This window comes from Aulonocara stuartgranti (genome assembly GCF_965226115.1).
Source record: "Aulonocara stuartgranti genome assembly, chromosome: 6".
Taxonomy (NCBI): Eukaryota; Metazoa; Chordata; class Actinopteri; order Cichliformes; family Cichlidae; genus Aulonocara; species Aulonocara stuartgranti.
The window spans coordinates 40,717,841-41,006,198 of record NC_138944.1 but is presented as its reverse complement, the minus strand read 5'-3'; the positions used below and the strand labels follow the sequence as shown (position 1 = coordinate 41,006,198).

The 288,358-nt window shown below is 41.8% G+C and overlaps 2 protein-coding genes and 1 long non-coding RNA gene across 3 annotated transcripts; all 3 read right to left on the bottom strand.

Moving 5' to 3' along the window:
* Positions 1–56,765: 56,765 nt before the first annotated feature.
* On the bottom strand, positions 56,766–265,660 carry LOC309708773 (uncharacterized protein; the record flags this gene model as incomplete). Its single annotated transcript, XM_082537062.1, has 2 exons — positions 265,290–265,660; positions 56,766–58,152 (listed from the first exon to the last, which is right to left on the bottom strand). Exon 2 carries the CDS (start codon positions 57,990–57,992, stop codon positions 56,766–56,768), a length of 1,227 nt encoding a protein of 408 aa, XP_082393188.1. The 5' UTR covers positions 57,993–58,152; positions 265,290–265,660.
* On the bottom strand, positions 231,186–234,521 carry LOC309707701. Its single transcript, XR_014277052.1, has 3 exons — positions 234,165–234,521; positions 232,599–232,653; positions 231,186–231,876 (listed from the first exon to the last, which is right to left on the bottom strand). It is a non-coding gene; the product is annotated as an uncharacterized lncRNA (long non-coding RNA).
* Positions 265,661–282,165: 16,505 nt separating the features above from the next.
* Positions 282,166–284,639, bottom strand: LOC309707819 (uncharacterized protein). The gene is made up of 4 exons (XM_082535367.1): positions 283,927–284,639; positions 283,448–283,615; positions 283,030–283,125; positions 282,166–282,547 (listed from the first exon to the last, which is right to left on the bottom strand). The coding sequence occupies exons 1-4, from the start codon at positions 284,485–284,487 to the stop codon at positions 282,215–282,217; spliced, it is 1,158 nt and encodes a 385-aa protein (XP_082391493.1). The 5' UTR covers positions 284,488–284,639; the 3' UTR covers positions 282,166–282,214.
* Positions 284,640–288,358: the final 3,719 nt, after the last annotated feature.

Sequence of the window (288,358 nt, the reverse complement as noted above, 5' to 3'; positions counted from 1 at the left end):
AACTATTTTCGGTTGCAGATGATAAAGGATTCAGAAAGTTTATTCATGCAGGTCCATATGACAGAGAATGTGCATCTTCTGTTTGTTTTCATATTATAATTTATATTTAATTGTGTTGTGGTTTGCAGTGTTTTGTGTTCTTTTCACTTTAAATTTGTAAAAGGAAAAAGCTGAAAATTTAAATAGTTAAAACTTGAAATGTGAATAGTTGATTTTTGTATTATATGATTTATTTATTACATTTTATGTGGAGTGAATAAATAAAAGTATATTTACGGTGGCCCCTAGAGACAAAGCACATACAAACTTCAAATCACGTACGAACTCTGAAGCACGTACAAACTCCAAAACACGTAAAAACACGTACAAACTCCAAAACACGTACAAACTCCGAAGCACGTAAAAACTCAGAAGCATATAAAAACTCAAAACACGTACAAAAGGGGGCGATCGTGGCTCAAGAGTTAGGAGTTCGCCTTGTAATCGGAAGGTTGCCGGTTCGAGCCCCGGCTCGGACAGTCTCGGTCGTTGTGTCCTTGGGCAAGACACTTCACCTGTTGCCTACTGGTGGTGGTCAGAGGGCCCGGTGGCGCCAGTGTCCGGCAGCCTCGCCTCTGTCAGTGCGCCCCAGGGTGGCTGTGGTTACAATGTAGCTTGCCATCACCAGTGTGCGAATGTGTGTGTGAATGGGTGGATGACTGGATATGTAAAGCGCTTTGGGGTCCTTAGGGACTAGTAAAGCGCTATATAAATACAGGCCATTTACCATTTACCATAAAAGACAACAGAAGTGCTCCAGGATGCTGGGCACAGTGTTGAGCCTTTGTTATCTTGTGGCTACACAAGCCAGCAAGTACCAACGACCGGATTTGGTGTGTGGTAATAACAGGTAAATGAACTTTTTTTTAAGTTATTTGAATATATATGAGTGCCTGTGTATAAATACACAAACAATACACACATGCTTTCAATTGTGTAATTTAAGTGATCTAGTAGCTCTGCTTTGGAAGTTCAGTTCATGCTAGAAATGTGTTTTGGAGTTTGTACGTGTTTTGTCTCTAGGGGCCACCGCATATATTTATATATAAACATATATAAATAAAACCACTTTTTTTTACATTAGTAATTCCTTTTGTGCATAATTTTATATTATTGTTAATAATAAATTAATTAAAGCAACAAAACAACCTGAAGAGCCGGTTCGGAGCCGAAAGAGCCGGCTCTTTCTAGTGAGCCGAACCGAAAGAGCCGGATCTCTAAAAAGAGCCGGAAATCCCATCACTATTTTCCAAACGCCTTCGTGCGCTTATCCCCAAGGCCGAGGTCAGATGGTGGGTCTGGCCCAGCGCTGGATAGCGGCAGGGCAGGATGGCTATGTCTACATTGGCTTACTTCTCACCCCTTACCCACCCCTGTTGCTTGTTATGTGTTTATGGTGTTGTGATGTGGATATTTATGTGCTCTCTATGCAGAGGAGTTATTTTTTTGTTTTCTGTTCTCATGCTGTCCTCCCACAGGAGCCCAGCATGAGTAGAGGTCTCTTTTTCCCCCTCCTCCATGCACTTGCCCATTGTATTGTACATTTCAGTGTGTTTTCCATACTACTACCGGTCTCTGACCTTGTCTTCCCATGTGTTGTCTGTGCTGTGTATGTACGGTTGACACCTAGACCAATCCAGAAAACACCCACCACCACAAGCACTCTAGCCCCCACATCCTGCGTCTGCAAGGCAGTACCAACCCCAGCCCCCACTACCACCAACTTAGGCAGAGAGACACCATAAAAGCAGCTGCAGCTCTCCAGTCTGCAGGAAGTCACCAGATGCCCATAGTCCTAGAAACCTCCTTCAGCCACCTCCAAGGCTGAGAGAGAGACAAGACTACAGCCGACCACCCCAACAAAGTAATGGAACTGATCAGTGGGGATCAGAGCTCTCTGTGCAGTAGGTGCATGTGTTTGAGTCTGTAAGACCCATTCGGAGTTCCCTTCATCCTGTATAGTGTTCTCTCTATAATTTGTTTCATATAAGTTGTATTTTGTGCATTTTAGTCATTTTGAAGGTGTTTTATCATATTTGTGGCTAGAAGCTTTGATCTGGATTGATGGACAGATCTCAGTCGCACTTTGTAGTTAGGAGCAGAGATGGGCGCGTTACTGTAATCCGATTACTTTTTTCAAGTAACGAGTAAAGTAAGGGATTACTATTGCAAAAACGGTAATTAGATTACCGTTACTTTCCCATAGGAACGCTTCGTTACTAAAACCGTGATTTTTTTTTGCGAGAATGTCTCATGACAGTAACGTAAGCGGGTGCGACGTTCGTGACAACAGCTGTGTGCAGATCAACAATAGATAATATATCGAGTGTGGGAGAGAGTATGAGCATGCAGCATTTAAAGCGTGGAAGTACTGACCTTACTTTAAGTTTGATTCCATAAAAAGTGACAAAAACATTAGTGTCCGTTGTGCGTGGGAAGAAAACTTCTTTTTACAGCAAAAAAACCCCTAAACTTTCGAGCAAGCACCGAGTAGCTACGACGTAATGGGAAACTCACAGAGAAACTCCCGGATTCTTCCACTGACCGCGGCACACCTGCACCAGGGTAAACCTCCGCCTACCCTGCTCCTGCTTTACAGGTGAAAATAGAGCAACAGGACCGCTAGTCTTTGACTTAATTTATTTTCTGCTGTGTTTTACTTGCATCTATTTGAAAGACTGAGTGTAAACACCAAAAATATTTTATTTTATGTGCTGGAATGTGCAGAAAATAGGTTTAAATGTTAAACTAATTTCTTCCAGTCAGAGAATGTTGCATATAATTAAATTTTTGCTTGATTCATAAAGTTAAAAGATTAAAACTAACAAAACAAGTTTTAAAAAGAGACTTTTCCATTTGATTACATTTTGTATGATGGATTATGCAGAAAAAGTAGAATTGGGCTGAAAGATCTATCGCTTTATCACCTATTCAGATTGTAAATCGTGTTTTTAAAAAGTAACTAAGTAACGATGTAATTAATTACTTTTGAAAATAAGTAATCAGTAAAGTAATTAGTTACTGATTACTTTTTTCAAGTAACTTGACCAACACTGGTTAGGAGCAAAACTGATTCATCCAATTTTAGCAATATCTTATATATTTTAATAAAAATTTGGGGGATGGAAATTTAAAATTACCCCCATAGGTATTTTTAGGTCCAGTTGGCTGGGATTAAAACTGTCCTGTATAATGGATTTTAATTGCAGATATTCAAGAAATGTAGTCCTGCTGATTCCATATTGTGATAAAAGTTATATATAAGTATAAGCTTGGTTTAATCCATTACAAAACATATAGAAAGGATATATGGATAAGACGTGGTGATAGATATTTTGTAGTTGTAGATCACCATTGTGTTTTTAGGCCTATTTGTGATATTTTTCCCACACAAATTTTGAAGCGTTTTAATTTTAATGATGGCAGCTCTTCTCATGAGTGATTTGGATAATATTTTCTAACATGTGAGATTATCTTCTACTGTTTTTAGTAGAGGAATATGAATTAACCATATAATAGGATCCTAGGGATAGGATGAACCCATGAAGGGAGCAACCTAATGATTAGGAAGATATTTACTGCTGTTTGTGTTCAGAAAAAAAAGTTATACAAACTTGCAAATTGTACGCTTTGGCAATAGGTTTTAACATGTTTGTGAAATCATTCTGCAGCTGGCTGCTGTTCAGGACACATTCCAGTTGAAACTCTTAAAACACCAAGATGAAACAATAGGCCTCACTTCACTGTAGGTATATACAAAGACACACAGTGCCCCCCCAAAAGTAAAGGCCACTAAGTAGTCCTGCTGTGTGTGTGTGTGTGCAGATGGCACTTTTATGACAAGTCATAAAACAAAGACATCAGCCAGTGCCCCAGGAGAGGTCATTTGGCTGGACATGGCAACCAGTCACACACACTCACAAACACACACAGCAGGAATCAACCCTTAGCTGTGGCCTTTAGATCAAATACACATTCAAAAGACACAGGAAGAAAAAGAGGAAAAGAAAAACAAAGAAAATTGTCCCCAATTTCTTTCCCTTTTTCAACTTTTTTTTTTCCATTTTTTTTCTCACAGTATAAATCATGGGCTGCTTCCAGTAACTATGACTATTCTTAATAAATGACAAATACAACAGACTTGAACCTTATACAATTCTATAAGTATTTTCTTTAGACATTTGCAACATTTTCATTCATTTTTCAACAGTCCTTGTACTTGACAATTTTTAGAGTTATATGTTTATTTGCTTCTGTTTTGTTTATTTGTTTGATCATGCAAGCATTAAAAGGGAATTAAACAGACAAATTATATCATTAGACACTAGACACTTTGTGTGTGTATATATATATGTATATATATATATATATATATATATATATATATATATATATGCAAAGTGTCTACATTTATATATATATATAACACCCAGCACGCCCCTGCGGGCGGTTTATCCTTCAAGCTCAGGTCCTCTACCAGAGGCCTGGGAGCTTGAGGGTCCTGCGCAGTATCTTAGCTGTTCCCAGGACTGCGCTCTTCTGGACAGAGATCTCCGATGTTATTCCCGGGATCTGCTGGAGCCACTCGCCTAGCTTGGGAGTCACCGCACCTAGTGCTCCGATTACCACGGGGACCACCGTTACCTTCACCCTCCACATCCTCTCGAGCTCTTCTCTGAGCCCTTGGTATTTTTCCAGCTTCTCGTGTTCCTTCTTTCTGATGTTGCTGTCATTCGGCATTGCTATCACTATTCCAACTACAAACCTCCATTGCAACTATTCTTTTCACAACCTTCACTATTGCAAAGAAGGTCATCCTCCTAAAGTGGAAATACAAAAAAAACTTAAAGCTCTTACAGTGGAAGAGCCTTCTATTAGATCACATATCCTTAGAAACAATGCCAGCTCAGGTCAATAAAAACTGGTCAACTGATCAATCTTGCGTTATTGGTGATGATGGTGATGGTACTGAGATGATGTTGCTTTGCTGTTGTTGTCATTATAGGTATAGTTCTCTCATGGATTGCATTGATCCTGGAATGAATGGAAACTAACACCCTCACACTCACTACACACACTTGTACACATTTCTTACCAACTCTGTCTTGTCTGTAAGCTTCCCAATAAATAAACAATTAAAGGAATGTAAAAAACAACAACAACAAAAAAAACATCAAAGACTCTCAAGAGATATTTCTGAAAGGAAGATGTTTTGTAGTGGGATTTGAATATTGTTGGTGATGATTCTGATTAATGTTAAATTAAAGTCTTCAGGATTTTTCTTGCTTTTGTCTTGGTTTTTTGTTTGTTTGTTTGTTTGTTTGTTTTTTTGGGGTGTGTACAAGCTGTCATTTGAATTCTGGCGTAAATGGTACTTACTTAAAGAGTGCTATGGGAATGTAATCTATGCTGAAATTATCAGGCCTAATGAGTTTGCATTATGAGTACAGAACATTAACAACATCATAACCATTAAAATTACATTCTGAAGATTTATATAAAATATCACTCAAATTAAGAACAATGTAAATACACTGACCTTGGTATAATATATTCTGTAAGAAACTGAAGTAAATGAATTGTTATATGCAGAGGTGTTGTGCTGTTTGGCTCAGTAACAGAGCACACTGGTTAGGTGCATATTCACATTCATGTGCACATTTATGGTGTTTGTTTCTAAGGCACAGTGCAATTTCAATACAGTGGAAAGTTAACGTTGTTTAGCTATAAGTGAGTAAGCGATCAAATGTCAAACTGAATAAGAACATAAAGTCATCAGTCTGACCATCTTCATCAGTTTTTACCCCTTAGCTCTAAAGGGCTGATAGGGTATTATCATCACCCCACCTAGATGGACAGCATGGACCCCCAAGTTTATGAATACTGTACAATAACTGGAGAGTGATGCAACATAGGATTTTCAGGTAGATACCATAGATGTTGCTACAGTACTAAAAATCTCTGTGTTCAAATCTCTGTGGTCTTGAAGGTCAAGATCAGAGGTAAAGTATTCTGAAAACATTATAAATGTGATTACTCAAGAGCAAGGTGATTTTCAAATTCACACCATAGGTCCATGAACTAGGAGGTTGAGGGATAGAACTGGTGCCCATCGGGTTTAGTAAGGTAAGTTTAACACTTAAAAAAGCACGTGCTGTTTTAGTGTTAGGATTTTCAATATATCCGTGGGCAGCACGGTGGCACGGTGGTTAGCACTGTTGCCGCACAGCAAGAAGGTCCTGAGTTCAATTCCACCATCAGGCCGGGGTCTTTCTGTGTGGAGTTTGCATGTTCTCCCCGTGTTTGCGTGGGTTCTCTCCGGGTACTCCGGCTTCCTCCCACCGTCCAAAGACATGCAGCTTGTGGGTATAGGTTAATTGATTAATCCAAATTGTCACTAGGTGTGAATGTGCGAGTGAATGTGAGTATGAATGGTTGTCTGTCCCTGTGTGTTGGCCCTGCGACAGACTGGCGACCTGTCCAGGGTGTACCCCGCCTTTCGCCCTATGACAGCTGGGATAGGCTCCAGCGCCCCCCGCGACCCTGAAAAGGATAAGCGGAAGCGGATGGATGGATGGATGGATGGATTTTCAATATAGTCTCAATGACCCTATTTATCTTTTATGTATCATTTTTGATTTTTTGACTAAAATTTTGTCTCTCTCTATTGAATGAAACTACTATAAATATTAGAGACTGTTAATTTCTTTGTAAGTGAGCAAACGTACCTGTCTCTTGCCTGCTCCACCTTATTTTTAGTCTTTAGACAGTCCAACAGACCAACCCAGCATCACGGCAAAGTGTGTAATAGTCACGCTGGTTCACCGTGTCCATTTCACACTTTGCCTCTCAAAAGGCAAAGTGTGCAAGTCTAAGCAAAGGATTTGCACCAATTTCAGAGAGAAATTGGTGCAAATCCTTTGCTTAGACCGTTTTACTTTTGTTAAGACATCATGTGTGCTCCTTTCTGAGCCATTAATTTGTGCTGCTGGTGGCAGGTAATTACTCAAATAAACTGACTGTGTCTTTGTATATTAATTAGAATACTGTTAGTAGATTACATTCAAAACTTGACACTCCATTGAATTTTGCAAATCGCCATGTTATTACTCTGTGGCTTTTACTTACAAAACTGACACTGTACTTCATTGATAAAGCTCAACAGTAGCTTTTCGATGGCAAATGAGGCTTTTGTGTTGGTGCAGACTGTACTACGTCTGCTCATAAATATCATAATGCTTTAACTCATTTTGTCTTTAATTTTCTTTCATGAAATACTCTTAAAGTTACAATTACATTTCAACCAATTAAACTAATGGTGAATATTTGATTTCCTCATTAGTGCTCTGCCAGCACTACACCTCTCGAATTTAGTGTGAATCTGGGTAGAGCATTGTTGCGACAGTGTACACCACTTGTATAGACTGGTTATTGACCTCCTATATATTTCTTCGATAAACAACCCACAGTCATTTTCTTTAAACATTAATTGCTGTGATATTGTTTACATTATATTTAATGAGCTTTCTGGTGCCCATGGTTGTTTCACAGCTTTAAGCCTACAAATAACGTATTTTCATTCAATACTTTCCTAATTACCAATAGCAATGTGTTGATTCATTTTCCCTTGAGAACTCCACTTGTGGCTTATTGCATGTGTGTGTATTTTGTAAGTATCCCACACATACAGAGAGCTCCCAGATAGAGGTAATGTGAAGTACTTCATTGCAGTGTAAAAGAGTCTCTGAGTCATTCTGGTGTTTGAAGAATGAAGAGAACTAGCTGAGAAAGTTAGTGCTGAGTGGTACTGATAGAACTATATAGTTGTGTAGGCCTATCTTAAAAGCCTTAGTTGTGAGCCCTATAATACGAACTTGTTCAATATACCCAGGCTACACTTACCCTAACACTGGTAAATAGGAAAAACTGCCACGTGAAGAAGGTTATCAGCTCACTAAGGGTTTCCCCTGTGCAGTCACACAAAAGGGGTATTACAGCATCACACCAATCTAAAAGGGGCGTGGTCCAGTTTATCATACACTGTAAAATCCAGAGTGTCAAATAAGCAGTGTCAGAATATGTGAACAATCAGAGTCAATTCATTTAGTCATTTAAAAAAAACCAATCCAGCAGGCAATGACACTGAACACAGCAATAGACTGGTGCGTAATAACCAAGCGAATAATGCAGAAAACAGATTTTTCATGGGAAACTGGTCTCTGAGTACAGAGAGAGCGAAATAGCTGGGTAGAAGTGTGATTTTATCATGGTGGGAGCAAAAAAGACAAAGTAAGAAAGAGCTAATGACAATGTTTATCAAAGATGAGGCTTTAATCTTTTTTGCCGCTGGTTCAGTGAATTTTGGTCGAGTGATGAAACCTGCAGCCTCAGAATCTGTGAGATGTCTGCGTTCAGCACCCGATAGCGTGTCCGTGCTGCCAGGTCACACTGTGTTTATGTCTTTCTGTGGAATCCATTTACCTGATTTTTAATCATTTGGTGTTTTAACTCTTTGGCGGTTGTTGAAATGTTTTTGTGAGCTTTCTGCTGAGATTCAACTGACTGTGAATAATTGATCTACTGTGCTGAAGGAGCGTCAACCCAAAGACAATGACGATGGAGCATGGAGAGAAGACTAGGACAGACTGGGCACGAAAGAGGAACTGACATAACAAAACAAGAAATCAAGAACTAGAAATAGAAACAATAAAAAGTCTGAGTCACTGGGTATTACTGAAGTCAAGGTTAACTAATACAAAACTAGAACAGGAAAATCTCCAAATTCCAAAAGACGGAATTGCATGTCCAAAGCCAAAATCAAAGTACTTGGTCAAAGACTCAAAACCTTGACACTCTCACACTCCAACTTGCTTAATTTAAAACCTCACTGCCTCCGAATTCTGTTTAGGTTGTGTGCAATGAGAAACACAGTTTGTAGTAAGACAGAATTTAAAATTGTATTTTGACAAGGATAATCATTTGATAATGGCTCAGTAATTCAAAATAATGAACATATTTGTAACTAATCAAACTGAAGAAGATCACAGTAGTGAGAAGAGACACCAGTGGAAATGCTGCCTAATGAGTCGAATGTAAACAGACGGTATCTTTTTTAAAAGTAAATAAATAAAAGCAAATATGACTATCTTCTCTTTTCTATGGTGATTATGGTGTTCCAGGCAAGACACATATGACTATGGATTTCCAAATGGATATCAAAAGTAACTGTAGCATTCCTCGGGATTTATTCGAATGAATATAAATTTGAAAGTAGTTTTTTGGATACTTTATTGCACTAAAAGTTACCTTGCCTCTAATGTGTGTGGGCTTTCTCAGGGCAGGGCAAGGCTAACAAGGTTTAGGGCTCTGGATCATTATGGATCATTTAGACATTCACCTTTGGTATTACACAGCTTGTGTGAATGTGTGCATTACCTCATACTGTCTGTGTAATGAAGGCTGGTAATGCTCTGTGTGTGTTTGTGTAATGATGTACAGCTGACAGTCTGAACAATAATAGAGATGGGCCACAATCATAAAGCTTTTACCAGCAAAGACAGAAAGCGAGACAGAGATAGAAGAAATTTTTTTTAAAAATAGGAAAAGACAGGGATGAAGAGCACTCAAAAAAAAGGGGGGGAAAGGGAAAAATGAAAACGTTGGAGCAGGCATGATAAGCCCGAAGTGAGTGGGTAAAAACATGTAAGGGGGAGCAAATAGATTAAGAGAAATAATTAAGAATAATGATGGAAAACAGTTAGAGAGGATGATGAAAAAGACAGAGGGAGCAACAGACAGACACAAAGAGACAGAAAGAGAGAGAGTGTCCTTAATGACCACTTTAGTAGTTTGGAGGCGGTAATTTACTTAGCCTCCGGGCTGCAGGTCATGTAACACTATCTGCGCCAAAGCAGATGACTCTGGGTTTATGTGCACGTGCACATTTGCATGAGTGTGTGCGAGAGTATGCGTGCATGCATGTGTGTTTGTAAGCCAATCCTGACATAGCCTGAATCTCTTCTCTGCAGGAGTCTTGTGGAAATTGCTAGCTAAATGAAATTATGTTGTAATTTAAAAACAATTTATCAAAGACAGTTTGGTGTCATTCCCATTGGAGCCATTAGGTCTTCTCACACTCCCAGAAGCCAGGAAGACTTCTAGCTCAGGGAGACAAACAGTAACATCAGTGAAGAGAGGTTGGGCAGAGCAAAATGAGAAAGAAAAGCTTAACTTCTATCATTAGAAACCTTGAGAAATCAGTGCAATTCAAGAGCAGCAGCACTGTACCTGTGGGAAAAGATTATTGGACATGATATTTGACGTTTAAAAAACTCTTACTGCACTTTTTCTTTTTTTTTTTTCAAATTCAGTCCCACAGCGTAATCTACCTGGAGAGAAATATCATGACAGAGATGTAACAGAAGAGCCAGACTAAAAATAATAATATTTAGTTTTCTTCTATGCTGGAAGAACATTAACCACTGGACGTATGGCATAAAAGGAGTCAGTATCAATAGGGAATAACCTTTATAAAATCCCTGATTCTGTAAACTTTGCTGTGGGTATAACAACACACAGATGGCTGATAAATGATAAGAAAAACCTGAAGAAAAACCTCACTATAGAGGCTTGTTTGGCCTCTACAGTGAGGGGATCAGGTGTGCCATTTTTCTGCCGTGGCTTTAGTGCACTTGTCCCCTAAGAGCACACAAAGGTAAAATATGGCCAAAGGGCAGCAACTGGTACACCCACAGTTTCATAAACACATTAGAAAATCATACCATACATACTTTGTGGAAATAAATAACAGAACAGCGCAAATTTTCATCTTGTCGATGTACTCGACTCCATTATCTTGCATTTTGGAGCAGCAGTCCTTGTTCTGCTCTACAATACTAGTGAGCTCAGCGTATCAACACATGAACTTAACCTGAAGTTAAAATCAGCACTGGCTCACACGTTTTCATAGCCAAAGAAGGACTGATGTCACTATCCACAGTCAGGAGACCATTACAACAGCATCCTTATCAGCCACAGAGTACCATAACATAAGATACATATAGTTAAGTTTATGGTAGGTTTAGTTAGAATAAAGGCAAAAATTACTTACTACTTTATCAGCACTTACTTAATAAATTACAGACATTTTGTAGATAGTCTCCAATTTTCTAAGTCAGAAAATTTGACAAAATTACCTAATTTTATAAATATTTTACAATAAAGTGATTGTTTGATATATTGAATTGAGTGGCATCACCAATTTCTTCCAGTAAGACGCTCTCCTAGGCTTTTACTGCCGCTACCTTCAGTTTCTGCATTCAGTTTTGCATTTATTAACTGAAAAGCATGTTTATTGTGGTATGTGGTACCATAGCCTCGTGAGCATCAGTTGAACAGTATTGTGCTCCAGAAAGTAGTGTGTATCTACAAAAATGGTGAGAAAAAGAAAATTAACAATGGAAGAGAGGCATACCATTACACCACTTAAAAATGTATGTCTTTCCTACATAGCAATTACAAACAAAGTCAAGGTGTCAGTGAGTACAGTTTCCTTCACCATCAAAAGGCACTCAGAAACAAACTCTGATTCAGTTGTGTCTTTGGGTCTACCAGACTTCTTCCTGTCAGAGGACAAGTTTCTGAGAGTTAACAGCTTGAGTGATAGTTAGCTCACAGGACAACAGCTTCAAGCACAGTTTAATAGTGGCTGCAGTAAGCAAGTCTCAGTTTCATTTGTGAAGAAAAGACTTCTGGCTGCAGTCTTGAAATTGCTAAGATGTCAGAATAAGACAAAGAGGCTTGCCTGGGCCATGAAACACCAGCACAGAACTACTGAAGGTTGAAAGAAGGTATTATGCAGGGAAAGGATGGTTCCACAGTGTGTGGCATCAACTGTCAAACACGAAGGAGGAAGTGTGATGGTCTGGGGCTGTTTTGCTGAATCCAGGTTCGGTGACTTGTACAGAATGAAGCACCCTGAACCAAAACAGCTACCACAGCATTCTGCAGCGCCATGCAATACCCTCTGGTATGCACCTAGTTGGTCAAGGGTTCATCCTACAGCAAGATAATCACCCAAAACATACGTCCAAGACTTACCGGAACTAAGTCAGGAAAAATTAACAAGATGGTAAGCTTGAAAACATGGAGTGTCCAGCACAGTCTCCAGACTTAAACCCCTAGTGCTCTGATTACCACTGGGACCATTGTTACCTTCACCCTCCACATCTTCTCAAGCTCTTCTCTGAGCCCTTGGTATTTCTCAAGCTTCTCGTGTTCCTTCTTCCTTATGTTGCTGTCATTCAGAACCACTACATCTATCACTATCCATCTTCTTCAGTTTCTCTACTACCACTATGCCCAGTTGGTTAGCCACCACCATTTTGTCCGTCTGCATCTGGAAGTCCCACAGGATCTTAGCTCGGTTATTCTTCACCACCCTATTGGGCATCTCCCATTTTGACCTCGAGGCTTCCAGGCCATATTGAGCACAGATGATTCTGTACACTATGCTGGCCACTTGGTTATGGCGTTCCATGTATGCCCTGCCTGCTAGCATCTTGCACCCTGCTGTTATGTGCTGGATTGTCTCAGGGGCATCTTTACACAGCCTGGACCTGGGGTCTTACCTTGTGTGATAGACCCCAGCCTCTATGGGTCTTTACTCAGAGGTTGTTCCTGTGCTGCCATGATAAGGGCGTCTTTGCTATCTTTCAGTCCAGTTTTGTCCAGCCATTAGTAGGATTTCTGGATGTCAATTCCTCTATCACGTTATGTACCACTGTACCACTGGTACATAACGTGCAGGGGCCTGTCCTTCCATGATGGTTCCTCGTCTTGCTCCTCTGTCTTGGGTTTGTGCTGCCTGAGGTAATTACTGAGCTCATGGTTGGTCGTTACTGTTAGGTTTTGTATTGTTGATTGTCATTTATGCTTAGGAATATTTAACCATATATGCTTAGAGGTGTATAATCGATTGTGTAGTGATAGGATGTGTCATCTTTAGCAGGCTGCAAAGGCTTGGTGTGTATTCCACACTGGAATGCACCCCATGCTCCTGGGAGCATGGAAGCGGTCGTACCTTCTCTCATTGTTTTATGGTAGGATAAACGTGGCTATATCTGTTTTAGGCTAAGTGCCTTTTGTTTAGATGAACTGTTGGACTTCCAGACCAGCAGGTTTAGGGAAGTTATTTATGGGGTCACACTCTGACCACACACACACACACACACACACACACACACAGGCAAGGTACTCTTTGTGTGTATGTAGACATCATATGTTAATGACCCTATGCATATTCATGTAACCACAATAAAAGGAGTGCTATGGGGAACCTGGCTGAGAGTCTGATGGAGGTCAAGTGGTGGAACGACACTTGGCTCCAGGCAGGTCTCCCTCATGCATGAGTAACATGAAGAACTCTGCCTACTTGGTGTTCAATGCTTTTGCTGTGTAATTATATTGTCTTCAATGTTCCAGCGAATAGGTTCAAGCTGCAAACCTATCAGTTAACATCATCCTGATGTACTCGTGGATGTTTGTTGTCTCATCCTGGACTGTGGTACTGACACTCACCAGTCCCCAGCCCCCTTCCTTCCACTTAGTGTACAATCTCAGGGTGCTGGACTTAGGGTGAAAACCTCCATGCATGGTCAGGAGCCTTCTTGTCTGGATGTCAGTGGCTTCTATCTCCTCCAGCTCCAGCTATCCAGCTTATTACCCCAGCAGGGTCCCCGATCACGGGCAGATTGCCCGGATCTTGTTCTTACCAACTCTGTCCAATTCTTTATACTGGAGCCCCATTCCTGGATGTCTGCCACTGTGCTGGTTACTGGTTCCTGTTCAGAGAGGTTGCTGTGGTCTGCTCTTAGATCCAGTAGCAATTGTGCATTGCCGTTATTAGTTGCATCCTTCTTCCATATACTCTTCCAGTATTGCTCCATATCCAGCCTTGGTGGTGCTGTTCTCACATTGTTTCCCTGCCACTATGAGTATACATTGGATGGTTCTGTGGAGAACAGCTGGTTTATTCTCCTGCCCTCTATTTCTCTGGTATACCTCTTCAAGTGGCTAGCCAAGGCTATGAGTCTTTGCTTAGCAATTTCCAGGGCCTCAGATATAGACAGCTTGGTGTATTTCTTAGGCTACCTTGATCTTGGTCTCTCGTCTTCTTCTTCATGGAGGTCTCATAGCACTTAACTATGGCGGCGCGCACAGACGCAGCGGCCCGGAGCTCCTACACTTTTGCACTTTTGGTGGTACTGGGTATTATTTCACACAGTTTGGGGTTACTTCAATACAACAGAGATGATCTACTACAACTAAGCCATGGAGATCTTCAACTAACATCCGAGTATCTCATCCCCCCGGAGATCGTTAAGCAACCCCCGGGGCTACCTGCAACAGCAAGCCGCAGGAGGAGACGTTGCGAGCGGAGGCAGAAGAGAGGCAGGTGGGGAGGCCTGTGGGCACGGCTAAAGACTAGTCCGTTTAAACCACCACTCCCGACCATATTCCTCTACAATGCCCATTCAATCCGTTACAAACTGGATGAAATACGACTGCAGATCGCCACTCGACGGACTTTTAATAACTGTTCGTGCATGATTTTCACTGAAACCTGGCTGGACAGCGCCATTCCCGATGCAGCTATTGATCTAGCAGGCCGCACCGCCTATCGAGCCGACAGGTCTGCGGACTCGGGTAAGAAGACCGGCGGGGGGCTGTGCATCTATATTAACAACTTTTGGTGCACGAACGTCACGGTAACGGAAAGACTGTGCAGTACAGAGGTAGAACTGTTGGTGTTAAAGTGCCGTCCATTCTATCTCCCTCGGGAATTTTCTGCCGTTTACATCTGCGCTGTTTACATTCCACTAGATGCTAATGCTAAGCTAGCGTTAGCACAATTGAGCAGCAGCATCAATAACAGCCTGGTAGCACACCCGGACAGTGTCTTTATTGCGGCTGGGGATTTTAACCACGCGGACCTGAAATCTGTACTTCACAATTTCCACCGAAATGTGAAGTGTGCTACCAGAGGAGATAGAACGTTGGACCAGGTGTACACCAACATGGCGAATGCATACAGAGCCCAGGCTTATCCCCACCTGGGTCTGTCAGACCATGTCTCCCTTCTGCTACACCCAATATACACACAAAAGATCAAGAGCACTGGGATTACAACCAAAACCGTGAGAACATGGCCGCAGGATGCTATTCCGATGCTTCAGGACTGTTTCCACTGCACAGACTGGGATGTATTCAAGGTGCAGGACACTGACAATCGTGTCGCATTGGACAGTTACACCTCCACTGTCTTGGACTACATCTGTTTCTGTGTGGACAATGTAACAACTTGGAAACGACTCCGTGTGTTCCCTAATAATCCACCCTGGATGACACACGGAGTTCAACAACTTATTCGAACGAGGAACAACGCTTTCAAATCCGGGGACCAGGAGGCATACAGTGCTGCCAGGGCCAACCTGAGAAGAGGCATCAAGACTGCCAAGCAGCAGTACAGGAGGCGTATCGAGGCCAGGTTTGAGAACAACACAAACCCAAGGCAGGTCTGGGAGGGCATCAGGGCTATCACGGACTACAAAAGGAGAACACCATCACCCTCAGCCGACAGTTCTACTCTGGCTGAGGATCTAAATCTCTTTTATGCCCGTTTTGATAGGGAGAACACCGACCCTGTCCTGTCCCCTCTCCCCTCATCCGACCCTGCTCCAGTCCTGAGCACTCATGAGCTGAGGCGTGTGTTCCGGAGCATTAACACCAGGAAGGCGGCCGGGCCAGATGGAGTGCTGGGCCAGGTGCTAAAAGACTGTGCTGCGGACCTGGCGGACGTCTTCACCTCTATATATAACACCTTGTTGTCCTGTTCACTGGTACCATCCTGTTTCAAAGCAGCAACCATCGTTCCCATCCCAAAACAGTCAAATGTCACATGTCTGAACGATTTCAGACCTGTGGCACTCACCCCCATTCCCGCCAAATGCCTGGAGAGACTGGTCATTAAACGCATCAGAGCTGCTTTTCCACCATCCCTGGACTCGCACCAGTTTGCATACAGGGAGAACCAGTCAACCGAGGATGCGATCGCCACAGTGCTGCACACATTACTGAAGCACTTGGAACACAGGAACACCTACGCATGGCTCCTCTTTGTAGACTACAGCTCGGCTTTTAATACCATCCGGCCATACAAACTCCGTCCCAAACTCCACCAACTGGGACTTAACTCCTCTCTGTGCAACTGGATTGTGGACTTCCTCACTAACCGTAGACAGAGTGTCAGAGTGGGTAAGAACACCTCTTCCACCCTTGTGGTCAACACCGGTGCCCCTCAGGGGTGTGTCCTGAGCCCTCTGCTATACACTCTCTTCACCCATGACTGTATTTCCTCCTGCGCGTCCAATCTCATTGTTAAGTTTGCCGATGACACTACAGTGCTCGGACTTATATCCAACAACGATGAGACAAACTACAGGACAGAGGTGCAACAACTAGAGTCATGGTGCCACGACAATAACTTGGTCTTAAACACCAAAAAGACCAAGGAGATAATAATAATAATAATAAACTTTATTTATAAAGCACACTTAAAAACCAAGGGTATGCCAAGGTGCTTAACAAGTAAAATAGAGTATAGGAGGAGGATAATAGAAATAGGACCAAAGCAAGTACTAAATATGCAAGCAGATAACTGTCACTAATACATAGGAAAGCAACAGGTACAGAGCAAACAAGAATTTAAATGAGCATAAAAGTGCATGATATAAAATCATAAAAGAAATATTAACTAGAGGGAAAGGCAAGATTGAATAAGTGGGTTTTTAATCGTGATTTGAACAGTGCAATGGAATCAGATGCGCGGAGGTCGAGAGGAAGGGTATTCCACAGTACCGGGGCAGCCAGAGCAAACGCACGGTCACCCCGGGACTTCAGTCGAGATCTGGGTTGGGTCAGAAGTAGTTGAGTGGCAGATCTGAGTGTTCTAGCAGGAGTATGTGGTTTGAGAAGTTCACTAAGATCATTGTAGATTTCCGGAGGAAGGGTCATAACAACCATCTGCCTCTCTTCATTGGCAGTGAGGCGGTGGAGAGGGTGAGCAGTTTTAAATTCTTGGGGGTAACTGTGACCGAGGACCTGTCCTGGGGCAACCATATCACCTCAGTTGCACGGAAGGCCCAACAGCGCCTCTACTACCTGAGGAGACTGCGGAGCGCACACATTCCCAGATCTCTGATGTTGAACTTCTACAACTGTGCCATCAGCAGCGTTCTGACGTATGGATTTCTAGTGTGGTTCCCCAGCTGCACCAAGGCCGATCAGCAAGCACTCCAGCGGGTGGTGAAAGAAGCTGGCAGAATTATTGGAACAAGTCTGCCAGAGATTAGTAATATCTTCCCCACTCGCTGTCTGAGGAGGGTGCACAGTATCCTGCGGGACCAACATCACCCTGCGCGCCACCTTTTCCACCTGCTGCCCTCAGGGAGAAGGTACAGGTCTATACAGGCCAGAACATCCAGACTGGCCAACAGCCTGTATCCACAGGCTGTGAGGCTCCTGAACTCTCTGCCCCCCTCTCACGGACAATAACCATATCCAACTTCTTAATGGCACTGAACTGGTCTGCATTGGTGCATCATATCTTTATTCTCTTTCCCCCTCCTGCCCCCCCCCCCTTTTTCTTAAATAGATAACTATCATATCTGACATCATATCTCACAGTACAATAATATTGAACGGGTTGCATTGTTGTACTTTGTCATGTTTCTCAGGTCTTTGTCTGAATTTCTTATGAACATTACTTGTCATGTTCTCATGTTGTTGCTAAGGATTGTCTTATTGCACTGGAGTCACACTGGGTTAAATATTTACACTTGGGTTTTAAGGGGTATTTATTATTTTCTTCATTATTTTATTTACGGGTTGTACGGAAGCCCCAAACGCAATTTCATTGTTCTCTGACAATGACAATAAATACATAAATTTGAATCTGAAATTTGATGGAGGATAATGCTTCTTGAGGCTCTTCATCTTGTAGCCAAGCATCTCACTGATCACTGCTGCTGTAGTGTAGATAATCCAGTACACCTTCAGAGGGTACTTCATGCAATCTTGGTAACCAGCTATGGGGGGTCCAGGTTTCAAGCTTCGCCATGATCCTATCTTTCAGGTTATTTCCTCTCGCACTCAAGAATCCTTCTTCTATTGCACTTGGGGCTTGGTACCCAAACTACAGTGGGGATGATGATATCTCCCGTGACCTATCCTCCTGGCTCCCCTTGGCTGCAGCATTTTTGTTGTACCTTGTGTTGACTTGGGAGCAGTTCCTTCTTCCGAATGTTGGAACACTGAACTACTAGTTGTTCTGCCGTCAATTTGGATGCCAGGTATCGAAGTATCCATAGGTCCCTCATCCTATTCATGTATGGCTTCAGTTTTCTGTCTCTTGCTCATATCCGAGGTAGGCTTGGTTAGCATGGGTGGTCTAGCCTAGGGACCCTTACTGGATACAGAGGCCCTGTTTGCAAGAGTAAACTTTTTTGTTTTAGATCAATAAATATTAACATATTTTTTGTATTTTTCAAATGTCAGAATAAAGAGAGAGAGAGAGAAAATTGTTATGTATTTTTTTATTACTTTCATCAAAGTCAGAAGTGTACACACACCAAGTTCATTGTGCCTTTAAACAAAAAGAAAACTCCAGATGATTCCATTCTGAGCTCGAGAAACTTCTGATAGGTTAACTGAGTCCATTTGAGTCAATTGGTGGAACACTTGTGAATACATATAAAGGCACAACCCAAGCACAGAGCCTGTTTCTTTGGCATCATTAGAATAATCAAGAGAAATCAACTAAAACATCAGGAAAATAATTGTGTGCCTCATCCTTCGGTGCAATTTCCTGTTGATTGAAGGCCCCATGTTCATCCGTTCAGACAATAATACGCAAGTTTAAAAATATGGGAATGTACAACCATCAAATTGCTTGAGAAGGAGGTGGATTCCCAGAGAGGAACATTTTTTGGTGTGAAATATGCAAATCAGCAGCACAACAGGAGAACAGGAAAAAATAAGACAACAAGACAGTGTTACTACCCACAGTAAAACAAGTCCTGTACCACCATGAGCTTAATCGTTACTCTGAGAGAAGAAAGCCATTATTTCAAAACCACCATAAAAAGCCAGACTACAGTTTGCAAATGCACATGGGAACCAAAGTCTTAATTTATGGAGGCATGTCCTATGGTCTGACAATACTAAAATTTAACTGTTTGGCCATAATAATAAACTGTATATATGAAGAAAAAAGGGGGACGTGTTGAAGCCTCAGAAAATTATGTTGACATATTGCAGAAACATCTGAGGACATCAGCCAGGAAGTTGAAGCTTGGGTGCAAATGGGTGTTCCAAATGGACAATGTAACTAATTTGGAGTTATGCTTGTGGTCAAAGTAGTTTAAAAATAACAAAGTCAAGGTATTGGAGTGGCCATCATGAAGCCCTAATCTAAATCCCATAGAAAATGTGTGGGTGGCACTGAAAAGGTGAGTGTGAGCAAGAAGGCCTACAACCTGACCCAGTTACACCATTTCTGTCAAGAGAAGTGGGCGAAAATTCCAGCAAACTATTGTAGAAAACTTGTGGAAGGATACCCCGAAACGTTTAGACAAGTGAAACAGTTATGGCTATTCTACCAAACACTAAGGAAGTGTATGCATACCTCTGACTTTGATTAAATTCTAAAAAAAAATGCTAATACTTCCATCCATCCATTCACTTCCGCTTATCCTTTTCAGGGTCGAGGGGGGGCGCTGGAGCCTATCCCAGCTGTCATAGGGCGAGAGGCGGGGTACACCCTGGACAGGTCGCCAGTCTGTCGCAGGGCCAACACACAGGGACAAACAACCATTCGCACTCATATTCATTCGCACATTCACACCTAGTGGCAATTTGGATTATCCAATTAACCTATCCCCACAAGCTGCATGTCTTTGGACGGTGGGAGGAAGCCGGAGTACCCAGAGTGAACCCACACAAACACGGGGAGAACATGCAAACTCCACACAGAAAGACCCCGGCCTGATGGTGGAATTGAACTCAGGACCTTCTTGCCGTGCGGCAACATTGCTAACCACCGTGCCACCGTGCTGCTAATACTTATTGATGTAAAACAAACAAATTTTACTCTGATTTGATGTTTGATGGTAAAGATTTTATTTTTCTGAAGTGTATGTAAATATCTGGTTTCAACTGTATATATAAGATGTGACAAATACAGATATCAGCAGGTGTTGCCTCACAGCATCTATAGATCTATAGCAGGCAGGAAGAAGCATGTGCTAAGTGCATATTTTATTTGAACACATATACCTAATACTAAGGGGATTGATTTTTAAGCATAATACATGAAATATTCAGAAGCATCTATGGACTATTCATCTATCACAAAAACAAGTCAGCATTTTCAATACTGCACAAAGAGAAGAGAGAGAGGGTTAGAACATGAGATGGAGAAAAAGGGACAAAAAGAGAAACAACCTGTGAGAAAAAATTCAAAAATGACCACAAAATCCACAATTAGATCAGACGGTGATCCCATTAGAGCTGAAGTTCTATAGCCATGAATATTTTTAGCCAAATGTGTCTGTATGTGTGTTCTTGTGTGAGATTGTGACATTGTTTATGTTTCCTCTCTTTAGCCTGCGTGTGTGTCTGGTGAATTTTTAGACCTGGTGTCTAGAACAAGAAAATGAGATTTAGAGCTCTGTTGCCAGCATCATCATACTGAGCAAAGGTGTTTGTGGGCATTCGTGTGCATGTGTCAAAGTATAGTAGTGCATTATTTTCTCTTATTTATTTCAGCAACAAAGAAGAAATTTCCATTTACATATATATATATATACCTGCTTACTAATGATTTTAGAGCAGGTTAATATTTTTTAAATAAAATAATAAACTACTATTTAGATTTTTACTAACCTAAATAGTTAAGTTCATATAGATTGTGTTTAACTATTAACTTGTCTTAAACTAAGCAAATGCACTATATTTACTTCTATATTTTCAATGTTAATATCTGCCTGACCATATCACAGTAGTACGTGTGGTTATGTAAATAGGCAACACTTCTGTGTATAATGTTTCTGTCACGGTCCTGGGTCTGCTGACCCAGCGTTTTTAGTTCTTTGTGATTATTGTAAATAGTAATATTATTTATTATAGTAATGTTATATCATTGTAAATAGGCAACACTTCTGTGTATAATGTTTCTTGGTGCAAAGTTGCAGAGGTCAGTTAAAATATATAACATAATGAAACAACATTAAACTAAAACAAACTAAATTAACTAAAGCTATTGTTCTTACTTGGCTTCTACCTCATGTTGGTCTGTGCATGAAAAAATAATGTGTATTTTATTATTATGTAGTATTTCTTAATTGTCTTTCTCATTGGCTTTTTATTGGGTTTGGTTTTTGATGTTGTTGTTGGTTTTTTGGGGGTTTTTTTTGCATCCATTGACTATTGACTATTAATCAGCCAATGTTTTGGTCAATAGTAAACTTACAAAGTGTGGGGGCTTAACATAGTTAACAGAGGGTTAACTATTTAACAGTGTCAGGGAATGACAGTGGTTAATAGTTTTTGTCAAATGTTAAAAGACTAACTATATAAATTTATCTGTAGACAGGTCTGACATTTAACCTAAGAACCACATTAATTTCTAAGGTCTTGTTTCATTTGTTCTGGGAGATGTCAGTTCTACATCCTGCACTAAAAAAATTAATTGGTGAGCACTATGTCGTGTTTTCTGCTCAGATTAGTTGCATGTCTATCTAGTTAAATCCAACTTAGACCAAGGTATTTGGTTAAAGAAAGAAATAGGAATGCAATGGCAGTAATGACCCCAAGGTACATACAGTATATACCAAAATATTCTAGAGTCAATGTGAAGCAATCTGTCTGACAGCTAAAGCTTGGGTGAAGTTGAATCATGCATCAGGACAATGACCCAAATATCCCAGCAAATTTATAATAGAATGGTTGAAAAAAAAAGGATTAAAGTCCAGACCTCAACCTTATACTCTGGCAGGACATTAACAAAACTAGAAAAGTGGTCCAAAACTACTCACAATGATGTGAGAGAATGTTAAAGTCATATAGAAAATAATTAGTAGATGTTATTGCAGCTAAAGTTGGTTCTATAAGCTCCTTAATCATGGAGTGTATGTAGTTGTTTAAAGGATTACACAGAGTCCTGTGAAAGCTTTATTTTTCACATACATTCTGAATTAAGATTCCAGAAACTCCAGAGGAGTCAGCTGATTGGGAAGAACAAGATCTAGGCAGTCAACACCTATGACCAGCTGGTTTTCAGACACCCTTCTTGGATAATAAGCTCACCAAAGGCCAGTGTTGGGAAGGTTACTTTTAAAATATATTCCACTACAGATTACAGATTACATGCCCCAAAATGTATTTTGTAACGTATTCCATTACATTACTCAATGAGAGTAAGATATTCTGAATACTTTGGATTCAGGGGCGATCGTGGCTCAAGAGTTGGGAGTTCGCCTTGTAATCGGAAGGTTGCCGGTTCGAGCCCCGGCTTGGACAGTCTCGGTTGTTGTGTTCTTGGGCAAGACACTTCACCCGTTGCCTACTGGTGGTGGTCAGAGGGCCCGGTGGCGCCAGTGTCCGGCAGCCTCGCCTCTGTCAGTGCGCCCCAGGGTGGCTGTGGCTACAATGTAGCTTGCCATCACCAGTGTGTGAATGTGTGCGTGAATGGGTGGATGACTGGATATGTAAAGCGCTTTGGGGTCCTTAGGGACTAGTAAAGCGCTATATAAATACAGGCCATTTACTTAATATATTACCATGCTTTTTTACAACTACATGAATGTACTATTGCTGCGTGATTTATTACTGAAGGTTACTCCCCATACCAATAGCAACTAGATTTTTAAATCATAATATAAAATCATAATATAAAATGAGTAACAGTAGCGTGGACATTAGGTAAGGCTGCACTTTTTGCAGCGATCTCGTAAAGGTCAGCCACTAATCAGAAGGTCGGTGGTTCGATCCCAGGCTGCATGCCAAATATCCTTGGGCAAGATACTAACCCCATGTTTGCCTACTGGTGGTGGTCAGAGGGCCCGGTGGCGCCGGTGTCCGGCAGCCTCGCCTCTGTCAGTCTGCCCCAGGGCAGCTGTGGCTACAATGTAGCTTCCCATCGCCAGTGTGTGTGAATGGGTGAATGACTGAATGTAGTGTAAAGTGCTTTGGGGTCCTTAGGGACTAGAAAAGCGCTATACAAATGCAGGCCATTTACCATTTCTACAGCCATTAACAAACACCAGAATAAACACCCCAAGGCTGCTTTTATTGTTGCTGGCGACTTCAACCACATCAACTTAAAGACAGTCCTCCCCAGATTCCACCAACATGTCTCCTGCCACACCAGAGGAGACAAGACTTTAGACCATGTTTATTCCAACTTCGCTGAACCAACTCCTCTCCCTCACATTGGACAATCGGACCATCTCTCCCTGTTCCTCACACCTAGGTATTCACCACTCATCCAACATGTAAAACCTGCTGTGAGGACAATTAAAGTGTGGCCAGAGGGGACAGACGCAGTGCTCCAGGACAGATTTAAAAACACAGACTGGAATACGTTCATCCACACAGACCTGGACCAGTATGCCTCATCTGTACTGGATTACATCTCCAAAACCACAGACAGTGTCACCACCCAGAAACGGATCACCATGTACCCCAACCAGAAGCCTTGGATGAACCGGGATGTTCGTCTCCTCCTGAAGGCCCGCAACACCGCCTTTAGGTCAGGAGATGCACACGCCTACAGTACAGCCAGGGCTAATCTAAAGAAGGGTATCAAAAAAGCCAAACACCATTACAAAAAGAAGGTAGAAGAACACTTCTCCAACTCCAACCCCCGACGCATGTGGCAAGGACTCCAGACCATTACAGACTACAGGACCACCAAACCCTCCCCCGCATCCTCTGATGTCTCCTTCCTCAACAAGCTCAACAACTTTTATGCTCGTTTTGAGCAAGGGAACCCCACAACCACAACCAAAGCAGACGTGACACCAGACCACCAACCTCTGACTCTCTCCCCCACCGATGTAGGAGCGGTGCTGAGCAGGATCAATGTCCACAAGGCTGCAGGCCCTGATGGCATCCCCGGGCGTGTTCTCAGAGCGTGTTCTGGGGAGCTTGCAGGAGTGCTTACATACATATTAAACCTGTCCTTGGCCCACGCTGTGGTACCAGTCTGCTTCAAATCCACCTCCATCGTCCCGATACCCCAAAAACTCCAACCCATCTAGCCTCAATGACTACCGCCCAGTAGCACTCACCCCCATCATCACTAAGTGCTTAGAGCAGCTGGTCCTAGCACACTTCAAATCCTGTCTCCCACCCTGGACCCCCACCAATTCGCATACCGCCAGAACAGGAGCACAGAGGATGCAGTCTCCATCGCACTGCACTCTGTCCTCTCACACCTGGACAACAACAACAACTTCAGTTCAGCATTCAATACAATCCACCCCTCACAACTCACCAGGACACTGACAGACCTGGGCATCAGTTCCCTCATCTGCAAATGGTTACTGGACTTCCTGACCAACCGCCCCCAACATGTCCGGCTGGATACCCACTGCTCATCTACAATCACAATGAACACCAGTGTACCGCAAGGCTGTGTGATGAGCCCTTTCCTCTACTCCCTCTTCACCCATGACTGCAGACCTGCTGATGGTTCCAACACCATCATTAGGTTTGCAGATGACACCACGGTGATTGGCCTCATCAGTGACAACAATGAGGCCGCCTACAGGGAGGAGGTGGATCGTCTGGCTGAGTGGTGTGACACAAACAACCTGCTGCTTAACACCGAGAAGACCAAGGAGCTCATCGTGGACTACAGGAGGAATGCTGACCCACATCCACCCATCTACATTAAGGGGACGGCTGTAGAGCGTGTGAGCAGCTTCAAGTTCCTGGGAGTCCACATCTCCAAGGATCTCACCTGGACGACCAACTGCTCCAAGCTGGTCAAGAAGGCTCACCAGCGCCTCTTCTTCTTGAGGACTCTGAGGAAGAACCACCTGTCCTAACCACTGCTCAGCTACAATCACAATGAACACCAGTGTACCACAAGGCATTGAGATGAGCCCTTTCCCCTACTCCCTCTTCACCCATGACTGCAGACCCACGACTGCAAGGATAAAGTGATAACAAGATAAGAAAGAAGGAACACAACCGTGAGGAATACCAAGGGCTGCGAGAGGAGCTGGAAGAAGATGTGGAAGGTGACGGTAACAGTTGTCCTTGTGGTTATCGGGGCACTTGGGGCAGTGACCCTCAAACTGGGTGAGTGGCTCCAGGAGATCTCAGGATCCCAGGAATGACTAGTTGTTCTTCTCTACTGTCTTTTCACTTGCTGTGCATTTAACTGCTGCATATCATTAACTCCCCTAATGGATGTTTGCATCTCGTCTCCTTGTGTTTTCCTTTTATTCTTTTCTCTTACCCCTCACCCCAAGCCTGTCAGAGGTTTGTTCCTTGTAAAAAATAGTTCTTCCTTCCCAATCCCTCCAAGTTCTTGGTCCTGTGTTGTGTGTTCCATTAAGCACTCTAGAGCTGGAGTGTAATGAAAGAGGTGAAAGAGGCGAAGCAGCGCTACGGGAGGAAACTAGAGTCACAACTCCAACAGAGTGACTCTAGGAGCCTGTGGCGGGGACTAAGGACAATAACGGACTATAAAGCACCAACAACCGGTATGACGAACGCGGCCGTGACTTTGGCAGACGAGCTGAACACTTTCTATGCTCGCTTCGAGGCTGCAGCTAAGGTCTCCAACAATGCTAGTGTTAGCGGCGCTAACGGCTGCAGACAGGAAGATACTGCCAGCACCGGAAACGTGCTCGTCATCTCCGAGCATGAAGTAAGGAGAGCCTTCAAAAGAGTGAACACCAGGAAAGCAGCAGGACCAGACGGCATCCCAGGTCGTATCCTAAGAGACTGCGCATACCAGCTAGCTCCTGTGTTCACTGAGATATTCAACATCTCTTTATCTCAGTCGGTGATCCCCACATGCTTCAAAGAGTCCATCATTGTTCCTGTCCCGAAGAAACCCCACCCTGCTTCTCTCAATGACTATCGCCCTGTAGCCCTCACCTCAGTAGTGATGAAGTGCTTTGAACGCCTGGTCAGAGACTTCATCATTTCTTCACTACCAGACACACTGGACCCACTACAGTTCGCTTACCGTCCAAATCGTTCCACAGACGATGCCATCTCTCATCTCCTCCACACATCACTCACTCACTTGGACACTAGAAGGGGGAATTATGTTAAAATGCTCTTCATAGACTACAGCTCTGCATTTAATACCATAATTCCCTCCACACTCACCACCAAGCTGGAGCATCTGGGACTCAGCTCATCTATGTGTCAGTGGATCTCCAACTTCCTAACTGGCAGACCACAGGCAGTAAGGATGGGCGGACATGTCTCAGCCTCCACCACTCTCAGCACTGGAGCCCCCCAGGGGTGTGTTCTGAGCCCCCTGCTGTACTCTTTGTACACATATGACTGTGTGGCCACTACCAGCTCCACCACCATCATCAAGTTTGCTGACGACACCGTCGTGGTGGGCCTGATCTCTGATAACAACGAGACGGCCTACGTGAAGGAGATTAGGAATCTGGAGAACTGGTGCCAGAGGAACAACCTCCTTCTAAACGTCAGTAAGACAAAGGAGCTGATAGTGGACTTCAGCACTAAGCAGGAGAGGAACTACCAGACCCCCGTCATCAACGAGTGCCCAGTAGAGAGAGTGGACAGCTTCAAATACCTCGGAGTTCACATCACGCAGGACCTGTCATGGTCCTGTCACATCAACACCGTGGTGAAAAAGGCCCGACAGCGTCTCTACCACCTCAGACGCTTGAGAGACTTCCAACTGCCCTCCAAGGTGCTCAGGAACTTTTACTCGTGCACCATAGAGAGCATCCTGGCGGGAAACATCTTAACCTGGTTCGGGAACAGCACCATGCAGGACAGACGAGCTCTACAGAGGGTTGTGCGGTCAGCTGAGCGCACCATCCGCTCCGAGCTCCCTGACCTGCACTCAATCTACAGCAGGCGGTGCTGGACCAAGGCCAGGAAGATCGTGAAGGACCTCAGCCATCCCAACAACAGACTGTTCTCTCTGTTGAGGTCAGGAAAGCGATTCCGCTCCCTGAAGACCAACACAGAGAGACTGAGGAGGAGCTTCTTCCCGCAGGCGATACGGTCTCTCAATCACACCACCACACAGTACTGACCCACACATATGGTTCTTACACACACACTGGACTTTCTGGACATTGTTTTTGCACAACACTGGTCACTATATTCTTCATTTCCAGTTAATACTTGTACAGCTGCTGTTATTGTGTATATATTTATTTATATTTAGATTTCTTCATACATTCTTATATAGTTCTATATTGTGTATTTTGTTGTACAGTTATTTTATTTTCAACTTTAATTTATATATTTTATCTTATTCTTCCCAGTTAAATTTACCCTTCATTCTAATTTGTGTTGTACAGTTATTTCATTTTTAACCTTAATTTATATTTTATTCCTTCCTAGTTAAATTTACCCTTTTTAATTTTTCATATTTATTTCCTATCTTATTCATAGCCTTTCCTTTTTTGTTTTCTTTAGGTCACGAGCAGTTGTCCAAGCATTTCACTACATATCGTACTGTGTATGACTGTGTACGTGACAAATAAAATTTGAATTTGAATTTGAATTTGAATTTTATTTCTACAGGAAAAGTATTTGTTAATGACCCTTTTGAAGTGCCTTCTTGTGTGCCATCCTGCAGTTTGGAAACCACATAGAGATGCAATATGTACAATATGTTCACGATGGACATCCTGATCCTCCTGAGGATCCTAAGACAGCAAAGATGCTGCTGGGTGTTAGGTCTGCATCCATTTGTACACTCAGGAACTTAAAGCTGGGCACTTCTGCACAAAGTTGATGCAGGCGGGCTGCAGGTCAGACTCCCTCTTCCTGAAGTCAGTGATCAGTTCTTTTATCTTAGAGGTGTTAAGGACCAAGCTGTTTTCCACACACCACTCCACTAGTCTACTAGTCTCTGGACCTCATACTGTCTCGTCCAGAGCTCAGAGTTGAGCCATACCATGGTGATGTCACCAACATAATTAAACAACATTGTTTGGGTGGGTACTGACAAAATCATATGTGTATAGACTTGGCATACAACCTTATGGAGAGCCTCTATTAAGGCTAAGGGCTGTGGAAAGATGACAGACAGCAAGTCTGTGATACAGCTGGAGTTGGTAATAAAAAGTTCAATATCCAGTAGTTTTACAGTCAGTCAGTTTAGTCAGTATTGTGTTAAAAGGAGAGCTAGTCAGTTGTCACAGATGTAGACTGCATAGCTCCCCTTGTCTGCTTTTACTGGAGCATTCCTGTCATGGTAGTGGGCTGTGCAGCCTACTAGCTCAATATCACAGTCCAGTCTGGATGGCAGTAGCTAAGTCTCTTTGATCAACACAATGCAGCAGTCATTGCCGTTGGCTCCAGTCCACTTTTGCCTCCTTTGTTTATAGTTCCTCTTCTTACGCTCACTTTTGGGCTTGCCCCTGGGGAGAATCATCCACGGAGAGCTTGGGTTCTCACCTATGTCCTCTGAAATGATGTGGCAGCAGATATAGCTGGCCATAACAGTCATTTCACACCGTAATCTTAAAATAATAGTCCAGTGTATTCCAGAAGATCCTGGTGACTGAACACAGACTCTTCCCAATATGGAGTATGTACAGTAAGCAAAGCACTGAAAATGAAGTGCAGAGAACTGCAGCAGCTAAGCACCATCTTGCCATTGCACACAAATTTGCACATTTGAAAAAACAGAAATGTCCTTTCTTTCATTTAGGTGCATTACTTTCATTCAGGCAGTTACACTTGTTGAAATAAACTGTTGCTGTTGTGAATTAACACTATTTAAATAAAGGTAAATTGAACTGAATTAAATTGATAGATTAAATGCAAGCTTGACTATGATTTTGATCTATTGATTTCAAAAATATGGCTAGTATGGACAATATAGCTAGTATCTAGGCTCTTTCATAACGTATTAAAGTTGTGAAATGCCACTTAAATCTGCAATTTACTGAACAATACTGCCACTGTCTGTCATAAAATTTTTCTGCAGCTCATGAAGTAGAAAATGCATTCTCACACCTGCACTAAATTCTTTCAAGGTTTACTGTGCTTGAAATCTAACACTAACATTTTAAAAGAACAAACCGTTTTTAGTGTCCAGACATGAACTGTCGCACAGGAAAAACACAGAAAGCAAGCAACATATTGGAGAGAACAGGCAAAATATTTGTCATAAAATAACAAAGACTGCCTTTTCTTAAAATTCACACATGCACACACAGACACACACGCACAGTCAACTAATGTGTGTGACCTATGGTGCTAGCTTACGGCAGTGGGAACATTAGTGGCTCAGATTGAAACAAATGAAGACAGGTCTTCACTTAGTCACAGTCAGATGGAGCCAGGCAATAATGATAGAAAGAGAGAGAAAAAGAGAGAAAGAGCGGGGGGGGGGGGGGGGGGGGGGTGTAACCCTGTCTGGATGTTTTGTATATGCAGGTATACACACAGACCCACACAGAAAACTTGTTTAACGTGTGCAGTTTTATATGTGCATTATTACTTAGTGTAACAGTTAATGTCCCTTTCTCGGTATGTGGTGCATGACTTAGTATGAGTACTGTGTGCATCAGTACAAAACTGTTTATTCATATGTAGCGTGCCTGTATGTGTTTTGTGATTGGAGCCAGTGAATAATATATTCTTGTGAAGATGATGATGAGAACCTTCAGGGCTTTTCTGATGAGAGCTATGTGAATTAAAAACTGACAATACAAGTCTTACCTAAGACAAATGCCTTCTCTGTGACACTCATTATCGTGTGGCTTGGTGACTCTGTGCGTGTCTGTGTGTGCGGCTGTGTATACTGCTAAAAGCTTTGCTGTTATTAAAATAACACAATTAGTTGTGATATATGATGTATCGGTGATTAAGTTTTACAGTGTTTCTCTAAACCATATTTCTGGTCATAAAGTAGATCCATTCAGAGCCTGAAATGCTTCTGTAGGACTATGCAGAAGGAGTCCTGTTGATGTCTTTATCCCTCCAGATTGTTCCAGCATCAGTGAGACAGGTTTGCTACTCTGAGCTTGTCATTTGTGATTGAGCATGGTTACTGCTGAGAAGGGACGTACTCTATGGCAGATGGCAATGTCTTCTTAAACTTAAGTATATATACACACAAACACACACACACACACACACACACACACAATATATATATATATATATATATATATATATATATATATATATATATATACATACATACAATGGGGCAAAAAAGTATTTAGTCAGCCACCGATTGTGCAAGTTCCCCCACCTAAAATGATGACAGAGGTCAGTAATTTGCACCAGAGGTACACTTCAACTGTGAGTGACAGAATGTGACAAAAAAATCCATGAATCCACATGGTAGGATTTGTAAAGAATTTATTCGTAAATCAGGGTGGAAAATAAGTATTTGGTCAATAACAAAAATACAACTCAATACTTTGTAACATAACCTTTGTTGGCAATAACAGAGGTCAAACGTTTACTATAGGTCTTTACCAGGTTTGCACACACAGTAGCTGGTATTTTGGCCCATTCCTCCATGCAGATCTTCTCGAGAGCAGTGATGTTCTGGGGCTGTCGCCGAGCAACACGGACTTTCAACTCCCGCCACAGATTTTCTATGGGGTTGAGGTCTGGAGACTGGCTAGGCCACTCCAGGACTTTCAAATGCTTCTTACGGAGCCACTCCTTTGTTGCCCGGGCGGTGTGTTTTGGATCATTGTCATGTTGGAAGACCCAGCCTCGTTTCATCTTCAAAGTTCTCACTGATGGAAGGAGGTTTTGGCTCAAAATCTCACGATACATGGCCCCATTCATTCTGTCCTTAACACGGATCAGTCGTCCTGTCCCCTTGGCAGAAAAACAGCCCCATAGCATGATGTTTCCACCCCCATGCTTCACAGTAGGTATGGTGTTCTTGGGATGCAACTCAGTATTCTTCTTCCTCCAAACACGACGAGTTGAGTTTATACCAAAAAGTTCTACTTTGGTTTCATCTGACCACATGACATTCTCCCAATCCTCTGCTGTATCATCCACGTGCTCTCTGGCAAACTTCAGACGGGCCTGGACATGCACTGGCTTCAGCAGCGGAACACGTCTGGCACTGCGGGATTTGATTCCCTGCCGTTGTAGTGTGTTACTGATGGTGACCTTTGTTACTTTGGTCCCAGCTCTCTGCAGGTCATTCACCAGGTCCCCCCGTGTGGTTCTGGGATCTTTGCTCACCGTTCTCATGATCATTTTGACCCCACGGGATGAGATCTTGCGTGGAGCCCCAGATCGAGGGAGATTATCAGTGGTCTTGTATGTCTTCCATTTTCTGATGATTGCTCCCACAGTTGATTTTTTCACACCAAGCTGCTTGCCTATTGTAGATTCACTCTTCCCAGTCTGGTGCAGGTCTACAATACTTTTCCTGGTGTCCTTCGAAAGCTCTTTGGTCTTGGCCATGGCGGAGTTTGGAGTCTGACTGTTTGGGGCTGTGGATAGGTGTCTTTTATACAGATGATGAGTTCAAACAGGTGCCATTCATACAGGTAACGAGTGGGGGACAGAAAAGCTTCTTACAGAAGACGTTACAGGTCTGTGAGAGCCAGAGATTTTCCTTGTTTGAGGTGACCAAATACTTATTTTCCACCCTGATTTACGAATAAATTCTTTACAAATCCTACCATGTGAATTCATGGATTTTTCACAGTTGAAGTGTACCTCTGGTGCAAATTACTGACCTCTGTCATCATTTTAAGTGGGGGAACTTGCACAATCGGTGGCTGACTAAATACTTTTTTGCACCACTGTATATATACACTGAACAAAAATATAAACGCAACATCTTTGTTACTGCTCCCATTCCCCATGGGATGGACGTAGAGACCTAAAATTCATTCCAGATACACAATATAACCATCCCTCCCAAACAGTGGTCACAAATCAGTCCAAATGTGTGGTAGTGGGCACATCTGCTATATTGAGATAATCCATCCCACCTCACAGGTGTGCCACATCAGGATGCTGATCTGACATCATGAGTAGTGCACAGGTGTACCTCAGACTGCCCACAACAAAAGGCCACCCTGGAATGTGCAGTTTTGTCTCACAGCAAAATGCCACAGATGCCACAAGCAATGAGGGAGCGTGCAATTGGCATGCTGACAGCAGGAATGTCAACCAGATCTGTCGCCCGTGCATTGAATGTTCATTTCTCAACCATAAGCCGTCTCCACAGGCGTTTCAGAGAATATGGCAGCACATCCAACCGGCCTCACAACCGCAGACCTCGTGTAACCACACCAGCCCAGGACCTCCACATCCAGCAGGTTCACCTCCAAGATCGTCTGAGACCAGCCACCCAGACAGCTGCTGGAACAATTGGTTTGCACAACCAAACAATTTCTGCACAAACTGTCAGAAACCGTCTCAGGGATGCTCAACTGCATGCCCGTCGTCCTCATCGGGGTCTTGACCTGACTCCAGCTCGTCGCCATAACAGACTTGTGTGGGCAAATGCTCACATTCGATGGCATCTGGCACGTTGGAGAGGTGTGCGCTTCACGGATGAATCATGGTTCACATTGTTCAGGGCAGATGGCAGCTGAGAATGTCCCAGTTCTTGCATGGCCAGCATACTCACCGGACATGTCACCCATTGAGCATGTTCGGGATGTGCTTGACCGGCGTATACGACAGCGTGTACCAGTTCCCACAAATATCCAACAACCTCGCACAGCCATTGAAGTGGAGTGGACCAACATTCCACAGGCCACAATTGACAATCTGATGGACTCCATGCGACGATGTGTTGCACTGCATGAGGCAAATGGTGGTCACACCAGATACTGACCGGTTCTGGGCAGCACTGATTGGTGAGTGATGATAATTTGCGCACCAATTCCTCTGACATCGTCTTATTAATCGTTAGCTTACTACACAAACATGACGAGTGAAATCTCCCGCAGCAAGCTTAAACATGTGAGAGTGAGAGAGAGAATCGCTGAGCTTATGCGAGTCCGTGTGTAAAAGCAGCAGGATATATATTTCAGTTCTGCTGAGCCAAATAAGACAGGTCAGGGTGAAGAAGTGACAGCCAAAGAAAAGCTTACCACAAAACGGAAAAGTTATGACAAATAAGACTATAAAGCAAAAAGAAAGTGCAGCTTTATGGTTTCATGGACAAAATAATTTCTGTGGCTGCGATATGATGAGCTAAATAACCAGCGCTGCACATAAGTGGTCCACAGGTGCGCATTCGCTGTCAAAATAAAAAAACCGAACCGAACCGTGAATTTAGTGTATCATTGCACCCCTAATATATATATATATATATATATATATATATATATATATATATATATATATGTTCAAACCTAACCAGCAAGAGATAATGAAAGATAAAAAGCAATGGAAAATTTATTAAATCAGACAAGAAGAAAACACTGGAAACATCATAGATTCAAGGACTACGGTGTAAACACAGTATAATAGCAATGGCACTACTTAATTAATGACTGCATCCAACTGCAGAGAAAAATCAAGTACAATATATTAATTGACAAAGTACAAGTCATGATGACAGAACAACATACAAACAATGCAGTAAACTTAAGAAAAAAATTCTGATTGAGGTTGTCATAATTCATGCATGAAAGGGTTAAATTATCTTAATTGAATTATTGTTTTGTTTTTTTTAAAGTATTTTTATTCATCTTAAAGCATGAAAAAAGATTTTTGAACTTTATTTTTTAAACATGTACTTTTGAAAGAGTTTTTTGCATGTCCGCTTAGGTGGACGACATCACCTTTGGAGTGGGTGGCAGGGTGTGGAGTGACACATAAGTGTCCAATGTAGTGGTTTATGTGCAAGTATACCATCAAAATTCATGATGAAGTTAATTTAATCAATCAACTCTTCAAAATTCAGTAGGTGGCAACGTGGCTTGGCCGGGCACAACTTGAAAAGGAAATGTGGCCACACTCCTGTCGCTCACCACCCACAGGAAGCACCATATAGAATGTCATCTTTCTAGTAGGGAAGGACCCTGAGCTAGCGTGTGAGGATGAGACTTACCGGCTACATATAGTCAGGTTCACCTCAACAAACCTGGAGTCACCTGGGGCTGTACTCTGTTCCAGTCTGGAGTTGCCCTCTGTGAGAGGAAGCATGTACTTTGGCCTTTTCCCAGTGGACGAGAGCGTTTGATCTTTGCACCTTCTGGTTGGGAAACAGGTCTGACAATTATATGATTGTCAAGTTTACATTATCCAGCCTCTTGGAGTTTTGGGGTCTAGTGCTGGAAACTTCCCCATGTGGCAACTGACAACAAGAGTCTGAGATCTCACTGTGGACAAAGTCACTGAAGGCCAGTTAAACAACTCCAAAGTGAATGAGATTTGCTCAAAATTCCTCAAGGCTCCAAATTCTTTAGGGCTTTTTTGGCATGCCTGTGCATGTGGAGATCTGGGGCAATGCCTCTGTACTGGCAGACTGGCGTGGTTGCTCCCATCAGTAAGATGGGGAATCAGAGGGGTCTTTTATATTCTCTAGGATATTTACATGAATATTTGCCCAACCAATCTATACAGTATATCTTTTCTGTTTTGGAGAAGCCATTTGACTACATCCCTTGGGTGAACTTGTGGGAGGTGCAGGAAGATGAACAGACAGATTGGGGGCTGCGTGCGCAGTGATGCAGGTGCTGTACGAGTTATGTCGCTACTCTCACCTATGGTAACAAGCTCTGGGTAGTGGTTTGCGGGGGAATCCTTGTAGAGCCACTAGTCTAGTGGGTGAGGATTTCCAGGTATATCCTATTGGGACAAACTGGAGAGATGAGCTGACGGAGCGTTAGCCCTCGTGAGCAACTTGAATGTTTTCCATCATAAAATAGTGCTTTAAAGTTTTCGTATAAAAATCGCCATGTCACAAAACAATGAAAATCCGCCAAGCATCCCCACCAAACAGGCGCGCTCATGTCTGACAAGCCTCCGCGACACCCCTTACGTGTATTTCATGAAGTGCAGGTTGTGGCCGCCATACCACTGAACGAAAAAAACCCGACAAAATAGGCTAGCTCGCTCATGGCTGACGACCAACGGCGGAAAACCCCCCGCCGCTTTAAAAAAAAAAAAAATTTTCAAATCATATTTAGCCAATAGAATATGTGGTTTAGTCTCTGTGTGAGCGGGGTGGTGGAGTCCTCACGGCCAGCGAGCTCCACCAAACACACAAACAGGAGGGAGAGGAAGATCAGAGAAGCAGCTACAGAGCACAAGCAGCAGAGCAGTAAATATGGGGGTATTTTAAATACGAAGGCAGACTGCAAGAGTCATATCAAACAGACTTTAACCCTCTGGGGTCGACGGACGCGCCGGCACGTCAAAATCACATGACCAATTTAAGACGATACAGCTACAAGATGCAGCGACTCAGTCTCTATTTCAACTTGGGTCGAACGTGCGGAATTCAAACTATACACCAGTTTTTGAATTGTGCCGATAGGCCACGTAAAACCAGAGTCATGATAAAAAAAATACACTTTTTTTTTTGAACAAAACAGTGGTGTTTACAGCAGGAAGAACGGGAAAGACGACGTTTTCTATGGACCACGCTAGCAAACACACTCCACTTGCGAGTAAAAAAAACAATTGGTGTTAGACTGTACCATGTCAGCCAATCAAAAAAAATCATATGGCAACATGTGGCACTTGGTTGTTTAGGGAGAGGGGGCAGTTTTAGGAGTGACACCCGCAACGGAAAGCGGGCGAGCAAAAGAAAGAGAGCGCGAGTTTTCATATGTGAGACATTAGTGACGTTTAGCGTGTTTGGAGGTTAGAGTTAGTGTGTAGTGTAGTTATTATTTTGTATTGTGTGTCAGTTATACTGCTGAATGTCACATTTGCTCCAAAAAAGCCATCAAAAGCAGATTCCAGTGTAAACGCTGTTCCCACATGGAAAACAGGACTGATACACCTCCTGTTGTCAGACCTGCAGGGTTTAGGCCTGTGCTGTTCTCTTCTGTCTTATACTGAACACAAACTATTTTCTTGGACTGGCACAAATAATTTGTGTGCCTTCTTATTTGATGCAGAACACCTGATTGTTCTGTAAATAGATTTAAATGGTTATATAAAAAACGCCTGAGGCCTTGGCTGCATGTTTAGGTAAATAGTACCATATAACTTTGTTTGCAAAACTTGTGCATGAACCTGAAGTTCCCAAATTGATATAAAAATTGTTAGTTTTCAAAAAGTGTGTCCTCCTGAATGGGATTATAAGCTAACAAGCAGCGCTGTGTGTTTGGCAGATGGCAGGTCATGACGGACAGTTCAACTCTCATCCCACTCATGCCACTTTTTGTTATAAATGTTGTCATAAGTGTGCTACATTGGTTTTGCATCAAAATTACTTTAAAGAAACTGACAAAACCATGAGCAATTATCTGGAATAACTAATTTTAACATCTTATTTCATAAGGCTATATTTTTAGCAACAACACTTAATGTGTTTTTTAAAACAAAATGGTAGGTTTATAAATGAGACTGAGTCTTATTTGATTTCCTTGTTTTAGGTCTCAAACATAGTCCAGCATTGATGAACCATCAGTTTGGAAGGGGTACTGATATTTGTTCACAACGACGAGACCAAACTCTTCTTAACATGTCTGGTGAGTATGCAAATCTACTCAATCTTCAGTTTTGGTTTTCAGAGACTTATATGTACTGTTGTTAATTTTTCATAGGACACAGATCCAGTTGAGAGGGCAACCCGAGGTGTTATGGTGGACTGTGTGGGACCCAACTCGCAGTCCACAGGGGTCAACACTGCCATTGTTTTGGAAGAGGACATTATTCTTGATGATCTGCCAGACCTTCCCGCTGCCTTTGCCTACCTGTTTGGCCTACTTTATGGGCTCAACATGGAGTTTCCCAAAGAACTCAAGTACACATTTGTTTGCTGTATGGAAACCAGATAGAAGAGTTCACATCCTGCCATCTGATGTTTTGATCTGTTTGTTAGTGACAATCAATCAAGATAGGTTTGATATTCTGACTGACAATACCACACCTTTAAAATTGGATGAGTAACATTTATTACAAAAATTTGATTTTTTTTGTTTTTGGAAAAGGACTTTATTTGTGACTGAATGTTGTCAGTATGTTAAAAATGGCTCATCTCAAAACATTGTCTGTGGTGCAGTTGTGTTTGAACACAATAAAGTAAATATATATATATATATATATATATATATATATATATATATATATATATATATATATATATATATATTACAATTACAATTTTTGCGTCATTTGTTCAGCTAGGTAATATATTGATTGCCTGATCTCTGCTTGATCCCTGCCTTTATGGGATGTAAATAAACCGAGTTAACATTTTTGTCATGGTCCTGGGTCTTACTGAGCCATTAGCTCAGTGTGTGGTTCAGTTACCTCCTTCACCCACTCTGTCTGTGCAAGGAGCTATACCTATACAAACCATGAACTCCTACTCTGTTGTCACTGCCTGGGCAGAGCCAATGTCCTACACTGGGGTTACTGTCAATATACTGTGTTTATTACTATGGTTATGATCTTATGTTCTAGTGTATTCTATCTATGTATTTGCGTTTAGAATTTTTAGTTCTTAGGGTTTTCGTTCTGTGTTTTCTGAAGGTCAGTCACTCCGGAAAATTGCTAATTCTTTGAATGCATCCCCAAGTGCAGTTGCAAAAACCATCAAACGCTACAATGAAACTGGCTCAGGAAAGGAAGACCAAGAGTCCCCTCTGCTGCTGAGGATAAATTCAACTGAGTCACCAGCCTCAGAAATCACAAGTTAACAGCAGCTCAGATTAGAGCCCAGATAGATGCCACACAGAAATCCAATAGCAGACACATCTGTGTGAATCAGGCCTTTATGGTCAAACAGCTGCTAAGACACCACGACTAAGGCAAAGCAATAAGCAGGACATGCTAACAACTGACCTTTTTCACCCAAAATGTTTGAGTGGGAATCTGTGCTTTGGTCTGATGAGTTTAAATTTGAGATCCTTGTTTCCACCCACCGTGTCTTTGTGTGACACATAAAAGGTGAACGGATGGTCTCTGTCAAGCACTGTCAAGCACAGAATCCTGCAGTGACATGCCATCCCATCCGGTTATACGGTTAGTTTGACCATCATTTATTTTTCAACAGGACAATGACTCCAAACACACCTTCAGGCTGTGTAAGGGCCATTTGACCAAGAAGGAGAGTGATGGAGTGCACCAGATGGCCTGGCCTCCACAGTCACCTGACCTAAACCCAGTGGAGATAGTTTGGGATGAAATGGAGCGCAGAGTGAAGGCAAAAGGGCCAACAACTCCTTCAAGACTGTTGGAAAAACCATTCCAGGTGACGACCTCATGAAGCTCATCGAGAGAATGCCAACAGTGAGCAAAGCAGTAATCAAAGCAAAGGATGGCTATTTTGAAGAATCTAAAATATAAAGAATGTTTTGAGTTATTTCACACTTTTTTTGTTTACTACATAATTCCATGTGTGTTCATTCATAGTTTTGATGCCTTCCATGAGAATCTATAATCAAAATGTAGTCATGAAAATAACCCTGAATAAAAGTAAACATTTGACTTAACAAAAAGCAATAAAATAAAATTTCTAATCTTCTAATTTCCTCTAATCTGATCTGTACTCTGAGTTTTACCATAAGTAGTCATTTCAACCATGTGCAGTGCTACAGTCTTCTCCAAGGCCATGTTGCTACATATAACAGACAATTCACACGGGACTACAAAAAGTTCAAGTGTGCAAAAAACCAAACAAAAAAACATCACCAGACAGAACAGAACGATACAGATTTTCTATTGCACTGTTGTGTCTGCACTAACTTGATGTATGAAGGTGCGTGTGTGTGTGTGTGTGTGTGTGTTTACTGAATAAAAGTAAACATTTGACTTAACAAAAAGCATGAAATGAAATAAGAGCATGTTAGTTGAATCTCTGGAGATCATCAAGTAGAAATGAGTGTCAGACACATTGTTGTCACCTCTTTTTATGGCATCACGCAGGGGACAACATAAGCATCTACATGTACTTATGTGTAGGTGTGAGTAGTCACACACAAAGCCACTCTTTATAGATCAATGTCAAATCATGTAGAAGGCTTTATATGTCAGGCAATTATCACATAAGTCGAACACCTGTGTAGACATATGTACAAGTGACTGCAAGTCAATTATCTCTGTCTGACCACTTAATTTTCACTCTTGGTCTGGTCTAGCACTTGACATTTCACAATGTAGGAAGAAATGAAAAAAAGGTACTCCAGAAATGAATGAAACATTGTGATTTTGTGATATTGAGTTTTGTATATTGCCCATTTAAATGTTTGGTTCAGAATATAAGATACAGACTGGAGTATTTGGACAGTTACGTATGCGTTGCTTCTTTTGTTTCAGCACATTTAATTCTGGATAACCTGGTCATAAAATTGTTAAATCAACATATATCAGCAAAATAAAGTCAAATGTTAATTTATTCACAACATTCATAATTATTGAATAACACATTGAATAACACATAATGAACACATAGTCATTAATTTACTATTTAGTATTTAAAAACCCTGAAAATGCAGGAATATAAGGAGCAATTTTCCGTACAACTTTTGTGGACAGCAAAGCAGTTTTCAAAAAATTTCCTACTTATGTCACCGCAATAGATTTTAAGTGCTCATGCAAACTCCCATTTTTATACACAGTGACACATTTCAAAGAACTGTAAAGCACTCTGTGAATGTATCATTAAATATGGTTTGTAGTCTAAGGTATACAGCAAAATGAGAAAAGCATATCAAGTCCATCCATCCATTCGCTTCCTCTTATCCTTTTCAGGGTCGCGGGGGGCGCTAGAGCCTATCCCCAGCTGTCATAGGGCGAGAGGCGGGGTACACCCTGGACAGGTCGCCAGTCTGTCGCAGGGCCAACACACAGGGACAGACAACCATTCGCACTCACATTCACTCGCACATTTACACCTAGTGGCAATTTGGTGGGAGGAAGCCGGAGTACCCGGAGGGAACCCACGCAAACACGGGGAGAACATGCAAACTCCACACAGAAAGACTCCGGCCTGATGGTGGAATTGAACTCAGGACATATCAAGTCCATTAACACCAATGACCTCAGCAACCAAACAGGCCTGAACACTTACAGGTGGTTGACCACAGGATGGAATAGGTCTAATTTCTGTTCAGACATTATGTCTGAAGTTAGTTTTCCTTTCTGCTGTGACTAACTTTTAAAAACAAACAAATTCACACACAGAAAAAAAGTTCCCAAATGAATGATGAAGAGGGTCAAAGACATATGGTTGGCCCAGTCATGATGATCAGGAATATGTGCCTCTTGCACAATGGTACTACTGTTCTTTTCATCTAAAATGGAGTTTAAAATCCTTCTCCAGATATAAAACACCATGAATGAGCAGGCCCATAGTTTATTAAAGACCATATATCTCAATGGAGCACTTCACTGTCAGAGTACAAGCCTACTGGACCAGCATGTTGTGAGTTTGTCCCAAATCAAACTTTACAGATTGTCATCTAATGTTTATGGTCTCCTGGGAGCAGTGTAAAAAATATGTTAAACAACTGGTCTATAAGTTATCCGTGTTTTTGTTGGTGTTGGTCCTTGAACTTACCTCCTGCTGCTGGCAGAAGTCAGAACTTCTATAAAGTGAAACTGAGTGTTAAAAAACAATAACAGCTGTCCACTGCTGCCACCTCAGTGCTTCCCATGTTTTTGTTTTTGTTAGGTTTTTTTTTGCTTCATTCTCCTTGTGTTAAACTCCCTATCCAGTGTTGTACAAAAATTGGAGATGCAACCATCTGTAAGACTAATGTACTGAAATCTTAGTTATATGAGCAGAGACGGTGGATGGGTTGTTGTCAAGCCAACACCCATCCATTTTCTTCCACTAATCCAATCATTTATCCATTTTAGAATGACCAATTTATCTAGCATGTGCATGTGGCACTGAAATATAACCTATATATATTTCAGTTACAACTATGTTTTGATTCTTCTTGCTTAGTTTTTCCAAAAATGTTTCCTCAAAAGTTTTTCCTAAACATAATATTTACTAAATGAAAGTATAAAGAATTTAAAAATGAAAATTAAAACATTTTGTCCTGTTTGGAATTTGAACTATGTTTTTAGGTGACTACCTTTTAAAACTTGAAACTTGAAAATGCTGATTGCTTTAATGCTGATGCTGATGATTTAATGTGTGTCCATTAATCTTTAGAATACGTTTGATGAATATTACACCAACTGACTCATGTAAACATTTCATAGCAAATATGGAACTCTAAGCTGAAGCAGGCGGCACAAAAAAATCCCCAGTGCAGCTTTATGGAATGCCTGAAAGGAATATCTAAAATGTGAAGTTTCTATGACAAATCATCTAGGTATGAGTACATGACAAAAAATCTGAATCCACTACAGTATCTACAGCTTCTGTGGTTAGACGACCATGAAAATATCAAAATGACTCCCTGAAGAATGAAAAAAAAATCTTTGGATCTTTTATAAATCCAGTTCTCAAAAGAATTCTATAGTAGGCTTCATATAAATCTACCAAGGGCAAAGGGGGAGAGAAAGGAATAGTGTTCAAATAGCAACACAATAAGGTCTGTGTGTGTGTGTGGGGGGTGATTTGTTTTACATCGGCACGCGCACACACCTACACACACACACACACACAGCTGGCAGGTCAGCAGTGGGATTGAGCAGGGCAACTGGGTTATTGATTTCTCCTTGTTGTTGTTTGGAAGGCTAGCTTGTCATAGTGGCTTTCCATATGCTGCCCAGATAGTCTGCAGACACGGCAAGACTCATTTAATCTGGAAGAAAGAGGGGCAGATTTAGAGAAAACACTTCCTACAGCTGGCCCCAAGCAATCAACTTAGAGTGGAGCTTGTATTGGAATTTGATGAAACATCAGGAGAATGCACCCCATTAATGTAATGGTCAATGTATTTTCCCCTTGTGCTTTCAGTAATCATATTGTTTCATCAATACGCTATAGTATCAGTAGTAAGAACTGCTGACAGCTGAATAGCATCATTTTAGTGTGGCAAATTGTATATTTCACCACTTCAGTGCCTACACATCATTTCACCACAAAGCTTAGTACAGCATCCGCATCACTGCTAGCCACAGCACCAATCCATCTGTCGATCTCCCGCTCCCTTCTCCCTTCACTCGTAAACAAGACCCCAAGGTTAAATCCTCCACTTGTGTCAGGAACTCATCCCTGACCCAGAGTGGGCGCTCCATCCTTTGCTGGCTGAGAACCATGGCCTCAGATTTGGAGGTGCTGATTCTCAATCCCACTGCTTCACACTCGGCTGCAAACCATCCCAGTGCGAGCTAGAGGCTGTCACCCAGAGGCTGTCACCCAGTGAAGCCAACAGAACCACATCATCTGCAAAAAGTAGAGATGAGATTCTGAGACCACCAAAGTGAAAGCCTTCTACTACTTGGCTATGCCTAGAAATTCTTTCCAAAAAAATTATGTACAGAATCGGTGACAAAGGGTGGAGTCCATCACCCACCAGAATGAGTCCGATTTATTTCCGGCTATGCAGACCACGCTCTTGCAATGGTTATATAAGGATCGAATGGCCTGTAGCAATGGGCCAGACACCCAATACTCCCGAAGCACCTCCCAGAGGACACTCCGAGGGACACGGTTGAATGCCTTCTCCAAATCCGCAAAACATGTGTAGACTGGTTGGGCAAACTCCCATGCGCCTTCAAGTATCCTGGAGAGAATAAAGAGCTGGTCCAATGTTCCACAACCAGGACAAATGATGGGACTGATGGGAATCACCACCCCGGTCTGCCAATCCAGAGGTACTGTACCTGATCTCCACGCAGCATTGTAGAGTTGTGTCAACGGAGACAGACCTACAACATGCAGAGCCTTCAGGAACTCAGGGCGAAACCTCGTCCACCCCAGAGGCTCTGTCACAGAGGAGATGTTTAACTGTCTCAGTGACCTCACCTCTTAGATGGGTGAGTCGTCACACTCGTCCCCAGACTCTGCTTCCTCTATGGAAGACGCGCCAGTGGGATTAGGAGGTCCTAGAAGTATTCCTTCCACCGCCCAACAATGTTCTCATTCGAAGTCAGCAGGACTCCACCCGCACAGTACACAGTGCATGTAGAGCACCGCTTTACCCTCCTGTGTCGCCTGACAGTTTGCTAGAACACTTCGAGGCAGTCTGAAAGTCTTTCTCCATGGCCTCTCCGAACTGCTCCCACAGGTTTTGCTTCAGCCACTTTTTGATCTACGTTCTGCTTGGCCTGTCGGTACCTATTAACAGCCTCTGACGTCCCCGAGGCTAACCATCCTAGCAATGGAGGTGCTGAACATGGTCCATTCGGACTCAATCTCCCCAGTCTCCCTCAAAATGCTGCTGAAGCTCTGCTGGAGGTGTGCGTTGAAGATCTCACGGACCAGGGCCTCTGCCAGGCATCCCTAGCGCACCCTCACTATACGTTTAGGTGTGCCACGTCTGTCCAGCATCCTCCCCTGCCACTTGATCCAACTCACTAATCACCGTGTGGGTCTATCACACCAGGCAAGACCCCAGGTGCAGGCTGTGTAAAGATGCCCCAGAGACAATCCAGCACATAACAGCAGGGTGCAAGATGCTAGCAGGCAAGGCATACATGGAACGCCATAACCAGGTGGCCGGCATAGTGTACAGGAACATCTGTGCCGAGTATAACCTGGAAGTCCCGAGGTCAAAATGGGAGATGCCCCCAAGGGTGGTGGAGAATGACCGAGCTAAGATCCTGTGGGACTTCCAGATACAGACGGACAAAATGGTGGTGGCTAACCAACCGGACATAGTGGTGGTAGACAAACAGAAGAAGACGGCCGTAGTGATCGATGTAGCGGTTCCGAATGACAGCAATATCAGGAAGAAGGAACACGAGAAGCTGGAGAAATACCAAGGGCTCAGAGAAGAGCTCGAGAGGATGTGGAGGGTGAAGGTAACGGTGGTCCCCGTGGTAATTGGAGCACTAGGTGCGGTGACTCCCAAGCTAGGCGAGTGGCTCCAGCAGATCCCGGGAACAACATCGGAGATCTCTGTCCAGAAGAGCGCAGTCCTGGGAACAGCCAAGATACTGCGCAGGACCCTCAAGCTCCCAGGCCTCTGGTAGAGGACCCGAGCTTGAAGGATAAACCGCCCGCAGGGGCGTGCTGGGTGTTTTTTGTGTTTTTTATATATATATATATATATATATATATATATATATATATATATATATATATATATATATATATATATATATATATCCAGCAGCACAACTCCCAACTAATGACACAATAGAAGTCTTACATAGAAAAGCAAAAGAGGAATATGATAAGGCACGTACAGCATGGGAAGAAGGAGGAAGAAAGGCATGGGGTTCAAGAAAGGCTGATATGGATAACAAGAGAGATCTTCTGGTCACAATAACAACAGTGTGTTAAATGATGGTTAAAGGGAAGACACAGAATCATTTAACACAAAGCCAGAGTGTTGTAGAAAACTGAGACTGGACCAGATGCTTTAGAGAAGCGGTCCCCAACCTTTTTTGCGCCACGGACCGGTTTATGCCCGACAATATTTTCATGGACCGGCCTTTAAGGTGTCGCGGATAAATACAACAAAATAAAACTAGTACCGGTACCGAAAAAAAGAAGATTTATTTATAACACACGTGAAAAGACCCAGGAAAACCGAGTTAACGATAAAAACGATGACAAAATAACGCTGAAAACCAGACATTTCAGACCTGAGCCTCAACTCTCGCGGCCCGGTATCAAACGACTCACGGACCGGTATCGGTCCGAGGCCCAGGGGTTGGGGACCGTTGCTTTAGAGGGCACACATTTGGTTTTGCGTCTGCATCCCTGCCACTTAAGGAACTCAACTCAACCAAAGAGAAGCAACTCCAGGAGATTATAGTCATTCGACAAAGGGAAGTTGACCAATTGAAACAACAGCTGGAAGAAGCAGCAGCCCGTGGCTTTTAAATCATGAGTTCTGTAATGGATACTGACTACTTTTATTTGTGATTTTTTTTACTGGAGTTTTCTCATTTTATGTTTCCTTTCTTAAATTTTGTCTTCCTTTAATTTTATTTCATTTGATTATTTTAAATACACAGCACTTTTGTCAACACTGTTGTTGTTTTTTTTAATGTGTTATGTAAATAAATTTGACTTTCAGCATATATAGAGATATCACACAGTCTTATAGTCTTCACAGGATACACACTTCCATACACTCTGGATCAACTGAAGATGGATAGGCTGGGGAAAACTGAGAGATACACAAAACATGAGAGTTACAATAATCAAGGCAGGACAATTTAAAAAAATTCTCATTTCAGTATTACTGGTCACAGTATTTAAATTGTAATAATAATATTTGTAATGATATAGAAAAATAAAACTGCCCCTTTAAGGCAGCAGTTCAGCAGGGTCTTTCTTTCCGTCTTTCTTTTTCAAGAGCTATTGTGATTGATGACAGACTACCCGATTTGATGAGTGAATTTATATCCACAAGGTGCCAGCAGTATAGTGCACCTTGTATAGTGCACCTAGTGCACACAGCATTATAGACATTAATAGCATAGGTAAAATGTGCAGAGGACTCCACCTTCCGTAAGAATAAAGTGAGGGAAGTTAAGACAGAGGCCTTGCTCTGAGAAGACCTAGCGGGAAACCTTGAGTCATCATCACTAAACTCCATTACTACCAAGGTTGCATCAACGTGCTACGGTGGGCCCGGGAACAGGGCCAGTTGCAGTACAAGGGGAACCCTGTGGTTATCTTCCCTGATTACACTGCGAGCATTGCCAAAGCTTGCTCCGCTTATAACGACGTGAGGAGTGTCTGCATTTCAATGTGTGGTTTTGTTCAGATGGGGTTTCAGGGTCACCGGGTTCCCCATGGTGAAATTTTTTTTGTCTTCTTCTTCTCAGAGTCCAGGGGTGCATACACATTCATACTGTTGATCTTTAATTAGATAATTCTATGGCTTTGCACTTTGGACTGAGTAATTTCTTTGACCATCATGTGGACATCAATGACAGGTGCAGAAAATTTAAATGAATATAAGTGCAATATTTTTTTTATTTACAAATATCAACATCATGTAAAAACAAACACAAATTATGTGTTAGCCTACTGATTTATTCAATACATATGGGTTGTTTTTTGTTTTCTTTTTGTTATTATATATTTTACTGTTTTTCTTTAACTGATTTATTTATTTCAGTTAATCAACTGAAATAAATAGTTGATTAACAAAGTAGAACTTTTTGGTATAAACTCAACTCGTCGTGTTTGGAGGAAGAAGAATACTGAGTTGCATCCCAAGAACACCATACCTACTGTGAAGCATGGGGGTGGAAACATCATGCTATGGGGCTGTTTTTCTGCCAAGGGGACAGGACGACTGATCCGTGTTAAGGACAGAATGAATGGGGCCATGTATCGTGAGATTTTGAGCCAAAACCTCCTTCCATCAGTGAGAACTTTGAAGATGAAACGAGGCTGGGTCTTCCAACATGACAATGATCCAAAACACACCGCCCGGGCAACAAAGGAGTGGCTCCGTAAGAAGCATTTGAAAGTCCTGGAGTGGCCTAGCCAGTCTCCAGACCTCAACCCCATAGAAAATCTGTGGCGGGAGTTGAAAGTCCGTGTTGCTCGGCGACAGCCCCAAAACATCACTGCTCTCGAGAAGATCTGCATGGAGGAATGGGCCAAAATACCAGCTACTGTGTGTGCAAACCTGGTAAAGACCTATAGTAAACGTTTGACCTCTGTTATTGCCAACAAAGGTTATGTTACAAAGTATTGAGTTGTATTTTTGTTATTGACCAAATACTTATTTTCCACCCTGATTTACGAATAAATTCTTTACAAATCCTACCATGTGGATTCATGGATTTTTTTTTCACATTCTGTCTCTCACAGTTGAAGTGTACCTCTGGTGCAAATTACTGACCTCTGTCATCATTTTAGGTGGGGGAACTTGCACAATCGGTGGCTGACTAAATACTTTTTTGCCCCACTGTATTTGCAAAAATGCTCCGACATTTTCGGAGACGTCCATTTTTTTCATGCTTTGTGGCAGCTTTTGAACATCTGTGACATCTATTAATGTCAAATCTAGACTTTATTTAACAATATAGGCAAACTATATGTTACAATGATTGCACAGCCATTAAGGATCAAATCAGTTTCTGAAAAATGTTCTGTTTTTTCTCCCTCTGCTTGCTTCTTACTGTCTTTGAGGCTCGGGACCAGCACTCCTGCTGTTGGACAGAAAGACATCAACTCAGTGGTAAGTATTTTGGTTTTCCAATATATTAATAACTGTCAGTGACATTTATGTTAATCAGGCTGAACTTTAATCATACTTTAGATCAGCCTGTTTTACTTATTGTTTTATTTGTGCTTTGGCTTGGGGAAGTTGTCTTCTTTTATTAGACTTGAGATATGACTGCACTATGCTGTTGCTGGTGACTCCAGTTAATTCTACAAGACATGCTGTGTAAGTAAACAAACAACAACAGTTTGTCTGCATTTCTTGAAAGATCACATCCCCCAAACTTAGTTTAGAGGGTCTACACTGTATATAGTGAAGTCTGCAAGTTTTCTAACAGCAAAATTTGTTTTGTGCCCAAATCATTTTGCACATCTTAGAATGAAAGTTATTGGCCATGTTTGCATAGCCCTTTTTAAAATGATGCTTTCATGACATTATTGTGTGTTGGGTGGTGGTCACGGCTATCCAGACTGACAGTGGGACATTGAATGTCACCTCTCCGTGGGGAGGGAGCCTGAGATTGTCCAAATTGGAGTCTGTTTTATACCAAATGCAGAAAAAAATGTTTTAAGAAAGCAATTAAGTTCATGTTCCAAAAAAATAATTGTTTGCTTGCAGGACAACAGGAGAGATGAGTTCTCCGTCACAGATGGTGTGGTCAGTGAAGATGGTCGCCTGCAGGTTCAAGCTCATTGCATCTCCAACCCACATCCACTGCCACTGTACTTAAGGGAAGTTAAAGACTTTCTTCTGCACCTACATTTGGATCACCTCGATCCATGACAGTCATTCAGGCAGTAATGCCTGGACTGGAAACAAGCCACCCTTGAAATAATACAACATTCCTGCTCATGAGTTGGAATGAAAAACAAATGTGACAGAGAATGTGCATCTTTTTTTGTTTTCATATTTTAATTTATATTTAATTGTGTTGTGGTTTGCAGTGTTTTGTGTTTTTTGTTTTAAATTTGTTTAAAAGGAAAAAGCTGAAAATTTAAATAGTTAAAAGTTGAAATGTAAATAGTTGGTTTTTGTATTATACGATTTATTTATTACATTTTATGTGGAGTGAATAAATAAAAGTATATTTATGGTGGCCCCTAGAGAGAAAGCACGTACAAACTCCAAAACACGTACAAACTCCAAAACACGTACAAACTCCAAAGCACGTACAAACTCCAAAGCACGTAAAAATTCCATAGCATGTACAAACCCCGAAGCACGTAAAAACTCCATAGAACGCACAAACTCTGAAGCACGTACAAACTCTAAAACACATACAAAACACAACAGAAATGCTCAAAGGGACTAGGCGCGGTGTTGATCTTTTGTTACCTAGTGGCTACAAAAGCCAGGAAGTACCAACGACTAGATTTGGTGTGTGGTAGTAACAGGTAAATTAACATTTTTTTTAAATTATTTGAATATATACTGTATGCGTGCTTGTGTATAAATACACAAACAATACACATATGCTTTCAATTGTGCAATTTAAGCGAATTAGGTCTGCTTTGGAAGTTCAGTTAAGGCTAGAAATGTTCTTTGGAATTTTTACATGCTTTTTCGAGTTTGTACGTGCTTTGTCTCTAGGGGCCACCGTATATATTTAAACATAATATTTACTGCTCTGGATCATTAAATGGAAACATCTGTTTCTGTGTAATAAGCACAAAACAGCACTGAAAAATGCAAAACTGCCTGTTTCTATTTAATAACACATTAATAACCATGTTAATAACACTTAAACAATAGTGATGATAACCAAGAAAGCACCTGCGGCAGTTTTTGCAAAAAAAACAGGAATTTAATACCATGGTAATGATAACTGTTTAAAACAAGTAAACAAGTTGCACAATGCAACATTGCGGCATCACTAAGAGTTCCAAACTGTCTAAATTCTTTAATGTTTAATAAAATGATCAGCATTGCTGCTTTACCAGGTGTAACAATTAAGTTTAACATCCAGGCATCCATGAAAACAGAATTTATTATATTTCACGGAGTTTGAAGTTAGCAGGAAGTTAGCTTGCTAGTTTCCGCGTAAACATGATATAGCATGTTCTGACTGAGAGATTTCTGAAAAATTTAATCGTACAGCTCTGCTATAACTTCCAACATAAATGAAAACAGAAAACTAATCAGCAGTGACTTTTGTAGGGTTACTGAAGTTGCTACATGGTGGCTAGCTACACAGCTATGTTAGCATAGCATAAACATAGTGAAGCTTGAGGATGAATGCTAACTTTTTTCCACTTGATAAAAGTTAACGTGAGGGTTCCTGATGGTTAGGGACAAATGTAATTGCATGGCAGGATGCTGTAAACGGACCAAACATCAGTCAGAAGAACAGCTGAGATAATCCATCCACAATACGAGGTTAGTCATTAGTACAGTGGAACCCCGACTTACGAAATCAATTCGTTCCCATGGGTCTTTCATAAGTCGAACATTTTCGTAAGACGAAGCACCCATCGCGCCTTTTGAGTGAACAATTGGCTATAGGCTAATTGCTAACTGCAACAACAATACGTTGTTCAAGTGGAACAGCGAAGCGCAAGTACAAAAGCCAAGGGGGTTGTCACATGATTCGGAAGGCATTGTGGGCATTATAGGCATTGTGGGCTCAGCCAATCAGAGCCAGCGGATTTCGTTACGTGGGCATTTTGCCGTAACATGGGCAGAAATATTGCCGTTAAGTGGCTTCGTAACTTGGATTTTTCGTTAAATGGGGTATTCGTAAGTCGGGGTTCCACTGTATACTGCAACAACATGGGAATAGAGCAGCTGTGATAGAATACAGCATTAATGAATCAATGGTACGGAAGTGGAGGAAGCAAGAAGAATGAGGTGAGTAAAGTTTAACTTAACTGACTGATTTGATTGCTTAATGCATCTTATAATCCGGTGCACCTTATGGTCTGAAAAATACGGTACATTTTTTCATGACTTCAGCCATCAAGCAAGGTTTTCAGTCCTCATAATACACCCTGATTTCACTGAGTCAAGTTAGTAAATAAAATCAAACTTGAAATTGATCTCTTGAACCCAAATCAGCGTAAGAGAGAAAAGATCTTTAGGAAAACAAATTACTTAAGAAGCATTTCAGAAAATGTCATTCTCCAGGCAAACTGCTGAAGACTTGTATTATTGACATTTGAAAAACAAAGCCAACAATTCTGACTTTTTTGTTGGGCTATAGGTGATATTTATGATGTCTGTGACATAGGCCGGTTACTTATGTTTGTACATTGGATAATGAAAAACGTTTCGATAACAGAGGGGCTGGCAGCAAAGCTCTCAGGTAAAGAAAGGGAGTGATATTTTTTTGCAGAGATAACAGCATGCTGCTAGAGCGGTTGGGTGTAAATGGGACAAACATGTATTACAAGTGATGGCTGTCCAGATCTGACAGGGAATGATACTGGACTTTAGAACGTAACTGAAATGAACTCAAAACTGAAACTGCTATTGTTCCTCTGAAATAGACACCACTAAATCCTCTTTAGGTCATTTATGGAAGAAGAAAAAAAAACCCATCAATGTTGCTGTAACTCGGCACAGCCAGAGCATTAAATCATTAAATGTAATGACATACACATGCAGCTATTTAGAGGAACTCCTTATATTAATTACTAATGGTCGCATTTTGGCAAAACAACAGTTTTCAGGGACCAACTTTACACTAAAATACACAAGTTCATCTAGTTGTACCTGAGCTTAGTATTGCTTATCTTTCGCTTTAAGCCTTTCTCATACAGTATATTGCTGTAGTTTTTCTTTGTCCTGGAAAGCAGTGCTACTACCAAACACCAGGCTGTTTTTGGTTCTGGGAAAAAGAGCATTCAACTTTTGACATTTACTGTGAGAGCGCAACTTTAATTATGGTAAAAGACAGTATATCAGTAATTTTTTAAGCAGGTTACTCCAGTTCAGGAGGTAGAGTAAGTCGGAAGGCTGGTGCTTTGAACCCTGGCTGCTCCACTCTGCCTGCCAAATATCCTTGGGCAATATATTAACCCCAAAGTGCTCTCTGTTGCATCTGGTGGAGTATGAATATCTGTGAATGTTATGCACAAAGTACTTGCAAATAAGAAACTGGATCAATGAGGCAAGTTGTATGAAGCACTTTGAGGGCTCAGGTAGAGTAGAATGGCTATATAATGGCTCTCTTGCACCCTGACTCTTGGTGGCGCTGTCACTTGGTGTTCGCTCTCTCTGCGGTAGAGTAACACTTCCTGTTCCTACTCAAACAAGGTGGTGTTTTTGAGTAGCTTATCTGCTTAGCAATTTAATCAAAAGGTTTTAGATATATTCTTTTTTCATAGCATAATCTTCATGTGCTTCATCCGAAGCACACTTTCTGTGTACTCACTACCTAATTTATAGCCAAAGTATTCACTTACTGTGTCTTTACTGTTTCGCTAGCTTAGCTTATCTTGTAGCCAACTCGCTAGCAGCATGGCCTCTTCACCTGTCCATCCTGCACTTTCCTGCTCATTGTGTCAGATGTTTAATTACTTCTCGGCCTCCTTTAGCAGTAATGATACTTGTAACAAATGTAGCATGTTTGCAGCTCTGGAGGCCAAGATTACTGAATTGGAGACTCGGCTTCGCACCCTTCATTCACCCATAGCTAGCCAGGCCCCTGTAAGCTGGTGCAGCCGAAGATAGCGTAGGCCCCGCTAGCTGTTCCCCGGTTCCCCAAGCAGCTGGGGAAAGAGGGCGGCTGGGTGACGGTGAGGAGGAAGCATAGTCTTAAACAGAAGTCCCAGGTACACCACCAACCTGTTCACATGTGTGTGAACGCAGGGTTGTTGGCTGAGAGCCTGTTCACATGGGGCTCTCAGCCAACGACCCTGCGTCAGTGTGGAGGGGCCTGCAGGAAATCACCAGCTACAGACGCCCCCCACCCACTATTGAAGCAAACAAAGACCTGGCCAATGAGTTAAACACTTTCTATTGCAGGTTTGAGACGGACAGACTCCCACGCCCCACCCTCCCCTCCCCAGGGACATTGCTTCAGACATTGACCCCCAACACACCTTCCACCTCTCCCCCCTTCACCCCCACCCTCCCCAATCAAGACTCAACGACCACCCCCACCCTCCCCAATCCAGACTCAACGACCACCACCACCCTCCCCAATCCAGACTCAACGACCTCCACCACACCTCTCACCCCCCTTTCCTCCTCCCTGAAACTCAGAATACACACTCAGGATGTGAGCCGACTATTCCAGGAACAGAAGCCCAGGAAAGCCCCCGGACCAGACGGCGTCTCACCCTCCTGCCTCAAAACCTGTGCTGAACAGCTGGCTCCGATCTTTACTCGCATCTTCAACAGATCCCTGGAGCTGTGTGAAGTTCCCTCCTGCTTCAAACGCTCCACCATCATCCCTGTTCCCAAGAAACCCACCATCACAGGACTGAATGACTACAGACCTGTCGCCTTGACGTCTGTGGTCATGAAATCCTTGGAACGACTGGTGTTAGCCCATTTGAAAGACATTACAGGCCAGCAGCTGGACCCTCTGCAGTTTGCCTACCGGGCAAACAGGTCGGTGGATGATGCAGTGAACATGGGGCTGCATTACATCCTGCAACACCTTGACCGCCCGGGAACTTATGCCAGGGTCCTATTTGTGGACTTTAGTTCGGCTTTTAACACCATTGTGCCTGAACTTCTTTCCTCCAAACTCTCCCAGCTCAGCGTGTCACCAGCTACCTGTCAGTGGATCACCAGCTTCCTGACAGACAGAAAGCAACAAGTGAGGCTGAGGGAGATCACCTCTGAAACCGGGTCCCTCAGTATTGGTGCCCCTCAAGGATGTGTCCTCTCACCACTACTGTTCTCCCTCTACACTAACGACCGCACCTCCAAGAACTCGGCTGTCAAACTCCTAAAGTTTGCAGATGACACCACTGTCATTGGCCTCATTCAAGATGGTGATGAGTCTGCATACCGGCAAGAAGTTGAGCGGCTGGTACTCTGGTGCAGTCAGCACAATCTCGAGCTGAACACTCTTAAGACTGTAGAGATGACAGTGGACTTCAGGAGACATCCCTCAACTCTGCTCCCCCTCACCATATCAGACAGCCCTGTGTCAACTGTGAAGACCTTCAAGTTCCTGGGTACAACCATCTCCCAGGACCCGAAGTGGGAGACCAGCATCAACTCCATCCTCAAAAAGACCCACCAGAGGATGTACTTCCTGAGACAACTGGGGAAGTACAGTCTCCCACAGGAGCTGCTGATCCAGTTCTACACTGCGGTCATTGAGTCTGTCTTGTGCTCCTCCATCACAGTCTGGTATGGAGCCGCCACTAAACAGGACAGGAGCAGACTGCAGCGGACTGTACGGGCAGCAGAAAGGACCATCGGCACCCCCCTGCCTTCCATCCAGGATCTGTACCTCTCAAGAACCAGGAAACGGGCAGATAAAATCATCACAGACCCCTCACACCCTGCACACAGACTTTTTGATCTGCTGCCCTCTGTCAGACGGTACAGAAGCCTGCAGACCATGACCACCCGACACAGGAACAGTTTCTTTCCCCTCGCCATCTCCCTTCTTAACAGTTGACCTGTCACACTGCCAGACTGCAACTGCACCTTATGTACATTTTGTAGTATTCATTCCACCTCGTTCATTTCTGTATTTTATGTATATAAGTTTAGATTCGTCATTTATAGTTGGTTTACACAGCTTTGTGTATGCATGTGTAATGTGTATATATAGAATAGAATAGAATTCAACTTTATTGTCATTGCACATGCACAGGTACAGGGCAACGAAATGCAGTTTGCATCCATCCAGAAGTGCTTTAGTGATATAGATATATTACAATATATATTAGCAATAATATAGATATGTGAGTATATTACAGAAATGGGTCTATTATGGTATGTTATAATGTACACGGTATGAAGTATGTTGTGAATATTCTATAACTATAAGTATGTACAGGCTGTAGTGAGTACAAGCTATGTACAGGATATGAACAGGATATAAATATGAAAAACTATACAGAATATGAAATAAATAACTTTACAGAATCTGGGATATACAGCTATACAGAAATGGGAACTATGCAAGTTGTAAACAGTTGTAGGATTAAAGATTATCGAATGTACAGAATGATTATTTACACAGAGCTATACAGTAGTGCAGTTAAGATAAGTGAGGGTGTAGATAGTTTCTACAGAGGCTATATAAAGTGCTAGTGGTTGTGAGTGGTGGTTCAGTCCATGTTATTATTGTGTTTGAGGGTACAGTTGTCCATTGTGTGTGTGTGTATGTTCAGTCCATGAGTTTAACGTGGGTCAGATGTCAGGAGGCAGAGTTCAGGAGTCTGACAGCTGTGGGGAAGAAGCTGTTCCGGTACCTGGTGGTCTTAGTCCGGAGGCTCCTGTGGCGCCTCCCAGAGGGCAGGAGGGTGAAGAGTCCATGTGATGGGTGACTGGGGTCTTTGATGATTTTCCCAGCCCTTTTCAGACACCGCTTCCTGTAGATGTCTTTTATGGCAGGAAGTGGTGCTCCGGCGATGCGCTGGGCAGTTTTCACGACCCTCTGCAACGCCTTCCGGTCCGAGGCAGAGCAGTTCCCGTACCAGACTGTTATACAGTTGGTCAGGATGCTCTCGATGGTGCAGCGATAGAAGTTCACCAGGATGTCTGAGGACAGGTGGTTCTTCCTCAGAGTCCTCAAGAAGAAGAGGCGCTGGTGAGCCTTCTTGACCAGCTTGGAGCAGTTGGTCGTCCAGGTGAGATCCTCGGAGATGTGGACTCCCAGGAACTTGAAGCTGCTCACACGCTCCACAGCCGTCCCCTTAATGTGGATGGGTGGATGTGGGTCAGCATTCCTCCTGTAGTCCACGATGAGCTCCTTGGTCTTCTCGGTGTTAAGCAGCAGGTTGTTTCTGTCGCACCACTCAGCCAGACGATCCACCTCCTCCCTGTAGGCGGCCTCATCGTTGTCACTGATGAGGCCAATCACCGTGGTGTCATCTGCAAACTTAATGATGGTGTTGGAACCATCAGCAGGTCTGCAGTCGTGGGAGAAGAGGGAGTAGAGGAAAGGGCTCATCACACAGCCTTGTGGTACACCGGTGTTCATTGTGATGGTAGATGAGCAGCGGTTATCCAGCCGGACATGTTGGGGGCGGTTGGTCAGGAAGTCCAGTAACCATTTGCAGATGAGGGAACTGATACCCAGGTCTGTCAGTTTCCTGATGAGTTGTGAGGGGTGGATTGTATTGAATGCTGAACTGAAGTCTATAAACAGCATTCTGGCGTAGGTGTTGTTGTTGTCCAGGTGTGAGAGGACAGAGTGCATTGCGATGGAGACTGCATCCTCTGTGCTCCTGTTCCGGCGGTATGCGAATTGGTGGGGGTCCAGGGTGGGGGGGAGACAGGATTTGAAGTGTGCTAGGACCAGTCACTCTAAGCACTTAGTGATGATGGGGGTGAGTGCTACTGGGCGGTAATCATTGAGGCAAGATGGGTTGGAGTTTTTGGGTATCGGGACGATGGAGGTGGATTTGAAGCAGGCCGGTACCACAGCGTGGGCCAAGGACAGATTGAATATGTCTGTGAGCACTCCTGCAAGCTCCCCAGAACACGCTCTGAGAACACGCCCGGGGATGCCATCAGGGCCTGCAGCCTTGTGGACATTGATCCTGCTCAGCACCGCTCCTACAGAGAGAGTCATAGGTTGGTGGTCTGGCGTCATGTCTGCTTTGGTTGTGGTTGTGGGGTTCCCTCGCTCAAAACGAGCATAAAAGTTGTTGAGCTCGTTGAGGAAGGAGACATCAGAGGATGCGGGGGAGGGTTTGGTGGTCCTGTAGTCTGTGATGGTCTGGAGTCCTTGCCACATGCGTCGGGGGTTGGAGTTGGAGAAGTGTTCTTCTACCTTCTTTTTGTAATGGTGTTTGGCTTTTTTGATGCCCTTCTTTAGATTAGCCCTGGCTGTACTGTAGGCGTGTGCATCTCCTGACCTAAAGGCAGTGTTGCGGGCCTTCAGGAGGAGACGAACATCCCGGTGTACATGGGGTACATGGTGATCCGTTTCTGGGTGGTGACACTGTCTGTGGTTTTGGAGATGTAATCCAGTACAGATGAGGCGTACTGGTCCAGGTCTGTGTGGGTGAACATATTCCAGTCTGTGTTTTTAAATCTGTCCTGGAGCACTGCGTCTGTCCCCTCTGGCCACACTTTAATTGTCCTCACAGCAGGTTTCACACGTTGGATGAGTGGTGAATACCTAGGTGTGAGGAACAGGGAGAGATGGTCCGATTGTCCAATGTGGGGGAGGGGTGTGGCTTTGTAGGCTCCAGCCAGGTTGGAATACACATGGTCTAAAGTCTTGTCTCCTCTGGTGTGGCAGGAGACATGTTGGTGGAATCTGGGGAGGACTGTCTTTAAGTTGGTGTGGTTGAAGTCGCCAGCAACAATAAAAGCAGCCTCGGGGTGTTTATTCTGGTGTTTGTTAATGGCTGCAGAAAGTTCTTTCATGGCCAACCTAGCATTAGCGTCGGGGGGTATATACACGGCAGTGAGTATGATCGAAGTGAATTCTCTGGGGAGATAATAAGGTCTGCATTTGACCATTAAAAACTCCGCATTAGGTGAGCAGTGACTCTCAGTAGTAGTGGAGTTCATGCACCAAGCATTGTTAATATAAATGCACAAACCTCCACCTCTGGTCTTGCCGGAGTCATCTGCTAGCCTGTCGGCTCGGTGTGTGTGGCGTCCTGCTAACTCGATAGCATTGTCCGGGCAGCTGTTGTTCAGCCATGTTTCGGTGAAAAACATGACATTTGAGTCCATAATCCGTCTGTTGTTAGTGATGGAGAGCCGTATCTCATCCATTTTGTTTGCCAGAGAACGGACATTGGCGAGAAAAATACTGGGTAAAGGGAGCCGGTGTGGTGTTAGCTTTAGCTTAGCCCGTAGCCCTCCGCGCCTACCTCGCCTTTGTTTACGATCTCGGCGCCGTCTGCGTGCACTTCCGCCCAGCCGGGGAGAGTGGGCAGCCTCCGGTGTTCTGGAGATCTCTGGGATGAGTCGGAGATCGGCGATAAAACTGTTGGAGTTGTGAGTCCAGATGTCCAGAAGCTCTTGTCTGCTGTAGGTCAGCAACGCACAGCAATTCTGGACGAATAATCCGGTTAAAAGTAGATAAAAAACCGCTAAATAGCAGATTCTGGAGAGACACTGAGCCTCGCGTTGTTCACGCGCCGCCATCTTGGAATATATAGAGACGTGTGTGTGTGTGTGTGGTGTGTGTGTGTGTGTGATTTACATTGCTGTGCTTGAGAGCCGCCATCTACCAGAACCAAATTCCCTGTATGTGTCTGCACATATACTTGGCCAATAAACACGATTCTTATTCTGATTCTGATGTCTAACCGTTTTTCCCCACTCAGCGATACACCTGCCAGGGGTCATAGTCTTGTAACTGGCTATTCTGTTCTGAGACATGCGAAGCTAGAGACACCAGCAACCATAGTCAATTGTCTTCCAGGGGCCAGAGCAGGCGACACTGAGGGAAATTTAAAACTGCTGGCTAAGGGTAAACGTAAATTCAGTAAAATTATAACTTTGCCAAAACAATGTGGGACTGTAGTTTTCTCTGGTCCCCTCCCCAATCAGACCAGGAGTGACATGTTTAGCCGCATGTTCTCCTTAAATTGCTGGCTGTCTGAGTGGTTTCCAAAAAACCATGTGGGCTTCATAGATAATTGGCAAACCTTCTGGAGGAAACCTGGTCTTCTTAGGAGAGACGGCATCCATCCCACTTTGGATGGAGCAGCTCTCATTTCTAGAAATATGGACAAATTTATTAAACCCCCCAAAATATGACTATCCAGAGTTGGGACCAGGAAGCAGAAGCAGAGTTGCGATCTTACACACCTCTTTGCAGCTTTGCTCCTCCTGTTACCCCCCCCCCAAAACCCCCTGTCTCCATAGAGACTGTGTCAGCTCCCAAACAGATTAAAAAAAACTAAAAACCAGCAACAAACAACTTAAACATAAAGAAAGAACAATGCAGTATCCACATCTGAACCAAAGAGTAAAACAGTGAAATGAGGATTATTAAATATTAGGTCTCTCTCCTCCAAGTCTCTGTTAGTACATGACTTAATAATTGATCAACAAATCGATTTACTTTGCCTTACAGAAACCTGGTTCCAGCAGGATGATTATGTTAGTTTAAATGAATCAACACCCCCGAGTTATTCTAACTACCAGAAACCTCGAAGCACAAGCCGAGGGGGCGGTGTGGCAGCAATTTTTCACACCAGGCTATTAATCAACGAAAGACCAAGACAGACTTTTAATTCATTTGACAGCCTGATGCTGAGCCTTGTCCACCCCAGCTGTAAAACTCAGAAACCAGTCTTACTTGTTATTATATATCATCCACCTGGGCCTTACACAGAGTTTCTGTCTGATTTCTCCGACTTTTTATCTGATTTAGTGCTCAGCTCAGATCAAATAATTATTGTGGGGGATTTTAACATTCATGTAGATGCAAAAATTGACAGCCTCAGCATGGCATTTAATCTGTTATTAGACTCAATTGGCTTCTCTCAAAAGGGGGGAGCAGTGGGGAGTAGACTTCAACACAGTAGATGTCTTTCTGAAAGTGCTGTAACTAAGTTTAAGAATATAATCCACACACTGTTAGCATCTTCAATGCCCTGTACCAACACCGAGCAGAGCAGCTACCTGAATGCTACTCCAACAGAGGTCAATCATCTTGTTAATAATTCACTCACTAGTGATGCGCGAATCATGAACGAATCGTTCAATACTCGAGAATCACTTTACTGACTCATGAATCATGATTCGCAAGCCCAACTGACTCACTGACTCATCCCTGTTGCTGTTAGCAGCAATCTATCTAGCTTATAATTAAAATTGTGGAGAAAAACACAACATCCAGTATCTTAACAAAAAAAATTCTGCTCTGAACTGGAAGAAAAAGCCCTGAGTAGAAGCTCACATCAAGACAATAGCTCCTCGGTTCACAGTAGCATCGCTCTGCTAACATGCTAACAGTACATTTGAGCTATTCACCCCCTCCCTTCCTGTGCTGAATCATAGAGCGAACGAATCACTCACCCCCTCCCTCCTGTGCTGAATCGTAAGCGTAAGCAAATCACTCAGGACTCACTAACCCCCTCCCTCCTGTGCTGAATCGTAAGCGTAAGCGAATCACTCAGGACTCACTCACCCCCTCCCTCCTGTGCTGAATCATAGAGCGAACGAATCACTCACTCACCCCCTCCCTCCTGGCTCACAGTTTCTTCTTCTTCTTGGTTGGCAACCAATGTTAAGGCGCATTACCGCCCCCTGGCTCACAGCTCAGTGGACATTTAGATGAGAAAATATATCCATCCATCTTCATCCGCTTTATCCGAGGCCGGGTCGCGGGGGCAGCAGCCTAAGCAAAGAGGCCCAGACCTCCCTCTCCCCAGCCACCTCCTCCAGCTTATCCGGGGGAACACCAAGGCGTTCCCAGGCCAGCCAAGAGATATAATCTCTCCAGCGTGTCCTGGGTCTGCCCCGGGGCCTCCTCCCGGTGGGACATGCCTGGAACACCTCACCCAGGAGGCGCCCAGGGGGCATCCTTGTCAGATGCCCGAACCACCTCAGCTGGCTCCTTTCGATGTGGAGCAGCAGCGGCTCTACTCTGAGCCCCTCCCGGATGGCCGAACTTCTCACCCTATCTCTAAGGGAGAGGCCAGCCACCCTTCGGAGGAAGCTAATTTCTGCCGCTTGTATCCACGATCTCGTTCTTTCGGTCACTACCCACAGTTCATGGCCATAGGTGAGGGTAGGGACGTAGATTGACCAGTAAATTCAGAGCTTCACTTTTACACTCAGCTCCCTCTTCACCACGACGGACCGGTGCAGCGTCTGCATTACTGCAGCTGCACCCTCAATCCGTCTGTCGATCTCCGGCTCCCTTCTCCCATCACTCGCGAACAAGACCCCGAGATACTTGAACTCCTCCACTTGGGGCAGGAACTCATCCTCGAGTGGGCACTCCACCCTTTTCCGGCTGAGAACCATGGCCTCAGATTTGGAGGTGCTGATCCTCATTCCCGCTGCTTCACACACAGCTGCGAACCGTTCCAGTGCAAGCTGGAGGCCTTCACCCGATGAAGCCAACAGAACCACATCATCTGCAAAAATCAGAGATGAGATTCTGAGGCCACCAAAGCGAAAGCCCTCCGCCACTTGGCTGCGCCTAGAAATCCTGTCCATAAAAATTATGAACAGAACCGGAGACAAAGGGCAGCCCTGGCGGAGCCCATCACCCACTGTGAACGACTCCGACTTATTGCCGGCAATGCGAACCAAGCTCTTGCAACGGTTGTATAGGGATCGAATGGCCCGTAGCAATGGGCCAGACACCCCATACTCCCGCAACACCTCCCACAGGACACCCCGAGGGACATGGTCAAATGCCTTCTCCAAGTCCACAAAACACATGTAGACTGGTTGGGCAAACTCCCATGCACCCTCAAGTATCCTCGAGAGGATAAAGAGCTGGTCCAGTGTTCCGCGACCAGGACGAAAACTGCATTGTTCCTCCTGTATCCGAGGTTCAACTAGCGGACAAACTCTCCTTTCCAGCACTCTGGCATATACTATACACAGTGCAGGTAGAGCACCGCTTTCCCCTCCTGAGACGCCTGACGGTTTGCCAGAATCTCTTCAAGGCAGTCCAAAAGTCTTTTTCCATGGCCTCTCCGAACTCCTCCCACACCCGAGTTTTTGCTTCAGCCACTGCCCGAGCTGCATTCCGCTTGGCCTGTCGATACCTGTCGGCCGCCTCCGGAGTCCCACAGGCTAACCAAGCCCGATAGGACTCCTTCAGCCTGGTGGCTCCCTTCACCTCTGATGTCCACCATTTGGTTCGGGGATTACCACCACGGCAGGCACCAACCACCTTGCGGCCGCAGCTCAATGCACCAGCTTCGGCAATGGAGACGCTGAACATGGTCCATTCGGACTCAATGTCCCCAGTCTCCTTCGGAATGCTGTTGAAGCTCCGCCAGAGGTGTGCGTTGAAGATCTCTCGGACTGGGGCCTCTGCTAGACGTTCCCAGCACACCCTCACTACACGTTTAGGTGCACCAGGTCTGTCCAGCGTCCTCCCCCGCCACCTGATCCAACTCACCACCAGGTGGTGATCAGTTGACAGCTCAGCCCCTCTCTTTACCCGAGTGTCCACAACATATGGTCGCAGGTCTGGTGATACGATTACAAAATCGATCATCGACCTACGGCCTAGAGCGTTCTGGTGCCACGTGCACTTATTGACACTCTTATGTTCGAACAAGGTGTTCGAAGAAAATATATAATTAACACATTTAAGGAAAATACTAATAAAATAAACAAAATAAATGTTTATTAAGCAATTTTGATAGGAAATTGCTTAATTTTAGAAATGTTTTTGCTCTATAAAATAGTTGTTGTTTTTTAGAATCATTCATCTTAGCAGTAGGATTTACATGAAAAGAGAAACAAATTAAGTTGGAGTGAAAATGTACATTCTTTGCACTCTCTGGTCAACTGACTCAGTGAATCAAATGACTCAAAAAACCCGATTCACTTTGGTGAGTGACTCATTAACACTCGGTTCAGTAAAAAGAATCAAATTTACCATCACTACTCCTCACTACGTACAACTCTGGATACTGTAGCTCAGGTGAAAACCAACAGAGGTGTTGACTCGAGTCACATGACTTGGACTTGAGTCAGACTTGAGTTATTAATTTTATGACTTTAGACTTGACTTGAAGAAATGTTCTAAGACTTGTGACTTGACTTGGACTTTTACACCAATGACCTGGGCCTTGAATTGGACTTGAACCGGTTTACTTGAAAAGACTTGATATTTCACCCCAAATATAAAATTCAACATACATATTATATAGAAAGTGTGCACCATTAATTCAATTCATTGATTTATTTATTCAAACCACACTCCGTACGTATGTGTGCGTGAGCTGTAGCACAGTCAATCAAATTAACCAGATTTTAAAAAAAAAACGCTCAAAAATGCTGCAAGGAGTTATTTTTTTCAGGTACATAAACTATGAAGTAGTCAACAAAAAACCGAAATGCAATATGCAAAACATGCAAGAAGAGAATCACAGACAGAGATGGAACAACTTCCAACTTTCTCCGACAGTTGAAGTTGCATAAAGAACGGTAGGTGGTGCTTCTCTCTTGCTACGATGAGATCATGACTTCATCTAACAAGCAAATCTTGTCCAGGCTACGTTGGTGATACAGTTTTTTTTAATGTATATGATATTTTTGTCATGCGATTTTAAAGCCGGCCCTACAAGCACATCCAAGAATAACATGCAGCTTATCTCAGAACTGTCGGTGAAAATAATTCTTGGAGCTAAGTTTAATTGAGCTGCATTTTATAGAGGTGCAATTTCACAATTTGTGTATATTTTCTAAGTTCACTATTTCGTCATGTGTTGAGAAAAACACAGATTTTAAAATTACATGGTCTAATATTTACATTTAACTGCAACATTCTTTCTTCGTTTTTTTTTTTTTTTTTAAGACTTGAAAGGACTTGAAATTCAAAGTTTCAGACTTGTGACTTTACTCGGACATTTACACCAGTGACTTGAGACTCGACTCTGACTTGCCTGACATTACTTGGGACTTGACTTGTGACTTGAGGATAAAGACTTGAGACTTACTTGAGACTTGCAAAACAATGACTTGGTCCCACCTCTGAAAACCAAGGCCTCAAATCAGAAGTATTAGACTCCGTGGCATAATTCTCAAACACAGCCTAAAACAGATGGTAAACCTCTCCAATTCGTAAGCTCGAGAGGAAATGTCACAAATTTAGAAGATCATCATTTAGCCTTGAGAAATAGTTTGTTGCTTTATAAGAAATCCCTCAGCAAAGCCAGAACATCTTACTATTCATCACTGATTGAAGAAAATAAGAACAACCCCAGGTTTCTCTTCAGCACTGTAGCCAGGCTGACAAAAAGTCAGAGCTCTTTTGAGCCAACCATCCCTTTAACGTTAACTAGTAATGACTTCATGAACTTCTTCACAAATAACATTTTAATCAGTAGAGAAAAAATTACCAATAATCATCTCACAGATGTAATATTATCTACAGCTACTTTTAGTACCACTGATATTAAGTTAGACTCTTTTTCTCCAATTGATCTTTCTGAGTTAACTTCAATAATTACTTCCTCCAAACCACCATGTACCACAGGCCTTCAAGCTGGCTGTAGTTAAACCTTTACTCAAAAAGCATCTCTAGACCCAACTGTCTTAGCTAATTATAGGCCAGTCTACAACCTTCCTTTCATATCAAACATCCTTGAAAGAGTAGTTGTCAAACAGCTAACAGATCATCTGCAGAGGAATGGCTTATTTGAAGAGTTTCAGTCAGGTTTCAGAGCTCAACACAGTGCAGAAACAGCTTTAGTGAAGGTTACAAATTATCTTCTTATGGCCTCTGACAGTGGACTCATCTCTGTGCTTGTCCTGCTAGACCTCAGTGCAGCGTTCGATACTGTCGACCATAATATCCTATTAGAGCGATTAGAACATGCTGTAGGTCAGAGGTGTGGACTCGAGTCACATGACTTGGACTCGAGTCAGACTCGAGTCATTAATTTTATGACTTTAGACTTGACTTGAAAAAATGTTCTAAGACTTGTGACTTGACTTGGACTTTTACACCAATGACTTGGGACTTGAATTGGACTTGAACCGGTTTACTTGAAAAGACTTGATATTTTACCCCAAATATAAAATTTAACATGCATATTATATGGAGATTGAAAATGTGACGTCATTCACGGGTAGAACCGCAAAGGATTCTGGGAACTCGTGGCAAGTGGTACTAGCGCACGCAGGCTTTCAATTAAAATCAGTCACACAGCGATAAAAAGAAACACAAAAATGTCAAGAAGCCGTTGTATTATTAACTGCAATAGCTGGTCGCATGACAGCCACGGGAAGCCGACGGGTAAAGAGATCGGTTGTTATCGGATTACGTCGTTGAAGAGAAATTGTTCGAGCCATGTTTCCGAAGTAACAAAGAGGCGACTGGATTGCAGCCATTCAAAGATCAAATATAACGTCCTAGAACACTCCAGCTCACAGGTTAGTCTGCTCCAAGCATTTACACAAAGGTCAGTCTGCTGTTGTAGTTAATGCGTCATTTTTCTTAACATAATTGGTGATATAGGTTACAAGCAAGTCTGGCGCTGAACAGAAATTGTCGCGCTATGCTCCTTTATTTATTGTGCATAAATAGTAAATTGTCCTGACACAATATTGCGTTTCGCTTCTGTTATTATGGTACACTGACAAAAACACATACTTTTATTCACAGGATAAAAAAGGTTTTTTGTATCACTAATTGCCCAGTACGATTACAGCATACAATATTATTGTCACTGCTACATTTCTGTGATGCTACCAGAAATTATTTCCACTACTAATTAATTACCGTTGAGCTCAAAGGTTATATTAATAAACGGTTAACGAATGTGTATTTATGACGACGATTTGTGAGACTGGTAAACTTATGATACGTACGATGGTCTTTCGTTCTACACGGTGCATTTCAAGGTCCTGCACCCATCCGTCGGTAAACTGTACCTGGGCTTGTTGCAGTGACCGGAAGTTACTAAACTTCATGAGTGTATGCACTCACTCCAAGAACCGTATAATTATAAATATGCATATAAATATGCTAAGATGAGATAGCTGACTTCATCTAACTAGCAAATGTTTTCCAGGCTACGTTGGTGATACAGTTTTTTTTAATGTGTATGATATTTTTGTCATGCGATTTTAAAGCTGGTCCTACAACCGCATCCAAGAATAACATGCAGCGTATCTCAGAACCAGAGGTGTGGACTCGAGTCACATGACTTGGACTCGAGTCAGACTCGAGTCATTAATTTTATGACTTTAGACTTGACTTGAAAAAATGTTCTAAGACTTGTGACTTGACTTGGACTTTTACACCAATGACTTGGGACTTGAATTGGACTTGAACCGGTTTACTTGAAAAGACTTGATATTTTACCCCAAATATAAAATTTAACATGCATATTATATAGAGATTGAAAATGTGACGTCATTCACGGGTAGAACCGCAAAGGATTCTGGGAACTCGTGGCAAGCGGTACTAGCGCACGCAGGCTTTCAATTAAAATCAGTTATACAGCGATAAAAAGAAATACAAAAATGTCAAGAAGCTGTTGTATTATTAACTGCAATAGCCGGTCGCATGACAGCCACGGGAAGCCGACGGGTAAAGAGATCGGTTGTTATCGGATTACGTCGTTGAAGAGAAATTGTTCGAGCCATGTTTCCGAAGGTCAGTGTTTTTTAGTAGTTAATGCGTCATTTTTCTTAACATAATTGGTGATATAGGTTACAAGCAAGTCTGGCGCTGAACAGAAATTGTCGCGCTATGCTCCTTTATTTATTGTGCATAAATAGTGAATTGTCCTGACACAATATTGCGTTTCGCTTCTGTTATTATGGTACATTGACAAAAACATATACTTTTATTCACAGGATAAAACAGTTGTTTTGTATCACTAATTGCCCAGTACGATTACAGCATACAGTATTATTGTCACTGCTACATTTCTGTGATGGGTACCAGAAATTATTTCCACTACTAATTAATTACCGTTGAGCTCAAAGGTCCTATTAATAAACGGCTAACGAATGTGTATTTATGACGACGATTTGTGAGACTGGTAAACTTATGATACGTACGATGGTCTTTCGTTCTACACGGTGCATTTCAAGGTCCTGTACCCATCCGTCGGTAAACTGTACCTGGGCTTGTTGCAGTGACCTGAAGTTACTAAACTTCATGAGTGTATGCACTCACTCCAAGAACCGTATGATTATAAATATGCATATAAATATGCTAAGATGAGATAGCTGACTTCATCTAACTAGCAAATGTTGTCCAGGCTACGTTGGTGATACAGTTTTTTTTAATGTGTATGATATTTTTGTCATGCGATTTTAAAGCTGGTCCTACAACCGCATCCAAGAATAACATGCAGCGTATCTCAGAACTGTCCGTGAAAATTATTCTTGGAGCTAGGTTTAATTGAGCTGCATTTTAAAGAGGTGCAATTTCACAATTTGTGTATATTTTCTAAGTTCACTATTTTGTCATGTGTTGAGAAAAACACAGATTTTAAAATTACATGGTCTAATATTTACATTTAGCATATAACTGCAACATGCTTTTTTTCGTTTTTTTTTTTTTTAAAGACTCGAAAGGACTTGAAATTCAAAGTTTCAGACTTGTGACTTGACTCGGACTTTTACACCAGTGACTTGAGACTCGACTCTGACTTGCCTGACATTACTTGAGACTTGACTTGAGACTTGAGGATAAAGACTTGAGACTTACTTGAGACTTGCAAAACAATGACTTGGTCCCACCTCTGCTCAGAACTGTCGGTGAAAATTATTCTTGGAGCTAGGTTTAATTGAGCTGCATTTTAAAGAGGTGCAATTTCACAATTTGTGTATATTTTCTACGTTCACTATTTTGTATGTGTTGAGAAAAACACAGATTTTAAAATTACATGGTCTAATATTTACATTTAGCATAACTGCAACATTATTTTTTCGTTTTTTTTTTTTTAAAGACTCGAAAGGACTTGAAATTCAAAGTTTCAGACTTGTGACTTGACTCGGACTTTTACACCAGTGACTTGAGACTCGACTCTGACTTGCCTGACATTACTTGAGACTTGACTTGAGACTTGAGGATAAAGACTTGAGACTTACTTGAGACTTGCAAAACAATGACTTGGTCCCACCTCTGCTGTAGGTATTACAGGTACTGTGCTGCAGTGGTTTGTATCATATCTATCTAATAGACTCCAATTTTTTAATGTAAATGGAGAGTCCTCTTCACACACTGAGGTCAACTATGGTGTTCCACAGGGTTCAGTGCTAGGACCAATTCTGTTTACATTATACATGCTTCCCTTAGGCAAAATCATTAGAAGACGTAGCATACATTTTCACTGATATTCTGCTGATGACATCGAGTTCTATCTGGCAATGAAGCCAGATAACACACACCAATTAGTTAAACTGCAGGAATGTCTTAAAGACATAAAGACCTGGATGGCCGCTAACTTTCTGCTTCTTAATTCAGATCAAACTGAGGCCCTGAAAATCTTAGAAATATGGTATCTAACCAGATTCTTACTCTGGATGGCCTTAACTTGGCCTCCAGTAACACTGTGAGGAACCTTGGAGTCATTTTTGACCCAGAATATGTCCTTCAATGCACATATTAAACAAATATGTAAGACTGCGTTCTTCAATTTGTGCAACATCTCTAAAGTTAGAAATATCCTGTCTCAGAGTGACGCTGAAAAACGAGTTCATGCATTTATTACTTCCAGGCTGGACTACTGTAATTCATTATTATCAGGATGTCTTAAAACCTCTCTGAAAAGCCTTCAGTTAATCCAAGAAAGTTCCATCCAATCCAGGATAGCAGAAGGACAACTGATGCCTAAGCAAAAACCCTTAGTTAACCCTTGTGTTAGACCATCTCTGAATTGAGGATGGGGCCTAAGGGATACCAGGTCGATTCAATTCAATTCAATTCAGTTTCATTTATATAGTGCCAAATCACAACAGTCACCTTTATATTATAAGGTAGACCCTACAACAATATTCTTCCGTCTATCCCTCTTTCGCAAAATGCAGCAGTATGTTTTTATGGCACCGGGATGCCAGGTTCTCTTTCTCTATCTCTAGCAAACGAGTTCTACCAACAAGTTGCCAGTTTCCCTTCAATCTATCCCTACTTCATAAAATGCAGCAGCATTGTTTTTGGCACCAGGATGCCAAATTCTCTTCCCTCTATCCCTCCTTTGCAAATGCAGCAAAAAGCTTTTTTTTTTTTTTCTTTGCTTGTCCTCTCTGGCACTGTAGCAACGTCAAGAAAAACACCCAACAGATTTATTTTCCCAAGTGGATCATTACGGTTTTTGCCATACTGGTCCACTTGATTGTCATAGTTTATTCAATCTTAATTATTTATTTATTTATTTTTTTACTTTTAAGTTATGGCAGTCAGACAGGATAAGGGGATAGGAAAAAGAAAGATGAAGAAAAGAGAAGTTGGGAAGAGGCTCAACAAAAGGAGAGGGAAAGAAAAACAGAGGGGAAGAGTGAGAAAAGACACTAAAAATCCACTTGATCACCTGCTGGAAAAAAAGAGAACAATACAGTAGGGAAATCACAGCAACAACTAACATAAGCATAAGTACCAGTAACAATCACCCAGCAGCCAAGGTGCAGAGCTACAGGGGGCTGCGGCAACATGGCCACAGGCTCCGCCAGCAACCGGCTACACCGGAGCGGACCAACACCGGGCCCAGAGACCCAAGATCTGAGGGCCCAACACACCCCGGAAGGGGCGCAACTGAACCATGGGTGCCAGACCCCGCCAAGTTGCCACCAGGAGTGAGCCCACACACCCGAGCACCCAGCCCTGGGCAGAGAGAACCACCAATGCATCGACGGTTGGGAGCATCGGCGACCCACAGGGAATGTAATGAGGGGAGATAGGCGCCCCGTCGGGGGGGGGGCTGAGATGTTCTGAGAGAGTTGGAGTCTAAGACCTGACCTGACAAATAAACATAGACTAATAGGCACATGCAGACTCAAACAAACAAGCTTTTGGCACCAGGGTGCCAGATTCTCTTTCTCCATCCCTCCTTTGCAAATGCAGCAGCAAGATTTTGGCTCCGGGATGCCAGATTGTCTTCACTCTATCCGTCTTTCGCAAATGCAGCAGCAAATATTTCTACCACTGGGATGCTTGTTTTTCCACATCAATCCTTCATATGCAAAGCAGCAGTGAACCTTTCCAGCACTGGGATGCCAGATTCTTTCTCTATCCCTCATTCCCAACAAGCTTTTCTGCATCTATCATTGCAAAAAGCAGCAGAGGAACCTTCTGTCTTCAGGATGTCAGTTATGCGCCATCTATTGTTTGCAAAAAAAAGAAAAGAAATGCTCTACTATCCTTCCTTTGCAATATGCAGTTGCAAACTTCTTGACACCGGGATGCCAGGTTCTCATTTGCAAAATGCAGAAGCAAGTTTTACTACCAGTGTGATGCCAGTTTCTCCGCATCTAGCCTTCATATGCGAAGCAGCAGCAATTTAAGCACTAAGATGCCAGATTCTCTGTCTCCGTGCCACTGTCACCAAAGTGCTTGCTCATAGGGGGTCATATGATTGTTGGAGTTTTCTCTGTATGTATTATTGTAGGGTCTACCTTACAGTCGCCTTGAGGTGACTGTTGTTGTGATTTGGTGCTGCATGAATAAAACTGAATTTAGGGCTGCTCAATTAATCGAATTCTAATCGCGATTACGATCTGGGCTTTCAACGATCATTAAAAATGACTGAGCCGATTATTAGTACCTCCCTCATGCTTTACTCTCGCGCTGCTCCGTGTGGCAAATCGAGCACACCTCTCTGCATTTCGAACACACATCACAACAATTAAGAGGACCAGAGGGAAGCTCGGAAAGCTAAGCAGAAGTTATTTAGAGAGGAGAGCGACTGCTGTTGGTTGAAAAGAGGTTTAAAAAAAAAAAACTTCAGTGGTGTGGAAACATTATGGGTTCGCGGAGTCAGACGTGGATCAAGTAGACATAGTGTGTAAACTTTGCTACGGTGTCATAGCTGCACCACAGAGCAACACTGCAAAGTTCACTAAACATAGATGCTTACATTTTTCATTTATTTCTTATATTGCAAACATTTGCACTGTTATCAGTATTTGCACACTATTTTATATTATTTTTTAAAGTCATAATTCAATACATTGTTATTGTTAAATAAATATTGTCAAATAATCGAGATCTCAATTTCAGTGAAAATAATCGTGATTATCATTTTTGCCATAATCGAGCAGCCCTAACTGAATTTAATTGAATTTAATTGAATTGAAATATCCCTCATTTGTAAATGCAGCAAACAACTTATCAGCACCAGCTTGCTAGTTTGTTGCTCTTCTATCCCTCTTTTGCAATTTGTAGTAGCAACATTTTCGGGTAGTTTCTCTTCCCTCTATCCCTTTTCCACAAATGTAACAGCAAGCTTTTTCCCTGCATCTATCTGTCTTTCACAAAATATAACAGTGCACATTCCTGGCACCATGTTTCCAGTCATCTTCTCCATATCAGTCATTTGCCAACACAGCAGTAAACATTCCTTATGCCAGTTTCACCACTTTGTTCCCTCCTCTGCAAAATACATCAGCAAACCCTTCCAGCACCAGGATGCCAGTTTCTCTGCCATCTATCCTGACTTCGCACACCACCAGCAAACCTTCGTGACACCAGGATGCTAGGTTCCGTCCTCTATCTCTCTGAGCTCCACCATGCGCATAATTCCTCAAGGCATCCCTTCACTTCTCATGTACTTTCACTAGCATTATCTAAACCCTCTATCCTTGACACAGACATTTGAGACAGCTCTGTAAGCCGACTCACAGTTCTGACAACATCTCAAATGTCAATATCATCTTCTATGAGGTTCAGCTGTGCCGCTTGGTGGAATTCTACTTGGCTCTCTGTTAGGGTTGTCTTTATGGAAGGTGGTTCTCCTCTAATCAGTCTTTCAATTTAACAAACCCTCCCAAAACTGCTGATTGTCACCTGTGTTCATTTCAGAAATCAGCACAATCAATCAATATTTATTTCTATAGCACATTCAAAAAGGACACTGACCAACAAAGTGCTTCACACAAGGCAGCAAAGCGGATTACAACAAATGGCAACAAAAACAGTTATAAAACAGTTATAGTTACAGTTACAGTTACATAGCACAAATATAGACCAGGAGGAAGTTCGAACTGATTTGCTAAAGGCTAAATGGAACAGGTGAGTTTTTAAGCGCAATTTAAACAATGCAATGGATTCTGACATGCGGACATCGATTGGAAGATTATTCCAGAGTTTAGGCATGGCAATTTCAAAAGCTCGGTCCCCTCTAGTCTTTTGTTGGGCCCTTGGTTGCACTTAGAGCAGTTGGTAAGAGGATCTAAGTGCTCTCTTTGGCTATACACATCGAAAAGGTCTGTTAGGTAACTGGGCACAGTAGTTATTGCTACCTTACCCAAAGTAAATTATCCAGCCAACCACCCCCTCTCCATCTTCTACTCCAAGATAAGCGTTTATGAGTCATTACCTCAAGTCTCAAAATCCTGTCATGTGGCACTGTCAGAGCTTCAGTTCCGAGTCAAGCCACATCGCTACCTGATCGAGGGTTTCCCTCATTCATCTATCAAGGTCTTTTGTTGTCTGACATTTCCTTTGATCTCTTCTCTCGGCATTCCTTCATAATTTTCCGAGCTCATCCGGTCCATTTTATGGAATCCTCAACCACCTTATTGACGTCCACTCCGAGGCCTTCCCCAAACCGCAGCTCAATTCATGTTTAAAAACATTCGCCTTTACCTACTAAAAAAAATGCTGTCAAACCTAAAATGAGCTAGCACTCCCTGCCCCCACAGAATAAGATTTTTTTTCAACTATTTTCTATATTGTTACTTGGGATTGTGCAATCAAAGCATCATCATATGCATATGACCCCTCAACCTGAATGTAGGGAATAAACTACACAGAATTTATGGGAAACTGCAGGATTTGTCTGAACACTAGTTTTACTAATAATACATGGACTGCATAATTTAAAATGCAGTAAATTGTCTGCTGTTAACCGGGTGTATTTCTTTCTTCAAACACTCCTGTGCTCTCCACATCTCTGATAAATCAACTGCAGTAATTTTAGGGCTAAAGAAAAACTTTTACAGACAAATAAGACAGCCCAGACAATTATGAACATCACAGCGGATTCTTTTGTCACACATTAGGTGACCATTCAAACTGTTCTCAGATCCTGAACAGAAGGCCGATGACTTCTAAAACCCAACCCAAATAACCTCTTTGTCCTATCACTGTAATTGCGGCACACATAAATGGTATTGTTCACACAAAGTATTTAGAGAACACAAATATAAAAACAATCATCTTCTTTGTATTTTCCGGAATTTTCAAATGAGGGATTTTTGCTTTTCCTCTTTTAGTGCTTATTGTTCAGCTGCCATGTGCCATTTGCATTACAACTATTGTCACCTCTTGAAAATTAACTTCAAGTTGAAAGAGGTTAAGAGGTAAAGAGGTTTACAAAGGAAAGCTATCAGAATGTGAAATTTAATTTGGTTTTATTTATATGGTTCCAAATCAAAATAGTGGCCTCAATGCATTTTACATTATAAGGTAAAGACCCTAACATAATACTGAGAAAATCTTCTATAGCTAACAATCTAAGTCAAAGTTTTTTTGAAGAAGGGAGCCATATGGTCGATATCAGTAGACGGCTATGACATGAAAAATAAACTTCTCTGACTGGGCATTTTTAATAATTCGTTTTACAATGTTGTATTTATGCAGTAAGTTCAATGTAAAGTAATTCAGAGAAATGTCCATAACACATTGAGTTGAAATTGCCACATATCACATTTCTGCTGCCCACCATATTCATGTGTAGCCAGTTTATGCATAAGCAGAGTACAGTATGTCCCTGTATAGACAGTAAATATTGTCACCAAAGTTAAAGATATACATTTATTTCTTTTGTATTATTAAAAGGATCTTACTTACAGCACAAACCTGTCCATGATCTGTGATTTATAAGGTCTGTTTAATGTGAAATAGTAACATGGTTTTAAAATGTTTTTATTTTTTTCATATTTTCAAGATAACACAGCGAGAAGGAACTTGAAATCATATCATCACACCTTCAGAAATAAATGAGGTGAAAAAAAGAAAAAGGATAACCATGTGCACATGTTTCCCATCTTGCAGATACAGATGTAGTATACATTTTCTGCTTCAATACTGTGCTACATAAAGTTTGATGCATTGTATATATAGGCTTGTATTACAGTAGCACTCCTATGTTTGACATTATGGAGGCTGAATTTCTCTTTCTGTCAGCCTCCCTATGTGATGTCAAGTCCTTATGACTCCAAGATTCATAGCCCCAGTCTCTTCTACAACAGGAAATGAATAGGATAACGCTTTGCATTTATATTAATAACTTTATCAGTATTCACAAATCAGAGCAGTCATCTCTCATTCATTTAAATATGTCATTTGCATCATAGATGTGTGCTGGATGCCAACATCCTTGTGGGTAAAGCTGTAGAATGGAACATTTGAGAATTATTTTTAATTTGTTCAATTCTTTTAATCTGTTTTAAAGCACTGTGTAAAAAAAAGTAATTTTGTCACACACAAATCATGCATTTATTGGTAAGAAAAGTAATTTGTCAAGAAAACGATTTTTCTTTCCTAACACACTTGTTTGACCTTGAGCACTGGGCATTTGCCCCTTGCACAGAACATTTCCTCTAACAGAAACCATTCACACCTGGTGTAAACTCAAAATCACACAGTAATTGAGTGGTAAAAAAAGAAAAAAAAGAAAAGAAAAAGCAGCTTTTCCTCTGGAACATGAAAAGTGTTAGGGAACACAAGATAGAAAAAAAAAGCTGCCCAAGAGACCTTCAGGTGTCTGAAGTATGACTTTAGAAACCCCTTCAGCAATCAGTGGCAAACTAAGAAGCTTACAAACCATATTGCTTTCCCAACACGGCCGATTCAAGAGCCCTGAGCATTTTAATGGAAATGGTAAATATTATGTGACAAACTACTTTCCATTGCCAAAGAGTCAACAGCCTAAATGGCACAGAAGGCTTAAATGTTTGGTTATCCCTTACAATGAACTAGTCACAAAATAATACATAACTAGAATCAATGTAAATATTCAATTCAATTTTATTTATACAGCACCAAAGCACAATAACAGTGGCCTCAAGGTGCTTTAGATTGTAAGGTAGATCCCACAATCATATGACCTCCTATGAGCAAGCACTTTGGCCACAGTGGGAAGAAAAAAACTCCCTTTTAACAGGAATCAACCTCCAGTAGAACCAGGCTCAGGGAGGGGCGGGGCCGTCTGCTGCGACCGTTTGCGGCATGTCAAAGTAAAAGAACACATGAAGATCACCAGCCTGCCCACAAATAGTGTTTTATTTTGATAAACATCTTTTAAAGGTGTATATAAGGGCATCTGAGTAGAGGAACCAGTCTTGTGTCACTGTCTAGCCTTAGTTATGGTTATCTTAAGTCATATAATGTCGAGGCCAACTATTTATACAAAGTTGACATGTATAACCTGAACACACAAAGCACAATAAGTTGTGAGGTTTCTTTTGTGTGGGTTCTTTTGGGCAAGTACTGTATATGATAATGAACTATTAATAAATATCTTGATTTTTTTTAGTCTTTTCCTTTAATGAATGTACACTGCTTTACAATTTAAAAAAACTATTTTTGAACCACTTGATGGACAGGCACTGCCTCTTCATCAACTTTGCTGTGATTTAATTTATTTAATTTTATTGTTTGCCAAATGTAGCAAAAAAGAAAAAAAAAAAAGCCAAATCCTTTGTACCACTGTTCAAGGGAAATGCCTGTTAATTCCCTACAGTCAGCTCAAACAACCAAGAAAGAGCAAAAAGTACAATGGAAAGCACCTAAGATGTTGATAGAGTTAAGATATTGTACCGAATCTGAACAAATGAGAGCAATCAGTACAACACAAAGCTTTGAACAAGATGAAATGGCTACATTTTGTAATTTTGTTCTGGTCATATTTTTATGATATATATTTTTATATGGTCTAAATATACAGAATTAAGTAGCTGGATGCAAATATTTAACAGCACCACTACTTCTGATAGCGATATGTTATAGTTGGTCTTTTTTCAGGATGCATGGGGATATTCAAATTATATTATAACAATCACTGATAAAGAGAATGTTTCTCAAAGACATCAGAAAAACAGTGACAACTTTTTGTACACGAATAGAACAAAAGCTATGGTTCTGATGAGGACCTCCTCACTTACCAATCACACTTGAACATCAAATACACTGCTTTGTTTTAGAAAAAGACAATAAAAACCTGTTGCACAGTAATACAAATTAGTTTTAAATTTAAATTCACATACACCTGCATGAAACACAACGGACTGTCTGGAAGGAAGAAAAAACATTTTTAAAGACCTGTCACCTGACATATTAGAAAAGGTAGACATTCCACAGAAATACTATTATCACAAATTAAGTGCTTTTTTTAAATGCATTAACATACTAAACTACACAGTGAAATTTTCAGCTAAATAACACAAACCTTTTTTAATGCAGTTTATTACTTTAAAGATGCATTCAACCATTCAAATTCTAAACCTGTAACTTGTCATTAAAATCTGTTGTAGGCAGTAGAGTTTAATGAAAGGCAAACGCTCAAATGATAGCTTAAATAATTTTTACTGGCTTAACTCAGTTTGGGGGGGATGATCCACGGGGATCCCAGAGAAACCAGTAAATACGAAACACTCTTTAATATTAATTCCAGTACTTTTTAATGTGGGATCTAATCACCTTGTAAACATATTGTGCCTCATGAGGCTGCTGGGTTTGTGTCAGTCCACAATCAGGTTGAGATCACTTGAATAATCTTTCCTAATATGAAAATCTGAATTCATTTAAATTAATTCAATTCAAGTTTCTTTCAATTTAGGTGTTGCTGCTGCGCAATTTACATTGTTTATAATGCTAATTTCAAATCTGTCATTGTGACAGCTGCTCACTTTACTGCACTGTCATCACCAGCACTTTCTTTCCTTCCCTACAGCAATGCAGTGTTGTGGTCATTAAAGAAAAGAAAAGGGACGTTTTTCTTACTTTTGTCTGTGACCATAGACTCTTTACTTATTTCATAGAAGTCTGAAATTGGAGGGATCTAAAAACAGATCTCCTTAAATTACTCATGAGAAAATATTTAGCTACTTCACAGAATCCCACTTTTGTTGTAGTTTTTTCCTCTTTTTTGTCTTTCTAAAAAAAATGTTATTATCGCTTTAATTATTCTTTTGCTACATTCACACAAGCCAAGAGGTTAAATTAAATTCCCGCAAAATACGAATGTATTGACAATTAATACAACATTAATGACCAGGTGACTACATTAAATACACGAAGTAAGTCATTTACTATTCAGTCCAAATTAACAAATGCCAATGTAAAAGGTTGAAAAGGTGTATTAGTAGTTATATGTTAGGGTTGAATATTTATGGTACAACCACAATTGCCAGAAATCAATTATACCCAGAGAGAAGCAATACTTAATTATTCTCTCATCATTTCACTTCCTACAGTATATCACATGAAGCTCCACAATGAGCATGGATGCTTTAGTGCATTGTGAGCTTTCCAGCTTTACATATGTCATGATGTAGTCTTCTGTTCAAAATCTGTATTTCAAGGTGAATAAAAATCTGCACTGACTGATCTGAGTAGCTGAGTAGCTTCATCAGTCTCTATGTATTTGGTGCTGCATTTATCTATAGAAATACCAAGTAAAATCAGGTGATCTCCATAACGCAACAAGCTAGATAATATCTGCAGTACAGTTATATGTAAGTAGGCTACTGCAGTACTTACCATTATTTAACAATGTCTGATATTTTAAGGCCTCAATTATACCAAATTGCGACCTATAATGAGATTATGATATAATGTAGATATAAATTATCTGCAGACGAGTGCGGGTGCTCTCAAAAACCAAGCAGGCACGCAGCCATCCATCTGATGACGAAACTGACATCACTCTGGCCCGACCTGACCCTAGTCCACTCATACTCGGGTCAGGCTGGAATGTAGGTTGACGTTTTAAACGGACTAGACTAAACCCTTTGAGCTCTTCATAACTGTCCTGCATTCATACGCATTTCTGAACACCTTAACAGTGTTAAGCCTGACTTAACAACCGTCTACCAGGTCAGTGTGGTCTTAAGTGTCAACCCCAGCCATGCAAATTAAGTTTCTATTTCAGACATAAAATGATTGCTGAAATACAAACTAAAAACAAACTAGCAACTAAAAAACGCAGTGAAAAACAATCTCAATCTGACAGCGTAAAGAAAACAGCTCACTATGTGGGGATCAGTTAGTGCCGCAGTGCCCTCAGGCAACACTCTTTTTTTTTAATAGGTCAGTTCTTCTGATCAACCATGGTTACATTTTAAACTTGTAATATTTATCATTAAAAGCTGAATTCTGTAAGCACATTACTGTATATTATGTACCTAACTTTACACTGTTTTAAAAATAAAGTGAAACATGTTAGAAAACTTTGTGAAAATAGAGTTGTGGTGCTGTATGTTGAAATCACACAGATCAGGGATGTTCTGGTCCACAGGGTGTGTATGAAAATTTGGGAAATATGTCCGTGATATGAATGCAGGTAGGATGTGGCAAAGTGTCAGTGACACCCAGTGACTTGTAACACCTGCCACAGCTTAATGATACAGTTAGTGAACCTGTTGCGAATGAGGTTATTGTGCCTGCTTATCCAACAATGAGCAATCAGTGAGAGTGTGTGAAACTTTGTACAGAGTACAAGAGCAATTTTAATAAATTAAGCTTTTTAATAACGAAAAAAAAAAACCTCCGCATGTCTCAAATGTCACTCTAATTTTTCAACAGTAGGCTTTCCAGCACCCATTTGCCGTGCCATAGTACCTTTAAATAATCAAACAACTCTCAAACCAGCTGTCTCGCTGTGCAAGCTGTGCAACTGTTGAAAACTCCTGTGTGTAGTTTCCTAATTAACAGGAGCCAGTAACAACTCACCATTCATTCACTGCAATTAATCCACTGGAGCTCCACATCCACACTCAGTGTACAACTTCTACACGAGCATGCATTGAACATTTGCCACCTGAGAGCAGCCGAGCAAGGCTCTTCATCTCTGTAAAAGTCCTTACCTTGAAGGAGCGGAGTGACGGTAGCTCCTCTCTTCTCGTTTTTTTTTTTTTTTTCGGGAGACCGGATGCGTTAATGCGCCCCGTGATCCGCCGTTGTCCCCTCTTCTCCTTTTTCTTCCTCTCCTCCGTCAGCAGGTGTGTGTGTGCGTGTGACTGAGTGAGTTTGAATGGACACAAAGATGGAGAGACGAAGGCTGAGTGCGCGTGTGTACGTGCGCTAACGCCGGGAGCACGAGCTTGACGGTTTCTGGATGTAGTCTGGAGAATAACGAAGAGGGAGGGTGGTGTCATTATGAAGGCTGCGCTCTTCTCTCTCTCTTTTAACCCTTATTGAACCACAGATTGAACACAACTGACCAGGACGAAATGTTAGTGTGTCAGCTCCAGGATGGAGTTTGTTATTGTTGTTAATTACACTGGACTCTGAACTTTTTATATATCATCATTGTCTTGGTTCTCCGTCCCCCAAGTTCTCTTAAGACGCATTGATGTGTTATTTTTCTTCTTTACATTCTACTTTTTAAATTCTCTTTCCCTTCACCCCCCCTCAATTTTCTTTCCACATTTTATTCAACACTGGCATTTTTCACTGTCTCCACTCTTTTCTTTCGTACTGTACTCATGTACCGCTATTTACAGTATTTTGTAAACCACAGAAAAGGTCTGGGGGCTAAAGTCCTGCAGGCATTGCATTTTATTTAACTGTACGGTACTTATACAAAAAATACAATGAAGTCTACTGGACCTAAAACAGGTGTGTGTGAAGCCATGTGCAGTAAGATTGCATGGCAAACTGAAGAAAGCAGGAATTTACTTCTTCTTTAAATATTATTATTATTATTACTATTATTATTAATGTTGTTGTTGTTATTGTTAGTGTAATTGAATGACATGATGTGAGAGCAGAACATTGACAAAGCTGAGAGACTTTCTGCCTGCTTTTTTTTTTTTTTTTGGTGTGTGATATATATATATATATATATATATATATATATATATATATATATATATATATATATATATGTATATATATATACTCTAAGTGGGATTATTGCTAATGTTACTTTTAATTAATTTTAAAGCAAATTGTAATTTTGATTCTGAAGAGTGCTGAATTATTTTAAAAAATCACCACAAAAAACTTCAGGAGTCTTTTATTCACTTTCTAATAATACTTCTGTGATTTACTTAAGATTAATACTTTAAAATGCTTGTTTTTAAATTGAATTAAGTGAATTTCTATTTTACATTGACTGAAATCATATATTGTAAGTCTGTAGTTCAACTTCTTTGGTAGTAAACTAATGATGTAACTACTTACTTTTTAAAAATGATCTATTACACTTGCAGCCATTCAAGAAGACTCATTTTTGTTTTGAAGGAAACCATCAAGAATCAACATTAATTAACACTCATGGTATCACTGCTAATCTGTCTGCAAAATATAGCACAACTTCAATAACTTTGAGCATTATCGAACAAAGATTAAATTTAATTTTAAAAAAGCGGTGTTTTTAGTTGTGTTTTGTTAGCTGTGATTCTTTGCTCAGAAACAGTGTACATGTCATTAAAGGGAAATATTCCCAGTTCAGAAACAGCTGTTTCCTCTGCTTTCCATTTATATTTAACCAGAGTACGTTTCAAATAGATGTTTATTGGATAGGTTTACTTGAGAAAATTAGCTGAGAGTACATAAAAAAATATTCAGTATGTATTTATATTAAGATGCTGTATTTAATGTCAAAGACCTAACTCTTCATCCATTTATTTTTCAATGTGGAAAGGTTCAAGCAAATAAATCCAATTCTCAGCTCCAGGCAGTTTCATTCTGTAGTATTTTTGCTTGAAAAATTTTCCATCAACATAATCTTTTCTGCAACTGTTTAACTGTAGAAATGAAGTTCTCATCAGATTCTCACTTAGCTCTATACTCTTTGAACCCGAGGCATAAAAATGTAAGACTTTTTTTAAAGGAGTTAAATCATTAAATTCATGCTGACCGGGCAAATAGATATTTACACTAATTTTTCAAAAAAAAAAAAAAAAAAAGAGAAACAGGGACATTTTAAAACAGTTACACTTCTGGAGCTGCAGGAAGAGTAAGGGATGATGAAAACTGGGCTACTCAGAGATTTCGGTTGTGTTCCTGCTGTAAACATCCTCCACAGGTAAAACACATCTTAAATAAAAAGAAGCAGTAAAAGGATGGAGTTTACAAAAAATATATTAAAAAGTGTTTGATTTTAATAAATAAATAAATAAATAAATAAAGTCCTTTCTAGGCCCTTCTAGGGAAGTGCTAAAATGTTTTGGTTTGGGGTTTTTAAGTGTACTTTCATTGAGCTTTGTCCATGGGGCCTTGTTTCATTTCTTTATTCAAAATTTAGGTTGCCAGTTATGTACAGCACATGCCAGAGAAAGTTTAAAATATATGTCATTAATTCATCAAAGTAAAAAAAAAAATCACATCCATTTCTCAGAACTCAGAGTTTGAGCTGATGCCCATTTCACACGAGCAGTCTGTGCCTTTAACAATAAAACAACTATTAGCATGTGTCCCATGAAGCTGTTGAGCAGATATTCAAACCTGAATTTCATTTCTTCTTCTATCTATATCATCTTTTTAATTTTCTTGAAACTAACAATTGCCCGGTGGTTGTATTTTGAACCCACTTGACAGCTTTCCTATCAACAAATATTCAGCTGTTTCTATCTTAAAGTAAAATTAGAATCTGATTTGATATCTGATGATGATAACTTTCCCTTATTTCATCAATGAGCCAGTTTATGATGCAAGAGAATGGAGCTGATATATTTATTAATAATGTCAACATGAAAATTGAAATGTCACCTCTGGATGTGTGTTAATGCTAAAACATGTTACTCTTCCTGTTGCTGATAATGGGATGCTTTCATGCTTCATATATAGGCTTCCTACAATAAAAGTTAAATGTTTGAACCTCATCCTCCAAACACAGAGCACACAGCACAGTTATTTGGGGGTGGGGGGGGGTGGGGGGGGGGGTGCATTTGTGATTTGCAGTGGAATGAAATATAAACTCAGCAAGTGAAAGGTGAGCCTAGTTTAATTCTCCCTAATAACACAAACTCAAAACCAGTCTGCATATTACTATTCAGATGAGGACGATGTGCTTCTCGTGGCAGTGTAAATTAAATAAAGGAGGCAGTGAGATGATAAAACATGAATTCTGACACTAACCATCTCTAGTTTTGTTTCTTTTAAATTATGCTCTCATTAAAGATGTAGAGTCAGAGGCCCAAATACTGGCATGTACACTATGTAATCAACATTTATCTCTGAATGCATTTTGATAAAGTACTGAAAAAATACAAAATGTGTATCATTTGTAGTCCTGTTATAGATACTGAGGAGCATATTTCTTTTTAGTTAGTATTACAGTGTCATTATCACTGTATTATTACAGTCATTTTATTTTATGCAGTACTCTTTAATAATCCTATTTAATTAATGAAGGTGAATATTTTCATAACATAATAGTTCATCAAATGTTGGTGAATGATTTAGTTTGAGTCTTCGCAGTTTTAAAGGAAAGTGCATGAAATAGTTCATAGTTCAACTCCTGCCATTCATGATCTTTTCTCATTTAAATACACTCTCAAATAAAAAGCCCTTTTCACAATACATCTCTTTTAATCATAATTATAATTATAAATAGTTTTAAAATACTACTAATACATTCAAACATCTTTATATTATTTTATATTTGAAACCAGCACCAATATAAGGAACTTCACCTTCATCTCATAAAATGAAACCAAACACTAGTTTGGTTTCATTTTACTTTAAGATGCTAGCTGTTATTTATTAAACGTAATCCGTGTGACGATTTAATATAACTTGATTAAGAATGAAAACTCTTATTGATCATTGAGAAGATCTACTCTGCTTTATGGCTCCCTGGGTTGATTTCATAATCTGCTCTGCTGGAAAACAATAGAAGTAAAAAAAGTAAAATGCTCCCAAACTTTAATGCTTTGATTGTATTTTACACCTGAGACTGCACCTGATAATGTTTGACAGACATAAAGACGTCACGCAGAAAAGAAAAGGCATGTTTTGAGACATGTGAGTTGGCTATCTTTGTAAACGTGCTGGGAACATGGGAGATTTTTAATATTGTGTGGGTAGCACCGTGGGAGCAAATGGGTGCTGAGAAGGAGAAACTGCCAAGATGGGATTTCATTTAGCCAACAAAGAGAGGAAGTAATGGGATGCACACACAAAAACATCCAACTGCTCCAACTAGCTTTAAAGTTATTGATGCAAACGTGTCTCTGTGTAGACTCACACATATTGTGTGCTAATGAAAAACTATAACTCATAAGTAGACACAAGCAAGCACCTGTGCACGTAGTAGTTTCCTTGCAGAAAAAGGTATTCCTATGCACGCACATACTCACACACATACAGACACACAGTCCATATGCCCTGCAAGTGTTGCGTGTCTGTAATCAGCAGTAAGTGTACCATGGTGAGTCATTGACAATCTCTCCATCCATTTAGCTATGAGCCTCAGCAGACTCCAGCTGCCTGCTGTGTTTATTAAAAATATAACAGCCCTATTAGACTCATTAGGTTATTGCTTGCACTGACACAGATAGGCAGAGATGCACACAGCCCATATAGAGACTGAATGTAAAAACTCCCACAATGAACATCCAGATCCACTCCTTTGCTGCTGGTTTGATGTGGTTACTGCGTTACATCTTCAGGGTAATGGTTCACTCCCTGACCGTGTTCATTCAATGTGCATTTATTATTGTGATGATTTTTGCATGATTTCAGACCTGAGAAAACACCTCTGGGTGCAGGGCGAGTGAGTCTACATTTAATTCAGCCGTCTGTCAAACCCGCAATAGCACCTGCCAGGGCACAGAGGAGTCTTGTGTTCTGTAAAGGGCTAGTGCCATCGGTAATGTTGTACACCCACTTTTGAATGATTTAGTTGCTAGTTTTGTTAAGTGCTTGTATTTATTTCACTCTCTTAAGGGTGCTCTTTCGGGAAGAATAGATCTGCAGTGGCACTGTAAGTGTCAGTGAAGCTTTTAGAACTTGTTTCACATTGACAGTATCATTTCAGGGCTTAGTGCAGGCTGTCACATCAAGGAGTGTGGCACAACATCAATCAAAGGAAGCTTTTATGGTCAAAGTCATTCTTAAACTTTATAGGAAATTTCTGGAAATAAGTTTCACCCTCAGGGCTTTAAATGGTCGTTGGCCGTGACTGAAATGTATTTTTGTGTGTAATTCTACCTTACCCTAATTCTTCACCTTTGCTGTATTGGGCTCAACTTGCTCTAAATACATGTACACAAATACATATGACATCTGCATATTTTGCTTACATATTTGCTGGCATTTCTAAAACAATCCCAAAAAATTATGCATAGAAAATATTTTGCCCATTTTTAAGGCCCACGTAAATCCATGTGGCCTCAAATGCATGGAAAACGGCACTGAACAGTAGCCTGTAATTAGTTTTGTCCATCCGCATGAGGACCCATGCAGACATGGGGAGAACATGCATACTCCACCAAAAGGCCACAGCTGAGCAATGGATTGAAAAAAGGCACACATCTACTTAAGCAATAGAAAAAAGGTTTTAACATTGAAATATAAAGTGCATAAAGTAAAACCTATATTTGTACAGAAACATATACGTGAGATCACAGAATTGTAATTATTTATTACAACCCAGTTTCCAAAAAAGTTGGGACACAGTATGAAATGGAAATAAAACAATGATTTGCAAATTTCATGAACCTGTATTTTAGTCATAATAAAACATAGAAAACACATCAAATGTTTAAATTAATTTTTAAATCAAATAGATTAATCAGAAGCATCTGGGGAGTGAGAAGATCAGTGGCAGAACGCTTGGATTTTTCTGGGTGTTTTTGTTGTTTCTTTTCTTCATCATATCTGAATATTCTCAGCTAGAGAAAGGTCTGGACTGTACACAGGTTTGAGCACCTGTCCTTTCCGTGATAGGTGCCCCAAGTGCCCTTTTCTTGAGGCTTGTTTGTTTTTTAATGTGTGTGCACGTTGAAGTCCTGCCTGTGCCCCTGAACAATAACATTTAAATATTAATCACAATTTTGCTAAATAAAAGGATCTGACTTTCATCAGTCACATGATAACCATTAATTAATGCTCACCCTTGATAGTTACAAGGCGGGAACAAACTTGCAAAGAGCAGAGGTGTAGGGGAAACACACAAATTAACTGGAAGATGCAGACTGATACAACAAAAACCAGTAAGTAGGTGTACAGCATGCACTGTAGTCTATAGCACACAGCAGTATTAGCTTATTATGTACACATTAGCCAGTTATCTAGTGTCTACTGATGAACTGAAACAAATGAGTGTGCTGTGTGTGTGCATAACAGTGCAACAAACATTACCTGTCCTTTTATTAACTGCACACGTGTGCTGGTCATTAGCTGCTAGCTAACTGGGGAAAGCTGTCATGGGTTGGTAGCTTTGTTACCGTTTTAGGGAACATATTTAGTTTTAAAGTAAGTTGCAGGGCTTTATAGTTCACTAAAAACTATCTAACATGCATATCCACATAAATATGGAATTATTATAATTACAACATTAAAACACACACACACACACACACACACTGTTTTAAAAAAAAATTAAGAAACAGATTATATTAGATTTATATTTCAAATATGACAAAAATGCTGATTTTACAGCAGCAAAATTATTGTAACTCTACATTTAATAAGCTTTTTGTCTTGCAGTAGATACAAATTGAATCAGGATAAATACATTGTTTTAAATTTATTACTTAATTCTTTTGTTCTTCTTACTTTATTATTATGGCACTAGGAATAAACAACAGGGGAAGCATTCTGGCTCAGTACCATGATGCAGTCTTGTGGCCATAGTATATACAGTATTCTGGAAAAGGTATAAAATGTCAATGTGTGTGTGTGTGTGTGTGTGTGTGTGTGTGTGTGTGTGTGTGTGTGTTTTATGTGTATAGATTTTTTTTGTTACATTCTTACACTACCACAATAACCCTTTTCTTGCTGTACTAATATTCCAGTTTCAGTTTATTTCCCACAGTGTTTTAATCTGTTTCCTTACGGTTCCAAGCACTGTCACCAATCTTTGCATTTTATTATTGTTTAATCAGCTACCAACTCTCCTATGGACTTTTTAAGGTCTACAGTCTCAGATCAAGACAGCCCTGCCCTCCAGCACAATCAGCAGCAGGAGCAGCAGCAACACTGTACCCATCAGTAAGCCATAGGCTACGTTTGCTTTGCATTGTCCCCACCTGATGACAGTGATACACTGTGATACGATTCCGTATTAGATTCTTGATGAATGTGGGTTGTTGTTATTCAGCCTAGTTTTATGTGCCCCTTTTTAACTTTGAGCACCTGCCCCAGTTGCACTGTTGGGAGGAAGCCCAGTAAGAGCCAGCCTTATTTCAGGAGTGAGTCGTGCAAAACAAAGAACAATAGAAGTTTTTTTAAAAAAAATAACAATAGAACCTAAAAAATGTTTCAATTAGGAAAGCAGACAGAAAATAAAACAATAACATAAGTGTCGGTGGGTTTCAGAGTTTCTTCTGGTAGCTTTACTTAAACCTTATGATGAGGGACTTTGGTTACAGTGCTTTGAAACACTTTTTAAGATGGAATTTATGATCTTCTTAGCCCTAAGAAGCTTTTGGGAAACAAGCCCCCAGAATTGTTGACAATGATGCTCTATTAACTAGTTTAATATTGGCACACTTTTTCTTTGTGATAAACTTTTTCACCCTGTACCTTACCCAGCTGAGAGCACAGCTCACACTACGCATCTTTTTCAGGCAGTTTCAGGAAGGATTCTGGCGTAACCTTTCCAGCACACAGGTCTCTATTTATAATGCAAAACTGGCTTATGACATGTTGTTATTTTTACAATTAACACATTGTAGATTAATTATATATTGATCATTTAATTTTTTCTTAGTAGAAGTAGCAACTTTACATGTCCAGGCATCACCTGCTCATGTCATTCATTCATGAACCCCTGGATTTTAATAACTTGGGTGAATATTAAAATATAGCAGAGCTACAATACTAAATACTGGTATGCAACATTTAATTCTCCAGTTTTGACCCAAATATATGCTTTAAACAGCTTTAATATCTGTTACAGTTACATTAATTACCCTTTTTCTGGCCTTCTTATCAGCGACTTGTGCATTTAACATCGAAATCAACGAGTGATGAATTCAACCTGCTTCATCTAATGGACTGTCACATAAAAACCCATGTAACGGCTCCTTGAGTTAATCACTCAATTCATCCTTTATTCTTTGGTTATATTTCTTTTGTTTTGGTTTAGCGACACATGCATGAGCACGCGCGTGCGCTCGTGCACACACACACGCTCACCTGCTGTGTTTATTAAATTGTTGGGTTTGCTAAATAGTGCAGTACCTAGTGGCCATATGCTGTTAAAAAGAAAACAGCAGCCGTAGACACACACACATGCACGCACGCGCGCACACACACACACACACACACACACACACACACACACACACACACACACACACACACACAATAATGTCTAAGCTGCTGTCTATGTTAAGTATTGAGGGACTGTGCAAGGCTCTTAGCTCATAAAGTGAAATTGTAACAAGGCAGACAACACTCCATGTAATAACTCTGACAATCGCCCGGGCCTGCAGAACTGCACACAGGAGGATTTGTGCATGTGTCTATGTGTGCACCTGAGTGTGTATGAGTTGATTGGCTGAGCAGGCTGGAAAGTGGTAGCAAGGGGGAAAGACAGTCGTCTCACCTCAAACAGAGAAAATAAAGTAGGTTTTATGATTATTATTGGAATTCCCCATTCTGCTGCTACTGAGACTAAATGAGCATGACATAAAGAGCACACACACAATGAGCTTCTGACATACACATTGCCTGACTGTCACACACTCCTTTCCGTTATACACACACACCCACACACACAAATAGACACAAATAGTATGTAAATGTGACACAAACACACATATTCACAGTCCAATATTTTGAGAGTAAATGAGCGAATCTTATGACACACACATTGTAGCTCTAACTCACCCTCTGTCTCTCTCCAATGCACGCACGCACACACACACACACACATACACACACCAATATCCTGAGTGTAGATGAGCGTAGCTTATGACAAGCAGAAGAGATACTCACTGGAGACAATTACCATTCCTTAGTGTGCAAAGGGAGCCACACACAGTCACACAACAAGAAATCTACACACATATACAGGAGCATATACACATAAACAAACATGGAGTATAACACACACACACACACACCACAGTATCTCTCCCTCGCTGTGTTGACAGGACTGTCTGTAGTGGGCCTTTGTTAGTTCTGGTTGGGCAGCCTTATTTATACTGTGTGTGCGTGTGTGTATGTGTGCGCGCGCGCGCATGTTTGCACATGTGTGTGTGTGTGTGCGTGTGTGTTATTTATATACCAACAATTTTAACAGTCTGTCCTATCATAGAAGAAGTCTTTTGTGTTTTCACGTAATCCTCATTTTAAAATTTCCCATTCACATAATGTTAATGGTGCTTATTTCATGTGCGCTACTAAAAGCAATGTTTTTTGCTCTGTTCTTGCATTTATTTGTTTCTTTCTTTTCATCCAGTTTTACAATTCACACAACTAAAAATTGAGCAGCTTCACTAAATATCAGTTTATTAAAGTCAAGGTCAGAAATCAGAGATGGAGTTCACAGTTTTTTGCTGATATTATTAATAATGCAATCATAATTTAACAGCAAATACAAAATCATTACACAGGGAAAGAAATATACATGCATTAATCCACTATAAATATGTGGTTCATGTGTATTGCAGTTTTTATCTGAAATAATGAACTGACGTGAAATAAATTCCTGTTGTGCATTAGGCAGTAGTCCAGGGTGGAGCCGTTTTAGTTTTGATCACTTTTGTGGTACTGAAACAAATCAGTACACACTAAAACCTCCACACAAACTTAAAAATAATATTCTTTCACTACGACGTGTAAAACTATGTGTTTTTAACAGTAGCTTTACAGGCAGGATCCACCAGATCACCTTCAAATATATTTGCGATTATAAAATGAAAAAAAAGATAAATAAATACAGACTAAAACATCAGCAGCAATGATAATATTAAAGAAGATGTTTTAGTTAATTTTGAAAGAAGCCATATATAAATTTACCCACTGTATCTGAGGTTAATGAAAATTTAAAAAAGAGCTTTGTGGTAAATTTCTGGACTCTGGAAAATAAAATAAAATAAAATAAATATTTGGGACAAGTTGTTTGTTGCTCACATTGGCATACTCTTTTGCTTCATACATTTTTCTCATGTATTTACTGTTGCTCATTAACATGGCTGGCCCAAGGCAAACTCTTAATTATCACCTCACAAACATTCAGAAAGCATATGTACAAAAAATCATGCAGAGTCGTAACTGTAACTGTAGAAAATCATTAAAAAAATGTTATTACCACATCTGTATTATTATTATTATTATTATTATTATTATTATTATTATTAGCTTACAGTGGATGCTGAACTACCAGAAAGATGTTTGCAAAATGTTTATGTTTGTGTGTGAGAGAGTTTGTTAAGCATGTGACAAACACATACAGTGTAGTACATTACAGCAGATGATTTTACACATACATGGAAAAGGAGAGAAAAATTACACATTATCAGATTCCACAGAGCAAAGTGATGAAATAAAACATGGCTTAACATTTGAATTGTTACTGTGTTTCAACAAACATGGGCTCTCTGAGTTCATCTCTCTTACAGTTGTGCCTGAAACACGGTGTCAGGAAATGATATAACAAACATTTGCATTATTCTCTGTCTCTCTTCCTCTGTCACACACACACACACTCAGTCCACAAAAAAAAAAACAAGCATTGGCCAACAAAACATTTCCTTTCAGGTGAGCTCAGAATAAATCCATAACAACGAGACATTTAGTCAAATTAACATGTTGACTATTACTGCAGCAAACTGCATAGATGACAGAACAGCACTCATTCAGATCTGTTAGAAATATTCTGCAAGTTTATATTAAAAGTTTGGAAGGAATTTGGTGAAAAAAAGATTCTTATAGCTCTCTTTGCTCTTGTTTCTTCAGGGAAGATTTCCCTCGACTCTCCTGGAATGCATAATTCACATCAGCTGCGCTTTTTGGGACTGATATGGTCTTGAGCTGATATTAGGAGCTTAGTTAAACAGTAATTAGAATGAGTGATTAAAGTGATATTTTACCTGAAATTATATCATTAATTTTCTACCTTTTCAAATAGTTATGGAAGATTTTATATTTGGAAAATGTTTTACACAGAGACATTGTTTTATCATTTTGCCATAGTGCACTCTTAGAATATGATAGGATATCCTGTCTGTCAAATAATGTGGCTTGTTGTGTTGTTGTTGTCAAAGTCAAATGTATTTATATAGCACATTTAAAACAACAACCATTGACCAAGCTGTACAGTGCTGTACAATTGAGATAATTAAAAGATAATTAAAAGAAATAAAAACATAGGGATAGAGATATGATAAGAGTTAAGAAAAAGAATCATAAAATTAGAAGATTTGAGTGAGAAATAATATTAAAAGCCAAGAAATAAAAGTGAGTTTTCAGACGGGTTTTAAAAGTGTCCAATGTTGGGGAGGTCCTGATGTGAAGGGGCAGTTCATTCCACAGTTTAGGAGCAGTTACAGCAAAGGCCCGATCTCCTCTGTGCTTTAATCTGGACCTCGGGACAGCCAGCTGTAATTGATCCGCAGACCTGAGTGATCTTGCAGGAGTGTACCAATTTAAAAGATCAGAAAGGTATGAGGGTGCTAACCTATGCAACACCTTAAAAGCAAATAATAAAATCTTAAAATTAATTCTAAAACTAGCTGGCAGCCAGTGTAATGATGCCAGTATGGGGGATATGTGGTCTTGCTTGCATGTGCCAGTTAGTAACCGTGCTGCAGCATTTTGGACCAGCTGTAGACGGCTAACTGATGACAGATTAACACCAGAGTAAAGAGTATTACAGTAGTCGAGGCCAGATGAATTGAAGGCATGGATAGCTTTCTCAAGTTCTCTAAAACAGAGAAATGGCCTTACTTTAGCAAGTAGACGAAGATGAAAGAAACGGGACTTGGTTACAGCATTAATCTGTTTATCAAACGTTACATTAGAGTCAAAAATCACTCCTAGGTTCCTCGCAAAGGGATTTTTATAAATTTCTAAAGGGCCAAAGTCGCAGTGGTCACAGGGACCAAACAAAATCACCTCTATTTTCTGTTGATTTAAGTTAAGGAAGTTTAAAGCCATCCATGCCTTAACATCCTCCAAACAATCTGGCAAACCCTTCAGAGGACTCACAGATTTACCTGCCACTGAAACGTAAATCTGTGAGTCGTCTGCATAACAATGGAATGGGATGCCTTGTTTTTTAAAAATTGACTCCATGGGGAGCATATAAATAGCAAAGAGAACTGGACCAAGAATGGACCCCTGGGGGAACCCACAAGAAAGTGAGGCTCTTGAGGATGATGTATACCCCAATCTAACTGAAAAACTTGGGTTGGACAGTTAAGATTTAAACCACTCCAATGCAGTCCCTTTGATTCTGACACAGTGCTCAAGCCGAGAGATAAGAATCCTATGATCTATGGCCGGGGTACCCAATCCCAGTCCACAAGGGCCGGTGTACCTGCAGGTTTTGGATCTCACCCTGGGTAAACATTACCAGGCCTCTGGAGAACGTCAAGACACGTTGAGAAGGTAATTTATCCATTTAAATCAGCTGTGATGGATAAAGGAAACATCTAAAACCTGCAGGGACACCGGCCTTCGTGAACTGGGATTGGGGACCCCTGATCTATGGTATCAAAGGCAGTACTGAGGTCTAATAGTATGAAAATGGGAGAATCTCCAAAGTCAGTAAAAGTTAAAAGGTCATTAAAAACTTAGTGGTGGTCAGCCAATCAGAAAACAGAAGACCAGAGGTGGGTCGAGTATCCAAAAAGTGTACTCAAGTAAGAGTATCATTACTTTAAAATATTATTACTCAAGTAAAAGTGAAAAGTAGTCGTCAAAAAAGTTACTCGAGTAAGAGTAAAAAAGTACTTGGTGAAAAGACTACTCAAGTACTGAGTAAGTAGCGAGTAAGTGTTTGAAATGTCCGATTTATTTTATAAATAAATGCTATCAGACAAACAAAACTAAATAAATATACACATTTTAGTATTTTCAAAAGGAATATATGTAAAAAGATCCACAAAATAAGGCACAACAATTCTAATTTCAAGATTTCAGTTGTTCACAACGTAAAGCTTTTTCAAGAAAAACCCACAGTAAACATATTCACATTTACAGCAGCCTCAGAGAAAACATTAGAACGAGGCAACTTCAACATAAATGACTACAGCTGATGCGCCAGAATGTCATACTAGGGGTGGTTCTTTTAAATACAAGGAGGGATTAAGTAAATCAGAAACAAATGACACAGAGATGCAACAGGTATAATCAGGAAAAGTTTATTCCCAAGGTGGACAGCAGGAATTAAAAAAAAAACAAAAAACAAAAAAAACCCCACAAACAACACATCTGTGCTAAAATTACACAGGAATAGACATTCTAACAAAACTATGAAATGTTCTTTGTATACTAAAATACCCTGAAGTATAGACAGATTAACACAATGTAATATGAAAACACTAAAAACATGCGATACAAACATCAGAATGAAAATATTTCAAATAAAAACGACGCTCACAAATAAACACTGAAATCAGAGTAAAACTAATTATAAAAGACAAATACAAATTTCCACTATGTGGATGTACATATGTGTATGGCTCACTTTACCATAAATTGTTTCTTCCGTCAGTGAAATGGTGGTTCAGCTTCAGCAGCAGTTGGCTCTCAAGGTTCTTGCTGTGAAGCTGTGACCGTTTGGCAGTGAACAGGAGGGGGGTTAGGGAGGAGTTAGGGGTAGGCAGGAGTCCTGCATGACTAAGAAGTCTTTCACAGGCTCCTGATGCAGGAAGAGCTGTATTGATTTTGATCAACAGCTTCTTGATGTGAGGAACGCCATGCAATAGAGCCACACCTCCAGTGAATGGACATGAAAGGTACCTCTCCAGCCCTGCTTCTGGCTTTCCTGACCCCATGGATCCATCATCTTAGTCGGTATATTGTAATAACGTGATATTATATTGTTCAAACTTGAAAGGTATATTGTTAGAGCAATATACTTTTCACTTTTCTATTTTTCTTTTGCCTGGGTGGCAGCTCTACGCTTCCGTATCCAAGGCTTTTCAATGTGACCTCACAAAATTATCATGACTACAACAACCATGAAAAGAGTTGGATGGACATTGCTGCTCAATTGCAGCTGCCTGGTCAATGTTTTTCATTAGTAATTTAGCAAAGTTGACGGTGGTGTGTGTGTGCCTGTGTGAGTGAGTGAAAGACAGAGAGAGGGATTTTGTATGATAAGCTTCATGTTATGAATGCACAGTTTGAGCACTCAGGTCGCATCAGAGCATCAGGCCGTATAGTGTGAGACCCTACATCGTGACCTATGAACTTCTAACCCCTGAGATTCAATTGTACAGTTTGAGCAGGAGCTGAATAACGCGACTGAAAAAAATCGCACAGTGTTTGCCCAGCTTAATGCAGACTGTTTAAACTAAACAAGCTGCTGTTTCACATAATAAACCCTGTCAGCCGCAGTATTGCCTTCTGTTTTAACAGTTAAAGCAGTAGAGACGAGCTGTTTGCATGTGTGTGGAACTCTAGCATCATTAACCAGGCTAGCTGTTAGCTTATAGCTCACGCTAGCTAACCAGCGAGCAGTTAAAAGGACAGCCGAAGCTGCACAAAACACCCACAAACTTATCTCACTACAACATAGCGCCGAAAACATGACTAGCAGCTCGAGCTCGACACAGCTGCTGTAACATAAGACTAACATCCAGCTAACCACAGCTAAAAGATATTTAGAGAAAACTTACCGTTTCCTCAGGTTACACAAGCTGAGTTTTTTCACGCTGAAAAGTTGTTGTTTTGGCTCTCACTGAAGACACCGACGCTGAAGACATAGTTGTTCTTTTGTACTGCTTTTAAGCGAAACATCCTTTGTATGTAAGGCCAAGGGTGTTCATCCTCTTCAGCTCTAGCGTAGACGACTGGTTCTGCCATGTTTTTAATGTTTCTTCTTTCCGTGTCTCCGCTACTTTGAATGTACTCAAGAAAAAGTAAAAAGTATCGTGCAAAAAAGGTACTTTAAAAGTAGATTTTTTTCAAAAACTTACTCAAGTAAATGTAACGGAGTCTGCAGAAGACCAAGAGGTCTCATTCCCTGCTGTCCTCTGGACGCCATGCTGGATTCACCACCACAGAGCACAGAGAGTCACGGTAAGTTTCCTTCAAAGCTTTGTTTAGTACATTAGCTCTGTGATTAATGAGGAAATCAACATAGACATAGAAATCCCTCATTCCCCGTAGCCGTGGAGCTGAGGTCTTTCCAGTCCACTAACCCCTTTTCCTCTGATTTCTCTCCACAGGTCCCGGCTGCTATAGACCCCACGCCAAGCTCACCAGTGGCACAGACGTCGGGGCAGGAGAACTGGAGGTGTGGTTACTGAGACACCTCTGCCGGGACTGCCCGCCAACGGAGGTGAGACAGGTTTTCCACATCGCTGGCCCTCTGACGCCCTCCCCCAGTTCAGGAGAGACGTACTGCATACCAGTAAGGTGCCAAGAGGGTACATGCCAGGCTCTGGTGGATTTTGGGCTGTACGCAGACCCTGCCTCTAGCTCGCCCGGGGGCATTGCTGAAGTTAGAGTGGGTGGAGGTGAAGTGTGTGCATGGGGATATTTATAAATATCCCTTGATGCTGGTGGAAATTAGATACTGGGGAAAAATGCATAGACTGAAGGCTGTGGTTAGTTCGTGCCTGACACACCCTTAATGAAATGTTGAAGCTGGGAGTAATAGACTCTGGGGCACTTGCTGTAGCCCCATAGTTCTGGTAGTGAAAAAAGATGGGTCTATGCAGTTCTGTCTGGACTATCGCATGGTGAACGAGGTGTCATAGTTCAATGCTTATCCCTTGCCCTCGGTCGACGAGCTCCTGGACCAGTTAGGCACTGCTCGTTTTTTTACGACACTGGATTTAACCGAGGGCTACTGGGAGATTCCCTTGTCTGCAGAGTCCAAGGAAACAACAGCATTCTCCAGTCTGTAAGGTTTGTACCTGTTCGTTACACTTCCATTTGGTTTGTTCATAGCCGCTGCTACCTTCCAGTATCTCCTGGAGTATGTCCTGGAGTCCCTGAGGCAGACGGGGCTCAAACCTTACATTTGAGATAGAGTGAGAGGTATCTCTAAGTCACTCATACAGTATATGGTATGGCTGCAAGTCAACCCAAATAAAGCAAAGGGATAAATTTACATTCATTTTTCTTTTAAAACTAAGCTGCTGAAGATAAATGAAGGAAAGCAAGAGGGTGTAGGATGAGTGGGGCTTTGGAGGGCAGTCAACAGTGGGAAATCATTTAGGTGCTTAGTCATGAAACATGATGAAAGTGTGAGTCGGGGTCAGTAGATGGGTAATGAGCAACCTCGAGTCTGAGGAACAGGGAGAACCATGGCTAGTGCAGTGAAGATCACACAAAATTGATCACAATTAGAAACTGTGACTGTTATCATGCATCTTATGCAGTCAACACAATGATGTAAATGTAAATCTATAAATTACTTGTTTGTTTTTCACTTCAACAGGTCCAGGGATGGTGGATGGTGGAAGATGGTTGGACTTCCACTGACAGGATAGAAAAAGACCAAGAAAGCAACCTGTCGTGTGCAAACAAAGTGTTTCTATGAAATGTGCTTAAAGTTGTGGAAAATCTTTCTTTAAACTGTTAATGGAAAGTAGAAATAAATATGTAGAAGTGCACCATATGTGTCCTGTAGTAACAAAATCCAGTGTTGCTTTAAACTAACTAGGTCACATGAGACATTAGCCATTAATAACAAAGAACAAATGAGAACAGAAAAATTGACATAATAAACAGAAAAGCATAATAAAACTAGTGCTTCTTTATTTGTAAGCCGTAACTTTAACATCTGGGATTGATCTGGAGTGATATTATTAAGAAGTGTGGGAGTAGGGGAGCATTTATAGATTGATGCTTATAGATGTTGAATATGTCAAATGTTTCATGCAATTACCCATTAGCAATCAAGCATGCATTTGCAGTATAACACCATCTTGGTATAGTTTCTTTTTAGCATAATAAACGTGTAAATCAGCATGAAAGTACTACGGAAGATTTAGACATCCATGAGTGACAGTGCTGTGGTTCCGAAACTGGAGTAAGAGGTAAACTAACAGTCCTCTTTTACTGCCAACAGTGGGAGAAACTGAGGGAGAAGACACTACTAGGATATGGACTGAATGTCTGTCAAATGCTCCTGTCAGAGCAGCATGATTATCAGTGTCTTTATGCTGGATAGCTAGTTAGCTAGCAGTGTTACCATTAGCTAAAATGGTTGTTCACCCTGTTTTCTGCTGCTGCACCTAATGAGGAATCAGGAATTTCTGTGTCTACATTGATTTCCCCATTAATCACAGTGCCAATATACTAAACAAAGCTTTGAAGGAACTCTGTGGTCCCTGAAACTCTGTGTATGAGAACTCATGGTTCTCTATGCCCTGTAGTGGTGAATCCAGCATGGTGGACAGAGGACAGCGTGCTTTCTGATTGGCTGACGTCTACTCCATAAAGCTCCATAAAGCACCTCTCCAACTGCCAAATCCATCTGTTCCCTGATTGGATTGTTAAATTTGTGAACATCAATGGTACTAAAAGTAGCTGTAGATAATATTACATCTGTGGGATGATTATTGGTAATTTTTTCTCTAATGATAAAAATTTTATTTGTGAAGAAGTTCATGAAGTCATTACTAGTTAACGTTAAAAGGATGGTTGGCTCAAAAGAGCTCTGACTTTTTGTCAGCCTGGCTACAGTGCTGAAGAGAAACCTGGGGTTGTTCTTATTTTCTTCAATCAGTGATGAATAGTAAGATGTTCTGGCTTTGCGGAGGGCTTTCTTATAAAGCAGCAAACTATTTCTCCAGGCTAAATGATGATAAGGCAACAAGGAAAAAAAAACAAACAAAAAGAGGGAGCAGCTTCTCAAAAGCACCCACTAGTTAAGCCTGTCCCTGCCAAAAGACCCAAACCTTGGTATTGTTTTCGATGTGGTGAGGATGGACATATTGCTAACAACTGCAATGACCCCCCAAATCCCACACTAGTCAGTACCAAGAGAAAAGAATTAAAAGACAGACAGATAAAGACAACTTGACAGGTGACAACTCTTCTTTAAACTAAGAAGTGTTCCTGTTGAGGGACAAATGGGAACAGATGAATGTAGAAGTCCCACTTCTCACCACAATAACCAATCGAAATTGTCACTGAAGCAACACCAGCTTGCACAGACAAGGAAACCGCCAAAAGGGCTGGTTGGAAGTAAGAGCACAGCCAACATTAAGGTTAATGGGGTTGAATGTAATTCTTTGCTTGACACTGGGTCACAAGTGACTACCGTGTCCCAGTCATTCTATAACGAGCACCTATCAGACCAAACTATACATTCAATCAGTGACATATTGGAGATAGAAGGAGCTAATGGTCAGACAGTACCATATGCAGGTTAAATACATTTAACTGTGCAGTTTCCTGAAGAGTTCATTTCCTCTCAACCAGAGATTGAGACTCTCACCCTGATTGTACCAGATGTTCGCTCTAACAGTGACATACCAGTATTGATTGGTACAAACACTCTTGACCCACTATATGAGCAGTTTCTCAGTGAATCTCATTTCATGGCCAATCCTTACTCTGACTACCATCAAGTTCTGAAAACCCTGCAGATCAGGCACAGACAAAACTCAGAAGGACAAATTGGCCTAGTCAAACTACGTGGTAGTGACTCAAATGTCATCCCTGCTGGTCAGAAAGTTGTCCTGCAAGGTTTTGCAAGTGTCAGTGATGTTTACACTGAAAAGTGGGCATTACTTGAGCCACCTACGAGTTCATCTCTTCCAGGTGGAATATTCATTGACAGTCGTCTCATTACCGTTCCATCTTATGCCCCACGCAAAATCCCAGTTGTACTCAGAAACGAAACCAACCATGATATCATCTTGCCAACCAACTGTGTCATTGCTGAACTCAGTGTTCCACAAGATATACTTCCGATCCAAAACATTCCAAATAGTCAACTTCAATCTGCTAGCTGTTTAAGTCAACAACAACCTGCAGATTCCACAAACAAACAGAATAGTGACACAAGCCTAAATCTGAAGTTTGACTTTGGCGATTCTCCACTTTATGAAGAGTGGAAAGCTAGAATAACCCAGAAACTGAACACCTACTCTGACATCTTTTCCCATCATGACCTTGACTTTGGCCATGCAACAAAAGTAAAACATTGCATCAAACTCAAGGATGAAACCCCATTTAAGCATCGACCACGTCCTCTCCACCCACAAGACTATGAGGCCGTAAGACGTCATCTCCAAATGCTTTTGGAGGCTGGCATCATTCGCGAATCGGAGTCTCCATTTGCCTCGTCCATAGTTGTTGTCAAAAAGAAAAATGGTGATGTTCGATTGTGGGTGGATAACAGGAAGTTAAACATGCAAACAATCAAGGATGCTTATGCATCGAGATTGGGTAATGTTACCAGATTGAAATGAATGAGAGTGACAAGCATAAAACCACTTATGTGTGTCCATTAGGTTTTTGGGAGTGGAATCGGATGCCGCAGGGGATCACCAACGCGCTGAGCACATTCCAGCGCTTAATGGAAAAGTGCATGGGTGACATAAACCTGCGAGAAGTACTTGTTTTCCTAGAAGATATCATTGTCTTTTCCAAAACTTTAGAGGAGCAAGGAATGCGGCTTGCTAACGTCCTGAATCACTTGCGAGAAAATGGCCTCAAGTTGTCACCAGAGAAGTGTCGTTTTTTCCAAACATCAGTGCGCTATCTGGGAAACATTGTTTCTCTTTTTTTTTTTTTTCCTTTTTTTTTTTTTGCGCCTGTCCCGTTTGGTTTTTTGCCATCAGAATTATTGTCTAAAGGCAAAGAAAGATGCCCAACGGATTTACTTTACCAAATTGACCATCCCAGCCTTGCCGTAATGGTCCATTTGATTCACCTTTTATTGTTTATTTTATTTTCACTTGCTGAATACGGGACAGACTTGACTGGGAGAAAAAAGGGGAGAAAGAAAGAGGGAAAGAGAAACAGCTGAGAAGAGGGACAGGGGAGAAGGGCAAAAAACAAAAACCAACAGAATGGGCAGGAAAAAAAAAGAAAAGAAAAAGAAAATGCATATATCGATCACCTGGATCACCTGTTGAGAAAGAAAAAAGAAAACAAGCAGAAGAGAACAAGAGTAATAGAATAAACAACATCACAATGATATATGGGAATATGACAGTAAATACTAAATATTAAACATTATTGTGCAGCACATAAGATCAACAGAACACAGTGTGCTTTGAGGTAGGAGCCAAAAAGGGTGTAGTTTGTGGGTGTGATCACCCGTGTGTACACCTGTGAGCATGGACGCGCTTGTTTTTTTAAAAGGTTCCTTCATGTAATGATCTGCTAGAGGGTGTGGGGGGGCCACAGCCCCGTCCTCCAGGGCATGAAGCAGGTATGGAGGACATCAAGACTTCAGACATCCAGAGGTCCCCAGAACACAAGAGACCAAGGAAGACCAACAGAGGGGCAGCTGCGCCACTATCCCAGAGAGAGCTGAGGAGAGTCCCAGATGAGGGCAGATGAGGAGCCCCAGGCTCCAGGCCCCGATAAGCGGCCACCAAAGGATGAGCCGGTGTGTACCTGAACGCATTGTTTCTCAAAATGGCATTGAAACAGACCCCCCAAAAGATTGAAACACTCAAGACCTGGCCAAGACCACAAACTTTAAAGGAACTTAGGTCATTCCTTGGATTCTCCGGATATTATCGGAGGTTTGTGAAAGATTATTCAAAGATTGTGAAGCCCTTAACAAAACTTACTGCAGGCTACCCACCAGTAAGAAAAGGGGCAAAACTCACTAAACTTGTGTTGGTATAACTTTAATGTGTTAATATGCTTTTGTTTGTATGATTTGGCACCCTCTTGTGGCCACAGTTGGTACTTGGGAAGTTGTTATGCCCAGCTAGTTTGCTACAAGTGCTCAGTGGAGGTGAAACTTTTGCCCACGCATGCCTGTAAGTTTTCATTACATATGTAACCCCTATAGACATGGTTACTAGTATTTTCTTGTTTTTACCCGGTATTATTATTTCCGACACCCCTTGAACACACTTTGATTTTCCGTAGTTCAGTGAATGCAACAAAAGCACGTTGCTGCATTAAGCTAGGCAAAACGGAGCAAGACACCCGAGAGCAATTAACAAGCTACACAGTGAGTCTTTCGGTATAAAATAAGTGTTATAAAGTATTTTCAACAGTCTCTAACTTAAAGTTATGTACTTTTCAGAGGCCTTTATGTGTTTTACTCTCGACCAAAACCAGGCAGAGCGTGTATTTGTTACTAGAGTTATTTGTTACGGTGAGTTACTAGAGATGATAAGTTAGCAGGAAAACTTATGCTAATTTTACATGTGGTAAACACTGCAACAGTGCGAATTCTGTATTGTCTAAAAAAAAGCTAAAACCAGTCGGAGTACTTGAATTGTGTGTGAAATGGAATGTCGTATTTTATTTTATTGTCTATTTGATTGGGCATCTTCACAAATGCGCAAAACTAATGCAGGATGCACTCTTCTTTTAGCCATAAATGTTGTCCAGTGCCTTTCCTGCACTTTGTAATTTCAGTTATAGGTTAATACATGTAAATAAGTGGGTGGCTGTAGCTCAGGTGGTAGAGCAGGTCATCTACTGATCGGAAGGTTGGTGGTTCGATTCCCGGCTTCCCCTAGTCTGCATGCCAAATATCCTTGGGCAAGATACTAACCCGAAATTGCTCTCCGATGCATTCATCGGACTATGAATGTGTGTGAATGTCAGTTGTGCTTGTGTGAATGGGTGTGAATGGGTGAATGCACAAGTTGTGTAAAGCGCTTTGAGTGCTCAGAAGAGTGGAAAAGTGCTATATAAGAACTAGTCCATTTACCATTTAAAACTAGTTACGTTACAAACATTTCATGATATGATTACATATGCCTTAAAAAGGGGTATATAAATACAATTGATTGTAAGACAGAACAATGTTAAAACAACAGTGTACTTGATTTTGAAAACTTTATGAGATCTCATTTTATTTAGAAAAACTGTTAAGAACTATTTTGTTTATTGCTCTGTACTGTATGTGCAGACTGGTTTTTTGTGATCCTGGATCTGAAGTGGTTCTGGATATGGATGGCGAGCCAGACCCTGTGAAAACTCGTGGCGAATCCAAAAGCAGTGTGGCCAGCTGTTCTGGATGCAGGAGTAGAGCTACAGTCTGAATTACTTCGAATCGCAGGATTTCAGATAAGCAAGAACAAAAACTGCTTACTTGATACGGATTGTTTCTCTGGGAAACAGTTGAACTCCCAATATCCTGCTCATCAGGAGTCAGCTCTAAAGAGACTACTTATTTTATTTTATTTTGTTGTTATTTTCAAAAGAGCGCTCTTCTCTGTTGATTTTCTGTTAATTTTCTATGCTGTTTACATTGGGTTATTGCACCACTGTAACATTGTAATAAATCTGCCGGCTGTTCAACACTCAATTCTCTCAAAGTTATTTTACTCCTCTCGAATCTAGTCTATAAGTTTAACCCTACTATACTAAGCAGGTGTTACACATACTATAACCTTAACTATCTGATTTGTGATGCATGTGTAATGTGCATATACTGAGTTACTATTTCAGCTGTGTGGTCATTACTCATTTGTAAAGCTACTTGTGTGCTAGCGACTGTATATTAGAATCAGAATCAGAAAGGGGTTTATTGCCAAATGTTGAGCAGGTTTACAACATTAGGAAATTGCTGCGGTGCTTCAGTGCAAACATAGTGTCATAAATAGCACTTAAATAGACATGAAAAAATAAAAGTAGGGATAAGAATTCAAAGTGCTACGTAGAAAGATATGTGCATGAGCTATACATGAGATATATACATGAGAATAAGAATTAAGAGTGCTACGTTGAAAGATATATACATGAGTGCAGGTGGTGATCAGTGCCAATCATGGAATGATGCAGTGAACACAGCGTAGGGTCATGTGTTAGTAGCGGGAACAGTCATATGGTTATTGTTCATGTGTCCAACAGCAGAGGGGAAGAAACTGTTCTTATGGCGAGAGGTTCTGGTGCGAATGGACCGGAGCCTCCTGCCTGAGGGGAGCAGGTCAAACAGACTGTGTCCAGGGTGAGAAGGGTCAGCTGAAATCCGAGCTGCACGCCGCAATGTCCTGGAGGTGTACAGGTCCTGCAAAGATGGGAGTCTGCAGCCAATCACCTTCTCAGCAGAGCGCACAACACACTGCAGTCTCTGTTTGTCCCTGATAGTGGCTCCAGCGTACCACACGGTGATGGAGGAGGTGAGGATGGACTCGATGATTGCAGTGTAGAACTGCATCATCGTCCGTGTTGGCAGGTTGAATTTCTTCAGCTGCCTCAGGCAGTACATCCTCTGCTGGGCTTTCTTAATGACGGAGGTGATGGTGGGCTCCTACTTCAGGTCCTGGGTGATGGTGGTACCCAGGAAGCGGAATGAGTCCACAGAGGTGATGGGGGTGTCAGTCAGGATGATGGGGGGGAGTGGGGCTGTGTGCTTCCTGAAGTCCACAATAATCTCCACTGTCTTCTGGGCATTCAGCACCAGGTTGTTGTGGCTGCACCAGGACACCAGACGTTCAACCTCCCTCCTGTAGGCAGACTCATCCCCGTCCGAGATGAGTCCAATAACGGTGGTGTCATCTGCAAACTTGATTAGCTTGACAGACTGGTGGGTGGAGGTGCAGCAGTTGGTGTACAGGGAGAAGAGCAGAGGAGAAAGAACACAGCCCTGAGGGGAGCCGGTGCTGATGGTCCGGGAGTCCGAGACATTCTTTCCCAGCCTCACCTGCTGCTTCCTGTCCGTCAGGAAGTCAGTGATCCACCGGCAGATGGGATCAGGCACATTCATCTGGGAAAGCTTGCCTCGGAGATGGTCTGGAAGGATGGTGTTGAAGGCAGAGCTGAAGTCCACAAACAGGATCCTGGCGTAGGTTCCTGGGGAGTCCAGATGCTGCAGGATGAAGTGTAGGGCCATGTTGATGGCGTCGTCTACAGACCTGTTGGCTCTATATGCAAACTGCAGGGGGTCCAGGAGGGGGGCCGTGAGGGTCCTGAGATGGGAGAGAACTAGGCGCTCAAAAGACTTCATGACCACAGATGTCAGAGCCACGGGTCTGTAGTCATTTAGTCCAGTGATCTTAGGTTTCTTGGGGACAGGGATTATGGTGGAGGACTTGAAGCAGGCAGGCACATGACATGCCTGCAGTGAGGAGTTGAAAATGCCAGAAAACACTGGGGCCAGCTCGTTTGCACAGTGTCTGAGGGTGGCAGGAGACACGCCGTCTGGGCCGGGAGCTTTCCGAGCATTCAGGTTCTTAAACTGCTTCCTCACATCTGCTTCATGAATATGAAGAGTTGTGGTGGGAGGAGGTGGTGTGAAATCTTCTTTTGTGTGGGGTGAGGAGGGGGGTGTTGTAGGTGAACAGTTTGAAGGTGGTGATGGCTCTATGGAGGGGGGAGAGGTGGGGGAATTAGTGTCCAAAGTGCCTCTATTGTTGGGGCCGTTGGAGGTGTGAAGGCTGCCTGATGGCTCGTCAAAACGGCAGTAGAAGTCGTTAAGGGTGTTGGCTAAGAGCAAGTCATCAGTGGAGTGGGGGGTTTTAGGCTTGTAGTTTGTGATATTCCTAAAACCTTTCCACACAGAGGCCGAGTCATTCTCTGAGATCTGCTGCTGCATCTTCTCAGAGTGCTGCTGTTTAGCAATGTCCACTTCTTTAGTGAACCTGTACTTGGCCTCTCTGTAGCAGACCCTGTCTGCGCTTCTGAACGCCTTTCTCTTTTCCAGCCACAGCTTTTTGAGTTTAGGAGTTAACCAGGGTTTGTCATTGTTATAACTCACCCTGGTGCGTGATGGCACAATGCTGTCCTCACAGAAGTGGATATAGGAGGTGACAGTGTCCGTAAACTCGTCCAAGCTGTTAGAAGCAGCCTTCAATGTGTCCCAGTCTGTGGTCTCCAAACACGTGCAAAGCTCCTCCACAGCCTCGTTGCTCCACAGTTTTTTAGTCCTCACGACAGGTTTGGAGAGCTTCAGCCTCTGTCTGTACGCGGGGATTAGGTGGATCATGACGTGGTCAGAAAGTCCGAGTGAAGCGCGGGGCACCGCGCGATAGGCCCCGCTGATCGTGCTGTAACAGTGGTCCAATGTCCTCTCCTCTCTGGTCGGGCATTTAATATACTGCTTATATTTCGGAAGCTCATGGCTCAGATTGGCTTTGTTAAAGTCCCCAAGAGCAATGATGAGAGAGTCCGGGAATGTCCGCTCCGTGTGGAGAATCTGCTCCGCGAGTGCGCACTGAGCTGCCTGCGCATCTGCGTCTGGCGGGATGTAAACAGCGGCCAGGATGAATGAAGCAAACTCCCGCGGAGAATAAAACGGTTTGCAGTGGATAAAAAGATATTCCAGAGAGGAAGAGCAGTGCTGAGCAATCACTGTCACATCTGTGCACCAGCCACTATTGATGTAGAAGCAGAGACCTCCACCTTTGGACTTACCGGAGAGAGCGGCCTGCCGGTCCGCGCGCAGCAGATGGAAGCCCTCCAGCTTGAGCGCGCAGTCTGGGATGTTCTCACTGAGCCACGACTCCGTAAAACATAAGACACAGGAGGAGGCAAAGTCTCTGTTCATGCTTCTCATCAGGGCCAGTTCGTCTATCTTATTCCCGAGTGAGCGTACATTAGAAAGGAAGATCCCAGGAAGAGCAGTTCGCAGTCCGCGTCTCCTCAAACGCACGAGTGCGCCGGCTCGCTTCCCTCTCTTTCGGCGTCTCGCTTTCCTGGTCAGAGTCAGCAGTAAATCTGCCGCAGATGCGACAAATATTGGAAATAAATCCACAGGCGTTGTAGTCCTGTAGTTAAGGAGCTCTTCTCTGGTGTACGAGTATCCAGAGGAGTGCCCAGACACAGAAGAAATGCACAAAAACAAAACAAAAGTAACGCACTGAAGCACCAGGGCGACCATACGTGGCGCCATCTTGGTTAGCATGTGTTTGCTAACTTGCTATGATCAATAATGCTAGTTAACTGAAGGTGATATTTATGTTTAATTTAGGCAACCTTAAGATTGATGTTTTTTGCTGGTTGTCATGAAAACTAAGTTTCAATTAGTACATTATGTATGTTCAGTGAATGAGAAGGTAATTATCTGTTTTGTGTTTATTTAGTTTTACAAAAAGAAAAGAGAAAGGAGAGTAATGAAAATGGATAAAGGATACCATGTATAAGAAGCCTCAGTAACATGGCCTGTAAACTGGAGATGCAGATCGAAGTAAAGAAGAATCTCAGTTCAAAGCATTCTCTTCTTCTCATTCTGTTCACTGTCTGTCAAACTGGATAAGCTAAATCACGCCCACATCTAGTGAGGACAGAACAGTAAAAAGGCATACAATTCAGCAGATTTCACCATTCAAGGCGGCTATTGTATTCACAATGTCTGAGCCATCAGCTAACCAAGCCCAGCAGGTAGAGACACTTGGATCTCTGGAGACAAGATCATTCTGTTCCAGCTCAAAACTTTCCAACAGGTCAACAGCAAGCGTTGCAGCGCTCAGGGCACGTGCCAAAGCAGAGGCTGCACAAGCGCAGTTGGCTTATGCGGAACAAGAAGCGGAAGCTATGAAACAACAAGCTCAAATCCAAGCACAGCTGCATATTCTACAGGTGAAGAAAATGGCTGCTGCTGCATCAGCTGAAGCACAGGTCTTAGAGGCAGCTGTTCAGCTGGAGGAACAAAATTCCCAGAAAAGCGGACAACTCCCAATCATCCCTGCAGACTGTAAGCAAAGAGTTCAAGATTACATTGACAGACAGTCATACGTGCAAAATATTCAAGAAAATACTCCTGCTGAAGATAACACACAGTCATCACCATACCTTAAAAAAGGATATCCAAGCTCATCTGTGGCTCTACCCAAAGCACCCTTGTGGAAAGAGGAGGACCTCACACATCAGGAGCTTAGACCGCAACATCCACCCAGCGATCACCACGATCATGGGACATACACAAGTCCAGCACATCAGTTTGAACCACTCACGCCAATACCACCTACCCACAATAACTCCTCCGCTATAACAGATGTGGCAAAATATTTAATGAGACGAGAGCTTGTGTCAACTACTATACAGAAATTTGACGACGAACCCCAAAACTACCGGACATGGAAATCCTCCTTCTTAAATGTAATCAAGGACTTGTCTTTGTCACCTAGAGAGGAACTTGACCTCCTTATAAAATGGTTAGGACCACAGTCGTCTGAGCAAGCAAGGAGAGTCAGCGCTGCGCAAATTTATAATGTTGTTGCAAGCCTTGAAATGGTTTGGCAGCGCTTGGAGGAGTCATATGGAGCTCCAGAGGTGATTGAACATGCCCTCTTTAAGAAAATGGAAGACTTTGCAAAAATATCTGCCAAAGACAACAGCAGGCTGAGGGAACTTGGTGACCTCTTACTTGAACTGGAACTCGCCAAAGCAGAAGGGCACTCACCTGGGCTCGCTTTTCTCGACACAGCACGTGGTGTCAATCCATTGTAGAGAAACTACCACACACATTGCAAGAGAAGTGGATTTCATGTGCATCCAAGTTCAAAACAAACCACAACGTTGCCTTCCCACCTTTCTCTGTCTTTTCCCAGTTTGTACGAGAACAAGCGAGAATCAGGAATGATCCCAGCTTCTTTTTTCTCTCGACAGGAGTAGGGAAAGCTGAATGACCTATAAGGTACAACAGAACACAGATATCAGTAAGAAAGACAGATGTGTCATGTGAACTGGGGGTAAGTGAATTGGATAAGTGGGATGACCCAGACAAGCAGTGTCCTCTCCATAGGAAACCACACCCTCTTAGGAAATGTCGCAGTTTTCGTAGTAAGTCTCTTGAAGAAAGAAAAGCTTACCTAAAGGAGAAGAACATATGCTTCAGATGTTGTGGATCCACCAAGCATCTAGCAAAGAACTGCACAGCCAAAATTACTTGTAAGGAATGTGAAAGCGACAAACACATCTCGGCTTTGCATCCAGGCCCACCCCCTCACGACTTCAGACTGCCACTAGAGACAGGAAAGCATGGCGGGGAGCCTCAAGCCATGCCAGTGTCAACCTCAGCTAAAGCCATGTGCACTGAAGTCTGTGGAGATTGGCATAGCCCCAGGTCTTGTGCCAAAATCTGTCTAGCTCTGGTTTATCCTTCTGGCAAGAGAGAGAAAGCAATCAAACTATATGCAGTCTTAGATGATCAGAGCAACCGCTCTCTCGCACGATCCATGTTTTTTGACATCTTCGAGGTGGACGGGAACACAGAGACATACACACTCAAGACGTGCTCAGGCATAATGGAAATGAGTGGAAAGCGAGCCAAACACTTCATCATAGAGTCGATTGATGGCAACACCAAGGTACCTCTACCTCCATTGCTGGAATGTGATATGATTCCAGAGGACCGGTCTGAGATACACTCTTCTGAAGTTGCACAACATTTTCCTCACTTGAAAGACATTGCACACAAAATCCCTCCCATCAATTCAGACGCACAAATCCTTCTGCTCCTAGGAAGGGATGTGTTGAATTTGCATAAAGTGAGAGAACAACACAATGGACCAGCAGATGCTCCATTTGCTCAACGGCTCGACCTTGGCTGGGTAGTCATAGGAGATGTCTGTTTGGGGCGCACGCATAAGCCGAGCTCTGCTGTGAGAACCTATAAAACTAACGTGCTGCTCAATGGGAGACCATCATATCTCAGCCCGTGCTTCAACAGTATGAATGCAAAGGAAAAGCTGTTAACAGTCCAGCAGAGATGCACTACTCAAAGCCACATGGATACTTATCACGGGGTCAAAACAGACAACCTCGGTGATACAGTGTTCATCAAGAGCGAAGACGATGAGAGACCCGGACCTTCACTGGAAGATGAACGTTTCCTCAAGATCATGCAAAGTGAGATGTACCAAGACAACTCTAATAGTTGGGTCGCGCCTCTGCCCTTTGTAACACATAGGCAGCGACTGCCAAACAACCGCCAGCAAGCTCTCAAACGACTGCATACTCTCAAGCGGAGTCTCGACAGGAAGGCAGACATGAGAGATCACTTTGTTAAGTTCATGCAGAAGATGTTTGACAGTCAGCAAGCAGAGTTAGCACCTGCTTTGAAGCCTGAGGAAGAGTGCTGGTATCTTCCATTGTTGGGAGTATACCATCCGCAAAAGCCTGGACAAATACGGGTAGTTTTTGACTCGAGCGCCAAACACGAGGGGGTGTCATTGAATGATGTCCTTTTAAGTGGTCCAGACTTGAACAACACTTTGGTTGGAGTGCTACTGCGGTTTCGAAAAGAGCTTATAGCAATAACTGCGGATGTGGAACAGATGTTCTACTGCTTTACTGTAAGGGAAGATCACTGGAACTACCTACGTTTTCTCTGGTACCGAGAAAATGACCTCACAAAAGATGTGACAGAGTTCCGCATGACAGTGCATGTGTTTGGCAATAGCCCCTCACCAGCGTGGCGATCTATGGGCTGAGAAAAGCAGCTCAAGCAGGCGAGGAAGAGCACGGCAAAGATGCAAGGGAGTTTGTTACCAGAAACTTTTATGTCGACGACGGTCTGACTTCACTCCCTACAGAAACAGAAGCCATCAGTCTTCTTCAAAGAACACAGAAGATGTTAGCTGAGTCCAATTTACGGCTACACAAAATTGCTTCAAACAGTAGCAAGGTAATGGATGCATTTCCAGCTGATGATCTGGCCAAGGACCTGAAAAACCTAGACCTAGGGACAGATCCTCTTCCTGTTCAGCATAGCCTTGGACTGAGCTGGAGTCTTGAATCAGATTCTTTCACCTTCCAAGTTTCCAAGGAAGAAAGACCCTTCACTAAGCGAGGCATACTCTCTACAGTCAACAGTTTGTATGACCCGTTAGGTTTTATTGCTCCCATCACTGTCCAAGGCAAAGCCCTCATCAGAGAACTTACCACAGAACCATGTGAATGGGATGATCCTCTTCCACCTGCCAAAGAAAGACAATGGAATGCATGGAAAGACTCCCTGTCAGAGGTAGAGCTTCTGCACATACCCAGGCCTTATATTCCGTCTTCTCTGTCCTCCATGCAGCACCAAGAGCTTTGTGTCTTCTCAGATGCCTCGTCAATGGCTATTGCAGCAGTTGCCTACATACGAGCTATTGATAAACAAGGACAGTGCTTCATTGGGTTTGTCATGGGTAAATCCAAGCTAGCACCCAAGCCTGCACATACCATCCCCCGATTGGAGCTGTGTGCTGCAGTTCTTGCTGTAGAGGTGGCAGAGCTCATTTGTCAGGAGATGGACCTTGAGCTGCATGCCGTAAGGTATTACACAGACAGCAAGATTGTGCTAGGCTACATCTATAATGCTTCGTGAAGGTTTTACATCTATGTGTCCAACAGGGTCTCCAGAATTAGGAAGTCCACTACATGCACACAGTGGAATTATGTTGCAACAGAAAACAACCCAGCTGACATCGCAACAAGGCCGATTGCAGCAAGTCTCCTGCACAAAACAAGCTGGTTCACTGGTCCTCAGTTCCTAAAGCAGGCCCAACAACAGGTATCCCCATCAGTGACATTAAGTAAGTTTGACCTTGTTGAACCACAGCACTATGCAGAGATTCGCCCAGAAGTCAGCACCCTGACAACTAAGGCTACTGATAGACCTCTCAGTCCACAGAGATTTGAACGGTTCTCCTCATGGAAAACTCTGATAAATGGAATGGTGAAGCTCATCAGCGTGGCACGATGCAAGTCCAGGCTTTCAAAACAAGTCCCTCAAAATCCACAAACACAGGCAAAATTTAGAGTGATCTGGAGTGTTCAACAGTTAGTATTCACGGAAGAAGTGAGACAATTGGAGAGAGGGAAACAAAATTCCGAAGCAAGTCCTCTGTGGAGGTTGAACCCCTTTATCGATCGGGATGGAGTGCTTAGAGTAGGTGGACGGCTCTCTTCAGCTGACCTTCCATATGATGAAAAACACCCAGTCATACTCCCAAAGAGACACCATGTGACAACTTTGTTAGTGAGACATCATCACCAGGAAGTTGCCCACCAAGGTCGCCACTTAACTGAGGGGGCACTTCGCTCAGCCGGTTTGTGGATAATTGGCGCAAGAAAGCTGGTTTCTAGCTTGATCTATGGATATGTCATATGCCGCAAACTCAGAGGAAAGCCTCAAGAGCAAAAGATGTCTGACTTGCCTGAGGATAGGCTTTCCATAGAACCCCCGTTCACCAGAGTTGGTCTAGATGTCTTTGGACCATGGAGTGTAGTGTCACGACGAACAAGAGGAGGCACAGCAGAAAACAAGTGATGGGCAGTGTTGTTTACGTGCCTAGGAACACGAGCAGTGCATATAGAGGTGATTGAATCCATGTCCACCTCAAGCTTTATTAACGCCTTAAGAAGGTTTTTTGCCATACGAGGACCTTCCAAGGTTCTCAGGTCTGACCGTGGAACCAACTTCGTCGGTGCCTGTAGAGAGTTAAGGATCTTTACAGATGACTCAGAGGTCCGAAATTACCTTAGTAATGAAGGCTGCTCATGGACCTTTAATGCACCACACTCATCCCAAATGGGAGGCTCATGGGAAAGAATGATTGGTGTTGCTCGTCGGATCTTAGATGCCATGCTGCTGCAGTCTGGGCCTACCCGTCTTTCTCATGAAGTCCTTGTCACCTTCATGGCAGAAGTGATGGCAATTATGAATGCTCGGCCATTGGTTCCGGTGAGTACAGATCCAGAGTCACCGACAGTCTTGACACCAGCAATGCTTCTTACTCAGAAAGCAAATGTTGTGTCTGCTCCCGAAGGGGTGTTTGACTTGAAAGACCTATACAGGAAACAGTGGCGACATGTCCAATGTCTAGCCGACATCTTTTGGAAACGATGGCGACAAGAATATTTGACAACACTGCAGTCCAGAAAGAAGTGGATCAATGACAACAGGGACATGCAAGTCGGAGACATTGTCTTACTGAAGGATGACCAAACCAAGCGAAATGAATGGCCTATTGGTCTCATTGTTAAGAACATTCCTAGTCAAGATAATAAAATCAGAAAGGTGGAGGTTAGGGTTGTGAAACAAGGTGCTCCACGGATTTACCTACGTCCAGTTTCTCAGCTCATCCTTCTGTTCCCCAAGGAAACTGAAAAGAAAGACTGAGGTATACAGGAAACTAAAAAGTAAAGTAAAAGAAGTAGTGGTATAAAATAATTTATACCAGGCGGGGAGTGTGTTGGTATAACTTTAATGTGGTAATATGCTTTTGTTTGTATGATTTGGCACCCTCTTGTGGCCACAGTTGGTACTTGGGAAGTTGTTATGCCCAGCTAGTTTGCTACAAGTGCTCAGTGGAGGTGAAACTTTTGCCCACGCATGCCTGTAAGTTTTCATTACATACTATAACCTTAACTATCTGATTTGTGATGCATGTGTAATGTGCATATACTGAGTTACTATTTCAGCTGTGTGGTCATTACTCATTTGTAAAGCTACTTGTGTGCTAGCGACTGTATATTAGCATGTGTTTGCTAACTTGCTATGATCAATAATGCTAGTTAACTGAAGGTGATGTTTATGTTTAATTTAGGCAACCTTAAGATTTATGTTTTTTGCTGGTTGTCATGAAAACTAAGTTTCAATTAGTACATTATGTATGTTCAGTGAATGAGAAGGTAATTATCTGTTTTGTGTTTATTTAGTTTTACAAAAAGAAAAGAGAAAGGAGAGTAATGAAAATGGATAAAGGATACCATGTATAAGAAGCCTCAGTAACATGGCCTGTAAACTGGAGATGCAGATCGAAGTAAAGAAGAATCTCAGTTCAAAGCATTCTCTTCTTCTCATTCTGTTCACTGTCTGTCAAACTGGATAAGCTAAATCACGCCCACATCTAGTGAGGACAGAACAAAACTTGACTCCAAATATCTCAATCCAAAGGAACCATTTGGACAAAGATGGACACCAGTTTGTCAACTTGCATTTGAGCACATCATTGAAAAGCTGACAACTGCTCCAGTCCTGGGATTTGCAAACCCCAAGTTGCCATACATCCTCCATACAGATGCTAGCACAACCGGGCTTGGTGCTGCACTGTATCAGGAGCAAGATGGACAGAGTCGCGTCATTGCTTATGCGAGCAGGGGATTGTCATGTAGTGAGGCCAGATATCCAGCCCATAAGCTGGAATTCTTAGCCTTAAAGTGGGCTATCACTGAAAAGTTCAATGACTACCTGTATGGAAACACTTTTACAGTGATAACAGACAACAATCCGCTTCGATACATACTACTTACCACTGCTAAGCTAGACGCCACCAGTTACCGCTGGCTAGCTGCTCTATCCACCTATTCATTTGACATCAAATACCGTGCTGGAAAGCAGAACCAGGATGCAGATGGGTTGTCAAGGAGACCACATGGAGAGTTGACAAATGACAGAGAGTCTCAAGATGAAAGTTTAAGGATTCAGGAATTCATCTCACATCACTTGGCTCCTATGGATGCCATTAAGGCAACTTGTCAGCACCATGCTTTGGTACAGAGGGAATCACCACTCTCTCCTTGTTTCATAGAGTCACTTGCAGTCCATCCAGATGTTGTTCCATCTGACTTTGGTGAAGATGAGGAATTCCTCAATAGCTTTCCCACAATTCCACAATACAGTAACACTAAATTAGCTGAACTTCAACGAACAGATCCTGCAATCAACAGAATTATTACCAGAATCAGGGAATTCTGCTTGTGAGAGCCTAAAGTCAGAGTCGCCAGAACTTCTTTTGATGCTAAAAGAAATGACTCGTTTTGAACTGAAAAATAACGTGCTATACAGGAGACGGCAGTGTGACAACAAAACTGTGTATCAGCTAGTCCTTCCCTATGTGTTAAGATCATCTGTACTCAGTTCCCTTCACGATGAAATGGGACACATGGGAATGGAACGTACTCTTGAGTTGGCCAGAGCTAGGTTTTATTGGCCAAAAATGTCATATGATATTGAACTAAAAGTCAAAACCTGTTCAAGGTGTGTTAAAAGGAAAAGCCAACCAGAAAAAGCTGCACCCCTTGTCAGTATCAAGACTAGCAGACCTATGGAGTTGGTCTGCATGGACTTTCTGTCCTTGGAGCCAGACAGTCATAATACAAAAGACATTCTGGTTATTACAGAGCACTTCACTAAGTACGCTGTTGCCATTCCTACAAAAGAAAAGGCCACAACTGTTGCTAGATGTCTGTGGGAGCAGTTCTTTGTTCATTACGGCTTCCCAGAGCGTCTTCACGGTGACTAAGGTTGCGATTTTGAATCACAGATTATTAAGGAGCTTTGTACCTTACTGGGTATAAAGAAAATCAGAACAAGCCCATATCATCCCAGAGGAAACCCAGTGGAGCGCTTTAACCGCACGCTACTCGGTATGCTGGGTACCCTAAAAGCCAAACAAAAGACAAAGTGGCGTGAGTAAACTTTGTCACGTCAATCTTTTCACTCATGCTTACAACTGCACGAGGAACGAGGTCACTGGGTTTTCACCCTACGAGCTCATGTTTGGGCGACAACCTCGGTTGCCCATTGACATAGCCTTTGGCTTACCAATCAGAGAAGGCTCATCCACTTCACACTCGCAATATGTAAAAAAAGTATTTGCACTCATGTCCAGCTCCTCCCCGAACCTAGAGTGAGGTGTACTTACACAGGAGTGGGTTACAAATGTAAAAACAAAGAATAACCTGATTTTTGTTTTTAAGAAAAATGAGAGCCACATATGAGGATATCCGTTTAAAATTTCGATAGAACACTAGCAGTATAATGTCCTCGTAAGTGGATATCAGGCCCCTGTAGAGCAAAATGGAGTATTTTGGTCTAAATAACCCAAAATGTGATGTCCACATATGTGGATGCCAAGTCCTAGGAGGTTAATATTCTGAATGTTCTGCTGGTGAAAGTGCATGTGATTCAGTGAGACAAAGGAAATTATATTGCTTCAATTATCTTTTATTAGAAGCAAGTATCACAGTTGTTACAAGTTAACAGAACTTATGGCCCCTTTTCTCTAAACAAAACAAGACAAAACAAACGAACAAACAAAAAACAAAAAAAATGGGCCCCGATCTGCCAAAAATTAATATTTTCCCAAGATATGCAAGTAAAGGGTGCCAAATTAGTTCAAAATCTTTCACATTGCCATTCATGGTATATCTTATTTTTTCAAGGTGAAGAGTATTTGTAAGCTCTGCAAGCCACATCTTTAACACAGGAACCTCTTTGCCTTTCCAAAGCTGCAGGATCAGTTTCTTTGCGATAATAAGTGCATATGACATAAACCTTTTTTGAGAATGTTGTAAACTTTGTGTTTCTTTGGAAATCCCAAAGATAATTACTGTTGGATTTGGATCAATCTTGTTTTTAAAAATATTAGACAAATAAGTAAAAATGTCACACCAAAAACCCTGAAGCCTTGGACGAAGTGCAAAACTATGTAACAGATTTTCATAATGTGTCATGCATTTTTCACAGAGGGGAGAGCAGTCTGGGTACATTTTGTGAAGTCTTTCCCTTGAGTAATGTAACCTGTGTACAATTTTATACTGAATCAAACAATGATGGGAATTAATAAAGAGCGTATTTATGTTGCGTAAGACCTCCTGCCAAAAATCTTCCGATAGGGAAATCCCAAATTCCTTTTCCCACTCCTCTTTAATTGAGACAAAGGAAATTATATGAAAAAGCTTACGGAAGAAATGCCAGAATCTTCTCTTGGGTTGCTCACACACTCCAGCTTGTTGTTTGCACGGGGCTTATTTCACAATTCACAATGCAGTGTTAGCAAAACTGAAGCAAGAAAGATTCTCAGCTTGCACAGTGTTGCTTGAAAGACATCCAAAAGTGCCTAAAACTGTCTATATCAAGACACTGAGACAAGGTGGAACAGTTCCTTCTATCTGAGTCTAATTGACTTGAACTGACCTGCCTGTAATGCTTTTAGCCAACATCTAAATATCACAGCATAAAAGTGTGACAGTACCGGAACCTTTTGAGGAATCACCCAGAACATCAACTAAGTGACCTCAACTGCAGCTGATATAGTCCTTGTTATTCAAACATCTGCTTTGATCCTGCTGACAGCAGCATCGAAACAATAGTATAATCTGAAAGCTGTCGACAGCTACCGTTGACTTTCTTCTAGAGCAAGATAGAGGACAGACCCATCAGCTCCTGGAAGATTTACTCTTGAACTCTATGAACAACATTTTTCACTGGTAAGTTATCTGTGCATTTACAACAGACAGTTTTCTCTTTCTCTCTTTCTCGTTCTTTGCTTATTTTCTTTAGTCTCTTTGTGCAGAACTTATACTGTACAGAAAACTAATTTAGGTTTTATCTTAAGTATTAAGTTACTAGTTATTGCTTTTTTCTGTACTTTTCTGTTTGTGTATATGTTTCTACTCTGTGTATACTGTATACTGTGTCTGTGTCAAGCACTGTTTGCCTGTTGTGACTTTGTATGGGCTGCTATGTGGCGAGGAGAGCTTGTTATACTCTGACAGGGCAAGACCACTGGAGTGAAATGCATGATGGGATTCTCTGATGAGGAGGAAGAGTTTGAATAAACATGCTTGATTTCAGCTCACCCTGCTGTGTGTGTGTGTGTGTGTGTGTGTGTGTGTGTGTGTGTGTGAGTGAGAGAGAGAGAGACCTTGAGGCATGTCTGTTTGTGCTGTGTTCACTGAAGCTTTTTATTGAAGCCCTCATGAATCTTTTTCCTTCTCAAATATTCACTCCTTCTTTTGTACTGCCTTCATTTCTCCCCTTGGAGACTTCTCAGGTTTATCTTTTAGTCCCTTGCTGACTACCTCTTCAGACCTTATTACTCATTCCCTCTTATCCTAAACTCCTTCTCCACTAGTCTGTCATTCTCTCACGTGGTTTCATATCTATGACATTTTTTTTGAAATGTGGTATCAGTTCTGCTTAATTGTCAAAATGCTGGATGACGGGGAAAGAGATAAAGACAGTTTCACTCTCATGTTGTTTGGTTAATCTAAAGAGAAATGCCATACACATTTTGTTTTCTCAGAGGTACAATTTGCTAAAGTAATGCAATGCAGACCAACTGCTGATTCAAGCTGTCTTAAGTTTTTTATGTTCCCCTTAGTAGTATTAATTACCTCTGCTCAAAACAGTCCAGAGAGATTTAAATGTAAGACCAGCCCTTAAATGTCGACAGTGTAGGAAGCACTGCACTAAAATTTCAACCATGTCTAAAATAAAGAAAATGCAGCAGATTTACAAGAAGAGAATAACACAGAGAAGCAAAGAAAGAACCATAAGGTGGGTTCAGAAAGTCTGTCACCACTAAAATATATATTTATGAGTTGTTTTTTAAAAAATATATACATATTTTGGTAACGTTTGCTTGGAAAATTGATATTAATTTTATTTATACAGCGCCAAATCACAACAACAGTCTTTATATTGTTATTATTTTTCCTTGACCTGGAAGGAGACAAAGGTCCTTGGGAGGGTTGCTTGAGAAAGGGCATAAAAATCAGTTCCAAATAGTTATGGATCAGAGCCACTTTGTTGTATCCACTTTTCTTGTGGTTCCTCTTAGTTCAACAATCCATTGTTTTTTCCTGGTGGATGCATTTTCAGTTCATTTCCATTTAAATCAGTTCACTGGGTGCTTTATTGGAATGGAATAGTTATTTGACACATTGCCAAAGCATACATGGGCCAAATTAGGCCCATTCATTTGTAAGATGAATGGGCCTCATTTTTTTAAGATGGCGCCGGTGAGGTCGGCTGCCGTCACGACTGCTTCGACCACTTTTTCTTTGTCTTTGCTTTTTAAGTTAGTTTTCAGCGTTTCTAAATCGGCAAAATCATCACCATTGGGTACATTAGGTATGACAGTGACACTCTTGTTTCTATTGGTATACAATGTACTCACAATTCGAAGTTTTTAACTCCGGATCCGAGCTGGCCGAGTGAGATCTCGAGGGAGAACAAAGGGAAGCGGCGGCTGCCTAGAGGGAAGCGAGCCGGCGTCAGGAACAGGCTGAGAGCTCGTGCACACTGCACACCTCTGCCTAGCATCCTGCTCGCCAACGTCCAGTCACTGGAGAACAAGCTTGATGACCTCAGGGCCAGGATAAAGTTCCAGAGAGACATTCGGGACTGCAATCTCCTCTGCTTCACCGAGACATGGCTGAACCCAGCGGTGCCGGACCACGCCATCCAGCCAGCCGAGTTCTTCTCGGTTCACCGCATGGACAGGACACAGGACTCGGGGAAGTCAAGGGGAGGCGGCCTGTGTTTAATGGTGAACAACAACTGGTGCAACAGTGCGAACGTTGTTCCTCTCACATGCTCCTGCACACCAAATCTGGAACTACTGTCCATCATGTGTCGTCCTTTTTATCTACCTCGGGAATTTACATCGGCCATTGTAAGTGCCGTTTATATTCCACCACAAGCAGACACGGTCACCGCCTTATGCGAGCTGCATGAGGCACTCACACAGCACCAGACACAACACCGGGACGCTGCGTTTATTGTGACGGGGGACTTTAATAGTGCCAACCTCAAACGCGCAGCGCCGAACTTTTATCAACACATCACCTGCCCCACCAGAGGTGAAAGGACACTGGACCACTGCTACACTACGGTCAAGGACGGCTACAAGGCACAATCCCGCCCTCCGTTTGGCAAATCTGATCACGCCGCCATCTTCCTCATGCCAAAATACAAACAAAGGCTAAAACAGGAAGTTCCGGTTCAGAGGAAGATCGTGCGCTGGACTGATCAATCGGTGGCCGTGTTAAAGGACGCACTCGATGACGCAGACTGGGGCATGTTCAGAAACAGCTCCGATGATGATGTCAACGTGTTTACGGAAGCGGTTGTGGGATTCATCGGGAAACTAGCGGATGATACCGTGGAGACAAAGACTATCGCAACATTTCCCAACCAGAAGCCGTGGGTGGATAAAACCATCCGCGACGCTTTGAGATCCCGCACCGCTGCCTACAACACGGGACTCATGACGGGGGACATGGACCCGTACAAAGCCACGTCATATAACGTGCGGAGGGCGGTGAAAGAGGCGAAGCAGCGCTACGGGAGGAAACTAGAGTCACAACTCCAACAGAGTGACTCTAGGAGCCTGTGGCGGGGACTAAGGACAATAACGGACTATAAAGCACCAACAACCGGTATGACGAACGCGGCCGTGACTCTGGCAGACGAGCTGAACACTTTCTATGCTCGCTTCGAGGCTGCAGCTAAGGACTCCAACAATGCTAGTGCTAGCGGCGCTAACGACTGCAGACAGGAACATACTGCCAGCACTGGAAACGTGCTCGTCATCTCCGAGCATGAAGTAAGGAGAGCCTTCAAGAGAGTGAACACCAGGAAAGCAGCAGGACCAGACGGCATCCCAGGTCGTATCCTCAGAGACTGCGCATACCAGCTAGCTCCTGTGTTCACTGAGATATTCAACATCTCTTTATCTCAGTTGGTGATCCCCACATGCTTCAAAGAGTCCATCATTGTTCCTGTCCCGAAGAAACCCCACCCTACTTCTCTCAATGACTATCGCCCTGTAGCCCTCACGTCAGTAGTGATGAAGTGCTTTGAACGCCTGGTCAGAGACTTCATCATTTCTTCACTACCAGACACACTGGACCCACTACAGTTCGCTTACCGTCCAAATCGTTCCACAGACGATGCCATCTCTCATCTCCTCCACACATCACTCACTCACTTGGACACTAGAAGGGGGAATTATGTTAAAATGCTCTTCATAGACTACAGCTCTGCATTTAACACCATAATTCCCTCCACACTCACCACCAAGCTGGAGCATCTGGGACTCAGCTCATCTATGTGTCAGTGGATCTCCAACTTCCTAACTGGCAGACCACAGGCAGTAAGGATGGGCGGACATGTCTCAGCCTCCACCACTCTCAGCACTGGAGCCCCCCAGGGGTGTGTTCTGAGCCCCCTGCTGTACTCTCTGTACACATATGACTGCGTGGCCACTACCAGCTCCACCACCATCATCAAGTTTGCTGACAACACCGTCGTGGTGGGCCTGATCTCTGATAACAACGAGACGGCCTACCTGAAGGAGATTAGGAATCTGGAGAACTGGTGCCAGAGGAACAACCTCCTTCTAAACGTCAGTAAGACAAAGGAGCTGATAGTGGACTTCAGCACTAAGCAGGAGAGGAACTACCAGACCCCCGTCATCAACGAGTGCCCAGTGGAGAGAGTGGACAGCTTCAAATACCTCGGAGTTCACATCACGCAGGACCTGTCATGGTCCTGTCACATCAACACCGTGGTGAAAAAGGCCCGTCAGCGTCTCTCAGAGGTGGGACCAAGTCATTGTTTTGCAAGTCTCAAGTAAGTCTCAAGTCTTTATCCTCAAGTCTCAAGTCAAGTCTCAAGTAATGTCAGGCAAGTCAGAGTCGAGTCTCAAGTCACTGGTGTAAAAGTCCGAGTCAAGTCACAAGTCTGAAACTTTGAATTTCAAGTCCTTTCGAGTCTTTAAAAAAAAAAACAACGAAAAAATAATGTTGCAGTTATGCTAAATGTAAATATTAGACATGTAATTTTAAATCTGTGTTTTTCTCAACACATGACAAAAGTGAACTTAGAAAATATACACAAATTGTGAAATTGCACCTCTTTAAAATGCAGCTCAATTAAACCTAGCTCCAAGAATAATTTTCACCGACAGTTCTGAGATACGCTGCATGTTATTCTTGGATGCGGTTGTAGGACCGGCTTTAAAATCGCATGACAAAAATATCATACACATTAAAAAAAACTGTATCACCAACGTAGCCTGGACAACATTTGCTAGTTAGATGAAGTCAGCTATCTCATCGTAGCATATTTATATGCATATTTATAATTATACGGTTCTTGGAGTGAGTGCACACACTCATGAAGTTTAGTAACTTCAGGTCACTGCAACAAGCCCAGGTACAGTTTACCGACAGATGGGTGCAGGACCTTGAAATGCACCGTGTAGAACGAAAGACCATCGTACGTATCATAAGTTTACCAGTCTCACAAATTGTCGTCATAAATACACATTCATTAACCGTTTATTAATAGGACCTTTGAGCTCAACGGTAATTAATTAGTAGTGGAAATAATTTCTGGTACCCATCACAGAAATGTAGCAGTGACAATAATACTGTATGCTGTAATCGTACTGGGCAATTAGTGATACAAAAAACCTGTTTTATCCTGTGAATAAAAGTATATGTTTTTGTCAATGTACCATAATAACAGAAGCGAAACGCAATGTTGTGTCAGGACAATTCACTATTTATGCACAATAAACAAAGGAGCGACAATTTCTGTTCAGTGCCAGACTTGCTTGTAACCTATATCACTAATTATGTTATGAAAATGACGTATTAACTACTACAAAACACTGACCTTCGTGTAAATGCTTGGAGCAGACTAACCTGTGAGCTGGAGGGTTCTGGGACGTTATATTTGGTCTTAGAATGGCTGCAATCCAGTCGTGTCTTTGTTACTTCGGAAACATGGCTCGAACAATTTCTCTTCAATGACGTAATCCGATAACAACCGATCTCTTTACCCGTCGGCTTCCCGTGGCTGTCATGCGACCGGCTATTGCAGTTAATAACACAACAGCTTCTTGACATTTTTGTGTTTCTTTTTATCGCTGTGTGACTGATTTTAATTGAAAGCCTGCGTGCGCTAGTACCGCTTGCCACGAGTTCCCAGAATCCTTTGCGGTTCTACCCGTGAATGACGTCACATTTTCAATCTCTATATAATAAGCATGTTAAATTTTATATTTGGGGTAAAATATCAAGTCTTTTCAAGTAAACCGGTTCAAGTCCAATTCAAGTCCCAAGTCATTGGTGTAAAAGTCCAAGTCAAGTCACAAGTCTTAGAACATTTTTTCAAGTCAAGTCTAAAGTCATAAAATTAATGACTCGAGTCTGACTCGAGTCCAAGTCATGTGACTCGAGTCCACACCTCTGGCGTCTCTACCACCTCAGACGCTTGAGAGACTTCCAACTGCCCTCCAAGGTGCTCAGGAACTTTTACTCGTGCACCATAGAGAGCATCCTGACGGGAAACATCTTAACCTGGTTCGGGAACAGCACCATGCAGGACAGACGAGCTCTACAGAGGGTTGTGCGATCAGCTGAGCGCACCATCCGCTCCGAGCTCCCTGACCTGCACTCAATCTACAGCAGGCGGTGCTGGACCAAGGCCAGGAAGATCGTGAAGGACCTCAGCCATCCCAACAACAGACTGTTCTCTCTGCTGAGGTCAGGAAAGCGATTCCGCTCCCTGAAGACCAACACAGAGAGACTGAGGAGGAACTTCTTCCCGCAGGCGATACGGTCTCTCAATCACACCACCACACAGTACTGACCCACACATATGGTTCTTACACACACACTGGACATTCTGGACATTGTTATCACTTAAATCACTTTAAGCATATTTGCACTGCACAAGACAAATGTGGATTGCACAACACTGGTCACTATATTCTTCATTTCCAGTTAATACTTGTACAGCTGCTGTTATTGTGTGTGTGTATATATATATATTTATTTATTTATATTTCTTCATACATTCTTATATAGTTCTATACTGTGTATTGTGTATTTTGTTGTACAGTTATTTTATTTTCAACTTTAATTTACATATTTTATCTTATTCTTTCCCAGTTAAATTTACCCTTCATTCTAATTTGTGTTGTACAGTTATTTCATTTTTAACCTTAATTTTTTATATTTTATTCCTTCCTAGTTAAATTTACACTTAAATTTTTCATATTTATTTCTTATCTTATTCATAGCCCTTTCCTTTTTTTCCTTTAGGTCACGAGCTGTTGTCTAACCATTTCACTGCATATCGTACTGTGTATGACTGTGTACGTGACAAATAAAAATTTGAATTTGAATTTGAAAATACCAATCAAGCCAGAGAAGTGGTGGCCAGTAAACTGACTATTGTTAACCATTTCCTTAACTGTACAGCAGTTACATTTCACAGTTAAAATTCCCAGCACACAAATAAGAGACTCTGAGGCCAAGGTTTAAATGTGATGCATGTTTTAAATTTAAGAAATTTTAATTTAATTCTGTATTTCTGCTGCTTTTAATATATTTAAGTATTTCATCACCCAGTCCCCCTCCTGACAAACAAGGCATTACACTTGTTGTAGAGTTCCGCTGATAGTCTTCCTTTGAACGATGGTGAGGACTAGAAGGGAGGCGGGTTCCTTTCTCCTCATGCTGAGCTGAGAACAGCAATCTGATTCTCCTCATAAGATCCCCACTGTGACTTGAACTTGGCTTGATTCCCCCTGATATGAGCCCTGCTGGGCTTCTTTGTTTGGGTCAACACACGTGAGACATATTTTTGGTGAAATAGGATGATAAACAGAGAATAAGCGGAATTCTTTACTGCTGCATTGTAGAAAGCATGTTTAGCATCTTAACATAATTTAGTTTTTCCTACTTTAGAGTGTGTGACTGTGTAACTAAGGTTAATCTGGCTGTGCCCCCCTTCCCTCATTTGATTCAATTCAATTCAGTTCAATTCAATTTTATTTATAGCGCCAAATCACAACAACAGTTCCCTAAAGGCACTTTATATTATAAGATAGACCCTACAATAATACAAAGAAAACAGAGTGGCGACAGTGGCCAAAGCATTGTTATAATGGTTCCACTCTGAGTGTCCTAGTGAGTGAAGAATACCACAGATGAAATATCTTCACACTCACATAAACTATTATGTGCCAATGAAATGTTGAGTATGATAAATGTCTTTTTCACTAAGCAGTCAAAGGTTATTGTAATGTGTCAGACCTTAGAGTTGTTCTCCTGGCATTCCTTCAAATGAAAAATATTTATTTGAAGGAATGATGATTTATTCATCTATAGAGAATGTATGTTTATTGCATTATAATGACAAATAATTGATTGATACTGCATGAAATATATTTAAAGTAAATTAAAATATTTGTCTCTACAGAACATCTTGGTCACGATTTATTAAAGGTGGAGATAAGCCAGTCAAAGGTTATTCCCCTGCTGTCACTGTCATTGTCACTTTAGTATGGTTAAATTTCCTCCCACCCTAACAAAAAAGAAATCACAATAACAGTTAATAATGAATATTACTCTAAGTTCAAGTGATATCTGTGTGAGGAGCGGCAGCATTATTGCTGCAGAGCCCAAATATTTAATCTTCGTCATGGTTCTGGGTCATTTGACCCAGCATGTTGAGTGTATTGTGTTTTGTAATGTTTTAGTTTTCTATTATTCAGTATTGAGTTTTAGTTCCCTTTTGTTTTCTGATGTTATTTGTATTTCATGTTTTTGTGTTGCTGTCTCTTTATTATTTCTTGTCTCCCCTGTCTGTACTTTCATGTGCTCCACAGCTTGTCATGTCCCTCTCTCTCTCCCTCCACGTCCCTCTTTCCTTTGCTTTCTTTGTTTCGTCTCCGTCAACTGTTTTCCGTGTTCCATTCTTTCTGTCTCTCCCCCATTGTCTTCCCAGTCTCTCCAGTTTCCATGAGTGTTCCTTCCTCCCGGCTCCCAGATTAAGTTGTGTGATTTAGCATTCATCTTAGTGTTTCCCGTTTTACTTTGACCGTCTCACATCCTTTGTGCAGTTTGTCATTAGGTGTATTCATCTCAGCCGTGTTCCCATGTGTTTCCACTCTCCCTAATTACCCTCGTGTGGATTTATTGTGTCAGTTTCCTTCTGTTTATTGTCAGATCATCTGTTCTCCTTACGCTATGTCTCCGTTCACCATGTGCCACATTTCAGGTTATTATATTCAAGTGTTTCCCATGTCCAGGTTTTATGTTCTGTATTCTTTGTGTTTAGGTTAGTTTAGCTTTCCCCGTTCACTTATATTTTAGCTCCATCCTGTCTTTTTGGTTCTCTGTTCTTTTCAGCCTTAATTAAACAAGTAAATTAAAATAAGTTTGTTTTCACGCCTGGTTTTTGTCTGCTTTTGAGTCTACTCCACACACCGACCTTACGGCCCTGACAGTTATTTGTGTTGATAATCTCTGACCTGAATGTTCTGACTGTTCTGCAACCTGTTTTCAATTAGTTTTGTTAATTACATTTTTTTTTAATTCCTAAGCATCGATTCAGTGATTTAATTAATTTTTTCCATCAGTGTAGAAGTTCATAGGCTGATGGAACAGGCCAAATGGTATATGTAAAGTCATCTTTAAAAAGCATCATTCACGACCTGTTATGTTTTATATACATGCTAAATAAATCAAATGTTCCTATTAAGAAAGAAATATTGGATGGTATTTTTAAAGGGCACTGGCATTGTAGAAAAGACTAACACTTAAAAAGTTCATCCCAAAATCAACAAACACAACAAAACAGTCTATGAATGGCAGCATATACTCATTATTAAAAGACAAAGTTTACCTTTTTGTTACCTTCTTTGTTGCCTAGTGACAAATTCCATCCCAAGTGGAGGTGGTTTTTAAAAAGCTGGAAAAAGGAAGCACTTAAGAGTATCTTTGGTGGGCAGCAGAGTTGTTTGCATTTATTTTTGTGTGCTGGTGCTTCTGAGTGGCTTTGCCGTCATGAGTGAAACTGAACTGATCATAGTAGCTTTTGATCTATTAAATCTTGAACTAAAATGAAGCAAATAAAGACACAATCTCACGAGAAATTTGACATCTATCTAAAAATCGAGTTTTCTATTTTTATCAATTTTGCATTGCTTCATTGGTCTAAAGGTATGATTCTCAGACACAATGTGATAACCACAGTTCAAATCCCTGGAAAGCAAAAGGCATGCTACATGTACAGGATGAGCTCCTTGCACTGGGGAAAGCAAAAATGTAATTAAAAAGTGTGTCAGGCGTTTTTACACACACATTTTTAATTTACTTTTACTTTTTTTTACAGAAAATGGATTTCAACCTAATGGAAGAAATCAGCTCATGAAATCATTTAGTGCTGGATGATTATAATTTGTTAAGTTGGTAACATTATTGCAGATGTAATATCACTCTAAGAGACCAAATAGAAGAGTAATTGGTAGACAGGAATACAAAGAAACCGAAGAGATGCGAAAGGTAATTAATAAGAAAAGACGAGGAGGAAAAACAGAGATTGTGTGAATGATACAGGATAAGGTTGATGGCCTTTCCCTGGTTGTAAATATGGTTTGATTTGGTGATTTATTCATGGTGTTGATTTATTCAGCTCCAGTGCAAAACATCACTCTCTGACTGCTTCTCTATCAATAATACAATACAATAATACTATGCTTCTGGAGACAGGCAAGTGCATGTGTGTGTGTCTGGGAAAATGAGCTGCATCATGCATACACCAGTAAGATGAGACAATGCTGAAACAACCCAGACAGTCGAGGCTTTCCTTTGACAGCCAACTGGAACTTTTCTCTGGCCTCCCCTGTGTTTCAGTTTCAACTTCTTATAGCAAAGCCTCGTTTGCACAAAAATATAATAAAAATATAATATTTATGATGGATATGATTATAATATTTATAATTTTTCAATATAATATACATTTTTTTATTTAATTTTGAATTTATTACATTTTATCAGTATGTTCAGATATCAGAATTTTGTTTTAACACACACACGCACAATATATATAACCTTCTTGTGTATCTATAGGGATAAAATCAAGGCACTTGAGGTTAATTACAGGTGATTCACTTACCTGTCAGAAATTCAGACTGCTAACTTGACTGATATAGCATTATGTTGTCTTGTCAGACGTTGCCTGCTTCTTCCCATTACTCATAAGGTGTCCTGTGGCAATCACGGCCATGGATACAGTCAACCAGACCTAGACAGGGAAAATCAAGTAAACAGAAGACAAGTAGTTTATTGGCTAACGTTCATAAAAAAACAATAATATAAACTTCAAGAATATAAGAGCCCCAAAACAAGACAGAGAGGAATAAATAAATAAAAAATCAAATAAACTTACATACAAACTGGAGCAACTGGAACTAAGAATTAAAGTCTGTAAATGTTTAAAAATATCCATCCATCCATTCGCTTCCGCTTATCCTTTTCAGGGTTGCGGGGGGCGCTGGAGCCTATTCCAGCTGTCATAGGGCGAGAGGCAGGGTACACCCTGGACAAGTCGCCAGTCTGTCGCAGGGCTAACACACAGAGACAGGCAACCATTTGCACTCACATTCACTCCCGCAGTCACACCTATGGGCAATTTAGATTAATCAGTTAACCTATCCCCACAAAGTGCATGTCTTTGGATGGTGGGATGAAGCTGGAGTACCCGGACATGTTTAAAAATATATAAAGATAAACATTTTATACAATAAGCTTTTCAAGATTCAAACTGTGAATATTTAAAAATAAACAAGTCCAGAATTCAAAACCCTGAGTCTAAAACCAAAATCATGACAAAGTGATATTTGGTATTACATATCACCACATAATAAGACAAAAATCATCTGAACCTTGGCAGGTTCTGAAGTTAGAAGCACTGTTTGATGAAGGATAAATTCTCTCTGAATTATCTTCCATGCTGTGGATATTTAATAATAATAATAATAATGGATACTTTATTGATCCCCATGGGGAAATTACTTGTTTTTCTCTGCATTTGACCCATTCACTCAGTGAAGCAGTGGGCAGCCCACTAAGCAGGCGCCCGGGGAGCAGTGTGTAGGGACGGTACCTTGCTCAGGGGTACCTCAGGGTAGCCGTTAAGTGGATTTGAACCGCCGACCTTCCGATCATGGGGCGACCACTTTACCTACTGAGCTATCCCTGCCCCCTGCCCAGTGTTAACAAAGTGTTTGGAGTTCTATACACTATCCAGCCATGATTTTACACTTAGAAAGTTGCTCCTGAGAAACTTTAAAGGCTTTTGAAGCTTCCACTGAGTACACACTCCATGTATATGCTTATTAGTCAACAATGTTCTGCAACCGAGACACTACCAGATACACCGTATCAGAGGGCAGGCAGTTCATTTTCTGAAGGGCAATCATTAGGAACTGAGACATTTGTGAAGAACCTATAAGCCTATAAAGCAATAAAATTGATATTCTGCAGAATTGAGTTCAGTTTATTGGTACAGCCTTCCACAACAGCTCCAATTTTCTCATGTGGCCCTTTCGGAAAATTACTTGCCCAGCCCGGCACTACATGGATAAAAGTATTGGGCCACTTACATATTACACATATGGGAGGTGATTGGTCATGGAAACCCATGGCATGAAACTCCTCAAAGGAAGTTTGGAACTCTGCAGTTACTAATTTATTTGTGTTTTATTTTACATGTTAATTGTCATATCACATTAATATGCCATGACATTATTATGTTTCATGTATGAACTTATTCAGTCTAGATGATCTGCTCTCCTGACCTACAGCCACCAAATTATTATTATTATTATTATTTTTTTTTAAATTATACCCCATATCTGTATGTTGTATATATATTTCGACTGTTGTTAGAGACAGTAACTTTTTCTCCAAAAACATGGTTATCACCTAAACACTATTTTCAAAATCCCAGTGTGTGTGTGTGTATGTTTATATTTGTATCTGAGAGAGAAAGTGATGGGATTACTCTTGTTATGTGGAATCAGATGTGCTCTGTTTGTCTGCTTTGTGTCAGTGGGAGAGGCTGGTCCCAGTCAAAATGTGGGATCAGTGTCAGGATCAGTCAGAATCTTGCAGACTTTTTTGGACATGGTCAACTTAGCATTGAATTTCTGCGTACACTTATCTTTGTATAGTTTGCACTGGTGGATATGTAGTGTTTGTCAGTCTACTAGTCTTTTTGTAAGCTTCTCTCTCAAATGTGGGATATCTGTGAGTAGCTGTAGCCATCACAGACTGGGTGTGTGTTTTTCATTATCAAAAGGTAAGAGATACTTATTGCTTACATTTATCACATATTTGGAATATTTTTTTTCCTACAGCAGTATCTCAACTACAACAACAGCATTACAAATGAATAAAACAGGACACTTTAAAATCATCAAAGCAAAACAGATTTTAAAAGGCAATAAAAAGTTTAAATTGTCATTAGCTTGCTGTGCAGAAGCAGGAAGTTGGACCCAAGTGCAGGACTCTGGAGACAAGCGTGAACGTCACAGGAAACTAAATACAAAATACAAAACGATGGCATGGAAGGCATATACCACAAACTTAGAACTAGAAACTAGGAATTAAACACTACTGCAGAAACACAGAGCACAATGCCGAAGGGGATTAAATGACAACAACTTGGCAATGAACAGTAGATAAAAGAGGGAATCAGGGCAGAGAGGACACACCTGGGAAACACAGCTGAATATAATCTGAGTGACAAGGAGCAGGAAGCAAAACTGAACTGAACTTCCTCCAAACCATCAACATGTCTTTTAGACTCCATTCCCACAAAACTGCTCAAAGAAGTCCTGCCATTAATTAATTCTTCAATCTTAAATATGATCAACCTATCTTTAATAATCAGCTATGTACCACAGGCCTTCAAGCTGGCTGTAGTTAAACCTTTACTCAAAAAGCATCTCTAGACCCAGCAGTCGTAGCTAATTATAGGCCAATCTCCAACCTTCCTTTCATATCAAAAATCCTTGAAAGAGTAGTTGTCAAACAGCTAAAAGATCATCTGCAGAGGAATGGCTTATTTGAAGAGCTTCAGTCAGGTTTCAGAGCTCATCACAGCACAGAAACAGCTTTAGTGAAGGTTACAAATGATCTTCTTATGGCCTCTGACAGTGGACTCATCTCTGTGCTTGTCCTGCTAGACCTCAGTGCAGCATTCGATACTGTTGACCATAATATCCTATTAGAGTGATTAGAACACGATGTAGGTATTACAGGTACTGCACTGCAGTGGTTTGTATCATATCTGTCTAATAGACTCCAGTTTGTGCATGTAAATGGAGAGTCCTCTTCACACACTGAGGTTAATTATGGAGTTCCACAGGGTTCAGTGCTAGGACCAATTCTGTTTACATTATACATGCTTCCCTTAGGCAGCATCATTAGAAGACATAGCATACATTTACACTGCTATGTAGATGACACCCAGCTCTATCTGTCCATGAAGCCAGATAACACACACCAATTAGTTAAACTGCAGGAATGTCTTAAAGACATAAAGACCTGGATGGCCGCTAACTTTCTGCTTCTTAATTCAGATCAAACTGAGGTTATTGTACTCGGCCCTGAAAATCTTAGAAATATGGTATCTAAGCAGATTCTTACTCTGGATGGCATTACCTTGGCCTCCAGTAACGCTGTGAGGAACCTTGGAGTCATCTTTGACCAGGACATGTCCTTCAACGCACATATTAAACAAATATGTAAGACTGCTTTCTTCCATTTGTGCAACATCTCCAAAGTTAGAAATATTCTGTCTCAGAGTGACGCTGAAAAACTAGTTCATGCATTTATTACTTCCAGGCTGGACGACTGTAATTCATTATTATCAGGATGTCCAAAAAACTCACTGAAAAGCCTTCAACTGATCCAAAATACTGCAGCAAGAGTCCTGACAGGGACTAGAAAGAGAGAGCAGATTTCTCCTCTTTTGGCTTCCCTTCATTGGCTTCCTGTTAAATCCAGAATTCAAAATCCTGCTCCTCACATACAAGGTCTTAAATAATCAGGCCCCATCTTATCTTAATGACCTTGTAGTACCATATCAGCCTATTAGAGCACTTCGCTCTCGCTCTGCAGTCCTACTTGTTGTTCCTAGAGTATTTAAAAGTAGAATGGGAGGCAGAGCCTTCAGTTTTCAGGCCCCTCTTCTGTGGAACCAGCTTCCAGTTTGGATTCGGGAGACAGACACTATCTCTACTTTTAAGATTAGGCTTCAAACTTTCCTTTTTGCTAAAGCATATAGTTAGGGCTGGACCAGGTGACCCTGAATCCTCCCTTAGTTATGCTGCAATAGACGTAGGCTGCCGGGGGATTCCCATGATGCATTGAGTTTTTCCTTTCCAGTCACCTTTCTCACTCACTATGTATTAATAGACCTCTCTGCATTGAATCATATCTGTTATTAACCTCTGTCTCTCTTCCACAGCATGTCTTTTATCCTGTCTTCCTTCTCTCACCCCAACTGGTCACAGCAGATGGCCCTGCCCCTCCCTGAGCCTGGTTCTGCCGGAGGTTTCTTTCTGTTTAAAGGGAGTTTTTCCTTCCCACTGTCGCCAAAGTGCTGCTCATAGGGGGTCATATGATTGTTGGGTTTTTCTCTGTATGAAGCGCCTTGAGGTGACTTTTGTTGTGATTTGGCGCTATATAAATAAAATTGAATTGAATTGAATTGAATTGAACATAGCACACACGAAATGAGAGGCTATCACAATAAAATAGACCAAAGACAAAAATAAACACAGAGACATGATTGACGGGAAACAAGACAAACTACAGAGACAGGCTACAGAGGGACCAAACAGACATGTGGACATGGCTGGGCTGGGGAAACACAAGGCAAACAAACATGGAGCAAAGACTACATAGACGGGATGCTAGGGTGCACACAGAGGCGAGACCAAGACAGCCTGAGCCCAAAAACAAACAGAAGCACTGATAAACATTAATCACTAAACTAGAAAGCTCTGGGAAATACTAGACACAAGTAGACATTGAATGAAATCACAAAATAAAGGCAAAAATAAATCAAGAATCCATCCATCCATCCATTCATTCGCTTCCGCTTATCCTTTTCAGGGTCGCGGGGGGTGCTGGAGCCTATCCCAGTCATAGGGCGAGAGGCGGGGTACACCCTTTGAATTTCTCAAAACTAAATTATTGTTTTCTTTTTGAGAAATAAATCAAGAATCCATTTCTCAAAAAGAAAACAATAACACATTAATATTCAAAAGACTAACAACACTAAACACTGGGTCAAAGAACTAGAACTGTGTAAATTACTGAATTTAGTACAGAAATACATTACAGTGCCACTAGGAAATATGTGTTCAGGCTACACGTTGGAACAAATAACAAAAATGTTTTCTACTCATTGTATAGTACAAAAAAATGCTCGCAAAACAGAAAAAAAGGGGCAAACTGCATAATTACAATTCCTGGACTGGCACCAAGTGGCCCACAGGCTTGGGAGCACTGTATAGCCAATTATATTTAAAAAAAACTGTTGATTTATAGAAAGAACAGTGTTTAGCTCAAGCTCAGCAGCTCATTTATTTCTGGGCTACAATTCCCTCATTCACTCATATACATCGTATATATCAAATTAATCCCAAACAAAAATAAATAAAATGACATGAAGCATTCTTTCTAAAGCAAAATAAATACAAATGAATTCAAAATAATTAACATATCATAATTCAAAATGACCAGCTTAACATTCACACAACCTTTCTACAACATTCACATGATACACCATTAGTCTTGAACTCTTACTATTATAGTCAATAGCTAAAAGTAGGAAACAGTTATTAAAAATAAAGAAAACATTGGTCTTATTACCAACAACAACAATATGCAGATCCCAAAAAGGAAGAAAGAAATGATAGAAACAGGAACAACCGCAGTAAACTCACTGCTGGAGGCACTTCTTAAAACAAAGGGATAAATGTTACTGATGATAAACTGTGGAGATTAAAGCTGTTAATGCTCATATTTTCCATGTACTGACTGTATAACATCACAACATGGGGGCAGCATTTTTTGGATTTAAACAAGTTGTTGGCAATACTATAATATAGTAACTGTGTGGCACAGAGCAGATGAACAGGTACAGGCAGCTGCTTCCATGTCTGTGCAAACACAGTGTATGAGAGAGAGTGAAAAAAGGAAAAGGTTGTACCAGTCAAAAGTCTAAATTTTGTTGTTTCTGCTTCGGCTACTATACCCTCCACAAAAGATGAGTTAGTGAAATTGTACTTCAACACATAAAGTGTGGTAACAAATATGAGGATGCTGCAAAGATGGTGCAGAAAGCTGCATCTGGTAAGATGGAAAAACCACAAAAACCTGAAAGAGTTGGCCGTTTTTTTACAAAATTAAGTGGTTGGGAATGGACAGAGGCAAGGATAAAGATAGTTACACCCTATAGCCCCTTTTCCATTAGTACTTACTCGGATCGACTCATCACGGTTTGCCACAGTGTTTTCCGTTAGGTCTTAGTACCTGGTAACAGGTACTTTTTTAGTACCCGCTCGGCCGGGCTTCCAAGCAATCCGAGCAGGTACTAAAATGTTACGTCGTCAGATTGCATTCCACTGATTGACTGTTCAGTAGCGTCACTAGATGAGTCATGAGAGTGTCTGAATCAAACCTGCCATTTTTGATTGAAATAGCTACAAAGAACAATGCTTGTTCCCCAAGACTGGCGAAAAACCACAGACCAAGGAGGACCAAGGACAATGATTCTTGTCCACCTTTGTTGTAGTGTTTGTGTCGCATGTTAATTACGTCACAGAACTCAGACACGTTGCAACAACCAACGACCATGCACATCAGGAGGTCCTAAATTGTAATGGAAAACCAGTTGATCCGAGTTGATTTGTGGCGAGTCGATCCAAGTAGGCACTTGGAAAAGGGGCTTATATAGCAATAAAGAGAATGTACCACAAGACACGATAAGACTTCAATTTGTTTTAATCTCAGTTGGTATTTCCTTTTACCTGTTGCTATTAGATATTTTCATACCCCCAAAAATATTATCAGAATCACTTCAAGTTCATTTCAAAATGCTTACATGAAGAAAAATGTATTCATTTAGTTTTTCCAACTTTGGTTCTTGACCAAAGACTTCCCTTGCTAGCAAGTAAAAGATGTTCATCTTGTTTTTGTCGTTAACGAGAATAAGTTTCTAAACCAGCGGGGCTTGTGGAAACACAGACCCAACATTTATTGGGTCCTTAGGTCGCTGGTTCAAATCCGGCTCGAAGGACCAAATAAATGTTGGGTCTGTGTTTCCACAAAACTTATTCTCGTTAACGACAAAAACAAAACAAACATCTTTTACTTGCTAGCAAGGGAAGTCTTTGGTCAAGAACCAGCTCTTGGAGCTCACGCTCCTAACCTGTCTCATGCCCAAAATCCTTCAAAGAGCAGCTTCCCTCGCAGCTATTTATTGACAAACTGTTACAGTTCACACAATACACATCACAGCACCTCCCTCCGTAAACCCCCCTTGGTTACAAAGACAAGGCACTATGTGTGTGTATGTGTGTGCACGTGTATGCATGTGCAAGAAAGTGTGTGTGTGTGTGTGTGTGTGTGTGTGTGTGTGTGTGTGTGTGAGTGAGACCTCCTGCTGACCAAAAGGGTCATAAAAGCAGGAAGCAACATCACAAGAAACAGATCAGATAGGATGTTTCTGCATAAAACCTCCCCCAGCACAGAGTGGCTGGAGAGGTGCTCAGGATCAAAGGAATGTCTTGATCCTACTGCTTAAACCAAGACTGTACAAATTTAAGAACATAATGACAACATTCAACAATTAGACTTAACAAATGGTTAGAACTGAAAACTAATGACATGACCTTTAAAAAGTTTTCAAAAATGACAGACATTTAAAGTTTAATAATCATGTGTATCTCATTGCATCCTCAGCCATTTTAAGCTGATCTATACGATGTTTTCAAACCTGCAGTTTTTTGTCACATACAGTTTTTGTAGTTGAAGTATTAAGGGAGTTTCTGTATTGCTCTCTACTCCCATGTCTACCACTCTTACCTGCAGTCTATCTGTTCAAAATGTATTTTCTTCTCTTCTCCATTACTTTTCTTTCATCAACACATCTGTCTCAAAATTATTCCACTACAAAACAAACACGCTGCTTTTTTGTTTTGTCTTTTCTGTGCTCCTTTTCCCTGCATTGTCAACCCCACCATTTGTGCTTAAGTAGCCTCTTCTGTCTTCCCCTGTTTCATCTCTTGTTTGCTGCCACTCTCTTGCCAGTAATTGTCTGTCTTTCTAGAGTCTTGCTGGGCACCAGATAAGAGCTTTTCACACTACAAATGACAAGTACTCAGGAGGAGGTTCATTCCATTCGCAAACAATGATCTGTAAAAGCACACTGGATGACATGTAAAATAAGCACTCTGCAAAGACCGCCTGGGCAGACCTGAAATAGACAATTCAACGCACCACTTACCGACACATTCAGCCAATTTGTACTTGGATGGAATATGTACAATGTAGGGAGACTATGAGTAAAAAATGCATTATTTTTGTACAGCATTTCATGGGTTTTTAATGGTTCACAATACTAAAAGAGACGTTTGAGCAGTACAGAAAATAAGAGGTTTGTCCCTAAGTTCAAAATTCAGAGGCAAAAAGTGCCCAGCAAGAACTGACAAACACAGAGATGAGGAACCACTTGACACAAAAGCTACTAAATATGACATGCAACTACATTGTTGTATAACATTCCACCTTCTTTCCAGCACTGCACTTGTGTACATAAGTTTGTAAATTTATTTGTTGTGGTGATTTTATTTATTAAGTTGTCTTCATCACTGGAATGTCTCAGTGGGACTTTGCTGTATGGTCACGGATGCTCAAACAGATGCTAAGCAAAGAAAAACAAATCTATATGGCACAGATACAGAAACAGCTAAACAACTCTTTGATTCAGCCACCCATTTTCTTCTGCTCATCTGGGTGTCGGGGGAGGGAGCCTAAACAGAGAAGCCCAGACCTCCCTCTCCCACCTCCTCCAGCTTGTCTGGGGGAACACCAAGGCGTTCCCAGGCCAGCTGTATAATCTCTCCACCGTGTCATGGGTCTGCCCCGGTGCCTCCTCGTGGTGAGACATGACCATAGGTGAGGGTGGAGACGTAGATCAACCGTTAAATTGAGAACTTCACTTTTACACTCTCTCTTCACCACGACAGACATCATCTGTCAAACATCTTGACAGACAGCATCTGCAGCCGCAGCCCCAATCCATCTGTCGATCCCCCGGTCCATTCTCCTGTTACACGTGAACAAGACCCTGAGATACTTAAACTCCTCCACTTGGGGCAGGAACTCATCCCTGACCTGGAGTGGGCACTCCACCCTTTTCTGGCTGAGGACCATGGCCTCAGATTTGGAGGTGCTGATTCCCACTGAACCGTTCCAGTGCAAGCTGGAGGCCATCACCCAGTGAAGCCAACAGAACCACATCATCTGCTAAAAGCAGAGATGAGATTCTGAGACCACCAAAGTGAAAGCCTTCCACCACATGGCTACATCTAGAAATTCTGTCCGTAAAAATTACCAACTGAATCGGTGACAAAGGTCAGCCCACCTTTGCGTGGGTGATGGATTCTTTCATTCAATTCAGTTTTATTTATAAAGCACCAACTGAAGTCACTTCAAGGTGCTTTATATGGTAAGGTAAAGATTCTACAATAATTGTCCAACAATTAGGTCACTCTTTATGAAGAAGCACTTGGCAATGTTGTGAAGGAAAAACTCATTTTTAACAAGAAGAAACATCCAGGAGAACCAGGCCTCATGGAGGGACAGTCCTCTGCCTAAACACATTAAACTTTTATTTTTAGATCTTGTTAGATGGATTTACAATACTGGGACAAGAGGATCCATGAAGTACAGGGTGAAGAAAAGGCACTGCAAATATGCCTATAATGACACATAATATGAGCCATTAACAGGATCTAATGGGGCCGAACCCCCAGAAGACTCATCAGTGGAAAGGAAGATAAGATTTCTTTACATTATTCTGTGAAAGCTCTACTTTCCATTTGAGTCAAAATATAAAGGCCAAATGAAGCCACTGTGCCATAATGATGTCCGCACCATCTGCCACTTTCCCCCTCAGCCTTATTCTGCTTATACACAAAATGCAAAAATAAAACAATGCATTGTGTATGGCATCCGTATATGTGTAGAAGTAATAATTGACTGTCAAGTTTGTCACATTTCAACTAATCTGAACCTTCACTTGCAGATAGACAAACCTTTAACCATTTCACAGCTTACCTTTCACAAGTACAGTTGGATGTACCGTGATTTGTTATTATCACTGTTTACAGCCTACTTTTGTATAGTATGCACTCTTAAAATGGTAGCTTTAGAGATGACTGTAGTTAGATGCCAGCTAATGTAAGATAAAATTAAGGCAAGAAATACTTTATTACCCTATGTGGGAAAATTCTTTGTAAGTTGAAATAGTACTATTAATACTACTACTACTACTGGTACTAGTAGTAATAATAATAATAATATTGTAAGGTGAAAAATAAATGGGAATAAAACTTATGTATGAAAGCGTTCCAGTGTCTGTCCTTGCGTCAATGGAGGTAAACCAGTCTATCAGAGAAAGTGCACCATTGCTTTTCCAGTAAGTTATGTATAGTGCTCCAACATTTTGCTACACACATTGAAGAATCTTAGTGTAAATGACCACGGCAGACCCAGTGGTATTTTAATCATTCTTTATTAATACTTGACGGTTGCTGTCCACAATACACACAGAGCTGCAGCTCTCCCGCTGCCAGCTCAACGTACCAACCACAACAACCACACGCAGGACCCACTACAGTATTTAAGTAGGTGGGGCATGATTGCGGATGCCATGCAGGTGCGTCCGCCCTCCCTGCACGGCACCGCAAGCCACGCCCCACCACATTTAGGTTCCTAAGGAGATAAGCATTTTCATCTCCGACTTGTATACAGCCTCTGTCTTATGATCTATACAGGCCATGCAGCTGTTTCCTGAAGTATATCACCATCTCTCAGACCACTCCACAAAATCATCCACTGTGGGGCCACCTTGCAGAACAGTCATACTATTTCTAAGGGTGGCATGACCATGAGTTGTACTCAAAGTCTGAGGTGTACAAGTTGAACAGTAATGGAGAAATTACAGTCCCTTGTGGATACATCAGATCAAACAGAGCAGTGCCCAGTATTGTGGCCTGTCTGAAAGGTGGTGAGTGATCAACAAGATGCTGGATATTTACTGACACTACCTAAAGCTTCTGCTTATGAAGGAGTGCCTGGATTGCACTTCAGAAAAAATTTAATTCTCATTGTGCAGGTGAAAAACACCTTCTGACAGATATCAGACAGGCAGAATATAGGCCACAACAATCCAGAACAGCACAAAGCAGACTTCAATTAATGAATCTTATGGACATACATGTTAAATACATCTTAGCAAAACCAAAAAAAGAAAGAAAGAAGTGTTCTTCAATTTTCTTCCCCTGCGGAGACAGAGTCGCAGGGTAGCAGCCTCCTTTTTCATAGTCACCTCCTCCAACTCATTTGAGGGAAACGCGAGGTGTTCCTAGACCAGCCGAGACCTCTGCAGCATGTCCTGAGTCTGTGCCAGGGCCTCCTCTCGTTGAACATGCCTGAAACACCATGCCCAGGAATCATCCTTGCGAGATGCCTAAATCACCTCAGCTGATTCCTTTTGATATGGAGGTGTAATGGCTCTACTCTGAGCCTCTCTTGGACAGCTATGCCCCTCACCCCATCTCTAAGGGAGGTCAGCCACCCTTTGGAGAAAGCTCATTTCCACCACTTGTAGCTGCAGTCTCTTCTTTAGGTCACTACAACAAGCTTGTGGCCATAGGTAAGTGTAGGGACATAGATCAACAGCTAAATCAAGAGCTTTTTTTTTTTTTTTCACTACAGCTGCAGTCCCAATCTATCTGTCAATCTTACAGTCACACACTGCTCGCTCATGAACAACGCCCCCAGACACCTAAATTCTTCTACTTGGGGCAGTAACTTGTCTCTGACCTGGAATGGACACTACACCCTTTTCTGGCTGAGAACACAGCAAATCCAGCATGTCCAAATTAACACTGTCGGATTTGATTTCAACACTATTAAAGTGTCTATATGGGTCCACACCAGAGAGTGTTAATTTAACTCTTTTTGGAGAGTTGGTACGTTAATTCTGATTTAGTGTTAAACACCAAATCTGTCTGGAGTTGATAATTTAACACTTGGTGTTAAGAGTTTATATATTAACTCTCAAAGAGTATTTTAGTTTAACTACGTAAGAGTTATCTTCTAATTCATTCTAAAAAGTGGGAATTTTACTGTTCTGAACTTCTAGAAATTTCTTTTGGAAATAAACATTTACTAAAAAGATGTATCACCGCGGAAGCACTAGCTGGTAGTCGGGCCGTACGCGTGTCTTAGTGCAGTTGAGCATAATCCACAAAGTCCGCTTGTCGAAAAACAAACAGGCAAACATTTATTTCCACAGTTTTGAAATACAGTGATCCATTTGAATGTTCCAGTACACTGCAAACACGGTAAGAAACTGTTTTTCTCCACAGCTAGTTAAAGCCCCCGTAGCTCTACACTGCCTGTCGCGAACCCTCCCCCCGTGCACAGTTACCGTGTGTTAAAGGAACAGTACGTAAAAATTAAATAAGGCAAGAAAAAATACAATTTAACTGTAAATCTTACGCTAAACAAATTATAAAGTAAAAACTGAAATTCCCCATTATCTTACACTTATCCTTATCCAAAATGATTCAAATTATTAACAAATATACACTCTGTGCAATCTGAGTAAACTAAGAGATGACTAGACCTTTATCCTATACAAGATGCAATGGTTTTTGAAAAACATTTATTCTGAACTGTGCACCACAATTTCAAAACATTTTCTGAAAGATGTAACAGTATACATGTTCTCACTTTCATTAGAATTTTGTTTATCAAAAGGTCTGACATGGTAAATGCAAATAACAGCATTCTCATCACTTATTTCTTCAATACAATATGCATGTCCTTCATTCATCCCTTTGTGGAACTTCAACGCACTTCTGCTCTCCCCCATATTCCATCTTCACAAGCATATCCTGTGCGGAGATCGAATAAAAATTAGTTGACACTAATTAATGGCACAAATAATCCAGTAAAAAATTGCAGCACAGTAAAAAAAAAAAAAAGAAATCCTCTTTGAGCCATTACTTGTGTAAAGTATTTTCCCAAAAGACAAAGACACAGGCAACAGGTAATACTGAACTAAATGTAAAACCTCAACCTTTTTCATTTTTACCTAAACCGTGTGCACAAAACTCTGGAGGGATCTATGCTAACGTAGAATCCAGTCAGGACGTCTGCTACTGCTGTTTGCTCGTTTTTTTTTCTATGGGCGATCGTTTTCAGGCTTCAAGTAGCACCATTATACCAACATTTCACATTCTAGACATTGTTTTAGGTGTATTTGACCAAAAGTTTGACTGAAAATTCACATGCAAGCTTTTTTTCAAGGCTGTGGTATTTGCCCGCAGATTCTGAGACCACCAAAGTGACAGCCTTCTGCCACCTGGCTATGCCTAGAAATTCTTTCCATAAAGACTAGGAATAGGTTTGTGACAAAGGCCAGCCCTGGCGGAGCCCAGCATGCACCAGGAAAAACCAAGCTACTGCAATGATTATATAAGGAAAGTGTGCCCCGAGACAGTTTTGAGAGCATGAGCTGTGCATTGAGGTGAAGGCAGCTATATCTAGTCACACTATAGGAGGGAGGGCCCTACCGGCTGCCGCTTTGACCAGACACTCTCTGTTGTGCTCCCACCACAGGCCTGGCTCCATTGTTGCACTCTGGTAACCCTAGCTACATAGGTCCCTTGCTTTTTTTCTCAGGCACAGGGGTCCACTGAATCACTCTTTGTCTGGCTCCTCACCCAGGACCAATTTGTCTTGGGAGACCCTATAAGAGGGCAAAGCAACCCCCCCCTCCCAAAAGAAACATAGCCCCTGGACTCAGTGGGGCACAAAGAACCCTCCACCAATTGACAGAGGAGCACAAACTATTGTTTTAAGGAATTGCTTTGTAGTATTGTCTTTGACGCTTCTCAGCTACAACTGAGTACTAATGGAGCAATACTAATTTGCGTCAAAGTAAAAGGTCAGGATAGATGATACAAATTTCTCCAAACCAAAATAAATTCAGGATGATTGCAGAAACATTTTCTATATCCCTACCTGTCCTTTTGGGTTTTCATTTGAATTGTTCCACTTAAATGTCCCGAAGAGCTGCTCTCTAATTTTACAGATAAAGATACAGAATACAGAATTTTGATTAATAAATAAATAAAATAAAATTGGAGAAAGAAAAAACCAAGACAAGATTAAGATATGTATTTATTGACTCTATTTCATTATAAGAAACTTTTGATGAGTTTCTTACATCAAAGTTGCATTTGACCATATTTAACGTTAAATCACCATGGTTAATTTTACCCTTACCCTTAAGACAGGATAAATTTAGATAATGACTTATCATATATCATATACTTATAAGCGATTTTTTCTAAAAACATGCTTACTGTCAGCTTGTTAGCCAACACAAAAAAACTTATAGACAAATGTAGTAACCAAGTAACCTCTTTGAATGTATGGCTAGCTTTGGTTGTAAGCTACTTGTGTTTTTTTGTGCAGCTTTTTCTTTTGTTTGTTTGTTGTTGTTGAGCAACTGAGAGTTGGCGTTTCATTTTGAATAAATTAAATTTAATATAGCCACAATAATTTTCATCTGGCAAACAGTGGCTAGAAAGTAATTCATTATTATTCATTTTAGCTAATGTGCTTTTCATTAGAATGAGTTTTACTTTTATAATTTATAACAGCTATTTTGATTTGCTACCTTTATCTCAATGTTTTCTCACAACATTAAGGTGGTGTTCTATTCTAACACCAAACCTATGAAACTGTCCCAAATTATTCCAGGTTTGACAGTGTGATTTGCAGGAGTGTTACTTATATCTTTTAAAAATGTTGACATACACTGCCTGTCAAAAGTTCTTTATTTTCATGACTACTTACATTGTAGATTCTCACTGGAGGCATCAAAACCATGAATGAATGCATATAGAATTATGTAGCAAACAAAAAAGTGTGAAATAATTCAAAACATGTTTTAGATTTTAGATTCTTCAAAATAGTCACCCGCTGCTTTGATTACTGCTTTGCACACTCTTGGTATTCTCTTCATGAGTTTCATGAGGTCGCCACCTGAAATGGTGTTCCAACAGTCTTGAAGGAGTTCCCAGAGATGCTGAGCACCTGTTGACCCTTTTGCCTTCACTCTGTGGTCCATTCTAAACCAAACCATCTCGGTTGGGTTTAGGTCAGGTGACTGTGGAGCCAAGGCCATCTGGCGCAGCACTCCATCACTGTACTTCTTCGTCAAATAGCCCACACAGCATGGAGGTGTGTTTCAAGTCAGAGTCAAAGTCAGCTTTATTGTCAAAGACCACATGTACAGTCATACACAGGAATTTGAAACCGCAATACTCCCATGGCCCTCAGTGTACACTAAAACAATATAAAGATAAAACGATAAAAAATAAAGTCTTATGTACAACACAATACAATATCATATAATTATTTAAACAGCAGTGTCCAACACAATCATGGTGTGGGCAAGTTTGTGTGCAAGTGGGGGCGGGGCAGTCAGTGAAAAGGCAATGGTGATGGGTCAGAGTTTGTGTGTTTGGGGGGTGGGGGGGTGGGGTCAGAGGGAAGAGTTGAATGCAGGTCTGGAGTTCCTGTGTGTGAGAGCAAGGAGTGAATTCAGGATCCTGACAGCCTGATGGACAAAGCTGTCTCTCAGTCTGCTGGTGTGGCCCACCAGAGACTCTTCAGTCTCCTTCCTGAAGAAGCTGTTGGGCGGGTGAGTGGAGTCATCTGTAATGCTAAGAGCTTTCTGGATGAGGCGGGTGCAGTAGATGTCCAGGAGGGAGGGAAGAGAAGTACCCACGATCCTCTCTACTGCTCTCACGACCCGTTATAACTTTTTCCGGCAGGACCCAGTGCAGGAGTCATACCGCACAGCGATTCAGCTGTGAGGATACTCTCCTCTGTAGAAGGAGGAAGTAGAGTCGCTGTTGGGCTTTTCTGACCAGTGATGCTGTGTTTTTTGACCAGGAGAGATCTTCTGAGATGTGCACACCCAGGAACTTGGTGCTGCTTACCCTCTCCACAGTACCAAGTCTATGATGATCTCCTTAGTCTTCTCCACATTCTGGGACAGGTTGTTGTTGCTGCACCACTCAGCCAGATGGTTAACTTCACTCTTGTAGTAGGTTTCATCATTGTTGCTGATATGACCTTGTGTGGTCTGCAAATTTGATGAAGACATTTGGAGCTGCGTGATGGTGTGCAGTCGTGGGTCAGCAGAGTGAAGAGAAGGGGGCTCAGCACACATCCTTGGTGAGCCCCCGTATTTAGTGTTCTTGTGCTGGAGGTGTTGTTGCCAACCCATGCTGTCTGCGGTCTTCCTGTCAGGAAATCCAGCAACCAGTTACACAGTGAGGTGCTGATCCCCAGCAGATCCATTTGTGAATGAGTTGGGGAATGATCATGTTGAATGCTGAACAGAAGTCTATGAACAGCAGTCTAACATTTGGAGTGTTTGGAGTCATTGTCCTGTTGAAAAATAAATGATAGTCAAACTAAACATAAAGCCTGATGGGATGGCATGTGGCTGCAGGATGCTGTGGTAGCTATGATGGTTCAGAGTTCCTATAATTTTGAATAAATCCCCAACAGTGTCACCAGCAAACCACCCCCACACCATCACACCTCCTCCTCCATGCTTCACAGTACGAACCATGTAGAGACCATCCATTCACCTTTTCTGTCACACAAAGACACGGCAGGTGGAACCAAACACCTCAAATTTAGACTCATCAGACCAAAGCACAGATTTCCACTTGTCTAATGTCTCCAAATGTTGATTCTGTTCATCTGGACAAAGCATTTTCAGTGGGAGAAATGTTTCGTCACTCATCCAAGTGATTTCTTCAGTCTCAGCTGACTGCAGGTTTCCTGGTCAGCTGAGACTGGTCTAATGTCCATTCCTTGTAGTTCGTGGCCCAAACAAATCTCTTCTGCTTGTTGCTTTTCCTTAGTCGTGGTTTCTTAGCAGCTATTTGACCATAAAGGCCTGATTCACACAGATGTGTCTGCTACTGGAACTCTGTGTGGCATTGATTTGGGCTCTAATCTGAGGTGCTGCTAACTTGTGATTTCTGAGGCTGGTGACTCGGATGAATGTATCCTCAGCAGCAAAGGGGACTCTTGGTCTTCCTTTCCTGGGGCGGTCCTCATGTGAGCCAGTTATGTCATAGCGCTTCATGATTCTTGCAACTACACTTGGGGACACATTCAAAATGTTAGCAATTTTCCTGGCCTTCAGTGATTGACCTTCAGTTCTTAAAGTAATGATGGACTGTCATTTCTCTTTAACTTAGAATTCACATTATGGCAAGAACCAATTAGCTAATAGTTCTCAAATAGAGCTGTCAGCTGTGTACCATCCTGATTTCTGCACAACACAACTGATGGTCCCAACTCCATTAAGAAAGGAAGGAATTCCTCAAAGGAACCCTGACAGGTTTGCAGGGCTGTCAACAAAGGGTTGCTACTTTCAGGAATCTAAAATACAAGTGCTACATAATTCCATATATCTTGCTTCATATATTTGACATCTTCAGTTTGTATCTACAATGTAGAAAGTAGAAAAAATAAAGAAAAAACATTAAATCAGAAGGTGTGTCCAAACTTTTGAATGGTAGTGTATATATTTATCATTTTTAATTCTTTTCATTTTTTTCTTAACAGCTCATATTACTGCTCTGCTATTAATGTTAATATACAACTTAAAATAAAATAAGAAATGTAATTCATTTGACTGTTTCTAGTTTGTGTGTATGTGCTCATCTTCATTTTCTTATGAGCAATGTGGGTGATTTGGTAGTTGTGCTGGAAGTGTTTTGGCCTGCATATAAAATCTTGTCTGGGGCCACCAAAATCATAGGCCCAGCTTTGAATAGATGCGAAATGTTGATACAATTTTGTGTATGTTTGAGGGTTTTTTGTTTTTAAAGAATGTATTTAACACATTTCAGTGGGCTACGTATCTGAACATAGAGCATAGAAACACAAAGTATCAAATATCATGCTACTATCTGTCTAATTCAAATGCCAGTGTTGCTATCGATACCATAGATATTTGGATCGATGGGCCTACCTCTAGTAGAGAACCCATCGCCTATGCAACAGCATAAGAGTTGAACAGTAATAAGGTTTTCTTGTGCAAGCACATTTTTATGCAATTCATCTATGTAATTTTAATGATTCTTTGAACTATTATTTTTCTAGGGTGGAACGATTGCACACAGCTTTACTGGCTTTAAAAGTAAGTGCACAAATTTGAATTTTGGATTTTTCTTGGGACCAGCACTGGGACACAGATGGATACTGCAAGGACACAAAGCCATGGGTGTACTATGTAAATATCTTGAATTGGTATGCATTGTAAGGTGAAAGAGAGTGAAGAATTAGATTTTCTCACAAGTGTGTGAGTGAAATGAAAAGAAGTCCACCGAATGACACTGGCATGTTTGCATGTGTGTGTATAGATGTAAAGTCTTAAGCTGGGCGTCTTTCTGCCTCTTTCAAAATGTGCTCTTTTCAGAAGTGAGATAGCCGTATAGTGGAGTGCCACCTCTTTCCATTCAGTATAAGTTTCCACTTGTCTGCCTGTTGAATATTGTTCTCTCTTCTTCCCCGTCACATTATTCTTTAGCCTTTCCCTAACTCCCTACTCTCTACTTCATTTAACTGAGTCTTATTGGTTTCTCTCCCGCTTACTTTTATTTTTATTTTTCTCTTAGCATCATTCTGTCTTTTTATTCACCTACGGTAGTTTTTCTTTTCCTCTTTCCCACCCCTCGTCTGTTTTTACTCTCTCCGTCTGCCCTTCACTTTGCCTTCCTGACACAACATACAGGTAGACGCGTTAATGATGCGCTTGAGTTTGGGTCTACCTCCTCGGCATAGTCACCACAATATTTATCACATTATTATTTATTTACCAGGATGTTTAACATATCGCAGAATGTCCAATTCATCTCCTGTGTTTGCATTTTTTTTTTTTCTTCTACGGCAACTGTGTCCCCATCAAGGAAAGAAGTGTGCTGACTTGTTTTCCCCTTACATTTCTGTCTACTAGCCGAGTGAAAGCATCATCTTGGTAATCTGTAAACAATTATAGCGAAAATATCCAATTCTTTGCATATTTATGTTTAGGTTCATACATGAATGTATTTAGGTTCAGTCTTTGTGCACGTGTTAACAGTGGCAAATGTCAGTATTTCTGCACCTTGGTTAATGTCAAATACAGTTTGAAAATGTGGTTTTAAAATTTAAATTGACAAAATAAATGTGTTATACATGAGTTTTTGTTTTTTTAAATCAAGACCATATTTCCACAATCATGCTTAGTATATCAGATAACTGAAACAATAGTAGAAAATTAGTTACAGTGTCAATTCTAATTATTCTTGCTATGAAAAAAAAATGCAAACAAACTGCCTTAAAATAATAAGTGGAATAGGAAATATATGTACTTTTTAAAACCATGCTAACCAATTGCCTTAAAAAACAAAACAGATCTTACTAGTTTTATTACGGTAACCTGTTTCAGATATACCTGCTTCATACCCTGGAGGACGGGGCTGTGGCTCCCCACACTCCCTAGCAGATCGTTACATGGAGAAACCTTTGGAATGCAAGCATGCTGATCCACACAGGTATGCACACACGGGTGTTCACAGACGCGGACTACAGCTTTCTTGGCTGCTGCCTCAAAGCACATTGTGCGCTGTCTATCTTGCGTGCTGCACAATATCGTTTATTATTTAGTATCTACTGATATTTACTGCTTGCTAGTTTATTGTGATGGTGCCGTTTTTTTTATTATGTTGCTCTTTGTTGTTTGCTTTCTCTTCTGTTTTTTTTCTCCATACAGGTGACCCAGGTGTTTTGTTTTTTTTTGTTGTTTGTTTTTTTTTTTTCTTTCTTCCCCCCCTTCTCACCGTCTCTTCTCCCCTTTGGTCTTTCTCTCCCTCTCTTTCTTTCATTCTTTCTCCCTGTCCTATCCCCCAGTCATGTCTGTCCCGTTTGTAGGAACTGAAAATAAAATAAATTCATAATTATAATAAAGGTCAACCAAATGGACCAATATGGCAAGGCCATGATGATCCACTTGGTAAAATAAATCCGCTTGGCATCTTTCTTGGCCTTAAGACAACAATTCTGATGGCTAAAGATCCAAACGGGACACAAAAAAACCCCAAAAAACCAAAAAACAAAACAGATCTTACTAGTTTTATTACGGTAAGCTGTTTCAGAAATCTATAGAAACAAATAAAACAGGTCCATTCTTCTACACATTCTCTGGGATTCATGACACTGACACTGTTTATCTGAAGATGTCATTTACATCAGTGTAGGTAGCAGTATAAGCTTTTTATAACAGTTTCATGACATTTATAGGTGAGGCAGAAACCACAGTTAATCAGCTAAATTAGCATTGTTTATTAAAAGTCAAAAACCATCATTTAGTTTAATGCATGATAGTTTAAAACCACTTAAAGAAACTGTTTAAACTTTTCTTTAGTTATATTCAAACTGTCAAAACTTGTAATTCTAAAAGTTTGCAGATTTGGTTGAAGTCTTCCTATTTAGCCTCATTCATTATATGAATTAATATGAATATGTTTTTCACTCTGATGTTCTTTACTTTGTACGCCATACAGACTAACAATTTGAAATACTCTTCTTTTTTTACATAAGACTTAGCACATTTTAGTGTGTCGCTAAAATAATAACTAAAATAATACTGTTTCCTTAGGACATTAATTTTTAATCTCACACAGCATTTTTGTTGCTGTTACTTTTTACTGATGATGATTTTTCTCAGAATCTTACAAGAAATAGTAAATATCTGCCTTGAAGTCATATAGCTTGCTCTTTTACCACCCGCTAATGTTTATTTGTAGTTTAATGAGTAATACAGCATTTGGTTAAACTGCATCACACCTTTGCAATTCAGCACTTGCAAAATAGCTCTCAGGCTGTGCTGCAGACTGCAGCAGTAAATGACAGATCTTTGAGTTTGGTCCATATATACTGTGAGCATCAACATCATAAAACGTTTCAGTCCAATATTAGTATCAGCGCTGTGGGTCCTGCTATTCATTGATGTTTTCAATCATTTTAAAAAGCTGCCAATTTGTTGTCATGGAACTGAAATAAATATATTTTATTTTCTGTGGTGATTAAAATAGCTCTTGGCCAATTCTGAATACATTCACTAGCATTTAATTTTGTAATTTTTTTTTTCTATACCATACAAAATTAATCAGTGCATAGCTTTGATAAGATGACAATTGGCTAAACTGCCTTGCATTTGAGATACTGTAGGGGAAAACACTGTTTTTATTTTTTTTTAAACAGTCAGCAGCTATTATTGAATACATTGTTTAAGAAAACTGACCAATATGGATGTGACTTGTTTTTGAAATGAACAGTTTATTTAAAAAAAAAAAAAAAACTGATCAAATCTGAAACTCATCCATTAACGTGTTAAAGCCATGAACATACATTTTTCATATATTAACATATGTCACAGATTTTTATTCTCTTATAATACTGTTTATTTTGATGTTTATTCTATTATTGTTATTATTTGTTTTTGTTTATCCTAGCATTTGAAATCAGAATTATGATCTGAATGCACCACGATGTCCTCTATAATCCTCTTGTTTTATCTTTATTTATTTAAAATGTTTTCCTTGTTATATTTCAGTTATTATATTATATTATATTATATTATATTATATTATATTATAGCACAGTGTGACAAGATCTAAGCTGAAAGGCAGGAGAAAAAAGTGGAGGGGGATAGGAGAATATAATAAAAGGATAGAGCACAAATAGAATATGCACAACTGTAAGAAAAACAATGGGAAGAAAGAAAAAAGAAAAAAAAACAGCAGCACCTGGAGCACAAAAAATATAAAAATGCATTGACACATGAATCAAAATCCTTTTAAATTTTCAAATACGTCATTTCTCTTGGAAAAGGTTTCTGGCTGATGTACTGGATGGCCTGCTGCTGTCCTTCCTCTCCTTGCAGTAAAACAGCTCCTAGACCCACCTCAGAGGCATCTGTGTGTACTGTAAACGGAAGGTTCAAATCTGGACAGTGCAAAACAGGTTTCTGACACAAACAGTCTTTCAAACCACTGAATGCATTCTCTGTCTCTTCAGCCCACTTGAACTTTGTAGGACTAGACTTTCTTGTCATGTCAGTTAATATAACTGTTCTAGAGTTGTCAGAAAATTAGCATTTCCCAAGTGATCAATCAGTTCATCAACCCTTGGCACTGGACAAGGATCGAAAACAGATACTGAATTTAACTTAGAAAAGCTTACACAAAATCTTAGCTTAAAATCATCTTTCTTTGGGACAAGCACAACAGGACTACACCACTCACTGTGTAAAGGCTCAATGATTCCTGTAACCAGCATCTTCTCCAGCTCATTTTTCAGCTCAGGCAATAGCTTATCTGGGATACAGCAAGTGGTATCTCTAATTGGCTGTTGGTCTGGAGAATGAAGAGTGATCTTGTGGTCAGTGAGGTGTTTATGATCTGGCTCCTGGCTAAAGAGTTCTTCGGTCATAAGTGATTACACCTCCTGACATCTTTCAAATGGCAAATGATGAAGGTCTGGAAACACACTTTTGAAGAAGCGAAGTACTGTTCATGAAGTTCTTCCTCATCCATAACTGTGCCCGTCCACAGGGATGTTGAGTGCTATGGCTGGTCAGTCCCCTCTTTCAAAAGGTTGACGTGCAACACTTGATGGTTCTTCCAACAGTCTGGCAAATAAAGTTCATATGTAGCTGGGCGCGTCTTCTTTGTGATTTCATATAGTCCTTGCCACTTTGCAAGAAAACTGCTCTCAGACGTAAAAGAACTTTCTGTCCTTCACAGAAAACTTTTCTGCTTGAAGCTTTATCATGTATATGCTTCAGCTGTTGTTGAGCATGAGCCAGATTATTATTAGCAAGTTCCTATTTGCAGTTTGTCTCTCATTCTGGGAACATGAGAGTTCACAAAATCTCTGCTCTGAAAGGGAACCCTACCAAGCTTCTTTCAGAACATCCATTAGACCTCTGACAGGATGCCCATACAGCAGCTGAAATAATAAAAACCCAGTAGAGATTTGAGGAAATTCTCTGTAGGCAAATAACAGAAATTGAAGCTATTGATCCCAATCTGCCTGTGTTTCATTCACAACCTTCCTGACCATTGATTTCAAGGTCTTACTGAATATTTCCACAAGGCCATCTGTCTGTGGATGATAGGGACTGGTCTTGACACCTTGAATTCCTAGCAAGCTGGATATCTTTGAGCAGCTTAGAAGTAATATTGGTGCCCTGATCTGTGGGGATTTCTTTTGGAACAACTGAATCAGGCAATTCTCTGACAGGATACCCATACAGTAGCTGGAATGGTTCTGAGTCAAGCCTGCTTGTTTCTTGTGTAGTGGGAAATGGTTCTGGAGTAGGTCCTCTTGAGGAAGCAGATGTAGATGCTTGAACTTCCAGAAGCCAATGCTCATGGTCCTCCTGCTGCACCTGCTGTCGAAGCTGGGGAAACTGATGCTGAATTGGCTCTATCTATCCTGCTGGCGCTTGTGCTCCCGCTCCAGTTTAGCATCATTCAGCAAAAGTGCAAAATATGGCATAGTCAAAACAATCAAGAATGTTAACTGACAATAACAAGACTAAACTCTGGACAAATGGTGTTCTCACCCACTTGGTCACAAGGACACTTAGATTCCAGATAAGCTCCATTTGTTACTTACTTGTCTCAGACTAGCAACAAACTAAGAGTTTAAACAACTAAGTTGGGAACTAGATACACTAGAGAATGCCAAAATAAAGCATATAGTCTGTGACACACCACACTATAGACTATCACAAGAAGGGAAATAAACAATTCTTGAAATGTACCGAATGTACAATGATTAATTTGATTTGATTTTATTGATTAGCATTCAAATTCAAATCTCAGTGAAAACAGTGAAAAACAAACAAACAAACAAAAAAAACAAAAAAAACAAAAAAAACAAAAAAAACAAAAAAAACAAACAGTGAAAACAGAACAAAAATCTACCATAAAGAAAGAAAGCATGAGACAAGGCTAATCAAAAGGTATTGGCTGAAGCATTTGCTTATTACGCCAACCCTTTTCACAAAATATCTAGGGTCAATGCACTGCAAGCTCAGTGTATAGAAATGCAAAAATGCTCCAATGGCCCTTTAGAGATGATGAAATCCATCTTACTGGTAACTGTATGATGAAACCTCCACTACTGTTTGTAGACTGGCAGGAAGATAGTGGGGAAAACATCATTAGCAGCACATTGTTTCCACATGCTCTGGAAACAAAGCATTTGTAAATGTTCCATTCTTGTTAATCTTTATGCAGTCTGATTGGCACATATCTAAAACGGTTGTCGTGTGGAACATATCCCTGCTCTTTGTTGTTTATATTCCTATATTCAGTCTTTTCTTTAAGCAGTGTGGAAAATATAGCTCCTGCATGAATGCTATTTAACGGGTAAAATTTGTAGGAATAGTGAAATGCTGTCATTATGTGGTGTTATGGCCATGGGTAATGATGCAAAGTAACTGCTCTTGCACTGTTGGAAAATAATGACTGAATTCACACAGAAGCCATTTCTCCACATGGAGGAATAGTGTTTAGAGAACCTAATATTTATGATCATCTGTTCTTTGATGTTTGTGCACTCAAACTTCTTCTCTGCGCTTTTGCTTTGCAAGTGTATGTCAGAGATGTCAAACCAATTTACAATGTGCTGTTAACTTTTTTTAGGGACTTTCAAAACAATTCAAAACGTAACTGTAGTAAAATATAACAAACATAAGTCAGTGAATTACCAATATTTGCACGCTAATGCGTAAAACCATAGAAGGAAAGCTTTGAGCCAAGGTAAGGAGCCTGGGGGAGCTTGGAGCAGATTCACTGGCCATCCGGGTTGAAAGGAGTTAGATAACATAGTTCAGGCATCTGATAAGATTCAAGATTTAAAGTGTTTATTGTCATGTGTACCAAGAAAAGCATTTCTCTGTACAATAAAATTCTTTCTCTGCTGTCCACACACAGATGCCGGTTAATATGTACAAATAGATAAAATACATAGCATGAATAAATAAATGGACACAAGTATTAAATAGATTCATGTGCAAAAGAGCTATGAGCTTAATATGCTGGTTTGATATGTGAAATGACCTGATGTGCAAAAATTATTATTATTGTTAAAATAGGTCAGCTGTTCAAGAGTCTGATGGCAGTGGGGAAGAAGGAGTTGTTGACTCAAGATGTTCTGGATTTCACACTTCTGAACCTTTGTCCCGAGGGCAGAAGTGTGAACAGTCCGTGTTGGGGGTGTGTGGGGTCTTTGAGGATGGAGGCAGTTTTCCATGAGGGAGTTGAGAAAAAAAGGAGAGTGTCATTCGTCTATGCGTTAGGTGCGAGTTTTGCGGCCCTAGAGTGATTGGATGCGATTAGTTGTCTGCAGAGTTTTGTTTCTCTTTTGCTTTGCTCATGATGTCGTTTGACATGGATGATTTTGCACAACAGCCCTCCATTGAAACGTTGGAGCGATGCACAAAAGCAGATTTGTTATTAGTGGCTAATTTATTCAATGTGGATGTTCCGTTGCATTCTAAAAAGGCAGAAATTTAACAATGTTTGGTAGAAAAACCGTTCAATCCCCTAAATTTGACCCGATTGGCCAGGTTGCTACGGGTTTGGTGATGGAAGATCTCAAGCTTGCCCTTCGGTTGAAGGAGGTGGAGCTGGAGGCTAAGGCCAAGGAAGTCGAGCTCATGCATCTTCGCATATGAGTTATGGAGCTGGATCCTTCTCGAGCGAAGGACGCTGTTCCCGTCCCTGTAAGTACAACCCCCTACACTTCCATAGTAGACCAGTTTAACGCTAGCAAGAAAATTGTTTTAGTACCTCCTTTTAGGGAGGGAGAGGTTGACTCCTATTTCACTGCTTTTGAGCGCATCACAACCACTTTAAAATGGCCAGAGGATGTCTGGAGTCTGTTGTTGCAATGTAAATTAGTAGGAAGAGCGCAGGAGGTTTGTGCGAGTCTTTCCATTGCAGATAGTCTGGACTATGAGGTTGTCAAGTCTACTATTTTGCGGGCTTATGAATTAGTCCCGGAGGCGTATCGGCAAAAGTTCCATTCGTGTAGCAAGTCCGACAGCCAAACGTTTGTGGAGTTTGCACGGGAGAAAGCTGTCATATTTGACAAGTGGTTGGCTGCCAGTAAAGCAGAGGACTTTACTCAGCTGAGAGAGTTGATCCTGTTGGAGGAGTTTAAGACATGTCTCCCTGAAAATATTGTGGTGTACCTTAATGAACAGAGGCTGGGGTTACTGTCTAAAGCTGCTGTCCTCGCCGAATAATTTGTCTTAACTCATCGTGCAGCACTCTCGACGGCGCGCCGTGAGTACGCTTCTGCAACTCAACATGCCAAAAGTTATAGGGTTTCTCCTAAGCGACAGACGCATTCTGCTGCTATCCCTGTGTCAGATCGCAAATGTTTTTATTGTCATGAAATCAGTCATCTCCTTGCTTCTTGTCCATCACTTCAGCGCAAGGAGCAGGCTCACACTTCAAGGAAGCGGAAAAGTGTTGGTTTTGTTTGTTCTATGTCTACTTCCACTTCACTTGGCAATGAAGCGAGAAGTGACAGCCTTGATAATAGCTACCGTCCCTTTGTAACGGAAGGATTTGCTTCTTTGACCGGAAAAGAGGAGGATCGGGTGCCGATCACGATTTTGCGTGACACTGGAGCCACACAGACACTAACTTTGAGGGGTATTTTACCTTTTTCTGATGACTCTTTCTGTGGTTCGGATGCTCTTGTCTGGAGAGTAAAAATGGATATTTTGCGAGTGCCACTACACAATCTCTGCTCGTTTTGGGTTCGGTAACGATTGGGGTGCACGATCATTTACCAGTGCCCAGAGTTGCGATGATTCTGGGGAATGACTTAGTGAACAGGAAAGTGTTTTCTACTCTGAGCGTGGTTGAGAACCCTGTGCCTGATACTTTCTTATCTGAGCCTGCTGCTGAGCACTCACGCTCTGTTTTCCCTGCATGCGCTGTAACTCGCACGCACAAGCGCAAGTATGGTGACATTGATTTGTCTGATTCTTTTTTCTGTGCTAGCGGTGAGCAAGAGTCTGAATGTAAAACCTGTGACCCGCTGATGGTCGACTCTGAGGCAATGCTGTCTACTAGCCCATCAGTGACATCTCAACTTCCTTTGGAAGTTAACAAAAAATAATTTTGTTTTGGCACAACACAGTTCCCGACTCTTGTGGGTTGTTCAGCTGCCAACTCTAGTGACCAGTACCCTCGTGTTTATAGAGTTGAGGATGATGTGTTAATGCGTATCTGGTATCCGCCTGTAGCTGGTGAGCTAGGTTGGAATGTTTCTAAACAGGTTCTTGTGCCTCAACAGTACCGACACAAAGTTCTTAGTCTTGCCCATGACAACTTTTCTGGACATTTAGGTATTAGTAAAACCTACCACCACATTCTGCACCATTTCTTTTGGCCAGGATTGAAGAATGACGTTGCTAAGTATTGTTGTTCTTGTCACATCTGTCAAATTAGCTGTAAGCCTAACCTAATCATTCCACCCGCTCCATTACACCCTATTCCAGTTTTAGGGGAACCTTTTGAGCACATACTTATCCACTGTGTTTGTCCACTTCCTAAAACAAAATCGGGACACCAGTATCTTTTGACGTTGATGTGCGTCACTACACGTTTTCCTGAAGCAATTCCGTTGCGCACCCTTAAAGTTAAATCCATTGTTAAGGCGTTGGTGAACTTCTTTTCTACTTTTGGGTTGCCGAAATCTGTCCAAACAGACCAAGGCTCTAATTTCATGTCTAAGATTTTTCTTCAAGTTTTGCAATCACTTGGTATTAAACATCAGAAGTCTAGTACATATCATCCTGAGTCGCAAGGTGCACTCGAGCAGTTTCACCAGACATTGAAATCTATGAGGCGGAAATTTTGCCTTGAGTCTGGAAAGGTGTTACGTCCCAATATAGGGGTACAGGAACGCAACATAAGTTTGAAAAGATTGCCCCGCCCTGGTCCCCAAAACCATACACAGAGGGAAAACCAATTTCTTAGTGAATGGTGGTTTATTTTTCTACACTGCAAAAATGAAGCTCCGGGGTGAACAAAGGCCAAAATAACAAACAAAACAAGCTAAGTCAGGAGGAGGTGCTATCTAAAACCCTATGTGAAATCAAACATCAAACAAAAGACAAGCGCTACACCTAACTCCCTAACTGAAATAAACTGGAGAAAACAGTGCAAGGAAAACAATAAGGCAGCTCACCCCTTCTGTTCCAGTGCTATTTACAATGTGCTTTTTACAATGAAAACTAATGTACACACTATATACAGAACTCAGAAAGTCGCACAAAGTCACAGGCACAAATGTCTCAGGTTTTGGAGGCCAGGGTCAGGTCTGCTGCTGCTGTCAGTGGCTGCCCCGGGACAACTGCTGGTGGAGGGATTTTGAATGCGACCACATGATCGGCGGACCAATCGGCAGCCGTCAGCTCATCCACTCAGGGACCTGCAAAGACTTAAAGGCACAGACAAAGAAAACAACATACCAAAACAGATTATGGCCAGGGCCATAACACCCCCTTTCCCAAGACCAAACATCTCCCCTATAGATGTTTGGCACTTAGGAGTTCAGAAAACCACGCGACAGTGCATCTGCCATTACATTCTCTGTCCCTTTTTTGTGATGGATCTCTAGATTGAAATCCTGCACTAAGAGGGACCATCTCATGAGCCTTTGGTTAGAATTTTGCATCCTAGTCAAAAACACGAGGGGGTTGTGATCGGTGTAAACAACGACAGGTGCTGAACTAGAACCGACATAGACCTCAAAATGCTGTAGAGCCAGCAACAGAGAGAGAGCTTCTTTTTCAATGGTACTGTATTTCTGTTGGTGGGAGTTGAATTTTTTTGAAAAGTAACCAATTGGGTGATCAACACCCTGCCTATCCTCCTGCAACAGCACCGCACCTGCACCGTTGGCGCTGGCATCCACCTCAAGTTTAAACGGATGTGTGAAAACAGGGGCGGTAAGTACTGGTGTGCTGCAGAGGAGAGCTTTGGGAGACTCAAAAGCATTCTGGCATGTGGGGGACCATACGAATGGTTTTGACACACTTGTGAGACTGGTGAGAGGTGCAACTACATCTGCAAAACTCTTACAGAAGCCACGATAATAGCCGGCCATACCAAGGAACTGGCGAAGTTCACGTCTAGTGCGAGCCACAGGGAAATCTAGGATAGCCTGGATTTTAGCCAGAAGGGGGCACACCTGTCCCTGACCCACCTGCTTCCCTAGATAAGTCACCGTGGCCTTACCAAAGTCACATTTGGCAAGATTTAGGGTAAGGGATGCCTCTTTTAATCTTTCAAAAATCTCAGTGAGTGTTCCAAGGTGTTCTGACCAAGTCTCTGAATAGGCTACAATGTCGTCTAAGTACACTTCACAGTTTGTGACACCACCTAAGACAATGTGCATAAGGCATTGGAATGTGGCAGGGGCATTTCGAAGGCCAAAAGGCATGACGGTGGATTGGAGGAAGTGATCAGGAGTGACAAAAGCAGAGATTTCAGATGCACACGGAGTGAGGGGAACTTGCCAATAACCCTTTAATAAATCCAGTTTGGTGACAAACTTTGCGGAGCCAACCCTATCAACACAATCCTCCATGCGGGGAAGAGGGTAGGACTCGGGTTTGGTCACACTGTTCACTTTTCGAAAATCATTACAAAAACGTGGGGTTTTGTCTTCATTCGGCACAAAAAGGCATGGGGAACTCCAGGCACTCGAACTAGGGACAGCAAGACCATTTTCCAGCAAGTAGGAAACTTCTTGCTGAAAAAGTGCACGTTTGGTAGGGTTCACACGATAAGCGTGTTGTTTGATCGGAGGGTGCCTACATCTATGTCATGTTTGAGGACAGTAGTGCAAGACGGAGTGTCAGCAAACAGAGATGGGTAAGTATTGATTAGAGAACACACATTGTTCTGGGCAGCCTCAGTGTCGCGCAAAATTACAATCGGCACGCGATCCTCCTCTATTCCAGTCAGTGAGGCGAACCCTTGTGAAATGAAAGGTCGGTAACTGCTGTCAAGACTGTCATTTCCTGGTTCATCACTGACGGGATTAGGAGTAGAAACCGACTGAACAAAACCAACACTTTTTGGCTTTTTCCATGTGTGAGTTTGCTCTTTGCGACGGAGCGACGGACAATTGGCAATGAGATGGCCAGTATCATGGCAATAAAAGCATTCTCGGACAGTCATGGGAGCCTGATCAGGGCGCGTTTGACGCTTAGGAGAAACCCTCAAACTCCTCGCAGGTTTAGAGAACGGGGCACATTCACGGCGCACAGCTGAAAACGTGACGCGATGGGTCAACACAAACTCATCTGCAAGAACAGCAGCTTTAGACGACAAATCCACCTTTTGCTCATTGATATATACAACAACATTCTCTGGAAGACACGTTTTAAATTCTTCCAGCAGGACCAATCCTCTTAGCTGAGCAAAGTCCTTCACTTTACTAGCAGCTAACCACTTATCAAACAAGAGAGTCTTCTCCCTGGCAAACTCTACATGTGTTTGGTTGGCAGATTTATCACATGACCGAAACTTCTGGCGATATGCCTCCGGAACTAGCTCATAAGCCCTTAAAATAGTGGATTTCACAATTTCATAATCCAGGCTGTCATCAATAGATAAGCTCGCACACACTCCCTGTGCTTTCCCCACCAACTTACACTGCAGCAACAAACTCCACACATCCTTGGGCCATTTCAAAGTAGTTGCGATGCGTTCAAAGGCATTAAAGTAAGAGTCAACCTCACTTTCTCTGAAAGGTGGCACTAAAGCAATTTGCTTGCTTGCATTAAAATGGTCAGAGGAAAATGAATCAGTAGGCTTACTCACAATTTTACTCACTGGGGTAGAGGTAACATTGCGTTGTCGGGAAGGATCCAGCTCCATAGCCCTTATGCAGAGATGCATAAGGTCAACTTCTTTGGCTTTAGCCTCAAGCTCCACCTCTTTCAGGCGAAGGGCGAGCCTAAGATCCTCCGTAACCAATCCTGTTAATTGTCCGGCTGGGCTAACCACTCAGGGACCTGCAAAGACTTAAAGGCACAGACAAAGAAAACAACTACCAAAACAGATTATGGCCAGGGCCATAACAAAAGGAATGAGATGAGGGTTTGCTGCTGCTTCTTTTAGCGGTGAGGGAAAGCGTGCAGGAGTCGCTAGGATTTAGCCCTGCTGAGCTGGTGTTCAGTCACACAGTGCGTGGCCCGTTGCGACTACTCAAGGAGAAGTTTTTGTCCGACACAGATGCTCCTAGGGAAAATGTGTTGGATTATGTGAGTTCTTTTAGAGAGTGTTTGCATAAAGCATGTGCAATCGTACGCCATGCTCTCATTGCAGCGCAGGGAAAGATGAAAAGGAAGTTTGATAAGAAAGTTGTACAAAGGAAATTTGAGGTTGGTGATGAAGTTTTAACACTTCTACTGGTCCCTGGTTCTTCCCTCCAGGCAAAATTCAGTGGTCCATACACAGTACAGGCAAAATTGAGTGACACGGATTATGTCATAGACACCCCAGAGCAAAGGAAAAAGTGTCATGTGTGTCATATCAATATGATAAAGCCTTACTTTGCTTGTGGTGTGTCAACAGTTGCGACTGTGGGGGTGCCAGTTTCCAAAACCCAGTATGACCCAGTAAGTGATGGTTTAGTTTTCGGTTTTGCTGAGGGCTGCGCATGACTTAGAAACTCTGAAATCCTAAGTGATCTGAGGTCACATTTAAAGGATTTAGATGATGTTGTTCAAAATGATGTGTGTCAGTTGATTGAGAATAATCCTACTCTTTTCTCTGACACTCCTTACCATACCACCGTGCTGGAGCATGATATCGATGTGGGGGACCACCCTCCAATCAAACAGCATGCCTACCGGGTGAATCCCACTAAACGTGTTCTTTTCCAGACAGAAGTTTCTTATCTGTTGGAAAATCGTCTTGCTGTTCTTAGCTCTACTGCAGGGGTGTCAAACTCAAATACACAGTGGGCCAAAATTCTAAACTGGAACAAAGTCGCGGGCTAACGTTAATATTTATTGAAATATATTTATTCCTCCAGATACGGATTTTCGGAAGGTGAACAGCGTGACCAAACCTGACTCCTATCCTCTTCCCAGAATGGAAGATTGTGTCGATGGGGTCGGTTCTGCGAAATTTGTTACTAAGCTGGATTTGTTGAAGGGCTATTGGCAAGTTCCTCTACCATCACATGCAGCCGACATCTCTGCTTTTGTTACTCCTGACCATTTTCTTCAGTACACTGTCATGCCTTTCGGGTTGCGCAATGCCCCCGCCACATTCCAACGCCTTATGAATATTGTGCTGGGAAGCGTTTGCAATTGTGAAGTGTATCTGGATGATATTGTCGTCTACTCAGACACCCGGTCAGAGCATATGAAAAAAGGCTCTTCAACTGGTGGGGGAGATTGTCACATCTTGCAGGAGCTTTCCTTTCTTCAGGAACTCTCTCTGCAGGAAGGGGAGATACAGGAGAGGTGGAGGAAGATCTCAGCCTGGGTGTCTATTGTCTTATGTAGTCTGGAAGATGAGTGGATGGTGGGGTGGGTGCAGTTTTCTCTGTGGTGGGGTTGGGTGGACTGTCCCGGGCTCTGTGGGGCCGGGAGGCGCTGCTGCACTGGGCCCCGGTCTGGATGGGTCTGGGCCCCCTTTCCCTGGCGGGTCGCGGAGTATGGGGGTGCCTACTGGGGTCAGCGGGGGAGCTGACCCCAGTAGGCACTGGGGTGCAGAGGAGGCCACCCCCTCTGTCCCCTTCTGGCTGCCTGTGCCTCAATTTTATCCCACAACTTAGACATTCACATTACTCACACTCTCATTACACATACATATAGGATCTTGGGGGTGGGCATGCTACACGGACTCCAAAAGACCATCAGGGTGTACACCTCACCCCTGGCGTCGTTGCCCACCCCTCAATTTTAAATACACGTAGACATTGAGGGCTAGCAGGAGGTACTATGCGCTTACCTGCTGCTCTCTGGCAGGTAGCTCCATGCCCTCCTGGGTTTTAAATGCACCTTAGAACACACATGCATCAACACTACAATGAGCGGGTGGAGGGAGGTTTGGAGTCTTCTCCCACCCCCATTCTCTGCGACCTGCTGGAGCGGGGGGGGCTAGGAGGAGGAGTTGGCCGTCCGACTGCGGTCTGGAATGTGGGGCCTCCCTGCTGCTGCGGAGTCGGGGCGGTCTGCCTCTCCCCACCGCAGGGAAAAGGGTAACACCACCTGGGTCTGGGTGCAGTTCCCCCCTCCAGGGGCAAGGGTACCTAGACCCGGTTCGTAGAGTACGCTTGGAGAGTGTGATCGTGTGTACAGCGTCTCTTTATGTCTGTCTCCACGTTGGTTGAGTGTGGAGTAAGTGCATATGAGAGCATGAGGGTGGGAATGGATGTTTGCTACAGAGAGGCCAAGTACAGGTTCACTAAAGAAGTGGACATTGCCAAACATCAGCACTCTGAGAAGATGCAGCAGCAGATCTCAGAGAATGACTCGGCCTCTGTGTGGAAAGGTTTTAGGAATATTACAAACTACAAGCCTAAAACCCCCCACTCCACTGATGACTTGCTCTTAGCCAACACCCTTAACAACTTCTACTGCCGTTTTGACGAGCCATCAGGCAGCCTTCACACCTCCAACGACCCCAACAATAGAGGCACTTTGGACACTCATTCCCCCACCTCTCCCCCCTCCACAGAGCCATCACCACCTTCAAACTGTTCACCTGCAACACCTGCCCCCTCACCCCACACAAAAGAGGATTTCACACCACCTCCTCCGACCACAACTCTTCATATTCATGAAGCAGATGTGAGGAAGCAGTTTAGGAGTCTGAATGCTCGGAAAGCTCCCGGCCCAGACGGTGTGTCTCCTGCCACCCTCAGACACTGTGCAAACGAGCTGGCCCCAGTGTTTTCTGGCATCTTCAACTCCTCACTGCAGGCATGTCATGTGCCTGCCTGCTTCAAGTCCTCTACCATAATCCCTGTCCCCAAGAAACCTAGGATCACTGGACTAAATGACTACAGACCCGTGGCTCTGACATCTGTGGTCATGAAGTCATTTGAGCGCCTAGTTCTCTCCCATCTCAAGACCCTCACGGCCCCCCTCCTGGACCCCCTGCAGTTTGCATATAGAGCCAACAGGTCTGTAGACGACGCCATCAACATGGCCCTACACTTCATCCTGCAGCATCTGGACTCCCCAGGAACCTACGCCAGGATCCTGTTTGTGGACTTCAGCTCTGCCTTCAACACCATCCTTCCAGACCATCTCCGAGGCAAGCTTTCCCAGATGAATGTGCCTGATCCCATCTGCCGGTGGATCACTGACTTCCTGACGGACAGGAAGCAGCACGTGAGGCTGGGAAAGAATGTCTCGGACTCCCGGACCATCAGCACCGGCTCCCCTCAGGGCTGTGTTCTTTCTCCTCTGCTCTTCTCCCTGTACACCAACTGCTGCACCTCCACCCACCAGTCTGTCAAGCTAATCAAGTTCGCAGATGACACCACCGTCATTGGGCTCATCTCGGACGGGGACGAGTCTGCCTACAGGAGGGAGGTTGAACGTCTGGTGTCTTGGTGCAGCCACAACAACCTGGTGCTGAATGCCCAGAAGACAGTGGAGATTATTGTGGACTTCAGGAAGCACACAGCCCCACTCCCCCCCATCATCCTGACTGACACCCCCATCACCTCTGTGGACTCATTCCGCTTCCTGGGTACCACCATCACCCAGGACCTGAAGTGGGAGCCCACCATCACCTCCGTCATCAAGAAAGCCCAGCAGAGGATGTACTTCCTGAGGCAGCTGAAGAAATTCAACCTGCCAACACGGACGATGATGCAATTCTACACTGCAATCATCGAGTCCATCCTCACCTCCTCCATCACCGTGTGGTACGCTGGAGCCACTATCAGGGACAAACAGAGACTGCAGCGTGTTGTGCGCTCTGCTGAGAAGGTGATTGGCTGCAGACTCCCATCTCTGCAGGACCTGTACACCTCCAGGACACTGCGGCGTGCAGCCCGGATCTCAGCTGACCCTTCTCACCCTGGACACAGTCTGTTTGACCTGCTCCCCTCAGGCAGGAGGCTCCGGTCCATTCGCACCAGAACCTCTCGCCACAAGAACAGTTTCTTCCCCTCTGCTGTTGGACACATGAACAATAACCACATGATTGTCCCCGCCACTAACACATGACCCTACGCTGTGTCACTGCATCATTTCATGTTTGGCACTGATCACCACCTGCACTCATGTATATATCTTTCTACGTAGCACTCATAATTCTTATTCTCATGTATATATCTCATGTATATCTCATGCACATATCTTTCTTTCTACATAGCACTTTAATTCTTATTGTCTGCACTGAAGCACCGCAGCAATTTCCTAATGTGGTAAACCTCAACATCTGGCAATAAACCCATTCTGATTCTGATTCTGATTCTGATTCTGATTTGTGTCTGTGTGTGCCTGTTTGTCTGTGTCTATATGTCAGGTTGGGTATCAGACGCCACCTCTCTGGGGACATCTCAGGCCCTCCAAGGTTTGGAGGTCTATCTCCCCCCACCACCACTTCCCCTGCCAGTGGCGGACTCCCTCAGACATCGGTGCGTTGGTGGTTCTTTGTGTCTGGGGATGGGCATCCAGGTACACACCGGCTCACTCCTTGGCGCCGCTTATTGGGGCCTGGAGCCTGGGGCTCGCTCGGGCCACTTCGGAGGTGGGGTGCCCCCGACCTCTCAGCCTGGGGCTCGGTCACTCAGGCACAGCTGGCTGCCGGCGGAGCTCACGGGCGCGTCACTGCAACCCCCCCTGCCTTATGCTCCGCTGCTGCTGAGTGAGCCCTCATCTGGGACTCTCCTCAGCTCTTTCTGGGACAGTGGCGCGGCTGCCCCTCTGTTAGTCTTCCTTGGTCTCTTGTGTTCTGGGGGCCTCTGGATGTCTGGAGTTTTGATCTCCTCCATACCTGCTTCATGCCCTGGAGGACGGGGCTGTGGCCCCCCCACACCCTCTAGCAGATCATTACATGAAGGAACCTTTAAAAAAAAAAAAACAAGCGCGTCCATGCTCACAGGTGTACACACGGGTGATCACACCCACAAACTACACCCTTTTTGGCTCCTACCTCAAAGCACACTGTGTTCTGTTGATCTTATGTGCTGCACAATAATGTTTAATATTTAGTATTTACTGTCATATTCCCATATATCATTGTGATGTTGTTTATTCTATTACTCTTGTTCTCTTCTGCTTGTTTTCTTTTTTCTTTCTCAACAGGTGATCCAGGTGATCGATAGATGCATTTTTTTCTTTTTCTTTTTTCTGCCCATTCTGTTGGTTTTTGTCTTTTGCCCTTCTCCCCCGTCCCTCTTCTCAGCTGTTTCTCTTTCCCTCTTTCTTTCTCCCCTTCTTTCCCCCAGTCAAGTCTGTCCCGTATTCAGTAAGTGAAAATAAAATAAACAATAAAAGGTGAATCAAATGGACCATTACGGCAAGGCTGGGATGGTCAATTTGGTAAAGTAAATCCGTTGGGCATCTTTCTTTGCCTTTAGACAATAATTCTGATGGAAAAAGAGCCAAACGGGACAGGCGCAAAAAAAAAAAAACCTTAAAAAAACTTTATGACAGACGAAGTCGCTGACATTTCTGTAACTTACTGACCGGGCATACTGCTCAATCTAACGAGTTGCATTTAGTTGTGTTTGAAGGGCGCGAAAGGCGAAATAATAAAATGCCACAATGTGGAGGGATTTGAGCATGGCTGAGCCACTGTGTGTCGCTGTGTGACAGCTGAGCAGCGAAAGGAAATTAATTGAGGAGCCGGCTCTCGCTCAATGGGAGTCAACTATTCTGATTCACTACAAGGCACTCTCTAAGCACGGCTCTCAGAGCTAAAGCTTTTGCACATGATACATTATCGAACGTTACGATACCGTTACGATACCTTTCCTCCAGTCAAGTCTGTCCCGTATTCAGCAAGTGAAAATAAAATAAACAATAAAAAGTGAATCAAATGGACCATTATGGCAAGGCTGGGATGGTCAATTTGGTAAAGTAAATCCATTGGGCATCTTTCTTTGCCTTTAGACAATAATTCTGATGCAAAAGAGCCAAACGGGACAGGCGCAAAAAAAAAAAAAAAAAAAAAAAAGCATGTGAAAACACTCACAGATGTGTTCCATCGCTTGCAAAGGGCATCCCTCACCCTCAATCTCGCCAAGTGTGATTTTTGGCAAAGCCACAGTGACGTATCTAGGGAAACAGGTGGGTCAGGGACAAGTGTGCCCTATTTTGGCGAAAATCCAGGCCATACTGGATTTTCCTGCCCCTCGTACTAGGCGTGAGCTCCGCCATTTTCTTGGCATGGTGGGCTACTACCGGGGTTTCTGTCGAAATTTTCATAGAAGTGGTCGCACCCCTCACTAGCCTCACTACTGTGTTAAAACCTTTCGTGTGGTCCTCTGCGTGTCAGAGTGCGTTCCAGGCTGTTAAAACTCTCCTTTGCAGTGCACCAGTGCTGGCTGCCCCTGATTTTGCACGTCCTTTTAAATTAGAGGTAGATGCCTGCGGAGCAGGTGCCGTATTGCACCAAGATCAACATGGTGTGGATCACCCAATCGGCTATTTCTAAAAGAAATTCAATGTCCATCAGCAAAGGTACAGCACAATTGAAAAAGAGGCCCTTTCCCTGCTGTTCGCATTGCAGCATTTTGAGGTACGTCAGTTCCAGCCCCTCACCTGTGATAGTTTATACCAGCCACAATACCCTGGTGTTCTTAATGCGAATGCAGAACTAAAACCAAAAGCTCATGAGATGGTCTCTCCTGGTGCAAGATTTCATCCTGGAAATTCGCCATGAAAAGGGTACAGAAATGTATTAGCGGATGGACTATCACGTATTTTCCTTTAATCGTAACTGTCAAAACATCTACAAACGAGACATTTTGATTTTGGGAAGGGGGGTGTTACGGCCTGTGGCCATAAGAAGTCTGTGTGAGCTGCTGTGTTTATGTCTTTTAACTGTGTCTCAAGATTCTCTGCAGGTCCTTCCCCTAATGAAGAGTAGTGGGCTGCTGATTGGACCATGGAGCACGTGACTGCGTTCAAAAAGCCACTCTGACAGCTGCCGGGAGAGAGAGAGAAGCGAGCGAGCAGTTTTGACAGCAGACGTGGACCTGGCCCTGGTTTCCAACTTTTTGGGTTACTTTGTATCTGTGTAAGCGTGCTCTGTGAGAGCCGCCACTGGTGTATAAACTCAGTGCTTATGCATGCATAGGCTGAAGCTAAAGGGGTGAGCCGCCTTTTCTTTTGAACTGTTTTCTCCGGTTTCTGGGCTAGGAAGTTTAGTTAGTTTTCTCTGGCGGGACTTAATTGGTTTTGTTTATTAGTTTGGCCTGGGTTCACCCTGGAGCTATGCTTCCTGACATTAAATAAAATCACCTTTTTACTCATAACTGGTTTTCAGCTCTTTTGTTTGGGAACCAGGACGGGTACTTGCTTCTCTCTCCTCCAACCTTATGTGCGTCTCTACATGCCTAGGCTAGGGGTGTAACAGTGTACTCTCCACAATGCAGCTGTAGAACCTGCTGAGGATCATGGCCGACATACCAGATTTCCTCGGCCTCCTCAGGAAATACAGCCGCTGCTGAGCCTTCTTGACCAACTGTGTGGTGTTCAGTGTCCAGGTGAGGTCCTCACTGATGTAGACAAGTTTTGGGTGGCTTGCGACCTAAAATCCAAGTACATTTGCAATGTCTTCCCATATCTTGGCAAGGACCCCAGTCGTCCCACTGGGGAGAGACTTTCTGAAAATGTAGTAATGAGGCTGATGGAACCATTCCTAGACAAGGGCAGAAATGTTACCACGGACAATTTTTTCACATCGCTTTCACTGGCACAAAAACTTCTTAGACGGAAAACCACCATCCTCGGCACAGTCAACAGGATTCGCAGGGAAATTCCTCAATCCACTAGACAGACAGATCGCAATGTATTCACCACTCAGGTATGTTGCAGGTCTTTTGTGGTTCTATGTTTATGTGTTTCATTGTGTGTAAAAGGGCTATGAAAATAACAATTTATCTTATTTCTTAGGTGTTTTCAACCTCTGCTGCCACGCTGACGGTGTATGCGGCCAAACGGAAGAAGACAGTCTATATTCTTAGCAGCATGCACAGCGTGGTTCAGACTGATAACACCACCAAAAGGAAGCCAAACACTGTCACCCTTTACAACAAAACAAAGTGTGGCGTGGATGTGATGGACCAGATGGTTCGGGAGTACACTGTCCGCAAAGGAACACGGCGCTGGCCAGTCGCCGTGTTTTATAACATGATTGACATGGCAGCACTGAATGCACATGTGCTGTATCAAGCATGCACCGGGACGAAGGAAAGACGGGTGGACTTCCTGGTGGTGCTTGCAACAGAGTTGGCTCACTCTCATGTAGCTGCGAAGAAGGCAAGAAAAGATCAGTTGCTTCGGGCAGAACCCTCCACACCTAGCCCTGGAAAAAGAGCCACGTGTCAGGTCAAACACAAATGCAAGAAAAATCAGGCCACTGTGCGATGTGTTCACTGCAAAAGATACACATGTGGTAAATGCAGACTACAGGTACCATGGCAGTGCCAGGATTGTGAGTGATTGCTGACAATGTTGAATTATTTGTAAATATGTGTACAAATGGTTGGTTTTTTGTACTGTTTTTATCAATAAATGTCAGCAACAAAGGACATACACCCATGTGTGTTGATTTCTCCCCAAGATGGCAAACTGAAACACTCCACTCCCCCACCCCCACTCCCCTCCCTCCAGAATTCCTACTTAACAGCCTAATATACATATGAATGACTAGCCAATTTAGCTTCCACTTCCACCATTTGACTGCTCTCCGTGTTTTATAGGTAGGAATCCCTAAAATGATGGCTCGCGGGGGTTTAAGTGTCAACTAGCACCGGTGTTCACGGAGATCTTCAACCTCTCCCTGGCCCAAGCTGTGGTTCCCACGTGCTTCAAACAGTCCATTATTGTCCCTGTTCCAAAGAAACAACAGCCCGCTTGCCACAATGACTACCGTCCAGTAGCACTGACTTCAATTGTGATGAAGTGTTTTGAAAGACTGATGAGAGATCACATCACTTCTTCACTTCCTCCCACCATCGACTCACTTCAGTTTGCTTACCGGACTAATCGTTCCACAGACGATGCCATATCTCACCTGCTCCACACATCCCTGAGTCACCTGGACACTGGCAGAGGGAATTATGTTAGGATGCTGTTCGTGGACTACAGTTCAGCATTCAACACAATAATTCCCTCTAAGCTTTTCACCAAGTTGACGGATCTAGGACTCAGCTCATCACTGTGTCAGTGGATCCTCAACTTCCTCACAGACAGACCGCAATCAGTGAGGGTGGGAAAACAAGTCTCCCCCTCCATCTCACTCAGCACTGGAGTGCCTCAGGGCTGTGTTTTAAGCCCCCTGCTGTACTCACTGTACACTTATGACTGTGTAGCCACATCCGACACCACCTCCATTGTCAAGTTTGCTGACGACACTGCTGTTGTGGGCCTGATCTCCGACAACATCGAGACGGCCTACCTGGAGGAGATTAGGAACCTGGAGACCTGGTGCCAGGAGAATAACCTCCTCCTAAACATCAGCAAGACTAAGGAGCTGATCGTGGACTTCACTACAAAGCAGGCGAGGAATTACAAACCCCTCATCATCAGTGGCACGCCAGTGGAGAGAGTGGACAGTTTCCGATACCTGGGTCTCCACATCACTCAGGACCTGTCATGGTCCTGTCACATCAACACCCTGGTTAAGAAAGCCCGTCAGCGTCTCTTCTTCCTCAGAAGACTTAGAGACTTCCATCTGCCACTGAAGGTGCTCAAGAACTTCTACTCCTGCACCATCGAGAGCGTCCTGACGTCAAACATCTGCACCTGGTTTGGGAACAGCACCAAGCAGGATAGACGAGATCTGCAAAGGGTGGTGCGCTCGGCAGAACGCATCATTCAATCAGAGCTCCCTGACCTGCTGTCCATCTACACCAAGCGGTGCAAGTCCAAAGCTAGGAAGATTATGATGGACCTCTCCCATCCCAACAATGGACTCTTCTCACTGTTGAGGTCTGGGAAGCGCTTCTGCTCCCTTAAGGCCAAAACAGAGAGAATGAAGAGGAGCTTCTTCCCCCAGGCTATTCGGGGCCTGAACCAGGTGTAGGACTGGACTCTCCCAAACACGTCACTATAAGACTGGACTCTCACACACGTCACCACACGCACCACCACACATTTCCTATAATCCTATAATTCCTATAATTTATAATCCTTATCTTCATAATCTCTTCTGCTATTTGCACATTCTTTACTGCAAATTCCTAAGTTAATTTGTAAATTTTTGTAGTAAATTGTAAATATTGTAGAACTTTTCTTCTGTCATTTAATGGTCGGGCATTGTACAGCTACAAGCATTTCACCCCCATGTCATACTGTGTATGGTTGTGTGTGTGTGACAAATAAAATTTGAATTTGAATTTGAATTTGAATTTGAAAAGGGGATGACCCGCCAATTTCCAGGGGCGAGGTCACTGAGGTGGTTAAGCAACTCCTTGGTGGCAGAGTCCCTGGTGTGGATGAGGTCCGCCCTGAGTTCCTGAAGGCTCTGGACGTTGGAGGGCTGTCCTGGTTGACACGAGATCAGGGGCAGTACCCCTGGACTGGCAGACCGGAGTGGTGGTCTCCAGCTTTAAGAAGGGGGAACCAGAGGGTGTGTTCCAACTGCAGTGGGATCACACTCCTCAGCCTCCCTGGGAAAGTCTATGCCAGGGTGCTGGAAAGGAGAGTTGGACAAACTCTCCTTTCCAGCACCCTGGCATAGTCGAACCTCAGATACAGGAGGAACAATGCGGTTTTCGTTCTGGTCACGGAACACTGGACCAACTCTTTATCCTCTCGAGGATACTTGAGGGTGCATGGGAGTTTGCCCAACCAGTCTACATGTGTTTTGTGGACTTGGAGAAGGAATTTGACCGTGTCCCTCAGGGTGTCCTGTGGGAGGTGCTGCGGGTGTATGGGGTGTCTGGCCCATTGCTACGGGTCATTCGATCCCTATACAACTGTTGCAAGAGCTTGGTTCGCATTGCCGGCAATAAGTCGGAGTCGTTCCCGGTGGGTGATGGGCTCCGCCAGGGCTGCCCTTTGTCACCGATTCTTTTCATAATTTTTATGGACAGGATTTCTAGGCGTAGCCAAGTGGCGGAGGGCTTTCACTTTGGTGGCCTCAGAATCTCATCTTTGCTTTTCGTGGATGATGTGGTTCTGTTGGCTTCATTGGGTGAGGGCCTCCAGCTCGCACTGGAACAGTTCGCAGCCAAGTGTGAAGCAGCGGAAATGAGGATCAGCACCTTCAAATCTGAGGCCATGGTTCTCAGCCGGAAAAGGGTGAAGTGCCCACTCCGGGATGAGTTCCTGCCCCAAGTGGAGGAGTTCAAGTCTCTCGGGGTCTTGTTCGCGAGTGATGGGAGCCGGAGATCAACAGACGGATTGGTGCTGCGGCCGCAGTGATGTGGACGCTGCACCAGTCTGTCGTGGTGAAGAGGGAGCTGAGTGTAAAAGTGAAGCTCTGAATTTACTGGTCGATCTACGTCCTTACCCTCACCCATGGCCACGAGCTGTGGGTAGTAACTGAAAGAACGAGATTGCAGATACAAGCGGCGGAAATTAGCTTCCTCCGAAGGGTGGCTGGCCTCTCCCTTAGAGATAGGTTGAGAAGTCCAGCCATCCGGGAGGGGCTCAGAGTAGAGCCGCTGCTCCTCCACATTGAAAGGAGCCAGCTGAGGTGGTTCGGGCATCTGAAAAGGATGCCTCCTGGGCACCTCCTGGGTGAGGTGTTTTTCCCACTGGGAGGAGGCCCCGGGGCAGTGATACTGTGATAGAGAAAATATCATAAAACATCCCTAAAAATTGATTCTGTTCATCTGGACGTAGCATTTTCAGTGGGAGAAACATTTCGTCACTCATCCAAGTGACTTCTTCAGTCTCAGCTGACTGCAGGTTTCCCCAATCTTATAAACAGTACATTTGCATAATGACTGAAACCAGCCCACTGAAGGAACAATGTGCTGCGAGGTCAGGTCCTTGATCATTAATATGCAAATTCTCATGAGCATTGATCAACCACCACTGATCAATGCCCATGAGTACCATTCACAGAGAGTTGAAAGGCTGCAATTGTAGCCTTGGCAGCATTGTAAGATGGTGACAGATGTACCCTTAGGCCCCCTCCTCGATTCAGAGATGGTCTTTCCCTTTTCATGTAAATGGCCTCCTTGACTCCACGCTCAAACCAGCATTTCTCCCTGTCCAGGATGTGTACATCCTCATCATTGAAAGAGTGTCCACTGCATTGGCCTGTAGGTGTAAGTAGACTGCAGAGTCCTGGCCTGACGAGGTAGCTCTTCTGTGTTGTGCAATCCGCTTAGCCAGAGGTTGTATAAATCCTGCCAATCCTCCTGGCAATTAACACCGATCCTTGGGGTGGACCAATTTTTGGCGCAGCGTGCTTTGAGGTTTAAAAGCCACAGAGATGCGGTGTTTAGAAAAAATGCGTCTCAACTGTTTCGATACTCCTGACACATATGGGATCACTACAGGTTTTCGCTTGGGCAGCGGTTGTCCTTCTCTCCTGGATCACCTGGAGCTTTCTTTTGGCGCCTTCCCAGGTTTGACAAAAGTCCAGCTGGGATAACCACATTTACTCAGGGCCTTCTTGATGTGCTGTTCTTCTGCCTCCCTGGCCACTGTGTCTGTGAAGATGGTGTTCACTCTGTGTTGTAGCGTCCTGATGACACCCAGTTTGTGCTCCAGTGGATGATTAGAGTCAAACCTTAAATACTGATGTGTAGGTTTACAGTACACATGAGCTTTTAAATGTCCCCCATTACTGATGGAAATCTCACAGTCTAAGAAGGCTAACCTGCCACTTTTCATATCCTCCCTGGTGAATTTGATGTGTCGGTCCATCGAGTTAATGTGATCCGTGAATTGTGGTACGTCCTGAGATTTGATTTTTACCCAGGTGTCATCCACATACCTGAACCAATGGCTTGGTGGTGTTCCAGGGTAGGATAACAAAGCTTTTCCACTTCTTCCATGTACAAGTTTGCGACGAAGGGTAAAACTGGGGAACCCATGGCACACCCATGTTTCTGCCTGTAGAGCTGACCCTTGTTTGTGAAATAGGTAGTGTTGGATGTCTCGAGACCGGTCTTGGTCTCGAGACCGGTCTCGAGACTACTTTTACGTGGTCTTGGTCTCGTCTTGGTCTCGACGTACTTTGGTCTTGGTCTTGTCTTGGTCTCGCTGTCTCGGTCTTGCTGTCTCAGGTCAACATAGTGGTCAGGAGATTTGGAGTCAACAGTATCCATGACACACAGCGTAACGTTCGATAATGTATCATGCGCAAAAGCTTTAGCTCTGAGAGCGGTGCTTAGAGAGTGCTTTGTAGTGAATCAGAATAGTTGACTCCCATTGAGCGAGAGCCGGCTCCTCAATTAATTTCCTTTCGCTGCTCAGCTGTCACACAGCGACACACAGTGGCTCAGCCATGCTCAAATCCCTCCACATTGTGGCATTTTATTATTTCGCCTTTCGCGCCCTTCAAACACAACTAAATGCAACTCGTTAGATTGAGCAGTATGCCCGGTCAGTAAGTTACAGAAATGTCAGCGACTTCGTCTGTCATAAAGTTTTTTTAAGGTTTTTTTTTTGCGCCTGTCCCGTTTGGCTCTTTTTCCATCAGAATTATTGTCTAAAGGCAAAGAAAGATGCCCAACGGATTTACTTTACCAAATTGACCATCCCAGCCTTGCCGTAATGGTCCATTTGATTCACCTTTTATTGTTTATTTTATTTTCACTTGCTGAAGGGGAGAAAGAAAGAGGGAAAAAGAAACAGCTGAGAAGTGGGACAAGGGCAAAAAACAAAAACCAACAGAATGGGCAGAAAAAAAAAAGAAAAAAAATGCATCTATCGATCACCTGGATCACCTGGCAGCTGGAGATGGGGAGGGAAGGAAGGGAGGGACAAGTGACCCCTCCCTGGGGCCAGCTCCCCCGCTGACCCCAGTAGGCACCCCATACTCCGCGACCCGCCAGGGAAAGGGGGCCCAGGCCCATCCAGACCGGAGCCCAGTGCAGCAGCGCCGCCCGGCCCCACAGAGCCCGGGACAGTCCACCCAACCCCACCACAGAGAAAACTGCACCCACCCCACCATCCACTCATCTTCCAGACTACATGAGACAATAGACGCCCAGGCTGAGATCTTCCTCCACCTCTCCTGTATCTCCCCCTCCTTTTTTTTTTCTTTAGCCATCAGAATTCATTATATTGTCATATAATGAATGAGGCTAAATAGGAAGACTTCAACCAAATCTGCAAACTTTTAGAATTACAAGTTTTGACAGTTTGAATATAACTAAAGAAAGGTTTAAACAGTTTCTTGAAGTGGTTTTAAACTATCATGCATTAAACTAAATGATGGTTTTTGACTTTTAATAAACAATGCTAATTTAGCTGATTAACTGTGGTTTCTGCCTCACCTATAAATGTCATGAAACTGTTATAAAAAGCTTATACTGCTACCTACACTGATGTAAATGACATCTTCAGATAAACAGTGTCAGTGTCATGAATCCCAGAGAATGTGTAGAAGAATGGACCTGTTTTATTTGTTTCTATAGATTTCTGAAACAGCTTACCGTAATAAAACTAGTAAGATCTGTTTTGTTTTTTGGTTTTTTGGTTTTTTTTTTGTGTCCCGTTTGGATCTTTAGCCATCAGAATTGTTGTCTTAAGGCCAAGAAAGATGCCAAGCGTATTTATTTTACCAAGTGGATCATCATGGCCTTGCCATATTGGTCCATTTGGTTGACCTTTATTATAATTATGAATTTATTTTATTTTCAGTTCCTACAAACGGGACAGACATGACTGGGGGATAGGACAGGGAGAAAGAATGAAAGAAAGAGAGGGAGAGAAAGAAAGAAAACCAAAGGGGAGAAGAGACGGTGAGAAGGGGGGGAAGAAAGAAAAAAAACAAAAAAACAAAAAAAAACAAACAAAACACCTGGGTCACCTGTATGGAGAAAAAAAACAGAAGAGAAACAACAAAGAGCAACATAATAAAAAAAACAGCACCATCACAATAAACTAGCTAGCAGTAAATATCAGTAGATACTAAATAATAAACGATATTGTGCAGCACGCAAGATAGACAGCGCACAATGTGCTTTGAGGCAGCAGCCAAGAAAGCTGTAGTCCGCGTCTGTGAATACCCGTGTGTACACCTGTGTGCATACCTGTGTGGATCAGCATGCTTGCATTCCAAAGGTTTCTCCATGTAACGATCTGCTAGGGAGTGTGGGGAGCCATAGCCCCGTCCACCAGGGTATGAAGCAGGTATGGAGGAGATCAAAACTCCAGACATCCAGAGGCCCTCAGAACACAAGTATCTCCCCCTCCTGCAGAGAGAGTTCCTGAAGAGAGGAAAGCTCCTGCAAGATGTGACAACCTCCCTCACCAGTTGAAGAGCCCCCCAGGTGGCTCGACGCACCGGCGGCACCCTGCGCCAGGGCTGGGCCCCCATGCACCCACCCGCCCACAACCCCGGCAACACACCAACCAGGACCCATCACGCCCATCCCGGACCCACCCAGGGGCAGCCAGGCTACCAGGTCAGTAACCCACGTCCGTCAGCACAGACCCTCCCCTAGCTCCGCCTGTCATAAAGTTTGCGTTCATAGAACACAAAGAGTTTTTGGTAAATGCAAAAAAGAAGCATTCGGCAAAGTGCACGTTTTGCAAAGTCTCCTTGACTGAGACAGCCAGGACTACCTCAACCTTCACCAGGCAACTGGAGCGCAAACACCCTCAAAGGTAAGCTAGCCAGTAGCCATCTATCCATCTTCAAACTCTTCTAACTACCTTTCCAACCTGAGATTACCAGGTCATGTTTATGTAATATTGTTATTTATAATGTGTTCTTCAAACATTATAAATTATATAGGGACAGTTTTTTTGCAACCGTCCCTGCAGACTTAACTTTAACTTAACGTTACGTTAAATGCTATGTACAGGTAGCTAGCGCTAGCAGTAGCTATCAGCTACTTAAACAATTTTCATTAACTTTAGGTATTTTGGTAAATTCATTGAGCAGAAATATATCGAAACCATTTCAGTGAGCACTTTAAGGGCCGGTATGGTGTGGTTTGTTCTGGACTTTAATGGGCATATTTATGTGGTTGCTGACTCGTAAGTAAGGATGGGCGTTTCAAGAGTGTCCCTATAACATTGCTCGGCTAACAGCGGCGTTCTCGACAGTGAAGCCCAGATCAGAGCGGTCTATGGCTCTGGTCCAGATAGCACGGATCGCAAAACTGAGTCCTAAGGTTCTTTAATCGAACTTAAGGACCTTTGACTATGACTTTCTTAGGTGTTTTCTACTATGTTGCCCTACTAAACCAGTCCAGTGTGTAGGGGCTATTTTAGCATTATTAGACACAGTTATTTTGTATTGGTGTAACTTCAGACTTTATTGAGTAGTTCATTTCTTGTCAATACAGCTGTGTCTGATAGCTGACTGGCAGGAGGAGGCTTAATGCAACCTGCAACGTTAATGCACAGACATTTTGTCTTTTGTAGATTCCATTCAACTGTTTTTCTGTTCTTGTTATTTAAGGTCTTGCAACCCTGAACACTCCAGTATTTTCATTATTACTAGTTGTGCCTAATGATCTATATGTGTCACACTGGATTAGATTAGGTTATTTTGTATGCAAAGGTCTGCCCTCATTGATAGGTTTAAAATTACTGTGCTTGTAAGATACAGTAGTTTTTGTGGTTGAATAGAAACCGATGTTTTACAGATTCTTATTTCCCTGTTTTGTAGGTACTTGGAGTACAAAGCAGGATCTGCAACATCAGTGATAGCGGTCAATCCCACACAGCCTCAATTATCATTGTTTGCTCCAAGCATCCACTTATTTTCCCCAAATTCACCCAGGCAACAGGCCATCACCCAGTCCATCCTCCAGGACCTTATAGTTGGATGCTCTCTCCCCCTGTCTATCGTTGAGAATCCACATTTTAGACACTTCCTGAATGTCTTGGATAGCAAATACACTCCTGTGTCTAGAACCACCTTGACAGAGAAGCTGATACCTCACCTTGTCACTAAATTGAAGGGTGACATAATCAAAGCCCTGGAAGTCCAGCCAAATGTAGCAATAACAACAGACCTCTGGTCTGACCGGAGGCTTTGTACTTTCCTGGGAGTTACTGCTCATGCTGCCTGCAAGAACAAGGACTCTTACAGTTTACAATCATTTTTGCTTGACTGTAGGCGTTTCACTGGGAAGCACTGCGGCTAACGAATCGCCTCAGCATTTGACAGAATAGTTGAGGAGTATGGCATTGGCCATAAAATAAGCTACATTCTGACGGATAATGCATCCAATATGAAGCGGGCCTTTAAAGTCAGGATGCCAGAAGTAGAGCACCCTGTAGGTGACAGCAGTGATGACCTCGATGATGAAACAATGTGGGAGGATGCAGAAGGTTCTGATCCATGGTCAACGGGTGAACGTCTTTATAGCTAGAGCCATTGCCAAAACCAGCAAGTTTACAAACCTGCTGCACAGCAGTAGTAACCACAAAGACTTGTTTGAGGCACACTTTGTCTCCAATAAGTCCATCCCAGCAGGAAACAACACCCGCTGGAATAGCATCTACAGACAGTTAAAGGCTCTGATCACACTTGACCACAGGGCCATCACTGAAATGTGCAGCAATACAGAGAATTTAGTGTTTTCAACCCGAGAGTGGGCTCAGCTGAAAGACCTTTGTGCTTTGCTTGAGCCTTTTTCTGATGCAACAGACCTTACAGAAGGTGATCATCAGGTGACTATTAGCATGGTGGTCCCCACTGTTCTGGACTTGAAGAATCATCTTATAAAGATGGAAGTACAAATGCCCCAGGCAGTAACTATAGTCAGGGCACTGAAAAGATCCTTAGAGAAACGGTTCTCTGGAATTTTCAGGCAGATTTGCATGGACGAAAAGGATCCAGAAGAGCCGTTTAGCCATCGGATCTACTTCCTTGCCACCATGCTCGACCCCCAGTTTGGACTGACCTGGGTAGATTTAGATGTCCAAAATGGTGAAACCGGACCAGCACTGAAGAGGTTCAGAGATGACCTTAAAAAGTCATTAATAGGTGACTGTATAATAATAATTTATTGTTATTGTTGTTTTTGTTGTTCCACTTATTATCACTGTCTTTGGTTTTATAGCATCATTAGAAGCATCCTGTCTAATCCTGTCTTTGTGTGTGTGTGTGCACCCTTTTCCAGACCTTTTGATCACAGAGGTAGACAGAGACGGACCTGCAGCACCAACAGAAGAAGACACAGAATTATCAGATAGTGACTCGAGCACTGATGCACAAATAAGCAAGTACCTAGACAGCATAAATGACTCTGACTGTGATGCACTCACCTTTTGGTCAAAAAACAAATAGCATTTCCCCAGTCTACACAGTGTTGCCTTGAAGGTCCTCTCTGTCCCTGCCTCTTCTGCCCCAGTTGAGAGGGTTTTTAGTAGAGGAGGCATTCTAATGAGACCCCACCGCGCACGGCTAGGCTATAAGATGTTGCAATCTTTAGTTTTCTTGAAGTGCAATCAATCACTGTTTTAAAATGTGAACTGTTTTCTCTCACTCCTCTCTGAAAATATGCTGTTTGTTCATTATATATTTGTTCATAAGATATTTGTTATTTGTTCATAATGTCTGTGTTCTATTGTTCCTGCCCTACTGAACAACAGGCTTGATTTCATTGGCAGTGTGTTGTAATCTCATGCCACTGAAAACATCAAGATGCCAGAATCTTTTAAGCACTTGTTCTTATTCTTATTAATGCACAATTTGTATTGGTATGTAATATTTGTAGTTTGCATCTGATTCATGTGAGGTGTGCACATGTCTTTATATTGTTTGATTACAGAATTTTACTTAAAATGGTTGTTTGACTAAATAAATGTGACCATTGACTTTTAAATAACATCTGCATATCACTTTGCGTTGACAGGCCTTATCCATTTTAGGGAAGTTGATATCATACAGTGTAATTTGGCTAGTACTACTACAATAGGACATGATGCAATTTCAAGTTTATAATCTTCAGTTTGATGTTACAATTTTATCTATATATAACGTATAACTGAAACCAGTTACATATTTCATATTTTACAGTTGTTGGAGGTGATCGCTGTTTTGTCAGATGACTTTGGGGCCAGTCAGTACCATCATGTCAGCCCTCAAAAGCACACAAAAGTTAGTCTTTTTTGTCCCGGTCTTGGTCTCGGTCTTGGTCTCGTCTCGACTTGGTCTTGGTCTCGGTCTTGGTCTCGATACCCTCTGGTCTTGGTCTCAGTCTTGGTCTCGATACCCTCTGGTCTTGGTCTTGTCTTGGTCTCGTATTAGGCGGTCTTGACTACAAGTCTAGAAATAGGTGTAATGAAGACACAGTTCCAAAAGCAAACTCACTTTGTCGATGCTGAGATTGGTTCTGTTGCTGAGGTTGGGGTCATCCTGTAATCGCTTACGGACTACCTCCAACGCTTCAATGAATAGGATGCAACATCGTACGAGACCATGGTTTCATCTGCCTCCATAATGACATCTCTCACCTTCTCAACAAAATCCTGGATGTGGATGTGGTGTTCAGAACTGCCTACCAACAGGTTGAGGATCGAAGCCACAAACTTAGAGATGTTATAGGTGACCGAGTTGATCAATCAGTCTTAAAGGTGCACCCTGTTTATGTGTCTTCGGTAAACCATACAGACTTCATCCAGACATCATAAAACATATTAATATGTGATTGAACTAATGAGAAATTGCTTTGAAGTAAAACAGTGTTTAAATTGAATGAAAGATTAAGAAAAGTACTGATTATAAATCCTGTTGAAGTACAGCATATAAATCTATAAGACCCAGCTGAAAAGTATGTGAAGAACACACATATATCATTTAGCTGGCTGCTCAGCACCTGTATTACCTTCTGGAAGTGTTTTGCAGTGGCTGACCTTCATTCATCTTTATCATGGTTCCTTTTGGGTTAACAGGTGCTTGTAGCTGTTCTGTATGATAATAATAATATATTTTATTTATATTTTAAAATACCCAAGGATAGCATACAATAAATGAACAAAAAAACAGGAAATTTAATAGTGGCAATGTGATCACAGGGAAACAGCAGTTTTAAACAGATGGGTTTTGAGATTTATAAAGTGATAGTGAAGCAAGTGATGAAAGACAATTCACTGAAGAGACTTGACTGGCCCACAGGACTGATCACAAGGACTTTTCCAAGTGATGACGGAAAGGTAAGCAAGGTTGAGGTGAAACTGATTATTGTCGATACTGTTGACCATAATATTCCATTAGAGCGATTAGAACATGCTGTAGGTATCGCAGGTACTGAGCTGCAGTGGTTTGTATCATATCTATCTAATAGACTCCAATTTTTTAATGTAAATGGAGAGTCATAGCATACATTTACACTGCTATGCAGATGACACCAAGCTCTATCTATCTATGAAGCCAGATAACACACACCAATTAGTTAAACTGCAGGAATGTCTTAAAGACATAAAGACCTGGATGGCCGCTAACTTTCTGCTTCTTAATTCAGATCAAACTGAGGTTATTGTACTCGGCCCTGAAAATCTTAGAAATATGGTATCTAACCAGATTCTTACTCTGGATGGCATTACCTTGGCCTCCAGTAACACTGTGAGGAACCTTGGAGTCATTTTTGACCAAGAATATGTCCTTCAATGCACATATTAAACAAATATGTAAGACTGCTTTCCTCCATTTGTGCAACATTTCTAAAATTAGAAATATCCTGTCTCCGAGTGACGCTGAAGAACTAGTTCATGCATTTATTACTTCCAGGCTGGACGACTGTAATTCATTATTATCAGGAAGTCCTAAAAACTGAAAAGCCTTCAGCTAATCCAAAATGCTGCAGCAAGAGTCCTGACAGGGACTAGAAAGAGAGAGCATATTTCTCCAGTATTGGCTTCCTTTCATTGGCTCCCTGTTAAATCCAGAATTGAATTCAAAATCCTGCTCCTCACATACAAGGTCTTAAATAATCAGGCCCCATCTTATCTTAATGACCTTGTAGTACCATATCACCCTATTAGAGCACTTCGCTCTCGCTCTGCAGGCCTACTTGTTGTTCCTAGAGTATTTAAAAGTAGAATGGGAGGCAGAGCCTTCAGTTTTCAGGCCCCTCTTCTGTGGAACCAGCTTCCAGTTTGGATTCAGGAGACAGACACTATCTCTACTTTTAAGATTAGGCTTCAAACTTTCCTTTTTGCTAAAGCATATAGTTAGGGCTGGACCAGGTGACCCTGAATCCTCCCTTAGTTATGCAGCAATAGGTGTAGACTGCTGGGGGACTCCCATGATGCAGTGAATTTTTCCTTTTCAGTCACCTTTCTCACTCACTATGTGTTAACAGACCTCTCTGCATTGAATCGTACTTGTCTCTCTTCCACAGCATGTCTTTATCCTCTTTTCCTTCTCTCACCCCAACCGGTCGCAGCAGATGGCCCCGCCCCTCCCTGAGCCTGGTTCTGCTGCAGGTTTCTTCCTGCTAAAAGGGAGTTTTTCCTTCCTACTGTTGCCAAAGTGCTTGCTCATAGGGGGTCATATGATTGTTGGGTTTTTCTCTGTATCCATTATTGTAGGGTCTATCTTACAATATAAAGCGCCTTGAGGCAACTGTTGTTGTGATTTGGTGCTATATAAATAAAATTGAATTGAACTGAACTGTAACTAGGAACTAAGAAAACAAGAGCTAGGAAAACCAGGACTCTAGACTAACTTTTTGCTACGGTTGCACTGGTGCACCTAACTTTGTTTCTTAGGTGCACCAGTGCAAAAGCACCCACATTTTTCAACCGCATCACTAACACTGCAGCTTTACATGTTCACTTTTTTTTTTTAAATTGCTGTCCATACAGACAATTTTGGTTTGTAAATGATTAACTAACAATCTTGTCAACACAAAATTCTTTATTTGGAGCACATATCTACAAAAAAGATAAGTTACCATATTTATTGGACCATAAGGCGCACCGGATTATAAGGCGCATTAAACAAAACCAAAGAGTCAGATAAATCAAACTTTACTCAACTCATTCTTCTTGCTTCCTCCACTTCTGTACTATTGATTCATTAATGTTGAATTCTCTCGCAGCTGCTCTATTCCCATGTTCCACTGCGGAGTCAGTACTGCGGCGTTCAGCTACTCTAAGCAGAACCTTCATGATTGGTTTAGCCAACTATATGGCCATAATGTTTTCTGCTGTTGGCCACACAGAGACTTTCAGAGTTGCAGAGACTTTTTTTTTTTTACCCGAACGGCTGGTTGCACTGGTGCGACCTAGGATTTTCTTTAGTCACACCACTGAGAAATTTGGTTGCATTTGCCGTGGGGAAGTCACTGGGACTTCAAATGAGCATATATTAGCACAGGTATCGATAAAGGACTAAACACTTTTACTAACCGCAGGCAGACGGACAGGTGCTCTGCTGGTGGGATTGAGCGCCTGTAGTTGGTGTCTAGGCGGGCGATGCGGGCCGACGCAGGACAGCAGCTCCTCAAACTGGGCGAGGGAAAGACGGTGGTACCGCTGAAAGCGGCCGTCATCCAGACACAGCTCCTGGAGCAAGTGGTGAAACTCATCAAACTGCTTCTGGAGGACCTGATGGACCCAGGTACGGCGAGGACGACCTTTACGCCGCTGCTCTGCTCTCCACAGTGAATAGAGAAGGGAGACTCTCTCTTCAAACGCTAGTTCGACAGCTGCTATCTTGCAAACATACCATCTGGCACTACTTCCTCCCACATTTCTGCTTCACGCGCATGAAAATTGCACATTTTGAAGCGCGACCAATTCACGTTGGTCGCACGTCGAGGTGCGAATGTGCACGTGACCAGCTACGGGGAATCTGGTGCTTTTTGGTCGCGTCTATCGCGTTCTGTGTGAACTCACCGTAAGGAATGATGAGGGAATGAGACACAGGAGGAAAGCACAGCTGGGAGTAGGGATGGGTATCTGCCTTATTACAAAACCTGCCATTACTGTGCATTTAGGTGACCATGATGAACGAGACAGACAGAGTCTGGCTGGCGCTCGCTGGCACCGGTAGCGTCTCCTTTCAGGCCAGGATAGACGAATGTCACCGAGCAGTGACTAATTTTGTGGTAAAAGGCTTGCACCCATTTGCCACAGCAGATGCCCCCGATTTTCGGTAAGTGAATGTGTTTAATTGTAGGCAGGGACATTACTGGATATTCTTGTGTAATTGCTACAGAATCATTTATGTTATACTTTGTTATTGTTACAGAAGAATATTTACAGTGGGGCAAAAAAGTATTTAGTCAGCCACCGATTGTGCAAGTTCCCCCACTTAAAATGATGACAGAGGTCAATAATTTGCACCAGAGGTACACTTCAACTGTGAGAGACAGAATGTGAAAGAAAAATCCATGAATTCACATGGTAGGATTTGTAAAGAATTTATTCGTAAATTAGGGTGGAAAATAAGTATTTGGTCACCTCAAACAAGGAAAATCTCTGGCTCTCACAGACCTGTAACGTCTTCTGTAAGAAGCTTTTCTGTCCCCCACTCGTTACCTGTATGAATGGCACCTGTTTGAACTCATCATCTGTATAAAAGACACCTGTCCACAGCCTCAAATAGTCAGACTCCAAACTCCGCCATGGCCAAGACCAAAGAGCTTTCGAAGGACACCAGGAAAAGTATTGTAGACCTGCACCAGACTGGGAAGAGTGAATCTACAATAGGCAAGCAGCTTGGTGTGAAAAAATCAACTGTTGGAGCAATCATCAGAAAATGGAAGACATACAAGACCACTGATAATCTCCCTCGATCTGGGGCTCCACGCAAGATCTCATCCCGTGGGGTCAAAATGATCATGAGAACGGTGAGCAAAGATCCCAGAACCACACAGGGGGACCTGGTGAATGACCTGCAGAGAGCTGGGACCAAAGTAACAAAGGTCACCATCAGTAACACACTACAACGGCAGGGAATCAAATCCCGCAGTGCCAGACGTGTTCCGCTGCTGAAGCCAGTGCATGTCCAGGCCCGTCTGAAGTTTGCCAGAGAGCACATGGATGATACAGCAGAGGATTGGGAGAATGTCATGTGGTCAGATGAAACCAAAGTAGAACTTTTTGGTATAAACTCAACTTGTCGTGTTTGGAGGAAGAAGAATACTGAGTTGCATCCCAAGAACACCATACCTACTGTGAAGCATGGGGGTGGAAACATCATGCTATGGGGCTGTTTTTCTGCCAAGGGGACAGGACGACTGATCCGTGTTAAGGACAGAATGAATGGGGCCATGTATCGTGAGATTTTGAGCCAAAACCTCCTTCCATCAGTGAGAACTTTGAAGATGAAACGAGGCTGGGTCTTCCAACATGACAATGATCTAAAACACACCGCCCGGGCAACAAAGGAGTGGCTCCGTAAGAAGCATTTGAAAGTCCTGGAGTGGCCTAGCCAGTCTCCAGACCTCAACCCCATAGAAAATCTGTGGCGGGAGTTGAAAGTCCGTGTTGCTCGGCGACAGCCCCAAAACATCACTGCTCTCGAGAAGATCTGCATGGAGGAATGGGCCAAAATACCAGCTACTGTGTGTGCAAACCTGGTAAAGACCTATAGTAAACGTTTGACCTCTGTTATTGCCAACAAAGGTTATGTTACAAAGTATTGAGTTGTATTTTTGTTATTGACCAAATACTTATTTTCCACCCTGATTTACGAATAAATTCTTTACAAATCCTACCATGTGGATTCATGGATTTTTTTTTTCACATTCTGTCTCTCACAGTTGAAGTGTACCTCTGGTGCAAATTACTGACCTCTGTCATCATTTTAGGTGGGGGAACTTGCACAATCGGTGGCTGACTAAATACTTTTTTGCCCCACTGTATTTTATTGTTTTACATTTACAATTTTTTTTCCTGGGGATCCTGTGACACCCCATCGAAGAGCCGTAGGCTGTGGATCTCTTAAGATCTCACTGTTGGGTTTGTAAGGCCATGTTACTCCTAAATTTCTATCTTGTTCAAAGAGAAGATATAAAACACAGTTCTAAGCTAATCGACCTTAGTGTTCTCCTTTTTTAAAAAAGAATCGATAAGAGAATCGATAAAGAATCGAATCGTTAAACAGAATCGAAAATGGAATCGGAATCGTAAAAATCTTATCAATACCCATCCCTAGCTGGGAGTAATCAAACATAACAAGACATGGGGAAGCAAAACTAGATACACCACACGCAGGACTGGGACACATAAATAACAAATAATCAAGAAATATCAATTAAACACAAAACACTGGGTAACACCCAGAACCACAACAGTGGCTTTACTGCTGTGTTTGTTATATTGTGCATTGATCCAACGTTTTTATTGGTTTTATTTCTGCTTGTGTCAACAGTTTCACACTTTATCCTTAGTAAACCATTCAACCCAACACATTGGCCTGTTCCTTGAATTTTGATTAGGAGGATGTTTAGCTGTCTGTAAAGCTGAATCTATGTTCGTGAGAACAGTGACTTTATTGTTAATTTCATCATTTGTGTGAAATCTGTCCATTTATTACTCACTTTAAATCTGTACATATGTTCTCTTCAGAAAATGTGATACATAGAGTAAGGTTAGTAGGACTAACTGATGACACTGTGAGTGTATGGCGAAAGCATAACTATGAGTTGCATAACTAATGATTTCACCATAAGCCTCCTAATGATTTCATAACTAAAATCATTAGGAGGCTTATGGTGCTAAAGGGCAAGAGAAAAGTGCAACATCAAATCAGTCAGTACATCTGAGCCAAATCCTGTAACTGTTTATCCTGTAATACCATGTAATTTAGAAATGTAACCCCTCGTCTACATCTCAAATTGCTTCTGTCCACTGTGAATTAGGCTTCATAATGAGGTAGTGTAAACATACAGCAGTAGTTAATGGTGCTAGCAGTTTGTGCTGGTCCTTAGAGGAATACATTGTTACTTTGTTTATAATTATATTTCTACTTTCAAATCAGCTCTTTTCTCTTGCGGATCTGCTATGTGCTACACTGAGTGTGACAATGTCCTCCACCCACTTACTGCCTGCCTATTATGTCTGCAGGAGTGCATAAGCAGCCCAGCTCAGGGCAGTCTCAGTCAAGTTTTCCTGTGCTGTAGCAGCCAGGTGTGTCTCACTGACACATCTGACAGCTGGCTAACTTCCTACTGATGTCTTTTCTTCAACAAGAATAGTTGGCTGAGGTGCCAGACTCCAGGCAGTGCCGGCAGGGACAATGCCATCATGAGAGACATAATAATTAAATGATTTTATCTCCAAGAAAGTAAAAAGGGGAAAATGTATGAAACATGTTAACTAATCACCAATAGGGTCATTTAGATATTTGTTTTTTAAAGTTAGCCCCAAATAAATCCCAGCAAGTGGAATGTCTGAGTCACAAAGTAGAAGACAAACAGTTAAATTGTACAATGAAGAAATCGCAAATCAAAAATCAACCAAAAAATATGTCTGAATGTAAATAATAAATATGAGGTAAACCAAGTAATGACCCTAGAGATGAACACATTTTACACAGTTTGGTTCCTAAAAAAGTTCTGTGTGTGTGCATGTGTGCATATTCTGTAGTTTGCTTTTTAATATTTGCTTAGGTATACCTACATTTAATCTAAATATTAAGTTATTTTTTTAAAATACATTTACATTTAAAGCAACAGTACAAAATGTTACTTTCTAAAAATAAGTAAATAAGCAAACTAGTAAATGAGTTCATTACAAATATCACTGAGTGTGAGTTTTTTTGGAAATTCAATTAAAATCGTTCCTTCAGGTTTTTAAAGACAGACCGCTCAAACAGCAATCTTGTTTTTTATTTAGTTCAAAATGATACAGAATGAACCACTGGCTAGACGTTGATGTCGCTTAGTCACAATTACTTTGTGACTTCCCAGATAACGTTTTTGGCAACTATGTCAGTGCAGCTTATTTACATACTACCACTTTCTCCTATTTGTGTTTTGCTGTCCAATGGACAAAAAGAAAAGAAAAAGCAAAGTGAGATGAATCTAGATCAAAATTGAAGCTGTCAGTCATCTTTATCTGTTGCCTAGCTCGGCTACCTGTAGGTCTGCAGACACTGATGGCACAATCTCCCCAAGAAAATATAAGAAGAAAAACAATTACAGTGGAGCCCTCTCGACTGTCACTAACCACTCACAGGTTCTGTCTTCCTGTTTGTCACTCTCAGCTTGTAAAGAAACTTAAGGTCTCTCTCCCTCTCTCCCTCCCTCTCACTCTCTCTCTCTCTTTCTCTCTCTCTCTCTCACACACACACACACACACACACACACACACACACACACACACACACACACACACACACACACACACAAATGCAACTCTGTCTTTCTCTGTTTTCCGAACAGTAAACGTTATGAAGAAAGAAGTGTTTGCAATGACAAGAAGGTATGGAGTTCCATTTAAAACATAATAACTGATCAAATCCTGCAAGCTTTGGAATTTAGCCCTAAGGCCTTTATTTGGACAGATTCTAAAATGCTAGTCTTATTAAATGCTACACTGCTGAATAAAATATTATACTATTAAGAAATTTATAGTGTTCCTCCTTTGGTTCGTACTTAATATCACATTATAATACAAATTGAAAATTTAATGGTGATTATGTGGATTTAATCTGTTGCATAATTTCTAATGTGATATGTAATAAAGTTTAAGTGTTTTATAACCAAAGCAACTTCAGTAGCAAGCAGGAACTAAATTGTGAGTTAATATCTTGCAATTGTAATTATGACCTTGTTTATATTTTATAGTTATTGGTCAGTATATGATGAGGGCCTGGACAGTGTTTGCACTGTCTTTCCTTCACAAGTCAGAACAAGTAATCAAGTACATCTGGCAGTAGCTGTTAGGATAGGAAAGTGTTTATACCATCACCTACATTGTATTGTCTCCATAGAGGCAGGAAAAACATTCTGCAAATTTATCAATTGATCCTGAAGCAGTTCTACAGGGTGGGCTATTTATTTGGATACACTGTAATAACATGGGAATGGTTGGTGATATTAAAGTCCTGTTTGTGGCACATTAGTATATGTGAGGGGGCAGACTCCTCAAGATGGGTGGTGACCATGGTGGCCATTTAGAAGTCGGCCATCTTGGATACAACTTTTGTTTTTTCAATAGGAAGAGGGCCATGTGACACATCAAATTTATTGGTAATGTCACAAGAAAAACAATGGTGTGCTTGGTTTCAACGTAACTTTATTCTTTCATGAGTTATTTACAAGTTTCTGACCACTTATAAAATGTGTTCAATGTGCTGCCCAATGTTGTCAATGTCAAGGTTGTCAATGCAACCCTCTTCTCCCACTCTTCACACGCTAATAGCAACACCCCAGGAGAAATGCCAGCACAGGCATCCAGTATCCGTAGTTTCAGGTGCTGCACATCTCGTATCTTCACACCATAGACAATTGCCTTCAGATGACCCCAAAGATAAAAGTCTAAGGGGGTCAGATCGGGAGACCTTGGGGGCCATTCAACTGGCCCACGACGACCAATCCACTTTCCAGGAAACTGTTCATCTAGGAATGCTCGGACCTGGCACCCATAATGTGGTGGTGCACCATCTTGCTGGAAAAACTCAGGGAACGTGCCAGCTTCAGTGCATAAAGAGGGAAGCACATCATCATGTAGCAATTTCAAATATCCAGTGGCCTTGAGGTTTCCATTGCTGAAGAATGGACCCACTATTGTTGTACCCCATATACCACACCAAACCATCACTTTTGTTGTTCCAACAGTCTTGGAGGGATCCATCCAATGTGGGTTAGTGTCAGACCAATAGCGGTGGTTTTGTTTGTTAACTTCACCATTCACATAAAAGTTTGCCTCATCACTGAACAAAATCTTCTGCGTGAACTGAGGGTCCTGTTCCAATTTTTGTTTTGCCCATTCTGCAAATTCTGTGCGCCGATCTGGGTCATCCTCGTTGAGATGCTGCAGTAGCTGGAGTTTGTAAGGGTGCCATTTGTGAGTAGCTAATATCCGCCGAAGGGATGTTCGACTAATGCCACTCTCCAGTGACATGCGGCGAGTGCTACGCTGTGGGCTCTTGCTGAATGAAGCTAGGACAGCCACTGATGTTTCTTCGTTGGTGACAGTTTTCTTGCGTCCAAATTTTGGCAAATCCAACACTGAACCAGTTTCACGAAAATTAGTATGCAGTTTGCTAACTGTAGCATCGGAGATGGGTGGTCTAGTAGGGTGTCTTGCATTGAAATGTGCTGCAATGACCCGGTTACTGCGTTCACCAGATATCAACACAATTTTGATCCGCTCTTCACGTGTTAACTTCTTCGACATGTCAATGGCTGTGAACAAAGAGAAACTTGTAAATAACTCATGAAAGAATAAAGTTACGTTGAAACCAAGCACACCATTGCTTTTCTTGTGACATTACCAATAAGTTTGATGTGTCACATGGCCCTCTTCCTATTGAAAAAACAAAAGTTGTATCCAAGATGGCTGACTTCTAAATGGCCACCATGGTCACCACCCATCTTGAGGAGTCTGCCCCCTCACATATACTAATGTGCCACAAACAGGACTTTAATATCACCAACCATTCCCATTTTATTACAGTGTATCCATATAAATAGCCCACCCTGTATATATAACAATCCTTTCTGTCTGTCTGATGTACCTGCTTCCTTGCTCATGAAGCAATAAACACTGAAAAAAAATCTATCAGCAGTACTCCCTTTGTTGTTTGTTTTAATATACAAGTAAGTAAATATACTGAATTTCCAGTCAAGACAAAAGTGGACAAAAGTAGATGTCCTGCTACCTTTTCTCTAAGCAAACTGTGCAGTGTTCTGTTTAAAAGTTTGTTTCTATGTTTTAGACAGGGTTCAGTGACAAAGTGAATCAGGCCCAGTATGGCCAAAGGCACCCCAACAGAACTCCAGCATTAGGGAGCAGCAACTTACAGCTAGTTAGATACAGCTGTCACCTCCTGCTTTTCACTGAACTCTAGCCAAAGTGTGACACAATGCTAGCAAGATGAGATGCTTCCAGAAAGAAAGAACTATGTAGCACAGAGTGACATGAAGTATGAGGTGGGGGTTGCAGGGTGTGGTGCAGGAGTTGAAGAATGGTAGAATGGAGGAAAGGGCTAATAAAATATTAAGAGACAGTGTGGCAGCAGATTTGGCCAATATAAAACTTGACACGCAACTAGAACATACAGGGCATATGTACACACACACTTATAGAGTGTATGCAAGTGTGTGCGTGAAAGAGAAAGAGGAAAAGAGGCTGAGGAAAAGAGAGAGCCCCCTGAATAGTCGAGGTGAAAGATCATCTGGCCTTTTACACATCCTGCTCTCAGTCTCACACACACACCGTGTGTGCGCAAGTTGTCAACACTGTCATCAGGCAGGCAATGAACTGCAAGAAGCAAAACGTGACAGGTGGTGTGTGTGTGGGGTGGGGGGTGCATGTGTGTGTGCGATTGAGGAAAGTGGTTGGAAAGGTCAAAAAATGTGGAGGGATCTGAATTATGTAAAAGTCTTTTATGTGTGCTGCAACTCAGTGTCAAATAATCTGTTGCTGAAATATCAAACAGGAGGTGGCGAGAGCAGAAGATTATATGCACAGTGGCCCAAAGGTGAAGCCCAGAAACCTTTCAAAGTGTCTGACCTACCAACTAAAACATCCCCGTCTTAGCAAGTCACTTTGTCATTTGAAGACCTGGTTTCAGATACTGACATCCTTTTCAAAAAGATTATTTCACCAAACTGTGATTTTTTGTAATAGGTAATATGTTTAAATTGCAATGTTTGAATCTTAGATATGATCAACCTACCTCTATGAAACAGCTATGCACAATGGGCATCACTTGACCTAGCTGTCTTAGCTAATTATAGGCCACACCCCAATCTTCCGTTTACCTCAAAATTTTTTGAAAGAGTAGCTGTAAAACACCTGACTGATACTGTTGACCATAATAATTTATTGCAGTGAGGACTGCATGCTGTAAAGGTATTAAAGGTACTGCAATGCAGTGGTTTGATTCATGTCTATCTAATAGACTCCAATTTGTACATGTAACTGGAGAGTCCTCTTCACACACTGAGGTTAATTATGGAGTTCCACAGGGTTCAGTGCTAGGACCAATTCTGTTTACATTATACATGTTTCCCTCAGGCAGTATCATAAGGAGGCATAGCATACATTCTCACTGCTATGCAGATGACACTCAACTCTATCTATCCGTAAAGCCTGGTATAACACACACCAATTAGTTAAACTACAGGAATGTCTTAAAGATATAAAGGCCTGGATGGCCTCTAATTTTGTTTTTTTTGTTTTTTGCTGCTAAATTTAAATAAAACTGAGGTTATGGTAGTCAGCTCCAGAAATGGGCAACATGGTATCAAAAGTGTTGCTTATTCTTAATGGCTTTTGGACTCCATCGTATCTTGATCACCTTGTAGTACCATATCGCCTCAGAGCACTTTGCTCTCAGACTGTGGGCTTACTTGTGGTTCCTAGGATATTTCAAAGTAATATGGGAAGCAGAGCCTTCAGCTTTAAGGCCCCTCCTCTGTGGAACCTGGAACACTTTCCTTTTTGACAAACCAAAAGTCAGGGCTGGATCAGGTAACCCTGAATCCACCTTTAGTTACTGCTGCACTAGGTCTAAGCTGCTGAAGGCTTCTCATGATGCACTGGTTGTTTCTCGTTCTCTCTTCTCTTTTCGCTCACCATACATTTATACATCACTCTGTATTTAATTATTGGTTATTAGCAATCTTTGACTCTCTTCCATAGCATGTCTTTGTCCTGTCTTGCTCCCCTCACCCCAACTGGATACAGTGAATGGCAGCCCCTGCCTGAGCCTGGCTCTGCTGGAGGTTTCTTAAAAGGAAACCCACTGTCGCCAAAGTGCTTTCTCACAGGAGGTCGTATTCTTGATTTTTACTCTGTTTTCTTTGTGTTATTGTAGGGTCTTTACCTTACAATATTAAGCTCCTTGAATTGAAAGCCTGTTTACTTTCTTTTAAACAGCAGCCATAAATGCTCAGTGGAGTTGGGTGAAGACTGCAGGCAGACCTCTCCACTCTCAAATTCTGTAGTCTCTAACAAATCCTGCTCTGTGGTGATGAGCATTGTCAGGAGGATAGAGTTCAGTCCCAAAGTTTGACAATATGGACTGCCATTGGTTGCAGAATAACATCTCTATATCCCTCTGCACTGAGATTGCCTCCAATGATGAAAAACCTTGTTTTCCAGTGAAAGTGATGCTGACCCACACCATCACACTGCCACCAGCATATTGGCCAGCAATCAGAATAGTGTTCTCTGTATCTTCTCCACATTTTGACTCAACAATTCAACTGTCATTGGCAGAATCTGGACACACAGCTAATCCTCTCTCCACATGTTCAGGTTCCAGTGCACATGTTGCCAGAATCAGCACACCACCAATGGGCCTGACGGTGAAGGGCAGCCATTGCAGTACAATAAGACTGGAGGTTTACTCTGTGCAGTCTTTTCAACCGACCTCTATTAAACAGCTATGCACCACGGGCCTTGAAGTTGGCAGTAGTTAAGCCGTTGCTTCAAAAGCCATCACTTGACCTAGCTAAATAGAGAGCCATCATCAATATTATTCTGTAAACCTTGAGTGCAAAGCTGTAAGAGACTGCCTGTGGTTCCTAAGTGCTGACAGGGTAAGGAAATGGTCTTCTTGTGGTGTGGTCTTTTTAAGATGCCCAGTTCGTGGCCTGTCTCTGATCTCCCATCTCCCATTAAATATAACGTGTCCTTCAATTTGGGGATGGTAATTAATGCTGCATGCTGAGTGAGGGAACAAGGACACACTGTGGAAGAGAGTGAAAGATTAATAATAACTAATGATTAAGTGCTGCGTTGGTTTAAACAAAGGATGTGTCTAAGTTGTCAACCAGTCAACTAGTCATTGCCATTGCCATTAGTTGGTACTATGCCTAATAACTGTTTAATCTAATTATTTTACATTTTAATTGATTGGTCAATAATAATAATAATAATAAAATTATTTATAAAGCACAGTGAAAAACCAAGGGTATACCAAGGTGCTTGACAAAATAACATAGGAAAAAAGGAGATGGGAGAGGGAAAAGAGAAAATACCCAGCACGTATTAAATATGAAAACCATAACAATCATAATACATAAAAGTAGTTAACAAAGCATAACAGATAAAAATGTATCAACACACATCAAATACTCACAAGAGATTTTATATCCTGTTTATATCCTGTCTGGACAATTTTGGCTTACACCAATATATGGACGTTCCCACACACTCCAAAGGACACATTTTGGATCTTGTTTGCTGTATTGGTGTCACCCCTAAGAATTGTGCTGTATTGGACATGCCTTTTTCAGACCATAAATTAGTTTTATTCAATGCTAGTTTCCCACTATACAAAAATAAACAAAACCGCTCAATTACTTTTAGAAATATTAGGGGCATTGATCTTTCAGCTCTTTCCCATGGCATTAATATATTTACCTACCACTAATGCCTCAGCTTCCATAGACGACCTGGTATCTCACTATAACAATGAACTTAATCAACCTCTTAGATACATTGGCTCCCCAAAAAACTTGAACTGTTTCTTTCTCTCGCTCTGCGCCATGGTACTCATCTGAACTTCGCCAACTTAAAGCTACTGGACGCTGCCTGGAGTGTCTCTCCAGGAAAACTTACTATTCACAAGGACATGTATCTCAGTCATATACAACATTATAAAGAAGCTATTCATCATGCTAAATCTGCTTACTGCACCTCTGTTATTGAATCCGCTGAAAGAAACACTCGCACTTTGTTTTCTACATTGCATAATATTGTTAAACCCCCAGATACCTTTGCCATACATGCACACTCTGTCGCAGTTTGCAAAAAATTTATGGACTTTTTTTACACCAAGATTGAGAATCTTTACCAACAATTGCCCTCGTCCTGTGTTATGGTCAATTGTTCTATCTGCATTTTTTGTCCTCATTCTCTCTATCCAATTTTGAACTTCCCACAATAACTCAGCTATCTTCCATAATTACTAACTTAAAGTCATCATAGTGTAAACTTGATCCACTGCCGACAAATCTTGTTAAACTCTCATTCCCATCTCTTGCCCCACTGATTGCTAATATTGTATACTCTTCTCTTATATCTGGTTCTGTTCCTTCTTCTCTTAAAACTGCAATAATAACCCCAATACTGAAAAAGAATGGTTCAGATCCCTCCAATCTAAATAATTTCAGGCCAATTTCAAATCTCCCTTTCTTAGCAAAAAATCTTGAAAAGATAGTGGCTGCACAGGTTCAGCAGCTGATTCTGGACTTATATCCATCCTCATTCTCCTTGACCTTACAGCAGCTTTTGATACTATCTCCCACTGCATCCTCCTTCACAGATTAGCATCTATTGGCATGGTACAGTACTCACCTGGTTTATTTCTTATCTCTCTGGCTGCTCACAGTTTGTTCAATTACTCCCTCACAGATCAGTATCTACTCCAGTTAATTCCGGTGTACCCCAAGGCTCTGTCCTGGGTCCTTTACTTTTTATCATCTATCTCCTACCCCTAGGTAATATTTTTAGGAAGCATAACATCCAGTTTCACTGCTACGCAGATGACACCCAGCTCTACCTATCCTCCAAACCCACAGCTACTCTCCCACCCACATCCATTTCTGACTGTTTAAGTGAAATCAAGGTCTGGTTTAATCACAACTTTTTAAACTTAATGGCAATAAAACAGAATTCATTTAAATAGGCACCAGATCAAAACTGACTACAGTTCCAACCAGTCTTTCATTATCCATTGATAACTCTGGTGTGACACCCTCCCCTCGGGTTAAGAGTCTTGGTGTCATTGTCAGAGGTTGTGTGTGGAGGCGTGGAAGAGATGACCCAAACGCAGGACTCACGGTGCAGAAATGATGAGGATTTATTGGAGTGGGTGAATGAACAACGCAGGAACGGCAGAACTGACTAGCTGACTGAAAGACTGAGTGGCTGGCTGAATAACTGAGCACTAACGGGAACGACGACATAACATCAATGACACGACAAAGAACTGGTGAAACCGAGGAACTTAAATACACAGGTTGAATGATGACAATGATTGGAAACAGGTGAGTACAGGGCTGAACATAATCTGACTAATGACACGGGAGACAAGCTGACACAGGGAAAAAACAGGAAGTGAGAACATTAATGTGGCGAACTAAACTGAACATGAACAAACTGAAATCACTGGGTCAACGACCCAGGAACCCTGACAGTCATCCTCGATAGCACTCTGTCCTTCACAGCACATATAAATATTATCACTCGGTCTTCCTACTTTCATCTTCGTAATATTAACCGTCTTCGTCCCTCACTCACACCAGACAGTACCGCCATACTTGTCAATGCTCTTGTCACATCTCATCTGGATTACTGTAATTCTCTTCTCTATGGTCTACCTCATAAATCCCTCCATAAATTGCAGTTAGTTCAAAATACAGCTGATCATATTATGTTCCACCTGCTCGTCTGACTACCATTGGACTTAGAGCCTTTAGTTGTTCTGCCCCGAGACTTTGGAATTCACTTCCACTTGCTCTACGGACCACACACTGTCTCACCACTTTTAAATCACGTCTCAAAACTCATCTATTTAGAATTGCATACACCTGATCTGTCTTAGGCCATTTTTACCTTGCTCAGTTTTTATATTTGCTTTTATACTTTTATGACTGTTTATGTCTAAATGTTATCTTACCATGTTTGCTATTTATACATTTTTCTTATATTTTTTATGGTATTGTTTACGTGTTACTGTAAGGTGACCTTGAGGGTCTGAAAGGCGCCTATGAATAAAATGTATTATTATTATTATTATTATTATTATTATTATTAAATAGCTAGATGGCAACGCAAGATTAAATAAATGTCTTTAACCGTGATTTAAACAATGGCATAAAGTCAGACACCCAGATAGCAACAGGAAAATTGTTCCATAAGACTGGGGCAGCTACAGCAAATGCAAGGTCGCCCCGAGACTTCAGCCGAGAACGAGATTGCTCCACCTGGGTAGTTGGGTAGCAGATCTAAGTGCTCTGACAGGAGTGTGTAACCTAAGAAGTTCATTGAGGTAGCTCGGCGCTAAATTATTAAGAATTTTGTACGTGCAGAGTAGTATTTTAAATTGAATACGGTACTTAACTGGCAGCCAGTGCAAGCCGGCAAGACCAGGAGTGATGGAGGGAAATTTCCTGCTGCATTCTGGACAGTCTGCAACCTAAGGAGAAGGGAGGAGGAAAGGCCAATGTAAAGAGAGTTGTAGTAATCCAACCTGGAGGTCACAAATGCGTGAATAAGTTTCTCCAGGTCTTTATGAGGAACATAGTGCATAGCCTTAGAAATAAGGTGCAGCTGATGAAAACTACACCTCACTACAGCAGACACTTGCGTGTCGAATTTAAACGAGCTATCCAATAATATACCCAAATTACCGGCATAATCAGAAGAGGAGCTAGCAAAGGGCATCAAAGCAGCACACAATTGGTCGCGGAGGATTTTACTGTCGAACACCACAATCTCTGTTTTCTCTTTGTTCAAGACAAGAGAATTACGCTTAAACCAATCTTTAACCCCACGCATGCATTCACGAAAATAATGAAAAGACACAGCAAGATCGTCAGTAATCTCAAAGTAAATCTGTATGTCATCGGCACAGCAATGAAAGGTAATATTATACTTATCAAAAATTGCTCCAAGAGGGAGCAGATATAACGAGAAGAGAATAGGGCCTAATACAGATCCTTGAGGCACACCACAGCATATAGGTACCGAGGAAGACGAGAAGTTGCCCAAATTAACCGGGAAGGACCTGTCAGCCAGATAAGATTTAACCCTTGTGTGTTGTTCATATCTTTGTTACTCAGCCAGTGTTCATGGGTCTGGTGGACCCGCTAGAGTTTTGGCTTTCCAAATTAACACTATCAAACAATTTTATGTTAAATTACTCAACAGATGTTTACTTCATCTCATTTACAAGCCATATGAACAGCAAACATGGTTAATTTTTTCCCTTTACCTTTGTTAGATCACATTTATGAATTAATGTGCTTCTCTTTTTTCTTTCTTTTTTTTTTTATAAAATGTTATAAAAAGCCCCTCTCTCTTCCAAAATCAATTGGATGGCCCTGGCCATCTTTTGCCATCTTGATCAGTTGTGATAAAGAACCACACTGGCAAAGTCTTATTTATAATATTTATGCCCCTAATTTGCAGGTGGGACAGGGTATGAGAAAATAAAATTTGGATCCCTCAAGAAAGAGGGTAAAATCTGGGAATGTAAGAGCAGACGGTGTTGATAGTTGAATTTTCAACAATGTTGCAACTTTGTGCGGGAGCAGGAGGGGAAGAAAACACTATCAGCAGCACCAGAAAGGAGGAAGACAGAGTGTGGGAACACAGGACCTACACTTTCAACACTTTTATTAGGCCTGGGTCCAGTGGACCCGAACACCTTGTATGTAATGTAAATGCGTGGGGGGAGGTACAGTATGAGGTCATTGAAAATTAGTTCGGATTTATGTTCTTCACAGAAAATAAGCCAAAGCCAATGAATTTCAGGTTGAAAAAATAATTAATTGTTTAATTTTTCTTTTGAAAAAAACTGAAAACGGGTCTCACAGACCCGAACACCATACAAGGGTTAAACCAGTTAAGGGCAGTGCCTCTAATACCCACAGTATGCTCAAGTCTTAGTAGAAGAATGTTATGATCCACCATATCAAAAGCAGAGGAAAGGTCCAATAAAACCAGGACCACAGAGCGTCCCGACTGAAATTTCTCTGCAATGTTGTTTGCATCTAAATACGCCTGAAGCTGAGAAAGAACTAGTTGCTCCCGGATCTTGGACAGAAATGGAAGCATAGAGATCGGTCTGTAGTTCAAGAGATCATAACAATCAAGATTCTTTTTTTTTTTAGAATAGGCTGGACTACAGCATGCTTAAAGGCCAGTGGGACGGATCCAGAGACTATTCTTAAATTATTAAGAATAGAATGCTTGGTCCAGTTACATCAAAGGAGCCCTTAACAATGCGTGATGGGAGAATATCAAACATACACTCAACAAAAATATAAACGCAACACCTTTGTTACTGTTCCCATTCCCCATGGGATGGACGTAGAGATCTAAAATTCATTCCAGATACACAATATAACCATCCCTCCCAAACAGTGGTCACAAATCAGTCCAAATGTGTGGTAGTGGGCACATCTGCTATATTGAGATAATCCATCCCACCTCACAGGTGTGCCACATCAGGATGCTGATCTGACACCATGAGTAGTGCACAGGTGTACCTCAGACTGCCCACAACAAAAGGCCACCCTGGAATGTGCAGTTTTTTGCGCTATTGGGGGTCTGGGGACCCAGAACCGGTCAGTATCTGGTGTGATCACCATTTGCCTCATGCAGTGCAACACATCGTCGCATGGAGTCTATCAGATTGTCAATTGTGGCCTGTGGAATGTTGGTCCACTCCACTTCAATGGCTGTGCGAGATTGTTGGATATTCGTGGGAACTGGTACACGCTGTCGTATACACCGGTCAAGCACATCCCGAACATGCTCAATGGGTGACATGTCCGGTGAGTATGCTGGCCATGCAAGAACTGGGACATTCTCAGCTGCCATCTGCCCTGAACAATGTGAACCATGATTCATCCGTGAAGCGCACACCTCTCCAACGTGCCAGACGCCATCGAATGTGAGCATTTGCCCACACAAGTCTGTTACGGCAACGAGCTGGAGTCAGGACAAGACCCCGATGAGGACGACGGGCATGCAGTTGAGCGTCCCTGAGACGGTTTCTGACAGTTTGTACAGAAATTGTTTGGTTGTGCAAACCAATTGTTCCAGCAGCTGTCTGGGTGGCTGGTCTCAGACGATCTTGGAGGTGAACCTGCTGGATGTGGAGGTCCTGGGCTGGTGTGGTTACACGAGGTCTGCGGTTGTGAGGCCGGTTGGATGTGCTGCCATATTCTCTGAAACGCCTGTGGAGACGGCTTATGGTTGAGAAATGAACATTCAATGCACGGGCGACAGATCTGGTTGACATTCCTGCTGTCAGCATGCCAATTGCACGCTCCCTCATTGCTTGTGGCATCTGTGGCATTTTGCTGTGAGACAAAACTGCACATTCCAGGGTGGCCTTTTGTTGTGGGCAGTCTGAGGTACACCTGTGCACTACTCATGATGTCAGATCAGCATCCTGATGTGGCACACCTGTGAGGTGGGATGGATTATCTCAATATAGCAGATGTGCCCACTACCACACATTTGGACTGATTTGTGACCACTGTTTGGGAGGGATGGTTATATTGTGTATCTGGAATGAATTTTAGGTCTCTACGTCCATCCCATGGGGAATGGGAGCAGTAACAAAGATGTTGCGTTTATATTTTTGTTGAGTGTAGTATTGGTGTTTTTCAGTTGATCAACCAGCTGCTTGAGAGTCAAAAGTACCACGGGCTCAACTCGATGAAAAGTTGAATTACACCCAGAGGAAAAAACAGGACAAGAAGCAGATGAAGAGGAAGACTTAAAAGATGAAACCTTATCTAAAAAGAGAATTTGAAAACGCTCACAAAGAGCTTGTGAATATAGTAAAGGAATATCAGAACAGGGATTAACAACAGAATTATAAATGTTAAGTAACAAAATTTTTTACTTAAAATTTGTTACTTAAAAACAAAGTAACAAATTCTGGCTCAGCATTAGGTCATTAGCCATTCTGCTCAGTACTAATGGTTGTGACCATTACCCAGAATGACTTTGGGAAAAAAAGATGCTTTAGCCATTCTAGCAGCAGTTTGAAAATTTGAGCGGCTAGTCCGTAACATATCATAAGAGACCTTTTTTCCACCTTCTATCATCACAGCGACAAAAACGTCGTAAGGCATGCGTAGTATTATTTAGCCAGCAATGAGAGTAGGTTCTAGAGCGCTTCATTTTGATGGGAGCAGGAGAATCAAGAATAGAAGAACAAAGAGCTAACAAGATATTACCATAACCATCAACCGAGCAGAGAGAACAGCCGTCAGGTACAGCCAAATCAGGGGTAGAAGAAAATAATGATAACAAAATATTAGCATAACCATCAGATGAGCGAATTGAGCAGCAGTCAGGAATCATAAATACCGAATCCAAAAAAGACAGCAAATTTTGACACAGCTTCAGAGCTGAGAATATGTAGCAGACAAGAGGGAGCTACAGACTGCGGTCCCACGGCAGATAAACCAATATCAAAAATAACTGGGAAATGATCATTCCAGCGTCATTTATATCCTTAATACATATATCCATACGTAAAGAACAAGTCCAACATATAGCCTTTAATATGGGTTGGTCCATTTACCCATTGTAGGAGGTTAAAAGAGTCAGTTAAAGCAAGAAAGTCTTTAGCAAGCAGGTCATCCTTACAACAGATGTGCATGTTAAAATCACCAATAATAAGAACAGAGTCATATTTAATAATAATAATAATAATACATTTTATTCATTGGTGCCTTTCAAGTCACCCAAGGACACTTTACAATAGGATAAAACACATAATAAAACGATGACAAAATAAGAAAAATAAAACAAAAGCACAAAATAAAATGAACAAACAGTGGATTCACAGTGAATATGCAGATTTGAAAAGATGAGTTTTGAGTTGAGATTTAAACTGGGGGAGAGAACCAATGTTTCTTATTTCTGGGGGTAGAAAGTCCCACAGCCTGGGAGCAGAGCAGCTGAAAGCTCTGCTTCCCATGGTGGTGAGGCGGAAGGAAGGTACAGCAAGCTGGATAGAAGAAGAAGATCAAAGTGAAAGGGCAGAACAGGTAGTGCTTAACAGGTCAGAAAGGTAAGGAGGAGCGAGGTTATGAATGGCCTTGAAGGTGAGCAGAAGAAGTTTGAATATTATCCGGAATTTCACAGGGAGCCAGTGAAGTTCCTGAAGAACAGGGGCTGGAGCCGAAAAACAACACCCTGATAACGACTGTGTTTAGTCTGTTCCTTCCCATTCCATGCAAGGCCACCTGGGTTGGCTGGAAGACTGTTTACTTAGCCTGGCAGGGCGAAGGACACTGTCTCAGCTGAACTATGGACACGCACACACATACACTTACACTGATAAGCACACACTTATCCCCCTCCCTTTCCAAACGCCTTCGATGCTTGTTTCCTGCGGGGGAACACGGCGGGTCTGTGTGCCGTGCTGGAATGGTAGCGCTTTGCAGGGCGGCTGCTGTGTTCGCTTCGTATTACTCCTCACCCCCCACCCAATCCTGTGGCTTGTCATGTCTTTCACAAAGTTGTGCTGTGGACATTTATGTGCTTTTTGTGCAGAGGAGTTTTTTCGTTTCCTGTTCTCGTGCTGTCCTACCATGGAAGCACAGCATGAGTAGAGGTATCTTTTTTTCCTCTTGTACTTTCCCATTGTTGTGTACATTTCAGTGTTTTTCTGTAACGCTACCGATCTCCGACTTGCATCCCCATGTAATATCCGTGTTGTGTGTGTGTAAGGTCGGGGGGGGGGTCCCATTTCACTGCAGGGCAACCTGCATGTGGCAAATAAAGCTTTGATTGATTGATTGTGCTGGTAGGAGGGGTTCTGAACCAGTTGAAGTGGGAGGTAACAAGACTGTGGACAAGAATGAACGTAGAACGGAACCCAGGAAGTTGGCGAAGTCCGAGATAAAACACTTGTTATATTTGGGCGGTCAGTAGACCAACACACACAGAGTGGTCATCTCCAATAACTGAGCTTCAAAGCTAGCAAAGCTAGCAGGTGAGGAAAGTTGCCTAACATTATATAAGTTTTCAAAAACCGAGACTAAACCACCTCCCCTACCAGAAAGCCTCGGTGAACTAAAAAAGACAGTCCAAAGGAAGAAGTTCAGAGGAAGGGATGAGCTCACTAGGGCCACATCATGGCTGCTAGTAGAGAAGAAGTCATTTAAAACAAAGGTCTTATTTATCAGCGACCTGACGTTAAGCAGTGCCATTCGTGGCCAGGGTAGTAAGTCACCTCTGGAAGCATGACATAGAGTACTTAGATTGCTTCGACAAACTCCCCGTTGGCACAATGTTATCGAAATCCGAGCAGGAAAGCGTGTTGCAGAAAGGGCAGAGGAGGCTTGATGATCAACCGAATAAATCCAGCGATGAGTAAGCAACTTAGCGTCAGAGCAATCCAGGGAGGAAGGAGAAAATGATGGAGTGTCCAGGTTAGCATGTACATGGTCCGTAATTCTGGCTCTGAGAAAGGCTCTGAGAAAGGCCCTGAGACAGACGCGACGGCCACTCCTTCCTCCCCGCTTCCTGTAGCATTGTAGGTAGGAGAAGCCGAAGAACGTATCCAGTTGTGGTAGATTAGCGTTGCCCACACTCCAGCAGGGGTCGGTCCGACACGAATGGAAGGAACGAAGATTCAAAAGTGTTTGCCTGTCATATGTTATCAGTGCACAACAACTAGATGAGCATACAACTAGGAAAATAAAAATAAAAAACACACTGCCAAGGTCCATAAGTGAAGGTAAAGGGAAAAGGGAGGGTAAAAAACGGCGAGACAGGCACGACCGAGGACGCCAAGCCAAGCACACCGGCGCTATCTTGGTATTCCTCACTAGCCTAGACCTCCCTCCTTGAGCTACTGTCTCCAGATATTCTAGGGGAAGACCAAAGCATTCTTCTCTTCCATATTCAGCCAAGAGACATAATCTCTGACCCCCTCTAGGTCTACCATTAGGTCATTTGCCCAGTCTCCAGCTTCACTCTTTCTCCTTTCATGAATGAGACTAGGACATACTTGAACTTCTCTACTTGAGGCAAAAAACTCTTTCCTCACCCAGAATTGGTAATCCACACATTTCCAGCTAAAAAACCACACTATCTGTAAAATCAAATCTGATTTTTTTGGCCTTTGAAAAGAGCAGCAATATGGATCTAGACTGTGATAGTATAACAGAGAAGGAGGAGCTCATTCAGTCTATCAGGGTTTCAGTGAATCACTCACAAATCACACTGGCAATTAACTATACTTTGAAGGATTTAACGGAAACGTGATGCTGTAAGAATGTTTGAAATGTTTGTCTGATCCACAAGTGTCAGACTTCTGTTGATAACATGAGTTATTCTTCAAAAGTAAGGGGATAAACTTTTCTATGGATTAGTGGTGTGTGTAAAAGCAGCTGCAGCACTATTGCATGTATAACAGGGGTTCTGTCTAGACTCTGAAATCAATAACATAATAGGTGGCTGATGGTAGCTGCCAAAAAGTTAATATTCTGTAATAGAGAGATAATGTTGCTACATCCATTCAAGACTGGTCAATGAAAATTCATATTAATATTCTCTCTGTGCATTCCTTTAATGCTATATAGTAATAAGTCTGAAAGAGGAATAAATCAATTTCCCAGAAGTGTCTCATATAAACATGACATTTTTGTGAATCCAACTGTCACGCATAGAATAACCTTTTACTATAATTTTATATTTTTCACTACCACTACCACTTTGTGGCCAAATGTGAAAGGCTAGGCATACTAAATGCATAATAAACACAATAAAGTAAATGGCCGCTACAGAAAAAAAATATGGATAATAACACTAATTTATGCTGCTGTATGATATTTGTGCATGGTGGGGTGGTGGTTAGCATGGTCCTGAGTTTCCATCATCTGGCTGGGGGGTTTCTGTGTGGAGTTTACATGTTTTCCACATGTTTGCGTGGGTTCTATCCAAGTAATTCAGCTTCCTCCCAGTATACAGTCACTGGGGTTATCAATGACTCTAAAGTGCTCATAGGTGTGAATGGTTGTGTGTCTCTCTGTGTGTCCGCCTCTCGCCCTATGTTGGTTGGGATAGGCTCCAGCCCCCTGTGACCCTGATAAGGATAAGTGGAATATAATGGATGGATGTGGAATATTTAGTTGTATCTAGAGGTGTTATTTAACACTGGGTACCTTTCGTTAACAGTTTTCTACCCATTGTTTGTTCTTTTTAAAATTGATTGAGCTTTCCCATATGGAAAAGATATATATAAATCTTATAAAGTTTGTATCTGTCTTGTGTGAAACTTGTATGAAAAGCATACAAGAGTGAAAACACATATAAGATCCCTTGAAAAATTATATAATGAAACGTATGTTTTGGATACTTACTAAAACAATATATGAAAGTAATGAGAGAGTGGCCACTTTCATGAATAAATCATATAATTTTTTACTATTTCTTTTCCATATGGGTTGGTATACATCAAAAAAAGTTATAAAATGTAATCTTAGCACAAAATGTAAAATTTGTGTTTGGTTGATTATTTCTTTGTTGTAACAATGCTTCTTGGCAATAAGTCTTGCCCTGTTGGAAGGTCTGTTTAGTTTGCCACATTTGTAAAGAAACAGCAGAGCTGAGTATGTGGGGTGCTCCCATGAAAAAGGTTGCAAATCTCCTCTGCCAAAGCTAAACAGCCTATTTTGCTATTGACTGTTATTTGGTGTCATTTATTGGATTGGCCAATTGAAGTCAGAAGAAACAAAACATATTAACAATTTAACAATTTATACATTATACAGCCACAACAGCCTGGCACATCCTTCTCATACTGCTCACCACTTTGATCACACACTGTTGTGGGATGACATTCCATTCTTAAACCAGCATTTACCAGGACACTTAAACCAGGACACATACACATACAGGACACATACTCACGGAGAGGCAGCTTTTCAGTGGTATGGTCCTCGTCTGTGGAACAGCCTGCCGGAGGAGCTCAGGGCCGCAGAGAACGTACATGTTTTTAAGAACAGGCTCAAGACCCACCTTTTTAATTTAGCTTTTCTGCATGAGACCTGTTGCTTGTCCTGGGCTGCTCCACCGGGACCACTGTCCAGGGTGCTGGAAACTGTCTCCCAGTCAGCAGCTCATAAGGGGTGAAACCTGTGGATTGGTTAACAGAACATCTTATGGTCATCAAAGCAATGGTCAGGGCTGCGACCCAATTTAGCCCTATCTGCGCACAGATTTTAGCCAACTTGTTTTTCAAATTTAGGTTCATCCTCTCTACCTTTCCTTGAGATTGAGGATGATAGACCGTCCCGAACTTATGTTGCACTCCCAACATCCTCTCTACCTCTTGCAAATCTTTATTCTTGAAGTGAGTACCATTGTCTGATCTAATTCTCTTGGGAAACCCATGCCTTGGAATGTAATGATTGATTAAGCACTTAATCACACTTTTCGCGTCTTCACGTTTGGTCGCCCATGCTTCGGGCCATCCAGTCAGAACATCCACACACACCAACAAATACCTCACCCCACCTGGGCCTGTATCAATCATGTCGGTATAATCAATCACGACCTCTTCTCCTGGCCTTTCTGGCATGAGAAACTTACCAGCTTCAGGTTTTACTGCTGGCTTTGGGTTGTGTGCCCCACAAATTAGGCACGTTCTGGCCTTTTCCAGTATCATCCTTCTCAAATCAGGATGCCACCATCGGCACAAATTTCTCCATCTGTTTCACTCCCACGTGACCAAGCCCGTGAGCCTCATTCACCTTTTGTTCCGCCATTTTGGCCGTTAAAGCGGGACGCCCATCTGGCCCCCTCCACAAACCGCCATCTTGCCAGGCTCCTTTGTTTTCGTATTGCGTCATATCTCCAGTGTTTCCTCGGAGGGCGCTCTCTGCACCGGGGCTGTTATTGACCGTGGCTGCTGGGTCTCTGGGGTCCTCTCAGCCTGGTTGGGGGGCTCCTTGGCCTCCCTCCTGCTGTGTGCCCAGCCCGGAGGCTGCGGTCTGTGACCGGCTCCCGGTGCAGACGGCTCCCTGTTATGTTTCCTCACTTGGCTCATGCGAGCTCAGCCCAATTTTTACTCTTTAAGTGTGCGCGTGTGTGTATGTGTGTGTGGGTGGGGGTGGGGGGATATATGTGTATTGAGAGTGTGGGGAGTGAGTTGGAGGGTGGGGTGGGCTGCTTTTAACTATGTAAAGCACTTTGTGCTACATTTTTTCTGTATGAAAAGTGCTTTATAAATAAAGATTGATTGATTGATTGATTGATTGATTGATTGATTGATTGATTGATTGATTGATTTGTCACATGTCAGCCAGTGTGGTTGTGTTGGTCACCCTAACCAGAACAGCATGCACACGTTGATCCCACAAGTCTTGAGTGGAAATGGATCAGAACTGAGGGCAGACAATTCCATTTTTCAAATCTTTTGTCTGTATGATTGTAAAACTCTAACAAACATAAATAAATGATCACAATAAATCAGAGTTTGTGTCTGTGCAAGTTGCTGTGATCCTATGGTTTGGGACCACTTATGACAAAATTTGAAATGCCCTGGTAGACTGGAAAACTGCAGTGGTAATGTCTTGGAGATATTTGACTCCATTCGAGATATAATGACTCCATTCTGATCGATCTCCAGTTCTTTCTGTCAGTTCCTGAATCACCTGGCATATCTTCTCTCAATTTATCTTAATGTTGCACCTTCAGCCAATTGTTTTACCTGTCATGTGCTGGCCGCGTGAAGCAGACAGGAGAGGACCCAAGCGCAGACTCAAACACAAAAGGTAAACTCAAAAGCAACTTTTATTGCTGAACATCAGAAACTACAACACTAAGTAAACTTGGAAGGTACATGTAACTAAACAGACAGGTAGGCAAAACACAGCAGAGAACGAGGGTACGACACAGAGTAAGACCGGGCTTAAATACACAGAGGGATAACGAGGGAATGAGACACAGGAGGAGAGCACAGCTGGGAGTAATCAAACATGATGAGACCAAGCGGAAGCAAAACTGAAAACATTAACATAGGACAAGAACTACCAAAGTAAAACAGAGAGACAGTTCACAAAGACGCAGACTAGACACTAAGACATGGAAACCTGACAGACCTCGGAACAGAGGATGAAGCACAGAGACGGGAGTAACAAACTGCAACATGAGACACGACTGACTGGGGAGCAAGACAATAAACATGACAAAACTAAACCTAAGAACTAGAATTCAAAAAACAAGAAGAAGAACTAGAGAGCCAGAAATACAAAAGAGAAACCCAAACACAAAGCGGTCAAAAGCTATGATGAAATCAAAGATCAATAATAGTACAAAGTCAAAACACTGGGATGGGTGACATAAACCAATTGTTAACCGATTGTTATCAGAGGACATAAAAAGAAAAAAAAAAATTTAGCTGGATGCTTCTAGGGAAGGTGCAGTTTGTGTGCCAGTGTGCACATTTTTGACTAAAACTTGCTATTGTCCAGTAATTGTAGACTTCAGGGATCTCTTGCTGGAGGATTCTTAACACAAGTTGGAACCAATTATAAAACCAATTATTATCTCTTGTAAATGGTCAGGCTGAAATCCTCCCTTCTTCAATTAGAATTTGATACCCAGGCTAACCATCGCTGTGGCCTGATCTGGCCTACACCCTTGTCCTAAAACTTTCAGATTCAAAAACAGAAACTATATCTACATGTTTACATTTTTGTTTACTGTCTGAATGGCCCAGGGGAAGAACCTCTTTTTAATCATGGAGCTGTGGGACCTGATTAACCTGAAGTGCTGACTGGAGGGCAGTGGGTGAAACGGGTGGCGAGCAGGATGTGGACCTGGTTTTCCAGAGACAGAAGTAGCTGGAGATGAACTTCAGTGTTGGTAGAAGGCAGCCAGTGATTTGGGGGCAGTGTTAATTACCCTCTGTGGAGCCAGACACCCAGACGGCAGGAGAGCACACTGTCCACTGAGGAGTGGTAGAATACCTGGACCAGAAGGAGCTACTGACCTTAGTTTTAAGTTGTACGGTAATTTATATTGGACAGTCAAATCAGAGTGATGATTAAGTCCAATTTTGATTATTTAAGGTGATTGCCAACACCTTTTTCTTTCTAGGCAGCACTTTGAAACAGTGATCAGTGATGTTTTTATTTTATTTCTCCTGGATTATTGTAACTCACTTCATGTGTGTCAGTTGTTACCCTTAAATCTGCTGCTGGTTCAAAATCAAGCTGCACAAATGAACTCGTAAAAAAGAGCATATAACCACTGGCTACCTTTATATTTTAGAGTTCATTTTAAAATTCCTATATTGGTTTTTAAATGTTTTCTCAATCTTGCCCCACCTTACCTCTCTGAGCTTCTTCACCCCTACACATCCTGTCGGTCTCTCAGGTCAGCTGCTCCTGGAAGTACAAAAGGAAGCTCAGAAGGGACAGGGCCTCCTCTATCATTGCCCCAAAATTCTGGAATAACTTGCCCTTGTGTGTTAGAGGCCCCTTCACTGTCCATTTTAATAACACTTCTTAAACTTTATTTTTACTCTTTGGCTTTCAGCCCCAGCAAGACTTAGTTTTCCTTTTAGTTATTTGATCTTTTTAATTTATCTTTTATTTTACATCTGTCAGCTGGTGATCAGCTGATCACGGGGCAGGGTTTAAAAGAGATGCCACCCACCTGTTCGCCGCTCAGACATCGTTCTCTTCGTGTCAGGAGCTCCGAAACTTTGCCGACGTCAGTCTCCACCTGATTCAGCAACTGTGAGTGTTTTTCCCTTCGATCCTTTTTCTCATCCCGGCTCCGCTCGCTCTCCGTCTGTAACGCCAGTTCCGAAGCCACGCTTCGTGCACTGATCGTTACTAGAATAACTGCGTGTCTGTTCCAACCCACCGCTAGCCTTCGCTGTGTTTGGGTCTAGCCAGCACGCCACACGGGCACGCCGAATTACTGTGTGTAATTCGCCCAATCGTGACAGGATGTCTGAGCCTCATATAGACCCAGCGGAATTTGAACGACTGAAAGCCGAAGTACTATATCTTCGCGGTGTGGTGGATCGGATGAGCACAAAAATGGAGTCTCTCACCGTAACTGTCCTCCAACTTTCCACTTCCGTCACCTCGCTGCAACGTCAGCCAGCGCCGGTGAGCGCGGAGCCCCGGATCAGACTACCAGATAAGTGGAACGGAGTTGATGGCCGGCCTAATGGTTTGCTCGCCACTTTAGACATGCTGTTTGAATGTCAGCCAGCTAAATACGCCACCGCCAGTGCAAAAGGTGCAATGTTAACCTCTCTCTTGTCTGGCCAGGCTCAGGAATGGGGCGCGGCTCTCTACAACAATAAATCTGCAGCTTGCAATGACTATGCCCTGTTTGTGGAGGAATTAAAAAAGACGTTTGTTCCCCCGAGCAGTGAAGTGGAAGTGGAGTCACAGCTGCTTCATTTACGCCAGGGCAGTCGACCCGTCTATCACTTTGCCTCCCAATTCCCTACCCTGGCCGCTAAGCTAAAGTGGGGAGACGCTTCTCTACGCTCCATTTTTCTGGAGGGACTGGCTGATTACATCCGAGATGAGATGACCGGCCGTAAGGCCCCAAAAACTCTGGATGAGGCCGTGGACCTCGCCCTGAAGATCGACCAAGGAGTGATGTCGCGGCCTCGCCACACCCCTCGGGCCTTCAAACCCTTCCAGCCTCAGAGGGTTTCGCAGCCTCCTCCCCCCTGTGAAGGAGCCGCTGCTAGCCCAAGCAGTACATCCAGTGAGGAGTCCATGCAGCTGGGTAGACTCTCCAAAGAGGAGAGAGAGAGACGCTGGCGTGAGGGTCTCTGCGCCTACTGTGGATCAGCTCGACACCGTTGTCCCCAGTGCCCGCTACGTCCGGGAAACGACGACGCCAGGTAGACTGCGGGGAAGTCCCACCTGGCCCTTTCCACTCCTATGACCCCTCTCGTTTTCTGTTACCAGTAATATTTCACCTGAAACACCAACTGGACACCGGAGCCACTGAGAACTTCATCAACCAAAAACTAGCCTCTCGACTTCGCATTCCGTTAACTTCCGTTGATCGATTCCTCCCGGTGACCTCAGTAGATGGGCGACCCCTCCAACCCTACCCAATCCAGTCCCAGACCCAGCCGGTTTGCATGTCTATTGGAGATCATCAGGAGGAGGTCCGGTTTCTAGTAGTCTCAGCCACGTCCTCTCCTCTCATCCTTGGATACCCCTGGTTCCGTCAACATGACCCCCACATCTCCTGGTCTTCCTGCCAGATCCTGGATTGGGGTCCCCAGTGTCCACGCTGCTGGCTTCTCTCTCGGACCCAAAAGAACTCAAAGTCAGAAGAGGCCTCACCAGATCCATTGATCTGGATAAGATCCCTCCGGCTTACCACGACTTATCTGAGGTCTTCAGTAAGAGGCGAGCCTCTACTCTACCTCCTCATCACTCCTACGACATGGCCATCGAGCTCCTCCCGGGAGCGGTCCCTCCTCGTGGTCGCCTGTTCTCTCTGTCACCCGCAGAGAATAAGGCCATGGAGGAGTAAGTTGCTGAGTCTCCAACAGGGCTTTATTCGCCCTTCTACCTCTCCTGCTGCTGCTGGATTCTTCTTTGTCAATAAGAAAGATGGCGGGCTCCGCCCCTGTATAGATTATCGGGGCTTGAATAAAGTCACTGTCAAGAACCGCCATCCTCTTCCTCTGCTATCCACCGCACTCGATTCCCTCTCCCAGGCCTACATCTTCACCAAACTAGACCTACGCAGCGCCTACAATTTGGTGCGCATTAGGGAAGGGGATGAATGGAAGACGGCCTTCATCACTCCACTGGGAGTACCTGGTGATGCCCTTCGGCCTCTGTATCAGCCCTGCTGTCTTCCAACATCTGATCAACGATGTCTTGCGGGATATGCTAGGCCGGTGGGTGTTTGCTTATCTAGATGACATCTTGATCTACTCCCGCACCGAAGTGGACCATATTCGCCATGTGAGGGCCGTGCTGAGCAGGCTGCTTGAGTACCAGCTGTTCTGCAAACTGGAGAAGTGTGCGTTCCATCAGCGGTCCACCACCTTCCTAGGCTTCACCATCTCCTCCGATGGCCTGACCATGGACCCGCAAAAGGTCCAAGCCGTGACCCAGTGGCCTCAGCCCTCCAGCCTTAAGCAGCTACAGAGCTTCCTGGGCTTCGCCAATTTCTATCGGCGCTTTATCCGTAACTTCAGCACCGTTGTCGCCCCATTGACATCCCTCACCAAACCAGCTAACCTGCCTAAGCCCTTCTGCTTCTCCCCAGGTGCAAAACAGGCATGCCAAGACCTTATCCACCGGTTCACTATGGCCCCCGTCCTGCTCCACCCTGATCCTGCCAGAGATTTTGTGGTGGAGGTGGATGCCTCCGATGTTGGCGCTGGCGCCGTCCTTTCTCAACACGGCCCGGATGGAAAACTTCACCCATGCTGCTATTTCTCAATGAAGTTTTCTCCCACGCAGCAACGGTACGGTGTCGGAGACTGAGAACTCCTGGCCATCAAGTGGACCTTAGAAGAGTGGCGGCATTGGCTCCTGGGAGCAAAAGACCCTTTTCTGATCTGGACTGATCATCAGAACCTGATCCATATTTGTTCTACCAAGCAGCTCAACCCAAGGCAGGCCCGTTGGGCCTTATTCTTTGAGCCTTACAATTTCCACCTCGCCCACCGCTAAGGCGGACGCTCTCTCCAGACAGTTCGTCCAGGACGGCCTCACGTCAGACCCTGGACCTATCCTACCTTCTCATTGCTTCGCTGCCCCCCTTCGGTGGCCCTTGGAGGACTCTATCCGGGATGCCCTGACCGCTGAACCACCTCCGCCTGACACCCCTGCTGGGAGGCTCTATGTACCATCCCGGTGCCGTCAGGAGGCCTTGCTTTGGGCTCACTCCTCCCCGCTCTCTGGTCACCCGGGGCCTGACAGGACCCTCCAACTCCTCCGTCGTGCCTTCTGGTGGCCCTCCATGACTCGGGACATCCGTGAATTCGTTTCTGCTTGTGACACCTGTGCTCGGGCCAAGTCCTCCACTCAGCATCCCGCTGGCGACCTTCGCCCTCTCCCTGTGCCAGGACATCCCTGGTCCCATGTCGGCCTTGACTTTGTTACCGGCCTCCCATCCATGGAAGGTCTTGACACCAACCTCACCTTTGTAGACCGGTTTTCAAAGGCGGTGCACCTGGTCGCTCTGGCCGGTCTCCCTTCCGCCAAACGGACGGCCGAGCTCCTCTTGGACCATGTCGTCCAGCTTCACGGGTTCCCCAAGGACATAGTCTCCGACAGGGGGCCCCAGTTCACCGCCAGGTTCTGGAAAGCCTTTTGCCGCCTGATTGGAGCGTCTCCCAGCCTCTCGTCCGGCTATCACCCTCAGACCAATGGGCAGGTTGAACGGACCAATCAACAGTTGGGGCGCATCTTGAGGTGCTTCGTCTCCGCCCAGCCGTCGCTTTGGCCTTGTTACCTGTTGTGGGCTGAGCTGTCTCATAACCTTCACGTCTCTTCTGCCACCGGTCTCTCGTCCTTTGAAGTCTGTCATGGTTTTCATCCTCCTATCTTCAGCCATCACTAGGCGGAGGTCGACGTGCCTGCTGCTGAACGGATGGTCCGCCGCTGTCGTCAGGCCTGGATCAAGGCACGGGCTACCATTTCCCGAGCCAACGCTCTGTACACCAAGCAGCATCGTCGCCGCCACCGCCCGGGTCATCCATTCCAGCCGGGGGATCGCGTCTGGCTCTCCACAAGGCACCTGCGACTCCGCACCAAGTCCAAGAAGCTCACTCCCAGGTTCGTTGGCCCGTACGAGATCACTGCCCGGATCAACCCCGTGACTTATCGTCTCCGGCTTCCACCTGCCATGAAGGTCCATCCGGTTTTCCACGTCTCGCAGCTTAAACGGCGCGTTACTTCCCCACTGGCGCCCCCCTCCCCGGCCCCGCCTCCGCCCAGGTTTGTCGATGGGGGTCCTGTCTACACTGTCCGGCGGATTTTGGACTCCCGTACCCGGGGTCGAGGGGTCCAGTATCTGGTGGACTGGGCTGGCTACGGTCCTGAGGAGCGCTCCTGGGTGCCGTCCCGCTTCGTCTTGGATCCTTCCCTCATCTCGGATTTCCGTCGCCACCGTCCTGGACCATCGGGTGCCGGTCTTCGGGAGGGGGGGGTGTCCTGTCAGCTGGTGATCAGCTGATCACTGAGCCGGGTTTAAAAGAGATGCCACCCACCTGTTCGCCGCTCAGACATCGTTCTCTTCGTGTCAGGAGCTCCGAAACTTTGCCGACGTCAGTCTCCGCCTGATTCAGCAACTGTGAGTGTTTTTCCCTTCGATCCTTTTTCTCATCCCGGCTCCGCTCGCTCTCCGTCTGTAACGCCAGTTCCGAAGCCACGCTTCGTGCACTGATCGTTACTAGAATAACTGCGTGTCTGTTCCAACCCACCGCTAGCCTGCGCCGCGTTTGGGTCTAGCCAGCACGCCACACGGGCACGCCGAATTACTGTGTGTAATTCGCCCGATCGTGACAACATCTTATGTACTTTTATCGTTTACCTCCAATGTACAGCACATTGTGTCATTTGTGGTTATTTTAAAGTGTTTTATAGAAAGCGATGGATAGATGTATACACTTGTATGACCCTGGTGTGTTACCTGTACACTGTTAGAAGAGTTCTCTGCATCTCAATATTGGGGACCCAGTTCTGACTGTTTGTCTGTGTAGGTTCTCAGTCATCCAGGTCATGTTAATCTAAGGAGCTTGGAAAGAAAAGTGCCTGGACTTATTTGAAGATGTTTTACCTCTTATTCGAGAAGTTTTTTCAGTTCTAAGACCAAATGGTGTCCCAGGTATTTAAGCCCCAGAGGGAGTTCTCCCTAAAGAGGGTCACTGACCCATTTTTGATCATGTGCCTCATCACATGAGCCAAGGTTAAAAAAAAATCTATCTACCTATCTACACACACACACACACACACACACACACACACACACACACACACACACACACATATATATATATATATATATATATATATATATATATATATATGTATATGTACAGTGGGGCAAAAAAGTATTTAGTCAGCCACCGATTGTGCAAGTTCCCCCACCTAAAATGATGAGAGAGGTCAGTAATTTGCACCAGAGGTACACTTCAACTGTGAGAGACAGAATGTGAAAAAAAAAATCCATGAATCCACATGGTAGGATTTGTAAAGAATTTATTCGTAAATCAGGGTGGAAAATAAGTATTTGGTCAATAACAAAAATACAACTCAATACTTTGTAACATAACCTTTGTTGGCAATAACAGAGGTCAAACGTTTACTATAGGTCTTTACCAGGTTTGCACACACAGTAGCTGGTATTTTGGCCCATTCCTCCATGCAGATCTTCTCGAGAGCAGTGATGTTTTGGGGCTGTCGCCGAGCAACACGGACTTTCAACTCCCGCCACAGATTTTCTATGGGGTTAAGGTCTGGAGACTGGCTAGGCCACTCCAGGACTTTCAAATGCTTCTTACGGAGCCACTCCTTTGTTGCCCGGGCGGTGTGTTTTGGATCATTGTCATGTTGGAAGACCCAGCCTCGTTTCATCTTCAAAGTTCTCACTGATGGAAGGAGGTTTTGGCTCAAAATCTCACGATACATGGCCCCATTCATTCTGTCCTCAACACGGATCAGTCGTCCTGTCCCCTTGGCAGAAAAACAGCCCCATAGCATGATGTTTCCACCCCCATGCTTCACAGTATGTATGGTGTTCTTGGGATGCAACTCAGTATTCTTCTTCCTCCAAACACGACGAGTTGAGTTTATACCAAAAAGTTCTACTTTGGTTTCATCTGAAGGCAAGGCAAGGCAAGGCAAGGCAAATTTATTTGTATAGCACAATTCAACAACAAGGTGATTCAAAGTGCTTTACAGAGACATTAGAAACAAAAACAAATAAAAAGCATGATTTAAAATTAATTAAAACAAGCAAACAAACAAACTAACTAAACACACACATTTCACACCTGTTCGCGCGATCTGAACCCTTATCGTAAGGGGAGCTACCAGTCCTTCTGTGGACGAGCTACTTTCTATTTTAAATTCCCTGAATTTAAAATACTCTCTAGACCCAGTCTAGACCCAGTTGGGGAGCTACCCAGAGCTCTAATCCCACACCTGTTCGCGCGATCTGAACCCTTATCGTAAGGGGAGCTACCAGTCCTTCTGTGGACGAGCTACTTTCTATTTTAAATTCCCTGAATTTAAAATACTCTCTAGACCCAGTCTAGACCCAGCTGGGGAGCTACCCAGAGCTCTAAACCCACTTAACAAACAAACAAACAAAACAGTATATAAAATCAAAACAGATAAAATCAGAACAGTAGATAAAATCAGTAGTTAATGTAAGTTTTGAAATTTAAGCTTAACAAACAAACAAAACAGTATATAAAACCAAAACAGATAAAATCAGAAATAGATAAGATCAGTAGTTAGTGTAAGTTTTGAAATTTAAGCTTAAAAGTGTGGATTTGGTGCTTTATTCAAATGCAGCTGAGAATAGGTGAGTCTTCAACCTGGATTTAAATAAACTGAGTGTTTCAGCTGATCTGAGGCTTTCTGGGAGTTTGTTCCAGATATAAGGAGCATAAAAGCTGAATGCAGCTTCTCCGTGTCTGGTTCTGACTCTGGGAACTGATAAAAGACCGGATCCAGATGACCTGAGGGATCTGGAAGGTTCATACTGGGTCAGCAGGTCACTGATGTATTTTGGTCCTAAACCATTCAGAGCTTTATAGGCCAGCATCAGAACTTTAAAGTCTATCCTCTGACGGACAGGTAGCCAGTGTAAAGACCTCAGAGCTGGACTGATGTGGTCCACTTTTTTGGTCTTAGTGAGGACTCGAGCAGCAGAGTTCTGAATGAGCTGTAGTTGTCTGACTGATTTTTTAGGTAGACCTGTAAAGATGCTGTTACAGTAATCAAGCCTACTAAAAATGAATGCATGGACTAGTTTTTCCAGGTCCTGTTGAGACATCAGATCTTTTATCCTTGAAATATTCTTGAGGTGATAGTAAGCTGACTTTGTTATTGTCTTAATGTGTTTTTCTAAGTTTAGGTCTGCATCCATCACTACACCCAAATTTCTCGCCTGGTTTGTGGTTTTTAGATGTATAGATTGAAGTTCTCTGGTGACCTGTAATCGTTTTTCTTTGGCGCCAAAGACTATTACTTCAGTTTTGTTTTTGTTTAGTTGGAGAAAATTGTGGCACAACCAGTCATTGATTTCCTCAATGCATTTACCAAGAGCCTGTACAGGGCCTCGGTCTCCTGGTGACATTGTGATATATATTTGTGTGTCATCTGTATAGCTGTGGTAGTTTATTTTGTTGTTCTTTATAATCTGTGCCAGTGGGAGCATGTAAATGTTAAACAGAGGGGGTCCCAAGATGGAACCTTGGGGAACTCCACATGTGATACTTGTCTGCTCAGATGTGAAGTTACCTATTGATACAAAGTATTTCCTGTTTTCTAAGTATGTTTTGAACCAGTTTAGTACAGTTCCTGAAAGACGTGCCCAGTTCTCCAGTCGTTTGAGTAATATGTTGTGGTCAACTGTATCAAATGCTGCACTGAGATCCAGTAAAACTAGGACTGACATTTTTCCACTGTCTGTATTCAGACATATGTCATTAAACACTTTTGTCAGAGCGGTTTCAGTGCTGTGGTTCTGTCTAAAACCTGACTGGAAGGCATCGTAGCAGTTATTCTGTGTTAAGAAGTAATTGAGCTGTTGAGAAACTGCTTTTTCAATGATCTTACTTAAAAATGGGAGATTTGAGATCGGCCTGTAGTTGTTCATTTGTGTCTTGTCAAGATTGTCCTTTTTCAGTATAGGTTTGATTACAGCAGTTTTTAGTGGTTCTGGAAACACACCTGACATTAAGGAAAAGTTGACGATCTGTAAAAGGTCTGACTCTAAAGTCTTTGAGACCTTTTTGAAAAAACTTGTTGGCAGGACATCTAAACAGCAGGAGGAGGAGTTCAGTTGACCTAAGATGTCCTCCAGGTCTTTGCTGTTAATAGGGTGAAACTGTTTGATGGTGTTTAAACAGCTTTTCGGTGGACACAGTACATATCCTGGATCTGCTGTTGATGTTCCAACTGCTTGTCTAATCTTTTGGATTTTGTCTGTGAAGAATTTGGCAAAGTCATTGCAGGCCATGGTTGAATGAAGTTCAGCTGCCACTGGCACAGGAGGGTTTGTTAGCCTGTCAACTGTAGAAAATAAGACCCGAGCATTATGGCTGTTTTTAGTGATGATGTCAGAGAAGTAGGACCTTCTTGCACTCCTCAGTTGTAAATTATAATTGTGAAGTTTCTCTTTATAGATGTCATAATGAACCTGGAGGTTTGTTTTTCTCCATCTGCGCTCAGCTTTCCTACACTCTCTTTTTTCATTTTTCACCAGTGTGGAGTTTCTCCATGGAGACTTTTTCCTTCCAGAGATAACCTTCACCTTAATGGGGGCAATAGTGTCCATTACATTTAACATTTTTGCATTAAAGCTATTGACGAGCTCATTGACTGAACCTTTGGACAGGTCAGGTGTTAATGGGAAGACCTGGTTAAAGATCTCACTACTGTCTTCAGTTATACACCGTTTTGTGATCACTGCTGTTGATATATTTGTGTGGGCTGAGATTTTACTTTCAAAGAAAACACAGTAATGATCAGATAAGCCCACATCAGACACAGTAATGTTTGAAATGCTCAGGCTCTTGGAGATCAGTAGGTCGAGAGTGTGTCCTCTATTATGTGTGGCCTCTGTTACATGCTGAGTCAGCCCAAAGTTGCCCAGAGTGTTACTCAGATCTTTAGTCCCTTTGTCCTGAGGGTTGTCCACATGGATGTTAAAATCCCCAACAATAATTACACAGTCGAAATCAACACAGATCACAGACAGCAGTTCACTGAGGTCATTAAAAAAGTCTGTGCAGTATTTGGGAGGCCTGTAAACATTAAGAAACACAACTTTGGATGGGGCCTTCAGCTGTAAAGCCACATATTCAAAAGACTGAAAACTTCCAGGAGATAGCTGCTTACATTGAAATGATTCATTAAATAAGACAGCAACCCCTCCTCCTCTCCTGCTCACCCTGACCTCACTGATAAAACTGTAGTTAGGAGGGGTCGTCTCGATGAGAACAGCTCCACTGTTACTTTGGTCCAACCAAGTTTCAGTTAAAAACATAAAATCAAGGCTGTGCTCAGTGATTAAATCATTAATTAAAAATGTTTTCCCAGATAAAGATCTAATGTTTAATAAAGCCAACTTAAGTGTTTTAGAGGTATTACTTGTCCCCTCGTGTTTGGGAGCAGTCTGTGGCACACAAGGTATGTTTACTATGTTTAAAGATCTTTTAGAGTGCAGCTCTCTGTGTTTTGACCAGGCCACATGTCTCCTTCTGTCACCTAAAAGTACAGAAATTTTAAAACCTTCTAGTAAACAGGGTCCCAGCTTCTCCTGGGAAAAGTCACCACTGCCATAATCCTCGCAGCCCGGACCCTCCACACATCACACATCAGACTGCGGAGACGAAGCATGAAGGTGGTAAGGAGGAACTAAGGGGGGCGAGGCTGGGCAATGTGACTTCGATTGCTCTGTTGAGGGTGGGGCTCGGTGGCGAACCTTTGGCTGCTTTGGTGGGGGGTTTATGGGGGACAAAGAGGGATTGGGCCGGGGGGTAGATCTGAGCCCAGCATTGACCCGCTCCATCATCTCTTCAGTGAATTTCAGGTGTGGGGAGGAGGGAGAAAGGGAGGGGGAGGAGGGTGATGGGGGTGATGGCCTGTCAGGGGTTTGGGGGACTGGGGAAGATCCTGGTCCTGGTCGTTGGTGTTGTTGAGAGAGTTGGAGGCAAATAGGGACCCCTCTTCTTGCCTCTTCTTGCCTCAGATGTCTCTCCTTTCTGAGGCTCTTCCCGGGTGGGGGCAGATGGAGCTCCTCCTCAAGGTTTCTGCTGGGCTTTGTCTGTTCTTGGAGTACTGTTTGTTCTTTATGAGATAACTCCTCGTTTATCTCAGCCTTGGCTCCAAGCACAGATGGATGACGTATGGAATAAAACAAGTTGGAGGTGAACAGTTTCACCCCTGACTTGTTAAAATTAAATCCATTTGCTTTAAACAGATGCCTGCGTTCCCAAAAAATATTAAAGTTGTTGATAAAATGCACTGAGTGGTCAGCACATGCTGATATAAGCCATTTATTCAGTGTAAACAGCCTGCTGAATCTCTCGTCTCCTCCTCTGACCGGCGGTACAGGTCCACTGATGAATACAGCTGCATTCAGAGAGTTTACAGTGTTTAATAATCCAATAAAGTCCCGTTTCAGAACCTCCGATTGTTGTTTGGACACATCGTTTGACCACATGACATTCTCCCAATCCTCTGCTGTATCATCCATGTGCTCTCTGGCAAACTTCAGACGGGCCTGGACATGCACTGGCTTCAGCAGCGGAACACGTCTGGCACTGCGGGATTTGATTCCCTGCCGTTGTAGTGTGTTACTGATGGTGACCTTTGTTACTTTGGTCCCAGCTCTCTGCAGGTCATTCACCAGGTCCCCCCGTGTGGTTCTGGGATCTTTGCTTACCGTTCTCATGATCATTTTGACCCCACGGGATGAGATCTTGCGTGGAGCCCCAGATGGAGGGAGATTATCAGTGGTCTTGTATGTCTTCCATTTTCTGATGATCGCTCCCACAGTTGATTTTTTCACACCAAGCTGCTTGCCTATTGTAGATTCACTCTTCCCAGTCTGGTGCAGGTCTACAATAATTTTCCTGGTGTCCTTCAAAAGCTCTTTGGTCTTGGCCATGGCGGAGTTTGGAGTCTGACTGTTTGAGGCTGTGGACAGGTGTCTTTTATACAGATGATGAGTTCAAACAGGTGCCATTCATACAGGTAACGAGTGGGGGACAGAAAAGCTTCTTACAGAAGACGTTACAGGTCTGTGAGAGCCAGAGATTTTCCTTGTTTGAGGTGACCAAATACTTATTTTCCACCCTAATTTACGAATAAATTCTTTACAAATCCTACCATGTGAATTCATGGATTTTTTTTCACATTCTGTCTCTCACAGTTGAAGTGTACCTCTGGTGCAAATTACTGACCTCTGTCATCATTTTAAGTGGGGGAACTTGCACAATCGGTGGCTGACTAAATACTTTTTTGCCCCACTGTGTATATATATATATATATATATATATATATATATATATATATATGTACAGATACATATCTATCTATCTATCTATCTATCTATCTAGATAGATAGATAGATAGATAGATAGATAGATAGATATGTATCTGTACATATATATATATATATATATATATATGTACAGATACATATCTATCTATCTATCTATCTATCTATCTATCTATCTATCTATCTATCTAGATAGATAGATAGATAGATAGATAGATAGATAGATAGATAGATAGATAGATAGATAGATAGTGTTATGGAATAAATGTATATTCTTAGTGCTTATTTTCTGTATTATATTGTTTTATAGAGGCCAGAGTAGAAAAATGCCACTTTGAGTTATGATGTGTGTAGAAGTCACAGAGTACTGATAGGAAACTCTGCACGCTTTGTGCAGAGAACAGTAAGCCGTGCAGACAGAAAGGGAAACTAGGCAGAGTGCACTGCAGAGTTGTTTTGATCAAAACTATGTGTGACTGTGTGTGACGTATAGCAGAACTATATATACGCATCTGGTTTGTAATGTTTTAGACTTGTTGATGCTTGCTAACGTCTGCAGCTCTCCTTTTCCGGAAATGTAGAATAAACATGATTTTGTGAGCTTTGACCACACTGAGTCGGAGTCTTTCTCTGTCGGAAAAAGAATTTACTGGGATCTGCTGGAGCTACTCAACTAGCTTGGGAGTCACCCCACCTAGTGCTCCGATTACCACTACGACCACTGTTACCTTCACCCTCCACATCTTCTCCAGCTCTTCTCTGAGCCCTTGGTACTTCTCTTCCTGATGTTGATGTCAAAACCGTTACATCTATCACTACGACCGTCTCCTTCTGTTTGTCTACCACCACTATGTCCGGTTGGTTAGCCATCACCATTTTGTCTGTGTGTGTCTGGAAGTCCCACAGGATCTCAGCTCGGTGATTCTCCACCACGCTTGGGGGCATCTCCCTTTTGACCTCGGGACTTCCAGGCAATATTCGGCACAGATGTTTTTGTATACTATGCTGGTCACTTGGTTATGGAATTCCATATATGCCCTGCCAGCTACCATCTTGCACCCTGCTGTTATGTGCTGGATTGTCTCAGGGGCATCTTTACCCAACCTCTATAGATCTTGTGCTCAGAGCTTGTTCTTGTGCTGCCATGATTAGTGCCTCTGTGCTGTCTTTCAGTGTGTCTAGCCACTGGTAGGATTTCTGGATATCAGCCACCTCCGCTATCTGCTGGTGGTACATACCGTGCAGAGGCCTGTCCTTCCATGATGGTGCCTCCTCTTCCTCCTCTTTCTTGGGTTTCTGCTGCATGAGGTATTCACTGAGCACGCGGTTGGTTGGGGTCATCTTCCTGATGCATTCATGGATGTTCGCTGCCTGATTCTGGACTGTGGTGCTGACACCAGTCCCCGCCCTCCTTCCTTCTGCTTAGCATACAGCCTCAGGGTGAAGGACTTGGGGTTACCATGCATGTTCAAGTTTTCGGGTCTTGATGTCAGTGGGTTCTATCTCCTCCTTTGGCCATCTTATTATCCCAGGGTACCTGATCACGGGCAGGGCGTAGGTGTTAATAGCCTGGATCTTGTTCTCACCATTCAGTTGACTCCTCAGGACTTGCCTCTGCAGGTATTTGGTGGTTGCAGCTTTCCTAGCAGCCTCTTCATTGTTCTCATTTTCCTGTGGTATCCCCAGGTACTTGTTGCTGTCCTGTATATCTGCAATGTTGACTTCTGGTAGTTCGATTCCCTCAGTTCTTACTACCTTCCCTCTCAGGGAAGGTAGTAAGAACTACGTAAGTAAACTGCTTTACTTAAAGTCCTTAATGATCTTCCAATCAGAGCTGACTCTGGTCTTCTCACCATTCTTGTCCTTTTGGATCTGAGCTCAGTCTTCGACACCATCTCTCATTCTGTCCTTCTAAGCAGACTTTCCTCCAAATCCAACCTTTTGAAGGCGAACCATTTCTTACTCACTATCGATAACTCCACAGTTTTCCCTTCTCCTCAGGTTAAAAGCCTTGGTGTCATCCTAGACAGTTCACTTTCCTATAAATCTCACATCAATAATCTCACCCATTCTGCCTGTTTCCATCTACACAACATTAACAGATTACGTCCTTCTCTTTCCACCTAGTCTACGTCCATTCTTGTTCCCAGTCTTGTTACCTCCCGTATTCACTACTGGAATTCTCTTTTGCATGGTCTCCCCCAAAAATCCCTCCATAATCTTCAACTGGTTCGGAACGCTCGCATTATCACCAGCAATGTTCCCTCTAAGCTGTGCGCGTGCGCAATTGCCCACTGCTGGCACGGTCTCTGCGCACAGAAAATCTGCGTTGCGCACAAAAAAAAAATCTATCCTGAATTGAAATTAAAATTAACACTTTAACAATTCTGTTTTGCAGTGTTACTCAGTAAGTGACTGGCTGCTCCCGTATGGGATTAGAATGATGGCACCTTATCCCATAGTCCAGCCAATAATGCGATTCACATTCGTATATACGCAGCTAATCAACATCGTTGACAAGCATGGCTGATGTGGAGTGAAGCCACGTTAATGACAACGTGTACAACCATTGGAGATGTGAGCAGGACAGACGGAACAGTTGACGGAACGGAAAAAGTGTGGACTTCATATGAGTTTTTAAATTGTGTTGATAGGCCATGTAAAACCAGAGTTATGATAAAAATATATACAATGTTTGTTCTTTTCCTGAATACTATCGTATTCGAGGTAAGCGTTGGAGGTGGCGTTGGATAGGGAGGGTGATGCGTCAGTGAGTGCTTATCAGTATCAGTATATGTATGTGTGTGCGTGTCCATAGTTCAGCTGAGACAGTGTCCTTCGCCCCGCCAGGCTAAGTAAACAGTCTTCCAGCCAACCCAGGTGGCCTTGTAGGGAATGGGAAGGAACAGACTCAACACAGTCGTTATCAGGGAGTACAGCTCCAGCCTTGAGCCCACAGCTGGCCCAGAAGGGGTAGCCGGATTATGATGGTGATTTTTCTTTTGCAAGCAACTCATGAGAATTTCAATCTGTTTTTAACACTCCGACACTGGTCTCTCAATCTCTCGTTAATAGCTGCGAGTTTCTCCATGATGTTATTAGCCGTCGATTCTGTGGTCTTGTCACTCTTTTGCTCACATAGCAGATTCCGAGACCTCACGACCGCAGCCAACTGATCCGAGATGTAATCCAGCTTCCGCCCAGAGATGTTGTTCTGAGTTGTTTCTTTCCTGATGTAATCCAACATACAAATACGCTCAGAGGTGTTATTCTGAGCATTCACTGCAGTCGTAAGCACCTCCAAGCTCTTAACCCTGCTGCCTTGAGTGAGCCCTTTCTGAGAAGTCGCACCTGTCGTTCCAATCCCAGCGGGCAGCCTTGTGGGGGTTTGAACAGCCGGTTCCGCTCTTTTAATTTTCCGATAAGCCAGGTCCAAGCTAGCTCTGATCAGCAAGAACCCTGTTATCATGGTTCCGAATAGGTAGATATCTTCAGCGTCCTCGATCGACAGTCCCGCCAGGCACACTATCCTCTGCCACCCGTCCATCGTGTATCCAGCCGGGAAAGTCCCTCCAGGGCACTCGGGTTCTCCCGAGCCCAGACTTCTCGTTAAAGGGTGTCAATGGCATTCAGAAACCAGTTGATCAAATCCATAATTCTCTTTTAGGTTGTAGACACAGACTGTGAGAGAGTGTTCCAGGGAAAGTAATACAAAAAAGACATGAGACTAGACAAGGACATAAGAACTAGCAGGGAAGATAAGGGAGAGGGGAAAAAGTGCGTCCGCCTCCTCCGAGAGCCAAAGAAAGAGTTTTAGAGCTTTATAACAAACAAAAAAAGAACTTGGAGTTCAAGTTATTTTTCTTTCCAATAGTGTTAACATACTACACAGGTCATGAACAATATTTTTAAAAATTTTCATTGTAAGTGGGCTAAAGCAGTTAATTAAGAGAAGTCTAACATAAATGCTGTAATTTGATTATTTTAATAAACCATGTAACTTGGATGGATTCGATGCTGGCATAACAACAGTGCACACATCTTCTGTTGCTCACAGTGGTCCAAGGGACCGCTCAGGGAGTTTGTGTGTTCGCGCAGACACATGAAAGATTACAGTGAACATTGATCACCAGAACCCCCTCTTACCAGCACAACACCCCTGTTCGTCAGGAACTTCACTGGCTCCCAGTAAAATTCCGGATAGTATACAAACTTCTGCTCACCTTCAAGGCCATCCATAACCTTGCACCTCCTTACCTTTCTGACCTGTTAAGCACTATCTCTTCTGCCCGCTCACTTCAATCTTCTTCTTCTATCCAGCTTTCTGTGCCTTCCTTCCTCCTCACCACCATGGGAAGCAGAGCTTTCAGCTACTCTGTTCCCAGGCTGTGGAACTCTCTACCCCCAGATATAAGAAACATTGGTTCTCTCCCCCAGTTTAAATCTCAACTAAAAACCCGTCTGTTCAAATCTGCATATTCACTGTGAACCCACTGTTTGTTAATTTTTTCTCATGGTTTTGTTTTTATTGTTCTTCATTGTGTCATTGTTCTATTATGTGTTTTATTGTACAGTGTCCTTGAGTGTCTTGAAAGGCGCTTTATAAATAAATTTTTTTATTATTATTACTACTACTTTCTTTCTTGCAGTCCTGGAAGGTGCCCCAGGTAGGGGGACTTCATCACACGACCAATTACAGCATGAATTGATGGGTTTGATTGGAAATAACAAAATGCCTGATCTCTATTATCACAATTTTCATAACAACAATCATGTTTGAGAATGAGGATGCCCATAAGTACAACATGCACCAGGACACCCAGCTCACAGTTCAATTATCAATTTTATGATCATATCATTGGAATTTATAAACTATATAATAAATAATGTATTTTATTTATAAGTGCCTTTTAAGAAATTCAAGGGCACCTTAAAAGCAATTAAACATCAAAGTATGTATAAATTAACAGATAAAAAAGAAAAAAGAGTTAAAAACCAGTAAATCCTAAAACATAATCAAACTGAAAGGCTGACTTTAATGATAGGAAGAGAATCAATGTTGCAAATGTGGTTTTGGGATTTCCAAAGACGAGGGGTCACATGGCTGAAAACTCTAAACCGATGGTGGTCAAATGAGCAGGTGGTATAATGAGAATAATGGTGGAGAAGAATCAAAGAGTATGGGATGGGTGACAATGTTCAGTAGATAACAAGAGTATAGAAAGAACTAAAAGTAAGATGCACAATCTTACACATTTATGCAATATTTTAAAATAAGCAAGTGAAGAGTCTGAAACACAGGATTAAGATGTTCTGAAAGATATTTTAGTTTTGACACGGTCAACTGTATGCAAGCTGTGAAGAAATTTCTGTGGTAGGCCAGAAAAGATCGAATTACAATAATCAATACAAGATGTAATCAGAGCACATACAAGAATAGGAGTACTTTGAGCTGCAAAGGATGGGCATAGCCAAATAATGTTACTTAGATCATGTGTTATTGATATTTGTTTCATAATCTGAGGTGCTATCAAAAACAACTAAATTTAACATATGAGGAAGGAGAGGTTTGTCAATACTCTCTATTTATTGACAATTCCAAAAGCAAATGTATTGAATTCATCCAAAACAGTTTTGGTTCCTACCAGAAGAACCTCTGTTTTGTGTTTGAATTAACTACTACTATTGAATTGAGAAAATTAGCAGACAACCATGATTTTAGTCTTTCTTCCCCTGGTACCTGTCATGGTCTTGGGTCTGTAACTGGGCATTTGAGTTTGACTTCTGACTTCTTTAATATTCTGAGGTGAAGATCCCAGTTGTGGTTATTATAGTTGTGATCCGTCTTTTTGTATCCCCAGGTCTTAGTTTCATATCTAGCCTTTGGTTCTCTGTCACCAAAGGCCCGTGAGTTCCTTGTCACAGTCTCTCTCATCCTCTGGCTGTTAGTCCCGTCAGATTAGTTTGTCTCAGTTTAGGTTTCTTGTGTCTGAGTTTTGACTTCAGTCCTGCATTTTGGCTCAATCCTGTCTGCCTCTTACAGCGGTACATGATAGTACCTGATAGCTGATACCAGAGGTATAGTTTGATTAGAATTATGCATGATTCACTATTAGCAATTAAAAAACAGTTAAACAGAAACAGTTTTAACACTATCACTTCTCTGATAAATAAAATCTGGATGTTAAGTTCTTTTATTCCAGTTCTGAGTAAAGATGAGCTGAAGGATCTCAGTCTCTGTGACGAAGAGGCTATCTCAAGCCTTGGCATTTGTAGGCTCCATTCGCAGCAGAAGAGCTGTCGGAGAGATTTTCCATGTCACGGGTGTCTTTTTACTGTAAGTAAATATGCCAAAATTAAAGGGGACTGGCCCACAAACCTTTAAACCAGTGGTTTCCAAAGTGTGTGTGTGTGTGTGTGTGTGTGTGTGTGTGTGTGTGAGAATTTAAAAAAAAGAGAATGCTTGGACACTGCTTGCATAATGGACAGGTTTTTGACGGGGCTCCCACACAAACGCAAAGCAGAAGATGAGGCAACCCCAAATATGCTTCCAAACCAACGTCCTTCCAAGCTAAAGACTAGAAAATGTGATGAAATATATCTTCCCTTTGGCTTCACCTGCACAACGGTGGTGCCAAGGTAGGTCTCTGCGAGAGAATTTGTTTGCCCTGCATCAGGAGCATGCGCTGGGCTGTCCAAATCACGGACAAACAGGATCCCACAGCTGTTTTAAACCCATTTGCACAGAGGCATTTTTTGAAAAATGTATTGATAGCAATGTTGAATATTATTACACATTAAAAAAAACAAAACAAAAAAAAACAACTACATGTAAAATAATTACACTATAAAGATTATTTGTTTTTCTGTTATTTAAAAGAGGTAGTTTATTTTATGTATTTCTCAACCTGTAATTTATTGCAGTTTATTTGTTTCATTATTTACAAAAGGTTTGAGGTGTGAAATAAACTTGATGCTTTGATTCAAATGGAGTTTGAAGTCAAATATGGGTGTGTGTGGTTGGAGGATGTGTTTGTGCTGGACCGCCGTTACTGTGGCTTGTGAATGGTCCCAAGCCTTCATGATGCTACCTCTCCTTGCCATTTTGATGCGGGTTGATTCATTTTCATCTGACAAAAGAATGCTGTTGCTACTCCGGCTTTTTTGGGGACCTTTTGGCAAAGTCTAATCTGGCCTTACTATTTTTAGCCTGATGAAAGAAGTAGAAACATATGATCATCTACCACAGTAGATGTATACAGATTTTTATGGGGGGGGGGGGGGGGGGGCTTGCATTTTTTTAACAATAAGCATAAGCACAAGCTTTTTTGTGTGTGTTCGGAATAATAATCAACATTTTTTAAGTTGTATAATTCGTTTTTAATTATTTTTAAACATTAATTTGTTCATAATTGTCTAAAAAGGTTTTTTGTTTGGGTTCATGTATGGCATTTAAACAGCTTTCCATTGTACATCAAGGTTTGATCTGTCAGCTCTCAAACATTGGAGTAATTCAACTTGTATTTAGAATCACAATAAATAGCGCGAGTATGGCATTTGTCTTGTTTGTGAGATTGCACAAATAGAAAACAAATGAAAAAATACAATGACTTAAGCACAGCTATTCCAGTGAGTACAGGAAAGAGATTTTACTGTCCAGATGAGGAATGCCTCACTAATATGACAGACCTATTACCAGTAACGATCCACCAGACAAATGATGCAGCAGCCGATTCAATTTAACATCTACATTAGCCGTGTGATGTGATTTAGGGGATGCATGCACGCTTATTTTCCAGCCGGCACACACACACACACACACACACACACACACACACAAATACAGTCACCATCAACACAAATGCATGCTAAAGTCTGCATGCTCAGTAACACATAAATTTTGTAAGGTTTTTTTCAGTCCTCTTCCAAATACAGACACAAATACACATCTTTGGCCACACACACACACACACACACACACACACACACACACACACACACACACACACTGTCAGGCTGTTATGAATTCCACAGAGCGGAGTGCAGAGCAGGAGAGGGATAATGATAATAAATGGAGAGAGCCTGAATATTATTTGACTACTGTGCCAATATTAGCTCCTCATCTAGCCAGTGTACCTCACATTAAACAAGCCTAACACTTAATGTCATGGTGCGGCTGTGCAGTAGGCAGGAAGGACACCAGAGACAAAAGCGAACTCAAACGGGCAGCTTTATTGCTCAACTCTTATAAAAGCACAAGGAAACAAAGGCCAGGGGTAGATAATAAAAAAACTGAGATGCTTCAAGGAAAAACATGCTACTGGGAGGGATGCAGCCATGAGGGGCAACGTGACAAAGGACAAAGGAAGACTTGAACAATAAATATATCAGGCAATGAGGGGAGATTTATCACCAACCTAGACACGAAACAGAGAACCAAAGCAATACTAACAGAAACTAGGAACAAAGCCACTTCTTGAAACCCAAAAGACACTGAAAAATGCTAACCTCTGGGTCCACAATTCAAGAATCCTGACGCTGACATGTGTCCAAGACTAACTGTTTTTTCCCACTTTCACAAAAAATATGACTTTTGGTTTTGGTTCACTTTACTGTTCCACTCACCATTTAGTTGGAAGAGGTAACAGGGAACTAATGATGACATTAATTCAATTATAAAAAAAATGTAACAAGTGCAAACTGTGAAAACTACACATACAACTATCTGTACAGTCCAAATTGAACTGATATGAAATGACAAAATATACTCAAATAATAGTTCCCTATGTGGCACCATTTTTAAGACAGATTTATTATTAAAACCTGTTTTGGATTATAACTTGTTTCACATGGATCCAATCCCAATTGTCACTGGAGGAGAGTCAGGCTACTCACGTATCACTTGATGTCTGATTATGAAAATTATTTAGTCCCACATTCACACCAACAGTTAATTTAGAATTACCAATTAGACACCAACTTCCTGTAATGATCTTCCTGTAGATATATGTCTTAACTACTCTGTCACAGTATAGTAGTGAACGAGTTGTTAACCATGAACAGCGAATGCACCATTTCGTCTTTGTTTTTTAATTATGGTGAAAAATAACAGAAAAGTGTTTGCAGAATAATATAAAGTAATCATAAAGTTAACTTCCTTAAAAGTTATGCTTATAAAATGTCATCATTTTCTTTCATTACCAATTGTTACCTGTTAGACTTTTTTTTTTAAATTAACTGTGGCCTTGAAAAACAGTGTGGATTAAAGAGATTCTTGTTGCAATTCCCGCAAGGGTCTCCTGAAAACCTGAAAACATAATTCCTCAGAACACAGCTGTCCACAGGAATTAAGAGGCATAAGTTAATGCTGTCTAACATTAATCACTGCCATTTCTGGCATGACAGCAGTCAGCAAGAAGTCATTTATATATGGGCCAGGTGTAGGTCTTAAGTTATTCGTTCTCCCACTTGCTAGTGTTAAGTTATAGTCTAACTCCTTAATGAAAGCTACATTTGGGCTACAGCTGCTGCACCATCTGGCACTGTAAATTATGGAAGGGAACATCTAGTGTACACTGGATTGCGCTATACAGCAAAACCCTGTAACGTGTATTACATTAAGAGGCTAGTCTGCTGATACCTCTGTCACTCAGGACTCTATTATCATACTATCCATGCATAGGCACGTACGCACACACACACACACACACACACACACACACACACACACACACACACACACACACACACACACACATACGCACACACACACATATACAGTATGCCTGTATGTGTATAGACAAAGTGATAATAACTTGTTGTTGTTGTTGCATGTTGGTCCAACACACATCTCCCACACCTTTTACACAGTTTTAGACATTTTAATTAACTAAAGAAAACCAAAAATTCTTTAAATAAAAGGAACACAAATATATAAAAGCCATAGTGTGGAAGTTAAGGCCACGTTTGTTATATATATTCTGCTCTCTTCTAACACATCAAATGAGAACACATGTTATGTATGTATGTTTTTGCTTGGGTTTCTCATCAGCCCAGGCCTGACTTGGTCCTCCATCAACCCATGCCGTCAGTTTGACTCTACTATTCTTTGTGGGTCCATCTGCCACTATAGTCCCCCTGGACACCATGCCTTCAGACACAGTTCCCATCTGACAAACTGCTCTTACTTCCCCATACAGACAGGATGTATTAAATTGGTCATGGTAGGATTCTACTGCATTGTGTTTAATTAACACCGGTTGTCACTGTATAGGGGCTGGTGGGAGATGTAAATATCCTGAGGTTTCGCTTTGGCTCAGCACGGTGACGTTAGATGACAAAATACAGTATGAAAAATGTATGTGATCTGTCAGAAATCCACAGAAAGGCAGCACGAAAGAAATCCACACTGTGGGTCAACCTTTAGAAACAAATTTGGCTTTTGAAAAAAGACTTTCCTCTTCCCTGAACATGAATTAACCAACTGAAACCTTACTTGTTTGACACATTGCTGGTTTACTGATGTTTCTGAGTTGGATTTATTAAAACCTGTTTCAGTAAAAGAGATTTTGGTCCTTACTATCATAAAACAATAAATGAAAAGAACATTACATATAGCATGTTTGTAATGTGGACACCTGTCAAAAGGATGCCTGTAAAAACCATCAGACGAGCAAAAACAGTTGCATCAAGTTATGGTCGTCTTTAATCCTGCTGCTGCAACATTTGAAGCTAAATTCTAAATTTGACAGTTTCTAGTTCTATATAGTTTATTTAGTTGAGTTGCAGATTTTTCTCTCCACCAAAATGAGCTTCCATAATTGCATTTTTTATAATAATGATAATAATAATGATAATAAAAATAATAAGCGAATACAACTGCTAGATTTTGTTTTACACAATACAGGAGTGTGTTTTTGCTCTTCTCTATCTTTCCTTAGGTCCATCATTGTCTACAGGTTTCATGGGAAGTATCAGAAGCAATAGAGGAGAGCAGGTGGAAGAGAGGGAAGGCCAAAGCTGTGCATAGTGGCCTTCCCTGACCTGGACTGCTTTGTGAAAGTCAGAGGCTAACAAAAAAGACAGAATACAGTAAGAAAAGAGAAGGGATGGCAGACAGTAAGAGAAAAGAAGGGAAAGGGGAGGTGTGAAGAAGGAAAAAGCTAAAAGAGAAAAAACAAAAACGGCAGCGAACAAGGGAAAGAGACTTGGCAAAGACAGTCCCTGGGGTTGTCTTCCTTCTTCTGTGTGCAATTATATGTGCATGTGTGTGTGTCTGTATGTGTGTGCATGTTTGTGTAATGAGCATAGTGGGCTCCTGAAGCACTCATGCTGAGTTGCAAAACCAAAAGAGACAATAGAATGGCTGCAAAGAGGGGAGAGGGAAGTCGTTATGGACCCAATAATACATATATATGCAGGCAAGTCACACACAAAACTCCAGTGAATCAGTGAGCCAAAACTGTCACAGTGAGAGAAGGTTCCACTGGGTGCCAAGTTGTGTCCCTGTCGATTAGAAAAATGCTGGTGGCATTTGAAACAAACATACACACACACACACACACACACACACACACACACACACACACACACACACACACACACACACACACTTTGAAAAAAAGAGTAGAACAGGCCTTGCAGTACAAGAGTGTATCTTCTTGTCACATCTGGCTTGTGGAACTGAACAACGAATGAACTGAGTACAACGTTATGACACAGTTTAAAAGCTACAGAACAAACAAACTTGCAAAGACAATACAAACACCATCACGTTTGACAGTACATAGTTAGTTCATCTCAAATCAACTCTTAGGCCATCTGGTTTTTATTAAAATTTTACAGTAGGAAGTTTGATGAGAAATCTCACCTTCATATGTCAAATACCTTTGAGGTTATATTTTCTGGAAAATTGGTCTGTCAACCCACTTTGAAGCCATCAAAACTTGATGAATATCACAAAAACTATTAAATATATTTTTAAAAATGCCTGAAATAACCAATGCCCTTTCTTACATGAATCATGGACTATTGGTAACCTACCTGCATCCTTTCACTCTCCTCTGTGATTTTGTTGTTATTCCAGTTACTTCCATGTTGTAATTTATACCTAATACTTATACCTAATTTAACCTAAGTTAACCTTGGAATATTTAGTACCAAATAATGTTTTTGCATAGACGACTTCCTATCATAGCACCAGGCAGTGAATTCTTGAGAGAAACCAATTTTTTCACAAAAGCTGGTAGAAACAGTTGAGATGCCCAGGTGTTTGATTTTATACACCTGTGGCCATGGAAGTGATTGGAACACCTGAATTAAGTGATTAGAATGGATGAGGGAATAACCTTGGCAATATAATGTAATTTTACATTCAGAGATATAAAGAAAACTAGTATAAATCAATTTATAAAACTCATAATAACTTATTTTGGAACAATCTTTACATGTTTATAGAACAATTGTTCTCTCCCTGATCTCCTCAGCATCTCTCTGCAGCCTCATGTCCTCAAATCATTTATATTTGCATTTTTAATAAGAATGCTATTTAAGCATTTACTTTATTGTTATCAAAATCATTATTATTCAATAATACTATAATTTTCAACTATATATTTAAGCTTTTAACAGACATTTATGCAATATAATGAAGGAATGCAGGATAAACACAAAGAATGTTAAATGCTTAAATTCAAAGAGAATTTGGATAATTTTCTTCAATCTTTTAACACAGGTTCTCTCCTCTGAAATACAACTTTATACTAATAGGTAAGTATACACTCTTCTCTTCTTGTTGTCCTTAGCGGGCGACCAGCGGCGGTGATCTGCCGCGCAACCAGTACGCTGCTGTACACTGTAAAACCTAATAAGTTCACAGAACTCAAAAATTGTTGTGTAACAGATTACACAACAATTTTTTAGTGATGTTTTTAAAAGTTTTAAGTTTAACTAAAATAAAAATTATAGTTGCAGTTGCCTTAAATTACCTCAATGTTAACTCATAAATGTTGATATTCCTCAACTTATAATTAGGGAGTAATAAACTCAAAATGTTCAATTTTTTCAACTTAATTAAGGTGGGAAATACACTCAAAATATTTTACATATTGCAACTCATACGATGTGGGAAATAAACTCAACTTTTTCATATTTTCTAACTTATAATATGGGAAATGACACTTAAAATCTTCAATATTTTTTAAAATACTGTGGGAAATACACTTACAAATAATTCTAAACTGTTTGCCCAGTAAATTATAATCAGCTAAAAGTGTTAGAAAACATGAAAGTAACAACACTAACAATTTAACAACTTTTTATTAAACACAATGTGCTTTTAAAAAGGCACAAACAACAGAGCTCACTCATAAAAAAGTGATTCATAAATAAAACAAGAGAAAAAGACTCCAAGGGTCTCCATCTCAATTCTAAAATTCAATAACATTTTCAGTATTAACAGCAATTGCAGCTATTAGAACATTGATGCATTTAACACTTACTGTACCTTGACAGCTGCAGCTCACTTTCTTTTTTAAAAATACATAAAAAAAACAGTACTGGTTTCCACTGCTGTACTTATAGGGAACAAACATCAAGGCAGTGCATTTACGTATTAGGCAACAGAACATTAAACATGAATAGTGAACTGAACAGTCATTCATCTTAAATGTGAGGTAGAAGAGGCAAATGATTAGGAAAAAAACAAACAAAAAAGCTTCCTCAATACTCAGCTTAACAAGTAGTCCATTCTGAGTGATTCACTCATTGAACAAATCATTCTTCAGCATCAGTAGACGCCCTTTCAGTGGTTTGTTGTCCTCAAGGCACATCACAACCTTTTGGATAAATGTGAATGTAAGCTCAAGTTTCTTTGGGTATTGTAGGTCTAATGCATAGATGTACCCAAAGAGCAGGAGAAATGACTCAGCCAGATTTGTGGGACCATTCACAAGTATTTCATCCTCAACGACAATGCAGATGCTTTCGGGACTGAAGAGGGCCGAATCAGTAGTGTCATCCGTGACAACTGTCAGCAGAGCCACAGGAGTGTCAGTGAGGTCTGGACCATCTGCTGACTGCAAAACAAAAATAATACAAGAATGAGTTCAGCCCCACAAGGACACAAATCATGCTATTGATTAGAGGTGTGAATCTTCATAAGTCGCACGTTTCTTTTAGGATTATAATGTCAACGATTTAATTTGATATTGCGATACATCATGATGCATTACAATAATCTTAATTTGGGTTTGGTTTCAAAACATGTGTGTAAATAAATGTTTTCAATAATAAATATATGCCAAGATATTCGTTTTTGTTATTTACCAAACATTTCTCTGACCACAACATGGCACCTCCAAAAAAATAGAACACTTGAATTTTAAAAAGGGAGATAGTTTTTATCTGCAGATTTTTTTTGTATAATAATCTTTCAACTATTTTCATGTTTTCTGGTTTATGCGTAACAATCTTCTTGCAATCTTATTCAACAATAGTTGATATATGGGAGAAAACAAGTCAGATGAGGACTGTGTTGAACATCCTTCCTGATATACACCCTGGTTCTCCTTGAGTTCTGAGCGATGTCATATAGTTGATGCTGAGACCAGTACACTTATATCAGAAGTCCTGAATAACGTGGAGGCATCTTCAAACTTTTTGTGTAACGGGCTAAACCTGTCAATCTAGAAGGGTAACCCAAAAAAAATCTAAAAATTTTGAATAATTCAAGGCAAAATTCTCTAGTTTCTTTGTATTTATTTTTTATTTAAATTGGGACACAAATGATAAAACTCACCCACTGACAACTGGTGAAATGTTGACTCTCTGTAGCGCTCTTTGCAGTCTGATATCTGTAAACAATATGTGCACAAAGACGACTTATTAATGTTCAAAAACATTTTTTGCACAGCACACACACACAAGTAGTCAGCTGATCTCATCTGATGCAGATATGCTCCTTGATCAAGTGACATTTGTCCGGATTTTTGGCACGAGTGACGTCGAATCAGCACCGCAGCTGGATGGCCCGATTTACATACCCAGCGCAGCTGATACTCACCACAATAATTTACTAAGATTATATGCACTCCTGTTATTAAGTCCAGTTCAGTCTGTTAATGTTAACCGTTTCAAACTAATGTTGATAGGTGTGTTGCTAAGCTTAATAACTTAAATAACAAACTTGAAATTTACCCGTCCTATTTTCCCTTTTATTGTTTTTTCTCTGTGCTGTAAATCTTCTGTCTAAGAAGAAATCTGAGGCTGCTGTTCTGAAAATAAGCTACCAAAGCTTTTTCTGAATGAATCAATAAAGATCCATTTATGGAAAGCTGTGATGAAAGCAGTTTTGTCTTTAATTATATTCAACAATATAACATATTCGACCACTTTTAAGTGATTTTGTGATCTTTAATACACTAAAGTTAAGGTTATTTACCTAATTTCTAGTAAGTAGCCCTCAGTGAAAAAAGTTTGGACACCCCAGCCTTACAGGTTAGGGAGTATTTGTGATCCGCACAGTCTGCATCAATGATTCTTTCTTAGCCTGGGAGCAGAACGCGGCTCTTTATTTTCATTTCATTTCAATTTACCTAGCAAAGATCGATAGGGTCTGGCTTAAAGGTGTCAAGGAGGCGCCTCAGTCTGGCTGGTTGAGCCTTGTTGAATTAGCGCGAACAATTTAGCTGAACTTCATTTGTAGCACCGAGTTCGACCAGTGTATAATGTTAGGCTGAATCAGGCGATGCATTTTTCCGCAAGCCTTGACTTGTAGAGCTCGCTTAGTGGAATACCCCTCTAAACTGTTAAAAGGATTTCGAGATTATCTCACAACCACACATTTGAGACTACGAAAAAATACAAACGTGTCTAATTACCATCATGATAACACACTCATGTTGTTTATTATTGTTCGCTTCATGCTAGCACACACACACAGCTCAACAGCGTAAACTACTGACTGTGTAACACGGACACTTATTGAAATAAGTATACTCACAATACACACGTACATTACCGGCGAATACGACAACCGGTAGAAACGGACAGTGGAAAGTTTTAGTAGAAAGTTCAAATGCATGGAGCTAGAACTGCCACCGTCAACTTCCCGGGCAAGAATACAATGCATTATGGGAAATGTTGTCCCCCACGGAAAACCGCCAAAACGTTACATCATTCTAATTTGAAATAACATTACGTATTTGTCACATTAGAAAACTTCCCACATTACAATTACTTGGATTCGAATTCATTTATAACAAACATTCACTGTGCACAAAGTACGAATATATTTCCAGTAAAAAATAAAAAAGAATGTTTATCGAAATTAAATTTAAACAAAACAAAAACACGTTAGACTTACCAAATTTAGGGCAGTTGATGAAAAAAAATAAGGTGGTGGTCGTGGTAGGTTGAAGTTGGGGACTCTTAATCCACACGGGCTGGCCAAAACTTCCCCGTATCAAGGTAAATTCAAGATGGCTGACTCAGCTTTCCTGAGGGAGCGACAAGACTCCACCCACCAGAACGTCACTAATATATGCTTCTTAAACTTTTTGAGCGTTCCAAAAAAATTAGCTAAAAAATATTGAGCCCTATTCAATTAAAGCTGCATAAAAGCCAACAGAGCTCAATACTTTATAGTTTGCTCAACTACAAAACGACATTTGAGTGTTATGAGCTTATTAGTTATGAGCTAGAACAACTGTTAGGGATTACAGTGTAGGTGCCGCAGGTTCTCTTGCTTGACCAACGACTATCTTCCACGCTTTTCGATCTAAGGCGATGGTTCTTGCCTGCTCGAGGTCAAGTCGAAGGGCCTTCAAATCATCCTGGATTTGTTTCATCCATGTCTTCTTTGGTGCATTTCGATGCACCCTCCAATCGGTGGGGCGGGTCAACCAGAGTAGGCCATATATATAATATATATTAGTGCTGTCAAACAATTAAAATGTTTAATCAGATTCATGACAGGGGTACTGTGGATTTTGATTAATCACAATTAAATATCATTCATTTTTTATTCTATATTAATCACCTTTCATTTTGCATGAGCAAACAGACTCGAGAAAAAAGGGGAAAATATACGCACTTAACATGTTTGTTAAGCATCTTGAACATTCATGTTAACAAAAAACTCTGTAAACATTTATCCACTCTCTCTCTGTCACTCTTGGGGAGGTACTTCAAGTCCTTGAAACAAGGAACCAAATCTATGTAAAGCGCGTGTTCTCAACGATATTAATAGGTCTGCAGTTTGTTGCAATCCACTTGGCAATTGTGTCAGTCAATATGTCTGAGGTAGACTTACTGAGTCCCCGATGCTCCGTGAGTGGTTTGTCGCAAGCTAGGGTGATGCATTAGCCAAAGTTCTAGCAGCATGCCCGACTAACGTATGCTTCGCGTCAATGTAATATTTTAACCTTCGAAGTGCTTCGGTGAAAAGCAAATTCCTTCTTACACAATGTGCATAATACTTTATGTCGGTTGACTGTTCGATCTTGGTATTTTTTCAGGACTCAAATTTCCCATCGAGAGGGCAAATGTGCGTTTATCATTTTGCATATTCAATTCAATTCAATTTTATTTATATAGCGCCAAATCACAATAATAGTCACCTCAAGGCGCTTTATATTGTAAGGTAGACCCTACAATAATAGATACAGAGAAAAATCCAACAGTCAAATGAGCAAGCACTTCGGGGACAGTGGGAAAGAAAAACTCCCTTTTAACAGGAAGAAACCTCCGGCAGAACCAGGCTCAGGGAGGGGCGGGCCCATCTGCTGCCACCGGTTGGGGTGAGAGAAGGAAGACAGGATAAAAGACATGCTGTGGAAGAGAGACAGAGGTTAATAACAGATATGATTCAATGCAGAGAGGTCTATTAACACATAGTGAGTGAGAAAGGTGACTGGAAAGGAAAAACTCAATGCATCATGGGAATCCCCAGCATCCTGCTTCTATTGCAGCATAACTAAGGGAGGATTCAGGGTCACCTGGTCCAGCCCTAACTATACCCATATGGAAAAGAAATAGTAAAAACTTATATGTGATTACTCATGAAAGTGGCCACTTTCATGAGTAAATCATAAGGCTTACATGATTTACTCATGAAAGTGGCCACTTTCTCATTACTTTCATATATTGTTTTAGTAAGTATCCAAAACATACAAGTTTCATTATATAATTTTTCAAGGGATCTTATATCTGTTTTCACTCTTATGTGCTTTTCATACAAGTTTCACACAAGACAGATACAAACTTTATAAGATTTATATATATCTTTTCCATATGGGTATGCTTTAGCAAAAAGGAAAGTTTTAAGCCTAATCTTAAAAGTAGAGATATTGTCTGTCTCCCGAATCCAAACTGGAAGCTGGTTCCACAGAAGAGGGGCCTGAAAACTGAAGGCTCTCCCTCCCATTCTACTTTTAAATACTCTAGGAACAACAAGTAGGCCTGCAGTGCGAGAGCGAAGTGCTCTAATAGGGTGATATGGTACTACAAGGTCATTAAGATAAGATGGGGCCTGATTATTTAAGACCTTGTATGTGAGGAGCAGGATTTTGAATTCAATTCTGGATTTAACAGGGAGCCAATGAAGGGAAGCCAAAACAGGAGAAATATGCTCTCTCTTTCTAGTCCCTGTCAGGACTCTTGCTGCAGCATTTTGGATTAGCTGAAGGCTTTTCAGCGAGTTTTTTGGACATCCTGATAATAATGAATTACAGTCATCCAGCCTGGAAGTAATAAATGCATGAACTAGTTCTTCAGCGTCACTCTGAGACAGGATATTTCTAACTTTAGAGATGTTGCGCAAATGGAGGAAAGCAGTCTTACATATTTGTTTAATATGTGCGTTGAAGGACATATCCTGGTCAAAAATGACTCCAAGGTTCCTCACAGCATTACTGGAGGCCAAGGTAATGCCATCCAGAGTAAGAATCTGGTTAGATACCATGTTTCTAAGATTTTTAGGGCCGAGTACAATAACCTCAGTTTTATCTGAATTAAGAAGCAGAAAGTTAGCGGCCATCCAGGTCTTTATGTTTTTAAGACATTCCTGCAGTTTAACTAATTGGTGTGCGTTATCTGGCTTCATGGACAGATAGAGCTGGGTGTCATCTGCATAGCAGTGAAAACGTATGCTATGTCTTCTAATGATGCTGCCGAAGGGAAGCATGTATAGTGTAAACAGAATTGGTCCTAGCACTGAACCCTGTGGAACTCCATAATTAACCTCAGTGTGTGAAGAGGACTCTCCATTTACATGTACAAACTGGAGTCTATTAGATAGATATGATACAAACCACTGCAGCGCAGTACCTGTAATACCTACAGCATGTTCTAATCGCTCTAATAGGATATTATGGTCGACAGTATCGAATGCTGCATTAAGGTCTAGCAGGACAAGCACAGAGATGAGTCCACTGTCAGAGGCCATAAGAAGATCATTTGTAACCTTCACTGAAGCTGTTTCTGTGCTGTGATGAGCTCTGAAACCTGACTGAAACTCTTCAAATAAGCCATTCCTCTGCACATGATCAGTTAGCTGTTTGACAACTACTCTTTCAAGGATGTTTGATATGAAAGGAAGGTTGGAGATTGGCCTATATTTAGCTAAGACTGCTGGGTCTAGAGATGCTTTTTGAGTAAAGGTTTAACTACAGCCAGCTTGAAGGCCTGTGGTACATAGCCGATTATTAGAGATAGGGTGATCATATTTAAAATCGAAGAATTAATTAATGGCAGGACTTCTTTGAGCAGTTTTGTAGGAATGGGGTCTAAAAGACACGTTGATGGTTTGGAGGAAGTAATTATTGAAGTTAACTCAGAAAGATCAATTGGAGAAAAAGAGTCTAACTTAACATCAATGGTACTGAAAGTAGCTGTAGATAATATTACATCTGTGGGATGATTATTGGTCATTTTTTCTCTAATGATAAAAATTTTATTTGTGAAGAAGTTCATGAAGTCTTTACTAGTTAACGTTAAAGGGATGGCTGGCTCAAAAGAGCTCTGACTTTTTGTCAGCCTGGCTACAGAGCTGAAGAGAAACCTGGGGTTGCGCTTATTTTCTTCAATCAGTGATGAATAGTAAGATGTTCTGGCTTTGCGGAGGGCTTTCTTATAAAGCAACAAACTATTTCTCCAGGTTAAATGATGATCCTCTAACTTTGTGAGACGCCATTTCCTCTCCAGCTTACGAGTCATCTGCTTTAGGCTACGTGTTTGAGAATTATACTACGGAGTCAGGTACTTCTGATTTGAGACCTTAGTTTCCACAGGAGCTACAGTATCCAGAGTCGTACGTAGTGAGGAGGTGAAATTATTAACAAGATAATCTACCTCTGTTGGAGTAGCTTTCAGATAGCTGCTCTGCTCTATGTTGGTACAGGGCATTGAAGATGATAACAGTGGGTGGATTATATTCTTAAACTTAGTTACAGCGCTTTCAGAAAGACATCTACTGTGATAAAGTCTACTCTCCACCGCTGTGTAATCAATTATTGTAAATGTAAATGTTATCAGGAAATGATCAGACAGGAGAGGGTTTTCAGGAAACACTGTTAAATGTTCAGTTTCTATGCCATATGTTAAAACAAGGTCTAGAGTGTGATTAAAGTGGTGGGTGGGTTCTTTTACATTTTGAGAGAAACCAATTGAGTCTAATAACAGATTAAATGCCATGTTGAGGCTGTCATTTTTAGCATCTACATGGATGTTAAAATCACCCACAATAATTATTTTATCTGAGCTCAGAACTAAATTAGATATAAAGTCTGAGAAATCAGACAGAAACTCTGTGTAAGGCCCAGGTGGACGATAGATGATAACAAGTAAGACTGGTTTCTGAGTTTCACAGCTGGGGTTGACGAGGCTAAGCATCAGGCTTTCAAATGAATTAAAAGTCTGTCTTGGTCTTTTGTTGATTAATAGGCTGGTGTGAAAAATTGCTGCCACACCGCCCCCTCGGCCTGTGCTTCGAGATTTCTGGTAGTTAGAATGACTCGGGGGTGTTGATTCATTTAAACTAACATAATCATCCTGCTGCAACCAGGTAAATCAATTTGTTGATAAATTATTAAGTCATGTACTAACAGAGACTTATCCACAAGACTTGGAGACTGGTGGATTATATTTAATAATCCACATTTCACTGTTTTACTCTTTGGTTCTGATGTGGATATTGTATTGTTCTTTCTTTGTGATTGTTTATGTTTAAGTTGTTTGTTGCTGGTTTTTAGTTTGTTTTTTGTCTTTTTGGAAGCTGACACAGTCTCTATGGAGATGGGTTTTTGGGGGGGTAGCAGGAGGAGAGAAGCTGCAGAGAGACGTGTAAGACTGCAACTCTGCTTCCTGGTCCCAACTCTGGATAGTCATATTTTGGGGAGTTTAATAAATTTGTCCATATTTCTAGAAATGAGAGCTGCTCCATCCAAAGTGGGATGGATGCTGTCTCTCCTAACAAGACCACGTTTCCTCCAGTTTGCCAATTATCTATGAAGCCCACATCGTTTCTGGGACACCACTCAGAAAGCCAGTAATTTAAGGAGAACATGCGGCTAAACATGTCACTCCTGGTCTGATTGGGGAGGGGACCAGAGAAAACTAGTCCGACATTGTTTTGGCAAAGTTGCACACCAATTCAATATTGATTTTAGTGACCTCCGATTGGCGTAACAGGTTGTCATTACTGCTGACGTGAATTATGATTTTACTGAATTTACGTTTACCTTCAGCCAGCAGTTTTAAATTTCCTTCAATGTCGCCTTCTCTGGCCCCTGGAAGACAATTGACTATGGGTGCCGGTGTCTCTAGCTTCACATGTCTGAGAACAGAATCACCAATTACCAGAGTTTGACCCCCGGCGGGTGTGTCACAGAGTGGTGAAAAACAGTTAGACACATGAACAGGTTGGTGGTGTACCTGGGGCTTCTGTTTAGGACTATGCTTCCTCCTCACCTTTCCCCAGCTGCTGGGGGTCTGCCGGGGAACAGCTAGCGGGGCCTACGCTATCTTCGGCTGCACCAGCTACAGGGGCCTGGCTAGCTACGGGTGAATGAAGGGTGCGAAGCCGAGTCTCCAATTCAGTAATCCTGGCCTCCAGAGCTGGATCCAAAAGAGCACTCAAAAACAAGTTCACTGTACTTATAAAAGAGGCAGACTTAGGTTTGATCTCTGGCCGGGGCCTCGACTGATATCAGGAGGAGCCCTCCTTCATCCTGGAACAGGGAGCAGTGGGAGCTGTGGAAGTAGGCCTCTCATCCTCAGTCTATAGCCCCATTAACAATAAGGCAGGTGAGGAGAAGGCTGGGGAGGTGGCACAGCTGGGCTTCCAACAGGCTGGACAGCAGCACTGATGTAGGAATTTTCTCAGGTGAGGTTAAGCCTAAGAACTGGGAGACTTCTTCATCTAAAAAAATGAAGTCTCTGGACTAATTACTAGTGATGTGTCGGTCATGAACAAAACTGCTCTTAGAGCTGACTCTTTGAAGTGAACTACACAAACTGGCTCCTTATTCGGAGCCGTGGGGTGTTTTTTCTTTCTCTCAACCTCTCTCTCTCACTTTTTTTTGCTTCACTCCGCATGCGAGCCTTATGCTTGCACTGGGCAGAGGGGCAGTAGTTACACTGCAGTAGCTCAGGAACAGAGCAGGAGGGAAAGAGAGAGAAAGAGAGCAGGGACAACAACATCACATTAGAAAAGTATATTAATCATCCACAACTATTTTCAGTTGCGGATGATAAAGGATTCAGAAAGTTTATTCATGCAGGCCCATATGACAGAGAATGTGCATCTTCTTTTTGTTTTGCATATTTTTATTTATATTTAATTGTGTTGTGGTTTGCAGTGTTTTGTGTTGTTTCACTTTTAAATATTTTTAAAAGGAAAAAGCTGAAAATTTAAATAGTTAAAAGTTTAAATGTAAATAGTTGGTTTTTGTATTATATGATTTATTTATACATTTTATGTGGAGTGAATAAATAAAAGCACATTTACGACGGCCCCTAGAGACAAAGCACGTACAAACTCCAAAACACGTGCAAACTCCCAAGGACAGACAAACTCCAAAACACGTAAAAATTCAGAAGCACATAAAAACTCAGAAGCATGTACAAATTCCGAAGCATGTGAAACCTCCAAAACATGTACAAACTCCAAAGAACAAAACAGAGCACAAAGTGCTGTGCTTTTGTTACCCTAGTAAATGGTCAATGAACTGCTTCTTATATAGTGCTTCTCTACTCTCACGGACTACTCAAAGCACTGTATTCAACAACCACACCCATTCTCGCAAGCACTGACTCTGAGTGCTTTTCTAAAAACATTCGTGGCTACACAAGCCAGGAAGTACCAATGACAGGATTTGGTGTGGTAGTAACAGGTAAATTAACTTTTTTTTAAATTATTTGAATATATATGAGTACTTCGGTATAAATACACAAACAATAAACATGCTTTCAATTGTGTAATTTAAGTGATCTAGGTAGCTTTGTTTTGGAAGTTCAGTTTACGCTAGCAATGCGTTTTGGAGTTCGTATATGCTTCGGAGTTTGTACGTGCTTTGGAGTTTTTACATGCTTTTTGGAGGTTGTACCTTTTTGTACTTGCTTTGTCTCCAGGGGCCAGCGTATATATTTATATATAAACATATATAAATAAAACCACGTTTGTTTGTTTTTTACATTAGTAATTCCTTTTGTGCATAATTTTACATTGTTGTTGATAAAAAATCAATTAAAGCAACAAAACAACCCGAATAGCCGGTTGGGAGCCGGTTGGGAGCCAGAAGAGCCGGCTCTTTTTAGTGAGTCAAGCCGAAAAAGCCGGTTCTCTAGAACGAGCAGGAATTCCCATCACTACTAATTACTATATCTCCACTGCCATGAGACTCTTGCCATTGGTCTGCTCATTACCAATCATTCAGAGCAACACTATTGTGACGTTTTCCTTATTCAGACAAATAAATGGTTCCAGTCAGGGCTGTGTTGATGTCATAATTCATGCTAGCTTGTGCGTGGGTTCCACAACACAACCTTCGTCCTATTTTTTTACTGACTTAAAAATTAGTTTTAATAAGCTGTGCTCCATATCTATTTATTTGTATTCATGTATAATTTTTCCAGCTTAAAAAGACAAAAACTTATCCATTTAGAGGCTGAAGCAATTAGTTGTGACAACAGTTCAAGCCCACATGACACTTCCCTGAGGAGACTCAGGAGGTTGTGCAAATACTACTAAGACTTAAGAGTCACACTAACTAAAACTAGATCATTTATGTCTATGTAAATAAACAAATAGCTTTTTCAAGAATATTTCACAATTTTCAACTCCTTTCAGCTTTTCATGTTTGTTTTTTCTAACACATTACAGTGCAAACACTGGTGCGATGCATAATGGATGCAAAAATCATATTTGTAATTAAATATTCTTGTCTGATCACATTGTGTAATTCCATAACATCTCCACAACAAAATGCTTTTACTGAGAAACAGATTCCTCATTTGTTGAATTGTTGCTTTGTGGGTTACTGTGATTGACCAAACTATTCCAGCTCATGCAGCCCTTTGCACTTTGCTGCATCTACATGAATCAAACACAGCCTGTGTCATTATTACTCTCCCCAAGCATAATGAACTTTTAACCTTCAAAGCATATTAATATTTATCAAGAAAAACAAGTTCCATAAAATCCTTACATTAATATTTATCTTCAAACTAGCTAAAAGCAGTGTTTTCTTCTCTACATTGAAATGACTACGTTTTTATTGCCTCTGCTGCTGTGCTCTTAGATTAAATTTCTGTGCAGTTCAACATGTAATATTCACGCTTCAAAGGCCAGCCAACAAGAAGGCTCATGCTGTGTTCATTAAAACATTAATACAATATCACAATAATAAAGCAATAACAACTAAAGTACATTATTAAAAAGTGCAGACAAGCTTACCTATTCTACAGTCACAGGAGGAAAAGGAGATATATAGCACAGTTCACAACATCAGTTATCTCAAAGTGTGAAGGACAGCAAGAATAGGGGTGATGTGCGAGGACTGGCAGCCTAGCTGCTGGAAAAAATTATCTAAATGTGATATTAATGTTCATTTTCTTTTTTGTTTTCTTGTTTTTCGCTTTGTGATTTTTATGCTTACTGGTATATTATTTATAGCACCATTATACAGCAACCATTATATGTTAATTCAATAATTTATTAACAAGATAAATTAATAATTGGAACTTAAACTCATATGTTGGGCAAAGAAACTGCAATCCTTGTAGCAAGAACTCTTTTTTTCTGGTCCCTGTTATTTTCTTAGCTTCTCTCTTTCTCCTTTTCTCTCTGAGATCCCGAATGTTATTTTTCTCCCACAGCGGGTGACAGTGAATATCATTCTGCTCTCCCTCAGCTTAAGGCGCCTCCTCCAGTCTCTCTGTATCCTCCTCTGCCACAAATGTTTCCTCCACATGGCCATCATTGCATACCCCTTTGTCTAAGTCTCCCTCTGCAATTCAGTTATGAATTCTCTTTGCTGCATTCAGTGGAAAACCCCTACAGTGTTGTATAAAGCATCAAGCTCTAAACAGCATTCATAAACTGACAGAGCAGATTTATCCAAATCCACTGTCCTACATGTAAACTAAATAGTTCAACAAGTTAAAAATAAATAAATAAATTGTGCTTTATCTCCTCCTTTACGTTAAAATGTGTGTGTACTGATTTCAGCCATTATGTAGGGCACAGAAAGAGGCTGCTTTGGTTACAGCAACTAATAGAACACTGGCTGTAAAGTAATGTGATGTAAATGGAACTGGAAAACCATGGATGTCCTTTGAGGTTTCAACAAAGTAGCATACAAGCACCTTTCTGACCAGTGCAGCATGATAAAACAAAATTCAGAATCTTCTGTTTCAGCTGTTGTTGTATTTTTTAGCAACAGTTGTGAATATTTTTCCTCAATCTGTCATCTGTCCCTACTGTTTTAATGTTCCTCTATTAATCTGGTAGCACTAAAAGAAAAATGTACAATTTTATTAATTCTCTGTATGTTTAAAAAACGGACCAAACAAAAAAAAAAAAAACACTTTCCAACTCAAAATTTCCTGAAAGATTGTAAGAGGGTGATTCTAGTGGATAATTTGAAAGCCCCCTGTTGTAGCCGTCTATTCAAAGTAAACTGTTAATATAAAATAGAAAGGTGTCTTTTTGAATTTTTTTAGGTCAGTTCTTTAATATCATAGTTCACATTATTAAAATGAAGCATTTTCTTTTTATCTTAGTTTTATCAAATTGTCAAATTTCCTTAAAATGATATCACATTAAAAAACAAAAAGAGCAATCTTTGAAAAAAATGAGAGTCAGAAGAACAAGAAATATTTTCTTCATCCCATGTCAGAACATCTGCTGAAAAGGGGGTAGGTGCAAGAAGCTTAAGTGCAAAGCTTTGTGTTGCTTTTTTGTTATTATCATTTTAAAACAACACAATAAAAAAATCATCATATTCTACAATCTTCTGAATGAATTCAAAATGTATTTATAGAGTACAATATTACATTACAAGCTTTATTTTATTTGCAAAATGCTCCTGATAAATCACATTATTAGAGCATGACAGTGTTCCAAAGAGCTTTTAGTTCTAATGTCGTCAAATACGTCCAGCTGTGAGGTGCAGTTGCTGTTCACCAACATTTAAAATTTGAAGTCAAAAGCTTCACAGACTATGGATTTTAAGAACTAGTCCTACTTAAAGCACTACATATCGGCTGGGACATACTGTCAATTCCTGAAAAGAAAAATCTCGGTGGTTACAAAAGGTTCATCATGGTTTATAATGAACAAGATGTTGCCTCATTTGAGTTCAATGTATCTACAGCAGATAAAGTTCTAGTAATATTGATTCTAAGTCATTTGAGTCAAAGACAGCTGTATCATGACTGATGACCTTTTCTCTCTCTGCGCCATCTCACTAATCATTCTCCCCCACATATCTAATACTGCAGAAATCCTCCATAAACATCCCTCATACACAATTTCCCCTCTCATTTGCACCTTATCCTGCTGATTCTGTCTAAAATAAAGCAATGAAATGAATCCATCACTGGGCTGATAATGAAAGACGACGGAGACACTGCTTCCGGGATTTTATTTTGTACATTTAGCCGGAAAATGACTCTGAACTGTCATAAAGTGAAATTCTCTGATGGAAGCATTTGTGTATGTGAATGCTGTATGCGTGTGTGTGTGTGTGTGTGCTATGCATGTGTGTGAGAAAGCGAGTGTGTATGGCTTCGAGCCTCAGTCATCATGAATCATTGATTTAAATGATCCTAGCATGCTAATTCCTGCTGATTCCTTTCCATGCTGTTATTATAAAAGTCAGCACAACAGTCATTAAGAGCTGAAAACAGCTTAAAACTTTACCCATCTGACTCCTGAATGAACCCAGCACAGCACGCCATGAAACATGACCCTGTGTGGGTGTGTTTGCATGTGTGTGTGTGTGTGTGTGTGCATGTGTGTGAGAGAGAGGGGGAGTGCGTGTGAGCGTCCTAATCCAGGATTTATTGGCCATTAGTACAGCCTGAAAGTCATTACAGTTCATTTTGCTGCCGGCTTGACGTTTTATTAGGACAAATACAGGCTTTTTGGATACGTGTATGTGTGTACTTGTGTGTATAAGAGTGCGTGTGCGCTTTAGTGTTTGTGGGTACGTTTGCATGTGAGTGTTCGAGAGTGACATTTTATCAGGACAAATTTCCCTACAGGGATCAAGGCCGTGATTTCTCAGAGCAGGAAAAAGACTAAAAAGCCTCAAGAAAGCAGAGATAGATAGATAACAGAGGGATTGACAGCTGGATAGAGACAGAAAAGAAAGATTCATATGAGCTGCAATAGACAAATGATGTGAAAGACAGACAAATGGACAGAGAGAAAGATCATATGTGGGTTGGACAGATGGACAGTGACCTAATAGGCAAATAATAGAGGGAAATTGTGTGAGATGATGTGGAGAAAAGCATATGAGATTAGAGAGGCAGAAAGAAACATGTAATGGATAGACTGATGGTAGGTAACGTTAGTGATGATGGATGGAGTTCAACAAATCTTAAAGTTTCTGGGCTGACAATTACGCCCACAATCTTTAGTTCTGTTCACCAGGTTTTGGCGCTGGATATGTGAAGACCAGTGTTATTAAGTAATGCGTTACGGTAACTATGTTATTATTGTGGTAACGAGCATGGTAACTAGTTATTATGCCAAAATCAGGAACGTTTTAATCATTACTGGGATTTAGATAGGGTCGTTATTCGTTACTTTGTGTGTTGTGTTCGACTTACCTCGGAAATCGGAACATGGACCTGGGAATAATGTCACACTCGAGTAAACGGTGCTCTGGTTAGCCTCATCGGAGAAGTCGAGATTCCAATATGGAACATGCCCTCAAAAACGGCTGCATTGCTAGCTCTACAAAAAGACTAAACACTACTCCTACACTACTACTAAACACATATGCAGCCATAGCTGTACTCGGTGGGCCGATGGTGATTTTTCGTTTTGATGTGCCAATGTCTTGGGGGGGGGTTGTTTTTCCATAACGGTATAAACAATGAAAGGTGGTGGATTGGCCAGATGCTGGCAGATGTGTAAAAATAACTCAATTGTTTGGTGGTGGCATCACGTAGCTTCCACAGATTCAGCACAAGAGTTGGCAGTTCATCTTGTAATCGGAAGGTTGCCGGTTCAAGCCCCGGCTCCGACAGTTTCGGTCATTGTGTCCTTGGGCAAGACACTTCATCCATTGCCTACAGGTGGTGGTCAGAGGGCCCGGTGGTGCCAGTGTCCGGCAGCCTTGCCTCTGTCAGTGCACCCCAGGGCAGCTGTGGCTACAACGTTGCTTGCCATCACCAGTGTGTGAATGAATGACTGAATGTAGTGTAAAGTAGTCCTTAGGGACTAAGTAAAAGCGCTATACAATACAGGCCATTAGCAAGTGGTGGAGGCCAGCAGGTGGATGAGGGAAAGGGGAGGCAGGAGGAGGAGAGACCCGAGGCGGCCGCCGGTCCGAGTGTCAGGTGAACTGACAAGTAAGAAGTTATGACCTGCAGTCTATCTGGGTCTGATATAAACCAAGTTTAGGTGGAGTTTATTTTCGTTGTGCTGACTTTTTTCAGTCAGTTAGAATACCTCGTACTGCTACTAGCTAGCATGACGGAGTTTCTATACAGCTGGGTGGGTGCTATGATGTTACTGATAGTGAACTGTATTTCGTTCATAAGGTTAGCTAGTAGAGTTGCCAACCGTCACGTAAAAAATGGAATCGTCTCGTATTCAGAGAAAATGTTACGTGTTTTGTATTGAGCTGAAAAGGAACGCAGTTTGTCCCAGACTTCAGCTGGAATGAGAAAAAGACACAACCTCAACCCGAAAAGGCCCCACAAGCTTATCTTTGATGATACCAGCCCAAACCAGTACTCCACCTCCACCTTGCTGGCGTCTGAGTCGGACTGGAGCTCTCTGCCCTTTACCAATCCAGCCATCTGGCCCATCAAGACTCACTCTCATTTCATCAGTCCATAAAACCTTAGAAAAACCAGTCTTGAGATATTTCTTGGCCCAGTCTTGACGTTTCAGCTTGTGTGTCTTGTTCAGTGGTGGTCGTCTTTCAGCCTTTCTTACCTTGGCCATGTCTCTGAGTATTGCACACCTTGTGCTTTTGGGCACTCCAGTGATGTTGCAGCTCTGAAATATGGCCAAACTGGTGGCAAGTGGCATCTTGGCAGCTGCACGCTTGACTTTTCTCAGTTCATGGGCAGTTATTTTGCGCCTTGGTTTTTCCACACGCTTCTTGCGACCCTGTTGACTATTTTGAATGAAACGCTTGATTGTTCGATGATCACGCTTCAGAAGCTTTGCAATTTTGAGACTGCTGCATCCTTCTGCAAGATATCTCACTATTTTTGACTTTTCTGAGCCTGTCAAGTCCTTCTTTTGACCCATTTTGCCAAAGGAAAGGACGTTGCCTAATAATTATGCACACCTGATATAGGGTGTTGATGTCATTAGACCACACCCCTTCTCATTACAGAGATACACATCACCTAATATGCTTAATTGGTAGTAGGCTTTCGAGCCTATACAGCTTGGAGTAAGACAACATGCATGAAGAGGGTGATGTGGACAAAATACTCATTTGCCTAATAATTCTGCACTCCCTGTATACCAACAAGACAGTGTGCAGCGTTTGTTTTCATTCAAAGGCTTTATGTTTTTTCCTATAATGGTGGGCCGGTCTCTAGTCAAAATGCCTGGGCCGATTTTTTGTCCCAGTCCAGCCCTGTATGCAGCTCGTATGCAGTCTGGAGTTACCTACATCTTCCCGCTCGGAAGGCAGAATTTCAGAGTTCTGAGTACAATCGAAAGCACCACGACTGCAGTTTTCGTATTGGATGTTAAAAGCACATGTGACGCTGTGACGTAGGCTAGAATCATGGCAGCAGTCGACGACGGTCCAGGCGTGGGATTTCTCTCGTGAAATATGCAAATTATTTTTTCCTTTCTGTTTGTAGGTGGCACAGTGCACTTGTGGCAGGATAGTGCTAACATGTAAGCAAGCTAGAAGACTGGCAATCTTACTGGGTATCCAGTTAGGGAAGCAACACATTAACAACAGAATTCTGAGTAAAACTAAAGTTACTTTCCCTAGTAACTAGTTACTTTCAAAGTAAGGTTAAGTTTGATAAACGTAAGGGGGGGGGGGGGGGGGGTCTGGCAGACGTAGGTCACCGGTCTGGTAGCGGCGCTGCTCCTGTGTGGGTCTGGGGCAGGCTTTAGCACTTGGTGTTCTGGGGTGTGCTTCACTTCCGGGCTGGGGTTCTGGCTGGGCCCGGGAGGTTAGTGTGTCGCCTGGGTTGTGGGTGGGTGGAACTGGAGGCCTTTCAGCTGGCAGGGAGGTTGTTACCATCCTTTGCAGATGGTCTCTGCACTTGAGGAGTCCACTCTGCAAGAGGGGGTTATCTAGCAGAGGTGGAGGATGAACTCAACTTGGGTGTCTATTGTCTTATGTAGTCTGGGAGTTGACTGAATGTTGGGGTGGGTGTAGTTTAGGGCTGCCACGATTAGTCGACTAGTCACGATTACGTCAACTATTAAAATCGTCGATGACTAACTTAATAGAGGATGCGTCGTTTGAAGCTTTGTAAGATTCTGAAAGACGCAGGAATATGTGGTAAGATTTAAGAGTGGAATAACTGACTGAAACAGAAGATGGCAGGATGTCAGCTGTCGTTAGACACCAAATAAGAAGAAGCAGTCTCCGATGGCATGGCTACCTGGCAATGGAGCTTGGAAGTCTGGGAGCATTTTGAGAAAATGAAAGAGAAGAATTTCCGATGTAAAATCTGCAAAATGGAACTTGCCTTCCATGGCAGTACGACCGTGATGCACGAGCATCTGAACAGGAAGCATGTCGTGGCTAATTTAAGGACAACGAAGTGGTACAGTCGTTTCGGTAAGCTAATTGGCTAGTTAGCTTCTAACATTAGTGTAAACAGTGAGCTACTTACGCATATTGATAGCTGTAAATGTTATGTTACAGTACTGCTAAAAAAAAGACGTTCTTCTTCATTGACAACTTTGTCACCAAGCCAACAACATGTGCACCTCCGCAAGCAGATGTCCTGACTGAATCAATCTTGAACATGTTGGTGACGGACATGAGGCCCCTGTTCATAGTTATTGATCAGGGATTCAAAGAGATGATCAAGCAGTTCAACCCAGATTAGCATGATAAATACCTACCAGGCTGATCCCACTTCACCAAAATGATGTAAAAGAAATATGATGCAACCTTTGAGAAGGTTTGTCTCTCTATGTCTGTCTCTTCCGTCTCTCACACCGCAAACACAAAATAGCAATTTGTATTACAATTTAATACATTTCATGATGAAATAATATTAATAAAATAATCTTGGTTAAAGCATGTAAAGATTGTTTTACTGATATGTTGAATGTTTATTGTTTAAGCTACTTAACTGTATTTGGTGTAATTGAATTATTGAACTGGTAAATTTAAATCTTGATGCATAAACTGACAAACATTATTAATAATGAAAAAATATACTGTAATTGTCTCCCTAATGCTTACTATTGTTCCAAATCATCTCACATCTTTAGGTAAAGCAGACCATCAGGGTGTCAAAGGTTTCTTCACCCTGACTGCTGATGTCTGGACCAGTCGTGCAACAGAGGCCTACCTTGGTGTGTCTTGCTATTTCCTGAGTGAAGATTAGAAGATGCTTGAAGAAAAACATGGATTGGCCTCTATCTGGGTCGCTGGACACTCACTCTAGCTAGTCATAGTCAATACTGCTCTCAAAGAAACCACCATCAGCAGAAGACTAGGTGCTGCTAGGCAGCTAGTGGAGCATTTTAGCAAGCTGGTTAGTGCAAGGCTAAAAATGAAACAGGAGCAAATGAATGTCAGTAAGATGACAATAGTACATTCTCCTCCTCAAACAGCACTGGCCTCTCACTGATCAGATCCTGAGGTAACTCTGAGGGGGAAGCACTACTTTGACTTGAAGCCAGAGCAGTGGGCGCTCCTTGAAGAACTGAAGCAAGGGTTGGTGCCTTTTGAGCCTGCTACTGTTTATCTTAGTGGACAGCAGTACACAACCATTTCCGGTCTTCCACAGGTGGTCAAAGGGCTGACACAGGCTGTACACCAGGGATAACACAGAGATAGGGGAGTATTTGCACTTTCTCAGCAGAGAAAGAAAACCCTATTATTCTCGCAGCTGCCTTGGACCCAGATTCAGAAAGCAGAAGGTTTTAGCTCCTGAAGATGGCATCAGAGTGTTGAAGTGCTTGCTGTCAAAAAAGCAAATGCTGGGACACATGAGCATGCAAAACTGCAGACGGCCAATGGTTCAGGTATAATTGAAAAGACTGCTCTGGACACCCTCCTTGAGTTTGACACAGTCAGGGTGAAAATGGAAGAAGCATCTAAGGAGGACCGAGATGTCCAAGTTGTGAGAAGTGAAGTACTTTAAAAAGGCCACAGTCTCTAAAAAGGATGATCCTCTTAAATGGTTGAGCAAAAATGAGGGACATTTCCTCACACTATCAAAGCTAGCTAGATCTTTTCTGTGCATTCCTGCAACCTCCACCCCATCAGTCTTCTTCGCAGCAGGGAACATCTGCTCTCAAAAGATAGCAAGCCTTTCTGCATAACATGTAGAAAAGCTAACTTTCCTGGCTATGAACAAGAATCTTGAGTAGATTGGGACTATACAGGGAGTGCAGAATTATTAGGCAAATGAGTATTTTGTCCACATCACCATCTTCATGCATGTTGTCTTACTCCAAGCTGTATAGGCTCGAAAGCCTACTACCAATTAAGCATATTAGGTGATGTGCATCTCTGTAATGAGAAGGGGTGTGGTCTAATGACATCAACACCCTATATCAGGTGTGCATAATTATTAGGCAACGTCCTTTCCTTTGGCAAAATGGGTCAAAAGAAGGACTTGACAGGCTCAGAAAAGTCAAAAATAGTGAGATATCTTGCAGAGGGATGCAGCAGTCTCAAAATTACAAAGCTTCTGAAGCGTGATCATCGAACAATCAAGCGTTTCATTCAAAATAGTCAACAGGGTCGCAAGAAGCGTGTGGAAAAACCAAGGCGCAAAATAACTGCCCATGAACTGAGAAAAGTCAAGCGTGCAGCTGCCAAGATGCCACCAAGGCTGGACTGGGACAAAAAATCGGCCCGGGCATTTTGACTAGAGACCGGCCCACCAGGATAAAGATTGACAATGTGACGTCATTCAGGTGTAAAACCGCAAAGGATTCTGGGAACTTGTGGCAAGAGGTACTAGCGCACGCAGGCTTTCAATTGAACTCAGTTACACAGCGATAAAAATAAACCCAAAAAATGGCAAGAAGCTGTTGTATTATTAACTTCAATAGCCGGTCGCATGACAGCCATGGGAAGCCGACGGGTAAAGAGATCTTTTTTTTTTTTTTAATCGGATTACGTCGTTGAAGAGAAATTTTTTAAGCCATGTTTCCGAAGTAAGAGCCGACGGATGGTCTGGATATACCAAATATAACGTCCCAGAACACTCCAGCTCACAGGTTAGTCTGCTCCAAGCATTCCCACAAAGGTCAGAGTTTTGTAGTAGTTAATACATCATTTTTCTTAACATAGGCAAGGCAAGGCAAGGCAAATTTATTTGTATAGCACAATTCAACAACAAGGTGATTCAAAGTGCTTTACAGAGACATTAGAAACAAAAACAAATAAAAAGCATGATTTAAAATTGATTAAAACAAGCAAACAAACTAACTAAACACACACATTTCACACCTGTTCGCGTGATCTGAACCCTTATCGTAAGGGGAGCTACCAGTCCTTCTGTGGACAAGCTACTTTCTATTTTAAATTCCCTGAATTTAAAATACTCTCTAGACCCAGTCTAGACCCAGTTGGGGAGCTACCCAGGGGCCTGTTCTTCGTACGTCGCTTACTACATCCAAGATCAAATGACACATCCAAGACCAAACCATCGCGCTAACCGTGAGCTCGCTAATCCGGTTCCCCGAACACGCCTGCTGTTGACGATTAGTACAGCTGGACGCAGTAATGTGACATCACTGGGTGTCGTAAAAGGGGCTACGCATCGATAGTAGAAACATTGATCGGCAACCCGCTGATTGGTCGGCGAAAATGTCGAAGGGGCGCGCTCGGTATTTTCCGGCAGCAGAGCAAGAACTCATGAGTGAGGGATTTCAGGAGTTTCAGAGTTTAATTAAAACGCAAGAGAAAACTGCAAAGGCTGCAGAAGCAAGGAGAGAGGGCTGGCAGAAAGTTGCTGACAAATCAAACTCGTAGGTAATTTAATAATAATACTAATAATAATGGACTGGGTTCATATAGCGCTTTCCAAGGCACCCAAAGCGCTTTACGATACCACTATTCATTCACTCCCACATTCACACACTGGTGGAGGCAGCTACGGTTGTAGCCAGGCTGCCATATCGCGCCATCGGCCCCTCTGGCCAACACCAGTAGGCGGTAGGGTAGATCTATCATATGACACTATATTGTCCAATATCATATGGCATTATATTATATTATAATATGTTATATTATATCCCCTTTCACATTAGAGCCACAACAGGACCCACAAGAACATGGGAACAAGTAAAAGTGGAATACAGGAGTATTCTACAGAATGGTAATATTTATCTCTTAGATTGCTTTGCGTCTCTTGGCAAGGTAATACTGGCCTGTAATACTCTGTTAGTTTGTTCATAACAGCAACCAAGAAAAGGGCAGAGGAAAAAAAGACAGGTGGTGGTCCTGCACCCCCTCGTCAACAAGTTGGTTATGTAAATAATACCCTCACGGGAATATCGATATCTCTCAATGAGCACACTGTCGCGCTGAGCTAAAGGATCCTGTCTATCCCGTAATATACGCTGAATTCTGAGGACTCTCCTTATCAATCTTGCACCTTCCGCAATGGGTGGCTCGCGTATACGGACAGGACATGGCTGCGACAGGCTTCCCAAATCCACCTTCGCTTTTATAGCCGTGGTCTCTCATCTTGATTACACGAAGTAATTTACAATTACTACTCTGAAATATGAATTACATCTGTAATAATCACATACATGTAATAGAATGTTAATAGTACATTTCCCTTTTTTAGGAAATGACCTGTATGTATCTGTGTGACATCAATAAAAGGATCAAGTGCTGCATTATCTTTAGTTACATTGATAATATTTATTTATGGTGAAACAGTGGTGGAATATCGCTGTTGCTTTCGTATAAATGAAGCGGACATACCTGCGTGGCCGCGATCTAATCCTGTTTACATAAAGTAAACCTGCTCCCGAGCAGGTTTACGCTTACGGCTCTGTTGCTATGACAGCAAGTCCCGGATGAGCTTCGGGGAACCGAACGATCCAGGATCACGCAAAATCGTCAACAATCTAATCCAGCTAACTTACTTAGCGAGGTACGAAGAACAGGCCCCAGAGCTCTAATTCCACACCTGTTCGCGCGATCTGAACCCTTATCGTAAGGGGAGCTACCAGTCCTTCTGTGGACAAGCTACTTTCTATTTTAAATTCCCTGAATTTAAAATACTCTCTAGACCCAGTCTAGACCCAGCTGGGGAGCTACCCAGAGCTCTAAACCCACTTAACAAACAAACAAACAAACAAACAAACAAACAAACAAACAAACAAACAAACAAACAAACAAACAAAACAGTATATAAAATCAAAACAGATAAAATCAGAACAGTAGATAAAATCAGTAGTTAATGTAAGTTTTGAAATTTAAGCTTAACAAACAAACAAAACAGTATATAAAACCAAAACAGATAAAATCAGAAATAGATAAGATCAGTAGTTAGTGTAAGTTTTGAAATTTAAGCTTAAAAGTGTGGATTTGGTGCTTTATTCAAATGCAGCTGAGAATAGGTGAGTCTTCAACCTGGATTTAAATAAACTGAGTGTTTCAGCTGATCTGAGGCTTTCTGGGAGTTTGTTCCAGATATAAGGAGCATAAAAGCTGAATGCAGCTTCTCCGTGTCTGGTTCTGACTCTGGGAACTGATAAAAGACCGGATCCAGATGACCTGAGGGATCTGGAAGGTTCATACTGGGTCAGCAGGTCACTGATGTATTTTGGTCCTAAACCATTCAGAGCTTTATAGACCAGCATCAGGACTTTAAAGTCTATCCTCTGACGGACAGGCAGCCAGTGTAAAGACCTCAGAGCTGGACTGATGTGGTCCACTTTTTTGGTCTTAGTGAGGACTCGAGCAGCAGAGTTCTGAATGAGCTGTAGTTGTCTGACTGATTTTTTAGGTAGACCTGTAAAGATGCTGTTACAGTAATCAAGCCTACTAAAAATGAATGCATGGACTAGTTTTTCCAGGTCCTGTTGAGACATCAGGGCCCGTATCCCTAAAGAATCTTTGTGCAAAAAGTGGCTCCTAGTGGCCAAATTCTAAGAAAATTCTCAGAGTCATGACGTTTTCTTAGAATTTCCCCTAAAAGTTAGGGGTGCAACGATACACAAAATTCACGGTTCGGTTCGATACTTTGGTGTCACGGTTCGATATTTTTTCGATACAAAAAAATGTTCAAGCATTTTTAATTTGTCATTTATTAAAATTATAAATATATATTTTAACTCAAAAGTACAGTTTTTAAATTTAACCCTAACCCTTGTGCGTGTTTTTTATTTTGACAGCGAATGCACACCTGCATTCGCTTATGTGCAGCCCTGGTTATTTAGCTCGTCATATTGCAGCCACAGAAATTATTTTGTCCATGAAACCATAAAGCTGCACTTTCTTTTTGCCTTATAGTCTGATTTGTCATAACTTCTCCGTTTTGTGGTAAGCTTTTCTTTGGCTGTCACTTCTTCACCCTGACCTGTCTTATTTGGCTCAGCAGAACTGAAATGCTTTTACACACGCACTCACATAATTTCAGCGATTCTCTGCGCGATCAACCTCTCACATGTTTAAGCTGCGGGAGATTTCACTTGTCATGTTTGCATAGTAAGCTAACAATTAATAAGACGATGTCAGAGGAATTGGTGCACAAATTATCATCACTCACAGTGCTCTCGCTCTCTATACACAGTGATTGCAAAGTGAAAGCAAAAAACAAGCGCAAATTCAAACGCGACTTCAATATGTCACATATTGACAGAATTTTGGTAGCCCGACTGAAAAAAATCACTAGCTCCGGGACGTCGGGCTAGCGATATTGCAAGCCCTGTATCTGATTGAGGAATCACTCATCTTTGGAAAAGAGAGTTTATTACAGAGAAATGGCTCTTTCCAAAATAAAAGCTATACTATCCGCTTCTTCTGGGCTATATTCTCAGCAGCATAAGGAGAATCATGTGCTAACAGCTGTCTAAATGACTCGGCTAAAGTTAGTAGCATGCTTGTTGTTTTTTGTCTGCTTCCACTTGTCTTTGCACTAGGATGATGTCGGCGTAAATGTGCAGTCATATTCGTTGTGTTCCCACTAGTGCTTTCAGGTTAATCTCGTTGAAATGACCTTAGCGCCACAACACGGCAAATCTCCGTTAACGAGCTACCGCCGATCGCTCCGTGCATGGGGCTAGACGGCCAACACGTTAACGAGCTAACTGCGCTAACACACTAGTTCACACCAATGTAATTGAGCATTGCATGGCACATCCAACATACTGTTTTACTTTAGTCCATGACTCGCTTACCTTCAGGGTCATACGTCACATGAAAACCAAAATAATTCCAAACGCCAGATCTGAATGAGAGTGGGGGAGGTCCATGTTAAAAGGAGAGCTTAACTTCTGTCTCGCTAGCTTGCCCTGCGCTCTTCCTTCTGACTATGCTGTCTGTGTTGAGCGCTCAGTGGATCTGCGCTGGACAGTGCAGCCTAGGCGGAGTAGTCGAACACAGATTCACTGAGCGCTCAACACAGACAGCATCGTCAGAAGGAAAATTGATAAAATAAATTACAAATGTTGTATTGTTCGATACATATGCGTACCGAACCGAAAGCACTGTATCGAACGGTTCAATATCGATACGAATATCATTGCACCCCTACTAAAAGTGACACGACTATCCCAGTTAATATAAAAGCTATTCCTCAAGATTCCTAGCGCTTAAAAGGGCTCCTAAGGCGAGATCTGCTAAGAGCAGGGAAGAGGACTTTTAGTGGCTTAGGAGTTCCCCTAAGCAGCTGCACAAAATGGCCAACAGAAGAGGCAGGAGAGATGTCCTGCAAACACTGGATGACAGGGAATTATTGAGACGCTACAGATTGGATCGTGCAGGAATCATGTTTGTGGTGGATCTCCTTAGAGATGCAATTACTTCACCAACTCGACGCCACAACGCTATTACACCAGAGACGAAAGTAATCACAACCCTGAGGTATTTGGCAACCGGGAAAATGCAACAATGCAGCAGTGATGACTTGGGTCTGTCCCAATCCTCTGTCAGCAGAGTCATCACCCAAACACTGACAGCTTTGTCACAACCTAATATTGTGACACAATTTGTTTCATTCCCGCTGGATGCCCGCACTTTACACACACATAAAAGGGCATTTATGGACATTGCAGGATTCCCTGGCGTTGTGGGTGTAATTGATGGAAAACGTGAGAATAACTGCGCCATCAGAGGACGAGGCTGTCTTTGTTAACAGGAGGCATTTCCACAGCATCAATGTGCAAATAGTCTTCAATGCGGCCTGTAAGATTTTGGACATTGTGGCTAAACGGCCAGGCTCCACACATGATGCGAGAATGCTCTCCGAGAGTGGCATCAGACAGCTTTTTGAGAGACGCTATGTGCCAGCTAATTGCCACTTGTTAGGGGACAGTGGCTACCCATGCAAACCATGGCTCCTTACACCTTACCTCCAGCCACACCAAGGGCCCCAACTAAACTATAACAGGTAAGCCAAACAATACAAAAATCATGGAAATGAAATGTAAGCAATATGTTAGAGCATCCAAGTAGTGCAATATTTCCATCAAATAATTAAAGGTCTCTGTATTCTATTGTAGGGCCCACAAGACAACAAGAGCGGTGGTGGAGCGTGGCATAGGCCAGCTTAAGAGGCGCTTTCATGTTCTCCACAGAGAGGTGCAGCTGAGGCCTGAAAAAGTCAGCAAAGTCATCATAGCCTGTGCAATATTACACAATATTTGCAAGGTTAGACAGATTGCAGAACCTCTGGAGGATGGCGATGAGGATGAAGACAACGATGAGGATGGTGGTGAAGAAGATATTTACATTCCACAGGGGAACCTAGCCCAGAGTGGACTGCCTTACAGGGCAAACGTCACAAATTTACATTTCAGGCAAGCTGTAGCCCCATGTCTTTTGAGAACTTGTGATGGTATTAAGAACTACCGCAGTTTTACTGCACATCACCTGCAATTGTTAAATGCAAGACACAGAACACAATCTGTAAATGGTTTATTTTTTAGGTGTTCAATTTTAAGGCGGTAGTACTCCTCCTGAAGGGAAAGGACTTTTTTTTTGTTGTTCAAACACATCAATTGTGAGTTGCAATCTGCTCTCCTGCAGGGATGCTGACGGAGCAGGTGCTGCGGATGGGAATGGTGTTTGATCCGCTGGGCTATCCTGATATTGTGTCCCAGGCGCGCCTCTTGCCTTGGCTAGTGACAGTTGGGCCAAATTTTCCTCGTAACATACCTTTATGTTCGTTCACCAACTGGGCCAGCAACAAACCTTGCTCCTCAGTCCAGTTCGGCTTGCGAGTCCTTTTTTTCCCTCCATTTTCTGTGTTTGTAGGATATTTGTTAACAAGCCTTTATAAATATACCAGCCAGCAATCACAGACGTTGCTAAAAGCTGAGCCGTGTTACCCTCGTTAAGACCACACTGGACTTGCAACGTTGTGATTTCTACTTCATTAAGGACAGCCTCTTGAGATAGGCCATCTTGTTTTCAACGGGATCCATATGGGAGTGAAAGTACAAAATATGCCAGCTAGGATATTAATATGAGCAAATAAGACACGAATCATTATTTGAACAGGGTGTAATGAGTTTAAGTTTTCACATATTTTAGATTCTAATGTTAGGCTATAACCCCTACAGCTTACTATTCATTTTCCAGATATTTTCTTGAATGTGAAATATTATTTACAATTACAGTCAGCATAAGATTAGAGTGTATAATTATGTTTCTTGATTTGAGGGTACATCCTTTGCTCATTATCACCAAAAGCTCATTTCCATCAAACTTGTAGGATCAACCAATCACGGCTTTTGAAATGATGACTCATACCTAGCAACGGGGTCAACCACACCTCCTCACTAAGATAGGATTTCCCATCCATTCCTTGCTCAGAGTTCACTGAAAATGTTCTGGAATCACTTCTAAGCTAAAACTCCTGGCAAGGAATTTTTAGGTTAAGTTAGGAGCTCTCTGAGAGGATTCTCAGAATCTTTAGGGATACGGGCCCAGATCTTTTATCCTTGAAATATTCTTGAGGTGATAGTAAGCTGACTTTGTTATTGTCTTAATGTGTTTTTCTAAGTTTAGGTCTGCATCCATCACTACCCCCAAATTTCTCACCTGGTTTGTGGTTTTTAGATGTATAGATTGAAGTTCTCTGGTGACCTGTAATCGTTTTTCTTTGGCGCCAAAGACTATTACTTCAGTTTTGTTTTTGTTTAGTTGGAGAAAATTGTGGCACAACCAGTCATTAATTTCCTCAATGCATTTACCAAGAGCCTGTACAGGGCCTCGGTCTCCTGGTGACATTGTGATATATATTTGTGTGTCATCTGTATAGCTGTGGTAGTTTATTTTGTTGTTCTTTATAATCTGTGCCAGTGGGAGCATGTAAATGTTAAACAGAGGGGGTCCCAAGATGGAACCTTGGGGAACTCCACATGTGATACTTGTCTGCTCAGATGTGAAGTTACCTATTGATACAAAGTATTTCCTGTTTTCTAAGTATGTTTTGAACCAGTTTAGTACAGTTCCTGAAAGACCTGCCCAGTTCTCCAGTCGTTTGAGTAATATGTTGTGGTCAACTGTATCAAATGCTGCACTGAGATCCAGTAAAACTAGGACTGACATTTTTCCACTGTCTGTGTTCAGACATATGTCATTAAACACTTTTGTCAGAGCGGTTTCAGTGCTGTGGTTCTGTCTAAAACCTGACTGGAAGGCATCGTAGCAATTATTCTGTTTTAAGAAGTAACTGAGCTGTTGAGAAACTGCTTTTTCAATGATCTTACTTAAAAATGGGAGATTTGAGATCGGCCTGTAGTTTTTCATTTGTGTCTTGTCAAGATTGTCCTTTTTCAGTATAGGTTTGATTACAGCAGTTTTTAGTGGTTCTGGAAACACACCTGATAATAAAGGAAAGTTGACGATCTGTAACAGGTCTGACTCTAAAGTCTTTGAGACCTTTTTGAAAAAACTTGTTGGCAGGACATCTAAACAGCAAGAGGAGGAGTTCAGTTGACCTAAGATGTCCTCCAGGTCTTTGCTGTTAATCCGGTGGAACTGTTTGATGGTGTTTAAACAGTTTTTCGGTGGACACAGTACATATCCTGGATCTGCTGTTGATGTACCAACTGCTTGTCTAATCTTTTGGATTTTGTCTGTGAAGAATTTGGCAAAGTCATTGCAGGCCATGGTCGAGTGAAGTTCAGCTGCCACTGGCACAGGAGGGTTTGTTAGCCTGTCAACTGTAGAAAATAAGACACGAGCATTATGGCTGTTTTTAGTGATGATGTCAGAGAAGTAGGACCTTCTTGCACTCCTCAGTTGTAAATTATAATTGTGAAGTTTCTCTTTATAGATGTCATAATGAACCTGGAGGTTTGTTTTTCTCCATCTGCGCTCAGCTTTCCTACACTCTCTTTTTTCATTTTTCACCAGTGTGGAGTTTCTCCATGGAGACTTTTTCCTTCCAGAGATAACCTTCACCTTAATGGGAGCAATAGTGTCCATTACATTTAACATGTTAGCATTAAAGCTATTGACGAGCTCATTGACTGACCCTCTGGACAGGTCAGGTGTTAATGGGAAGACCTGGTTAAAAATTGCACTACTGTGTTCAGTTATACACCGTTTTGTGATCACTGCTGTTGATATATTTGTGTGGGCTGAGATTTTACTTTCAAAGAAAACACAGTAATGATCAGATAAGCCCACATCAGACACAGTAATGTTTGAAATGCTCAGGCTCTTGGAGATCAGTAGGTCGAGAGTGTGTCCTCTATTATGTGTGGCCTCTGTTACATGCTGAGTCAGCCCAAAGTTGCCCAGAGTGTTACTCAGGTCTTTAGTCCCTTTGTCTTGAGGGTTGTCCACATGGATGTTAAAATCCCCAACAATAATTACACAGTCGAAATCAACAGTCGAAACATAATTGGTGATATAGGTTACAAGCAAGTCTGGCGCTGAACAGAAATTGTCACGCTATGCTTCTTTGTTTATTGTGCATAAATAGTAAATTGTCCTGACACAATATTGCGTTTCGCTTCTGTTATTACCATGGTACATTGACAAAAACATATAAGTTTATTCACAGGATAAAACAGGTATTTTGTATCACTAATTGCCCATTACGATTACAGCATACAATATTATTGTCACTGCTACATTTCTGTAATGCTACCAGAAATTATTTCCACTACTAATTAATTACCGTTGAGCTCAAAGGTTATATTAATAAACGGTTAACGAATGTGTATTTATGACGACGATTTGTGAGACTGGTAAACTTACCTTTGTTCGTACGATGGTCTTTCGTTCTACACGGTGCGTTTCAAGGTCCTGTACCCATCCGTCGGTAAACTGTACCTGGGCTTGTTGCAGTGACCTGAAGTTACTAAACTTCATGAGTGTATGCACTCACTCCAAGAACCGTATAATTATAAATATGAGCGTGGTGAAAGTTGGGCAGCACGCTAACGTCTTTTGTCCACTCTGTGTACTCGTAAGGGTCTGACCCTTTCACTCCTTTGATTTTTTCCTCGTATCTTTTCTTTGTCTTTTCGTCGAGTCTGTCTTTGTACTGACCGTCATTCTTCCATTCTTCTCCTTTTGTTTTGTACATTCCTTTGTTGTGCGGCAAAGAAAAAACAAGAAGGTATTGGAACCGGAGAATGAACGTTTTGCGGTGCTGCAAATGCTTGCATTTGATGCGGTACTTGGATTGTTTTGCCACGAGTTCCCGGCATGCAATGTGCGAAAATCACGTGATTGCTAAACAAGGGGGAGGGTGCATCCGGCCTGCTCGGCTGTAATTGGTCCAGCCCAGAGTCGATCATGACCAATTAGCCAATCCAACACCTTTCATTATATATACCCTAAACAAAAAAAAAAAAAACATCGGCCCATAAAAACAAAAAATCGCCAGCGGCCCACCGGGCAAATGCCCGGTATGCCCGATGGCCAGTCCAGCTATGGATGCCACTTGCCACCAGTTTGGCCATATTTCAGAGCTGCAACATCACTGGAGTGCCCAAAAGCACAAGGTGTGCAATACTCAGATACATGGCCAAGGTAAGAAAGGCTGAAAGACGACCACCACTGAACAAGACTCACAAGCTGAAACGTCAAGACTGGGCCAAGAAATATCTCAAGACTGGTTTTTCTAAGGTTTTATGGACTGATGAAATGAGAGTGAGTCTTGATGGGCCAGATGGATGGGCATGTGGCTGGACTGGTAAAGGGCAGAGAGCTCCAGTCCGACTCAGACGCCAGCAAGATGGAGGTGGAGTACTGGTTTGGGATGGTATCATCAAAGATGAGCTTGTGGGGCCTTTTCGGGTTGAGGATGGAGTCAAGCTCAACTCCCAGTCCTACTGCCAGTTTCTGGAAGACACCTTCTTCAAGCAGTGGTACTGGAAGAAGTCTGCATCCTTCAAGAAAAACATGATTTTCATGCAGGACAATGCTCCATCACACGCGTCCAAGTACTCCACAGCGTGGCTGGCAAGAAAGGGTATAAAAGAAGAAAAACTAATGACATGGCCGCCTTGTTCACCTGATCTGAACCCCATTGAGAACCTGTGGTCCATCATCAAATGTGAGATTTACAAGGAGGGAAAACAGTACACCTCTCTGAACAGTGTCTGGGAGGCTGTGGTTGCTGCTGCACGCAATGTTGATGGTGAACAGATCAAAACACTGACAGAATCCATGGATGGCAGGCTTTTGAGTGTCCTTGTAAAGAAAGGTGGCTATATTGGTCGCTGATTTGTTTTTGTTTCGTTTTTGAATGTCAGAAATGTATATTTGTGAATGTGGAGATGTTATATTGGTGTCACTGGTAAAAATAAATAATTGAAATGGGTATATATTTGTTTTTTGTTAAGTTGCCTAATAATTATGCACAGTAATAGTCACCTGCACACACAGATATCCCCCTAAAATAGCTAAAACTAAAAACAAACTAAAAACTACTTCCAAAAACATTCAGCTTTGATATTAATGAGTTTTTTGGGTTCATTGAGAACATGGTTGTTGTTCAATAATAACATTATTCCTCAAAAATACAACTTGCCTAATAATTCTGCACTCCCTGTATAGTCAGAGTGTAGTAAAGTTCAATATAGTTGTGAGCACTGAGCAGCAAATGCACTTTTGTTATATTGGTTTTCGCCAACTGGGGCAGGGAGCCGGATGAAGAAGATGGTCGTCTGGTCGATGTCTGGGCTGGGCCTCCCTGCTGCTGCAGGACCCAGGGGCGGTCTGCTTGTTTCCATCCCAGAGTAAAGAAAACCTTCTCCTGGGTCTGGGGGTGGATTGCCCCTCTGGGGGTGCTGGTGACTGGACCTGGGAGTATGGATGGGGGACGATGAGTGAGTGTAATACGTTCATTTCTGTGAATGGTGAGTATTTGTGTGCCTTTTTGTCTGTGTCTATGTGTCAGGTCAGGTCTTAGTCTCCACTTCTCTGGGAACGTCTCTCTTTGGTTGGCTGCTGCCTCTAAACATATCATGCATTATTAGTACTGTATGCTGCTCAGTAACATTCAATGTTTATTATTCTCTTTTACTGATGCTTATGGTGGTTGTTGCTGTGGTTTCCCTGCTGTGTTGTTTGCTTTGTGCTTGTTTTTCTTCAGCAGTTGGTCAAGCAGATTTTCTGTGTCTTTTCTCCCTCCTATCCCTCTTCTCCTCACATTTTGTTTCCCTCTCCTTCAGTTAACTCTTTTCCCAACTTTTTTTCTTTTTTCTCTTTTCCGTACCCTAGTCCTGTCTGTTCTGATTGTAATAACTTAAAATTAAATAAATAAATAAAAATCGAATACACTATGACAATCAAGTGGACCTGTATAGCAAAAGCTGTAGCGTTCCACTTGGGAAAATAAATCTGTTGGGCAATTGTCCTGGCCTTTTGACAATAATTCTGATTGCTACAGTGCCTGGACAGAAAAGGCAAATAAATAAATAAATAAATAAATAAAAAGTTTCTGGGCTGTGAAGAACAAACTAACAGCTCAATACTTTCTGGGCATTTTAGGCTAAACAATGAGTAACACAGCTAGTAACAAAATGTAGATTTAGGTGTAGATAAAATGTAAAAAAGTACAAAAATTAGTTCACCAACAGAAAAATTAGAAGCAATTACAAAACCCTCTGTAACCAGCAGGGGCTAATTTTAAATCATAAATAACACAACGTGAAATTTAAAATTCAGGGTTGTTGTTTTTTTATGGCCCAGTCACGTTTCAAGTAAAAAAGTAGAATGGCAATGCAAATTTCTATGTACGTAGATAGAAATTAGAAAGAAATTTGCAAATATTTGCTCTCTGATTTGCAACAGATTTGCCAGCCTTGCATTGACAGTTAATCACTATATTATCACAGACAGATTGCATATAATTCCAAACTTGACTGCTTTCAGTGAAAAATTAAGAGCAGGCTCACTCCGTCTTGACCAGTGTTGGGTAAGTTACTTTAAAATAGTAACTTAGTTACATTACTAGTTACTTCTCTCAAAAGTAACTCAGTTACTTCAAGTTACTCGTTACTTTCAAAGTAACTAGTTACTAGGGAAAGTAACTTTGGTTTTACTCAGAATTCTCTTGTTAATGTGTTTCTTCCATAACTTTGCCAGTCTTCTAGCTTGCTTACTTGCCACAAGTGCACTGTGCCACCTACCAATAGAAAGGAAAAGATAATGTGCATATTTCCACGAGAGAAATCCCACGCCTGGACCGTCATTGACTGCTGCCATGATTCTAGCCTACGTCACAGCGTCATGTGCACCTTTTACATCCAACACAAAAACTGCAGTCGTGGTGCTTTCGATTGTACTCAGAACTCGGAAATTCTGCCTTCTGAATAGGAAGATGTAGGTAACACCAGACTGCAGATGAGCTGCATACATGGCTGGACTGGGACAGAAAATTGGCCCGGACATTTTGACTAGAGACTGGCCCACCATTATAGGGAAAATCATAAAGCCTTTGAATGAAAATAAACACTTTTGTGACAGTGATGTACACTGTTTTGATGGTATATATGCATTAATCTATCAATCGTTTGTTGTAAGATTCAGATAATTATTTTTTAAAAGCTAGACATTTTAAATGAGAATAAGAAAGAAAAGTATTTCTTTGTGCCCCCCTTTCCCTGTTAATGCCCTACCTGGCCCCCTGGCAACACTTTGCTAGATCCGCACCTGCACAGTTACCAGCTGTCAGCTACCTAAAAAAGGATCCTGGGGTTATTTGTCTCTCAGAAACAGTTCATAACTTCCCTTCAACTCATTCATGTCACCTAAAAGGTAAACTTGTTTCTCCATCACCTGTTCAGCTCTGATGATCCAGTAAGGACATCTCCTGGTTTCATCTTCATGTTTCCCTCTCACCAGATAACCAAACCGACATCATGACCAGCAGCTTTTTTGCAGCTGTGGCTCCAGCAAACATCAGCTGATACTAGAAATTAATATTAAATAAATTCTAACAACAGCTGATCAAGCTTAAACGTGCTGCTGTTGTTTAGCGCGACATCCGCCGGTTTCCTCTTTCTGGCGCAAAGTGAGCGATAAACAAACAAGAGAGCCGATCAGCTGATCATTGATCAGTTTCATGACTGAAGTAGAAACGGGAGAGGGAGGGGGGAGAATGAAAGAAGAAGAGGCAGCTGTGCAGCAAAGACACAGAATAACTCCAGCTTTGTGTCTTTTTCATTGTAGCTGAATTACGGGACAAACTGTTCCTTTTCACCTCAATAAGAAACGCGTAATATTTTCTCTGAATACCAGACGGGACGGTTGGCAACTCTAATAACTTATGAACAAAATAAAGTGCAACATCATTAACTTTATAGCACCACCCAGCTGTATAGAAACTCTGTCATGCTAGCTAGCACGCAGTACGGAAAAGTCAGAATAACGAAAACAAACTCCACCTAAACTTGGTTCATATCTGACCCAGAGAGACTGCAAGTTCAGTTCACACTTGGACCGGCGGTCGCCTCGGGTCTCTTTTCCTTCTGCGTCCCCTTTCCTTCATCCACCTGCTGGCCTCCACCACTTGCTAATGTTACTGAATTTGTGGAAGCTCCGCGATAGCCACCACACGAAGTAACGAATAACGAGCCTATCTAAATCCCAGTAACGACTAACGCGTTCCTGATTTTGGCATAATAACTAGTTACCGTGCTCGTTACCACAATAATAACGTAGTTACTGTAACGCGTTACTTAATAACGCGTTAGTCCCAACACTGGTCTTGACTCACCAAAGTTGCTTTTAATACAGCAGCTGACAGCAAGATGTCACAGACTTCTTCAGTTCAGAAGCAAAAAGATTGCAAGTTGCAGTACATAGATTGCACATGGTTGGTTATGCCATGGGCTCCAACTACTGTTTTCTCTAGTCCATTTCTATCATCAATGTAGAACTTTATACTGGTGCTTTACAGATTGGAAAGGTCATATGCGAAGACGTAACACAAAATGTTCCTTATGATCAGGTCACACATTAATGAAATTCATCAACTGTTGGCAAAATAACAAAAAAGTAACTCATAAGTTATTGTAGAGGAAGAACAGAATTTGCCACAGTGGCCATCTGTTTTTCCAGCTCTAGTAAACACATCCAACCCCATTCAAATTTCAAATCTGCTGTGTGACTTGGTCAGTTTACATTTTTTTTGAAAATTCCAGGCATGCACCATTAGTCAGTAATATTGCCATATGACCATTTAACCAGAATATTATTCTTGTCATAGTGGAATGGCTTCTGCAAAAGCATTTAGACCATCAAGGGACACTGACAGCATTTCCCACAAGCAAACAGAACTGTATTGATTGAATTTACAATAAGCATGGAATCAATCAAACTGCATCACATCCATCACTCTGGACTGGAAACCATCCCATTCTGAATAACAGCACTGTATTGTTTTGATCTATCAGCCTAATCCACTCTGTGTGTATGTATGTTTTCCTTTAGTCATTTTCAAATGTGTGTGTGTGTGTGTGTGTGTGTGTCCTCTCCAGTGTTCTGTCTTAAACCAAATAATTGCCATATATAAACACTCTGCATACGCTGTGGTCTCCATCCCCTCCAATCATCAGTTACTCAGCTGTGTTGTTATCTTTATAATCAAGCATTGCACTGTACATTGTAGACAATGAACAAAGACCTACACTTTTGCATAATAGGATTCACCAATCATCAGAGGTGGGACCAAGTCCTTGTTTTGCAAGTCTCAAGTAAGTCTCAAGTCTTTATCCTCAAGTCACAAGTCAAGTCTCAAGTAATGTCAGGCAAGTCAGAGTCGAGTCTCAAGTCACTGGTGTAAAAGTCCAAGTAAAGTCACAAGTCTGAAATTTTGAATTTCAAGTCCTTTCGAGTCTTTAAAAAAAAACGAAAAAATAATGTTGCAGTTATGCTAAATGTAAATATTAGACCATGTAATTTTTAAATCTGTGTTTTTCTCAACACATGACGAAATAGTGAACGTAGAAAATATACACAAATTGTGAAATTGCACCTCTTTAAAATGCAGCTCAATTAAACCTAGCTCCTAGAATAATTTTCACCGACGGTTCTGAGATAAGCTGCATGTTATTCTTGGATGCGGTTGTAGGACCGGCTTTAAAATCGCATGACAAAAATATCATACATATTAAAAAAAACTGTATCACCAACGTAGCCTGGACAACATTTGCTAGTTAGATGAAGTCAGCTATCTCATCGTAGCATATTTATATGCATATTTATAATCATACGGTTCTTGGAGTGAGTGCATACACTCATGAAAGTTTAGTAACTTCAGGTCACTGCAACAAGCCCAGGTACAGTTTACCGACGGATGGGTACAGGACCTTGAAATGCACCGTGTGGAAAGTAAAGACCATCGTACGTATCATAAGTTTATCAGTCTCACAAATCGTCGTCATAAATACACATTCGTTAACCGTTTATTAATATAACCTTTGAGCTCAATGGTAATTAATTAGTAGTGGAAATAATTTCTGGTTCGCATTACAAAAATGTAGCAATGACAATAATACTGTATGCTGTAATCGTACTGGCTGTTTTATCCTGTGAATAAAAGTATATGTTTTTGTCAATGTACCACAATAACAGAAGCGAAACGCAATATTGTGTCAGGACAATTCACTATTTATGCACAATAAACAAAGGAGCATAGCGCGACAATTTCTGTTCAGCGCCAGACTTGCTTGTAACCTATATCACCAATTATGTTATGAAAATGACGTATTAACTACAACAGCAGACTGACCTTCGTGTAAATGCTTGGAGCAGACTAACCTGTGAGCTGGAGTGTTCTGGGACGTTATATTTGGTCTTTGAATGGCTGCAATCCAGGCCATCCGTCGCCTCTTTGTTACTGGCTCGAACAATTTCTCTTCAACGACGTAATCCGATAACAACCGATCTCTTTACTCGTCGGCTTCCCGTGGCTGTCATGCGACCGGCTATTGCAGTTAATAATACAACAGCTTCTTGACATTTTTGTATTTCTTTTTATCGCTGTGTGACTGATTTCAATTGAAAGCCTGCGTGCGCTAGTACCTCTTGCCACGAGTTCCCAGAATCCTTTGCGGTTTTACCCCTGAATGACGTCACATTTTCAATTTCTATATAATATGCATGTTAAATTTTATATTTGGGGTGAAATATCAAGTCTTTTCAAGTAAACCGGTTCAAGTCCAATTCAAGTCCCAGGTCATTGGTGTAAAAGTCCAAGTCAAGTCACAAGTCTTAGAACATTTTTTCAAGTCAAGTCTAAAGTCATAAAATTAATGACTCGAGTCTGACTCGAGTCCAAGTCATGTGACTCGAGTCCACACCTCTGCCAATCATCATAAACCTTCTAGCAAGAAACAAGAAATATGAGTGTGAGTAAGAGAATGGGAGAGTTGATAAAATACAATAACCACACATCATAATGATGCATATCTCCCTAAAAGGAGGGAAACTATTCAGCAAGAAGGAAACGCTGTTCAACAAGAAGACAGTATTGGGTAAGATTCAACCATATTCCTGAAAAGCTAAAATCACACCAGAATAAGAATAATCCAGTCCATGTACCACTAAAAGTCAAATCACCCATATACATAAGTAGTAATGCTGGCATAGTGGCCTAAGTAATTATTAGCAGACAGCTTCTCGAAACAGCTTTAATGAGTGCACTTATTTCTTGTCAAAGCAAGATAAACTAATTGGTGACAACCCCTAACTGGCTTAAACTAATTGTTGTACCAAATAAATCTATCTCTAATTTGCAGCTGACATTGTTGCCATTGTTACCACAGAAGAAAATCAATGTTCTTCCAAGTTTTGGTAAACAGTCAGAAAAACAGACTGGCTTTATTTGAGCTTTGTCCAAGCCCTTCAGTTTTCTATTATCTCTGTTTTATCTCTCTAGCGCCAAATGACAATAACAATTTTCTCAAGGCACTTTATATTGTAACGTAAAAGCCCTACAATACTGCAAAGAATACAGAGAAAACCTCAACAATCATATGATGACCTGTGAGCAAATTCCCTTTTCAGAGGAAGAAACCTCTGGCAGAACTACGCTCAGGGGGATGATCTGATATCCTCGTGTTGATGTTGTTCCCAGACCATCATGAAAATGTTGTTCCAGGTTCAACATTGCAAGTGACCAATCACATTGTTGTGACGTTATTCCTTTGCGCGCCAAGCCATTCGTGCATTTATGAAATTCCAATGTTGCAAGGACAATATCAATTCTGCTTACTGTTTATTAAAGGGTTACGGTTAGGGTTAGGGTTAGGGTCAGAGTCCGTTGATCGGCGGACAGAGGCGGTTTCACGCAGCTTAAGTACAGTTTTTTGTTTCCCGAAGTCGCAAAAGTATGACGTCACAACATTCTGATTGGTCACTTGCAATGTTGATCCTGGAACAACATTTAGTATGATGATCTGGGAACAACACCAACACGAGGATATCAGATCAACCACGCTCAGGGAGGGGCGGCTGGGGTGAGTGGAGGAAGACAGGACAAAGACATGCTGTGAAAGAGAGCCAGAGATAATTAAATGCAGAGTGATGTATAAACACTGTGAGTGAAAAAGGTGACGGAAGAAGAAAAACAGTGCATTACGGCAAAACCATCAAGTGTTTAGATTTTTCTTTTTTTCAAATAAATAAATTAAGTGTTAAAAAAGCATACTGCAAAAATGATTTTGTTTTTAACTTATTTTAATTTTTTAACACGTGCACTTCAGTGGACATTAGGAGTTCATTGACTGCAAATGTGAAACAAACCAAATTCGAGAGCTGATTATGAAAATTAAAATCTTTGTAAGCCGGATATGGTAAATATACTGGTTCTTATGTATAGTGCCTTTCTACTCTGAGCACTAGAAGCACTTTACACAACTTGCCTCATTCACACATGGACTTTTTTCTATGTTCTATGTAAGTGCTTCTATCTACCATTCACACACATTCATACTCGGAAGGATGCATGGGAGAGGAACTTGGGGTTAGTATATTGCCCAGGAATATTTGGCATGCAGACTGGAAAAGACAGGAATCAAACCACCAACCTTTCAATTATTCGGTAACCTGCTGTACCACCTGAGCTACAGATATTAAAGCATGTTTAACATAATTACATAAACGCATCATAAAAAAGTAGATCAACTTAGAAGTCACTGACATTTCGCTAGCTGTAGGCCACTGCTCTAGGAACAACTGATTACACTGGGCTTCCTATTTCACAAAAATCCAATCATTTATGATACCTGAGGAAGCACTGTGTTTTCTTGGAGACACAAGAAACATTTGGCATTTCGCATATCTCACATATGTTTTACTGTTGCGCCCAGGCCTTCTACACATGGAGGTCCCTGGATTGTTAACCATTTCAGTCAAGTGGACTGAACCATATTTTCTTAATCTCTTGTCTGGTTGAAGCTTCCTTTTCTTTATTTCTGGAGAGAACTCTTCATCACCTGAATCAGTCAGACCTGTTTCACATGTTTGCCCCTTGTTCATCAGTTCCTCGGACAAGACGAGCTTGAACTCCAGGTACTTGGAGGGGATCTTCTCAGCTCGTTTCAAGACCTCGTAGTCTTGTCAGTACTGAAGCAGGGAATTGATAAAGGCCAAATCAATGCGATTGTAGTATGGTGCGAACAGTCCACTTCTTGGTCCGGCAAGATATTCTGAGAAGAAGCTAAGTATGTGATCACATAGGTCAACCCCTCCTATGTTGATATTATATTCTGCAACCATTGCAGGTCTTGGGACTTGGATTTGCCTCTATTCTTCTTTTGACCATCTGGCATAGATATCTTGGGGCTAAATTCCATGAGCAGTGTCATGACAAGAGGCTTGTTGTCAATCCATTTGGCAACTGCTATTTCATCAGGTCTCTATACAATCATTTCTGATGGCCCTTTTGTTCTCAGGATGACGTCAGCGTTGAGGTGGCACTCTTTTGGGATTTAAATCTTTTAAATTGTTCCTATACCAAGTACGGATGGGTACTGGTATCCGGTGCCATAATGGCACCGGTTCTGACATAAACGGTAGTAACCAGACCAAAAAGCAGTGCACATTTCGGTGCTTTTTTTTTTCCTGAGATGTCATACACTTTGGATTCTAGCCGATCATTTTACCTTTGCAAGGGTACGTACGTTCTTTTAGAGCAGAGCTACAGATGCCCAAGGCGAAGCAGTCAAAAGTCTGGCTGTTAGGTTTGTAGCTTGAACCTATTCGTTGGAACGTTAAGACAATATAATTACACTGCAAGCAAGACGCAAGTAGGCAAACTTCTTCATGGTACTCGTGCACGGGAGAGACTGGACAGAGCGCCGTCCCTTCGCTTGACCCCAGTAGCTCTCGTCCGTCCTCCCATACACTGTCCTTTTATTGAGGTTACATGAATATGCATAGGTTCATTAACATATAACGTCTACATACACAAAGAGTACCTTGTGTGTGTGTGTGTGTGTGTGTGTGTGTGTGTGTGGACTGCTGATCAAAGGGTCAAACATCCTTGGTCAGGAAGAGGGTAGCCTCCCCCTCCCCCTAGATGGTTCATCCTAGATAACATGGTGAGGAAGTCCTGCAGTTCATCTAAACAAAGAGCACTTAGACTAGAACAGACGCAACTACGTTAATCCTACCATAAAACAATAAGACACGGTATGACCTCTCATGCTCCCAAAGTGCTGTCTAATACACACAAAGTTTGCAGACTATCAAGGATCAAAACCTCTACCAATCTACAACTAATTACAAAACTCTAAGCATATATAAGTAAATATTTCTAAGCATAAATGACAATCAACAATACAAATCTAACATTTCCCCCCTTTTTGACCTTTATGCTTGAAAAGTTCCCAGGTATGAATACCTCATGTCTGACAGTTTCAATGCAAACATTTTTATACTCAGCATACGTCAAATCACCCTAAATTACTGAAAAGGTACACAGTTCAACAAATGTATTAGCAGTTATCCCATTCCTCATTGATCTCATCTCATGGCAAACTGCATCCTATGAGCAAACAAAGAAATTGTTAATTTAATAGTGAAAATAAGAAGATAACATTTTCAAAAACATCTCAGCTTGGTGGTGCTTCCTCCGGGTGTGCACATCACATGTCTCTCTGCAGAGTGGTTTAAGCTCTGCAGGGCGTCATGAATGTCTCTTCCAGTTGTTTCCATCACTGTCCATAGGACCAGAGTCCAAATGTATGTAGAATAGACATTCAAACATACCAGTTGGTTTTGTTGTTCGTCAACATGGGTCTCAGCTATTTCCAAGCTGCAGACTTCTCAGCACTCTAGTTTTATGGCCTCTTACCAGCCCCCATCACCTGACTTCAGACCTTCGTCTTGTGAGGGGGATTTATGACTCCTTAATTGTCCACGCTCTGCAGAAAAGCTCTCTGTGGAAAGGGTGCTGGGTTCCGTCATCTTACTGCTGTTATGATCCCAGCAGCCTTCAGAGTGTCATCGTATGCACAGTACAGTGGCACAGCATTAGATGATGTTCATAGGAAATTGCTGTCATCACCACCATAGCTTCTGGTTCCTGTGCTTTTCACAGAATCATGATGTCATCCTCGAACTCCTTCTGCGCTGTCGATGGAGCCCTCATCCCTCGAGTTTTCATATCCCAACGCTGCTGAAGATTTAAGGCAGAGCACGTCGTACACCTTAATTGTCTTTCTCAGCGTCAATATTGAATGTTTCATTTTATTTAACATCTTGCTGTGGGAAGTCTCCTCTTGATCTCCTGGAAGCTCAGTAGCACAGCTCTCTGTGTGATGTCTGCTGTGCTGAAGATGATCTCTGATCCTCCTGAAGTCTCTCTCCTGGCCTCAGCTCCCATCCTGTGGACGATCCTCTCAGGCACTCCTTCTCGTAATGCATAGTCCTGATTTTGGGCCTGCTGGATCTGTCTCTCTTAGGTGAGAGTTGTCATGTGTCCATCTCCTCTGCCTTCCTCCTGGTTCAGCTGTTTCCGGCACCAGCTGGGGTCCTATAAGGATGAGCGTCGTAGTCAAGGTAACCAAGAGGGTCCTGGTCGCACACAGGTCCGTCACGCCTCGCACTTGGTTGCCCTAGAGTTGATCAGAGGCTGGAGGTTGAAGTGCGAGCTTACCCTACGGGGGCTCAATCAGCACTCCCCCCTCACCACTGAAACAACCAAGTGTGAGATTTCTCTATTGTGCTGTCTTGAGGGTGCCGGGGTTTCCTGGGCCCTCGACCTCTTGCAGTGGCTCTGATAAATCCAGGAGGGTCTCTCGCTATTTTGCAGGCAGTTAAAATGGTCCTTGCTGTGGCTCCAAGGTCTGATCTCATGATGGGCCCCAACCAGCTTGACCTTTGACCTCAACCACTGCCTGGTCCTGTCAGCTATGCGCTTCTCACTGGGCCTCTGAAGATTTCTCAGGAGATTACTGCTGCACCTGTATTTCCTTGCTAGGAAGACAAACTATTTGGAGAGCATGTCAACAATCATCAAACCACATTCTTTAGTTCAGTGAACTTCACTTATAGGCCATCAAAGCCTCATCTGACCATGGGTGCACCACTTGCATAGGTTTAATATTTGTAAATAAAACGGCTAATCACACAAATCACTGCAACAATAATAGTAAACATTGCTTAATGTTACTCCTTGGACCCCACCTCTTGACGCATGGACACACCCATGCGCCAACACACCAAACCTGGATTCCTGTCTTAAAGAAAAAGATTAGCTAGATCATATCCCAGGCAACATCAGGGCATCTCCTCCCCTGGAGCAGCACCACCCTGGACCTACAATCCTGCAATAAAAATGTTAGTGTGTTTTGCATATTAAGTATGCTTAACACCGGGCTCTCCCAGGAGCCTGCATACACACCATCATGGCCTGGAAAGCAAAATCTGGAAGTAAAATCAAACTTCATACCTGTAAACAATTGTATCATAAGAACAATAAGCATTCAACACTAGCAAGACAAGTGTCATATGCAGGTTTTCTCAAATCAGTAAACTACAATTATTACCATAATTTGCCTCAGACATGGATCATCCCATGTACTCAGTCAACAGTAATGTAATCAGTGACTTCTCGTAAGCAAAGTCACTCCACTCATATATTATTTATGGGCTCAAGAGTGGCCAGCAAATGAGCCCATATTAACTATTCCATAACACCACATCTCTTATTTGTTTGTCTCATGTCACTTGTCCGCTTCTGCTGAATCTTGTACATGCAGTCTCAAAAAACAAACATTAGCAACACACATTGATTATCCTGGTGGGCAGGTGTCGGCCATCCACATTCCAGAGGTGCCATAAAAACACCATAAAGTTAGCCATCCCTAGCTGTAGAAAGAATGTCATACACATATAAACCCAGAAATCCTATAGTAAAAAAAACATTAACTAATCCTCTTATAAATCACATGATCAAACACATGAAAAACTGCAATGCTGTAGAAAAGAAAATGCAAATGTTAACGCTTGCGCAGGCATATTGCATACTTTGTCACCATTACCTCTGTAAGCAACACAAGGTAGTGAATAACACACACATAGTAAATTCACAGACAGAGAAAATGGCATTTAAAAGATTAAATCATCATGCAACCTCGAATGTTGCTGTCATCTTTCTGCTCCTGTAACAAAAACACATAAAATCATCCACCCTTTTGTCCTGTCTAGGTGGAGGTTAAACTTGAGTCGTGGTCAAGTCCTGTCAGCTTTTACCAGTCAGTCAGTTTGTTTTTATTCTATTTCCATTCATTCATTCATTCTTTCTTTCTTTGCTGATAGTGGAACCTATCGTCGCATTTAGTTTCCACTCTCAGCAAAATGACGTCATTTCAAAAAGAAAAAGAAGTTTAGATAGGATTACATCGCTGAATCCTTTTTAGGACAGGGACTCTCATTTAATATTGTCCCAATAAGTAGCTTTCTCCTGAGCCCATTTCAACGTGGAGAAAACTCACTTGTAACAGCTTTCTCGACAGGTCGTATAGCACTTTTAATTCCCGACGTGCAGATCTGCTTAAAGAAAAGAAATAGACAAACAAAATCAGTGCCTGTTCAAAAAATAAAAATGAAAAATAACAGAGATTATTAAACCAAACTTTCAGTGCACTGTGAAAGTATCAAAATAAAAAGGCCTTGCTAAGTCATGACACAAACTCCTCATCAACTTCACAACAGGAGAAGAATCATCAGCTAGATTCACTCCAAACCAACCATCAGCTGCACCACTCACAACATAAGCCTAATGTCTTCTTTAACTTATGAGTTTAATCACCAGGTCTGTGTTCTTCACTCATTTAGGCCACAGATGTATTTTATTCAGTTTTCCTTTTTTCCCTTCATCATAAAACATGTGACATGCTGTCATGCACTTCACAAAAGAAGTTTGTTCTGACGTATTCAGAGTTGTGTATCTAAATACAGGATTCACTCGCACATCAAAACAGGAAACTCAGTGTTTTAGAGTCTCCACTCAACACACAACAAACTCCAACACATCTCATTCACTCGTGCTAGAATTCAATCACCTTTCATTAATCTAAAACCGATCAACTAATTTGCATATCAGCTATTAACCCACTAAGTTGACAGGACGACAGAAAAGCATGTTCAAAATAGTATCACAAAAGACAATTTCCCTCATACAGTAAATTACATGTGCTGCCTCAATCAAGCAGGAAGCTTCTCCCAATTTACCATTTTAACAACTAAATTTATTGTCTGATCACTGGTTGGTCAAACCAGGATCTTTTTTCCCACAAAAGTTAAACTGTTGTCCTGCAACCTGGAGAGTCAATTTTTTGCATTGGATAAATTCAGTATTTAATAACAAGTGTCTGCTAAATTGACACTATTTTAACACTGATGAAAGATAACAAGCTAATTTTCATTGCATGGGTGTTTGTGCCTTTCCTACACATTTCTCTGCTATTATTTAATCATTTCTTAACTAATGTGCTATGAGTCCACTGGTCTTTGCATCACACTAAGTGACTTGGACAAGATGATAAACAGACTCACATGCTGAAGATGTTGTCTAATCTTCATGAGCTCTCTTGTGTTTGTGTTAGTAGGGTTAATGCATGTTCTGCTTGTGTGTGTGATTTTGTATATGATGTATATGTTTTTTATATTTGCATATATCCAGACTCCTTCTCAATTTTCCAACTTAAGCAGTCAGTTTTCTTTTCCCCAGGTTTGCTAACCCAAATTTTGATTTCCCACATTAAATAACAGCATTCCTCTGTGTTCTCACCTAGTCTTCTCACTCTGTTGTCCTCTCACTCTGTTGTCCTCTCCCACTTCAACAGTCCAACAGCTGGCAGTTCTCCTTCAGCTTTGTCCTGTGTTCCACTGTCTCTTCTTGCCATTTTACTCCACAGGTGGCAAATGTCAAACTCCAACTGTTCAGTTCTCCTCAAACGTTTTCTTCACATGCACAGTGAAGTCACAGCCTGTTGTAAACACAGTGCCATCCATCCGATCAGTCAGGATGATGGGTTTGCTCTTCTTCTCTGATACTGTTTGTCCACATTGCTGCTGCTTTGCTGGGACTCTTTGCTCAGGACTTGCTGCTGTCTCTTTATCATGTTATTGCTTTGGAGCTGCATTCCTTGTCTTCAGGGAGGGGTGAGAGCTTGCTTGCTTGTGAGGTTGAGAGACACATGGCGCTGTAAATAAGTCAGCCAGAAACTTGGTCTGCATGTTTCCAATGATGTTAAACTATAACTTTCTTCCGACTGCTGCATGTGGAAAATTGATTCAGGTCTGCTTTTCACCTGAAAGTGACAAACTAAGACATTTCATTATTATCATCACTGCTTAATCAACACACATCTCTCTCTCTGTGTGTGTTTTTGTGAACAGTCTTTTCTTAAAAGCAGAAAATGAAATTGTAGTTGTTTTTGGCTGATCAACACAAAACCTTTTTCCTATGATTTTTCTTTTTCACTCTTTTTTTTCTTTTTTTTTCGTTACAATAGCTGGTGACCTGCAGAATCACCGCTCTCACTCACAATCAAAGGCAATTACTTTTACACAGCGCACAAAAACACTGTGATGTCAGACACATTCACACTCACTTTTTCATCTGCATAAATAAACCATATGGCTGGAGATATGTGCCATGGTGATCCATAAGCATGATCACCAGTTTATTTAATTATTTTTAATCCAACAAAACAAATAAACAAAAACATGATGCTGATGCTACACACACACACGAGTCAAGGTGCAGAAAAACTGCTCATGGAAACGCTGCACACTCTCTGTTTCCCTCTCTTTGAGTAGTTCTCAGACAGCTCTTGATCTGATAATGTGTAGCTTGCTCATCAGCTCAAAAAACAAAAACAAAACTGCAACGCGACATCACACAGTAGTTGCATGCTCTGCCCACAGTGGCAAAGTCTTACACTTACATATTCAACACAGCTTCTCCATCATGTATTTTCAGATGTTTCATACAGGGTTGAGCATATTAGTTGTTTTCACAGGTGTGCTGTATATCTCAACAATGGTTCATAATAAGACGACAGTCTTCCACACAGGTCAAGTGCCTCTATGCACTTCATGAGTTTAAATATTTACCTATATCACTTCTCCTCACATGTCATTGTACTGAATTTAAGCAACCACAAGTTTAATGTAGGTTACTTTTAACAACTATCCACCTCAATGGTTTGGCACACAGGCTGTTAACATTTTGTGTCAGGAAGGGGTGGGGGGAAAGCCACCCACCAGAGCACAGCTGCTGATGTGGGCTGGCCTTTTCCACACACTCTTCAAGGCTGGTGTGTTTTCTGAAAACTTCTAACATTTGAATCTCTTCCATTTATAAGCCTGCGATTAACCGCACGGCTCAGGTCCGCGTGAAACCCGCGCGACCGCATTCGCGTGCACCCACGCAGCTGTGGAGCCTTCGCTCTCTCTCTTTTATACATAAATACTTTGTGCTGCCAGGAGCAAAGTCCAGCACAAACGTCTTTCTCCCTCTAACTCACTCTTGGTTGCTTAGAAACCCATGATAACAACAACAGTCGGTGTTACAGACCACGTGTTCTGCTCCGCACACACTCACACAACAACAACAAAAACGACGACGACGACAACAATGACAACAACACAAAATAGGCCTACTCCGGACTCACACCGGACCGCTCGGGACCCTGACCCAGTTGTGGGACGCTCACCCACTCGCGCGACAAAACCCAATGAAGGGACGCTCGGGACACACACCCAGGGCGATTTCAAAACCGGACACTCACCGGACGCTTGGGACCCTTGGGCGATTTAACCAAAACTTCTTTTTCGGGACACTAACCCAGTTATCGCTCCACAAAGCAGCGAACTTCTCAACGCCTCACAAAATGGCGGAGACTGCACAACGACACGGTTATAGAGTCGGCCTCTTTAAACTTACTTGGCGTTGCTTAGCGTGTAATATCAGCCTGAATCCCGCCGATCGCCATTCATCGAGGAGAAAGACAGACAGCGAATCCACAGGAACTTCCTGGCTGACGTCAGTCTTTCAGCGTGCCTCCCCCCCCTCGGTGAATGCGATCCCAGGGAGCCGGCATCGAAGGACCAATTAATGTTAGGTTTGTAGCTTGAACCTATTCGCTGGAACGTTAAGACAATATAATTACACTGCAAGCAAGACGCAAGTAGGCAAACTTCTTCATGGTACTCGTGCACGGGAGAGACTGGACAGAGCGCCGTCCCTTCGCTTGACCCCAGTAGCTCTCGTCCGTCCTCCCATACACTGTCCTTTTATTGAGGTTACATGAATATGCATAGGTTCATTAACATATAACGTCTACATACACAAAGAGTACCTTGTGTGTGTGTGTGTGTGTGTGTGTGTGTGTGTGTGTGTGTGTGTGTGTGTGTGTGTGTGTGTGTGGACTGCTGATCAAAGGGTCAAACATCCTTGGTCAGGAAGAGGGTAGCCTCCCCCTCCCCCTAGATGGTTCATCCTAGATAACATGGTGAGGAAGTCCTGCAGTTCATCTAAACAAAGAGCACTTAGACTAGAACAGACGCAACTACGTTAATCCTACCATAAAACAATAAGACACGGTATGACCTCTCATGCTCCCAAAGTGCTGTCTAATACACACAAAGTTTGCAGACTATCAAGGATCAAAACCTCTACCAATCTACAACTAATTACAAAACTCTAAGCATATATAAGTAAATATTTCTAAGCATAAATGACAATCAACAATACAAATCTAACACTGGCTGTACTTCACAGCAAAAGATGCAAACTCAGCAGCCTGCAACAAGTGCTTTAAGGTGATACTGGGATACTGTGCAAAGGAGGTAACACCTTGAATCTGACGACGAACCTGGTGACACAGCGTTTTTTTAAAAGCCGAGAAAGGCACCAAGTTAGCACTTCCCCCAAGAACCCGAAGAGTAGAGTCCTGGCCCCTAGCCCTGCCAGTGTAGCAGAAATGATGACGGGTGATGATGACAGCAGCAACCGTTCTTTTCTGCGTGAGTAGCTTAATGTTATTCGTGTGTAATTTACGTTGAGTAGACTAACCACATTATTACATTAATGCATGTAAGGTAAACTAGCAAACACCATCGTAGTTACATGCGGCTGTCATCTTGTTTGATGGCAGATGCTCCCTTCACCCCTGGCCAAAAAGGCTAAAATGACCAAAGAAAAAGTGGAAAACAGCTAAACAATGAGAGGTTTTTGGACAAAGTTTGTGTTTTTTCCATTGTTTAAGCACTGCGTCCAGCCAAGAGTGATACCATATATCCCCTATAGCTGCAGAAAAGGCTAACATTGTTATCTTTTTACAAAAAAACAGCTAAACATGAGAGGTTTTTGGACAAAGTTTGTGTTCTCCATTCTTTAAGCACCGGTTTGAGCACCGGTTTGAGCACCGGTTCGAGCACCGTTTAGGCACCGGTACTGTTTCAAAAGTACTGGTTTGGTTTGGTTGGGTATCTAATAAAACCTAAACGATACCCGTCCCTAGTACCAAGCAGACCTCTTCTTGAAGAGCATCCAGAAGAATGACAGTAAAATACATATCAAAGTAAACCAGTGATCCTCTGGGAAGTGTCGCTTAGACTGCATTTCCACTTATTCCCATCTGTTGGACTTCAGTGAAGCTGTTCTTTCCACCTGGACTTCCACGAATGAACACCTTTAATCCTGTTTGATTTGGCTTCCCAGGCAGAAACTGGCAAACTGGACAACAGCCAGTAAATAAAACAATGTGTTCATCAAAACAAATCATTGTTGGCCTATGTAGGTTGGGGCAACCTTTTGAGGACTCTCTTTAGAATTGGTCAGACTTTCACAAGGGATGCTTTTTCTTTTCATTTTTTGGGATATCCAGATATCCAAACACAATTCACCAGAATTAACATATTAAATATTTTTCCAGATATCTAAGATAGCGTAAAAGTTCTAAGTGAACTATCTTTAGAAGATAATTCAATTTACTCTAATACATTTCTGCATGTTACCTATACATTTTTTATTCAAAATCGAAAATTCCAGATCCCTACATGTTGGTTTTGGTCCAGATAGGATGATGGCATGGTTCAGCTGACCCTGGGCCTTTTTCCATTACTCCTGGCCCTGCTTCTTATTATGCATTTTATGGAAGAAAGAAAGGAAAAGCCACACCCTCACACATGTGACATCATTTTAAGGGGACATCAGGACTTAGCAGTGGTATGTATAGTATGAGAGAGACAAGCAAAAAAATTAATTTGCACTATAGTGCACAAAAAGAATTACATAGGAAGCTATATTTATTGCAGTGTAACTAAGGGAAGATTCAGGGTCACCTGATCCAGCCCTAACTATATATGTTGAATTTGTATTGTTGATTGTCATTTATGCTTAGAAATATCTACTCATATATGCTTAGAGTTTTATAATCAATGTCATGTTGGTACAGGTTTGATCCTTAATAGTCTGCAAAGACTTTGTGTGCATTCCAGGGTGTTCTGGCATGCACACACAACTTAAGGTCAGGAGAGAGGTTATATCTGCTCTTACTGATTTATGGTATAGGAGGACACCTACACTGTAAACCCGAATCAGTTGACTGAACTTAAAACATTTGTGGAAACTGATTACCTCAAAAGTTTTAAGTACACAAACTCATCTTTTCTAAGTATGGGGTACTCAAAATTTGTATTTATTGTTAACTTAAAAATTTTAAATTATATTTTTATTTTATTAATTGAGCTTTACTTAAAAACTATATACTTTAATTTTAATATTTTTGTGTTTTTTGTAGTTTACTATTTTGATCCAACACAATGCAATTATATTACAAACTAAACGCAAATTATATGATTATTAATTAAAAGATATTTATTATTAAATGTTTGAGTGTAGACTAGTAAAAAAAATTAGAGAAATTCATTTACTTTACATTTTGTTTATTTAACATTTTTTATGGAAATGTAAAAACATCACTTAGTGTTTTTATAAAACCACTAACATGGACATTGGCACCATAAAGTGAGCATTATAAATTCAATGTAGAACATGTATCTTTTTATAAAATCACAAAGGACAACATCAGTCCTAATTGCATCTTTCTCAAAATACATAAATTCAAAATAAAAAGTCAAATACTAATCACATTTGTTTGAAAAAGAAATGAAAAACAATTTTATAAAATGGGTACAAATAAAGATGATCATCTTCCAAATAACCAGAGCAAAGTTAGGTAAACTGATGAAGTTAAATCCACCCAAATTCTGTAGTAAACTTAAAGTGCTTTAAATAAAGTGCTTAAAACGAAGTGCTCAGTAACAGAGTGCATGTCCTAACAAACATTGCCTTATATTCCTTCCAGAACTACTCTTTCAGCAACAAATCATTTTTAAGAGCATGTAGGCAGGGTTTCAGAGGTTTGCCGTCAACAAGCCCCATGAAGATTTTTTGGACAAAGGTAAATGTGTGAACGAGCTTCCTGGGGTAGTCTAAATGCAGAGCATAGATCAAGCCAAACAATAAGGCAAATGCATCTGCAAATCTGGGAATATCACGCATCACCAAGTCGCCTTCCACCACAATGGCCATGCTTGAGGAAGTAAAATGGACTGGACTGGTCTGGGAAGCGCCGTCGGTAACCACTGTGAGAAGGGCAACTGGAGTGTCAATGAGGGTCGACTCATCCAATGTGTCCGCCTGGAATAGACACAGTATCAATAAGTAAGGTTGGTTTGAGAGAATGTGACAAGCAAGACCTGTAATCTAGCAAAAAATTCAGCAGTGTAGTGGGTTACTTTGTAACGGGTTAGGGTACTCTACTTTTTTGAAAAATGTACATTAACGCGTTAGCGTCTTGCATTACATAATTAGTATGTTTGTTATTTTTCTAAAAAAAAAAGAAAAGAAGAAGTCATTTTTTATTTTATGACTTTATCTCAAAAAGAAACTAAATCTTGACTTCAGCCTTGTTTTTGGGGCCACCTGCAGCGTAGCCGAAGTGCTGTGATACGCCTGTGCCCTGCTCCTGACCCTGTGTGTGTGTGTGTGTGAGGGTTTTCTAAAGAGAGGGTATTTTGCTTGTACAATTTGGTAGCTGCTAGGGTATTAAATTGTATTTAAAAAAATCCATGGTGTTTTATCTCACTGGCAGAATTTAAGTGATGCAAAAATACACTTACATTACATGTCTTAAAGAATTCTGGGTCCTCCTCCCGCAGGTATACAGGAAGGGCACGAAGCACTGCAGTGCGTTTCATGTTGATATCAGGCGCCTCCTAAAAAGGGAAAAGAAAAGTTAATTGAACACAAAGTTTTCAGGTGTCATTCTTTTGGGGAGAATACATGTATATGAAACTGCATGACATGTGACTCTACATAATTTTGGAGACATTTCTTCTAAGACACAACCTTTCTGTCTCTTATGACAAAGAGTCTGTATCTTACTCATTTGACAAAAATCCTACACAGTATTTTAAAGTAACATACCAGATCAGAGCTGTAATCTGTATAAAACACAGATGTTCAAAGCAAGGAAAAATTGAGTTTTTATCAGTGAAACTTTTAATTTGTGTTAATTTTATCATTATCAATATTCACCTGAAGATCATAATGATTCAGGATGGTTCGCAGAGCCTCTGATATCTTGCCAGTCCGTGCAGCCTTCTGTCTGTATAGAGCCATAAGTCGTGGTGTGTGTCTGTCAAGTTCAGCGTAGAACTGGTTCCGCAGGTTAATGTTTGTGACTCGGTGGAACTCCGCACAAATCTAAAATAAAACAGGACAAAAACATCCAACATCAAGCCAAATTACTGACCAAATTTACATCTTATCATTAAAGAGGAATTGCCCAACTTCTGTCTAACCTTGCTTTATAGATGTCCTATGAATTTTTTTTTTCTTTAAATTGGACCCGAACCACAAGCACAAGTGTATCACAAAGCTGAAATATATTTTTGTTTGTTATCTATTATTTATTTATGTGTTATTTATTTATTATCTGAATCTGAAGAGATCTGCTGAACTTGCATTGTTTCATGTTAAACTGAAGAAGAAAAAAAAAATCAAAGCACAGATACCTGAGAGTCAAATCGCAGAGCAGGCCATTTCTCTAAGAAGTTCTTTACCATTGGGTTGTCTTGAACAATTTCATGGCGACGAAGTGCAAAGGTAGTCTGCATCAGTTTTTCAATCATTACTTTGTTGGGCTCAGTCTTCTCAACCTCATTTTTTATCTGGACTCTCATATCCTCCAAACTGACCTGATCTTCTCCTCTTGGAAAGTTTGGGAGGTAGTTCACCTCAGCTCTTCTGGCTCTTTTTATGTTTGAGTGGGGATGCTCTCCTTCAGGGTTGTTAACACTCCTCCTGCCAGCGTTGACAGACACCTCCACACATCCAGATCTGGCTAGCTTGGTGCAATAATTTCCCATCTTGAATTTTAAACTGGTCTTCCAACCATAACTTCCATTCCTACTTCCAGGCTCTTTAAGACATGGATGAGTGGTAACAAGAGCTTCTGCTGCCAAACCGACATCTCCATCACTCGGATAGGCTTTGAAGGTGTGCATCACTGAAGCCATGGTCTCCAAGATGTTGTGCTTTTGGGCTCGAGTCAACTTCAGATGTTTTCCAGACATCTCAAAGGCTCTATTTCCCTCCTCAAGGAGATGTTCAACTTCGTAAGAAAAGGTAGGTACTGGGAAAGTGTCAGGCCAACACTTCAGACGCTGAGCTAAAGGCACATGAGGAAGGATATCTGTATCAGAACTTGCACAAGAACTGACATCACTTTCAGATCTCACTACTTTTAGTGTGCCCGTCTCCAGCAACTCTTGAATATCCAGTAGGCAGGTAAGTTGCCCATCAAAGTCGGGGTCTTCGTATTGTAAGGTAAACTCAAAGTCCAGCCTTGGGTTGAGCTTCTCACGGAGTATGGTGATTAGTTCTTCCACCGACTCAGGCCACTTAGTTAGAGAAACCTTCACAACAACATCTGTGGTGAGGTGAACTCTCAGCAGGAACTTTTGGGATACTGCCATCATCCTATGAATAAAACAAGGAATGGAGATGATTTTTAAAAAATGAATCGTCTCATATATAAAAACACTGTACATCATACCATTAACCTTATTATGGTCAGTGATAATTATATACTCAGCCATCATTACAGCTTTCAAAAATTTCAAAAGTACACTGTACATTTCATGACAAAATAAACACTTAGCATGGTAAAAAAAAACCTTACAATTACTGCTGTTTACTTTGAGTGCAGTCTTGAATTCTATGGCCGATCATCCAACAGTCCAAAACATAGGTAAGAATTTCAGATGTTACAAAGTCACAGGCCATCATTCCATTTAGTCATGGTAAACAGTAACCCTCTTTTAGTTTTAAGTTTTTACCATATAATCAACATTGTCTCACCATGTATAAATTCTGTTAAGTTGGAAAAAAAAAAGAAAAAAAAACCAAAAGCACAGAATACATATGAATTTACACTGCAGTTATTTTAAAAAACCAAGCCAAACTGCGGGATAAATCTTTGCAAAGACACATTGTTATGCAATAGTACATAATACATCAGTGAGATACTTGTAATATTACACAGAACTTCTACTTACAAACTACTTCTTTTACAGGCTGCTGCTTAAGATAGAAGTTGCCACTGCTAGCTAAGTCACTTTTGAATGATGCTAATGAGAAGAAGAAAAAAACCCGGCCGAACAATGAGGCTGCTGTTGTAAAAACGCCAACTTTCTTGCGTTGGCAATGGGTCGTTAAAATATCACTAAGACACTTTCTTTATGTGCAATTCTTATTAAAACTGTTTTAATCGGTTAAAACTGTAAAACTGACGATATCATCGGTTTGAAAAAGAGCGCGAACAACAGCGAACAACAATTCACTACCTGGGTCTGTGCTGTTTAACACAACGGCGCATTCAAAAACAAGTTAATGGCTGCAACATATTAATATACTTGCTTTTTTACGGAAAAAATAAACATAACGAAGGTTCCGTTTTACTTACAAGTTTCTCCAAATGTGCTCTCCGGTCGCTCGAGAAGGGCAGCCATATTGAACAGAATTTTCTGTCAACGTCGTTCAGGTTAGAGAGAAAACGTCATGATGTCATGACGTACAAATGCGGAGCTCGAAAAAAAAAACATTTACTCAAAAATCATAATTAAAAAAGCAGTATTTACTCTTAACTTCTAAGCCATGTACAATTATAACTGTTTGAATCGTTAAGAGAACAGAAAAGTTTTAAGTTGTTTCAACTTTGTGACGCATTTTAATTGTTGTATCCACAAACTTTATAAGTCAGCTGGACTGTTGGGGTTTACAGTGTACTCTATATCTGGTTAAGTATAAGAGCCTTTTGTTTAGATGGACTGTTAGACTCCTGGCACCAGCTTTGGGGAGTCTTCACAGGGTCACATCTTGTTCAATGCTTTTTGCTGTGTAGTTGAATTGTCTTGAACGTTCCAGCGAATAGGTTTAAGCTACAAATCTATCAATATACTTTATCAAAAGGGAAAGATTTAAGCCTATTCTTAAAAATGGACAAGGTGTCAACCTGGGAGCTGGTTCCACAGAAGACTGGCCTGAAAGCTGAAGGATCTGCCTCCCATTCTACTTTTAAGTACTCTAGGAACCACAAGTAAGCCCAAATCTGAAAACGAAGTGCTCTAATGGGGTGATACAGTAAGATAAGATAGGGCCAAATTATTCAAGACCTTGTATGTGAGGAGCATATGAAAGCCCATTTACGCCACAAAAAAAAAGGAAAACTCGAAGTTTTGACTTATTTTCTCGAAATTTCCACTTACTAACTCGAAATTCCGACTTATAAACTCAAAATTTTGAGAAAAGTAACTCGAAATTTCAAGTTAGCACTGCCAATCAGTAATCTACGTGAATGATGTCATTTCCTTGTTACCCGGAAGCTAAAGCCCTCAGCTACAAATGCTACAGCTAAGCTACCAGTATTACATCCAGTCATGAATGCACAGATTGCTGAGTATTTTCAGCGTGGCTTCAAAAATGGTGAATTCCTCATGTTATTAAGCATGCCGTTACTATCAGCCAACGTACTTGCGAAAGAGCCAATTTTTTGCGATCCGGTTTTGAGTGCCCGTTACTCTGCGCCATATGCTTCCGGGTAACAAGAAAGTGACCTCATTTATGTAGATTACTGATTGGCAGAGCTAACTCGAAATTTCGAGTTATTAACTCTAAATTTTGAGAAAAGTAATTCAAAATTTCGAGTTGCCTTTCTCTAAATTTCGAGTTATGTTTCTCCAAATTTCGAGTTAATGAGTTGAAATTTCAAGAAAATAACTCGAAAATTCGAGTTCTAGATACATGTTTTGTTTTTTGGTTTTTTAGTGGCGGAAGCGGGCTTTCATAGGGGGCAAGACTTTAAATTCAATTCTGGAGGAGAAATTCAGGAGAAATATGCCCTCTTTTTCTAGTCCCTGTCAGTTCTCTTGCTGCAGCATTTTAGATTAACTGAAGGCTTTTGAAGGAGTTTTTAGGACATCCTAATAATAATAAATTACAGTAGTCCAGCCTAGAAGTAAATGCATGAATTAGTTTTTCAGAGTTACTTTGACAGAATGTTTATAACATTAGTGATATTGTGGAAATGGAAGAAAGCAGTTGAAGAAATGTTTAGCTTATTTGAGAGTTTAGAAATGTGTTAGATAGGATGTAGAATTATTGTAGAGACACTGAGTGTGTCATAAACTTAGGAGTAGATTTTTAGGAGACCCTCCGCCACTTGAACTGTGAAAGTAAGACAAAAAGTTAATGTTGAGTGGAAATTCCCCAAGGGATACCTGGGTGGGGGTCTCAACATTTGTATTGAATAACTTTGCTCTGGAAGGGAGATGGACTTTCATGACCCCCAGGAAGTCACGTATGCAGAGGTACATACTAGGGGTGCAACAATACTCGTATCGATATTGAACCGTTCGATACAGTGCTTTCGGTTTGGTACGCATATGTATTGAACAATACAAAATTATTTATTCATTTTTTAAGTTCCTTTCTTTGCAAGCTCCTTTGACTACGATGACCTGGATGACTAAGAACCTTCACAGACATTTATTTATTTTATTAACTTTTCTTCTGACGATGCTTTCTGTGTTGAGCACTCAGTGGATCTGCATTCGACTACTCCGCCTAGGCTGCACTGTCGAGTGCAGATCCACTGAGCGCAGTGCAAGCTAGCAAGACAGAAGCTAAGCTCGTTGCAACATGGCAACTGCCTCAATGCTACCCGAAATTGAACCTCCCCCACCCTCATTCAGATCTGGCGTTTGGAACTATCTTGTTTTCATGTGAAGCATGACCCTGTTGGTAAGCGCGTCATGGACAAAAGTAAAACAGTATGTCGGATGTGCCACGCAATGCTCAATTGGTGGGAACTAGTGCGTTAGCGCAGTTAGCTTGTTAACGTATTGACGTTAAGTACAGTTTTTTGTTTTACGCCGGTTTTTCCCG

What these genes read in the sequence shown, in the direction of transcription:
- LOC309707819 (XM_082535367.1), bottom strand. Translation starts at nt 284,487, where the DNA reads ATGTCTGGAAAACATCTGAAGTTGACTCGAGCCCAAAAGCACAACATC. An exon ending in CTCTGCGATTTGACTCTCAG is followed by an intron (nt 283,616 to 283,926) that starts GTATCTGTGCTT and finishes GTTTTATTTTAG; the next exon opens with ATTTGTGCGGAGTTCCACCG. An exon ending in AATTCTTTAAGACATGTAAT is followed by an intron (nt 282,548 to 283,029) that starts GTAAGTGTATTT and finishes TGTCTATTCCAG; the next exon opens with GCGGACACATTGGATGAGTC.